The sequence below is a fragment of the Dromaius novaehollandiae genome, chromosome 27 (assembly GCF_036370855.1).
Source record: "Dromaius novaehollandiae isolate bDroNov1 chromosome 27, bDroNov1.hap1, whole genome shotgun sequence".
In the NCBI taxonomy this organism is placed as follows: Eukaryota; Metazoa; Chordata; class Aves; order Casuariiformes; family Dromaiidae; genus Dromaius; species Dromaius novaehollandiae.
In genome coordinates this window covers 5,791,490-6,014,639 of record NC_088124.1, presented here as the reverse complement: position 1 = coordinate 6,014,639, position 223,150 = coordinate 5,791,490, and the positions used below count along the sequence as shown (strand labels likewise).

The 223,150-nt window shown below is 48.1% G+C and overlaps 12 protein-coding genes and 4 long non-coding RNA genes across 52 annotated transcripts; 7 read left to right on the top strand and 9 right to left on the bottom strand.

Moving 5' to 3' along the window:
* Positions 1-3,087: 3,087 nt before the first annotated feature.
* Positions 3,088-12,910, top strand: CD34 (CD34 molecule). Of its 4 annotated transcripts, none has more exons than XM_064498007.1 (8): positions 3,088-3,387; positions 6,203-6,325; positions 6,411-6,688; positions 7,314-7,391; positions 9,284-9,431; positions 9,712-9,752; positions 10,544-10,708; positions 11,098-12,031. In XM_064498007.1, the coding sequence occupies exons 1-8, from the start codon at positions 3,123-3,125 to the stop codon at positions 11,101-11,103; spliced, it is 1,104 nt and encodes a 367-aa protein (XP_064354077.1). In that variant the 5' UTR covers positions 3,088-3,122; the 3' UTR covers positions 11,104-12,031. The 4 variants fall into 4 exon arrangements, with proteins under 4 accessions (XP_064354077.1, XP_064354076.1, XP_064354078.1 ...); XM_064498006.1 differs by having other exon boundaries at positions 3,089-3,387; positions 11,075-12,031; XM_064498008.1 differs by having other exon boundaries at positions 3,089-3,387; positions 11,101-12,030.
* Positions 12,911-15,481: 2,571 nt separating this feature from the next.
* Positions 15,482-22,449, bottom strand: LOC112990176 (uncharacterized). Its single transcript, XR_003261015.2, has 2 exons — positions 22,213-22,449; positions 15,482-16,427 (listed from the first exon to the last, which is right to left on the bottom strand). It is a non-coding gene; the product is annotated as an uncharacterized LOC112990176 (long non-coding RNA).
* Positions 22,450-24,032: 1,583 nt separating this feature from the next.
* On the bottom strand, positions 24,033-67,961 carry LOC112990173 (membrane cofactor protein-like). 23 transcript variants are annotated; one of them, XR_010385213.1, is made up of 20 exons: positions 67,802-67,961; positions 66,732-66,923; positions 65,636-65,738; positions 65,198-65,283; positions 64,614-64,820; positions 63,802-63,984; positions 62,632-62,820; positions 61,839-62,030; positions 61,479-61,505; positions 60,636-60,702; positions 44,454-49,886; positions 44,023-44,137; positions 40,325-40,494; positions 37,172-37,374; positions 36,501-36,640; positions 33,483-33,636; positions 25,643-29,510; positions 25,323-25,420; positions 24,897-25,043; positions 24,033-24,253 (listed from the first exon to the last, which is right to left on the bottom strand). XR_010385213.1 is itself a non-coding variant. In XM_026111731.2 (12 exons), exons 1-11 carry the CDS (start codon positions 67,872-67,874, stop codon positions 58,665-58,667), a joined length of 1,410 nt encoding a protein of 469 aa, XP_025967516.1. In that variant the 5' UTR covers positions 67,875-67,961; the 3' UTR covers positions 54,812-56,697; positions 58,650-58,664. The 23 variants fall into 23 exon arrangements, 2 of the variants coding, with proteins under 2 accessions (XP_025967516.1, XP_025967517.1); XR_010385218.1 differs by having other exon boundaries at positions 24,897-29,510; positions 44,454-44,560; positions 45,577-45,683; positions 46,366-49,886; XR_010385205.1 differs by having other exon boundaries at positions 24,897-25,131; positions 25,323-29,510.
* On the top strand, positions 41,961-50,475 carry LOC112990175 (uncharacterized). Of its 2 annotated transcripts, XR_003261014.2 has the most exons (4): positions 41,961-42,241; positions 43,802-43,907; positions 49,475-49,547; positions 49,713-50,475. It is a non-coding gene; the product is annotated as an uncharacterized LOC112990175 (long non-coding RNA). The 2 variants fall into 2 exon arrangements; XR_010385222.1 differs by having other exon boundaries at positions 49,475-50,475.
* Positions 67,962-68,106: 145 nt separating the features above from the next.
* Positions 68,107-96,392, bottom strand: CR1 (complement C3b/C4b receptor 1 (Knops blood group)). Of its 2 annotated transcripts, XM_064497995.1 has the most exons (46): positions 96,251-96,392; positions 95,542-95,724; positions 94,589-94,771; positions 94,050-94,229; positions 93,628-93,810; positions 92,587-92,769; positions 92,048-92,227; positions 91,626-91,808; positions 91,117-91,341; positions 90,572-90,763; positions 90,228-90,327; positions 89,804-89,892; positions 88,668-88,862; positions 87,358-87,540; positions 86,585-86,776; positions 86,282-86,381; positions 86,033-86,118; positions 85,185-85,379; positions 84,573-84,755; positions 84,044-84,223; positions 83,332-83,514; positions 82,835-83,017; positions 82,296-82,478; positions 81,723-81,914; positions 81,431-81,530; positions 80,567-80,658; positions 80,136-80,330; positions 79,554-79,736; positions 79,250-79,432; positions 78,753-78,935; positions 78,214-78,396; positions 77,764-77,946; positions 77,336-77,527; positions 76,987-77,086; positions 76,344-76,429; positions 75,384-75,563; positions 74,892-74,939; positions 74,553-74,735; positions 74,168-74,344; positions 73,413-73,595; positions 72,918-73,100; positions 71,046-71,225; positions 70,211-70,240; positions 69,970-70,045; positions 69,617-69,701; positions 68,107-68,840 (listed from the first exon to the last, which is right to left on the bottom strand). In XM_064497995.1, the coding sequence occupies exons 1-45, from the start codon at positions 96,390-96,392 to the stop codon at positions 69,620-69,622; spliced, it is 7,080 nt and encodes a 2,359-aa protein (XP_064354065.1). In that variant the 3' UTR covers positions 68,107-68,840; positions 69,617-69,619. The 2 variants fall into 2 exon arrangements, with proteins under 2 accessions (XP_064354065.1, XP_064354066.1); XM_064497996.1 differs by lacking the exons at positions 91,626-91,808; positions 92,048-92,227; positions 92,587-92,769.
* A 218-nt stretch (positions 96,393-96,610) lies between these two features.
* LOC135323715 (uncharacterized) lies at positions 96,611-104,454 on the top strand. The gene is made up of 2 exons (XR_010385221.1): positions 96,611-96,740; positions 98,071-104,454. It is a non-coding gene; the product is annotated as an uncharacterized LOC135323715 (long non-coding RNA).
* LOC112981747 (complement receptor type 1-like) lies at positions 99,854-109,753 on the bottom strand. Its single transcript, XM_064498003.1, has 12 exons — positions 108,919-109,753; positions 108,487-108,672; positions 107,768-107,864; positions 106,618-106,700; positions 106,309-106,500; positions 105,466-105,648; positions 104,148-104,244; positions 102,998-103,080; positions 102,689-102,880; positions 101,706-101,897; positions 100,979-101,002; positions 99,854-100,482 (listed from the first exon to the last, which is right to left on the bottom strand). The coding sequence occupies exons 1-12, from the start codon at positions 108,986-108,988 to the stop codon at positions 100,439-100,441; spliced, it is 1,443 nt and encodes a 480-aa protein (XP_064354073.1). The 5' UTR covers positions 108,989-109,753; the 3' UTR covers positions 99,854-100,438.
* Positions 109,754-110,491: 738 nt separating this feature from the next.
* On the bottom strand, positions 110,492-120,150 carry LOC112990344 (membrane cofactor protein-like). Its single transcript, XM_064498001.1, has 15 exons — positions 119,981-120,150; positions 119,590-119,781; positions 118,060-118,251; positions 117,716-117,812; positions 116,987-117,072; positions 116,351-116,545; positions 115,458-115,544; positions 114,802-114,828; positions 114,083-114,140; positions 113,782-113,892; positions 113,118-113,300; positions 112,549-112,644; positions 112,248-112,364; positions 111,089-111,331; positions 110,492-110,999 (listed from the first exon to the last, which is right to left on the bottom strand). Exons 1-15 carry the CDS (start codon positions 120,051-120,053, stop codon positions 110,987-110,989), a joined length of 1,770 nt encoding a protein of 589 aa, XP_064354071.1. The 5' UTR covers positions 120,054-120,150; the 3' UTR covers positions 110,492-110,986.
* A 3,106-nt stretch (positions 120,151-123,256) lies between these two features.
* LOC112990193 (complement decay-accelerating factor-like) lies at positions 123,257-130,978 on the bottom strand. The gene is made up of 11 exons (XM_064498004.1): positions 130,659-130,978; positions 130,253-130,441; positions 129,548-129,739; positions 128,717-128,816; positions 126,992-127,074; positions 126,265-126,459; positions 125,998-126,057; positions 125,746-125,874; positions 125,438-125,620; positions 125,018-125,114; positions 123,257-124,225 (listed from the first exon to the last, which is right to left on the bottom strand). The coding sequence occupies exons 1-10, from the start codon at positions 130,795-130,797 to the stop codon at positions 125,023-125,025; spliced, it is 1,362 nt and encodes a 453-aa protein (XP_064354074.1). The 5' UTR covers positions 130,798-130,978; the 3' UTR covers positions 123,257-124,225; positions 125,018-125,022.
* A 720-nt stretch (positions 130,979-131,698) lies between these two features.
* LOC112990345 (complement receptor type 2-like) lies at positions 131,699-149,640 on the bottom strand. Its single transcript, XM_026112013.2, has 26 exons — positions 149,441-149,640; positions 149,102-149,187; positions 147,998-148,154; positions 147,297-147,488; positions 146,591-146,690; positions 145,692-145,777; positions 145,045-145,257; positions 144,244-144,426; positions 143,445-143,633; positions 142,417-142,614; positions 141,429-141,611; positions 140,830-141,018; positions 140,328-140,507; positions 140,002-140,168; positions 139,694-139,858; positions 138,088-138,319; positions 137,676-137,876; positions 136,956-137,159; positions 136,655-136,840; positions 136,200-136,376; positions 135,359-135,538; positions 134,665-134,847; positions 134,228-134,416; positions 133,726-133,905; positions 132,948-133,147; positions 131,699-132,697 (listed from the first exon to the last, which is right to left on the bottom strand). Exons 3-26 carry the CDS (start codon positions 148,083-148,085, stop codon positions 132,539-132,541), a joined length of 4,224 nt encoding a protein of 1,407 aa, XP_025967798.2. The 5' UTR covers positions 148,086-148,154; positions 149,102-149,187; positions 149,441-149,640; the 3' UTR covers positions 131,699-132,538.
* Positions 149,641-152,810: 3,170 nt separating this feature from the next.
* On the bottom strand, positions 152,811-173,276 carry PFKFB2 (6-phosphofructo-2-kinase/fructose-2,6-biphosphatase 2). 6 transcript variants are annotated; one of them, XM_064497999.1, is made up of 16 exons: positions 173,079-173,269; positions 171,964-172,089; positions 171,709-171,805; positions 171,023-171,089; positions 170,798-170,872; positions 170,299-170,355; positions 169,368-169,492; positions 168,772-168,979; positions 168,392-168,538; positions 167,319-167,423; positions 166,507-166,636; positions 165,092-165,154; positions 164,440-164,513; positions 162,113-162,292; positions 159,830-159,852; positions 152,811-155,612 (listed from the first exon to the last, which is right to left on the bottom strand). In XM_064497999.1, exons 1-16 carry the CDS (start codon positions 173,152-173,154, stop codon positions 155,597-155,599), a joined length of 1,569 nt encoding a protein of 522 aa, XP_064354069.1. In that variant the 5' UTR covers positions 173,155-173,269; the 3' UTR covers positions 152,811-155,596. The 6 variants fall into 6 exon arrangements, with proteins under 6 accessions (XP_064354069.1, XP_064354070.1, XP_025967550.2 ...); XM_026111761.2 differs by lacking the exon at positions 152,811-155,612 and adding an exon at positions 156,236-158,876 and having other exon boundaries at positions 159,830-159,889; positions 173,079-173,270; XM_026111762.2 differs by lacking the exon at positions 152,811-155,612 and adding an exon at positions 156,236-158,876 and having other exon boundaries at positions 173,079-173,270.
* Positions 173,277-173,347: 71 nt separating this feature from the next.
* Positions 173,348-178,187, top strand: YOD1 (YOD1 deubiquitinase). Its single transcript, XM_026111974.2, has 2 exons — positions 173,348-173,647; positions 173,901-178,187. Exons 1-2 carry the CDS (start codon positions 173,440-173,442, stop codon positions 174,605-174,607), a joined length of 915 nt encoding a protein of 304 aa, XP_025967759.1. The 5' UTR covers positions 173,348-173,439; the 3' UTR covers positions 174,608-178,187.
* Positions 178,188-182,775: 4,588 nt separating this feature from the next.
* C27H1orf116 (chromosome 27 C1orf116 homolog) lies at positions 182,776-191,622 on the top strand. Of its 3 annotated transcripts, none has more exons than XM_026111667.2 (4): positions 182,776-183,047; positions 186,653-186,797; positions 188,255-188,420; positions 188,733-191,622. In XM_026111667.2, exons 2-4 carry the CDS (start codon positions 186,684-186,686, stop codon positions 189,941-189,943), a joined length of 1,491 nt encoding a protein of 496 aa, XP_025967452.2. In that variant the 5' UTR covers positions 182,776-183,047; positions 186,653-186,683; the 3' UTR covers positions 189,944-191,622. The 3 variants fall into 3 exon arrangements, with proteins under 3 accessions (XP_025967452.2, XP_025967450.2, XP_064354034.1); XM_026111665.2 differs by lacking the exon at positions 182,776-183,047 and adding an exon at positions 183,962-184,263; XM_064497964.1 differs by lacking the exons at positions 182,776-183,047; positions 186,653-186,797 and adding an exon at positions 186,825-187,088 and having other exon boundaries at positions 187,127-188,420.
* Positions 191,623-196,144: 4,522 nt separating this feature from the next.
* Positions 196,145-204,997, top strand: LOC112990140 (high affinity immunoglobulin alpha and immunoglobulin mu Fc receptor-like). Of its 2 annotated transcripts, none has more exons than XM_064497965.1 (8): positions 196,145-197,002; positions 199,365-199,471; positions 199,661-200,002; positions 200,786-200,993; positions 202,323-202,435; positions 203,169-203,307; positions 203,707-203,751; positions 204,699-204,997. In XM_064497965.1, exons 2-8 carry the CDS (start codon positions 199,435-199,437, stop codon positions 204,787-204,789), a joined length of 975 nt encoding a protein of 324 aa, XP_064354035.1. In that variant the 5' UTR covers positions 196,145-197,002; positions 199,365-199,434; the 3' UTR covers positions 204,790-204,997. The 2 variants fall into 2 exon arrangements, with proteins under 2 accessions (XP_064354035.1, XP_064354036.1); XM_064497966.1 differs by having other exon boundaries at positions 196,146-197,002; positions 203,707-203,776; positions 204,699-204,791.
* A 1,581-nt stretch (positions 204,998-206,578) lies between these two features.
* PIGR (polymeric immunoglobulin receptor) lies at positions 206,579-221,054 on the top strand. Its single transcript, XM_026112040.2, has 11 exons — positions 206,579-206,696; positions 213,951-214,046; positions 214,265-214,597; positions 215,307-215,636; positions 216,304-216,627; positions 217,061-217,375; positions 218,335-218,476; positions 218,993-219,114; positions 219,631-219,756; positions 220,175-220,233; positions 220,468-221,054. Exons 2-11 carry the CDS (start codon positions 213,965-213,967, stop codon positions 220,597-220,599), a joined length of 1,965 nt encoding a protein of 654 aa, XP_025967825.2. The 5' UTR covers positions 206,579-206,696; positions 213,951-213,964; the 3' UTR covers positions 220,600-221,054.
* Positions 208,742-214,305, bottom strand: LOC112990374 (uncharacterized). Of its 2 annotated transcripts, XR_003261055.2 has the most exons (4): positions 214,242-214,305; positions 211,658-213,260; positions 210,596-210,796; positions 208,742-209,855 (listed from the first exon to the last, which is right to left on the bottom strand). It is a non-coding gene; the product is annotated as an uncharacterized LOC112990374 (long non-coding RNA). The 2 variants fall into 2 exon arrangements; XR_010385235.1 differs by lacking the exon at positions 208,742-209,855 and having other exon boundaries at positions 210,532-210,796.
* Positions 221,055-223,150: the final 2,096 nt, after the last annotated feature.

Sequence of the window (223,150 nt, the reverse complement as noted above, 5' to 3'; positions counted from 1 at the left end):
CCGCGAAGGGGCAGTGCTGCACCGTGCGGCGGCCCGGCACAGGCAGCCTCGCAGCCCCTGCTCTGGTCCAAGGCCCAGCGGAGCCGAGGCTTTTCGAGATGTGCATTTATCAGGTTTCCAGCACTTGCTTATCGTAGGCCGCACAGTGCCTGCAAACTTGGAATAACAAAGGCGAATCATTACAGAGCTATATTTAGGGTATATTTGCAAATATAACAGCTTCAAAAAAAAGGAAAACAGCCAATTGCGTAGTATTTAAGACAAACAATTGCAAATGCCATTTATTGGGAATTAAAGTTACATTAACCATTGCATACATCTCTCGTGATATTTGCTTGGTGCATCAACGAGACCAACTTGATGCAGCGCCAGTGATGGATGTTACGTCTGAGTAATGAATCCTGCTCACAGATTCGTATGACATCCATAAAAGGGAGAAATAAATTGCAATCAGCAGTCTGCAGATCTGGATGGAGAAGCTAATCTTTGTGCTAAATTACGAGACTTCTGCTTTAATGATTTTTATTGGTGTTTTGTTGTGCTGCTGTTTGTTATGGTTAAGTACTTTGGACGGGGCTGCGATGAGAAGCAGTCAATGAAATCAGCGGGTTAATGAGACGCTGGTACCTTCCGAAAGCACCGAGGGATGGTGATGAAGTGTGACCGGTTCATCTCTGTCGACCCCTGATGGTTTTCTGCCCATCCCCTCGCCGTAGCTCCCTGCCAGGTGCTGTATATTTACCTAAATAAAAAAAAAGAAGCAGCTCGGTTTCACTGCTGCTGGGGCTCCCCCCGTGCAGGACGCGCTGCCGCTTCGCTGCTCCGGCCGGGCTCGTCCGCGACACGGGATGCTCCTGCCACCGGTCAGAGCAGAGAGTTACGGAAACGCTTGGAAACCCCCAGGGAAAACGGGTGGGTTTCTTCCATGGGTTGTGTAAGGGGCTCGTCCTCGGCGGCCGCCCACACTCGGGTCTGCGGGGCTGCTGCCCGGGGACGATGCTGGGAATTGTGTTATTTCATCCGTCCGAAATAGCAGCTTTTAAGAGGGGGGAAATGACCACACCAGGACCATTGTGTGCCATCTGCCTGCAACAATACTTGCCGAAAGCAGGTTTCCTGGCCTATAACTTCCCAGCCATATGTCCATTGCATCATCTACAATGAAGTTAAATCACCCTAAAGGCTTGGCCCGGTCCCAGCCCACGTGCACCACCCCAGCACCGCGCCGGCCGAGGGTCTGGACGCTCGGAGGCCTTCATAACTAATTGACTTTCGTTGTTGCCCCTCTTTTGCAGATACATCGGATTGACCCTGTGCACCGTGCTCAGCGGCACTGTCCATGTCCGAGCCCGAGTTTCGGGCAGGGTCTGACGTTCCCACGGCGCCGCAGGGGAAACTTTGGTGCATTAATGAAAACTGGTGGTTGGACGCAGCCGGATCCTGCTGCTGCTGTCTCCAGTCTCGCTCTATTTTTAGGCCAGCGCTCTATTTTTAGGCGGTTTTTTGAAAGGTGCAAGGAAGCTGGCAGCCGGGGCCGGATGGCGCTGCCGGAGGGGCCGGAGAGGCAGGAAGCGGGGTGGGACGGGGGGACCCGCACACGGGGCACAGCAGCCCCTGGGTGACCCTGTGCTCTGATTGCATTTAATTTAATTAATTGCATTTAATTTAATGTAACAAAAACGTTTGCATCTGTTATTAAACAAGACCTTTGTCTTGCTCTGCTTTGCTTATTCCACCTTTTGAATGGATTTTTCTAAAGCGACGTGGTGCAAAGGTGTCTGTCCGGCCGCGGGGGCTTCCCGGGACGCGCGTGTGCGAGCGCGACCGATCGGCGGGTGCTGCCGGGGGGGGGGGGGGGGCTGTGCCCACGTTCAGCTTTTGTACGGTGTCGTAGACCCTATTTCACTAGGATATTTGGGTCTTCAGCAGAGCCGTGCATCCCCGGCACTCGGCAGAAACAAAAGCTAAACCAGCGCTGTAGAAGCCTCGATGCAGGCGCTGCAGCACACTCCCCGCTGCAGATGTTTCCCTCCGAGAGGCACTTTCCTGTCCCAAGCAAAAAACAAAAGCTACTGGACTCCAGTCGTACCAGTGCCTGCACACAATGGCAATGCTATTTGAGGATTTCTTTCTGTGCAAGACCGTCGCGCCTCCTCCTTTTTCCTCCTTCCCTCGGGCCTTTTGCTGACCGCAGCCGTGGGAGCGCTGGGGGTGCAAACGTAGCGGGGTCTCCCACAAAACGCGCTCGGCTCCCCGCTGCCGCCCTCACTGCGACGGCCTGGTACCACGACGTCGCCAGCAAACTGTCACTTATCCGCAGCAGAGGCCCGTGATTTCCCGCTGCACTAGAGCCTGGTCTCTCGGATGATCACACGTTTTTTTAGAAGGCTGCAATGTTTGCAAAGGCATTTCTGTTGTGCTCGGTGTCTCCAGACATTAAAAAACGGGAGTGGAAGCATCAGAGTCTTTCTAATACAAAAATCAATAGTTTTGGACATATGCGTATTTCTCAAAGCCACATTACGCTGCCCGTGCTGGAGAGCCAGCGCCAACTGCCTCCCCTTGGTAAAGCCCAGCCTGACAATAAAGCTGAAGCCGGTGTGTCTGTGCTGTTAGCAGCGTTTCTATAACGTGCTGTTAATGGACGTGAGCTCCAGGGATTTATTTATTGGCCTCAATCCCTCTTCTGCTCCAGGTCCTATGCAGAAGTTCTTGCCTACAAACTTTCCTCTGTGCGAGCGAAGCCGCTGGGGTCGGGTCCTCCGGGCCGGCCAGGCTCTCGCGCGCTGCCTCCCTCGCTTAACTTTCCAAGCTGAGAAAACTTTAACTGAGAAAGTTCCCAATTCCCACATCGGGTTTCGGGGCCACGGCTCTCCCCATGGCTCCAATCGCATTTTATTTGCTTTGAGGGAAGTCTACCAGCATCAGTGACACTAATCACTCCTTTAAGTGCAGCATATTTTTAATCTCTGCCTCCGGTTTAATGCGAAAGGAAGCAGCTCTCACGAAAGAGTTAAGCGCAGCGGAGGCGCTGGGCTCCTCTGCGGGGGGAGATGATAGTTGCGCTTTTGTTTGTTTGGAAGTGCTGGCAGGAAAGCGGGGAGGAGAGAATTACCTAAGTGATGGAGCGATTGCAAGGAGCGGGGCAAAGCTGCGGCGCCGGGGCGGACGCGCTCCACCTCCGCACGCCCCGCGGAGCAGCCCCCCGCCGCGGCACGCAGGGCTGGAGCTGCACCCGCTGCCCGAGCGCGGCGGAGCCCCGGGAGCCGCCTGCGACGCCGAGGCTGCAGCGAGCTGCAACGGGCTGCAACGCGCCTGCCGCGAGCCCGGGGATGATGGGGGGGAGGCGGCTGCTCTGGGTCGCCCTCTGCGCTGTGACCCTGTGCGGTGAGTACTGGCTGCGGAGGACGGTGGCAGCGGTGCAACCGCCGGGAAACAGGGCGGCACGAAAACGGTGCGTGGGGCGACTTTGCAACTTCTGGAGCGTCGAGCTGGGGGGGTGGGGGGGGGGGGGCATGTTAACGCCCGGTCAGTGGAGCCGGGGCAGGTTGCAATTTCGCACAGAGAGCAGCGCTGCCTTAGCCGCCCCGTCCAGCCCGTCCGAAGGGATGCTGTGCAAACAGCAAACACTGGTGAGTCGAAAAGGAGGGTACTCAAGCTGCCAGGGCTTCCTAAAAGGAGACGTTAAAGATGACAAGAGAGGATGCGAGTGCAGCCTGCAGAACTGGCAAGTGCAGCTACAGTCCAAGGCATTTCTCAGCCTGCACTGGGGTAAATCAGCCTTAATTTGTCTTGTGGCAGAAATTAAACATTTTCTGAAAATCAAACGAACCCCCATAAATATTAAAATCTCCTATTCTAGTTCTTTGAATATTCATAACATTAAAAAAATGAATAACAATATAGAGAGTTTCTCAAGATAGTATTTTTGAAAGGGTTATATTTTATGGAAATATTATCATTTCTGGCTGAACCCAACAGCCATGAGGTAATAGAAAGGGGCTGAGAAAGTGAAGCAACGCTGTGCTACACCCTGTGCCGGGCGAAGAGCCAGGAGCCGGCGGCTTTCCAGGCCAGCGGTTTCCCCCACGCGCATGGATGCGAGCGCCCAGCTCTGCCGAGGAGACTCGGTGCGTTTTGTGCTTCTGCTTCACGGTGTTTTCTGCACGGTTCTTTCTGTGCCGGCGCGCGTTGCTCGCCCGAGCCGTCGTGCCATGGCCCAGGACGGGGGCCGCGATGCTGCAAGGCGGCCGGGCGCTTTGCTGGCGGTTTCCCCTCGCGATGCACAGCCAAAAGGAGAACGAGCACCCTCGTCTTTGGAGGCGCCAATAACCTTCACGTCTTTGGGACGTCGCAGTGGTTAAACGGAGGTGCTGGCCGCCCAGCACGGCTCCCTGGCCTCCCGCCACGAGCACCGCCGCTAATCCGCATGGTCTCACGGGGAAAGGCTGCGTGATCCGCGGCCGGGGCAGGTCTGCGCCGGATGACGCCTGGGGATGCTGCTGGGGGAGGATGGACCCCCGGGCACCGGATAAGCGCTAATTTTGGCTCAACTCAGGAGCAAATCCTGGAGCAAGCAGCCCTGCCTAGCTTGGCTTGGGGAGAAATGGGCATGAAATACTCAGTTCTGGGGTTTGCCTGAGCTTTTGGGGACCTGCTGGCGGCAGGACAAGGGGAGGCGCAGGGGTACCGGGGCGGGGGGGGCCGTGACCTGGCACCGCTCTCATGGCCAGTTTCATGTGTCCCAGCATCGTCGTCTGGTCTGGCGAGGTCGTCCACCCTTCCGGCCGTCCTTCCTTCCATGCATCCATCCATCCTTCCCACCATCCCTCCATCCATCCATCTGCCCTTCCCGCTGTCCTTCTGTCTGTCCCTCCATCCATCCGCCCACCCTCACCAGCCCCAACCTTCCATATATGTCCGAAGCATTTGCTGTTTAAGAGCGAAATAAAATCGATCTCGCGAGGCACAGGTTCGGTAAGCAGTGTGGTTACCTTCGCACGCTCGTGTGCGTTTGCTCGTGCTTGTGCAGTTACTACTAAATTAAGGGTTCCCTGTGGGTAATACCTGAATTGGCTTAAACTCCTAAACCCTTAATGCTAATAAATGGACAAGGTTTAACAAAGCTAGCGAGAGTGTGCAGTGCAATAAATAGCCCACGTGGGCTGAGCACCGCACGGGCTGCCCAGCTCCCACCTGCATTGTGATTGACCTCGGGGGGCCGAAGGCTGCACGGAACTTGGCTGTGCTTGGTGCAGCAGTGCCTGCACAGGCTACGCCGAGGGGAAGAAAAGGGGGTATTACACGACGGGCCTTGCTGCAAATTGCACTGAGCAATAACCCAGTCTCCAATTTACTGCGTTCAGTGGTGAACAGACTGCAATTAAAAATACCTCTGTTGTTTTTGCGAGCATCTGGACCAGCTCAAAGGCAGCCGGGCGCGCTGGGAGGTCGGGTTCGAGGCGCTGCGCTGCTCGCGTGGTGCGACGTTTCCTGCCGAGGGCCAGGCGAGCCCAGCACTACGGCAAGGCTGGGCCCGGCGCCGCGCTGTCATGTCACCTGGCTTCGATTTGCTGAAATTCGCTGGAAAAGCGTGGTGATTTAACAGCTTGGAGCGGAGCGCTGTCTTGGAGAGGAGGAACCTTTCCCGTCAAGAGAAGCCGTGCCAGAAGCGAAGCCCCGCTCCAAGCACCTGCGCCCGGCCCTCGGCGCGGCCCCCCCCGAAACGAGCATCGTCCCCGGGGCGATACAAAAAAACAGCCCAGGTTCTTTGGACTCGCTCCAACAAACCGTGAACGTCCCGGTTTAGAAACCCGCCTCGCAGGGCAGCGCTGAGATGCACGGCGAAGCGCAGGCGTCTGCGCCCGGGCGCTGGGCACCGGCCGCTGCTCGGACCCGCGGCGGGGCTGGACCTCGGGGGCTGCTCGGGGGGATGCGACGCCTCTGCTTGGAGCCCGGACCCCGCCGGGAAATACGAATGAAACAATGCAGTTTTTATTGGTTTCTCTTTAGTCTCTGGATAAGAATCTGAAGCAGCGGCAGCCCTGGAGTGGGCACCGAGGCTGCCTGCGAAAAGCAGAGCTAGATCTTAGGAAAATAAGGGATTAAGAGTGGGGAAGGGAAGCATTACACTGAGTCATGGAGGTCACGCTGGAAGGGGAGGCTGGGGGGGGTCGTGGCCTGACGCCCTGCTCTCCCCCAGGCCCAGCCGCCGGCAGCCCCACGGATGAGCCCACCACCGCCCTGACGCCTCGGACGGGGACGAGCGGCAGCAGCGCGGCCACCAGCCCATCGAGCACCGCCGAGCCGGCGCGGGAGACCACCGGTAACCGCGGGCCCTGCTCCCCGCGCTGCTTTTGGGGGGCTGAAGCTTTTCATGGACCTTTTTCACGTGTGTTTTCAACCCCCAGCTGCAGCGGGACCCCCCACGCCGGCCCCCACCTCCACGGCACACAGCACGGGCCAGCCGAGCCCCCGGCCCGGCCAGACCTCCCCCCGGCCCCCCAGCACCCGGCCGGACACGAGCAGCGGGCCCCCCGCGGCGACGCACAGCCCCACGGCGCAGCCCGGCACCACGGCAGCACCCGCGACGTCGGGGTCGGCGCTGCCAAGCTCTCCCACCACGCCGGGGCACACGGCCACCTCCGCTCCCGCGGCGCCCGGCGGCAGAGCTCGCAACGCCTCCAAGGTGAGGGGGGGTCCACGGTACCCGCTGCACTACCCCACTGCGATACCCCGCAGCAATACCCCACTGCGATACCCCGCAGCAATACCCCACTGCGATACCCCGCAGCAGTACCCCACTGCAATACTCCATTGCAATACCCCACTGCAATACCCTGCTGCAATACCCCATGGCAATACCCCACTGCACTACCCCACTGCAATACCCCACTGCAATACCCCACTGCACTACCCCACTGCAATACCCCACTGCAGTACGCTGCTGCACTACCCTGCTGCAATACCCCATTGCAATACCCCTCTGCAATACTCCACTGCACTACCCCACTGCGATACCCCACTTCAATACCCTGCTGCACTACCCCACTGCAACACCCCACTGCAACACCCCACTGCAATACCCTTCGCGTTGCACGATCGCCCCTAAGACCCAGGACCAGGCAGGGCCGAGCCCCCCCCCCCCCGCCCCCGCGCAGTCATCTCTTTCACGGTGCGGTTATAAAACGCAGCCCAGAAAACCGCAGCATGAGCCGAGCCTGGCAGCTGCGGGGGCGGTGGGAGCCGCAGGGGCTGGCCGCGCGGCTCTGCCGAACCCCGGGGTTTAACGCCCGCCGTCGCTTGCCTTGCAGCCCATCACCTGCCACCAGGTCAAGGAAGTGGGCGACGCCGGGGCCATCTGCCTGCACCTCCCGGAGGCCCCCAGCTGCGTGAGTGCCAGCGGCAGCGGCAGCACCGCGGCGGGGAGAAACAAACCTTCTACCGCGGGGTTTAACTCGCAGCGGCGAGAGCCGGCCGGTGTCGGATGCCGCGGGACGGCAGCCTTGGCCATGCCCCGGTGCAAAACGCCGAGCATTGATTTTACCTCTTGTGGTCAGCCAGGTTGAGGCCGCCTAGGACGACTGAGTTCTTGCTTGCCTTCTCCCTGTAAACTGCCTGTTAACCGGCATTTAGACTTGGTTGTGTTTATGGCGGCTGCAGTTTAGCGAGAATTCACGTCCAAACTCCCCCGGGAGTAAGTGAGCCTGATCGCAGGGGCCATCTAGCAGCAGCGGCACCGTCTCCCGGGCGCGGATTTTATACATACGGCATATATTCTGCATCTGTTATATGCACATATACATATATATACAAACAGATGCATATTTATTATCCAGACTTTATTATAGAGCCATATCTGATTGCGCACACTCTTACCCCCCCCCCCCCCCCGTGTGAAATGAGTCAAACTGCAGCACTTTTGCCCTGTTTTCTGGGCGCTCTTATCCCACCGCAGGCCTCGCCTCGTGCCTCCACCTAAACTAATCATCAAGGGGGAAAAAGCGGCTCAGCCGGAGCCGTGATGTTAGTTAGGACCTGGGAAACAGATAAGAGCGTCTGAGCTGGGAGCAGATAGGAGGGTCTGTGCCCTGTCTCTCCTTCCTGCTGCCTTTTCCCAAAGCAAATGAGCAATGAGCTGGCAGCAGCTCTGCTAATTGCAAAGGGAAACTCTGACACGCAAACGAGTTCTTTCCACGGCAGAGAAAGGAAAATACACACTTGGGCCTCTTGTTCCGTCTTGGCTTCCCTAAGCCCAAGCCAAGCTCTGCAGAAACAGCTGAAAATGATTTATTTGTTATTCTCACATGGACGCGTTTCTGCATTTTTGTAAGCTAAGAGTATGTGACGATTCGCGCACGATACCGAGATGATTCCACTCCAGAGCGCGGGGCGGTCTGGAAGGGCCGGGCTCCGCAGGGTGCTGCAGACCGGGCAGGACCTGCTCCCCGCGGCACAGCCCTTCCTTGCCGGAGTTTGCCAGGACCCGGCTTCACCTGGGACCGGCCTCTGCCTGGGGGGAAAAAGAGGTCCCAGGCTGGGGGAAGACTGGGGAAGCTGATAACCCGTTTTAGCCAATTATTTGGCCTCTGTCCCCAAGGCTGCCTGTGCTGGCGGATAGATGCGAGGAGAAGCCTGTCCTGGTTCACACACACACACATTGGCTAGCAGAAGGGAAAGGCTGCGGCTCCTCTTCCTCTTCCACCCAAGAGTCAGTTCAGCTCTAAAATGTGAGAAATCTGTATTTTTTTTCCCCAGCCTTTGATCAGCGACCTAGCGAAAACACTAAAGACATTTCCTAAACAGGAAAGCTAGCTGCTTCTTTGTTATTTCCCTCCTTTCCCAGATGCCTGGGATGCTGGAACAATAGGGACTCTTCAGGCTGCTTTTTCATTCCAAAAATCGGAGGGGCTGGCCCAGGCAATTCAGATGCTAAATTTAGCCTTGTTTAAATGACATTTGCAAGAGTTGCTAATAGTATCGCCATTTCATTTATTTATTCATTTATTTATCGTAGAGTTAAGAAACAAGTGTTAACACCTCAGTTTGCGAGGTGTGGGTACCAGTGCACAAAGCAGTGACGAGCTGGGCTTCGAAGGTCTGACCCCCCCGTCCAGTGCTCGGTTTGCTAGATGTTATTGCTTCTGCACAGCACTGACAAGCCACCAAAACACAACGTGTGTGTGCACAACATTACAAGTAGAAGATGCGTCTTCGGTATAATTGAAATGGAGAATTAGTCTGGTTGGTTGGTTTAACGGCTGCTTGTCTCAAAATCCTGCAGAAACATTTTTTGGAGATGAAGGGCTCTGCCTTATGGAGCGCAATATGTGAAGAGAACGCGCACCGTGTTCCCTCCCCCTGCCAGATCAAGCTCGCTAAATCCGAGGTGGACCGTCACTGCATGCTGCTCATCCTGGTCGGAGAAGGAGGTCAGTTGGATTAATCCCTCTGGCTGTCATGGAGGTGCTGTGGGCAACGGGCACGTAGGGACCGTTTGTGGGGACGGGCTGTAGGACACAAAACCCTCAGTTACATCCTGGAAGAAGACGTCTCTTGGCAACTACTGCTGTTTCTTCTTGGGCCTTGCTAGAGCCGCAGGGTCATCGTCCTGCCCCCGGGGCAGAGAAGGGGCTTCCTTGCATTCAGCCATGGCCAGGTCTGCAGCATCGCCCTCCCTGTAACATCCCTTTCCTGTTTCAAAAATTGCAGATCCTGCTACAGATATGCTCCGGGAATCTCACTGGGAGAAGGTAAGTTCTCTGAGCGCGTTGCTGGGGAGGCTGGGTGGTCTGAATGGCTGGAGAAGGCAGTCCGTCTCGGATGGCTCCCTCTGAACCCGTCTCCCTTGTTGACTGCTGGTGTGTGAGATGGTTCCAGCCCTTCGCGTTGATGGAAGGTGCCACCCCTTCCCTTGTTGCCTTTGAACGCAAGACCTCCCAGATGCTTCTCAGGTTGGACACCCAAAATCCTAATTCATTTCTGCAAAACGTCCAGGACATACTCTCTATTTTAACATTTTGCAAACAGCAGCACTGTAGCACCGCTATTATGAATACTGAAGGCAGCGATGCCCGAAATGGCTGGTGCAAAATTCTGTAGCATTTTCTAAAAAAAGCGCCAGAGCCCCAATGATAACCCTTGGCACGTAATTGGCACGCTGCATCTTCGAAGCACCACGCTGATATTAATTCATCCCCCTCTGAGCACTCCAGTGAGGCTGCTGCCAGCCCGTAACACTGAGCTCCGGGTGCCGGGGTAAGTGGCAGCCCGCAGCGCACGGCAGCGTCTCATCCGCGCAGACGCACGTGCTCCGTCTCCGGACCCAGAGCACCCTTGTCCAAGGAGGAAAATCTCAGTGGGCTGCAGAAGGCGACGAGGAGGCGAGCGGGAGGGTGCCGTCCCGCGGCGGGGGGGGCCACGGGGACCGGGCAGCCCGGCTCTGTTTATAGGCGCGTGAAAAGGAGGTGAAGAGCAGCAGCGTGCGGCAGATGCACAGCTTTCCTGTTTGTGAGACTCTTGGCTCCGGTGTTCTTTTTTCCAGTTCGGAATAAAATCCCTGAGACGGGGCAGCGTGAGGAGCCACCAGGACTTTTCTCGGAAGACGCTGATCGCCTTGGTCACGTCCGGGCTCTTGCTGGCGTTTCTGGGCCTGGCCGGATACTTCCTCGCCAAGCGGCGGAGCTGGAGCCCCGTGGGGGAGAGGCTGGTGAGTGCTCACGCGTGGCAGAGCAGCGCGTAGCCAGCGGCCGGGCAGGAGGGCGGCGGGGGGGCCGGGAGGCACGCGGAGCCGGGCGCCCCGTAACCCCCTCCGGTCCCGCGCGCGTGCGTCGGCATCGCTGGGTGCAACAAGACGGGTCGGCGATGCCGTCCCTGCTCCGAAGGGCATCAGCGATGGCTCCCGGGGGCTCAGAGACTTCGTGCCCACGGCGGGTTTGGGCGGGGAGCCACAGGCACGAGCGGGGCCCCGGGAGCCCAGGGCAGAGCGGGCGGAAGGAAATGTCCCTTCCCGTCTAAAATTAACTTGTTCATTGCTCGCTTGGGAAAACTGCCCCTTTCTCTCTATTCCTTCCAGCTCTAACGCTTATTTCTGCTCAGCAGTAAGAACTCATCCAGCAAGGCCCCTCCAGGGACACCGAAACCCTATGAATTTGTCACTAAAAGTGACATCAACTTTCGTTCACAGCACTTAAGAACGGGTTACGCGTCTGTCTTGTACTGGTGCTGTAATAAAGGTCGTTTCTCCCCTCACTTAACTAATAATGATAATAAAATATATCACGAAAGAAAGAGAAAGAAATTTCACTCTTTCTGTTCTTCCTCCCCTCAGACAGGCTCGCCTCGAGGATGCCGTCTTCCCCCGCGACCCGCGGGGACGCGAGCCCCCCCGAAGGGGAGACGGGCCGTGCGGGTGCCCTTGCCCTGAGCGTGGGGCGGGCACGGCCGCGCTCAGGGACCGTTAGATTTAGTGCCCAAAAAGATGCTGCCAGCACGTTAAATGCCAGCTCGGGTGCCTGGGTAAAGGGCAGGGGCATCGGGGCCGGGCTGCCGAGCGCTGCCTCCTGCAAGGCAAAGCCCAGGAGTGCCCGTGGGGTGAAGCCGTCTGTGTAAACACGGGGCAGCTTTAATCCAGTTTCCAGATGATGCATGCGTCTCCCTGCCACAGCGAGGGTCAGCGAAGGGGCCCCAGTCCCGTGCTCTCCGGAGGCACCTGCTCCTGGCAGCAGCCCTCGTAGCAAGCCGGCGAGCGCGTCGCTGCCTGATGGGTACCAGCACAGCGACCTGCGGATGCCGGAGCCGGAGCGCAGCCCTGCATGGCGGTTAGCGTGCCGCAGGCAATTCCCGTCGCTCCCGTCCGGCAGCGACTCTCGCCCGGCCGAGGTGAAAGCAGAGCTGCTCTGCGACGGGCTTGCAAACCCTGGAGGCAGGGATGGGTCAAGGCCTGGTTGCCTGGAGGGAACAACAACCTCGCGGCTTCTCTTTCCAGGTCAGGGAGAAAAGCCGGGCGCTGCCGGCCGTGCCCATCGCTAACGCTGCCTCTGTTGTCTGCAGGGCGACGACCCGTACTACACGGACAGCGGCAGCCAGGGCAACACGATGACCATGACGGCCTCCCGTGAGCAAGCCGAGCTGCGGGAGAAGCCAAACCTCAACGGAGGGGCTCGGGAGAACGGGACGGGACGGGCAGCCTCCAAGAACGGGCGCTCGGCCAAGCAGCACAGCGATGCCGACACCGCGATGTGACCGGCGCAAAGCCGCGCTTCGCCGGCGAGACCGACCAGGGCAGCGGCGAGGACAGGGACGGCAAGACCTCCCCGGGGGCAGTCAGGGCCTTGCAGACCTTTATTTCTGTGAAGAACTTTCAAAGCAGCCCAAAGCAACGAAACTCAGCGCTACCGAGGACCTGCTCACCCACGAGCTCACCCGCTGACCACGCCGGGAGCTTTTGTGCTGCCCTTCTCTGCTTCTGCTGTTAAAAGAGCGTAACGAGAAACGCAGGTGCCGCTTAGCCACCGAACAGCTTTTAAGCGGAGACAGATTGAAGCTTGACCCAAACAACCAAAAATTTTGGTGGGAATCAGGCTGATTAAAATAGTTAAATGAAGGTTTCAGTGGCAAAACTCTCTCAGGTTTCAGGGAATTTTGGATATAAGAGTTGGTTTTAATCTCGTCTTTACATTTAAGTGCAGAATTTATTTTCTTTCTTAAGAATGTCAAGCATTTAATGCCCCTGCTTGTGCTTTGTGTCTTTTTTAGTATTTCCTGCTCCTGCAGAGCTTCCTGAGCTATGTGTAAAGCTCTCCACATGGAATTGAAGGTTGACATGTGAATAGCTCTTGAACTCATTTTTTTTTAATCCTACCAGTATGCAGGTAGTTGTTTTACAGTAAAATCTTCCCTGGTCTCTTCATCTCAGGGACTCGGGACAGTGTTTGACAAGACAGAGCAGGTAATCAATCACTCAGGTGTGCACGTGAGACAGAGAACATCTGATACCGCTTCAACCGGCTCTGCACGTGCCCCCGCTTGCAGGCCTGTCACCTGCTCCTGCGACACAAGCAGCAACCAGAGCAGTGACCTAGTGTAGGACTTTGGGGATAAAAGATGCCAAAGGACTCCCAACTGAATGAGGAAAAATAGGTATATCCTGCTAAAGAGAGCCCTTAGTTGTGCCATGGATGTTTTTCCCTCTGCATTCAGGGATGGGTACATGAAAACAGTATTTTTCACGCTTGAGCAGCAAAAGGCCGGCACTGCAATCCTCGTAGCAGGAGCAAGTCCCAGTTCTGCACTGATCCTGCTCCGGGGGACACCAGTGCTGCAAACGCAGCCGGCGGTGCTGGGCTCGGGACGTCGGGGGGGTTGCACTGGGGCTGTCGGATGAACCCGCTCCCCGCGGGTGCTGGCGGAGGCTGAGCTCTGCCGGGCGCCAGGCGGGTCCCTCGGACGCGGGTCCTCTGGCACTGACCTCCTCCCCGGAAAGCCCGGGCGGGAATGTGGGAAGGGCAGCGTGCGGCTCAGGGCGATGCTTCCCGCTGTCCCAAGGAAGCGCGGTTTGTTTTCGGGGAGCCAAAGACAGTCCTGCAAGCCCGGCACGGACGGCGTAAGACCGCAGGCCATGACTCACACCATAATCTCTGCCGGAGCCAGTAGCGACCTCCACACGAGAAAAAAGAACAAAAATGAGCCGTGGAGCTGATCTGCCCTCTCACTAGGGAATTTCCGGCAGCCCTTCCTCCGTGCTGGGACACCCTGGTATCCGAGGGGAAGGCTTTTCTTTGGTACACTGCTTAAAGGAGCGACAGCGATGTCCCCTCTGCATCATCTGGGGCTGTTCGCTGGGTGCAGGTGTCATTTAAATGTGGTTTAAAATATTTTAGGTTTTGTTTGTGTGAGTTGCTTCTCCAAATCTAACTGTAAATAATCTCCATTGAAAAAAAACAGCATTAAAAATCAACTTCTCCGCTGTGTTCCTGGAACAACAGCCCGTTTATCCCCCCGGGAGCCGTGACTCCGGCTGCGCCGCACGCCAGCGCGATGAGAGGCCAACGCCTCGCGGAGCCGCTGCTTTTCAGCACAAATACTAGGACTAAAAGCCGTGGCGTGTTCTTTGCGCGTTTTCCCTGTCTTTCAACAAACACACTGGCCGAACAAGTGAAACGCATTTAATTATTAAACCTCGTTTGTTTATTTTATGATCTTTAAGAGGCCCACCTTACTGCTGGGTGAATACGTGGGACTGCAGACCCCAGGCTGGCGTGCGGCTCGGGGGCTGAGCCGGCAGCCGGAGCGTGCCAGCGTCGTGGTGAGGATGCGTCCCGGCCGCACGTGTAACGCTCCCGCCAAGACCCAGGCTCCCCGCTCCGTGCTCCGTGCAACGGCCAGGGACGCCTCCGGCCTCGGAGCATTTGTGTTTTAACTTGACGTACAGCGTAGGAGAGGGAACAGCAGCTCAGAGGTTAGGATGACTTTCTTATCTAACCTCTTTTCTTCTGAGACTTGGACCACACCGCCGAGGCTCTGCGCCCAGCCGCGGCCGCAACCTCTCCCAGCGTCCCAGCTGCCTGCAGGAGCTGCCAGAAAGGGTCCTGCCCCGCGATGCTCCTCGCAGTGAATAACCGGGAAGTTTCTGTCTGAATTACGGGAAGTTCCCGGAGGGGAGGGAGCTGCTCATGGCATGGTTACGCTTGGTCCAGACTTGATCCTCCCTAGCAGAACGTGTGGATTCAATGCGGATCATTTAAATCCCTTCTTCCTGCCGCTCCCATGTCTTTTAACAGTTTTATCTAGGCTGCTTTTCATTGCTGTCCATGAGACGTGCTCAGAAGCGATTGGTACTGGCCTGGGGGCAAACTGCGGCTGTGCTTCCAGCTGTGCCACCGTCCTTCTGGATAACCTTGGCCAGGTCCCCTCGGTCCTGCTCGCCCTGTCGGGAAGCAGAGCTTCATCCAGCTCCTGTTTTTCCAGCGAGGCTGAAGTACACCAAAAATGGGAAGATTGGGGGCCTGAATAGCTTTACTGATCTGGCCTCATTCTCCCTGGGGCTCTGTTCACCCCCCCCAGCCCTTCCTCGTGCTTATCCCCCCGGCTTGGACCAGCTGTCCTGACCACACTCCGGGCTGCCTGGTGCAGTGAGCCCCGCTATTTCTTGGGCTGGTACTGAACGCGGCTGGAAACCACTGCTGCTAGTTTTATTGCAGTCCATGGTAATCTAGCTTCCTGCAGTGAATCCTAAAGACCGGCGCTAAGTGGAATATATGCAGAAAAACTAGTCTTTCTCTCCTGCGAGCTGTGGCTTCCGCAGAATGCCGGGGAAATTCTCTTAAATGCTTTGCTTTCAATAAAATAGTCTGTTTATTTTATTTTTTTCTGGCAACTGTTTATTTAATCAGCGCTACTTGCTGTATGAAAAATGAGAGCTGCAATCGCACGTCAGGTGCACTTTTCGCAGCTCAGGGTATGTCCAACGGCCAAACCGAGACAATGGCGTTACAGTCAATTGCTCCGGCAAAACACGAGCTGCTTCTAACACCTCCCCAGCAGCGGAAACGCTGAGCGTGGTGGTGGCCAGCCGGGGACGGTGCTGGCCGAGGGGGAGCCCCGCCGGAAAGGGCTGCGCTCGCAGCTCCGGGAAGCTTCCCCCCGTGTGTAAACACAGGCAGGCCCAGCTTCGGCCACACCGAAGGGTTGTTTTTCCTTGTCGAGCCGCTTGCGTGCCTTCCCCGCAGAGCTCGCCATCGGCTCTCGCTGCCAGCAGCGCCCGGCACCCTCCTTCCCCAGGAGCATCTCGCCGCCTGCAAGCGCACGGTGCCTTTCGTGCCTCGTGTTTTTCCTTTATTTCTATTCGCGTTCTTTAAATCACTTCCAACTTCTGACCGCAACCGGCTTTGCCGGCGTGGCATGGCTCAAGGCTGACGCAAGGCCTCTCGCCCGGTCCCTGCTCTCAAGCCGTCCTGCTCCCACACGGTGCACGTATAGTTTCTCTAGCTGGTGGGGACCCTCGTACTGGCATGAAATGACCTGGTGACAAAAATAACAGCACAAAAGCACCAACTGTGCCTGAGGCATCTCTGCCTAACGCTCTACGCTGTGCTCTTTGGCTCGTAGGGGTTAGGCGATGGTCGTCTGAGAAACCGAAACCCTGGCAGAGGAGAGGGAATGAGGAGAAAGGGGCGACGCTGAAAGCGGAGCCCGGGCGGAGCTGGGGCCAGTTGTCCTCTTCCCGGGCTGTCGGCAGCTGAGCGAAGCCGGACGAGTCTCTCCAACCACCCGCGCGTGGCACTCGCAGGCACTCGGGCTCTCGTGCATCCCATGGAAGCTGCTCCAGACGAGGCAACGAGCTGAGGAGACGGCGACGCTCGTTTAATTTGGACACCACCCTCGTTCAGCCTGGAAGGCAGCTCTGCTCCTGGAGAGAGGTGTGTAACCTGGGGAGGAGGGGTGGCAAATATAAACACGAGGTGTTAAATATAACTCACTCATTTTACAGCCTAAAGTTGGCCGTGTTTCAATGTCAAATGACGCAATTTATGTGAGCAACATGAACAAAACCTTCGGGAGGGTTTAAAACTGGGTGCAAGGCTTTTAATCCATATATAATAAGTCCATCCTGGTGCTTTGAAGTGATCTGTAAGTATTAAGTCTCACAGAACTTCTGCTAGGTGAAGGCAGATGGTCTTTACAGTCACAAAGCCATCGGGAGACCTGCCCAGGTCCCAGCCTGGAACAGCAGCTCGACGCCCGGTCCTGGCAGCCCTGAGTCCTCCTGCAGACCGAAGCCCGAGGCTTTTCCAGAAATGAAGACTTGCCACAAAATGCTACTGTGAGTTTAAGCCGGGTTGTGCTGTGTATTGCTGAAACCGATCAAATTTATCAGAGCAAACAAGTTTTAATTAAGCCTTATTAACCAGTCCCCTCAGCGGCTCTCCCTTGTCTCGCACGACCCTCCGAGCCGAGCGACGGCAGAGGAAGCTGCTGCCCTTCGATGCTATAAGCCCTTCACAGCACAACAGCAAGTCCCAATTCAGAGAAAAGTACTTCCTTTCTCTGTTTGTTCTTGTTGTTAATTTGTTTTTCATTAATTTAGTGCTGGTGAGACCTGCCCTGATGCCGGAGAGCTCTGTGCCTGGGAAGCCCCTGGAAAAGATCGGCTCTCCAGGTGCCATCCATCCTCCAGCGCTTCTAAGACACCCATGAAGTTTCTATTTCAGGGTTGTGCTAAATGTAAGGGTTAGAGGCCTAGCACGCATCGCTGAATTGTGACAGCTACCAGAAATCAAAGTCAGAGCCTGCTTTCGTGATGAAACCGCTAAACCTGTTGTGAAAAAGTTAATTTTTTTTCCACAAAACTCATTTTGAAATGTTTACCCCCTATGGATATACAGTCCTTTGTTCAATGCAATCTAGTTTAGAGGCTATAGAAATACTATTTCTCTTAATTACAAGAGGTATGTGTCTAAATCTTCAGCACACATCACAGCCCAGCCGACTGGGACTATTACTGCCCGGCATCCCCATCACCCCCGCTGTGCACAGAAATGGGCAGGAATCACGTCCTTAGATTGGAATTCACCAAGGTTTCTGCATGACTCTGAAACCACGGTAGAAATAGTCTGGGATATATATATATATATATATGTATATATATATAAAACAATGCTGCTATCTGCTGGTTGTGCTTTGTTAAAACATTTAATGCTTTGCTCTGGAGTCAAACTTGTATTTAAGTAACGGCTGTGGCTCCCTATCAGAGGCAACACCAAGCAGTATTGCTGCATTGCATATATTGCTACATCCCAGGGTGCAAACAATTTAGCCGAGGTGGTGCCCATAACACAATTTTGAAAGAAGCAATGCAGGCAGTGGGCTTCAAAGCGCATATTCTAGGAACAGCGAACATCTAAAATGAAGTTTTCATCAATCCTCTTTCCATCTGCTTGTTAAATGCCTTAATCTCCAAAATGTGTGTGGGAGTTCTACAATATTTGCTGTACCATCTGCTGTAAGACCATGCGAGCTTTTTAATCCAAGCAAAAATAATGCATAAATGGCAGGGTTTTGATAATGTCTTTCGATAAACTTCAGGTGACTGAGGGGAGAAATATCGACCCAGCAAAGCAGTGAGGCTGCAGCGAGGGGACATCCCCAGCCCAGGGCCCGGGAATTAAACTGGATGTGGCTCTTTTGCCGGTCCAGCTGAATTCGCAGGGGTGGTATACTACAATTTTGAGTCAACCAACAGCTCATTCGTCATCAACTGGACATAAAGATGTCTCCATAGTTGATTAAGGGTAATGTTCAAGCACATTTCCTTTTTTTCTCCTTTTCTTACCAGTGAGAAAGAAACAGGCATAATATTATGTCTGTGTTAATAATCTGCCTGCAATGATTTGATATTTCCGACTTTGCCTTCCCAGTAAAGGGAATAACATTTGCTCAGAGCTTTTCCATCCTCAGAAAAGAAAGTATATTTACAACTATTTCCATCACTGGCACTTCACAGGTGTTTTAATTCTGTCTTTAATCTTAGCCTGCAAATCCATTTAATTTGCTGGTGTTTTCATTTGTAGTAACAGTGGTAAATGAGATCATCTTTCCCTTGAGATAGATAAACTCTCAGACAAACGCTGAAGAACTGGGCTCTGAAAACCTTTTAATATGCTCTTGTTGCAAACCTGGGGATGGGGACGTCTACGAGCGCTCATTAGCGTAAGGCAGGACTCAACGCGCTCAGACGAAACAAGCAGTGTCGAAGGGACCTTTGGGCTGATGAACAGAGCCGGTCTCGTGTTCCTGTGTTCACCTGCTGTTTCCATTCCAGATTTCAAGCTCTCCGGGCAGGGACTATCTGCTCGGTGCTATCACAGCACCTACTCGTGCACGGCTGGGCACCGCCACGGTACCCTTAACGGGGACAGTAAAAGCTGATCCCTTCTGCCCTGCCGCAGGTTCCCTGGAAAGCCAGCTGGACCCGTGCCCTCACCGTGGGGCTGGTGGCACCCGGCTCTTATTAATGCCAGGGTTAAGAGCTGTTAGCGGGAGAGCCGTGTTCCCGAACACACCCCCCGGGTTTCCACCTCTCGCTGCCTGCTGTTTCGCACCCGCCGCGCCGGGAGAGGAGTCCCAGCACGGAACGAGGCAGCGAGGCAGCCGGCGGGGAGCAGCCGACGAAAGCCGGGAGAGCCGAAGTGTTAAATAACGCGCTGAGCGTTACTCATCCGCAGAGCAGGGGTCTGCCTACCCAGAGGAGGGGGACAGCTTCTCAAGAAGCTAGAGAGCAAGGTCATTATTTTGTTTTAGCGTGAAGGAGGGAGCAAAGGCCAAATATGATTAAAAATATAGAGACTATTTCCATAAAAGTTCTGAAAGACTTAGAGCACTCCTAGCTTGAGGAAAACCTCCCGTGCCTGGCACTTTAACAAACCAGAACCTGCTGAGCATCCTGGGGGGTGGGGGGAAGATACCCACTGCTTTCTGTCACCCGTGTATTCTCTGGAAAAGACTATCCAAGTCTGTCGTTTGGGAAAGGTTTTCAGGGCGCTCTCTGCCAGCGGGAATGCCCAGGTCTCACGACTGGTTGGAAAGAGAAGGTCATGTGCAGCACACGAAGAGGCCCTGTCCACGTCAGATGGCAGCTAGCGATTTGCCCCCACGATTTTATCCCCACATTTTATTTATCCCCCCAGCAGACACAGTGCGGGGAGCGGCAGGGTAGACTGGGCTCAGATGAGGGAACGGGTGTTGCCTGGGGTGGTGGAGCCGAGACTTTGATCTTGTCCCAGATCTTTATTCTGACGTTTCCTTGGATTTTCCCTGACGTTCAGAGGCTGTAGATGAAAGTGTTGCCCTAGGATCAGCACAAAGACGCCTGTGAAGCCCCCACTCCTCCTCCCTTCGGCGGGCTTGGTCCCCTGGCACTGCTTGGTGACACGCGCGGTGGCGGTCCGGGGAGAGAGGACGACCCACGCAGGCGAAGGGAAGGCAGCACTCGCCTCCCTAGGGTACAGCAAAAGCGTGCAAATTGCTGCAGGGCTTTGAAGGTTTCTGACAGTTTTTTAAACATTAAAAACAGATGAGGCAAGACTGGGCAAGTCCAGCACGCTGCTTCTTGGGGAGAGGGTTGTTTTTATGGGAGAGAGGTGTGGAATAAGATGGAGAAATCACATGCCTTTAAGATTTTCCTATTGAAAATCCTACACATTTTTCTTCTTGGAAAAAAAAAACAGTCTTCTGTTAGCTTTCTAATAGAAAAATGTATTGTTGGGAAAAAAGGAAACTAGTTCTGGTTTCTCACCCTAACTGCAGAAAAAAAAGGTTTGAAAAGGTTTATAGGATGTTTCTTTTGTCTTGCATAAGATGTATAAGCTGCCCCAAGGGCCTTTACCTAGTAAATTTATCTTTAGGTTATATATATATTTTTAATCCCTGTAAATGACAATACATTAACCTTCCTTATTTATTTGCTATAGCTGGTTCTTTTACTTGTGAATTTTTTTTTTAATCTTCTTGTTCGCATCTTCTTTCTTCTCTTATTTTCTGCTTGCCCCAAAGGCTTGTTGCTGCTTTGGCAACATGCTAATGTGTTGAGGAATGATAAGATGTCTAATTAATAGTTTAATTAGCAGTACAAGTTCTTAATAGCTTATTAAAGGAAAATCATTCAGAAAATTCTTTTCCTTTTTTACACTAGTGTAATTTATGGGCAAATGGTTTTGAACGATATTCAGACTTTCAGTAAGGAAACTGGTGTTGGATTCAGGATTGCATGAGGGACTTTGCACCACTAATACTATTTTTTTGTTTAAAAAACAATTTAAAAGAATAGCAAAAGCAATTCCCAGGGAACAATGCTATCGTGGTGTGGCAGGCAGGAGCCTGAGGATGGTGAAGGAGGAATTAAGCAAAACTTCCAGCCCCACTTTTGCATATAAACACAAGTTGGGTGAAGGTAAACTGGCTCTTTAAGAGGCTCTGGCAGAAATGTCCCATCGCCTGGAACATGCTGCTCGGGAGCAGCGGCCGCTGCCGAGAGCCGATAGTTAAGCAGCTAAGAGATAACGACCTCTGGCCTTTCCTTACAACCTTTCTTGCTAATGTTTGTTAAAACTGGCTGCTTTTATATTAAGGAGTCCATGGGCTATAAGCGCCAGAGGCATGAGCACCGCCTAAAATCCCTGTGGGTCCTTCCTGCCTTTTCCAGGAAGAAACCGAGCATTAAAGCTCGTTTCACAGGCCAAATGCATGAGACACAAATGGCAAAGAGGACTCAAACCGATCTGCGCTGTTCTGTTTCATCTCGGATTCTGCAATCCGTGGTGGCTTTTCTGTGGCCCACACAAAGATTTCTTTCTAAATTTATCACAGCGCTCGTCGGCAGTCCCACTCCGCGCAGATTACGAGGCTGGGCCGACTCCAACGAGGACAGGGCAGCCGGGAAAGCACGCGCGGATGACGCAGACGGCCAGCTCGGGGCGCAGAGCGGGGGGGCAGGTGCCATCTCAGCCCCTTCGCTCGGTGCTGGCTGTTGACCTCCTCCCTCCAGCTCATCCTCTGCAGAAGCTCCGGTGGGGATGCCGAGGCTCGCTCTGGCAGCACCGCTCCGAGACCACAGCGTCCGGACTCCAGGCCGCTTCCAGGAAGCTCCATTCCTCTCTCGAGGCCGGGTGCTGGCTCCTCGGGGGATTTCGCAGAGCCACGCGCTCCCTCCTGGGTACCAGCCGGCGTCCTGCGACGTGCCGGCACTGCGCTCCCTCCAAGGACTGCACATTCCCGGGGCAGCAGCCCTGCCGTTTGGCTCTGTGTTGCTGCAGCCCCTGCCCTAACGGACAGGATAAAGACCAGGGTAATCCGTACTGCCACAGACGTGGGTGCCTGCTAATGCCAGACATAAGCCTTACGGGTAGAGATGAACCTCTACACAGGGAATATGCTCTGTGTTTGGAATCACACAGGGAAATTACGCAGTTACAAGGATGGCATAATTGGGGGAACGCTTCACTAGTGCAATTTTCTTATGTGCCTGTCAGCAAATCACTTAATCTATGCTGCACTTCCCATTTGTTAAATGGGGATGATTATCCCCCTGCTTCCCGAGAGGCAGCAAGAATAATTCCCAGTAACGACGGCGGAGCTGCTGGAAGGCGGCCACGCAGGGCCGCAGCGACACGCGGCAACTACGGAACCGAGAGGAACGAGCGGCATTTCGGAACCGACCTTCAGAAATGAGTTTCTCTTCCTGCGGCTTTTCTGTGAAAGAAGATCCCCGAATAGACCGGCCTCTCCGGGACAAGGCTTTCATAGGTCCCTCTGGAAGTCCCCGGGCGGGACACCCCGGGTCCCCGCACGAAGAGCGGAGGCACCGCGCGGCTGCGGGCGCCGCGGCCGGAGCGGAGCTGCCCCGGGACACGCTGCCTCCTGGGAGCTGTAGTCCGCGCGGAGGAGGGGGGGGGGGGGGGGGACCGCGGCGCGGGGGGGCCCCGGACGCGCAGCTCTGCTCCGCGGGGGCGCAGGGGCCGCCGCTCCGCTCCGCGCCGCCGCCCCCGCCCCGCTCCGCCCGGTGCGGGGGCGGCCGGGCTGCATCCGCCGCAGCCAATGGCAGCGCGGGGGCCGCTGCGGCACTGCCGGGCCGCGCCGGGGATGCTGCGCCGGGGATGCTGCGCTGGGGATGCTGCGCGCCGGGGATGCTGCGCCGGGGATGCTGCGCGCCGGGATGCTGCGCCGGGGATGCTGCGCCGGGGATGCTGCGCGCCGGGGATGCTGCGCCGGGGATGCTGCGCCGGGGATGCTGCGCGCCGGGGATGCTGCGCGCCGGGGATGCTGAGCCGGGGATGCTGCGCGCCGGGATGCTGCGCGCCGGGGATGCTGCGCGCCGGGGATGCTGAGCCGGGGATGCTGCGCGCCGGGATGCTGCGCGCCGGGGATGCTGCGCGCCGGGGATGCTGCGCCGGGGATGCTGTGCGCCGCGCCGGGCGCAGCCGGGCAGGTAACGCCGCGGGGCCGCGGAGCACTGCGCGGTGGCGGGAGGGAGCCGGGCCGCGGGGCCCTGGCCGCACGCACGGGTGCCCCGGGACCCCCTTGCCCCACGCCCGCCCGCGGCCGGGTGTCAGCGCATCCTTCCCGCGGAGAGCGCAGGCTGGATGCAGGCGCATCGCCGCGCACACGCGCCTCTGCCTCGGGGGCTGCCGGCTGCTGCCCCCCGGGAGCCGCCGCCCCGAGCTCCGGGGGTGGGATGAGCGTGCGGCGGCGGGGAGAGGCGAAGGGGCTGCGGCGGCCTCCAGCCTCCCGAGCCGCAGCCGGAGGCCCCGCGGAGCGCGGCTGGGCTGGCGCACATGCTGCGGGCTTTGTGCTGGAGGGTCTCGGTGACAGGCTCCCCCCGGGCTGGCTGCGCCTCCCTGGAGCGAGGGAGGTGATTTAAAATAACAGCGGTAAGAAACGAGCGGAATTCTGTTAGGTTTGGACAAATGGGTCCACATGGAGGAAAACTCCACGTGGTCTCGCTCCTTCCTAGTGGATCCTTAAGGCTAAACGGGAACAATGGGTGGAACTTAAGGGGTGCCTCACTTGTTTCTATTTAAAGACAAGGCCATTGAAGGTTGAAAGCATCTGCTTTACAGCTTTGTGTGTTCTGTGCTCTTATTTTAGGGATAATTGCTCCATAAAGCATCGTAACTTCCATGCAATGGATTCTTATGTTCTTGCTCTTTTTTTTTTCTCTCTCTCAGAATATATGATGTAGTTTCTGTTTGCAGACAGCTTTTATAGCGAGGTGGCTGAGGCAAAGTTTACTCAATAAACTTGCTTTTCCCCTCGGGCAGCTTTAGCCCAGATAAATGGGCTCTAAAGTCCCAGTTCAGCCTGGGACTAGGACTGTTTACCATTGATCATTGTTCGTTAATTGCTATTTGGTTAAATATTTAGTTTGGATTAAGTTCTCCTGTGCTCTTTTCTTAAAAAATAATAAATAAAGGTGTGTCTAGTAACATGGTAAAAGGCTTTCTAGAAGGCTTTTCAGAGATACTCTGCAGCCCAGAAGCTCCATAAAATAATTTCTACATTTTGCATATGCATTTTTCTTACATGTAACTTGCTATGGTATTACTTAACAAAGCTAAAACATTGGTGATATCTGACTCATTCCTGCATACGTTTTCTTCTGAAGGTGTACCATGGTATATTTAATCTCTCACATCATTCCATTATTTTCTGGAGTGACTGCAGAGTTCCTGTTACTTTGTTACCAGTTTCATTCCTCATTCTGAAAAGAAAAAAGTTCAGTTTGCATCATTGTTTAAATCCACAAATCCCAGCTCAGAGCCCGCAGTCCTCACCCTGTTCGCTATCTATTCCCCAGAGAAGGCAGAGAACGCTGCCCAGCCATCCCCTGGGCCTGACACTTAAGGGCTGCTGTTGTCACCACAGAATGGTCCCCAAGCCAGGATGCAACCCCAGCTAGCAGCATCAACCATTACCAGCGAAGTAGCAGCAATCTGCATGACAAGAGAAGGAGGCTCTCCAGAGCAGCTTCACAAGCGCAAGAGGGCTGCACTTCTCAGTGGGGCAAGCAGCAGCCTTACACCCAGATGCCATGGTGTTTGAGAGACTGGGCACCTAGATGGGCTTTGTTCCTTTGAAAATGTTTTCACAATGAAGGATAGTGCAAGGGAAGGACAGTTTTGGGAGAGGGCTTTGGGGATGGACTATATTTATTACACTTAGCGAGGAGGACTAGCGTCAACGTTCTTGCTTTTCCACCCCCATCCACCCCACCGGATGTTTTAATGAGCAGAAAGGATCAGGATCCGAGTTTTAGGGTTAGTTTCCAAAGCAGGCCTTTGTTTTGAGGTGCCAGGAAAGCCTAGACCCCTGTACGTAGAGCAGGTGGAATGACACCCACTAACCGCGAGCACCCTCTGCCGCGCGCGGCCCTTCGTCAGCACCCTCCTGGCAGTGCCCGGCCGGCGTGTGGGATCCGGCTGCCTTGCACGAGGCTCTGCAGTGCAGGTCAGGCTGGTGCAGCAGGTGTGGATATTAACGGGGCGAGAGGCCTGAGAGAAAAATCAATCAGTGAGCAAAAAGTCCAAATGGTCCGAGGTAGCACACTTCAGAGTCTGCTGGTCCAGGAGGTTCAGTGCCCTTTATAAAAGACAAGGTCGGAATTTCGTAGTGCCTTTTTTGGTACAATGCTGCAAACTCCCGTGTTCTGCAGCAATGACCCAATCATTATATAAACGTATTTATTTTTGGAACGCTAATATTTAAGAGGCTTAAGTTTCTTATGCTCAGACTTGTTTCCATACACTGCCCATTTGACAAATGTTTCTTACCTACACTGTCTGTTGCTAGCAAAGTATCCTATAGCTGTGTTCGGGGTCCATTTGAGTGAGGCCTTGTAGTCAAGATAATTCCCTTTCTTTATATTGCTCTGTTAAATGAGAGGAGGGTTTTATAAAACTACATCATCCTTTTAACTCTTTTTAACATGCCTTTGCAAAAGAGAAGACAAGTAACACGAAAAGCCAAGAGCAGCAAAGACTGACATGGATAATAATCTAAAATGATATTACCATTGCAAACCAAGGCTCTCTGGAATATAACCGCAGGGCTCCATCCTAGGATGGCACCTCTACTAGAAGTAACTACATACCACCACCTGCAAGGAGAGGCTGGAGCAATGTTGATCCCCTTTTGCAGTCTTCTGGAGGTAATTTGCTTTCACTTTCTTCTGCGGTCAGCAATCATTCAGCATATATTCAGTTTAGTGATGATAACACAGATACCTCCTTGGAGGGGACAAAAGCTCTACTTGTCACTTGTAGCCAAAGACACAGTTCCTCTTCCGCTGTCCTGCTGTAGGTTTGTTACCAGCACTTCAGCCTTGACTGCTCTATTCTAAAACTAGTAAAGAAGCCACAAGAACAGAAAACAAATTGCATTAAAAGTGCTTTTAAGAAAGAAGTTACCATGGAGATGGAAAGTCAGGGTTTTTTTTTTTTTCCACATGCTATTAGAAGGTAGTAGGTCTTTCCAAACAAACTTGTCTGTTCTTGATGACACAACTTGTGTTTCTGTTCCTCTGCAGTGGTCCAAACTTAAAAGGCATCTCAGTGTTGCAATTTTGGTTATAGCGGTTTCCTTCAATGACATTCTCTCCAGTCACCGAAAGACTACATCTCACTAAAGCTCATGGAGCCACAGACCTCAGGCCACTCCGAGTAGCTCCCTTCAAACTGTCAGTCACCTAAATGTGATGGATTTCCCTGTCTCATGATCCCTTCAAAATGTATCTACAGACTCTGTCAGAAGAAAGCTTTTGTTCCTTGTGCTCTAGGAATTATGTTAGCATTCTGGAAAAGAGAGAACTGTTCTTAAAGCACAACTTAGTGTTTCTCATACACTAAGTGTGTATACTATATAAATATATACACACACACACACACACACACACACACACACACACACACACACACACACATATACTTTCTAATCTGGTTCCATTTTCATGCAGTCACCTTTAGATTGCATACCAGTCAGCAGGCTATTTTCATAAAGCATTGATAGATGTAATAGTGTAGGTTTTGTACCCTTTAAAAATGTTATAATTGTGCAGTTTTCAGGGTTTGCTCTACTGGACTGTGAAATGAATATGAATTGTGGCCTGATACACCACAAAACTTCTCTCTGGTATGTTTATATTGCAACATACGGTTTCACAGTGCTCTGTGAATGTGGACTGTCATTCTGCACACTCAGTAGTGTTTATCACATAAGTGGAATGATGCAAATGTTAGGACCATTAGCAATGCCCTGCTGGGACAGCTCAAATCCAGCATGCCCAATATCCTGTTGTAAGCAGTGCCTGGCAGGGAAAGCCTAGGGAAAGGGTATAGAAGCAGTCAGGTATTTACAGTCCTTCCCACATCCAGCAGTTAGCTGTCTGGGGACCTTCTGTGTTCCAATCCATCTGTCACTTGAAGGTGTACAGTTAAGAGCATTTTTTATTTACATGCATCACTTTGAACATACAAATTCTGAATTTAGTTAGTTTTTTTTTTTGCCCAGGCACTGCATGTCATGGGATCCTTTTTTTTTTTTAAGCTCTTCACAGTCTGTTTTACCATGGAACCTCACTGATTTTGTATCATTTGCAAACGTTGCCAACTCACTATGCACTCGATTTCCAGAGCATTTGTGAACACACTGAACAGCTCAAGAAACTTTCAGCATTCCGGCCTCTGTGCTTATGTACATTTGAGCATCAAGCATTTTAGTTTACACCTGTACTAAAAAAAGTTTGTTACAGGCAGCGCAAACATCCTCCAGAGGCAGTTGTAGGCCATCATCAGTTCTCATTTCTGATAACCTAATCTTAACCTCACTTTTTCATGGCAGTGATGGCATTGTATAACCCAGATTTCAGCCACTGGGTTGGCAGTTTTAGTGTCAAGGCTGCAGAAACAAATGCTCGTTCCCACACGTTAGGGAATAACAAAACAAGGCTGGCTTTTCCCGCAGGGCGCGTGCAGCTCCGTTCACAGGAATGGCCATACCAACGGCGTTCACTAGCTGAAACTGAACTATTGCAAGTGCATATGTGCGTGTATAGCTTTGCTGAAAGATGAGCCATTAAAATACAGTTTTAAATTCAACTTCAGGCATCTGGGACAACTGAGATCACAAGCAAAGCAAACAACTTTTTACCAAATCCATGATGAGTAGGAAACTTTACAGAAATCACTGTGAGTCTTATCAGAAGCATCCCTTATCACTAAGGGTCTAGCCTGGACGAAGCTGGAAGCCATGACTAGCAGCCTTTGGGGCTGTGTGTCCAAGAGCAGGGCTGCGTCTTTAGTTTTTGTAAGAACCTGGACTCCTATTGCAGATGGCGTATACATTTCACCTTACAAGTGCAGTTGAGAGAGGTGAAGAAATACTCTGCAAGTTTCCAGAAAGCAAGCTGAAGATCTCCAGAATAACATTTTAGAAGGTGTTTGTTGCATGTCAGAGACGGAAATGCTAACAAAAGCAACTCTGAGTTTTCCCAGCTGAAAAGCAAGCCATCTGGGATCCTGGAAGTCCCGTGAGGTAGCCCTGATTAAAGACCATGTGTCTCAGAGAAGACCAAGACTGAGGTCTCAGTGATTCTTGGCTCAGTGGTGTGTGCATCTGATGGCCTTATTTTCACCTGTCATATCCAATCTGCTTCCCTCTATCCCCCTTCAGCACCTCCCTCTTCTTGCCCAAGGCCCATCAATGAGTCTAAGTGGGATGTCTTAAATGCCAAGACACTTCCCTGCACAAGCTCCCATTTCAGACTGCTTGACTACTTATTCGGGACCTTCTACACTGCCATAGGTTTACCTCTTTGAAAGCTAACCATCACGTAGATGTCTGTAGTAACACAAGACAGCATTTTCAAAAAGAGAAAAGCTCTATTGCTGATTTATAGTTGGTTGGAGGCCACAGGAAAGCTGATCAAAATGGAGCAGCAAGGTTGAAGCTTATGTTGCTGTGAGAATCACAGCCTCCCCTTCCCTCCCAAGTCATGCAGAATTTCTTTCTGGCTTTGCACTGGGAAGCACAATTACCACCCTGTGCTGACATCTCACTTTTTTGTTTCTCACTCCCAGCACACTGTTTCCCCATGCTTTGCTTTCTTTGGCTGCTAGTCCTTGAAAGTTAATAGCCTATCATTGGGTGCCCACTGCATCTCCTGGGCAACTTTGTTCATGTGTAGATAATTCTTGATAGCTCATTTACACCAGCCTTTACTTTCCTATGCAATTCTTTGCCTCAGAGATGAAACTGGCCCCTTTAGTACTACTGTGCAATACCAAAATGAATGTGGAAACCATGTTTATCTGTTTACAAAAGAATATATGTATGTTTTATGTTTGCTTTCTTGTGTGAGGTGAGGCTCTCAATGTAAAACTAATTGGAACTAAAGTCTGGATGTCTTAGTGCAACAAGGATTATCACAGCTACAGTGTAAGACTGTGTTAGCTCAGAGGTCATTTACTGCTTAGAAACAACATTTCTCCTAATATTACTAAGTTAGAATCTATTCAATAATAATTTTAGAATCCGTATCTTTTTTGGTACTTAAGATACATGCATCTCTTCCTCTTACCTTGTTTTTAAAGACTCTATGAAGACAATCTGTTAGATGTCTCTGATTTTGACTTGGCTTTTTGACTTCTCAGTGCTGATAACTCTGTACAAGTGCAGCAAGCTTGCATGCTTTCTTTTTTTTTTCTCCTCAGTCTCATTAAGCAACACAGTAGTCTTGCAAAGCCTTTCTAATGATTTAAGTTTTATAAAATCTGAAGGCCTTGATCTTTTGAGGAATAGTAACCATTATGATCAACCTGATCCACAGTACCTCCTGAGGAGTGGTAGCAGTGAAATCTGTTAAGGTAGGCCTAATGGGCAAGGCATTTGCAGGCATGGCACCCAGCCATCTTTCCTCTGAAAGTTCCCACGCAGGCAGAGGCTCAGCATAGGTAACTTTCTTTCTGTCAAACAAACACAATTATTATACTAAATGCTGCTGCCTGAAGAACATTTTAAAGAAATGGGCAGCAAAGGAATGAAATGATCCCAGTTTATAATGCACTCATGGGAGGCCGTTTCCAAGTGGGATTTTTTTTAAATTCTTTCTTTTTAACTGCTCCATGGCAAAATTAGGTGAGCCGTATTAACTGTGAGTTTCCTCTCCTCCGTTCTTGAACTGTTGCTGGAGCTGGTGTGTGTGTTTGTGTCCCATCTACTCTGACACACCTTTTGCTGGTTGCCAAGTAACTAATCATATTGCTGAGAGCCAGTATTGTGTATGAACTGCTCTGGCATTCGTACTCTTCCTCTTCCTTCTCCCCACCTCCCACTCTGTCTTAGCTAGATTTATATTAGAAATCATAATCCTGCAAATATGACCTCTCTTTTCTGCAGTTTCAAGCAATGCAGATGTGCATATTAAGAAAGCATGCCCAACGGTGGGGCTGGAGGTACAGTTGTGACAAACAGGGTGTTATTACCATTGGGCTAATGTGCATCTCCGCAAGATAATTCAGGTTACCATGGTTACATATGGAAAATAGGGCTACAGGTTAACTCAGGCCAGTGTCGCATGAAGCACAACATCTCACGTCATTTTGCGCACACCTGAGACAATAAAAACCAGAGTGGCTGCCATCATAAATCCCCGAGTCCCCACCCAGCGCTGAGTTTGTAGGTTAACTTCCTGCAACTTCCGAAATAGAAATCATTGTGTGCAGCAGCCTCACGAATGGAATTGGGGTCAGGATAAATTAACCCACTGTAAGGATCCAACAGAAAGAGTCTGTTTCTGCTTTGTGACTTGTTATTTAATATTTGTGTGCCCAAAATTTTAATGCCTTATGTAAGCTCTGATTTTTCTGAGCTCTCATGCTCTGCATGTTAAGGAGGAAGTCTCAAACTAAATCATGCACCTGAATTTCAGACTCTGGTTCCCTGGTCTTTATATACAATTTGCATAAAAAGGTCTATGCATTAGCACCAAAGTCTAGCTGCTGAGAGCTGATGTCCAAGACTGCTGGAAAAATTCAGAGCTACAGCCTGCAAAACAGATCTGTGTGTTTTGGCTGCTGCCAGAATCAATCTTTTTTCTTCACAGTTATCTTCAGAGAAGCATGTTTGCTATTTCTGTTGGAAAACTGAAAGCTCACCCACTCCTCTAAAAGTCACTGTTGAACTCTGAAGACCACTTAAGCTATTAACCCCTAAGCACCTGCCAGTCCTCAACAATATAGTTCAGGAAGCTTCGATGATTTATGGCAGCAGCAAAGATCCTAATTACCACACAAGTAAAGCTGGGACCTAGGCAGAGTCCAGAAAAGGTCTTCATGGTGCACAAAGACAATACTCTTACTGCTGTGAGCACGGATGCAAGATTGCATCTTGGGGGCAAAGCAGATCACTTTAGCTGGGCTCAGGAGAGCTCACACTGATGCTGTCCTGAAAATAGTCCCCACCTTCCCCAGAGCAGTGGAGCTGATATAACCCCCAGCATCAGATAGACCCTTTGCCATGTTTACTGTATAGCCAAAAAAAAAAAAAAGCTAGAAATGGCCTTTCCACCCCTCCTTCTTTAGGGAGTCCCTTTTTTCCATCTCTCCTGGCTGATGACCTGGCCACAGGACCTGTGTACGTCCCTCTCGGGTTGGATTACTGCAGCTGACCGCATTACGGAGCTGCCCAGAACCGGCATCATCAGCCGGTAACGAATGTGGCCGCCCACTGCCTCCTTGCAGACCAGGCTCCTGTCCCGCTGGTTTTCAGTGACACGATAGCTCTGCTTTAGTGTCTTGATTGTAATTTCTTAATCACTTAATGCATCATGACCACTATTCTGTGAGACAAATTTCAGCCTGCAAGCCACAGCTGTGCTCTGCCGGGCCCTGCAGATCAGAGAGCCGGGGAGCGTGCTGTCCGTGGAGGAAATCCAGCTACGGAACAGCATTTCTGGCAGTTCTGCCTGCACCCAGAACATGATCATCTTTAGGACTTAGTGCAAAACCTTCCTGTTTGAGAAAAAAAAGCTGTCAAACAAAGGGACAAATGAAGCCTGGAGTGAATTAAAGTGGTTTTTTTTTTTAAAAAAAAAAGAATAAATTCCTACCCCAAGCAGAGCTTTTTCTCACAATAGGTTTTGGAAACGCCATTAAATCACTGTGAACTTCTGCTATTTATCTTTCACAGTAACCTGCTCAGGGAATACAGTGGTGGATGGAAGTACAAAGGCCTGAGAGGGATAGTTTCTGCCAGTCTGATCTGTGTGTGTTAAAGTAAACTGATCTGTTACTACTCTCCAAAGACAGAAACTGCACATGCACAGGTGCAAATGAAGAGGAGGTAGAGGACCTGCTGGAAATACGACTTAGCTTTTTGAAGGATTACATCCCTCGCTTTGCTAGTCCAGCTCTAAGGAATACTAAATGTCAGTGTTGGATCAAACTTAAAGAGCAACGGCTTGTGTTCAGTGCAGTCAGTGGACAAATAAATTGTGTTCACTCTCTTAAGTTCTTAACAGAAGAATATATGTGATCTTTGGTGTGCTGTTCAAAATATATGTATTTTAAGAACTCTTAAAAGTTTTTGCCTTCATCATGATATATTCTTCTTGCTTTGTTTTTTTTTTTTTTAGGAATAGTATGAGGAGCTGGTTTAGAGGCAACCCAGTCCTTTCCATTTCTTAGGTGCTGACCTTTCCAGTAGGCTGAGACCTGATCATCAGGTATCCCTTCTCCTTTAAAGGAGTAAGATGATACAGAGGCATGCACGGCTTGAGAAGGAGTTGTTTTGTTTTGTTTAAAAGAAAAATAGTTGGCAGGAACATGAGCAAAGCTGAAAGTATTTTCATCTGTTTTTTTAAATGATGTTTAATGTTTTGTTTTCTACTTTATGAATTAGCCAAGGGAATCATTCAAAACACAGGTTTCCCATTCTGGAAAGGGAAGAAAATATCAACAGTGGACTAATATGACTAATCAACTGCTCAAATAAGAAAACCAAAAATATCTTTCAAAAATGAGTCTGTTTTTTTTTCTAACAAAAAAAAAAAGTATTTCATTAAACTTTGACAGAAGAGTTCTACATCTAATTTAGGTTTGGAAAAAAAAATCCAGGCTAGAAAAAGTAGTTTTTAGATTAATTTTCATTTTGCTAGCTTGGATTTTAGAAATTAATGGTGGTCCTCAAATGAAAGTTGATATGTAAGTGCGAAATATCCTTCCTAACTTTTAGACTGTTGTGCACCCTTGTTTTATGAAAGGCTGGAGATGACAACTGAACAAAAAGTTTAGAAACAGTTAAAAAAAAGTCTTGGTAGTTTGGGGAGAAAACAGCTGGGAAAGGAGTTTCCTCTTGCTCCCTCTTTCGTAGAAGTATTTTAAAAAGATAATAGCTTATAATTATTTATTTTTAGAAGCAGCTAGAAGCCTCAGCTGAGATCCAGAGGCCAGTGTGGCTAAGTACTGTACAAACAAAGACAGTTTATCCCTGGCCAAAATAATACATATCCCTGTTTAAAATATGAGGAAAATAAAAAACTCAGACAGTACTTGCTAGCATCAGTACCAGCATGAACGGCAAGATACGCCATGGCTAGTGACACTGTGGGTTTAGTCAGTTGAGCCGATTAAAATTGTTTTGAACATGATAATTTTCAGTAATAAAAATGAAAAGCATTTCAGGAATGTTTCAATAGGAGGAAATAATTTGTGGTATCAAGTTTTAAATACCATAGTGGTGTCTAAGAGCACACACTTAGCGATGGCCTGCTGGCACGCACGGAGGTAACTGTGTGCGGGTCACGCAGCTCCTGGGGGTTAGCAGCTGCTCTGCAGGGTGCTAAGTGGGGACTGGAGTAATTTATGTGAATCACGGGGTATCTCCCAGCCCTTTGCAGGGCTTATAAATGAAGTCATTCCAGACAGGGGCTGGCATACCTAGATACTCAGTGAGATGAGCCCTCGTACCCATAGGGCAATAGCTGTTTTTAAGTTACCGTCAGGCGTCTCTTCACATTTGCAGCAGCACTATCTATCTTTTTGTGTTAGGCTTTAAGCAGTTGAGGTCAGGGAGTGGACTGTCATGTATAGCCTGTAAAACAGCAGACAAAAAGGAGATCTGATCTCAGAGGAGGCCTCCAGGAGGAAGAGTAATGCAAAAAGAGCTGCTTAGGAATGTATTTAAGCAAAATTTTGCACATTCTCTTGTTTCTCAAAGAATGGAAAATATTGCTGTCATACAAAGTTTGGTGAAATTGTTAATGGGAAATTTTCTTGTGTCCAGGGTGGAACTTCGGAGACTGACAAATCTAGACTTCAGAATAGCCAAAAACTTTGCTACAAAGTCAGCTGGGATGTGGGAGACTGAAAGTTGCAAGACTATCTACTGTGGAAATCAAACCAGGGCTACACAGACACATTTCTTTCATCCCAGGTGAGCATCCATAAGCCCAGAGCATCCGTACTAGCCAAAGTGGGTCTTTCTCATTTAATGAAAAATGTAAAAAGCAAGCCCCAAATCCTGGATTTTTCATTTCAGTGCAGAGGGGAAATGAATCTCAAAAAAAGTAAAATGAAATATTTTCTGATGAGCTGTAAGTAAAATAATAATGAAGTGATAGTCCTAGTCAAAACTACCAAGGTTTTTTTCCAACCAGACATCTTCTTCCTAAGGATCCTTTTCTTAGAAAGCCACTGGGCTTGAGCTAAAGACTCTGATCTTTCCTTAGGGATGAGTCAGCCCCAACTAGCACTGTATCACCTCAAAGAGTCTTAAAAGTTACCACCAAGTCTCTAATACATAGCGCAACCTGCCAGGTTGACAGACCTTGACATGAAGCTGTCAGCGGTTCAGATACTACCCTCTTTGATGTCAGTGTCCTGAAATTTGTCAGGACTTGTTTTATTTTTTCTAAAACATTCAAACAGGCTCAGATGGACACTTTAAACTAAACTTTTAACGTGTCCTCTGTAGTTGCAGAATATTTGTTCCTCAGTTACATAAATCCAAGACAGTGAAGGAGTGTTTGATGAAGTTTTCATTTGGTTTACTGGCCTAAAAGACCTTTCAATTGCTGGCTATTTTTTTATAGCAGCAGTGATGTGTGCATACTGAGATAAGTCTCTAGCAAAGGGGGCCCTAATGCTTATCTATTGATTACTGCTATATAAACAACAAAAGAAAAATAACATTATGTCCTGGTTTCTGATAAAACAACATGAAGCTATTATAGATGAAGCAGTATGTTTTCTGTCTAAATATTCAGACTGACAATTAATATGCATCTTTTACAGTGAGAAAAAAAGTTGTTTTCATTAGTTTCATGGGATTTACTAGAGGAATAAACTACTGTAGTTTGGAAAGCAGAGGCTTAAATATTTATATTTCATATTGAACATTTTATAATTCTGCTTAGGAGACTGTAAGTCTGCACTATACATGAATATTATCCAGGAGGAAATAAAATGAAAAGAAAGTTACGGCAATCCCTTCAGAATCCTGCATTTCAGTGTATTTCAGCATAGGACCTTTCCTGAGGGTTTTCAGTCACTCCATGTAATTCTGTCTATAAGAAAGTTGCTATTTTAAAATATTTAACTAGAAAATCACGTATTATCTGAAACTTTTGTTTTCCAGTGGTTTAGTTTGGTTGTTTCTCCTTGTTTTGTTAAGCGGGGAAAGCCAGCTTTCCGAGGCGGGTCACTGAATCCCGCCTGTGCCCAATCAGCTCAGAGCCGCGGCAGCCCGAAGGCCAGCGAGGCAGAGGACGGGGCTGTCGCTCGCGTTACTTTAGCCAAAGGACTGCATGTTCCTAGAATTACGCAATAGCGCCCAGCGCGCTGAGCCCCCCGCCCCTTCTTCTGCCACAATGGGCACTAATCCCCCCTATCCATTCATAGCCTTTGTCCAGGCATGTGAAACAGGAAACCTTGAAAAAGTAGAAGTGTGGCTGTAATTAGGATTAATCTATTTTTAGCAAGCTGTCTGCTGCCCTGTCCATGCTCCAGCTCAGTTGTTGTTTAAATCTATCTAGCTTGAGTCGTTCTGCAGTTGCACCCAGGAATGATACAAAAATTTTCTTTAAAGCGTAAGCTTGCTAGGAGTTTAATTTTCGGTTGGGTAGGGTTGTTTTTTTTTACAAAATAATTGTCTTTATTTTCCATGTATAATAGGAATCCAGCTGGAAAATCCAGCACTAAAGTAATACAAAGGCTGTCTGCATAAAAAAAGCTGTATACTTTTTACTATCATTATTATTCATTTTCCTGTGTACTTTGGGAGCCTAGTCATGGATTAGGAATGTATTGTACCATGAGCAGCACAAACAGCACAAAAGGGGACTCATCTCTTAAAAGCTATATTGATTAAAAACACATAATGATATCACTGTGATTTTTCCTAAGTAGAACCAGGAAAAGATGTTCACGATTTAAACGAACAGTCAGCTGCGCACCTGGCCATTTACTAATCCTGTGTTTAAATATATACTGGTCATATGCTTAACCTTTTTAACTTATTTCTAATGGAAACTTTAATATTATTAAAGTATGATTAGCCGTTAGTGCAACACAACCGGATTGAGCCCTGAGAAGACCACCTCTTGGTTGCCTTGAGTTGGTCTGTTCTTCATAGATTTCTCCCTGACAACTGCCCCGGGAATGTTTAGCTTTTGCAAATATTCATGAAAGGTGTTAGACCGAGCCCTTGCATGGGGCAGACCCCTGTGGGGGACCCCGGTAGCATATGGCAGGGCTGGCAGTTGGGCTGGACTCGTGTTTTGGGCATCATGCTCTGGTGGGATGTGGAAAGGTCAGTCACCCTGAAGGAGGGAATCTGAGGCTATTTTCTCTTTGTCAGTGTGGAAGAAGCAGGTCCCATCTATTTGCGTTCTCCCTGTAGCAACACTGTGACTGTGGGAGGAAGGCCTGTGCCCCAAGGGCAGGGGAAGGGTGTACCTGCAGCAGGTAGAGCTGAAGACTGCGGTTCCCTTGCGACAGCTGTGCTCTCTGATGGGCAGGGCTGGTGGGTGGGAAAGCGTAAGGATGAACTGCATGTGCTGGAAGTCCAGTTCCTTGGGACCAAGAAGAGGCTCTTCCTGTGGAAAAAAAAAAGGGGCTCCTCAGCATAACGCTTCCCCCCCTGCCCCAAAAAACCCACAGCCCAGGGGTATGTCCTGCCTAACATGTAGGGGCTATTTTCCTCTATCCTCACCCATTCCCCCCCGCCCCCAAAATGCATTTTGGTGACTCATGAAGCTTCACAGTGCTGAGCATAGAGAATGGCTATTTCTGTGCTTCCACCGCAATCCCTGCTACCTCCAACCGTGCTGTCAGTGCACCTCAGCCATGCAGAGCACCCCCGCGGGCTCTATTCTTAGCAGCTAATAGCTGAAATAATTACTTTTGTCTCAGCACTGTTGGCTCCTTAGATTTGGAATGTAGCAAAACCTCCTGCTCGTGGAGTCTGTCTGCTCCCCTTTCGCTCTCCCGTTGAGGGCAGAGCAGCCTGGGGCCCCGGGGAGCCAACAGGCCAACTTCCTGGCAGCATTTCCTATACTGCGCTGGCTAGGAACGCTGCAAGATAGCAAGGAGAATAAACAGAGCCGTCATTTGAGGATGCAAAATACCTTGAACCCAGCTTCAGCCTCGCCTTTGAAGCAGCTTGCATATTAATATGATGTCATCTCTTTGGAAAAGATCTTAGCTCTTCCAGCTGGGAGTTTCTAAGACTTGATATGATAAATTCCAGGACTGCAGCTTTTCAAAGCGATGGCCAGGTTTTCACCTGCAGGCTTCCACTTCAGCGCCTGCTCTATTGCACTGGGCCAACCTGCACAAAGAAGAACAAGAGCATTTTATGTAAATCTGACTAATCCATATGTATCCCTGAGAGCTGCTGGGAATTCACCCACATCTCTAGTTTTGCAGTCTCTTGATCTCAACATCAGCTATTCCATCTACTTTCCATGAACCAGCCACTACAGACAAATATGGGTGGAGGGAGGAAGAAAACCCAACAGCTGAACAATACACACAATAGGGCAAAGCAGAATTATCTGAGTCCACTTCGTAATTAGTCAGTTGTGCACATCCAAGTAGAAACCAAGTTTAATACCGTTTCAGACTTTTTTTTCGTTGTTATTGATGTGCCTGCCTGTTCCTGCTGTTGGCTGGGACCACAGTGAGAAATACAAAATACTGATTGTAACAGCAGCATATGCATGCACTGGGCTAGCAAGGAAGTGATTCTCAATTATGGATTTTGAGCTAATCAAGTCTAGGAATTACTGAAAATGCTACAGAAGCCATTTCTCTGACATTCCTCAATGAAACTTGTTTGGATAAAAATAAACCTCTCAGGAAAAAGTCTGGACCTAAAGATACGTTTTGAGTAGGAACTTTTCTACTTGAGATTAGGTAATTGTCACTGTGCAACAAAATTTGATGCATTACACACCATTTAAAATATTTCTTCATGGACTTTGGTAACTGTGTAAGTAAATATTCTTATTTGGGGGCTGCAAGTTTCTAGTCCCCTGGAAATCTGCATGACTTGGTGATGGTTAGTATAGCACTTTGAGATTATGAAGCATGTGTGTGTATGAATGTACATGTATGTGAAAACAGAAGGAAGATTTCAAAGTTTTACTTCTGCTTTTACTTTATGAAAGAATCTCCCCTAAATAATTTCCTATCAATTTCCTCTAAAAGCCACACTGTTCCGGCAGCTTCTTTCAAATGACAGTTAAATCTCACTAACTGAGTGGGGGCTTTTTGTGCAATAAGGACTATAATTAAGCAAGAGGCACAGCTTGAGTAAAATCTGGGAGCAGGGAACTCCCAAATTTCAATATGAGCTTTAATAGTGATTCCATATGCGATCTGGGGCAGATTATTTAATCTTTAATGCAAAATTGTATTAATACTACTTTAAATAAGCACCCATTAAAAACTTGCCAATTCCCCTAGCTAACAACTAACAGCATTACTTCTTTAGTTGCCATCACGTAGAGAATTGTTTTACTATAGCAAATAATTAAGGAGGATGTTTTTAAAAAGGACAATTGGCTCAGTATTTCAACATTCGGATTAACAGAAAATTTAAAAAATTAATCACTCTCTGATCAGTGAAGGTTACGGGAAACAGTCCTGGCAGACAGGCGATTGTGTCACTGTATATGCTGGCATTTCTTGAATAGAGCTGGTGGGGAATTCTGTGCTGAAATATATTTTTGTTGGAAAATATCAGTGCACTGGGGTTGTGAGCATTTTGTGAGAAAGAAGAAGCTTTGACAAATTTCACATTTTGAAAAACAGATTTTGAAATAGTTAGTATTCCATGTCAGCATTTTGAAAAATACTATTTTGCATTTTAAAACAACTTTCAGGAGTTTTCAGTTGTAAACTGAAGAACATCATAGTGCTAAGCATTATTATTATCATTCCTCTGCCCATCTTTGCCTGATTCTTTGCTTCTTCAGTTTATAACCATCTGCTCCCCAAGGTGATGTGCTGAGATGTCATTTACATGGATATTGAGGTCAAGGGGTTATACAGATTTACAGCTGTACAGACTTGCGAAGTCTTGGGCAGGAATTTGGCACTGTCGAGGCCTTTGGATTATGTGATCTTAGCCTCCTAGTTAAATGGGAAAATGCCCTGATTTTAACAACTGTTGTTTCCTGTAGTCAGAAGGAACGTCTGGCTGATGGCATTTAAACCGGAACCTGAGCCAAAAGCTCCCCAGCCGAAAGGTGTTAGTTCTGTGTAGTGCCACTAGGGTCTCATTCTTCATAAAAGGAACAGACTAAGGATCCTCCTTAGTGGATGGCCAAGGTTATTTTATCACCCACAATGCCAATAACATTTTAGACAACATTCACGAGTGTTAGACGTTCGTAACTTCAGACTTCACCTATCATTACTGTTAAAGTCACTGTGGCATTGAAAGCAGAAAATAATGCGGGAGTTGCCAATGAGACCTAAAGATGCAACTCTATGTACTGTTTGGCATAGAAGCATTGGTGATATTACTATTGCCAACACTTATTATTATATTATTGCAATAAACACCACCTTTCCCCTGAAAGCAACCAAAAATACCTGATGAGAAATCAATCAAAGCTCCATTTTACTTTCTCAGTATATCGCAACACTGATAAAATCACTGTGTGCTAAAAGAACTAGCCAACTGTCCCATTTCTGAAGCTCATCTTTTATCTTGAAACACTACAATACACACTTACATCCAAATCCTTACTGGGTCTTACAGGTCCACTTACCTGGCTTTTGTCTGGACTGCACAGTGCTGGCACATTACTGGTATATTGTAAATGAGTGGCATACTGATGGGAAAAACGGAGAAAGTGGAAAAGCCAATCTGACCCTGAATGTTGATGGAGCTTGTGAGGTAACTCAGGGGTAAGCAAAAGCAATGCAGACTGTGTAATATCACATAAAACACTGGCCTACTTTAGAGAGTATCATCTCTGAGTGACTCATTTTAGTAGCCGTAGCTACTCTTACAATTTTACCTTCATTAATTCAAGTACTTAATGCTTGTGGCTTTCGCCACAAAGCATGTATGTAACGGCTTAATCCCCATGGGTTTGACTGCATAAGAAACCACGTCTTGTGGTATTTAGTTGACCCAGCACTACTACCTTGGGTTGCATGGAGGTTCAATCTCCCCCTGCATCAGAAACAGCAAACCTTCTACATTTCTTGTACTGGTGTCTGCTCAATTTGCAAGGGTCATCCTCTTCACATGAACAGCCTACCTTGCTCTCCCAGATGCATGACTCATGTGTTTTTTTTTTTTTTCCTTTTTTGAAGAATCATATCTGAGGAATTAGGAGCTTGCAATTCTTCTCGTTTGTGTCTGTGTGTAACAGGTGTCATTTTCAGTGTAGTACAGACAAATCCCAAAATAGCTCAGGCTCTTCAGACGCTGTGAAGAGAAAAGATAGTGGTTAATTCAGCTTTGGTTGTAGTGAAAAAACCAAAGCTCGCAGCAAGCGCTGAAGTCCCGAATTAAAATGGCAGATGTATCTGAGTAATGGCGATATCTCTGAATTCTTTATTTTTCAAATGGACTGCTCTCTCCCTTTCTCTTCTCTCGTATATGCAGACTGACGCATGAACTCCCTCATACAGTACTGGCTTTCCATTAGCTTCTCTTTGATTCCCAGATGCTGTATCTACCACTGATCCTCCTCCACGTTTTCCGGTTTTCAGGATACAAGGCTAGAGAGCACTGTTTCGTTTGCCTAGTGCTGAAGTTGACTGTATGTGCTAGAGTTACTGCAACTGATTGTCTTGTAGGGATAGAGGCGAGGAGAAACTGTTCCTCTGCAACATTTTTCTTGCCTGATTATGCCTGCTGTGCTGAAATACGTAGCTGTTTTGTGAACTTTCTTGGACCAAGATTATTGGATTCTGGTGACTCCAGGAATGCAGTTATTAAGTCCTCCTGCCGACACAGAGTATTTTGAATCTGTGTGTGTGATAACACTTATTATGACTGTTCAGATTAGGAAGAGCCTATAGCTTTCTAGTACTTCCTGTACCTTATCTGACACAGTGCATCTGCCCAGTGGCTAGACCACATACTGCTCGCTGTCCCGAGGCCGACATCGCAGGGTCATCTGCATCCAGCAGCAGTTTTGTGCTTACATGTCCAGAAGACCGGAGTTCGTTCATGTGAGCAGTTCCTTTGAAGTTGCATTGTACTTCATGGTAACTGCATGCTGAGTGGCACACAGGCCTAAAATATTTTATTTTCCAAAACCAAACAGTAGTTCCTGTCACTGAAACAGTTAATCAAAAAGTATTAACCCTCCACTGGAGACTCTGTGTGTGTGTGTGCGCATGTGTGTGTGTGTGTGTATGCGTTGTGTGTGCGCACGCGCGTGCGTGTGTGTGTGTGCATGTTTGTTTTTTAGAGCCAAGGAGATTTGCTTTGGTTTTTTTAAAAACAGAAACCACCACAAAGTTGGCTGTGGTTTCAGCTGCGCTTGTTCGAGATTTGTATTGCTGACTACCAATCCTAAAAGAGTTAACCTAGTAGCATGACTCAGAAGCAGAGAAGGAGATGCAACGCTCACAGGCTTGGAAGGAAGCACAGAAACAGAGGTGAGGAACATAATAACGACAAAAAAAAGAAGAAGAAGAAGAAGGTGCAGCGTGCGGGAGCGACTTTTCCCTCGGCGTGCCTGGCCCTGGCACTGCTGGCACGGGCTCCCTGGAAAGCTGCAGTTCCGCCGGTATAACACAGGGAGCAGGCTGGAGAATTTAGAGCTGCGTCACAGAGCTCAGAGAGAGAGCGAGAGAGCAAGCTCCGTCGATAGGTCTACTAGCAACAGCCCTGCTGCAGCAAGAGGGGAGAGAGGCAGCAAGAGAGAGGGCTCAAGGAAGAGAAGTAACGCCAACCCTGGGGACCGGGCTCCTGTCGCCGTCCAGCGTCACTTAAAGATCCTGTCGGGCTCCGTTGACATAGGAAGCTTCGCCCATTGACGATGCTGGAGATACAGCGCGCTTAATCCCGCGGGGAGGGAGAGTGGGCAGACACCGAAAGGGTTAACGGAAGGGAAATTTCTGGAACCTTCTATTCTGCGGCGCTCCGCAGCAAGCGGAAGGCTGAAGACTGCGCAGATGGTGCACGGACAGAGCTCTTCGGTCCAGTTCGTCTCTCCCACGTACGTACCCTTTGATCAGGATGGGGCTCGAACGGCATTTACCTTTTTTTAATTATTTGCAGGGCGTCCCCTTCCCCCATCGTCCCCAAGTTCAGATCCCGAAGTGCCTTGATTATTATTTTGGCTGGGTATGATTGCTCTGTTCTGCGTCAGAGCTGTTTTCTCAATGGAGCGATGGCACAGGTTGTACTAATGTCACTCTTGCCGGCATTGCTGTAATGCAGAGGAGGGTAGTAGTCGTGGGGGAGAGATGACAACTTTGCAAAGACTGCTGTTTTCGTGTTTTGTTTTGGCTTTTTATTCCCTCCTGTCTCTCTGAAGGCTAGCAGGTTGGCAGGGGTTTGGTGGAAGGGTTAACAGACGCTCTGCATTTCAGAGCTTGGAGGTTTGTCACTGCGTAGTTCAGAAAGTGGTAAACGGTGACGCAGTGATCATTGCAGGGCACGTCGGCCCCTTTTTACAAGCACTGGGGACAGGTACGTGGTGCCTTCCAGACGCTTCCAAACCAGCTGAAAGGGGTTAAGGATGAGTCGAGCCGGGAAGCCAGCATTTAGGGATTAAATGTCATCATTTTGGCGTTGGAAAGTTGTTTACCTTGCTCTCTCCGTGTCTCCATGTTGGCAGCCTTCCAGCTCACATGTGATAGTCTTCCCTGTACTGCTGCATCATTAACTAAGTGGCCGAGCCCGCTCCCGATTGGCTGGGGAGGGCTCTCGCCCTCAGCACGCCGCGCGATTGGTGGAGAAGGCGCTGGCAGGTGAAAAGCCCTCCCGGATTGGCCGCGGACCGGGTGTCAAATCCGAGCGTCGATCTGGCTCGCTCCAAAGTGCCGGGACGGCTCCGTGCGCCGCCGGGCTTCTCCCGCTCTCCCGCAGGGCCGGCGGCCGGGAGCGCTGCTCTCGCAGTGCTTCGCTCGGGCACGGCGACAGAATGAGCAAAAAAAGAAAGAGAATGAACTTTTTGCCCGCAGTGCCTACGGTATCGCGCAAATACCCGGCGGCGAAGACGCAGGTCTCCAAGTTTGCGCTGTGTCAGTGATAGGAAGGTTTCGTTTTGCTGCACAGTTGTCGCAATGACGTGTCAGAGCTGCTAACCACGGTGAACGGGAAAGTACTAGGGTTTGGGGCTTTTCTCTTTCTTTCTTCCTTATAAGGGAATTCAATGTTACCTTCAGGCTTTGGTAGCCCAAAGTAAACAGGGCAGCAGCACTGTAAACTGCTTGGGGCAGGGACTGCATCTGCAAATTATGTCTCGGGAATAACTGAAGAAGTGAAAAAGACTCTGGGCTAAACTCTGCTTTCATTTACATAAGCGTGAATTTGCCACAGTCTCAGTAACATCAGGGAGAGCTGAATACAGCCCTGTAGAGGTTTAGAGGAAAATAACAGCATTAGAAAGCAGGAATAAAAAGAGCACTGGGAAAAGACTAGGTAAGGATGAATGGGAGACTGAGGGCAGACAGCATATCCAGAGAGCGCAGGAGGAGATGAAGATGAGGAGGAGAACATTTTACTCTCTTAACCATTTACTATACTATTTTTTCCACCTCTCTTCTTAAAGTGACCAACAATGAAGATGGCAGCTCTGCCTGGAAGTTCTGACGACACAACCAGATCTGAGCTTGGTCCTTCTGGCTGAGGAAGTCATCTGATTATGCAGTGGAGTGGTAACTTTGCTTTCTCATACAGCAGGGAACATTATTCCTTAGCCTTTCATCATATCAAGCTTAAAAAAGTTTAGGGATATGGTAGCGTAAGCGTTTATATTACTCACTCACTGACCTCTGAAGAGTCAGATATGGTTGTTTAGCAGTGACGGCTGGGTTTAGAACCGACTCCAACATACTGCGTTCTCTGTCTTCGTCTCCTAGCAGTAGCCTGTCCTCCGAACGGCAGTCTGAGGGAGAGAGAGGTTGTATTTACAAACATACACCCACCGTGACAGAATTCTGTTTCCGTTCGGTTGTAAAGGCCGTATGCCCTGCAGCTTCATCCCTGACGCCATTTCTTTGCGCAGTAACACAGAGGGGAGGAGACCATTTCCAAAGGCAGTGCTGTGGTAGGAAAAGGGAGGGAAGAACACAAGACAGTAGGTGCCACTGCCCACTTTTTTTTCCTCCTTCCCTTCTGTTTCTTGCCCCCCTCCTTTTCTGCCACACTCCATAGGGAATTTCAGACTCTTACTGCAGTCGTCACAGCCCCTCCTGACTCACTGAGCCTTCGCTGGCTGTAGCTGGCTCCCTTGGAGCATCCTTGTCTCCTGCAGCGCCAGTTCCGCAGAGCAGGGGAACAACAGGAATAGCAGCAACAGTGGTGGTCCCTGCAGCAAGACAGACAGGCGTAAATACACACATGCATGAGAACAGCACATACATGGCAGCACTCGTACACGGCAGCAGCGGAGGTAATTCTGTACAGCCAGGATCTCGACTGATAAATAACGTTCCGTTGCTTGGAAGACTGGTGGGTTAAGTCTATTTTATTGAGCGACGTCTAAATGGACGACCCTTCGCGTTTTTCCCCATCACATGTGGGGCAGCGGGCCCCGTTAACTCGCAATGGTAGCACTTCTTAATGGCATTCCTCCGTCCTTTGGAAGGAGGTGCATCTGGCAGCCCATATACTCACTATGGCGTATTCATCCTTTTCAAGTTCAGCATAAGGATGCATTTCTTTTTATTCCTTTTGCTACTATTTTTTTGCCACAGAGATGGTTTAATTGCAACTAAGTGCAGGGAGGGAAAGGATACTGAGAGATAAAAGAATTATTTCAGTGTTAAACTTCAGCTGTAAATCTCATTACGCATGAATTGGTTACTGTTACCAGATAAATCTGTGGAACTTTGCAAGATTATGTGAAACGAGGCTAAGCGAGGGCCACGGCATATTTCTGTAAGTCAGCAGCGATTTTGGGCATGTGAGTGGTATCGTTACTGTACATTAGTGATACGGGTAGCTGTTCCAAAATGGTTGTCAGAGTATTGCCTCAAAAGGACTTGGAAAAGCTGTGATTTCTTACTCCCTCTGACTCTTGTGTGTGTGACATTGTGCAAGCTGATTCATTTCTCTGTATTTTGGTTTTCTTCCTTTGTAAAGTGGGGTTTATTATACCTCTCAGCCTTAGTGCGGCATTATGACGCAGTATTCGTTAGTGCGTTGGGTCTGCTGGCAAAATACATGCAATTTTCTTGGGAGTTTTACTGTTCAAGGACTGCAGAATTTGATAAAGGAAGTTAAGGATTGCAAATGCTTATGCTATAAATTCGGCAGCATTACCGTATTATTCTTCTGTGATAGCTAAGGAAGGCTCTCTGAATGACGAGACAGCCATGATACCTTACTGTACTTGTTTTGCCGATGGTCGTGTTACATCTGTGACGCAGTCCGATTTTGCTGTTGGTTGTTGCCTCTGCTCTGTGAAGTTGAGCTGATGAAGGCACAAACTAGAAGATGGTTAGAAACATTAATTTAAATGTTGATGATAAAGTTCGCAACCATATCCAAAGTGGCAGGGATATCAGCATCCACCTATTTCACCACCCACAAACAGCGAAGGAATTCAAACGAACACGACAGCACCCCTAGCCATTTTGTTGCTCGCAGAGTAGATTCTGAGCCTGCAGCGCTGCTGCTGCTGCTGCTGTTAATTTCCATGTCATACAAATACAGCATCGGGCTCTGTGTCAGGAGCTTTGCTGATGCTGTGAGCAGCTTATGGTCTACGAGCAAATCTTTTTCTTATTTGGGAAAATCCATTAACATGTCCAAACACCAAGTATTTTACCCTCACTCTTCGTACAGATCACTTCCAGACCTACCCAGAAAATTCACTGCTGCCTTGTATTTTTTCTAAAACTTGTTCACAGTGTTTTCTTACAGTTTAATAGGGGTGTGGCTGGGGCGGGGGAGTTGTTGAGATTTAAGTCGCATTGGTTAAGTATCTGTATTGCTGATGCTAATGGACAGAGACATATGCAAAATATATCCAGGTTGCCCATATCCTCTATATATCTATACATAGATACACATATTCCCAAGCCGTGGTTGCAAATGTGCCCTTGTTATTCTGTTCTCACCCACCCAAAAGTTTTGTTGCAAATAAGGCAGTAGAAATGGCTAACTCACGTTTCAACAGCATTCAGAGATGTCGGTATTATATAACGTTATCCTGGCACGGCTCTGAGAGGTACCCGTAGCTGCCTGCTGCGTTGCCTGCGGCAAGGTCATTCCCCTGACTCACCGTCGGTGACCAGTTGGTTCTGGATCCCCCAATCTACATTTCTTGCAATGGTGACAGTGCTTAAGCACTTTACCTCCAGCGCTGAGCCTGGAGGTAAAACTTGAAAATTAATGCTATTGCAGCAGTGGGCCACTGAGCCCCAAAGCATAGATCCAAAAAATCCTGCATCTCTGAAGTGCTTCAAAATCCAGGTACATTTCTTGAGCTAACTGCAAAAGCAAGCTTAGAACCTTTCCACCAGTTCCCTCACCCCTTTTCCCTCCAAGGCTTCCTCTGGACTGTATTCCTCTGGACATATTTTTAGGAGCAGGCATCAAGTTACTCCGCGTTCCGGCAAAAGAAAAAAAGCACCCCTGCATATATTTGCATTTTTCTTCCTGTAGTCTTTATCAGGTGGACTCCACAGGCTGCTGTGCTTTCACCAGTGTCTGTTAAGCTAGTGCTGTCTCTCACATGCTTTTAATTCCAGGTACCTCTGCTCAATAGCTGTTATGTCTCCTGCCAGATTTCCACATTCTTCTCGGGTGTTTCCACTTGCAAATGTCACTGTTATGTTCACTTGACTCAGGGCAGCATCAACCATGGATATGTTAAGGTTGGCTCTAGTTTTCTCAGCTTCATAGGCACCACTGAGCAGTTAATGCCTCAAGGGTCTCAAACAAAGTAACTTCTTCCGTGCCCACCTTTGCAGTAGCCAAGTTCAATCTGGGGGCATGTTCTCTGGCTCCGTTTAAATGGAGAGGAACTTGGGGTCCAGCAGAGCCAGGACAGGCCAAGCGTGGACCCAAATGGATTCTTCTTGCTTACAGTTTTGTTACCTTGCACCAAGTGTCCTGCGCTGGGCAGCTTCCCGCACTGACCATGCTTAAAGTCAGCCTTGGCCTTCAGTATCATTATTCTCTAGTTTTCAAAGGAAAAGAACCTGGCTGCTAATCTTGAAGCCAGTGACGACTCTTCGCCTACAGGGAGGCATATGTGATAGCTTGTCTGCTAAAAACTGAGCCAACACAGTGTGATTCAGACCTTAAGCTTTCCCAGGAAGAGAGCTATTTCTGAGTTAAGCACATCCCTCAACTCCCCACACAAACACTCTTTACCCAGTGCAAACGGTGCACAGTATCCGTCCATCGGCAGCCACTGGTTTTGTATTTGAATATACAACTAAAATGCTTCTTAAACATTGACAATAGCTTCCAATACACAGTAGAGTTTCAGCAGCAGAAAGGACAATCAGAATCCTGGGATTAGATACTAACCAAACAGCTCAGACACCTGAGTTTCTCAGGGGAGGCAACTAGGGATTTGGTCAATGCTTTCCTCCATCATTTTTGCCAGGTCCTTCTACTGTGAATAATTTTAAGTTACAGAAGGCATGTTTTCAAATGTCCTGTTTTAAAGGCAGGCTACATTTCAGTGAACACCTGGCAGTGTCTGTTTCCTTATACTCTTTATTATCAGAGGATGTTCTATTGTCTTTTTAATGACACAAAGAAAAATGTGACTTTCCTAGACATTACTGAAAGTAGCTGGAACAGTAGTGGTGACGGGGAACACCACGTTCTTGAACTGACTATACAAATCACAACAGTAATAGCTATGTAACTGCTTTCAAGACCTGCAATCAATACTTTATATTGCAAGGTGATGCTTACATATAGAAGTTAGGAACAGAAAACCACTTTTCTGCTTTTCTAGTTTCAGCTGCTTTGAACTGTTTAGTAGAGTTAGTTTATAACGTGCTATTTAAACAAGCTGCATGGGGCTGAACTTGGTGAATTTTCATTGCTGTACCCTCCTACTGTTCTTCCATGACCTAGGTCATGTAAGTGCTAGGCATTTCTTCATTGTGTAAGTTTGCCCAGTTTCACCTCATCATTCTTTGTGTCACCTGAAATCCTCGCTTAATAGTGCCTGCGCCCTCCAAACAGGCTGATTTTGCCTAAGAATTCTCATGAAACTAAAGGTAGGAGAAGATTGTATGACTCTAGACAAGTCAAGGCGATTTCAGATCAGTGCACAAGAAGCATAGGATTAGAAACTGTAGCTCTAATATCTAGCATACCTAGAATGGTCACCATGCTAAAACCACTCCCTTGAGTTCAGAATAGCTTTGGGGCAGGTAATTCGGAAGAGTCGTAGGTGTCATACCTTTACTTAACAGACTGCAATAAAGGGCTGGGATTAAAAACAAAAACAAAACAAAAAACACCACAGGTTTTGGGAGTGAATCCTCATTATTTTAGTGGTGTTGCACTGTCATGAATTATCTCCAAGTTCCTCCAAAAGATCTGTACACTGAAAATTAAATACTTCTTGCACTTCTTTATTACATCCAAGCATCACAGCAAATGCGGGTGGCAGTATGGCAGAACCATAAAATGGGGGCTGGTACGGCCCATCACCTCACCTGATACTTCTCCCTTTGTTAAACGCAAACAAGCAAACAAAAACATTCTACCTATCCCTTTTTTCCCCCTCAACCTCAAACTCTTGCACAATCAGACCATTAAAAAAAAAAAAAACTGGATCAGAAGGATAGGCAGCTTGCTGACAGTTCAATAAATGCAAGCAAATGCTTTAACAGATTACCTTTAATAGGACTTGAATTCAGTGACTCAAATCTTAAGCAGGCCTCACTATCCCATTGGTAAAACAGGCTGAACGGGACAAAAGGTGCTACAAGCTTCTACCCATAGCAAGCCATAATATAGTGTTCCAGCTACCGTTTTTTGTTTTTTTTTTTGGGGGGGGGAGGAATCCAGAGTGCCTGTTTTTTAACCTTACTATTTATATTGTAATTATAAGGCTGCAATAGTAGGACTAAGGGAACAGACTACGTTCACTCAGGACAGTAGTCTGGAGTTTTTGTTCTGGTCTTAATCAAGGGGGAAAAAACCCTCCATTATGCTTTAAATTGAGGAGAAAATGAGGGAAGTGCACATTTTTGCTGCCCATAATTGCAATAGTGTCTCTAGAACCTTCTTCTATTCACAGGCCTCAAATCCACCGAATGAAGCTGCACCTACCCTACCTTTCACGCGGCCTCTGATAGAGAGGGCATTACAAGGTAACGATTGGCTCAGATTGCAAGTTAGGGCACATTTGTCCATACCTGACCCATGCAACACCACACAGTAACAGAACTGCACAACAAACAGTTACCTGCTCCCCCAGGCTGAAGAAGGTTTTTTTTGAAACCTTAGAAGTTCACTCATTTCAATTCCCCTTACAGGTCACCACTTGTTCTGTCACACCCCTCTGTCCTGCACCTGGCCCTGGGTCTGACTCACTCCTTGACTGTGGGGATGATGCATGGAGCCGCCTCTCTGCCTCGCATTTTCTGCGTATCAAATGGGAATAATTCCTCCAGGAGAGACCAGGGCTTGAGGCACCATGAGTTTCGTTCCTGGAGGTGGAAACGGAGGAGAGAATTTATGATGTACACAAGGTCATACAGAGGTCTGTTTTGCTTACTGTGGAAGCCCAAGAAGTGCCTTAATATATAAGGTGCAGGTTGTGAGAAGTAAGAGGCCAACTAGGTCTGTGACGTCTAGGCTTGCCTTGCTCCTGCAGACTACGAAAGAAGTTCCTTTACATGGGGAAGTCAGGGATTTCTTCCCTTTTTGCCTTTATCTTGTGCAGATGTAAAGCAGTATGAAGTTTGCGAAATGATGTGAGATGGTACTCTGAAAGAAGCTAAGTACAGAACAGTACTACTACTAAAATGTGTTTGAAAAGTAGGAAAGAATCAGAATGGAAATTTTGTACCCTCTCTCCTGCTATTTCTTGAAAACTCTGGAACATTTTGATGAAGCCAGCTATAGCCGATAGTATTTGCATATCTCTGCACATACATGTGTGCATCACCCACACAAACATTCAGCACACCTAGCACATGCTGGGGAAAAACACTGTTTTATAGCAAGTTTTAAATTTTTTTTTGCATGCATGTGTGTTAGCAGTTGAGCACTGTTTATTACAGCATCATGAACTGCTCTGCTTCTTTCTTACCCTCTGTTAATCTCCCCTTCTCCTGGCACGCTGCCTGCCCAAGCATGCAACCAGGTTTGGAATGAACACACACACGGTCACGGACGTACCCTTCGTGAAAGGCGTACCTGCCGTCTGCCAGCAAGGGCTGACACCTTCCGGCTGCCTGGAGGGAAGGGGAGCTTGCTAAAGCACAGTACAGTGTTCAGGGAGCCTGGGGAAAGGGCAAGCAGCATCTGGATTATGCTGAAATGAAATCTGGTTTTAACACATGGTAGAGTGGAAGTTCCCAGTGAAGTAATGCAACTGTCAAACTACAAACGAATGAGACACTGGTCTTCAGCTGCTGCACGGCATTTCCAGAACGGTTAGTCTGCTAGGGGAGGGCATGCATCGGTGTTCAGAGCCGGTTTGACAGAGGCACTCAGAGTGCCTCAAAGAACTATGCCAGCAAGACGGACACTGGGGAGGAAACCTGCTTTCCACTCATCTTTCACCCTGTTGCCCCAGTTAATGGATTTAGAAACTACAGTAAATATCTGGACATAGTAATCTAGTACAGTTCCCTCCCCCCTCGTTTTGGAAGGAACTGCTCTTCCTCCAAGTTTCCCTCTGCAATTTAAGGGGGTTTATTAGAAGATGTAGGCACTAAAGCAGATCCTTAAATCTGGTTACAAAACTAATGGGCAGAGCTGCCAAAAGCCCAGGGTATCAATAAGCAGAACTCCAACTCCACTTCTGCCTAGCCTTACTCCATTTCACACTAGCTTCTGCATCAGCACCGATCAAACACAGTGGCCAGGCTTTGACAGTTCCCATATTATGCCTCTGTGCGGTAGGAAGCGCTTCATAGGCCTCAGGATGCCCCATCTATTCCCACTGTACCGAGACGCATATATTGCAGGTTAACTACATGGATATGCTGCACTACGGTACTGCTCAGACCTACGCCATTTCCTATAAACGTTAGCCAGTTATTTTCAGATTCTCCTACAACCTGGACAACCTCTGCTGAACCATTTAGTTTTGCAAATGCTCCCTTTTTAGGTTTCATTTTAGCCCACATCTCAAAAGTAGTTTTCATGTAATTTGTTTTCATTAAAAGCCATTCTGTGCTTAGAGGACATCAAACAATTGTCTCACACAAATCTACGTTTCCTTACTGATTAAAAGCATGTCATTTATAAGCAGTGTGATACAGCTGACAAAGGAAGCTCCATTATTAGTGTCATACTTCCCTTGCCTGTCACAAAAAGCATCTGACTTCTGTTTGTCTACCTGTCCTTTTAGATGACACTCAGATCAGCAAGTGATGGAAATGCAGAAAAGCTAGAACTTTACGCTACACAGAATGAGGACTCTAGACTGGCTGCATCTCCAAGGGCATAGAAGATTCTTACTGTACAAAGCAACCTTATTATTTACATCGGTTGCATAATTTGCCCCACAAAAAAGAACGTTAGACATTTCACTGCTTGCTGGTAAAAGCTTCCATACATGCCACCTGGCTATCAAAGGAAATTACAGCCACTGTCCAAGGGGTGGGTTTCGTCATCACATATCTCATTTTCTCCATCAGCCTAAACTATTCACATGATGCCAAGAAACGTGTGTCACCAAAATAACCACCCCGAAGTTCACTGCCTCACTTTCTAATGAAATTAAATAAATTAATTTTTCTCTAGGTACGGTGGAGAGGAAGGATTTTCTCTCTCAGCCTGCAGCCTTGCACAGGATGTGTCTTCCTCTGGAAGCTGGTTTCACATGGTGGCTTAGATTTTCCCACTTTGTATCTAGCACCATTTGAAATCAGTGTTCTAGGAGCAAGAATTACAGCGTGGGAAGAGATCAAGCAGCTGCTCACTTCACCGATGGCCTCCGCTACTTAAAATAGCACTTTCTCCAACGGCTAATTTTTGGCCAACCATCCGCTTTGTAACATCATCCGATTTCTAGACACTATACAATCACTGTAAGCACCCTCTCAAGCTAGGGCCACAACAGGAAAAGCTTCCTTCAAATGTACTTCTACTTAATAAACAATGGATATTGAGTTAAAGTTGTCCAGAGTAAAGTGAAGTGATCCGAAAGTTGCATGAAAATCAACATAGCCCTTATCGTATCTTGACAGGCAAGATTTACACGGAGTATATTTCCCTTATTCTACAGTCAGTAGGACCCTAACATTTAATTTACTAACTTAATCAAATGTATTTCCACTCTGTGCCTCGGGATCTTACCATCACAGAATTATCATTCCATGGCTTCCACAGACTCGTTTTGCAAACACAGCACTTCTCCGACAATTTGATCTCACCAGGTAACAAACACAAGTACCTTCAGTAAGCATGATGAAGTCACACTGATGCACAGGGAAACCACTATTTTTTAAACGTGTATTGCTGGTAACTTCTAGTAATGTTTCAGTAAACTGCTACCCTTGCATACAAACCACCAAATGAAGTTAAACTAAACTATTTTTGCCTGACTTCACTCTTGTCAAACTTGTTATATACACAGAAAGGATGATCGCTATGTGGATGAAGCATTTGATCAGACCACTGAAAAGGATAGTCTTCTTTAAAGAATGCGTAGCTGTCATCTACAAGAGGATTCTTCTCTGAGCCAGAAAAATGTCTCTTACACAGGCTGACCGATTTCTCTTGGTGTTCAGAGTCTCAGTTTTTGTCTAGCACCATTTGAAATCGGTTATGATGTAGGGGGAAAAGCAACAGTAATGGAAAACTTCATTCCCCCCCACTCCCTAAAGTCCTTATAGATAAACACCACCAAAGTATGCTCTTGCTTCACAAACACGTGTGGTATGCTTTTCTGTTCTCTGACCTGAAGTTACACCTACAGGCCGAACATCCTGCATAAAAGGAGGACAGTCAGCATCAAGTTCAACTAGGATGGATGCTTACAGTGAATCCGAAGCATCTGTTCAAACACGTAACTAAGATTCTTCAACTCAAGCAAGCCAGGGCACATGCGTGAACACAGCCACTTCTCTTTCTGACCAATTATATTCCATGTGCTATTTGTTTGCCTTTAACCTGTTATTTACTCAGATTTTTTTTTTCCTTTAAATAAAATTGTGTGCTACTTGGTATTGGACTCTGTCTCAGGTAGACAGATAACATGTTTCCCTGCTGGACAGTATCTAATTGCTGCAAGTATCTTCATTTCAGTCCCCAGCTCCATTTTCACCCGCCTATACCAACCACGCTCCACAGTGAGCACTACACTGATTTCAGGTGCAACACTGAGAAGCCTACCAAACACTGAAACGTCACATTACTTAATAGATGTTGCATTACTTTTAAATTAAGCAATACAGAAATGAATGCATTTGTTCTACACACTGCTGTTCAAGACTACCCACGGTCCACGACTTCCACTGCGAGAACACAGTTTCGCCGGTAGATGGCAAAACCACAGCATTTTTGTTATATCCAGCCTTTTCATTCGCACAAAGTACGTGCGTTCGTTGTGCAACAGGACTCGGTATCACCGGTTCCAGATTCTAAAATGAAATAATTCATGTGGGACTGAGTTTCAGAAAAATGGTGCAGCATTCATTACAATTAGGACAAATTAATTGTAGTGCCTAAGTCAAACTGCCTAATAGCAGCCTAGCCCTCTATCATATGCTCACTGCAATCCCAAGAGACTTTACAGTTTCTAAAGGTATATAATCTACATACTATCATCATTTGCAATCTATACCTACCAATTTGAGTATCACAACCATAAATTAAAAATGCAGCATACTAAGTTATTTTTCTATTCCATCCTCTAAAAGGCTCCATCCTATTAGGAGAGCTGATGCCACCCATTTCTTTGCAAAGAAACCAAAGTAGATCTTGAACGTGAATTTGGTACAATAAATAAATAAATAAATAGATCATATTCTGTTTACATTTTACTTAAAAACAGAATTATATCTGTCGCACAACAGACAGGTACCAGACATTCTGTGGGCTATGAACTAGAGTTACCATTGCTCTTGGTTTAGTGTTACATCAAAACAGGCACGCTCTTTTCCATTAAGTTTCTATCAAAATTTTCAAGTGTGAACATTGTAAGGTTTTGGAAACTCCAGAAAATCCTCTGCTCTTCCAAAAGAAAACCAAAGACAAGAGACTGCTCAGCATATAGATACACATTCTCTACACTATGCATCCAAGTTTTCATTAAATAGTTTTGTGCACAAAGTTCAAACTTTGATCTCAATGGTTACCATCTAACGCGAGTTGGACGTGTGAGAAGTCAGAAGCGCACGTCTTCCAGAACAATGGAAAACATCTGTTTGCCACAGGATGAATAAAAGACAAACACTTACTGCCAAATATTTTTATTTGCAATATTACAAACCATCGCTAGGCTATACATCAAAAATAGAAAAATAAGCACGACTTTTACAAAGTCTTTTCACTTCGGCATTAAGTGCATTTCAGCATATTTTAAAACATTTGGAAATGCCATACACAATCAAGCTAGCTAATGGCCAACACGGGCAATTCCAATATATTATCACAGTATTTACAAACAACAAATCATTATCAAACTATACATCAGCTACTCAAGAGGCACTGAACAGCAGGTCACTCTGTTTAGCCAAAATCCTTTTTCATACCCAGAGACCATTATGAACTCTAACAATACAACTGCTGGGATTGTCCCAAAGAGCCCTGTAAAACCCCAAATAGCGTTACATTGTTAAAACAATCTGTTCACAACAGCGCGGAGCAAGTGCCAAGCTACCACAGACAAGCAAGAATAGCCTAAATGCTGCCTCAGCCATCTGAAGTGAGGCGATCCGTTTTTTCTGGGAAAAGTGGTTCTTGTAAGTTGCCTGTATGTCACTCTGAGCAAACTCAGAGATTCACCAAGCCAAAAACACTTATAATTATATTAGAAATTACACTTAGGTATTTAAAGTAACAGCTATCAATGCAAGTCCAAGTCTTAATTCACAGTAAGTTCTGTGATGGGAGCTCCTGGAGTCACCATCTGACAAAACCGTCTCACAAAGCAACCAGCCATCTAAAGAGAGACCAGCTCCTCCGGCACTGCCAGCATACCCACTCCTTCACGCTTGCAACTAAGCTGGTCTGGTCTTCCTTCGAGACGAAAAGAGCCAGGAGTCAGACAGGGAAAGGTTCACGTTTCTCAACAGACATCCATGTTACCCTGCACTGCGGATTTACACTTAGCATAGTAGTCTATATGCAGAGATTGGAAATGCTGTGTGTGAATATATGACTTTCAGAAAAAAAGCAAGGAAGCTAGAAACATACAGCAGCCTTTCTATCCTAACAAGCAACATAATTATCTCTGAAACTGCCAGCAATGCTAAACAAGTGTCAAGCATGCATCCCAAGGAACTTGCATTGTGCTCCCAGCAAAAGGCGGGTACCCTGGATTTCTCAGCACTTCTTTCAGTTAAGTACTCTCTATCCATAGGCCACCAAATCTGAAGGCAGGGGACACCCTTGCTATGGAAGCCTTCCATTTGCTATTCCAGCAGCTCCACTGTAGCCCTTCCGGGACCAAACCAAAGAGCCAGGAATATATATGGCTTTCTTCCTTCTTAAAGGCAATGGAAAAAGCTACAGAACTCTGATTCAAAGGCACAGTTTAATTCATTAGATAGAAAGAAGCAAACTTTGGCAGACAAAGAGGTAGTGTATATGAGACCTAAACTGTGAAATTTTAAATAGACATAGCCTTAAAGGGCACCAAACTCTTAAGCAAATCAATAATTAAAATATTACAGAATACAACGCACCATCACTTATACCACCTCAACCACAAAAGCAAACTAGAAGCACGTTAAGATTTTAATGAGCAGAGCTAATACTGGATAGTCTTCTGTAGGGAAAGGGGTAACAGTGAAGGCAGTAAGCAGCAGCAGCTGGTACTATGACAGTGATACTTCTAGTACTCCCGCCAATGCAGACAACCTCCCGCACGCTACAGATAAGTGTCTTTTTAAAGGCAATTTCACACACACAAAAGACAAGAGGCCCACAAAGAAAAGCACAGATACATATTCTGATTTTTTTATCCCATTAACAATCTCCTACTACAGTCAATCACTACTACAGAACAGATGGTAACAATACTCCCATTCAAGTTCAAATTCCCTCCCACCCCCAGAAAAGGTCATTCATGCTTTACAGCTTGTATATTTGGCAGTATGTGGAGTGCTGTCACGTTTCCTACAAACAAAAAAAAAGTCGAATCAGAGATTTTACATGTAAATAATTTTTACATTTATCCGGAAAGCACATCCTTAGCTTTATCATTAAATCAATAGTTAAAGTCATGAAACAACATCATCATTTGTCCTCTTTGTAGTAAGCAACTGCTAGGCTCACGAGACTTGTTTCAGTTTCATCCAAACCGGAGAAGAAAAAAAGGACCCAAGGACTAGAACAGCATTTGATCCAAATGGATGATTTCAAGTGATGAACGAACCGTGGCAGAGTATCACCAGAAACTGAACACAGACAGAACAGGCAGAGGATTCCTAACTAATCTGGACTGTATCATGGTCTGAATACTAGTTTGTGAGACTTTTGATTTTGTAGCCAAATTTGTAGTCCGCTAAGAATATATTTACAATATTTAAACAAATGAGGATCCAAATTTTTAGTTACACCCATGACTACTTATACCATATATTTTCAAATTCCTGAATTACTCAATTACTCCCGAATTATGTAGGGGGGGGAGTGGGGGGGGACATGGACACAACACTTCTGCATTATTACTCAAGGTCCGTAAGGAGTTCTCAGGTACCATAAGACAAATTTCGGGAGTTTGTAGCGTGTACACATACCAACTGTTGGTATGTCACACCAATTTCTCTTATTACCGTCATGTGCAAAAAGGAAGACTGTAAATAGGAATTCTTAATTCCTTTTTTTCCCCCACTCTCCAAAAATAAGATTTGTTTCCTGGGTTAGGTAGCCTTATCTCAATTAGAAAAATCTTACTTCAGACACAAAAACCTGTATTTCTTAGATCATATATTATTTTGGAAGAAACTCGAGGCTGAAGTTTTATATATGCCATCTCAAACACAGCAAAAATACAGAAAGGTCACTTGATCTTGAAATAAAAATCAAGACTATGCATTTAAAGACCTTTGCATTAATTCAGAATAAGAGACCTAACATTTCAATAATTACCTTCTCACAATTTGCGGAATGGAAAAAAGTAACACAAAGATATTAGCTCAGAAAAACAACCATAGTACAAACTCAGACCATTAAGGCAGTAACAACAAAATTCTAACAAAATACAATCAAATTAAGCACATAAATCTGTGCTGCTGTAACAAGGTTTGAAGAGTCAGATTTTTTAAAAAGCTAATTTGGACTCCACAGAAGTACAGGAGCAATCATAACTGCTGTCAAATTCATGTGACTATTGGACTAAGCAGTACTTAAAAATACAGGAGAGGAAGATAATTCCAGACAAGCAACTATATTTTGGGCCTTTTTAGGGCTACAGAATTCCAAATTTGAAAAACAAATCAGCTTTTTACACAAAGGTTTAAGAGATCTCGCTTGCATCTTCATTTATTTTTCTTAGAAAGTTGAAAATGAAAATGAATCAGAAATTCTGAAACACACGTAATCAGGTTTCATCGGAAGGAATGCACGCTACCATGACAATTCTAGTATCTGCATGAGGGGGAAAAGTAGTTTCCAGCTCCAGTAGTCTTCTGATTGCAGAAAATTTTATCATTAGTTAGCAAAAGCAAGAGACTATTGGATTCCATTCCACATTACAGTCTGGCGCTTAAACGTGGAGCATTACTGAAACACATACAACACTCTATTGAGTAAGTACATGGTTTCTACCTTACAATAAAAAGTTACTCGTTCTTTAAAGGCAACTCAAAACTAAGATTTGTGATATGCAGTCACTTGAAGCTATCATTTAGGGAACCAAATGACCATTCTTCGGGTACAGGTAACATACCCTGTTCTCCTAGAATAACTGTACAGGGAAAAACAGGCATACTTACTATAACCTTTTCCATAGGAAACCACTGTTTACAGGTAGTTAGATTCTATACTTCCTCTGAAATTCGGAGTACACCATAAAAAAGACACTTCAGCGTCATTGCAAATGTCCAAATTAAATGGAATGCATATACCTTTTTAAGATTCAATTAATTCATTTGTGCAGAGTCTTCCGTCTCAGATGGTACATTAGTTTTTAAAATACATGTTTCCTTGCAACTTTCATCAACTGCATACGAGCTGAACAGCAGAAGGGGGAAAAAGGTCTAATTGAATATTCTATAAAACTGGTAGATTAAACACAAAAGAAAAGAGAGCGGGCAAAGAAAGATTTTTGCTGTAATGTGAAGACTACAACCCAGCCAATATGAGGCACTGGTAGCACAATGGTTTGTAAAGGCTCAGGTAATTCAGGAATCCAACAACACTGAATGGTGAGATTTAGGCCTTAGTAAAGGGAGATTAAAATATCTTCCTTGCCTGAAAGCCCAATCTAATTTCAGATATTCCTAGCGAGGAAGCTTAAGGAAAGCACTGGGTGCAACAAGACTTTTCATACAGTAAAGTTTTCAGGAGTATGACATTATTTAATTTTTAGTGCTATTGCTTTATACCTCACTTCCTCTCTCCACAGAGAGCTCTCTCCCCAAACGAAGGCAGAAAGTGCTGCCACACTACTATCAACTCCAAAATACTGATACTCAGGCTCTCCAGGTTGCAGATTATCCAAGCCACAGGTGAAAAGCAAATACAGCAGCACAGAGGTATACAGCCACAGACACTCTGCTTACAGGGCCATTTTGACCCTTGAAATGATACTATACTGCCTATATGGAGATTACTAAGACTAAAACCTTAACAGATCTAAGCTAGCTTCAGGATTCTCCCAAGTACTACTGCGTGTACTGCAGTGCAAACGTAACTGTAGTAGTAATTCTGGTTGGCTTTATTGAAAGCATCCCTTCCACTGTCTCACGCACTCCAGATATCCTTTGACAAAATCTGCTGGAATTTAAACCAGTTCTGGCAAGATGCACACCTCTGCACATCATAACATTCTAGATGTACCAGCTATCTTGCTCCATCTTGAGTATTTTGTCTGTTACAAACTATTTCTCCAACAAAATATTTTTTTCCCCAAGAAGTTAAAATAAGACATATCACTGCAAGAAGCGATGCACAAAGAAGAACCATTTAAATCTTCTCCCCCCCCACCCACAAGAAAGCATACGTTATAACCAGCTGTTTTGAAGATAAAGTTTGAAAGGCCCTGTATGTTTCATTAAAAACAAAAGAATATTGCTACTTGTGCAGCTAATATTTTACAGCTGGCTTTACAAGTCTTTAATGTAACATTACCAATCATTGCTGCTGCAGGAGAAAGAAAACTGAAGTGGATCCACAGATTATACATTCTACTAGCAAAGTTGACTACTTGTTTATCTAAACAGTGTAGTAGCACTGCTTTAGGCAAAAATTTCTTTTGTTTTCCTTGTAATTAAGCCCATATGACTTTATGCAAGTTCTTTCTGGTACAAAACGTGAACACACCGGTTCTTCGGTCATCTTCTCCACTGCCAGCGGTGCATCTTCCGTAGGAGAGAGGAGGAGAGGAGAGGAAACTCCTCACTTCGCTCCTAAGGCTTCCAGTTCATTTAAACCACCCTGGCTCTTTAAACCTATGGAGACTTTCCCTAGTGATTCCAGAAACTATTCAGGCAGCAAAATAAAATAGATGAAGCTTATACAAGCCAACACTACACTGCTTTTAAGATGAGAACTGGCACATTTTTGAGCAGACACAGACATTCCTTTCACAGTTAAGCATACCTATGTCAAGTGTAAGCCTAAGGACGTTATTTTCCTTTAAATCAGCGCAAGCATTAATTAGCAGTTTATGTGAACAACGGATACAAAAATAAAGTCAAATATATTGTTAAGCGCTTTAGCTTTCCATCAGCTGCTGTGATAAGCTCACATATAATCACAGAGCATTTTAAAAAGAAAAGGCAGGTAAGGCTCGAGAAACTTACATACTTGTTAGCGCTGCTCTTGCACGGTCACACAGAAATTGGCAAAAAAAGGAAAAAAAAAGAAAAAGAAAAAAGAGGTTTACTCACCCTTTTCGGGAAAAGAATATCTTATACACCCAGAAGGCTGCCAGCAACACCAGAATTGCCACAATCACTTTAGGAAGAATTAAAAAAAGCCTTAGAATGATAAAGATCACCAGTATAGCTCACAAAAAAGAGCCTCAGAAATTAGCAAAATAGCAATGTCTTCACCCTCCTGCCAGTCCTATCCAGCACCCTCCCCCTCCAACACTTAAAATACGCATGGCTTATTTTACAGTTATATCTTTGATGCTTTACCCAAGCCTCTTCAAGATAGTTCAGTTCAAGCACGGTGATCACCAAGATGGCAAAATCCAACCAGCTTAAAAACATTAAAACAGATGTCATAACATCCTAACATTAATTTTTAGAATGTGTTTATAAGGAAGTGGTGGTAGAAGACCACATTCATAAAAGCTGTCTTAAAAAACTAGGTAACAAATGCAAGGAAGATGGAGGAAGCAATTTGTTGACTAAGCCCGGTTATTTATCTATTGAGAATTTCAGTAAACCCAGAGCACCCTCCACGTTTTAGACACAGGAAGTATACTTCCTGCTCTGAAGAGTTTACGAAACGGACAAAGCTGTGGAATACTGCCTTTCAAATCTGATGCATCGCATATGACAAAATACTCATTTTACATAAAATTGATTTATAAACGCTAAGTAATGTTAACTTTTCTTGAACCGTGCAGCTTTAGAAGTAAACAAGCATTTTTAAAAAGAACAAAACTCAAAAAATCATGTTACGTTACTGTAGTCACAGGTGATGACCAAAACCAGAACATCAATTCCACAAAAAAAATATAATCCGCATCGTATCTTGCTCAGGTTTTATAAGATACTTACCACAGATGATGACGATAACATACACACCTAAAAACAGAGTGAATCAGTATCACAAGAGGAACAGGTGCTTCTTATTCAAAGATATTACATAAATATATACTTGAGGTTATTTCAAATAGATCAAGCACTTTTGTCAACACAAGCCTTGTAGCAGGCTAGTTTATATCATAACGTCTGGTATAGCTTACAATATTCCTGTTCTTAAATGGATTTTTACCAAAATCTATTTTTCCTCATGTCAAAATAAAGAGAGAAGCTTGCATTAAATGACTTCTAATACAAAAGCATGTCCCCAAGAAATAAACCTCCTGTTACATGCATTTTTTTATTCTAATGGAAATTCTTGCAGTTCATACTTACTTAACTGGCAAGTTGGTACTTCAGGCATCCATCTGTTTTCTCCAATATACTGAATATTAGCTTCACCATGTAATGTGTAGCCTGCATAACATTCAATTGTAACAGTATCCCCTACAGAATATGAAGATTTTAATCCAGCAATTACTCTACCATGACTAATGTCCAGACTGGAACCAGAAACTGTAGGCCTGCCTGGAAAAAAAGAAGAATAAAGTCCAAATGTAGAGCTGGTATGTGAAGCAGATTCGAGAGGTTATCATCAGAAAAAGCCCCACATTCGTGCAAGTATCAGAAGCTTAGTCAAACTTGAAGACCCTTCATATCAAAAGGTTTCCTACTTCCTAGAGGCTGCAGATACTTCTGTGGATGGACGTTTCACACGTTAACAGAAATATACACGTCAGCTTCATTAGAACAAACGGCTGCAGTAAAGTTAGGATAACCTTTCCGTTCACACCGTAACCAGCGCTCACATGGTGCAGACCGTGGTTAGTACAAGGTCTGGCATTGTCAGAGGAAGAATCTTCGGAACACTCTCAGAACAGCGTTGCACGCTGCCTTTTGAATTTTATCACTTTCTTTAAACAAATCTAAGACTAAAAAAGGACTACAACTATGCCCAAAACTCCTCTCAATTGCTCAGATCCTACCCAAAACCACTCGTAGCCTGTTAGAATCTGATTTTTCCTATCTGGGCGTGCTGACAGGCCTCTGACTTTCAGGCACTGCACATGACTACATCAGACATTCAAAACTCATCACTCTTCCCACGATTTACATGATTTTTACTCACATTTGCAGTTTTGCAACGAACTCCATGTATCACGTCCTTCACATGTTATTGCCATCTCTCCAACACCATCAGGAAAGGTGCAGTGAGTATTGCATTTTACCTGAACAGACTCTCCTTTTCCATATTTAGATTTCAGTGGAATTACTTCTCCATCTGTGATCTTTGGGGCACCACATACATCTTCGACAACTGATAAATATTTTCAAAAGTGAGTACAGGGATAATAAACTTTTAATGTTTTACAACACATTAAGTCACTCAGCCTTTGTATGAGAAAATAGATTAGCTTATCTGAAGTGTTAAAATTCTAGCATATCTATACCACAAATCTAAGTATAAAGGTTCACTTGAGAAGACCACTAAAAGACTCTTCACTGCAGGTGTTCCTTAAGGGAATATGATCATATGATGCAGGAACTAGGAACTCTGTATTACTAATTTTTGTAAGGCACCTGGAAATGATCCTAGAGCTTATCAGACTCATTCATTACAGAACATTCAAACATACTCTTTGCAGGAGTGATCTGCATTATCAGGACCTCATTATTAGAGAACACATGTAAGAAATTCTCCCACTGTTCTCCACAGCAGCACTCCCTCTCCTTCTGGCATAAAGAGGTTACAAAAAGTCTTCTGCAATGCCTCCAGCCCTGCAAATTAGTCCTGACTTAATAGTTTGCCTGGTCAACATCTAACAACATACTGCACACCATACAAGACGCCTGGAAAACCTGGCTGAACACCTGGGTAAGCAAGAATCAATACAGAACTGTAATAATTTAGTTCACTCTGGGAGGATACTATAGATATCCTCATTGTGCATAATCTTAGTCCTTTCTATCAGAATTCAGGAATGCTCATCTTTTCTCTTGTATTTCTGCATGAAGTGATTAAAACGAACAGCACGATACTACTATGATGCAATAGCATCACAGTATGCCCACGACCCAACTTCTATATGCATGCCCGTTCATTCATTCTCACCTGTAAAACTTACTAGTAAGAGTCATCTTAACACCTAAAACAGCTGTCTGTAGGTGAAACTCTGCATCAACCTCCTTAGCTTCAGATTTCAAACTATAGTGAAACAATTTTAAATTTTAACAAGAACAGATTTACAAAATGCTCAACAAACAAAAAGAAAAGTCAGATTCCTATTTAAAGACTTACTTTTTTCACAAGTTGGTTTGGGGGGATGCCAGGTGCTATCTTCTTCACAGGTAACCGTCTCATTTCCAACCATAAAATAGCCTGGATCACACTTAAATGTAATTGAGTCCTTATAGCTATAGGAAGGCCCAAATCCAGCTATTTTTTTTCCATCTTGAACTTTCAGGTTATCACATTTGACCACTGGAATAGGTAAGAGAAAAATATAGCTCTGAAACATTTGTTAACGGTATCATTATATTAGACATCGCATCCTCTTACTCCTTGTAAAAAAGATTTTTTTTTTATTTTTAATCTAATTGCTCAAACAGTTTTGGAGAGGCTTTATAAGAAAGTTAGTTTAACATTTTTCATCTGCAAAGCACAGGCTTTATGCTTCCCAGGCTTTGCACTTATTTCTGCACTCACATAGTAACTTTGCTGAGAAAATTCTTCCCTCTCTTTTTGCTATCTGTAACAGAACTCACACATTCTTGCTCTTTCAGATTTTTCTTCAGTTACTCAGGCTTTACAGTCTCTCAGTTCTTTCACTTTGTTCTTGTCACTTCTATCAACTGTATGCTTGCATTTTTAATTTTAAGTTTTAAGTTTGTCGTCACATTTTGTGAAACAATCAATATCCATAACGCAGTTGATCTGATTACTATTGGAGCTATATCAATTAATAGCAGCAGAGGATCTGTTCCTTCTTTTCTACAGAAAAGTCCATTTCTCACCCACCCACTCACCCCACCTCTGGGAAAAGCACAGATATTCAAGTGTTTGAGTCACATAGGCTACAACAGAGAAAATATATTAAAAAAAGTAACAACCTCTACATTGTGGAGGTGGTCCACTCCAAATTCCATTTTTGTCTGCATCATATGTGCAGAAAATAGAATTCGAGCCAATTAGTGAGAAGCGATCCATGCCTTTCGGTACATCATCACACTCATAGATTACTGCTGTTAGATAAACATAGTTATCTGCTTCACTGTAGTGCCCATTGGCTATCGCTGGAGGTGGTTTACAAGGAATTTCTAGAAATAAATCAAATATATTAGTTGACAGAATTTTACTGTTACTTTACTTATCTCAGAAGGAAAAAAAAGATCCTTGATTTTCAAGTAATATCATTTAAAATCTGGCATAAAGCCATTTCTAAGACAAGCTACAGTTACAACTAAGAGTTAACTGCGGTTGCTTAGAACAGGGAGTCGCAATTTCAAGACTTACCACAATGACTAAAATTTTTCAGTAGTCATTCTTCAGATACACATCTCCAGTGTGTATCTCAGTCCTCTTTCACAACCATTTCTTACACTAGCAAATTCGTTTTACTGCATGGTCTGTACGGCTGTTTTTAATAAGCTACCATCATCTGAATATAAACTTAAACACAGTAGTATTTACTCACGTTCACAGAAAGGAAGATCTTCACTCCAGTCAACAGTTTTCATTTTAATTACACAGGTAATTTCATCAGTTCCACGTAATCTGGACCTAAACAGATGGAAATATTTAAAGAGGTGGAACTTAAGAAATCACTTATTACTCCAACAAGCAGCTAGAAGCTTTGTTTATAAAATTTTCTTCTACCAAAACAAATGAGAAGTCATTAAAAAAAAGGCTAGAGGTCTTGTGGTTTTAAGATGCGTACCCACTAATGCTGATGCCTTAAAGTTACTAATACTAAACAAGTATACTTCTTGTGGTTTAATTTGCTCCAGGTAGAATTCAGGAGACATTTCAAGTCAGAACGGAAATGAAATCTGAGTAAAAAATTTGGGTTTGGTTCAAATCTGGCCTAAACTGAAAAAGAAAGAATAATCATTCACTTCAACAAAATCCTTACCCATTCTTACAAGAAAAAGTAAGTTTTGAACCAAATTTAAGTTCAGGATCTTGCACATGAACAGTACCACCTTCTATGTCTCCTGGATGACGACATCGTCTCTCTGGGGAAAAAACACAAAAAACCTTACGTCTTTTGTAGTTATATACAAAGACTAAGTCTTTGGCATCAACTGCCCTCAAAGTCAGCCTTCAAATCACAAATCTACCACAGGAGTCTTTCTGTTTGGAGGAGCTGTCTGCAAGCATTCAAAAGAACACCCAAAAGATACCTTCATTATTTTGCAGTGATGACTACCTGAAAGATCTGATGACACACTGACAGTCTAGCAGTTATACTTACTGCCTCTTGTACTAACTATGAAGGCTTAATTTTCTACGTAAGTGTCAACTACACCAGTTATGATTTCAAACTATTTAGTCTGTAAGGAGTGAATATCATGCTTAGTGTTCTCTGGGAATTTAACCAGTATTCGTCCCTAAACTAAACCACTTTAGTCAGACATTCTATCCTCTCCCCAGGAGTATGTGTATATGAGGTATCGCCGTAATTAGAGTAGTTTTACTTTTCCAAAGTGTGTAGTTATCGAGTCATCTATTTTTTAATATATATGTACACACACACACCCCCCACACATTCCTTCACAAAGTGCATTTAGCACTCTACCTAGTACTTCAGCCTGCACAGGAAGCAGTTAAAAGAAAAACAGAAAATATCTCCAGCTTTCATTAAGCTACAATTCCTTCTTGGTTTTGGTCATTTAATTACTGAAGATTCATCAGGTACCAATGAAATCTTTTCTATACTAAAGCAATGCAAACTTTTCCACTAGTGTCAAGATCATAAAGTTTCAGCTTTTCAGCTGAAAGCTTTTTCAGCCTTTTTTTTTTTTTTTTTAACTTCTAATTTTTTAGACCTGGACCTGAATATTAGCATATTGAAGAAAACTGTCATGCATTAAAAATATATATATATAAAGTAATAGCATTTCAATTTTTTTCATATAAATTATTAGAAAATACTAATTCTAGCCTGGAAATAACTGAAATTATCAATTAACAAGGGAAAAAAGGAAAAGAGCACATGCATGCACTACCTGTACAGAACTGTTCTGTTGGTGACCACTGCAGGTCTGGACCACAAACAAGAGTTGATGACTTTCCAGGGATTTTCATGTACCCTGGACGGCAGATGTAGGACACACTGGTTCCAACAGGAAAACTATCCATTGTTTTGAACTTGTCCCCGAGCTCTGCATAGTGAAATCTTTCTGGAGGTTCACATGTGTCTATCAGAATAAGAGGAAAGAAAAAACAATATGTAACTCTATCAACAAGAGGAAATACAAGTTGAAGCATAACGGCATGAAAGCTAGTAAGTTTTAAGGATACATCGATATGTCCAAAAAGTGATGTTAATAGCCAAAGCTGTTTCTTTAAATATATATATATAGTTTATCTTTTAATTACATCTAACATCCAACTCCAGCACAAGTTACTTATTCATCTGTTTTCTCAAGTTTCTCCTCAGCATTCTGCCTAGGCAGTGCACTTCCCTTCAGTCCATATTGCCTGCCTTATCCTTGTAGCTAAATAATGACTTAATTCATTGTATAATACCTACTTATAACACTGCGGGGGGGGGGGGGGCGATTTCCCTTCCTAAGACAAAAGGCCAGTCTCACCCTAGCAAGCAAGTGCCAGAAGATGATAAAGCAGAGTTTAAAGCCAGGCCCAGCGGAGACCCACAGGGGCAGGGCAGCTCAGGAATGATTTTACACGCGATTAAAGCCGAGGCTGCGGCACCTCAGCGCATCAGCGCGCCGCCGCCACGGAGGCCTCACGAAACCGCATCTAAGGCGCTGTGATCCCCGGACAGGTCCCTTTTCCACGAGTATTTCCGTTACAACTTGAAGACCTGACACAACAGCAATTCAGAGCTACGTTCGCCTCAGCCTTTGAAAAAACACCCCCCCCCCCAACAACCCAGGGGCGGGAAGGGCCCCCCGGCTTTGCCGCACGGGCTTCCCGCTCCTCCGCCCGCGGCGGCAGCGTCGCGGGAAGCCCGCGGGTGCTTCCACCGCCGCCCACAGCCGCTTCCACCCTGCGGCCCCCGGGGCAGCCGCCGCCCGGCTCGCCGCAGGCCCCAGCGCGCCCCGCTGCTCACCCTCGGCCGCCGCTCGGCCCAGCGACACCAGCAGCAGCGCCAGCTCCAGGCCGCGGCTCCACGGCGGCCCCATGGCGATGGCGGCGGCGGCGGCGGCGCATGCGCCAAGCCGCGGCCGTGTCGCTCAGCGGGCGGCGGCGCCTCCAGAGGGGCGGTCGCGCCTCCGGAAGGGCGGTCGCGCCTCCGGAAGGGCGGGCATGTCCGCCGGGGCCTTTGCTCGCTGCGCCGAACAAAGGGAGGTTGTCGCGCGAGGCGGTACCGGCATAAAACCTAGAAACTTGAGCGACAGAAAGAAGCCGAAGCAATTGCTGTGTTACGTTCCGCTTTTATTAGGATAAACGTCCTTAGAGATAGGCTACAAATGAGTGTTTCTGGGGGAGAATACCGATTAAGGCCTGCTGGTGATAAGCATAAGCTTGCCGTGGTGTTAATGCAGTTAAACAAGAGACAGCTGCCTTTGGAGATAAACTGACGTCCTGAAATAGCGACTCTTCTTCGGAGTGAATTATTCTAGGAGGAAAAAAACCCCATTCTACCGGTCCTTGGGGGTAGCTTGCTTGTAATGACCACTGGTGACAGGAGCTGTCATTTTTATAGCCGTTATTCACTTTCACTTACCAAACATAGAAAACCTTTTGGACTATTTATTTCTATCTATTTCCAGGCAAAATTATGACAATCTTTTGATTGTTTAATGAATTCTAACTTGAATGCAGAGGCGCAGGAATGCTTCTGCGTGTCTTGGTCATCTCAGGAGTTTGCAAATAAAGGAAGCATTCTTCAGGCAGCAGGAATACAAACAAGAGTCTCTCTGAAACAGCATTTGTACTGTGCACAATTCGAACGTGGTTAGCTCCTTACAGCAGTTTGATTAATGGAAGCAGAAGCAGCAATAACTTTAATTCTGTGGCAAAGTGCCCTTTTCACTACAGAATTGCAGTCTCGGAGAAAGTGACCAAAGCTTCCATGTAATCTGCAACCGGTTTCTTCTGCGTGGAGAACGAGTCCTGCCAGGCTGGTGCAACCAAGGGTCTCCTGCCTAGTGAAAAACGAGAAGACACACTGGTGTTACAACTGAATTGGAATCTCTTGGTTTTGCACTAACATCTGGAGATTATATCATAATTTATACTTAGGAGAGAGTACTTTCAGCGGCATAGATTTCCTCAAACCAGTCTTTACAAATAAAAAGAGGCAAAACTAATGTTTACAGATGACATTTTGTAGTCAAAAATGGTTATGTTCAGCGTGCTGATAACAGTGAAGATTAATTGTTATCTGCAATACACATTCAGGGTAGAAAGTAGACTCACTTTTAAATAAAACTGCCATTGCAATAAATGTTACAGCAAGCAGAAAACCAAAAGACCCATTTCAGTGTCCTTGTCATACTACAGTACTGTTAAAGTAGTTGTTTAGAGAGCAAGCTTTCCCATAATCCTTACAAACAAAAGCTGGTGTATGTCAGAAGCAAGGCACAGTTTGAAAGTCTGACCCATGAACGTATGTCTTCAGATTATGGAAAAGGAAATGCACATGCTGAGGGTAGTGTCTGGATTCAGTTATCTAGTTATCTACTCACCTGTTTCAGATGAAGTGTATGGAATTCAAAATAGGTTCTGAAAGGTGTCATGAAGAAAAATAAAGAGTGCTCATGTTTAATACCCGTTCTCTTATTTATACAACAAAACATCTCACCAGAAGACTAGGGCAATAGAGTTTCAGAGAAGAGTTTTCTAGTTGAATGACTGTATTAGAACAATTCAGATATGCAACTATAACTGATGTTTTATGTTGAGGAATATAAATCCATACCTGCTATGGAACACAGAAAGATTTCTGTTCAGTTATATGGTCCACAGGGGTACGGTACCCATAGTTTTCATAAGTATGATAATAGCTAAGTGATAGAGAAGAAAATAAAAGTAGTAAATGATACTAGTTTGTAAAAGATCTACTTCCTTTTAAGAAGAGAGTCTTGGAAGTAAAATGACATAACCACACAATTGATTCCAGGTTGTTGAGCCTTGTACAATTTGCACATTTGAGTTAAAGATGTATAGGATCCAGGCACATTCTGACGAATAATTCATTTAATTGTTTTGCCTGTATAAAACTTGAGACTTGACAGCAAATGAAATGAATGAATGTTCAGAAGGTTGCCTTACCCTTCCTTCTGCTTGGAAATAATTTTCCAGACAATGCCCACACCAACAAGAAGCAGCACTGCTGCAGCTGTAACTCCTGAGAGAGAAGAGGAACACATACTATTACTACTTTTTAAAAAAACTTATCAGCTCAACTGAAATAGCCAGCTCTTCTCTTCTAGTAAGTAGAGGGAACTAGTAGCACTGAGGCCACTGTATAAAGCTAAAGATCTGGCCACAAAAATGTTTCTAAGCTACTTACCTAGGCCTACTGACCTAGACTTCTGTGAAGCTAAAGGGAAGAGAAAAACAAAATCAGCGAACCATTTTAATATAAAATATGGTATTTTTCAACTGTAGTTAACCACTTTATTAATCTTAATCAGCTTTTACTGCCAACGCCTAGAATACAGGATTTCTTAAAAATCTTATCATCATATACTTTCTTCATGCAGAAAGGCATTTGCATGTTTAAAACAGATATCAACAGCAATGAAGTCTAAAACTGTGCTGAACAAGTGAGGAAGACAGTCTTGAAACTGCCCTGGTAAAATCAGCATCTTACTGTTTTCTACTTCCATGGTAAAAATCAGATTTAAACAGACTTAAGAGATCCTGGGAGCAGGCCACACAGTTCACTAAGACAGAAGAACAATACTGTGTTTAGAAACTATCCTTTTAATATTTTGGGGCACCTAAAGTTCATGAAATCTGTTTCTGTTCCCACCTGTAGGATTCATTAACATACTGAAAAGAATTAACTCATTTAAACATAGACCAGGTAATATTCCAGTTTAGCAAAGCAGCTGTAAGCTGATTTATCGTCCTTATTAGCCTAAGCAGGGACTGGTGAGTCTTCTCCAGAAGGAAAATAAATATTTCTGCCTTATAATAATATATATATATTAGTTGAACTGCATCAAATTGTAATAGTCAAGACACATCCATGCTCGATATAAGCAGCAGAAATGTGAATTTGTGCCGCCTTCTGCCTGCCTTCTGTCTAGATAACCATTGCAATCTTTTAAGGAAAGTTCAGAAGCTGAATACATGCACTTGTCTGAACTTTACTTCATTTACATTTACATTTCACTTACCTAGTCTACAGGCTGGTACAGGAGGGTCCCAGCTGAAGTCCTCTTGACACTGAATCTGACTGATACCTTCCAACATGTAACCATCATCACACTCCAGAGTGATGTTAGCCCCCAGTCGATACGTATTTCCCATCATGGTTTTCTTAACACCTAGAACTTCTGGGAATATACATCTGATCTCTGAAATTAAAAACAACAAAAACAGGATGTCTAATGGGAGGGAATACAACATACAAGATGTACAGTTGCAGGTCTTTTAAGGCATTGTTCTTGAGTTGTTTCTGAAAGTAACCAGAAAATAATTCTTATTCCAAAGCGTAGTTTGTTTCTTTGTGGCTGTAGAAGTGGGTATGTAATGATGAACTACTGGCCACTGCAATCTGTGTGCCTTTGTCCTTACAAGAGTAGTTGACCTTAATTTCAACTGTGAGGAGAATTCACCCACTGTTTCATCCAGTGTTTTTGATTCACTACCTTCATTCTCTGTTGAGACCCCGAGTGGTGGTACCTTGGGAGAAGCCTGCTAGAGAGACACATTCTGCTGATACCGTGCTACCAAAACATTTAGAGAAGAATGGTGTAGCAGTGAAGAAGTCTCTGAGCTTTACATCAACTCCCTATAACCCGCTTTAGTTTGTAAAATTCCTTTGCCCTTCAGGTATGTTACTAGACATACTCACTTGCAAAGTTGAGGTCTCCATTAATTAGTCTAGCCATCTAAGTTATTTATCCTGCTGTTTTCTACGAAAATGAACTAGTTATTTCCGTTCAAGTGTCTAATCGCGTTTGATAATCCAAGCCCAAGAATTCTGGAGAATATTCTCAGTGGAAACGAAGGGGTAACATCGGCATGCAATTTTTAAGCTGCTTTGTTTTACACCTTACTTACTTACTTTTTTTTTTTTTTTTTAACCATCACACCTAATAGTTACGGCACTTCACAACTATGAGAATGTGGTGTGATAGGGAGAATTTTTTAAATGAAGCAGTCTCGCAGAAGACTTCATTTACATAAGCATTTCATACGTTATTTCCTCTTATTGTTATCCAAGTGTGTTTCTATTCCTGAGTCACTGGGGTGGGTGCAGCTCTACCAAAGGAAGTGACATATGTTGGCAATGAATTTATTCCAGTGAATGTCCAGTTTCCAGTGCAGGAATAGCCATACAAGGAATCCTGTCACATTCATGAGATTGCCTGTAGTCAAGTTTGCCTAATGACTGACCTTCACGGTCATCTACACGGAAGTGCCAAGTCATAGATATAGGACAAAAGAAGCTTTTCCAATAAGGGAGTAGTCAGGCTCACATGTAATGTACAGATAATCCACTAAAAAAGTTTCTCAGATGTAATCACTGTCTTTGTTTCTTCTGTAAACCCTTGGGGAATGAGAGACACAAAAGGGAAGGGAAGGGAAAAAGTTTCTACTAGTTAAAAAAAAAAGAAGCTCTTAAAAGGTTGACTTACATGGAGGAAACAGTGTACAACTCATTCATAGCAACAACAGCAGAGATGCAAACACATGCAAGAATTAAAACTGTCTTCCAGAAGTGCCTCCCACTGAACTCGTATCCTTCCGACTACTAGCTTGAGATTCCCATCCTCCTTCTTTACAGTATCATACTCTTCACAGGGATATCGGAAAGTGGATAAATTCAGAATTAACAGATTAACATTATCTAGCTATGATATGGAAGTGGTTCTCTAGCAAAATAAGGGGCTGGAATTCAGTGTTAGTAGGTGCAGATGTTTTTAGTACATGGATATTTGCCCAGGTATCTCTTTGGGAATCTCATTTCCTGAAGTAAAATGTATGGCCATGGCTGCCACCACAAGTTCCATGCAGCACAAGCAAACAGAGCACAAACAGACCTTCACACCGAGGAAGAGGCTGGCTCCAAGTTCCAGACACTGTGCAGTTAAGGAAAGCATTCCCAGTGAGTGAATAACCAGGATTGCAGCTGTAGGACACAGATGTTCCATAGGGAAAAGTATCAGAGATGTGGCCTGTGAGCTTCCCATTGGTGATGTTTGGAGGATGGAGGCACTTCACAACTGAAAAGTCGGGGGAGACAAACAAGACAGCATTGAAATTAGGATCCCGATGGATTGCCAGAGAGTAGCAGTGACATTGCATGTTTGCAGCCTTGTTTGCTCCCATTTAATACCTTCATCTAGCCTTAAAAACTGGTCTTGCAACCTTATAACTCCATCAGGTTTTGGAAAAGTGTGTAAATTTGGTCTTGTTCTTAAAACACATTCTGGAGTAAAGGATACAGATTTAGTCTTCACACAAATCTCTCCCTAAGGCAAGTCATATGTTAAGTGTCCTTTCCTCTTGGCTCTCTTCAACAAAAACAAACACACCTTGACAGACCGGAGCGGGATGGCTCCAGGCTCCAGCCTCTGTGCAATACATGGATGTTGTCCCAATGAGAGAGAAGCCAGGCTCACAGCTGTAGCTTACAGATATTCCAGGAGCAAAAACCGCTGTTGCCAGGCCACTGTGCCACCCGTTGGCAATCTCTGGAGGCCTGGAACAACGCAGTGCTGAAGGGAGAGAAATGCTGATTAAAACAGAGCTCATACAGTCAAGAGAGGAAGCTTTCAGCATGCATGCTTGACTCGTGTAAGGTCACTCCCACAGCAATGACACCGAAGTACAGAGCCAGCCCTGCCCAACCTTGTGCACTAATTTCACCCCAAACGGCTGTAAAGCATGTGGCATCAGTCAAATTTCTTCTTACACAATGAAACATTGCCCAGCACCATCTTTCCTGATGTATCGGATAAAAAAGAGTAGATAGTTCATGTTTCTAATATGGATTTCACACTTGTGAGACCATCTTATTACAACATCCATATAAGTTCTTTACAGCTGGTGAAGCTGGCCTAAGCTCATTTTTAAGGAGTTCTTTCTGAGAAACTGAGACAGCAGATACTGCAGAGATAAGGATGGAAAAACTTGGGCTAGGCAGATTACTGCCTTTTTTTTCTCTCTGTCTTTCTCTTCAGATCTAAACACTAGGCTCAGGATCTCTGGTCTCCTTTACATTCTGCCACACGTTACGAAGAGTGGTGAGGTCAAAACGAATAGTCATCTAAGGATAATGCATGCTTACCTGTTTCACAGATGGGGAGTGGTGGATCCCAGATACCTCCAGCCTGGCACTGGGACTCGCGAAGGCCTTTGGGGCCATTGTCACTGTTGCATTCGATCCTAACGATGTCTCCAGGTCTATAGAGAGACTCCAATCCAATTACTTTTCCATTCCCAACTCCTGGGCTCGCACAGCCAACTGGGGACAGTGAGAGTGTAAAGAACCCATTAGATCATGAACCTTGTACAACACAGAGAAGGGTGTTTGGCCACAGCCTTCTCTCTTTCTGCAGTAGTGGAGTCTGTTAAAGCAACAGCTCATCTCAGAAAGTCCTTAGCCAAATATCACTGCATGCTTAACACACTTAGAACGCCAAGAAAAATTAGTGAAAAGAGCGTGAACACACCTTCGCACCGAGGAAGGGGACGGCTCCAGACTCCATGTGTTGTACAACGGATAGACTCATTCCCGATCAGGAAGAAGCCAGGCTTGCAGCTGTAGTGCACAAGTGCTCCTATGTCAAAAGTGTGTGAGGAATGCCTGCTGTGTTCCCCATTAGTAATGCCTGGAGGAGGCAGACACTTTACCACTGAGAAAGGAGAGGAAAAAGATGAGAAGGTGATGCTGACTTCTGAAAAGAGTGATTAAAAAAAGAGTAAAATGGTGCAAGTACCCTTCTTCCCTGCAAAAAGCAGGGTAGGAGGTAGTGTTTGACAAGTTTTGCCTCTTCTTATGATAGACCTACCTGGCTTTGTTGTAGTATCAGTAGGATGATAGTATTCTGGCATTCCACCTAGATATAACATTAAGAGTTTAAAATACACATTTTGTTGAACAATGCAATGTACAGTTTTACCTTCATTTTCTATCATCCTCCCTTTATATTTCAGAATAAATTTCACTCTTCTGTGATCGTTCCTGCCATGAACCTATGAAGTTTCTTACTTTCAGAGAGCGAGGAGAACATGGATTATGGACTGCAACAAACAGGGTGAGCAAAGAGCAAATTGCATTTATACTTACGACATTGCCTTCAACCTGGCTCATCTCCTGTGTGAGAAGAAAGTAATAAATGAAAGGAACAATTTCTTGTTTTTCCTTAAGGCAGTCAGTAAAGTGCCTTGATTTGAGAAGAGGAGCAAGCAGGACAGATACAGCCAAGTTCGGCTTCAGTGAGTTCCTGGGAGCGGTCAGGAAGGAAACAGCAACGTGAACAGGTCAGCAGGCTGACGCTTACCCCATTCACAGACTGGCACAGGTGGGTCCCATGTTCTGTCGGCTCTGCACTGAACTGTATGATGGCCCCGTAGGGTGAAGCCTTCGTGGCACTTAAAGCTAACAGTATCTTCATATGTGTAGCGATTTTTACGAATGGATATTCTCCCATTCTGGATCTTTGGGACTGGGCATACCACCTCTGAAAAAGAAATTCATTATCTCGGAGGGGGAGGCATATGCATACTGAAGATGATGCACATATAAAATCCATCCTGAACCCGCCACTGCTCCCCAGGGAGGTTCTCAGAGGTGTTTTCACTGGTAGTACTCAGAGACACACAGAAGAATAATTTCAAGATTGCAGGGTTTTTTAGTTCTTTGATGTACCCTAGGATTACCACATTATTTACAAACATTGTGCCTGTAAACAGACTACTGCAACTCCATTCCGAATATGTGTTAAATGACATAAGAATCCATGAGGGCTCTTCATCATTCTCATGACACAGTTTTACTATACCAAGCTCCTGCCTTCTAAAGCAATTCCATCTCAGTGAAAGACCACATCCTAATTGCAATGACCTTGGCATTTCTCTTCCTCCCTTCCAACCCTGCAAGACAATCTTGTAGTTTGGAAGATGGTGCAGGACTTGGAAGATCCCAATTCAGTTTCCCTCAGTATCCCAGTCTTACTGTAGGAAAAACAGTTCTTCGTTTATTATTTACATCTGTGAAACAAAAGAGACGAGTCCCTGCTGGGATCTGACAACTCTTCCTACATAACTCTGAAAGGTCAAAAGATCACATCTAGAAAATTTTTAGAAGAAATCAAACAAGCAAGCAAAGCAAAACTATCCTAGAGGAATATTATGCTTAAAAAGCCTTATTCCTCAAGGCTCTATTTTAGGGAAATGCCACTGTTTGATTTTAAGGGCTTCATTTGGCAATTCTGGGCCAAATCTAGACATGAAGTACTTACTCTGGCAAACGGGAGGAGCACCACTCCATGCAACAAGGATTCCAAAAATCTCACATCGCCTCTGAGACTGTCCAACTAGTTCATGCCTGGAAGGGCACAGAGGGAAATGTCAGTTGATACCAAGTCATTTAGTTTGGATTGTGCACTTCCACTATCACAATACCCCCAGAGGTTTCTTTCTGCAGCCTCCTGATTCTGGCTGGTCACCCAGGTGTTTCTGCTGGTTCCGCCCATGGGAATGAAGGACACAGAGTTCCTTCATTCTGGATCCGCGAGGAACAAAAATGATCACAAATTACTCCAGGTTAGACTGGCCAACTGCTAAACCAGGACTCAAACCCGAGGGATTCGAAAACCGCTGAAGCCTCCGCTCTGCAGGCGCTCACTCGGCTCCGGCCGGGTGGCCATCTGAGAAGTCAGACTGAAACTGAAGTTTGCAAAGTAATTTATCAAGCACAGACTGGGAAAAAGAAGAGGTATTTCTCCCTTCCTGAGCAGGCAACTAAGATGTAACTGGAACCAAAACACAATTTCTGTCTTGCTATGGAAAAATGACATGCACAGAGGAGTTGGGACCCTTCACTGTAGGTTGTTTGACACTGAGCTCAGGAAACAGAGTCAGCTAAGGCAGCGTGGGACTCACCCTTCTTCACACGTGTGGTTCACTGCTGACCCAAAGAGAAGATCTGTCAGAATGACAACTCTGCCATTCTTTGGTACTTCTGGATATTTACATTGTTTCCCTGGGAAAGAACAAGGCTAATTTTAAACTCCTCTCGATTTTGTGATGCATTATGAGAAAATATTATCCTAAAGATCTGTCCACATTCTGCTACCAATAAAAAAGGACTTTTAAAAGGTCTGTAATTGCCAAAACTATGTGACTAGTAAAGCCATGTATGAATCATTTTTTAAAGAACTGCTTTAAGAAACCCACGAATGTAATTTAGACAGTTTTCAAAAAACAACACCAAACTGATGGAGCTATTCACTTTTACAAAACTCTAGTGCTTCAGACCACGTTTGATTTTTGAGGCATGTTACTGTTGGGGGTATTCCAGGGTGTCTCATGTATCCAGGCTGGCAGGTGTATTGCACAGTGTCCCCAACAGAAAACTCTCTCTGGTTTTTATATTCCTCGGTTAGCTCAGCAAAGCGTAAGCCTGGAGGGGCAGCACAGCCACCTGTTGGAAAAGAAAATACACAGAGGAAAATTGGGACATATCTATCAACTAAACACGATGGTGTTAAAATGTATATGGAGTACACAGAGCTAAAACTTTAAAGGCTAAAACAGACAAGAAGAGGGAAGGAGTGTAGGATTCAACATTTTGTGAAGAGTGAGGGAGATGGCAAGTCTTAGCAGCTCTCAAAGACAGAAATTCCCAAACTATCCACAACTCTCTGAAAAAAAGCGTACCTTCGCACCGAGGAAGAGGGAGGCTCCAGTTTCCAGAATCTGTACAATAAATTGATGCCTCTCCCATTATGTAGTAGCCAGGGTCACAGCTGTAATTTATGGCCATCCCAGGAGTGAAAACTTTCAAGTCCTGGCTGTTATGCTTTCCTTTGTCAATATTTGGAGGTAAAGGACATTGCAGCGCTAAAGAGAGAGGACATATCCAGTTGAAGGAGAGCATAGACAGGGTAACGTGCAGAGAGGATACTGCACGATGCCACCACTCAGAGCATCCTGTGTGTGCTGGAGGCAAGCTTAGACCCAAGGGTATCACGTGGAGTTGCTGTTACCCCCGCCCCAAATCCTGTGGGTTTCAGAGGTTTTGCCTGCCCCAGTACCAGGCGTGCGTGGGACGGACACCCAGGCAGCCAGGCGTGCACGGGGGAGCGGCGGCAGCACACTGAAACGCACCTGCGCAGCGCGGGTAAGGGAGGCTCCAATTCCCCGACGCCGTGCAGGAAAGCGAAGCGTCGCCGATGAGGGAGAAGCCCGGGTCGCAGCTGTAGGTGATGGACATGCCACTGGTGAAGTTGTCCCCGTGCTCAGCGCTGGACATTGCGTTGGCGATGACCGGAGGTGGAGGACAAGGCATTGCTAAGAGAGGGGAGGAGGAAAGAACATCACTTCAGGGACTGCATCTGACGGAGGAGCGCATGCAACGCAGCCGAACACCGTCGCTTCTCAGACAACGTGAATGAGGCAGAGATGGCTCCCTCAGGGCCCCTCCCACACAAGGACAACCCTCAGTCTCTTCTGTTTCCACCGCCGAGGTGCCCCTCTCTCCCCCGAGGGAATACAGTTGCTGCTATTTGGCTGCTGGGAGAGCTCCCTTCTGCTGGCAGCAGGACGTCCCTGGCGTGGGACGTCCTTCTCTCCATTTCCCAGCTGCTGCCAGAGACTTGCCCGAGCCGCAGTGCGGGGCTGCACAGAAGCCCTCTCCCCCTGCTCACCTGGCACACAGGCGGGCACTGGAGGAGCCCACCGGCCGTCACGCCGGCACTCGGCCTCGCCGCTGCCCCGCAGCATGTAGCCGGGGCGGCACTGGAAGGTCACGGTGTCCCCGGGATTGTATGCGGCTCTGCGCTCACCAGCCACTGCTCCGTTCTGGATTGCTGGGGTTGTGCAGACAACCACTGAAAAGGAAAGGGAGCAAAGCATGGGCTGGGGAAGCGGCTGCCAGGCTTGGGCTTTCCTCCTTGTATTTTCCAGGGTCAAAATTCCCCAGAAATGCAGCAAGGAGAGACCTTTGTTTCTCCCCTACTTTCAGGGAAAGGTGTGCAAGGAGGAGAATGGAGAACAGTGTGCGTGAAGCCTTGAAATCCCCACCCGTGCCTGATCCACGCTGCTGCAGCCCCCGCTGGGGACTTCAGTGCACTGACGGGTTCCTCTTTTGAGATGACCTTCATGGTCTCCCTTTTTACGTTAGGTAACAACGCTGAAAGCACACCTTCGCATCGAGGGTAAGGGATGCTCCAGGTTCCATTCTCTGTGCAATATAGAGTGGCTTTTCCAACAAGAGAATAACCAGGCCCACAGCTGTAATTCACAGACTTTCCAGGGCTGTAGACTTTCCCGTCCTTGCCATCATGCTGACCATTGTCAATAGCCAACGGGGCGGGACACAGGAGCGCTGCAAGGAAGGAAATCTTCTCTGAGAAAGGGGTGGGCATTTGGTATTTCTTTCCTCCATTAACCCCCAGTATCACTGGGGCACCCACAAGTGGAAAAGGAAGAAAGGCAGATAAACGCACCTTCACACTGAGGGCCAGGGGTGCTCCAAGCGCCAGAAGATGTACAGTTAAGCTGCGCTTCTCCAATGAGAGTATAGCCAGGATCACAGCTGTATCTCACAGACATCCCACTGGCAAAAACTGCCATGGCTTGGCCACTGTGCCTTCCATGGGCAATGGCAGGAGGCAGAGAGCACTGCGTTGCTGGAGGAAGAGCGCAAAACCATTCTCACATCAGTAGCGATAAGAAAGAGGATTGCAAAATAAATGGCTTGGTGCAAGGGAACTTTTCAGCGAAGCTGAGAGCCTGTAAGAAATACAGACAGCTTGGATGGGTGTCCCTTGGCCCACTGCTCGTGGCCCCAGGCCACCCAGACTCTGCAGAGCTCTGGGCTTAGGAGCAAGTGGTTATGGGCCCTCCTCTCTGGGCAGTGCCAAAGAGCACCTCCAGCAGCAACGGCACCGGCCCTAACGCCACTGGTCCCCATCACCTGCCTTCCCTCCGCTTTGCTAGCAGCAGCTCCTTGGCAGCACGCTCCTGCCCGCGCACAGCCCAGCCGCGGCCCACAGGCACCAGCGGCCCCGCACTCGGCAGAGTCCTACCTCCGCACCGCGGCGGTGGCCCGCTCCACACGCCGTGTACCCCGTCCTCCGTGGTGCAGAAAATGAAGTCCTCGCCCGTGAGCGGGTAGCCGGGATCGCACGTGTACGTGACCACAGCCGCGTAGGGGAAGTCATCCATCAGACGGCCCGTGTGTCTCCCGTGGGGGATGTCCGGAGGCGGGTCGCACACGATTGCTGTGGAGCGCGTACAGGGCGGCTGTTAAGAGTGAGTGCTAGCAGCAATGGCCCAGGGTCTGCAGGACAAACACGCTTCCCCAAGAGAGGAGCCAGCTGCAGCGGCCCCATCTCAGCTGCAGTGCTCTCTATCTCGCTTGGAAGATGCTTTCCAAGGAAAGCACCGACCTGAATCTCTCTGTGCGGCTCGGTTGCTCCCCAGCAGCCCTGCCACGCTCCTGCTGGGATGTACTTACACTGGCAGACGGGAACGTCACCGCTCCACACAACTCGCTTCCCAGACCCAGAAATCACGCAGCGCCTCTGAGCGTGTCCAGTCAGCCTGTACCTGGAGTTAAGCAAAGTCACTGTTACCGCGCAGGGACTGTCCTTGGAGCGCTCATCTCCCACGCCCTGCAAGTCTCGCCTTCGTTGCCGTCGAATACTGCCATCGTTAAGGCTCTGATCCTTAGCTTATGTGTGTTCCCCCAAAGGTCTCCTTGGTCATCATAGGCAGTAAATCCCAGGAGGCCTAGAGAACTGCCATTGCCTCTCCTCTTCCTTCCGTCTTCTGCAAGAGGCCATCTCACTGACGTCCGTTTTAAGCTCAGTCTTTCAGATTGAACCCCAATTTTTCCATTGTATACTCCAAGATCAGACTCGGAGGGTCATTCGCTCTAATTGGCACTTAAAAACTTAAACCTGAACCCCGTTCTCCACGTTTCTGTTGTCAGTTAGCCTACAAATCAGATTAGAATTCAACCGTTGCAAAGCCCAGAACTGCTGTAAGGGCCAAACTGTCTTAAAATGCCAGAAGGATGCTGAGATTTTCCCTGGACATTTAGACGCTTTCTGTGCTCTCTCAGCAGCTGCAGATGAGAGCTTGGTGGGTCAAACTGCAACGTGATGGGCATGAAACAAGCTACAGAACATATAGCAAACACAAAGGCAGATTGCTCCTCAAGCATCACACTCAGCAGGTGACTTTGATGGACTTTGAGTGTAGGGACACAAGCACTCATTTCTTGTTAAAAACCATGCTGAACCTAAGAGTTAGAGAGAGGACAGAGACATTGCTGCTTGCATCTCGGTAAGCCAAATGAGCTTAGCCTGGGACTCACCCTTCCTCACAAGTGTAATTCACTGTTGACCCAAATAGTAGGTCCGTTGTAACAATAACTCTGCCATTTCTGGGTTCTCCTGGATGCTCACACCTTTTCCCTGGGACAAAACGAGAGCTGGTTGTGAACTTGTTTCAGTCAATGCAGTAGGAAAAGTGGCACTTTAATCCTAGGACTCCTACCCCCCTCCCCCCAGCCAAGAAGGGAACTGAAACAGAGAAAAATCCACCGAGTTACAGGCTTTGGTGGTCACACTGCAACTGAAAAAAATGGAAGCATCTGCAAGACATACGTTTGCAAAACTCCTGAGCATCGGACCACGTTTGATTTTTGAGACACGTAATCATTGGTGGCATTTGTGGATGTCTAGCATATCCTGGCCGGCAAGTGTATTTCACAGTCTTCCCAACAGGAAACTCTGTCTGATTTTTGTGTTCCTTGTTTAGCTCAGCAAACGATAATGTTGTTGGTGTTCCACATCCAGCTACCAAGAAACAAAAGGCACAGGAGAACTGAGTGCTGGCTATGCAGTGCTAATGAAGAGAAGCAAGCGCATTGGTAGGCACTGCTACAAAAGCAGCCCAAAAAAGGACATTTATATCTCTCCTAGACATTCTAACTTTTATATACATACAATAAGACTTCACATGTCAGGACAGTTTACTCCTAAAGCCACTAAAGGGAACAGAGCATCCTGCTTAGCCCTGTGGGTACCACGTGGACTTGCTGTTTCCCTCTCCGCTGCCCACACACAAATCCTGTGGGTTTCAGAGGTTTTGCCTGCCCCAGTACCAGGCGTGCGTGGGACGGACACCCAGGCAGCCAGGCGTGCACGGGGGAGCGGCGGCAGCACACTGAAACGCACCTGCGCAGCGCGGGTAAGGGAGGCTCCAATTCCCCGACGCCGTGCAGGAAAGCGAAGCATCGCCGATGAGGGAGAAGCCCGGGTCGCAGCTGTAGGTGATGGACATGCCACTGGTGAAGTTGTCCCCGTGCTCAGCGCTGGGCGTTGCGTTGGCGATGACCGGGGGTGGAGGACAAGGCGTTGCTAAGAGAGGGGAGGAGGAAAGAACATCACTTCAGGGACTGCATCTGACGGAGGAGCGCATGCAACGCAGCCAAACACTGTTGCTTCTCAGACAACGTGAATGTGGCAGAGATGGCTCCCTCAGGGCCCCTCCCACACAAGGACAACCCTCAGACTCTTCTGTTTTCACCGCCGAGGTGCCCCTCTCTCCCCCGAGGGAATACAGTTGCTGCTATTTGGCTGCTGGGAGAGCTCCCTTCTGCTGGCAGCAGGACGTCCCTGGCGTGGGACGTCCTTCTCTCCATTTCCCAGCTGCTGCCAGAGACTTGCCCGAGCCGCAGTGCGGGGCTGCACAGAAGCCCTCTGCCCCTGCTCACCTGGCACACAGGCGGGCACTGGAGGAGCCCACCGGCCGTCACGCCGGCACTCGGCCTCGCCGCTGCCCCGCAGCATGTAGCCGGGGCGGCACTGGAAGGTCACGGTGTCCCCGGGATTGTACGCGGCTCTGCGCTCACCAGCCACTGCTCCGTTCTGGATTGCTGGGGTTGTGCAGACAACCACTGAAAAGGAAAGGGAGCAAAGCATGGGCTGGGGAAGCGGCTGCCAGGCTTGGGCTTTCCTCCTTGTATTTTCCAGGGTCAAAATTCCCCAGAAATGCAGCAAGGAGAGACCTTTGTTTCTCCCCTACTTTCAGGGAAAGGTGTGCAAGGAGGAGAATGGAGAACAGTGTGCGTGAAGCCTTGAAATCCCCACCCGTGCCTGATCCACGCTGCTGCAGCCCCCGCTGGGGACTTCAGTGCACTGACGGGTTCCTCTTTTGCGGTGACCATCGTGGTCTCCCTTTTTACATTAGGTAACAACGCTGAAAGCACACCTTCGCATCGAGGGTAAGGGATGCTCCAGGTTCCAGATGGCAGACAAGAAACTTGTGTCGTCCCAGTGAGGGCGTAGCCTGGGTCACAGTGGTACTTCACGGACATTCCAGGGATGAAGACTTTCACATTCTTGCCATGGTGCTGGCCATTTTTGATACTTGGTGGGGAAGGACACAGCAGCACTATATGGAAGGGAGAAGTCAAAACTTGTGAAGAAGTAACACAAGCACACAGTGTAGGGAAAAACAGCTTGCTTTCTTTCCCATTAACCTTCCCCAAGTAACTATGAATGCCAATGTTTGAATTATATTTCTGTCCTGCCCACAGCTATCTTTCTGCCATTATTTTTTTCTAGCTTATTAACATCATGAATGAGCATTTCTCACTTAGCATTCGAAATGTAAGTTTTCTTCTATGGTACTACTTAACAGCTTTCTCTGGGTTTCCTATGGTTGTGAACACGATCAGACAACAGCCTGGCTATACCTCTCTTCCCCAGGATTCATTTAGGAGGTGAAAGCCCTACATATAACAGGAATCTGAATGGGGATTATCGAGACGGGGGGACAGACATTTTCATGCTTTTCCTTTCCTTTGGACAGTGGCACTTGGGATCCTTTTACCCCCCAAATGAGGCAGCTGCATCCTGCCAGGTGTACTCACACAGTGGCTTCAGGAGAAACCAGCTGCCACTGCCTCATTTTCACTTACTCTTTTCACAGATGGGGACAGGAGGGTCCCATGTGCCTCCAAACTGGCACCGAGACTCTTGAGAGCCCTTTAAGGCATAGCCAAAATTGCATTCAAAGACAACAGTGTCCATAAGTTTGTACATGGTCTCTAGTCCAGTTATTCTTCCATTCTCGATCTCTGGTCTTTTGCAGCCAGTTGCTGGAAGTGAAGAACATTAAGCACCATTTAGTCCCATGCTGGGTGTGGAGGGGTGCTGACACGAGCCAGCAGCTGTGCCAAGAACCTTACCATCACTCTCGCAGGCATCTCAACATTATTAAGTCTTACTCACACAAAACATTCAGAAATATCAATATCCAGTTGTGCTTGAGAGTCAGTCCTTACTGGGATAAAGACAGGGAAATCCAGAGAGGCCTGTGGAGCTCTCCCTGCCTATGGGATCTTCGGCCTGTGCCTTTCATGGAGATTTGGTCTGCAGTGATTAAACTGAGAGCTAAAAAGGAAGAAAGAGCCCAGGAAAAGATAAAAGAAGCCAACATGAACACACCTTCACATCGGGGTCGGGGCCGGCTCCATGTTCCCAAGGCAGTACAGTTAATGGATGCATTCCCAATGAGGGAATAGCCATTCCTGCAGGTGTACTGAACAGTCATTCCTGGGAGAAACTTGTCTGAGGACTGATGGTTGTGCTTCCCGTTGGCAATGGTTGGAGGAGGAGGACAATTCACCGCTGAGAAGAGGAAGGAAAGACAGATCAAAAATATGGAAAGAGCCAAAAAAAAAAAGAAAAAAGAAAAAAGAAACAATACATAAAATATTCTAACCTTCAAAAACCAAAGGAGGAAGACAAATAATTCCATTAATTCTTTTTAATAGATTTCTGTAAGGGTAGCTGTTTTCCTATCATTGGGTACAGTACCCCACCTGCATGTGGGCCAACCACTTCACTGCTGTAACTATCCTTTCTTCTGCAACTCATAACTAATTATCCGCATTTACAGATGGAACATTTGTGAGGCTGCTATATGAAATTGATACATTTTGTACAGCATTTCCCACATCTGTGGTTTCTCCCTCGCCCTCCACCAGTTTCACTGCACCACTGCCCGGCCTGTGGCCACACGGGCACGGAGCAGCCCCGTGCTCCGCAGAGTCCTACCTCCGCACCGCGGCGGTGGCCCGCTCCACACGCCGCGTACCCCGTCCTCCGTGGTGCAGAAAATGGAGGCCTGTCCCATGAGCGGGTGGCCGGGATCGCACGTGTACGTGACCACAGCCGCGTAGGGGAAGTCATCCATCAGACGGCCCGTGTGTCTCCCGTGGGGGATGTCCGGAGGCGGGTCGCACACGATTGCTGTGGGGCGCGTACAGGGCGGCTGTTAGAGTGAGCGCTAGCAGCAATGGCCCAGGGTCTGCAGGACAAACACGCTTCCCCAAGAGAGGAGCCGGCTGCGGCGGCCCCATCTCGGTGGTAGTGGTCTCTGGATAAGATGACCCAAATTTCCTGGGCGCTAGCGTAACGAGATCTGCGGGGTGAATGTCTGGTGGGAAGGTGCACATCTGGGAAGGAATACCTGTGCCCTTCAGCAAGGCGCTTCTCCTCGTGCCTTGTTGTCCCTCTCTGAAGGAGGTAGGACGGTTCTTACCTCCCTTTTCCATAACCTGTTGTGTCACAGGCAGAGTGGGGAGAGACTGGCCATGCCATTCCTACACACAGTTCTGACTGACCAGTCAGAAGCACTTCTCCAGCCATACAGACTTTAAAATAGCAATGTTTTTCCCAGTTTGGACCAGCATAAATAATAGACCTTTGGGAACATTTCAAAAACATCCAAAATAAAACAAAAACAAAATGAAATGGAAAGAAATCTGGAAAGTTTTACAAATGCACAGACTGCATATGAGAAAAATTTTGCAATAAGATCTTCGGTTTGAATGATTAGCCACTCTCTCTTAAAAACACTGGGGCAAGCAATCCCCAAGAACCTTTTGTTGTGACCTACTTACGCTGGCAAACAGGAACATCTCCACTCCATAAAACATGTGGGCCGGAAACCTCACATCTTCTCTGAGAAGGTCCGATCAACTTGTGCCTGTAGTTACACAGAGGGATTTCTTACTTTATGCACAACCCTTGTAAGTGGCAACCCAGACTTCTCACCTGGGAACTAGGTTCCTTAGTGTAAAGCTGTTTTGCCACTTAAAATCTGCTAAGCTCTCACTTGGCAGCTGAATTTAGCTAATCATAAAACTTACCCTTCCTTACAAGTGTAATTCACTTTTGACCCAAAGAAGAGATCAGTCAGAATTACAACTCTGCCATTCTGTGGTGCCTCTGGGTTAGCACATTGCTTCCCTAGAAGGGAACATCAACTAGCATTAGACCTCTCCTGTTCACTGGCATAGTGCAGTGAAATCTTATCCCAGGAATCCTAACACAGAGATTGGACTACAGAAAGTAAAGAAACCCACAAAGTTAGAGGGATTTACCCTCAAAAAGTGTTAAAAATCTACCCAAGCCCAACAGTCTTTGGACTTTTCAGCATTTGCAGAACATACTTTTACAGAATTCCAGTGCTGCAGACCACGTCCGATTTTGGAGACACATGACAGATGGCCGAATTCCCGGGTGTCTGGCATATCCAGGCCGACACACATATTCTACTGCCTTCCCCACTGCGAAGACAGTCTGATTGCCATACTCCTTCTTTAGCTCAGCAAACACCAGTCTTGTAGGTGCATTACAGCCAGCTGTCAAGAAAGATGAGAGACGTCAGAGCCTCTCTTTTGTGCTGCCTACAAAAGATAGGCAGTGTAAAGTGTAGTTGCAGGTACACAGAAAAACTGTTAAAACAACCTTCCACTTACCTCCTCCACTGTTTCAAGTGCTAACTAGAGTGTTTGTGTGTGCTTGTTTTCCACAAATAATTTCCACCTGCTATATATTTCTAATATCATACAAATGCCATTTTCAATTCTCCACATGCCCAAAGCATCCCTTCTCATCTTAAAGCAAAGGAGTCTATAAACTTACATAGAACTCATGAGATCATGATTACATTTAAGCATAAATTCTTTTTAAACTATTTGTTCTGTCCCTGAGGACTACACCAACATTTATATGGAGGTACAGTGCTGTACTCGAACAAGCAACGTTTCTTTTACATCGGTGGCAATTCACAAATAGACTGATCTCCAAAGAGAAAGTGAGTTGTGCTGCTTTCTTGAAACCAGTGTGCTCTGTCTGTCCTTCCCCATAGGCTCCCCTGTCCCACAGACCTGCCTAGAAGCACAGCAGGGAAAAAGCAGCAGTACAGGAAAGGCATATGGACCTTCACACCGAGGGACAGGAAGACTCCACGCGCCAGAGGCCGTACAGTTAAGCCGTGCTTCTCCAACAAGAGCGTAGCCAGGATCACAGTGGTAATTAACAGATGCTCCAGGGCTGAAAGCCTCCCCAGGCTGGCCACCGTGCTTCCCATTGGCAATGTCTGGAGGAGGTGGGCATGCCAGTGCTGAATAGAGAAGGAAAATCACATCAACACCAGCAGCAGAATGAAGACGAAGTAAAAACAGAACATCCCGTTTGATACAAAGGTTCAAGTGAACCAAACGCAAAGCCTTTAAGTAAGACAGACTTTTGACAAAACCGCCTTCTATAGCTTCTCTTGCTCATGTCCATCATTTTTTCAGTGTCTCCAAACAGGTAATTCTGCACACATATCTCAGGAGGGAGGTGCCGGTAGCATACTCTTACTGAGGGAAACCAGGGTGGTGGCTACCACTGTCACATGGTTGTTAGGTCCTTCATGTAATTTGCAAGCTACATCAGCTATGCTGAGCAGAGGAAAGGGAAAGAGCTCTAGGGAAGACTGATCGCAACCTGCCTCGAGGCCCATCCTGTGTATTTCTTCCCTTGGGACCTCCTCTGAAACCCTTCAAACCTGTAAACCCTCCTGATTTGAAAGAGAACAGATCTGGCCAGTCCACTTCTCAAAGGAGTTGAGAAAAGGTGCAGTAGGGAGAGCATTGGGAAGGTTAATACCCAAAGCGCTGTTTAAACACTTGCCCCATTCACAGACTGGCACGGGTGGCTCCCAGGTGTTATGTGGTTGGCATTGTACCACACTGTGGCCATGCATGACGTAGCCTGGCTCACACTCAAAGGTAACTGTGTCTTTGTGTGTGTCGGCACTCGTAGCAGCAGACACTCTTCACCCATTCTGGAGCTATGGGACAGGACATGTAGCGTCCGGAAAAGAAGTGAAGGACCTCAGAACAGGAATAGCTGTGCAGAGCAATGCAGTTGTGAAGCCTTTTACAGTTGCAATGACTTTTAGACTTAAGTCTGAAAATAATTTTCCTACAGACCATCTACTGCCTGCACCTGATGATGTCAAGCACTGAGGGAGAGATCCAAACTGAAAGATTAGATGGGGCTGCTGGAGACAGTGGGGAAGTGCCAGCAGCCTCCTCCTGGCTGCCTGACCAGAGCTGTAAAAATAGCACATGCAAGTGTTGCTGTGGAGGAACACGCAGGGAAAAAGTGCAGTTTTCTAGGGGCTTCCTTGTCTTTCTGAATATGCAGCAGCAGGGCCAGGGGGATTGTGCTGAGGGTCTGCATGTGCACACCCCACCCTACCTCCGCACTGAGGGGGGGGTCCGCTCCACACGCCGTTTTGCCCGTCCTTGGTGGTGCAGTGAATGGAGGCCTCCCCGCGGGGTGGGTGCCCCGAGTCGCAGCTGTACGTTACAGATGAGCCGAAGTAGAATTCGTCTAACAGCCTGCCTGTGTGCTTCCCGTCGGGAATATTTGGAGGTGGCTCACAAGGAATACCTGGAGAGATGCAGAACAAGTCTTCTAAATTCAACAGTGGCACTGAAGTATCTGCAATCCCCCAGTCTGTGGGACACAAATACTTGTGCTGGAGATGGAAAAACTGTGATGAGCTAACCCTGTAGGCATCTGGATCCCATTTCCCTGACCAGCAATACTATGCTGGTCAGAAAGCAGACACAGTAGGACAAACCTCTATGGAGGAGGTATCTACATACTTTATCTTTTCTACTGTTTAAGAAATAAAAAAGCAAATATTTCTTTTGTGTCAACTGTGTAAAATCTGGATTTTTTCAGTTGCGCAAAGTGCAAAGGCACACACAGTAATTTGTATGTCACCTTTTCGGTTGGTACGCACCAGGAGAATCTGTAAAATGCTATGAAGTACCAAAATGTGCCAGTAAATATCTTGGGTTTTTTTCATATGACGCTCTGTCACCAAATACTACTTCACCAAGCTCTAGCTGCTGAAGTGTGATACAGCAACTCTTTGGGTGTAAATTAGCCATCCATGTTTGCAATAAAAGAGATGGCCCAAAATTTGGGACTTTGGGATTCTATTTATGGCCCTCCCAGAGCACTCTGTGACTCCTTAGACTAAGTGATTTGATCTCTCTGTGTCTAACATTACCACCCACTGAGCTGGGCATAATATTTTCCCTTCCATTTGCATAACGTTTTTGTGATTGTAGTCAGATGAGACATACAAGTACCACTGAAAAAACTCCTGCTGAGATATGGCTTTCTATAATCCATTAAGATTTGAGATCTTGTACCTTTTCCCAGAATATTTTCATATGAAATCAAGACCTTCTGATATTTTTTGTCTCCACAGAGCAGAGCGGTTCCCCATGAAAGCTTTGATTTGAATTATTCAGCAGTCTCTGCTGAAAAATATTTACCAGAGCAACGCAAACCACCTAGAGCTGTAAGCTACTTACGCTGACATATGGGAATGCTGCCACTCCATTCAACGTGTGTTGCGTCAGAAATCTCACATCGTCTGCTAGGCTTCCCAATTAACCTGTGCCTGGTGTTAGAAGGATTTAACATTCATTCCAGGTCATTTCAATTCGAGTTATTAACTCCTTCTCACCACCCCTGACAGTCCAAGCAGCCCTGCTGACATCAAACCTCACGGGAGAATCTCCCTTCTTAGTTTAGCACACCCTTGCCAATTTGACAGTATGTATGCATACAAGACAGAACACCTCATCTGTTCATATACATACAGCACTCTATGCAGGAGCCAAATCCATTTTAGGGGAATGAATGAACAGGAGGGAAAAACAGAGACTTACCAAATGTATCTTTCTTTGCAGTTTTAACTAGCAGCAAAAAATAGGCCTGCAACCTAGGACTTACCCTTCCTCACAGCTGTAGATCACTGTTGACCCAAATAAGAGATCTGTTATGGAACTAATCTTGCCATTCTCAGGTTCACCGGGATGACCACACTGTTTCCCTGTAGGAGAACAAAAGTAATTTTAGGCTTCTACCTATACCATGGCACAACAAATGCAACTGTTACTCCAATAATCTGTCCACATTTCCAATTACCCCCAAAATGGGTTTTGAATACCATAAAGTTACATGGCTTTACTAGTCACATACTGTTTGAACAAAATAATGCTAAGGTTTTTGCAGCATGGACAGACATCACCTATTCCTGCTTGAACAACGGACACCAAATCAATGGAGCTATTCACTTTTACAGAACTCTAGTGCTTCTGACCACACTCCACTGTCAAGGCATGTAATAGTAGGTGACATTCCTGGGTGTTTAGCATATCCTGGTCGGCAAGTGTATGTCACAGTCTTCCCAACAGGAAAGTCAATCTCATTTTTATACTCCTCACTTAGCTCAGCAAAGAGTAACCTTGTAGGAGCACCACAACCACCTATCAAGAAAGGAAACATACAGGAGAATTAGCACTTTTCTAATTGCTTTGGCAGGACAAGCATGCCAGATACAGATGCAGAAAGAAACACTGTTATACAGAAAGGTGTCTGCTCTACCTTGCAAAAGCATTTACTTTGATTAATACAGATGAAACATTAAACAGATTAAACAGATGAAACATCTTTTCCCGCAGGATCTAGTCCTGTTCCTGCTGGCAGCCTGTTCTCAGGATAGACTTGCATCTTCCACTTGCTCAACAGGTAAAAATATCAGATTTAACCAATTTTTTTTTAACAGTCAGGGTAGGGAACATAAAATAGTACAGCACGCACCCCAAGTGTTATGATTTACCTCGAAGTGTATGCCTAGACAGGAGGCTTGGTGAAGGTTTATCCATACTACAGACTGGAACCGGAGGATCCCAGCTGCCATCCTTCTGGCAGTAGATTTTAGCACTGCCTTGCAGGCTGTAACCGTTATGACACTGAAATGTAACTGTTTGTCCAGGTCCATAGATAAGTCCATGACCATCAACTTGCCTTCCATTCTCTATATGTGGATTTACGCAGACAGTCACTGAAAATGAAGATGTGCAGAAGAGATGTGCAAAAGCAGTTAAAAAAAAAAACTACCAGAGGCTGTCATTACTGCAAGCAACAAATTATACATGACATTTCTATCAACTTCCCTAGTCCCCCCTTCACAGTAGAACAGCTTGAAAATAATTTGTACTAAGCCAAACTTTAAATGGGATTAACCAGCTCTGTGGATTCAATTGCAATGGTCAGCTTTTCTCCTACGCTATCTCCTGTGCCAGCAGCTGCTGGCTTCTGGAGCGAGGTCGGAGATCACAGACGCACCTTCACAGCGAGGCATGGGAAGGCTCCAGTTCCCCGAGGCTCTGCAAAGAGCAACTGCGTTTCCAACAAGGTAGTAGCCGGGATCGCAGGTGTACGTCACCGACGTTCCCATGGTAAAAAATGCTGCGCCCCGGCCATCGTGATTTCCGTTGTCGATCCGTGGAGGCATGGGGCATGGTCGGACTGTAAAAGAGAGAGACAGTGTCTCTAATGAAGCAAAATAACCGGAAAGGGGGAATGGGCTCAGCGCATAGGCTGAGGTGGTGGAGCACGGCCAGGAGCACCCGGCCAGGGAGCAGGTCGGGGCAGAGCTACCCAGGAGGGGCCCTGCAATGGCCTGAGGGCTCACGGGGACACCTCGGGTCTGCCCCGCTCCCCAGCCCTGCGCCCCGGGGCACCAGCGAGGAGCCGGCAGCACTCACTCTTTGTGCAGCTGAGCACCGGGGGGTCCCACATGCCCCCCGGTCGGCACTGCGCCTCGTAGGTGTCCTCTGAGGCATAACCGGCTTCACAGTCAAAATGAAGAGTCCCTCCGGCTTTGTAGGTGCTCTGCGAGCCGTGAATTTTCCCGTTCTGAACCTCAGGTCTCTCGCAGCCGATTGCTGGGGGGAACACGGATGGCATCCTTTAAACGCCAGCGCGTGGGTAGGAGAGCAGCACCCTGCCACATCCCTTCTCATCGCTCCCATTTCTGTGCTCTGCCGACACCCAGCTGCAAATCGCTGCCAACGAGCCCAGATACCGTAGCCCCGCTCCGCGCGGCCGAGGCGGAGGGGGCTGGCAGGATGCAGCGCGAGGGAGGGGGACCCGTGGGATGCAAGAGGCTGCCCTTGCCCGAAGGCCCTGGGGCCTCCACAAGCACACGCCGGTGCTGGCAGCGGGAGAGCGGTGCCCCGGCGCAGCACCCCGGGGTCGATCCTCTTTGCAGGCCCTACGCCCGGAAAGGCGAGCATCAACCCACCTTCGCAGCGGGGCCGGGGCCGGCTCCACAGCCCGGCGTCCGTGCAGTTGATGGACATGTTCCCGACCAGCGTGTAGCCATCCCTGCAGCTGTAGTACACGGTCAGTCCCCGGGGAAAAGTGTCCGAGGACTGGCCGCTGTGCTGCCCGTTGGCGATGTTTGGTGGCTGAGGACACTTCACCTCTGGAAAGGGAGAGGAAAGGGTTAGGAGAGCACCTGGAAGAGGTGAGGTCTGAGAGACAGAAACACAACTCAAAGCCACATAAGCAACAAAAACAGCTGGGAAGCTGGAAGGGGGGTGCAGGGACATTTGTATCCAAGGTGCTGCTTGTGTCTATGGCTCGACAGCCAGTCTCATGCTGTCCTGTGATTCCTCTGACTTTTCTGGAGAGAGAATGTTGCATCAATTCATAAAAATCCAGCAGTTGCTGTTCCCAAGGCTGCGTCTTGGAGCACAGCAGTGGCTGCATTACAGCAATGCATCTCCGGCTGGGTTGCTCCGCAGGCACACTACAGCCAAGCTGGTGCTGCAGCACCTTGAGGAGGGAGCTCATTTTGGAGACTCCTTTGCATTTAACCTCAAATCAACCAATGCTCGGGCTTTTGGCACCCACTACCAGGCATTCTCGTTCAGTAATTTGAATTGTTGAACTGCACCACAGCATGGGGCAGCCCGCACGCTGCACTGGCCAGGGGCAGGCAGGGCAGGTGGGAGGGCAGCAAGCGCCCAGGCTGGAGATCTACATGTCACTGAGCTTGGAGACATGAGAATGTAAGCTGCTGGAAGAGCTCTTGGGTCCCTGGCACATGGCTTCTAACACTAAAAGTATTGCACTGATAAACCACGTATATAAAATTACCTAGCTCTGTGTTCACAATTGTAAGCTCATCCTTTTTGTTTTATAAAACTGCATAATTATTTAAATGGGACTTGACTCCCACACCAAAGGACTTAATTGCAATGGTCAGCTTTTCTCCTACGCTATCTCCTGTGCCAGCAGCTGCTGGCTTCTGGAGCGAGGTCGGAGATCACAGACGCACCTTCACAGCGAGGCGTGGGAAGGCTCCAGTTCCCCGAGGCTCTGCAAAGAGCAACTGCGTTTCCAACAAGGTAGTAGCCGGGATCGCAGGTGTACGTCACCGACGTTCCCATGGTAAAAAATGTTGAGCCCTGGCCATCGTGATTTCCGTTGTCGATCCGTGGAGGCATGGGGCATGGTCGGACTGTAAAAGAGAGAGACAGTGTCGCTAACGAAGCAAAATAACCGGAAAGGGGGAATGGGCTCAGCGCATAGGCTGAGGTGGTGGAGCACGGCCAGGAGCACCCGGCCAGGGAGCAGGTCGGGGCAGAGCTACCCAGGAGGGGCCCTGCAATGGCCTGAGGGCTCACGGAGACACCTCGGGTCTGCCCCGCTCCCCAGCCCTGCACCCCGGGGCACCAGCGAGGAGCCGGCAGCACTCACTCTTTGTGCAGCTGAGCACCGGGGGGTCCCACATGCCCCCCGGTCGGCACTGCGCCTCGTAGGTGTCCTCTGAGGCATAACCGGCTTCACAGTCAAAACGAAAAGTCTCTCCAGCTTTGTAGGTGCTCTGCGAGCCGTGAATTTTCCCATTCAGAACCACGGGTCTCTTGCAGCCGATTGCTGGGGGGAACATGGATGGCATCCTTTAAACGCCAGCGCGTGGGTAGGAGAGCAGCACCCTGCCACATCCCTTCTCATCGCTCCCATTTCTGTGCTCTGCCGACACCCAGCTGCAAATCGCTGCCAACGAGCCCAGACACCGTAGCCCCGCTCCGCGCGGCCGAGGCGGAGGGGGCTGGCAGGATGCAGCGCGAGGGAGGGGGACCCGTGGGATGCAAGAGGCTGCCCTTGCCCGAAGGCCCTGGGGCCTCCACAAGCACACGCCGGTGCTGGCGGCGGGAGAGCGGTGCCCCGGCGCAGCACCCCGGGGTCGATCCTCTTTGCAGGCCCTACGCCCGGAAAGGCGAGCATCAACTCACCTTCGCAGCGGGGCCGGGGCCGGCTCCACAGCCCGGCGTCCGTGCAGTTGATGGACATGTTCCCGACCAGCGTGTAGCCATCCCTGCAGCTGTAGTACACGGTCAGTCCCCGGGGAAAAGTGTCCAAGGACTGGCCGCTGTGCTGCCCGTTGGCGATGTTTGGTGGCTGAGGACACTTCACCTCTAGGAAGGCAACACACATTGCTGAGTTAGCTGTTTACCATTTTGCATGTTTTTAGAACTGTTTGCCAGGGTAATAGCCTGAATTCTGCTCAACCTTTGCTCTATGTCCTGGACCAAAGTATTAGTTAACAAAAAAGTTCAGCCGTGCCGAGAGTATTTATCACATTGTAGCTGGAGGGAATTGGTCATAAGGTGAACATTTCCTGATATAAAAGCTTACAGATAAGTCACGGGATTTGGCAGAAGATGCATGTGAACACAGAAAAGCAGCACGAGGAGTGAGAAGTTGCGATTGCTTCCTGTTCCCATTTCAGATCACGGAAACTGCTAGCAGAAAGCACGCAGAGACACAAAAGCGTCCCGCTTTGGGCTGCAAGCAGAATCACTGAAAGCCCCACAGGGAAGCAGATATGGCCGCTTCTCTGTGGCTGGCCTATGGATCATTCTCATGCTTGAGAAATGACAGCCTGCTGCTGCATCGCAGGGAACACAAAGACCGCAGCACACAAGGAGATCAGCCGGAAAGTTAATAGCTTCACATCCCTCTCAAAGCCCAGGACAGAGCAGACTACACTTAGCCTCATTTCCCATCCAAGCAGTAAGCTCCTTTCTTTTGAGCAGATTATGTCTCTCTGGAAGTGCCTTGATTTGAGAAGAGAAGCAAGGACAGATCCATCCAGGCTTTGCTTTCCCACCGAATTTGAGAGGACACAAGAGGGAGCTTTTCCCCCACGCTGGTTACCATTCACACCCCATGCTGGGACACTTGCCCTTTCTGCAAACTGGCAGAGGTGGACTCCACTTGAAATCAGCTCCGCACTTGGCCGTGTGGGAGCCCTGAAGGGCGTAGCCTGCGTTGCACTCAAAGCTTACGGTATCCCCAGTCTTGTAGACGTAGCGAGTAGGGGGTAGTCTCCTCCCATTCTGGATGTGTGGGAATGGGCACCTAGTATCTGGAAAAGGGGGAGAAATAACAGTGTTTAGCTACACAGCTCTCAAGCCTTTTGTACCTGTGATGGTTTCCACGTCAATGGTTTCCACGTCACTGTTGAACTGCGTGAGATTCCTGCGAGCGACGGGGAAGAGTCCCACCGGCCAGAGTCCTACGCTTGTCCCACGCCAGCAGCCTGCACCAGGGTGGCTTTGCCGGGCTGTAGCGTGAGCCCAGCTGGAAGAACGGGGTCACTGGATTTATTATCACCCGATGTCACCAGAAGCCCTTCCAGGCCTTGCTGCATACTCCTAATCTATGGGCTGGGAAGAAGAGTGCTTGAACGCATCAGGTGACACTTGCTGCCAGTGCACCTTGTCCCCCTGCTCTAGCACCACGCGCATGCATCTGCTCCAGGCCAGGGAAACGCTGGCGAGGATTCAGCTGGTGGGAAAAGCTAGCTACGTTCCCGAGGGCTTGGCTGAGGAGGGGCTTGCGTGGGCGGGAAGGAGCGGAGCGGGGGGACGGCGCTGCGGCGAGGTACGCACCGCGTCCGCACTGCGGCGGGGGCCTGCTCCACACGCCGGTCAGCCCGTCCGCCGTCACGCACTGGATGGAGGCCTCGCCAGTGCGGGCGTAACCTCGGTCACACGTGTACGTTACAACCGATCCGTAGGAGAACTTGTCCATGAACCTGCCAGTGTGCCTCCCGTGGGGAATATCTGGAGGCTGTTTGCACTGAATCTCTGCAGAAATAAGGTGGGGGGCAGAGACAGACAGGGCGACTTTCAGAGTCAAAGCTAGCAGAGAAGCGGCTTTGTTTGCTAGGCAAATATTTGCACCAGATAGGAGAATGTGGAAAGAATGCAGAAAGAATGCAGAAAACGCCAAACACACGCCCCATGCTGACAACGGCTGTGGGATCATGGAAGTGACGTCTCGGAGCAATGTGCCAGCTCACGGAGCCAAGAGCCTGCCGAGAAAAGGGCGCAGCTCCTACGCACAGGACGGAGGTGTGTCAGACGAACACGCGTAAAAGTAAGTATTGCAAAAGAAACTACTGCTTAACCTTTTTACAAAGTGTTAGCTTAGGGATAATTCATGTTTTCTCACATAAGCCCCCCTTTCCACCTGCACACGGCCAGTGATCTCGGCGCTCGGCCTGCCGATGAGCCACCTGAGAGGGGCTGGAGGCTCAGCCCCGTCTCTTAATGGTGATACAGGCACAAATCCTCCCCGCCCGGTGCCAAAGCATGTCACAGACCCCGCCTGGGCAGTTCGCAGGCGCCTGCATCTGTCCTCACCCAGGAAGGAGCAGACAAAACCATCCCACGGAGATGGAGGGAGCGTCTTGAAGGTGGCAGGTGTCTGCTCAAAGCCGGGGAGCCCCTGGGGCACCAGCGCGGAGCGGGAACGTGCCGGCCGGCTTGCATGCTTCGTGAATGGCATTAAAGTGCCTTACGGCAGACCCAGCCCCACACGTGCCCCCCAAAGGCATCCCCCCCCCCGTCCCCTTACCTTGCGCGTGGGCCCGGGCGGCCAGGAGCAGAGCGACGGCGCCCAGGAGGCGGCGGGCGCCGGCGAGCGCCATGCGCGGCCCCCGCTCCCCGTCACGGCAACTGCGGCCGCCCCGGGGGCGGCGGGCAGATATGGGCCCCCGGCTTCCCCCCAGCTGCGGAAGGAGCCGCAGCTGCCACCCCACGCGGGGCTTCCCGCCGTGCCGGAGCCCGGCAGCGAGGGGCGAGCCGGGGGGAAGGCGCCGTGAGGCGGGGGGAAGCGGCCATGAGGCGAGGGGAAGCGGCCATGAGGCGAGGGGAAGGAAGGGGCCGTGAGGCGAGGGCGCGCGGCCTCCCCCGAGGGGAAGCGGCCCCGGGGGTCTTCCCCAAACCGCCAGCTGGCGACGGCGGCGCTTCCCGGGAACCGGCCGGGACGGTAGAGGAAGGGCAGAGCGGGGAAGCGGGCAGCGCTTCCCCAAACCGCCCGCGGTGGCAGCCGGGGCCGCGGCCACCACCACCGCGCGGAGCCGAGGGCGAGCGGGAGTCGCGGCCCCCCGAACCCACCGCCGAGGCCCAGGGCTGCCGCCCCCCGATTCTCCCACCCGTTGCTCCTCCAGGCCTCGTCCAGCCCGGTGCCGTCATGCCGCGGCACCGGAGGGGAGAAATCAAATGGGCACCTCGGGCTTTCCGCCGTCCGAGCAGGCGGGGGCCAGGCCCGAAGCCGGAGGTGCGCGGCTTGGGGCTTTCACATCCTCTTCACTGACGGACAACTTCCGAAGCCTTTAAACAAGCGTTTAAACCTCATAATTTAATTTGATTTGTTACATTTGCATTACAAGGTAAAGTTTTGTACAACTCGATTGCATTCACAGGTAACACAGTATATTCGCACTCTTCCAACAGTAAATTCTAGCAGCCGCATCCGTAAACCCCGTCACAGCATTTAGGGCTCCCTCCGTTCGTCGAGGGTGGATCACTTCAAGTTCAACCCTAGTAACAGAAGCTACCTCATCTGGAAAATCACTCTGGATTACGCAGGAAGGACAACAATTGTGCTGGGGTTACGATAACAAAACCGAACGCAGCACTAAGCTACTAGGCTTTAAATTTATGTTTTGTCCATCTAGTTGTTTACCTGGCTTATTAAAAAAACGATTTGCAGATTCTTATTCGGCAAGACTTACTTCCGAAAGCAGTTATTTTGCTGTGCCACAAGGACAGGTCGATCTGAATAACGTCCCAGTTGCAAGGGAGAAGTTTATTTGTAATGTGCTTTTCCCTGTAATTAGATGCATGTTCCTGTTAACGGGAAAGCAGTGGTAGAAATGCAGAAACACAAAGAAGTCGGTGGTACGTGCATTTCGGATACTTCCCTTTCCTGGTTATGCATTATGCAAAGCCAGCAGATTGATAATTTAACCCTCTGATCACTTAAATTGGTTCTGTTAAAATGAGGAAAGACAGCGTCGCTGTAACAAGGACCAACTACCAGACAAACAAATCAAGGAAATTTCTGCCTCCATCTTTGGTTTATACGCAGTGAGTGAGGTCTCATTTTTTGAGCCGTCCCTGTGGTGCTTACAAAGCCTGAATCAAGAAGGAAGGGAGGCGACAGCAGACCTTATTTTAGCAGGCTTTCTCACTCATCTATATCCTACGCCCTTCTCGAACCGTCCTCAACGCAACACACAACTAGGCCAGTTTCGGCAAGACAAAAGCGAAATGCACAGAAGATGCAGGTTTCGTGTCCTGATTACCACAGATGACTACGCTGAAGGTTTGGCTCTCTACGCAGCAGCGCCTACGTTCGCTCAACAAGCTGCACCAAGATCTCCCCACGCGTCACCACTGCCCGCAGCACCGGACCGGGGGACTTCCCTGAGCCACCAGCGTGGCTGGCCACCAAAAGAGCTTCTGCTCCCTCACCTCCACAGCAGCCAAGAGGAGCCTCCGGAGCTGAGCTGGTCCCAGGCCTTCTCCGCACTGGGAGACCACGCTCCTCCTCCATCCATGTGCAGCCCCGCGTGACTGCCGGCCGGCCGGCACGGTTGGGCTGAAGAGCCCCTTGTGCACTCTGTCCGGAACTAGCAAGCACCTTTCAAGTGCAAATTAACAAACTGGTTTCTTACCAGTCAGAAACCATGGCAGCAGAAAGTGAAAACTTCAAATGAAGCAACTTTCTGGTGTTTGGTGGCATCTGCAAAGCCACCTGCGGGCTCTGCATTCGGTTGCCATGATGATTCTGCAGACCGAACACCACCTGCCTGTGGTCAGGCTCCACTGACGCAGTGAAACGCCCGTCCTGTTCAACTTTCCCCCCAGAGCTCTCAGCCAAGCAACGCACTTCAGCACTTCCAAAGAAGCGTTGAGTCACGGGGTGTTTCCGCAAGGCAGGAAGAAAAAAGCTTTGATAAGATAAAGACACTGCCACTGCAGAGACCACAAGACTACTTTTAGTACGTACAGGAAGAGTCAGAATAGTAGTTCTTTGAAGTAAGGCATTTAAATATTTTTCTCCAGTGAAAGTACCAATTTATACGGATTGCTATTTGCACAACAGCTCAGATTTGCCTTGAAGCAAAAACTAGAGCAAACGCTAACGCTTTTATGTGAACATCCTCAGGTCTCTCAGTACCTACAGATAATATGAATAGGTAGCACAAGACATCAATCTTTATTGTCTCACGTGTATATCACTCACAGGAAGACAGTCTGTTAACCCTCTTAGCAGCAACATCACTTTTCACCTCCGGACACATACGACACTTGCAAATCCCAATTAGCATCAGACACAACACTGCCTTAGTGGAGCTGAAAAGCAGAACATGGAGGTACCTGAAGTGCCCTGTTTTCATGAGTCTAAAATATTGCAGGACGAAGGTCTTTGGTATCAGTACAACTTAACAGGGGGATAACTGCACTTGATTTCTGAACGGTAGTTTCACCTGGATGGCCAGGAACCGTCCTGCACAGGCCACACACGCAAGCTGCTGTATGTTCAACACAACATGCAGCTATTCTACCTGCCACGAAAAGCGTAAGCAATTCCCAGGCAGCAGAAGGGAGCATGATAGAGGATCAATGCCATCTTTGTCATCTAAGGTTTGCAGATTACTACTAGTCCAATCTCACAAGAGTGAAATCCAGAACCCTGAGTTCAGTGTGACCAAGTCCAACACGTCTACAGTTCAGTGCTTTCTGAGGGGTCACTCCAGCTCTTCCAGTTGCCTCTTCTTGAACCTAGAAGTGAAAAGCCAGGATTGCCAGGAGGAGGGGCAGGATTCCTACAAGAGACAAATAAGAAACTTCAGCCTTCAATCCAAAAACATTTGCTTACTTCTTGCCTCCCCACTCCCAGACATATGGTATCTTTAGCATTTTTTCCTCTTTTCAAAGGATGATCATAAAGCAATAAAAATATAAATATGACAAGTGTGGAAAGCTCATAAGCCTGTTCCAGGTTTAAGCAGAATGCATACAATTGCTTAAGAGACAATAACTTAAAGACGGGGCAGACAGCGTGGTTGAGAGTGACTTCAGAGAATAACGTGATGCTATTAACATGTTAATGCTCACAGCACAGCAGCCGAAACTTTCTGTTGCTTCGGCTACAGGGACTGTTGCTAGCAAGAGAGGAGCCCAGGCAGCTGGGAGAACAGCCACTCACACTGCTGTGGCCAGCACTTGCAGTCATTAAGATACACACTTAGTACTAGCACTGGACAGCACAAGAGACCAGTGCTTACACATGCGCAAGATTCAGGAATTTTTGTTACTTACCAGCAATGATCTTGTTAGCTGCACCTGGAAAAGAAGGGAGCAAAAATGAGAAACTGAACACCCATTAAGCACAGGAGTTCATCAAACTATGCAACATTCAGTGCCTCAAATCAAAGCCAACGCACGTTAAAGTGACAACTGAAACAACACAGAGAATGGGACCCCTGTGCAACCCAAGGCTCCAGATGTTTAATGGATGAATACATTTCCACTAGCCTGCAAGTCTTTGCAGCAACCTAGTCATGTGCTTTTGGCACCAGATTTCAATGCAAGCTGTTTCACAAAGTTTTGAAGGCTTATTCCTTAACTGAACTACCTGATTTGAGGATTCACAGAGGAAGCAAAAACACAGGTTTTCTAAGAGCGAGGGAGAGAGAGGAGATAGTCAACTTGCATTCAGGTGTAGGCTTGTACGAGGTGTCTTGGTAAGAACGATTTTGTCTTCATTACCAAGAACAGCACAAAGTTTTTGCAGATCTCTGTTATGTAAGAACTGTACTAATGTGATATGTGTTACTCAATACTAGCTAATATTAGTAAATCAGTCGCATTGTGGCAATATTGCATGTCATTGGTTCGATGTTTATCTCTCACAACAGTGATTACCATCTAAGTTCGTTCTATTGCAGCAGAACAAACTTTGCAGCACATCTGCAAAGTACAGTTCCACATGGAGGAGGCAAGAGAAATGAAATCAAAAGAAAACAGAGAGAAGGAAAACATTTACCTTTGCATTCAGGGGCTGTACCACTCCATTTTCCATTCAAGTTATCATCTGATATACAGTGAATTGTGGACTCTCCGATAAGAGAAAAGCCACGGTGACAGCTGTAAGTAACAGTTGAGCCAAGGGTAAAGACTCTGCTCCCAGCACTGAACTCTCCATTTGCGATTGCAGGAGGAGACGTACATCCAATAACTGCAAGGAAAAGCAGCAGAAAAATGTAAAAACATTTCCATCAAATACAGAACCAAAATCTGCCTGCTAAAAAGGAATTAATCAAAGCCAAAGGAAAAACAGGGAATGAGTCCTAAAGCAACCATTTCAAATTAAGAGTCTTGAATGCTCCTTCAAATTCTGAATGTTTTCCGGTTTTTAAAATGAGTAAAAGAACAACAGCAAAGCAGCACCCATTGCCCTAGAGAAGAGGCCTCCTTGACACAATAAACATGCTCTGCCTGAGCAGTCAGGCACCCTCGGCTATCTTTGATGGTGTTTCTTGCCTTTGCTGAGAACAAGGCTAAAATAATTACTACAACACGAGTGATCCAGCCTCCACAGCAGCCCAGCGGCCACAGTGCGCGGAGTCAGGCAGCCTGCCGCAGGGCCGCGCTGGCCGATACCAGCCTCCAGCCTCAGGAATTGCTTTTCTTGTGGATCTGACTGCAGGAGCTGCTGCCAACATCCACAGATTCCCCCTGGCATTTCCATCCCCATTTCCAAAGGGCGTGTTTGGGCGAGAAGTCAGGAGACAGTCTCATCACAGGTTAATGTCATTTGGATCAAGGGCTATCCATGGGCTGAAGATTCTGTTAAACCAAGCCCTGCCTCTGACCACAACTTGGGACATCACTGCAGTAAGCTTTTGGGAATCATTTAAAACTCAAAACAACCTTCTCCTGTTTGTCAACTCATCTGCAAAGTACAGTTCCACATGGAGGAGACAAGAAATGAAATGAAAAGAAAATGGAGAGAAAGAAAACATTTACCTTTGCATTCAGGCGCTGGACCACTCCATTTTCCATTCAAGTTATCATCTGATGTACAGTGAATCGAGGACTCTCCGATGAGAGAAAAGCCAACGTGACAGCTGTAAGTAACAGTTGAGCCAAACGTAAAGTCTCTGCTCTCAGCATTGAGCTCTCCATTTTCAATCCCAGGAGGTGGCATACAGGGAATAACTGCAAGGAAAAGCAGCAGAAAACTGTAGGAACATTTCCATCAAATACGGAACCAAAATCTGCCTGCTAAAAAGCCTCAAGGAAAAGATGTACACAACGCATTTAAGAGCCTCTTACTTTCACAGTACGGAACCTGACTCCAAGTGACGTCGCTGCCTTGAAGTATACATTCTGCAGATGAATCCCCAATGAGTCGGTACCTAAGGAAAGAAAAGGTTGAATCTCTTTGAAAAAGAAAAGAGTGAAAAAACGTGGGAAATTCAAAAAAAATTGTTGTTTCTAATGGCGTTCTCTAGAGGAGCTGAACCTCTGGGGAAAAACAGCCCTCCTGTAAAATACAGTTTGCTCAGGACCCAGAGAAATGCATGACGATGTAGTGACGAGATGCTTAATACTGGTAGTGGGTAGGTACAGGGTCAGAGAAGCTTTAGGAAGACAGCATCCTCACCCTGAGCCTGTACAGCCCTGAGACGGAGCAGCGCTGCTTCTTTAGACGGGGGAACTTAGCTCCCTTCCCTGAAAAAGGCTTGCATTCCTTAAAGGGAGAGATTTTTGCAGAGATTTCAACAAAGGGGTATTTCTAAAACTGTATCCCACTGATGGCATCACACCTGCAAAGGGTTTAAGTCTGCAGCGTGCAAATTTGTATCTTGCTGCACATTTTCTGCAGACAAGACAGCCTACCAACCAGAAGCTGGGCACTCAAGCCCTTCAGGGCTCCTGTGCTGCACAGCGCAGCGATAGACCCACACAGAAGTTCATTTTCTGAACGGAGCTGGCTGTCACTGACTCACCTTCAGCTGCTCTCTTTCCCTCTCCTCCCACATTCCCGGGACACCAAAGCCCCCTTCTCCCAACACCTCTTAGCTAAGGTGCAGGCAGCCAAGTCCATGGCACAACAGCAGACGCACCCGCCGGACACCCGCTGCTTCTCGGGTAGAAAATGCATTCAGCGTCTTGCAGGAGCCAGCTTAAATGCTGAGTTACTCAACAGGACCAACGGGAATAGAGAAAATCTTTGTGAAGGAGCTGACGACGGCTTGCAAAGAACAGGCTCTTGACCTCAGAAGATAACCTGTCCTGGGAGCAGCGACAGGACAGAGCCTCATCTCCGCAGTGCCCCGCTCTGAACACCTTCTCTCATGCTTGTGCTTTCCAAGGAAGCAGCTCCAAGACACTGAAAAGCCTCCGAGTCTCCAGCTCCTGCAGGTGCTGCCTCGCGGCCGGAGCTCTATGGACTAGCCCAGGAACCCAGGCAGACACTTACCCTTCGTTACAGGCGAAGTTTATTACCGCTCCAAATCGGAGATCAGTTACATAATCAAATTTGCCATTTGGTATATCTGGTGGACTGCACAGCTTTCCTGCGAGGACAAATGACCAGCATTAGCTCTATTTCATGCCGTTATGGTGAAGCGCAGGTAACACTGCTGCTGAGTGTTGTTACAGACCAAATCGCCATTTCTCAGGCACCTGCCTTTCCTCGCTAGCAAGTACTGACCCACAATTACACTCAATCGCAGTTGCTTCTCCAGAGATCACTTAGTATGCACACATGAGGGATTCATCTGAATTATGGGGACTTGCAGGCAGAACTAAGCTGTTCTTTAGTTTGTTCAGAAAACAAAAGTACTTGAGCTATACACATGTGATAAATGTGCACTTAAAGGCAAGCAGACCTTGTTCTAAGTTTATCAGAGTAGACCAAAATGCTAGATTTACCTCCATATATTTTAAAGAGTTCAGCAAGAAACTTCCAGGTGTGTCTGCACAGAGATGGGCGTGAACAAAATTTCAGAATAAGTAACTTCTCGAGCGTGTAAACGTCACTAGTATAGTCAGTCAAAACAGGAGAGGAACAGAGATACGTATACAGAACTCGGAGTCTGCAAACCAAGTTGTACTCATCAGACAAGTAACAACAGAAGACTTTCCGCTTGCTGCAGTATAACCTGCTTTACACTTGTAAGTCAGCTCAGTTCCAGCAAGAGACTGGCTGCTCACAGCGCCTGTTAATTCAGCAAAAGCGAAGTTTGGAGGAGGACCACAGTAACCTAGCAATTGGAGACAAAGGCAAAGGTAGCTGCAGAAGAGTGTCCAAAGGGTCTCCAACAACAACAGTAAGCTGACTGTGTAGGAGCACACATCATTTTAACCATTTTGGTTGTCAGTGTCCTGGATCCAGTTTGCATTTAGCCCGTGTAGCAAACAGCAGCACGTATCACAGTTTGCTTAACTGGAGAAAAGATGCAGATTGAGCAGCATCTCTGCTTCTGAGATGCTACTTTGCTTAACACCAGCCCAGTCTGAAGGGCCTGGATTCAGCTGAGCCTAGCATCCCAACCAGGTCTGAAAACTGGTGAAGCAAGAGCATCAGGTATAGCAAGCAGTTTCACCTCTCCTCTCAATACACTTTTGGACCATTTGCAGTTCACAAATAGCTTCAGGTCTAAATATATCAGTGGCCTGGGCTGTGACCACAAGGACTCAACCTAGAATACTCCCCAGGGGCTCCCAGCACATGGCTACAACTGCACGAGGTTTGGAAGCTGATCTACTGAACAAGCTTATATGCTAATACTTACGTGGGTCACAAGTTGGCAGAGGTGGCGTCCACGTACTGTTAGCTTCACAAGTAACGATACTGCTACCGATCAAAGCGTGACCAGCTTTACACTGAAAAGTGACTGTTTCTTTATATGTGTACTCAGTGCCGAAACCAGACACCTTCTCCCCATTTTCCACTTGTGGATTTTGACAGCTGACCACTGCAAGCAAATGTAAACCAGTAAGAGTATTTGTTAGGGGAAGGCAAGGCCCAGCAGTGTCCCCAGAGGCATTATGTGAGAAACAGTCATTATCAGAACTGCCTCTACGAGAGGCAGGTCCTTCATGCAGTGCAGAACCAAGCGCATCACCAAGAAATGGCACAGATCAGAGCTTTGGTCGTAGGAAGCCCAGGGCATAGGCAGGGAGAGAGCTGCTTTTTGAGAGCTTTTGAGAACTGAAACCTCCTGAACAACAAAATCATTTTCATTTACGCTTCCTAGAATACCAAAGGGAAAATAAGTGTGGTTGCTGCTATGGGAAGTGGGCAGCTACAGGTGTAGCCACTCAGCTATTTCGCACCAGCTGTGGTCCCCAGCCAGCCTGTGGTTACCTGCTTGCTCAGCTCTGTTCTGCAATGCAATGCTGTCTATTCTAGATCAATGTAGATTATAGTAGTGGCTATCCATGGGCTGAAGATTCTGTTAAACCAAGCCCTGCCTCTGACCACAACTTGGGACATCACTGCAGTAAGCTTTTGGGAATCATTTAAAACTCAAAACAACCTTCTCCTGTTTGTCAACTCATCTGCAAAGTACAGTTCCACATGGAGGAGACAAGAAATGAAATGAAAAGAAAATGGAGAGAAAGAAAACATTTACCTTTGCATTCAGGCGCTGGACCACTCCATTTTCCATTCAAGTTATCATCTGATGTACAGTGAATCGAGGACTCTCCGATGAGAGAAAAGCCAACGTGACAGCTGTAAGTAACAGTTGAGCCAAACGTAAAGTCTCTGCTCTCAGCATTGAGCTCTCCATTTTCAATCCTAGGAGGTGGCATACAGGGAATAACTGCAAGGAAAAGCAGCAGAAAACTGTAGGAACATTTCCATCAAATACGGAACCAAAATCTGCCTGCTAAAAAGCCTCAAGGAAAAGATGTACACAACGCATTTAAGAGCCTCTTACTTTCACAGTACGGAACCTGACTCCAAGTGACGTCGCTGCCTTGAAGTACACATTCTGCAGATGAATCCCCAATGAGTCGGTACCTAAGGAAAGAAAAGGTTGAATCTCTTTGAAAAAGAAAAGAGTGAAAAAACGTGGGAAATTCAAAAAAAATTGTTGTTTCTAATGGCGTTCTCTAGAGGAGCTGAACCTCTGGGGAAAAACAGCCCTCCTGTAAAATACAGTTTGCTCAGGACCCAGAGAAATGCATGACGATGTAGTGACGAGATGCTTAATACTGGTAGTGGGTAGGTACAGGGTCAGAGAAGCTTTAGGAAGACAGCATCCTCACCCTGAGCCTGTACAGCCCTGAGACGGAGCAGCGCTGCTTCTTTAGACGGGGGAACTTAGCTCCCTTCCCTGAAAAAGGCTTGCATTCCTTAAAGGGAGAGATTTTTGCAGAGATTTCAACAAAGGGGTATTTCTAAAACTGTATCCCACTGATGGCATCACACCTGCAAAGGGTTTAAGTCTGCAGCGTGCAAATTTGTATCTTGCTGCACATTTTCTGCAGACAAGACAGCCTACCAACCAGAAGCTGGGCACTCAAGCCCTTCAGGGCTCCTGTGCTGCACAGCGCAGCGATAGACCCACACAGAAGTTCATTTTCTGAACGGAGCTGGCTGTCACTGACTCACCTTCAGCTGCTCTCTTTCCCTCTCCTCCCACATTCCCGGGACACCAAAGCCCCCTTCTCCCAACACCTCTTAGCTAAGGTGCAGGCAGCCAAGTCCATGGCACAACAGCAGACGCACCCGCCGGACACCCGCTGCTTCTCGGGTAGAAAATGCATTCAGCGTCTTGCAGGAGCCAGCTTAAATGCTGAGTTACTCAACAGGACCAACGGGAATAGAGAAAATCTTTGTGAAGGAGCTGACGACGGCTTGCAAAGAACAGGCTCTTGACCTCAGAAGATAACCTGTCCTGGGAGCAGCGACAGGACAGAGCCTCATCTCCGCAGTGCCCCGCTCTGAACACCTTCTCTCATGCTTGTGCTTTCCAAGGAAGCAGCTCCAAGACACTGAAAAGCCTCCGAGTCTCCAGCTCCTGCAGGTGCTGCCTCGCGGCCGGAGCTCTATGGACTAGCCCAGGAACCCAGGCAGACACTTACCCTTCGTTACAGGCGAAGTTTATTACCGCTCCAAATCGGAGATCAGTTACATAATCAAATTTGCCATTTGGTATATCTGGTGGACTGCACAGCTTTCCTGCGAGGACAAATGACCAGCATTAGCTCTATTTCATGCCGTTATGGTGAAGCGCAGGTAACACTGCTGCTGAGTGTTGTTACAGACCAAATCACCATTTCTCAGGCACCTGCCTTTCCTCGCTAGCAAGTACCAGTGCTTTTGGAAAAGATTAAGATCCACATTAAGTGTGGGGAAACAGAAAGTTAAATACAGCTAAGGACAATACAGAAGCAAAGATTTACAGAGATTTACACGCTTACTGAGACAGGAACTGCAAAGGAGACCCAGAGACCTCGGCCCAGAGGCTCTTGTCTGCCGCAGAAGGAGGGACAGACGCGCACCGACCGCCACGGGGGACCACGGACAGGACGGAGCCCCGCGGCTGTTTCCAACCCTGACCTTGCTTCTCCCCAATTACCCGGCTGTGCTTCCTGCAGCACGGCGCCTACGTGGTGCCGCCGGATGGTAAAGTCCACCGGCAGTTCAAGGGAACAGAGATTGCCTCCCAGGGATAACGCTTTCCCAGCAGGAAACATGGCCATGCACAGACGCGCAGGTAAGTGTTTGCAAAAAGAGCAGCCCGGGGAGCGTTTCCCCACCCCACGCCACGGAGAGCGGCGAGCCCAGCGCGGGAACCCACCGATGCAGAAGTCGCTCTCCGCCGACCAGGTGGAGTTCGGGAGGCAGGTGACGTAGGGGGACTTGCCGCTGGCCACCGTGTACCCCGTGCGACACCTGTACCTCAGCGAGGTCCCGGAGGGGTAGGAGTCGTTCAGAGGCAAGGGGGGCTCCGCGAAGGCGAACCTCGGCGGCGGCCCGCAGTCACCTGGAGACGTTGGGGAGCCAAGAGGGGAGGCTCGTGTCTGCCCTTCCCCACTCAGCCTCGTCCTGCGCCCGAGGGTCGCCTGTCCCAGCCCCAGCTCCGCTCCCCTCCCTCCCCTGGCTCTACCAGCCCCATCGCCTGGCCCCAGGCCCAGCCCCAGCCCCTGCCATTCCCAGCTCCCTCCCCTGCTCCTGGCCCCAGCCCCTCCAGTCCATCCCCATCCCCTTCCCCGGCCTCGGCCCCGCTCACCCCGCGCCCCGGGCAGCTCCAGCAGCAGCAGCAGCGGCAGCAGCGCGGCGCGGAGGCAGCGCGGCCCCATGTCGCCGGCGCGGAGGCTCCGCGGGGCGCAGCAGCAGCAGCAGCAGCAGCAGCAGCAGCAGCAGCGGCGCAGCCCTTTCCAGGCCGTGCGGGGGCCCGGCCCTGCCCTGCCGGTGCCTCGGGCAGGGGAAGCTCCGCGACCCGCAGCGGCTGCCCGAGCGCAGCGCCGGCTCCCCGCGGCCGAGTTCCGGCGAACCTGTTCCCTCCGCCCGCTCCTCCTCCTCCTGCTCCTCCTCCTCCTCGCAACCAAGCACAACAAACAGGCCCTTCACCGCTGTTTTCACCGCGATCTGATCCCTCCCCGGTATGTTGTCAGACAAGGCAAAAAGGGGCTTTCCTACCTCCCCGGTTCGCTGCCCGCAGCGGGAGGTATTCATCCTGTGGCTGTGTCACCCGATACGAACTGCACGCAGCACAGCGGGCCCGAGACGGAGATTCCTCCTCAGCAGTCCTGTGACATGGAAAGGTTTTATCCTCATTTCAGAGAAAATAACCCAACACATAGTGCTTGTGACTCGTCCTGAGCGATACCGCAAGCCTACAGGAATGTCGGCCTCGCAGGGGATGCTCCCCCGCTCATTCGCTCTGCCGTACCATCCTACACTTGCTTCCCAGATCAGCCAGAGGCCCCGGGCTCTCCCCCGGCTCGAAGAGCAACCTCCCTCCGACAGCAGCAGCTTTCCTGCTTCAGGCTCCCAAAACTGGACGCGAAACAGTGTCAGTGCCAATGCTGCATGTTTTCTTTACAAAACTGTGCTAAACACAAACCTTGTCCCCTGACACACATGTTGTGCTCGAATCTACATAACCATCCGCTAAGCACTCCTCTCCTTTTCGCTCCCATACAGAGGTTTCGCAGAAAAAAAAAAAAAGTGTTTTATCTTCAGCAATGGCGAGATAATGTCAGCTGGGGACATCCAGGGCCTGGGGAGCAGCTCCAGCACTTGGGTGGCCTCTGCCTCTCCCAGGGTAACGCGATCGCGTGGGGACTGCGCCCATCAGCACAGCCACACGGAAGTGTCACGGCCCAGCTGCATAAGGAGGTTGTTGCCAGAATCAGGCAACTGCACTCTCACCATGGATCTTGTCTCCAAGCCAAAACAAAACAAAGACTACAACCCGTGAACCCCAAGCAGCAGAGCAGGTAGGTTCAGTCCTCTGCACTCGTCCTCGCTGTATCCACAGCCTGGCTTCTGGAAAGAGCGCAGGACCGGTCCAGGGGTACCCGAGCGGGCTGGGGAAGGTGGGACCTTGGAGGAGGACACGTGTCCCCGATGCCACGCTGCTCCAGCATGGGAGCGGGCTTTTCCCCAGAAAGCTCCCTGCCCCGGCACTGCTGCCCCGTTCCCAGGAAAGGTGACGCACGCTGCCGCAAGGACTTGGCCGAGGAGCAGCAATCACCTCTGAGCAGCTGGTGAGCCAGTCGGGGCAGAGAACAGCACTATAAAATCATTACATGCTGTCTGTAAAAAGGTTTTATTAGTGATTATGGAAAAACAACAACTCAGGATACTAGTATTCTTTATTTAGTATTCCTAGTAATCCCTTTATTTACAAAATAGTTTTACTATAAATACTGTATGTTTGTTCACTCGTACGTGCACACCACTAAATGGACCTCAATAAAAAAGTTTTTAAAATACAAGTAAATCTTGCAAGACTGTGCAAACAGGATGCTTACTATGAAATTATTTTCCTAATAGAGAGAAACATTCACTGAATTTAAAAAGTTCATTTTGAGAACTGCAAAAATAGTTCTTTTTCTTACTAAAGCATGAAACACTTTAGGCACCAAACCAGTGAGGAGCTGAAGTTGAAGCATGCTCGATCCTTCGTATTCTTTGCAAAGAACTTGCTGATTGCAAAGTGGGAAACTTCATTTCACATTGCCTTGAATTTAAAACTCCAGTGAGAAGGTAAGACATTAGTGTGATAACTCTCCGTTCTTTTCAACCGGTTTTGTGACTCTTCGCTCGGAAGCCGGAGCCATCGGGAGCCATCAGGCATTTTCCCTGCAACAGGGAAACAAAGTTAGGAGCAGCTAGGAGCACAGGCTGTTCTCCCTCGTTTGCGGCACCTCGGCCGCACAGCCAAAACCTACCGGGGCTCGGCGTCCGGCGGGGCTGCCGGGGCGTCCGGGCGTCCGTCCGGGCGCTGGCAGAGGTGGGCATGGGTCGGCGCCCGGCAGCGGGGGCAGGCGTGGCAGGCGGGGGCCCCAGCGGGCACCAGGTGGGCGCCCGGCCCGGCCCCGCGCAGCGGGCAGGTGAGGTGGCCCGGCCCGGCCGCATGCACCAGGGAAAGGTGCAGCCGGTCCTCGCAGGCCGGGCACACAGCCCCGTCGGCGCTGCGGAGAGATGCGCGGGGTGAGCGCGGCCGGCTGGTCCCCCCCAGCAGTGCCCAGCAGCAGAGGCTCCGGCTCCAGCAAACGCCAGCTTGCATTAAAGGCTTAAAACACGAGTTTGTAACTCAAACAACAAGAGACTCGTGAGCGCGGAACTGAAAAAGGGCGCTTACAGGGCGAACAGTGAGGGGAGCGCGAAGCTGCTGGAACAGCATGAAATAAATGACATGTAAAAGAAGCACTGACAACAGCTAGGGCCAGCGGAATTACACCTCAAGGCATGTTTAGTTTAATCAAATATCTGTGAATTTGCCTCTATAAACTATAATACTTTTAAACAAGAACTTGCTTTGTGATCCCGAGGAAGCACAGCAGACTTGCCCGAGTGTACCTGTGCCAAAAAACGAACAACCGAGCACGTACTACCCCTTCATTTACCGCATCACTGCTCTGCCACAAACAAATAACTGCTCGTAGCCGCAGAGTGCTTCGTCTGCTACGGGAAAAGCAGGGCCGTGCTGCACGCTCCGTTAAGAGCAGCACTCGCACTCTTTGCTGCTGAATCAAAAACAAACTGTAATGGGCCAAAGAAAACATGCACGACCAATCCGAGCACTATCCGCTGCAGAGCTGGAGAAAAGAAGGCAAGCGATGCAGAGACCCCCGGGGAAGTCATAAACGTTGTCTAGATAAACCTCACTCCATTTTTACACCTCTCCGTTTTCCAGCTGCAGCTCTGAGCAGGCAGCACATTTACTCCAATACAGGGCTACACACGAGTGCAATCGGAACATTGTGCAGCTCAGCCAGATTCTGATTTTAAGTTAAAATACTAACTTTCGGTTTTCAGTACTCTCCCTGCCCGCTGTAGCACTGCGCTGGTGAGAGCAACTAGCTGCGTCGGCAGCGCTGCACTCACCCCGCTTCCTCCCAGCTGGGAGCTCCTGCCGGCACCGCGGCCGTGGTGGGAACGCCTTCGCGCTGGCCGAGGTGAGCCCGCAGCCAGTCCTCGCAGATGGGGCAAACGTGAGCAGGTCTGCGGAGAAGCAGAGTCAAAGACGTGCAACGTAACAGGGTCTTTGCAGTGAGACTCAAAAATCATCTGTGAAGTTCAGCACCTACAACTTCCCCTTGGGTGCAGCTCTGCTCTCCCTGAGATTACTGTTACTCACGGCCACCGTGGCCTCTGCGTATGTTTGAGTGGAAGACAGAGGAGATACCTTTCATGGGTCCCGGGCTGCTCTGCTTCATGCCTCTCCAAAGCTGCTTCTTCTGCAAGATGTGTCCTCAGCACATCTGGAGCTTTGTCGGTAGAACTGAACAGAGAGAGAACTGCCTGAGTGCAACGTGCTGCTAGAATGAACGCTGCCTTAGTGAACCACTCTTCTTCCCAAAGAGTACCTACTCTTGCAAAAACGGGACCGTTAAAGGAACTTGGAGGAAAAAAAAATCCCTAGGGCAGTATATTGCCAGTATTGACCAAAAGTCATCACTGAACAAGTTATTGAAGCTCAATGCTAAGAAATGAGAAGGTCTTTGAGAAGAGAGCGTCCTGCAGAATTACACAGGTATATGGACTGACTGTAATCCTTGCAAGCTCTGCAATTCAAGCTGCAAAGCAACAGCAGCCTTTACCTTCTTTTCCTGCTTTATCAGGGTATACATGCTGCTTCCCCCCCCAAAGTGACCCATTCCTCCACTGTTGTACACGGATCCTTTCTGAATATCCCACTCCGAAGCAACAGCCCGTTTCCGCTGGGGGAAACGGATGCCCCCTCGGCCCACGCACCTTCTCTCCGCCGGGTTTCGGCTCTGGTCGCCGCTGATGCTCAGGGCCGAGTAGGTGACAGCGGGGCCGTGCCGGGCGCGCAGCCAGTCCTCGCAGGTGGCGCAGAGGCGGCCGGCGGGCTGGCCCAGGTGGGCGTGCAGCCGGGCCTCGCAGCTGGGGCACACGTGGCAGCTCGAGAGGTGGCTGCGGACACGAGACAAGGAGACGGCTGGGGAGGATCTCCTCTTGCCGGGGCCTGGCAGCGGCTCGCTCACGTCAGACGCTGCCAGCAAAGTGATTGCCGCCTCATCCGGCCAGCGGCACGTTCACGAGAGAGCAGAGGCGTTAGCACCCGAGACGTGCAAGCTGCACGTGCAGGCGTGGTGAGGTCTGCAGCTAGAAATGATACCTTCCTATTAGAGCAGCAGGTGTACACGAGCTTTTGGGCACCAAAGCACCTTCCTTAGGTCTGCCTTCCCCCCAGCTCCGATTCCTAGATGCCACCTCCAACAAAAGCGCCGGCTGCGCTCCCCAGGCTTAGTGCAATGAAACCCTCGGGAGCAGACGTCCCCGCACACCCCCCGCTTCAGCGCTCCCCTGGCGCTGCCTTCTGCAACACACGTGCAGCAACGAACGTTTTAAGTGACGGCACGGCCTGCCCATCTCTCTGAGCAAGCAAACCTACCAGAAGAAGGCATGCCATGGCACAGGCTTCTCTCCATTATCCGTTACTGTTCGACCCATCTGCAGATCCATTCTCTTAATTTCATGCTTTGGGGAACCTGTATCGTAAGAACTGAAGAGAGAGAAAGGAGAAAATTTAGAGGATAAAACAACATTTAACACAAACCATACAAACACACCTAATATAAATTTCTATCGCTCAAAGCTCAAGAGGAAACACCTCATTTTGTACTTGCAGAGTGACATTAGCAAAAAGGTGAAGATGACTGAAGAATTACAAAGACTAACTTAGGTTCACTTACCATTTTGTCTTTTTTTTCTTCCACCTCATGATGACCCAAACTAGAAGTATACAGACTCCTTGGGAAGCAAACAAGCCAAAAGCAAACAGCAAATTTGGTAAGTAACTGAAGCGAAATACAAGTTTTGATAGAAGACTGGCAGTAAAATTCACTGCTCTGGGACTGACCATCACCACTAAGAGGTCCCTCCCGCCCTGTCAGAATGATGCAAAAGCCCCTCTTGTATCCCTGGACGAAGACCACAGGAAACCACTATTCAAGGGTGTTTTTCACGCTGATGTTGTTAAACACACGATTCTCATTTATTTAGTGCTTTTATAGACAGCCTCCTGTTTGCTTTCTATTTTAGCATACTCCTCCTTTTTAGTATTTGCTCTTTTTTGCGACAAGGACGTCCCAAGCTTCACTAATCTCTCATCTTTCAAAACCTGCCAAGCCCTCTTAAAGGAACTTTCTTAATCAAAGAGCAACAGGATGTACACTATTCGGTGTGGCTTGTTTCATTTCTTCCTCAACTGACATAACATTTTATACTAAGACATCTGCAGTTGCTTGCAATGCTGTTTCATTATCTAACAGAGAAACACAGATCCTAACCAGAGATACAAGTTTAAAACTAGGAGTTTTAGAAAGAAGACGACACAATAGTGACCTCAGATATTAAACTACAATAACAGCTTTGGGTTAGGAAAGTATATGCACAAATTTAAATAACTTACCAATGCAACTGGGGATAAGGATAAACGCTAGAGAAGAAAATGAAGAAACTGAGATTAAAATAATGGAGCCAATTTAGCTCTGATAAGCAATAAAGAATAACCAACAAAGAATCAATAAACCAATGAAGATAACCAATCCAGAATAAAGAACGTTCCTTAAGCTATGCCCATAGAACAAGAGCATTCAAACCCAGAGAACCATAATACTCCTGAGAAGACAAAATATTATTAAACAGTCTGTCACTAATTACTAACATCTCATTATGCTCTTCTTGAGTCCCTCATCCCACCTTTCTCCACCAACAGAGCTGAGGTCAACAGCTCCAAGCTACCTCCGCCCTTGGCAATACCAAATACAGCCAAAATAACATCAGTAGCTTTGGCTGAGATGCTGGGTTGTATGGAGGGAGATTCACGAATCAAGAAGACTATCCTATTCCATGTCAGCTAAGGGAGCAGGGAGAAAAGCCGAATAGGCCAGTAAGTAGGCCTGTAAAAATCCCTTATAAACTGGAAGATGGACCCACCAACAGAAATGAGGAAGGCAAAAAGGAGAGCAAGAAAACCAAGAGCACGTGAAGTCACAGGTGCCCAACTAGGTGAAATTATAACAGCCATAATGACCCTGAGGCAGAAAGCATTTCCTGAGCTCTCACCTAAGACATGGTGATTCTCTGCTCTTTCGTCTTCTAAGAGTTTAGTTGGGTTTGTCACTGCCGTAGTGTCAACTATAGAGAAAAAAGCTAAAAGAAAGAGCAGTTAAAACATATATAATTTGCCATGTATATATAATGTATATAATACTCCACTGAGGAGTAAAGGCAGTGGGCAAGCAGCCTCTGATCTGTCCCAAGATGTGCCTAAGAACATCGTCTCAAAGAACTCATACGTTTTTTCACTTCTCTGCTGACACAGGAAGAGGCCTGCGCTTGCAAAGGAGAAAGCTACAAATTGTCAGCAAGATCACTGCCACGTATCCCAGAGAAACTCATAAGACCCAGGGACCACTCTGACTACTGCATCCTTTACCAAAGATCTCAGACTTTAATTTTTTTCTTTCTAAGGACTCAAGTATTTCTCTGATTTACGTTAGAGCTGTAAAAGATGCAAAAAAGAACCTCTTGGTGGCACTAAAAGTCTTAAGGGTAGGCAGGTGTCTACAGTCCCTTTTGGTTTTACTCCCCAGTTGTTTCTGGGCATTAAATATAAAACCATCCTGAGCCTTAGCCCACCTTCTTTCAGCTAGTGACACATTTCAAACATTCTTTGAAGTAAAATGTTGTCTGTCCCTCTCAAAGGGAAAAATACAAAACTGCACAGTCATACTCAGGTTGTTCTTTGGCAGAACTCGGCATATCACCACCCCTCTAAGTCCAAGACTTTCTAATAAGCTTTCTTGTAAGTAGACATTGCCCTCCTGGAAACAAGGCCCCAGGGAATTCTTGCCCGGAGAGCAAACCTCCCCTTTCCGAGAGGTGCGAATTTGGGCTAACTGCACGGCAAGAAGAACTGCTCCAGAACAAGAGGAAGATTCTCCAGCACCGCTCACCTCTGCATTCGGGAGGAGGCCCGCTCCAGACCCCATAGATCTTGTTCTCAAATGTACAACGAAGAGTTTCGTTTCCAATGAGTTGGAGACCAGGGTCACACGTGTAAGTCACGGCTGAGTTGTACGTGAACTCCTCCACGCTGCTGCCGTTGTGCTGCCCGTTGGGAACAGCTGGAGGCGGAGCACAGGTAATAGCTGAGGGGAAAAAGGATAGAAAAGTGTTCGTTCAACAACACCAAAACCACCTTCCCCACGCCTTGAAAGAGGAAAATGCAGGGGCCATTTCAAGTGTGGGCTCGCGTTGCCTCCGTGTCTCAGAAGCAGCAGGCTGAAACCCGAGCACTGGCCGCGCTCTCTGCACACGGTTATTTTTAGGGGTCTCTCTGCCCACTCTGCTGCAGACACATGGGACAGTGGCAGGGAGACAGCCTGCAGGGACAGCAAGGGTTGCTTATTTATTTCAGTCTTTCCCCTTCAAAAGGCACCAGCAATCCTACTGACTAGTCCCTATTTTCATCACATCAGCTGTCTCCTTTCCATTCTTACTTACCTGACTTAATTTAGTAAAATCAACATAAAATAGAGAATTTCTGAGTAAAATAGTCAGTATTTCCAGGCACAGCCAACCTCACTTACCCCGACAAATTGGGAGTTTACTCCAGGCAACGTCGTTTCCCTTTAGCAAACAGCGGATGTAAGGTGACTGGGCTGCTAGTATGTACCTACAGGTGCAAAAGGCACATCCAAAATCAGGTGGCATGGCCAGGCAAGACGACGATGCCCCAGAGACGTGCTAAGGACTGGTCAGACAGGGTCCCTCGTCCTCTGTCTCTGCACAAGTGATCCTGGCCAGGTGACCTGGGCGCTTGTGAGTGCACGGGTGTGAGTGAAAGAAATCTATGAGACGATGACTCAGAGTGAGCAAAATAGAGCAAATATCACCTTCCTTTTCCATAAGGTCTCGCACTGAGTTTTGTTATGCTAACCTACGCATTAAAATAAAATTTGGCCAGATATTTGCATTAAGCTTGCATTAAGATGCAGCGTTTTCCATTCCTCTGAAGAGCACAAATTGCCTTCGCAACCAACAGAAATTACAAATCATTCACATGCTACTGCAGCGTTTTCTGCTAGAGGACTGATCAAGGCGTAGCAAGTACAACGGTACCAGAGCTTCAACAGGAGAGATCATGATCCTCACTTTTCAGCAGCCCTTCCCTCCCACTGCTCTGGACTTCTGGCAACTGCTCTCAGTAGCATTTTATTCCCCAGTTAGATCTATTTTTCTGTTTTTAAGGTCCCAGCACTGGCTAGCAGTTCCGCACTAAGCTATGAATCAACATGGGCAGTTTGCTTCATACTCACCCATCATCACAAATTACATTTGCTCTTGCACCAAACAGATGATCTGTTCCAGCAACTTTTCCATGTTCCACATTTGCTGGAACACCACAAGATTTCTCTAAAAAAAGTAAGATCAGCCTTAGGACAACATTACAAGGATGGGGAAAAACAACAGAAATACTACACATGAGATTATGGCAATGTGAAATCAGGTATCTGATGACTTCAGACCAGATGATATTTCATGCTAAACATCAGTAGAAAAAGCAATCCTAAAACACAAATCCAATATGGGACCCCGAACACAGTCCTAAGCATTCAGCTGTGGATGGTCATTGGAGAAGAAAAGCGACCTGGACACTCACTTTGACATAGCTCAGGAACTTCTGACCACGTTAAATTTTCAAGACAGGTGCTGGTGAGGAGCTTTTCAGTGGTTTTCTCGTAGCCTGGGCGACAAGTGTAATTCACGGTGCTCCCAACAGCATAAAAATTCTTGGTTTCATCTTCTTCTGATATTTTAGCAAAACTTAGACGTAGTGGGCTAGGACAGCTACCTAGCAACAATAAAGACAATCAAAATGTACAGTTATAAAGCAAAAATAACAGTATTTTGCACTCTGCTATACGTAAATGTACATATATGTGACAGTGCACATCCACACAGCAAAGCAACATGAATAAAGGGTTTCAAATCAAAATACCTGCCCTCCCAGGCTAGTAACCGTTGACAATGTCTGATATTTATACTTTTGTCCCAGCAAAATTAACTGGGGGTTGCAGGACAACTCAAAACACAGTAAACAGCACAAATCAGGTAAAGGAGAAAAAGAAGCAGTAAAGAAACAAGGGAAAGGGCACACAGGATGAGAGAGAGGAGAGCGAACTCCCTCCTCCCCTTCACCTCCAGACGGTCCCATTTCCCTACCGACCTCTCCCGCTTCGTGACACCAGCGTATTGCCCAGCACACCCAGCCCCCTCCCGCCTTCCCACCGCAGCCTCCGAAGAGTCTCTCCACTGCCTTTTCTTTCCCCTGTGTGACCAGCTGGGGTTAGAATTAGGAAAAAAAAAATCACTGTTTTGCATTAGTCAGGCAACATACCAAAACCCCCACAAACCTGTGTATGACAGAGGTCTACTTCTGTATAACAGAAGAATAAATTTTATATATATATATATTTATATATATATATATGCTTATGCTTTAAAAAACTTTGCGTGCTTCCTCACACCACTTGCAGCTTGCTAAAACTCATTACAACTCTATGCAATACATCTAGGGTTTAAATTGCAATTAAATTTTGGCGCATATAACCAAAGACATACTTTTCCTCATCAAACTTCTCTTAGATTACTGATACCACAAATATCTTTTTCTTTAAGAAGCTACTTGATAATCTATATTATTTTAAAACCTTCCTAGACAGCCACTTAACATAAAAACATTTCAAATGCTGACGTTTGCTCCCCAGAAACCGCTTATGAGAGCGGTGTTTCTCCTGCTTGCCCGTTCTGCAGATGAAGCATTTGATCCGGGAACGCGCAGTCAGCTCCCACCACAGAGGTCTGCACGTCTCCAGCCCCAAACTTTCCCACTCACTTAACTCCGAGTCCTTCAAATTCAGCCCTCAACAGTGCACGCTCTTCTCCTCTGCTCTTCTTCCCCTCTGTCCTGCATTCCCCCAAGCTGTTTGTTTATTTTTATTAACATACAGGTGCCTCCACACAGACTCAAGGGGCTAAACGGAATTAGGGAGAAGGGACACTGAAAGAGTTGCTGATAAGCGACCCGATCGCCCACCCTTATGAGGCGAGAAAGCCTTGCGGCAGCCGGTGCCAAAGCAGCAGTACGTCTTCTCGTCTCTACCTGTCTCAGAGAAAGCAAAACACTTACGACCGCAGAATTCGAGGAGGTTGGACCACCGGGACGTCCCGAGGCACTCCACCGTATCCGACATCCTGGGGAGCTTGGCGAAGCCCTGCAGGCACCGGTACGTCACTCTGGAGCCCACCTCGAAGCTCGCTTGGTGCTTGTTTTCCTCTGGGGGCTCGGCGTGCAGTAACTTTGGCAACGGCCCGCAGTCACCTACAGCGAAATAAAAACGGATTCAGCGGATTTCTGCTGCCTTCAGCTACCCGGGTGCAGCACGACCACAGACGCCCCCCGCGCCGCGCACCCCGCAGCCCCCAGCCCGGCCCGGGGCCCCCACGCAGCACCGGAGCCCGAAGCCGCCCGCAGCCCCCCGGGGCCCCCGGAGCCGCAGCCCCCCGGGGCCGGGTCTCACCGCGGGCCGCGGGCAGCAGCAGCAGCAGCGGCAGCAGCAGCGGCAGCAGCGGGCGGCGGCGCCCGGCGCCCATCGCGGCGGAGCAGCACCCGGGACCGGCCGCAGCGCAGCGGCACCGGGAGCCGGGAGCGGGGCCACGCCCGGCCCCCGCCCCAGCTCGGGGGCTGCCCCGGCGCCCCCGGGCTCCTCCCGCCCGGCCCGGCCGCAGCCTCCTCCCGCTGACACGGTTTTTCCAGCGGTTCAGGGGGCAGCGGGGAAGCCGCGGCCAGGCACGGGCAGGGCGTGGGAGCCGCGGCGGCGGAAAGCAGGACCTGGCCGCGGGCTGCCTGCACGGAAAGCCCGGTGGCCTCCCTTGGCCGCCTCCGTTTAGTCTCTGGCTCTGGGGAGTTTTCTCAGGAAACGCTTAGCTGCAGCTGGAGACGGTTTGAGGCACACAGCTGCATTTGTGCACCCTCAAAGAAGCCACTCTTGCCCCCCAGAGAAACGCAGTGGGGCCCTTCGGCCACCCGCTGCCTTGGCTTCGAGTCGTTTCTCTGCCCTTTCCAGTAAAGACACGCCTATTTCCAAAGTTATCAAGTTGCAAACATAAAAAGAAGAAGGGGAAGGAAGGAGAAGAAAAAAAAAAAGAGGACAGTATCTAGGTCTTACCAGCTCTGGCTGTGAAGGGCAGCGGAAGGGGCCGAGGAGCTCCCTGCTCCTCCCTGTCACTCAGGGCACGGGGCGGCTCGGCTCAGCTCGGCTGCGGGGCACCGGCTCCTGGGGGCTTGCAGTGCCCCGGCTCAGCCGGGCTCCTCTTCCCGGCATCGCTTGCCAGTGCCTAGAAAAAAACCTCCTTGGAGAGAGATTTTCCTGCAAGAAGAAAGGAGAGAGGTGCTCTTCTGCCCTGAGCGATGCATGACTAGGTCAGGGCAGAGGTAAGCTGCAAGCGAGGCTCGCTTGGAAGCTGGTAATGGAACTGTTTTTATTAATGCATATGCAAAAAAAAAAAAAAAAAAAAAAAAGCAGTGCGGATGATGGCATTTCCCCTGTACCACTCTCCCAGTGAAACTCCTCTTTTCAGGTAAGACACTGTCAGGCCTACCAACTTGCAGCGAGGTCCTCGGGCCACCCGGCCTTGCGGGGACCTTCCTGCCTCTCTCTGTCTGCCCTTGTTTTTCCAGGAAACAATGATGTTTCCACGGAGAAGCTCATGTAGAAAAGCATTTGCAACGAGGCTCCTAAGGGAGCGGGGAAGTATCCTGCACTACATATTCCTTCCCAATAATCATTTGTGAGCGTGTTGATATAGGGAAATGACCTGACCACGTATTTTTACAGATCACTTGGGAACCGAGATGAGACTTGGCACAGTGGCTCTGGCATGTGAAAGGAAACTGCTAATAGGGGAAAAAAAAAAACCCAAATGCTGAGGAATTTTAATCAGGAGGACAGCGATCCTTGGCATGAGATAATGAAACATTGAGAAGCATTTGGCAAAGAATTCTCACAATATTGTGCCCTTTGCTAACAGTTTCTGTCGGCCCCTGGAACTACCTGGTCCAGCCTCGCTCCTGCAGCCAGAGCCCTGTCTCTGCCTGGAAACGCGGTGCCAGCGCCTCGGGGGACGCCACGACCGCTGCGGGCCCACGCCGCCCGCGTCTCTGCGTTTCAGCCACGCGCATTTTCTGCTGAACTCTGCAGCACCTTCGCTGCTGCCCCAGCAAGGCCAAGCGAGCAGCAAAGCCTCCGTGTGCCAGAAACGGCTCTGGAAACGCACGCAAACGGCAGCAGAGCCCGTTGATAACGGGGCCGGGTCTGCTCCGCTGAAGGTGACTTGTTTTATCTCGCTCCGACATCCCTTCGCTGAAAGGCATCGGGCCGAGCACGCGGCGAAGGCTGGAGTGGAACGGCACGCACGGCCGAGCGTAGCTCTGGCGGCATCGTGCACCTCCACCGCAGCATGCTGGAGCGTGACCAGGCACAAACCACAACGATATTAAGGTGGCAGCAAAACCAGCTTTGGGGTCACTGAATTTGCTATTTGAGGGCCCAAAATCTGCGAGACAGAGCAGTCCGACAGCTCCTTTTAATGCCTCCTACAAGCTACAGCACGAAATCTTGCACTTACCCGCTGCAAGCACCCCTATCAATTCACTTTTGCATTACCAGTGGCTGTGAGATATCCGTGCAGTCTGTCAAAGCTTTTCTCTATCTACAGACAAAAACGCGTGTTGAACTGCCAGCGTGGCTCTTGGTCGTCCACAGAAATAGCTCCATGCGCGGGTTTTTCCCCCAAGCTGAACTTGCATAGGAGGCCACTTCGGAAATAAATAATCAAGGAAGGCTCCAGATAAACAGTGTGAGAGCAGTAAAGCTGCAGCATATACAAAGTGAACAGTTGGCACTTTAAGTCAAGAGCTACCCTTCATATTACAACTACTATTTATTTTTAAATGTAAAGAAAAAACCCCAGAATGCCATCTAAATATAAGGCAATTAGCATGCTGTGTAAAACACAAAGGCAGTAATCGGCCAACAACATAAAATAGACGTTTCCGGTTGGTTTGCTGCAATGTGACAACACTTGAACGATCGCTTACTTAGCAGTTAGTTTTATAGAAGTCTGCACACAATGTGCTTATCACCCACAGCTTTACGAGAATTGGGAGCTTCTGCTATTTGAAAAGCAGAAGTACTTATTTTACATAGAATACTAGATGCACACACCATTCACAGCTGTTATCTTCCATGTAGTCGTAACGGAAATATAAACTGCAAAGAATCAATATTTATGGCAGATACAAGAACCAAACTTTTGCTAAAGAAAGGGCTAAAAGTATCGAAAAGGTACAGATGCTACAACATTCATTTTGACATGTAAAGTACTATGATTTCCTATAAGAAACGAGTATATAACTTAGCAAGATAAGCCAGTCTTCTGATCTCAGCAAAACCATGCTGACATTTAACGTGGATATATCTGCAGTGAGACCCGTATTTTGACAGCGAGGAATTCCTACTATGTCAAGGGAGTGACTCAGCCCAGCAGAGAGCAGGTCCGGGGTTTGATACGTGGGTCTCTCCCACAGCCTATCCCATGTGTCTTCGAGTTTATGCTGATTGCCATGGTAGCAGGTCTGCGTTGCCAGCGAGCGACAGGGGAAACTCCCAGTCGAACTGATCGTGACGTTACCAAAATCCTTCAGAAATTCTCAGGAAGGCCTGAAGGGCTTCTGAGAAATTGCACCTTCCCTCCCCAAGGCTGAAAAAGATCAAGTCAGATCACTAGGGAATTATACCTGAGCCTGCGATGTTAGAGGGAAACTACTGAGAGAGAGAAAATCTCAGGTGGGAGAAGCAGCTATGGGAAACAACTAACTCTTAGGCAAGTAATTTTCAGCCAATTTCTCGGAATTTTAAAACATACTACAATTAAAAACAAATACATGTTATTTGTGTACATGAGACAGATCTGATCTCACTTCTTCTCTGGAAGCAAAGTTTAAGAGTCCTAACAAGCATGACCGTTGCACGGGGCACCTTGCAAACAGAACATGGGGATGGTTTTGTATCGTTTGTGCTCACAGTGCTATCTTTCTTAGAAAGAGAACAATATATTTAGCTAGGACCACACTGAACTGCTTTCTTAGTCATCGTTACATTTACAGTGAGATGGCAGGAAGAGCAGCAGCGTCTTAGAGCACGTGACAGCTGTTTTGCAACCCCGCAAGTCAACCGCAAGTGCCTCCTTTCAGCGTTTCCTCCACTGGCGTCCTTCTGTCGTGGTGTCATCGGAGGAGAGAAGCCACAACACAAATAAACTGCTTCGAAGCTGCAGACAAATCTCTCCGTGTGGTTGCCATCATGTGTCCCAGGGGCCATACGAGCAGTCCAAGGGGAAGAGTATTCCCACCAAGATTAGCCTAGCCATAGTTTCAAGGAGAGTGAAGCTTTTTGCTTGCAGATTCTTGCCAGAATTTCAAAGGAGGAGAAAGCCACCTAGTTTTGGGGGGGTGTTTTAGCACTGGATTTCAGAAATGTCCAAGCCATTTCCTCCCTCAAATACTGGAGGGAGTTTTCAGGCATTGTTCCACTTTTCCCTTTTCACATCACTTGCTCCAGCCTCCTGGCACTGACATGCTGATTTCATAGGGCTCCTGTTTTGGGGGAGTAGAGCTGAGTCCCTGAAGTACAAGGCGAAGTGTCATTTCTCATGGTGCAGCTGGTTTTAGATCATAAACCAAGCTGCTTATTTGACACGGTCTTCTGAAAAAGTGCCAAGAATGAAAAGAAAGTTTTAAAAAAAGAACAAAAACCCACAGCAAAAGTTGTTCTTTTTTTGATTAATGTTCATTCTGGAGCAATATAATAGAGCAAGTAGGAACTTCTAGGCAAAGAATAGAACACAACTTTCCCCACTTTCCTTCCACACTGTATAATCTAGGATGCTTCTAACCTTCGTTTGTTACTACCAAGGGGTCGACATTGCAAAACTTCTTCTTTGAAGCTGTTTTCATATGCTGATAACACTGAAGTTTCTTTCCTACACACGTCTCTCCGACATGAGCACACACATGCAGTTAGTAAAAAGCAGTCCAGTTACCCTGCCTTTAACAGGGTAAATGAGATTCTTTGATTCCTTATTTAATAGTCTAGACAAACGTACCAGGTTTTTGGTCCAACGTAACTGTCAGCCTAGCAATGCTGGCAGATCTGAAGTACTGCGTGAAAGAAACCCCACTTTTGAGAAACGACAGAGCAGCAAGCAAAATGCTGCGTGGCCATGCTGAACCTGGACAGGGGCATTTCGGTACCTGGGCTTAACTAATGCAGCACAGCTGAGAGAACCGGATTTTTTTTTTTCCCCCCTCCCAATGCAAAAGACATGGCTCAAGAATGGTTAAGTTCAGCTTAACCCCCATACGGGAGAAACGCTTTTCATCAAGTCTCCAGTCCTATGGCTAGATCCTCCATGGGTATTTTGCCGTACTTCATTACTTATGATTATATGCTTGCGGTTCCCACCCAGATACCATTTCCAACATGACTGACACTCACCCATTTTACGGGTAAAATATTCCTTTGCAACGAATTGGAAATCTGCTGTAGCAGCACTTCTGCCATGTTCTGGTTCTCCTGGCTGCCCATGATCTTGCTAGCACAGAACAGGGTTAGCATTGGGTTATTATCTCACGTTGCTGTGATAAGGACAGAAAACCCAGCACTCTTAAGGCTATACAGTATAAAATCATCTCTTGCTTTCGAGTATGGTAAGAACTGGGTTAAGCCATGTCCCTAATAACACAAGGGCAAAGAAACAACTGACATGAAAAAACAGTACATTTAAGATTTTTAAGAGAAGGCCAATGCAATCAAACTTGATGTCTGAACCAGATGCCCAACAAGTGGAAAACACAAACTACACAAAGAAAACTTACAGAAGACAGCAATCTCAATCAAGACAAAAGAGTCACTCACTTCCGCAAAGTGCTGGAACTTTTGACCACTTTAGGTTTTCAAAGCAACCAGCCTGGGGTAGAATGCCAGAAATTCCCATGTACTTCGGGGCACATAGAGATCTTTGGCTGCCTCCAGGGTAGTAGTAATTTTGGCTTTTATACAAAGGTACAACAAATCTCAATGCGGAGGTAACACAATTACCTAACATTAAAGAGAAATATGTGAAAAAATGAAAGCTGCAGCTATAGGGATAAGAATAAACATTGAGTTCCATAACGAATTCCCCTGGACTCCAAATGATTTTCAGGAGACATGGTGGGACTGACCTGGTGCCCTGGAGAATGAAGAAGAATGGGAGAAGGAGATGGTATTTTGGAGTGACTTTTTATAGAGGCTGATTTTCATTTCCTTTTTGAAAGCCTTCTTAGATGCTTGGATGCTGTAGCCATAAGAATCTGAAAAGAATGAAAATCATGGCATACAATTCATTGAATGACTTTTTCATAGAGATATGATAAAGCAGCTAATTAAATCTGGAAATGTAGGGCTTAATTCAATGCAGAATCATTTCAACCCACCTTTGAGAGCAGGACTCTTTTGCATTTCTTTTGATCCAAGTTTGACAGATGTTCTTTTCTCTGTGATAAAAAGAATAATAAGAACTGCTAAAAGCACTACATCGTTCTTTTACAGACAGTTCATTCCATACTCCATTTGGTATCAATGCGTTTTTCTTTTTTAAATTGCAATATGACTTACACCTGTATCAGGCAACCACAATATATTTATCTCGTGCATACTAAACACTAAACTTATAATAAACACTAAACTCAAATGATAGCCACCTTTACAATCAGGCGCAGCTCCACTCCAGACTCCGTTTATTTTATCTGTGCTTGTACAATGAATGGAAACGTTTCCACTGAGTTGGAAGCCAGAATCACAGTTGTAAGCCACTGTTGAGTTATAAGCAAATTTTTCTACACCTTCACCATCATGCTTTCCATTGATAATTTGAGGAGGTGGGGAGCAGGTAATTACTGCATGAAAGAAGGCCAACATGAGTATTTCTAAAAGCTTTACTAATAATTAAAATGCAAAATGTTGAAGTGTTAAGAGTGTCCCTAAGATTCTTGAAGAGAATAACCCTTCCGCACAGTTGAAGGTGGGTAGCTAGCCCTGCCTTTTGTTTAGATCATCTTTTACTTCTGAAGTGTTTCTGTTCTCAGTTTTCTCCCTCTTATTCCAGATGTCATAAAAACAAACAGACAGGTTGCCGTGCCCTGGTTCATAATTCCTAGAAATCTCATAACATCACCTTCACTACAAACCTTAAGTCATGAGAAATAAAAATACGTTGATTTTGTGGGAACAAAACTGAGTTGCTGAAACATAGTATCAGTAGCAAAATGTGTATTTCTCTGCTGCAGTGTTTGCAACAAATCTGCCAAATATGCCCATCAGCCATAACATCAAGAAAAACAAACAAACTATGAAGACAGGTTTAGATTAGCCTTTAGCATGCAAGGATCTTTTGGAGTGAAGACAAAAGTGAGGTTGGATTAGGCTTACATTCGCAAGTTGGAAGTTCACTCCATTCAACATCGTCTCCTTTAAGCTGACATTGGATGAAATGCCTCCCACTTAATTTGTACCTAAGTGAAAATACACAAGAAAAGAGCAATTTGTGCAACTGTCCAGAAACTGAGAACAATATTTTCTCCCCTGGTACCAGTACGATCAGTAGCGTAGAAAAGGCAGTTTAAAGCAGGCAGATGTGCAGACAGAAGCTGGCCAACAGGGAGAGAGATCTTTCACCTTGCTCAGGACTAGAATCATTATTAATCTGTTTTTAAGTGCTTCCCTCCTTTGACTCTCACTGCGAGGATGGGAGAAGTCAAAGCGAGCAGCCAGCAAAGAGCGCAATGAACATCAGCATCAGGCAGCGCAGAGGGCAGGGAGCCCAGTGTCCTTCATTGCCTTCTCCTCACCAGGACATTGCCATTAGGTTGTGGCTGTTTTGCTAGAGTTTCGCCAGAGAAGTGAAAGGTAGCAGACTGCCTGCTTAGCTAATTTCTGCAAATACTCAAACACACCCACCGCATACAGCAGGGATGAGTGAGGAGCAATATTACTGTATGTTGTCACTGAAATGGCTACTAGATTTGCTCACTGGAATCCAACACATCTTGTCCTGGCAGCACCGACTCCTCCCCAAACTCTGACTTATATTCTCCTGTTCTAAAAATTCATCATTTGAATGCAATTGCTGAGGTGGATAATATTATCCCTCCACCCTGATATTTATTTTCAAACCACAGAGGGGCTGGACGTGCTGTCATTTCTCTAGAGACCAGCCTGAGCGAGTATCTGGAAAGAAAAGCTGTTATATTTGAAACATCTGCAAAGACAGACAGAACCAGCCAGATGATGCCAGTTAGTTCCTGCTCTGGGAGGGAGGAATACTAATCAGAGATTTAAGAGCATAATTTCTCAAATCACTGTCTTTCACTGCATATGCGACCTGATTGAAAGCAGGCAGAAAGTATGAGTCAGATCAGTGATTGGTGGAAAGTGTGCTTCATGCCTTTTTTTCTAGCCTGAAAACACCCAACAAACATAACCAGTTTATGGTTCAAAGTTTTAGAATTCAAACTTGCACCTTGTTCTAGGCAATATATATCTTGTTCTCTGAATCCCAGGAATGGTTTGGGAACCACAGGTTTCCAGCAGGGTAGAACCATGCTCGCATGGTTGTCTGGACACATACCTCAAGCGACCACGAAGGAAATCGATTCCCTTTCTAATGTGTGTCCAGCTCAATACTGAGATCAGACAAGCAGGCAGTACTGATGCTGCAACAGTTATGACATCACGCAAAAGTATAAAGTAGGATATAAACGTCCCCCTCAAAGGCCAGTTTAATAAAACCCAGTTCTAAGTTCCAGCAATATTTTAGGTATCCAATTTTGAAATCTGTAGTTATAAACTGATGGTACAACAAGCCCTGTTGGGATAGATACTCTAGGGTAGTTAAACTTCCTCTGGATGACACCTGGAAGAAAAGGGTGTCGCAAATTCAGATCCGGGTCCCCTCCCTCCAGCTGTGCCTTAGTCACAAGCTCTTCACTTGGAGCAACATGCTCCATCCAAGGGAGGGTATATTGCAAAACGGCAGCCCAGCCCATAGCGGTCGCCTCGCTGCACTAGTCCTAAGTGCTTCATAAGGTCACGCCAGAGTTTATATCCGAGCACCAGCGTTCGTACACGCGAGTTCAGCGCATTAGCCCGACTCACCCGTCTTCGCAGAACAAGTTCACCCTCGCGCCGAACAGAAAGTCTGTTAGCGGAACCGCTCTGCCCCTGGGCAGTGCTCCCGGGTCGCCGCAGGATTTCTCTGCGAGAGAGCAAGGCCAGCGTTAGCGGTCGCGCCTGCTGCTGCGATGGAAAAACGCAGAGGCTAACGCAGGACACAGATGTACAAGGTTGCGCCCGAAGGTAACGAAGCATTTTTGTTCACACACGTCACAGCAGAGCTAATGAAAGGCAATCGCCAGCATTACAGCTTGGGAGGAGGGTGCAAGTCCCAGCCAGGGCTCGGTGCTCACAGCTGGCAGCAGCAGGTATCTCGCAGGGTTGCAGAGAAAAACATTTACAGAGATATTTTCATCTCAATAATTTGGCAGTTGGTTACCCAATTGTGAAAAATGTGCTGTGGCTGCATCATCAGTCTTACTAACATATAGATTTCACTGAGAAATATATTTTATCTCCATTTTGAAGTTGAATACTAGAAATACTCCCTACAAATTGGCATTTGTACTGTGCATATGCTGCATCCAGATGTGAACATACTCTCTAAAATGGAAATCAAAACAGGTCCATTATGCCAACACAAAAACAATTGACAATCTATTGATACTTCTGCTGTTAAGCCTTAAAATTAGATTGATATTCCTTGATATTAAATACTAATATTAAAAATGCAGCTGTTGGAATGGCAGTAACTGGGTTATATTTCAGTCTAAACCGAAGCATGCGGGTTGGAGCAGCCGTCTCACCTGCGGGCTCCGAATTCGACAGCTGCTCATCGACAAACAGAGCCTGAGCGGGGACAGCGATACTCACTCTTGCATAGCTCGGGAGCTTGTGACCACGTTAAATTTTGAAGGCATGTGCTGGTGGGAGAGCTCTCCGTGATGTTCTCGTAGCCGGGGCGGCAGAAGTAGCTGACGGTGATCCCAACGGGGTAGAAATTCCTCCACCGGTCCTTCTCGGCCAGGGCAGCGAACCGCAGCCTCGTGGGGGTAGCGCAGCTGCCTGGTGGGCACAGAAAGCAGGCCTGGAAGAGCTGGCCATCCCGAGGGACACCAAAGCTCGTGACCGCCGCAGCGCCCTCGCTGTGGTGCTTTTGGAAAGCTCCCGAGCGCGTAGCAGGTTGCCAGGCTGCTGCTCCGCTGAACGGAGCTGTTGCAAAGTGCAGAGCAGGATGCGTTAAGTGCACAGGCAGAAGCCGTCAATAGGAGACCAGAACTGATGTGACACGCCAGAAACGCGGTGCACGCGGCAGCCGTCTCCAAAGCAAGCATCTGCCAGCCAGGGCAGAGGGGATGTGCAAGCACCGCAGGCTCCAGCTTCTGACCTGCCCCACTGATGTCCAGCCCGGATCCAGCACCTACCAGCAGGTCTCATGAACGGCAGCTAAAGGAAGCATTTTTGTACCTTGCCAGGATGGAGAGTGCCATTGCAGGACAGCCACTGCAAAGGGCAGAGACTTTGAGCAAAGCAAGAGCTGGAGGAGGGAACTTTGGTTCAGAGAAAGGAAGTATTTACGGTCGCAGAGCTCGGGCAGCTCCGACCAGCGAGGACCAGGCAGGCACTCCACAGTGTCCGACCTCCCGGGGAGTTTGATGGTGCCCTCGAGGCACGTATATGTCACCTTGGATCCAACAGGGAAGCTGCCGGTGAGGTTGGCGCTGGACGGCTTGGCATGGGTCACGCGGGGTGGAGGCCCACAGTCACCTGCAGTCAGGAGAAAAGCTCTTTGGGTGACGGCACCATTCCCTGCCCTCCCCCAGCTGCCTTCAGTCCCAAAGGAGCATCCACCAGGCAGGGCTGGATCCGTGGGAGTGCCAGGAACAGTGCCCGGAGGCGGCCCCCCCACCCTGCCCAGCTGGGGCCAGGCAGCCGGGGTGAGCAGGGGAGGTCTCGCACATCCGTCCCGCACGTCTGTACTCACCGGCAGCAGCTGGCAGGCCTAAGAGCCCCAGCAACCCCAGGAGCAGCGCAGGGCGGCGAGACCCCGGCATCGCAGCTGTGGATGCCGGGCCGCTTGTACCGACTTGGTGCTTCCCCGGTCCTGGTTCTCGCGGCTTCATTGCAGCAATTTCCTTGCTCCTCTGTCACATGCAGTTAGCTCCGAGAGGGTATTTCAGAGGCTGGGAGGAGATGCAGCATTGCAGGGACTCCGCCAAGCCTCCGGAGCGGTGGAAAGCTTCCCAGAACACACACGGAATTAATGAGCTCCTGCAGGGAAACTGGAGTGCAGCTGGCCAGGGGCGAGGGGGAAGCTGCTGCATCCGCAGACTTGGGGGACGTCTCGGGGTCCTCCTGCCCCACGTGAAGGGGTACAGGTCCTAGGCATTAACTCAACCCTTTTATTGGACCTACGAATGGCAGCGAGTGCTGACTAGCAGAGATTTACTAAAAATGAATGTTACCAGGGCAGAAAAGAACATCCCCCCACCCCACATTGTATCCAAGGTAGCAAAAGGCATGCTCGTCATTTGCTGGCAGGTAATGCAGCCCAGATCTTCAGTAATCCAGGGTGATTTAAATAAAAAATAAGAAGGGGCCACCCTTGTTGTCTGTTTTTCCTAATTGCCTGACTCATTTGTAATTAAGAATGGGTGTGAGTGAATACATCTGCATGCTGACTAACCCGCTGAAATGTCCCATCTGACATCAGCCACAAGCACTCACACACGGTCGCTGCAGAAGCGCAGCAGGATGTAACACCCCATTCTCACCCATGCTTGCAGATTACTCACATTGCACAGGGAGATGAGGCACTTTCTGCCTGTAATCGCAGGTGTGTGCAACACGGAAGAGCGCACAGTGTCTCAGCAGAAGGGAGCACAGCACTGTGCAGGGAGAGCCGCACCAGGAGCTCATTACCTGGGCTGCCCATTCCTTGCTCTTAACCCAAATGACCGTTTGACCACACTGGAAATCTTCCTAGTTTGCAGCCAACCTGACAGAATTATGAGACACTCACACTTGCACCTTGACCTTTATTGTAAACTGGCATGGAATTAACAATTGCTTCATCACAGAGGCGCATGAAGAGATTGTTGTTTATTGGATAGTAAGAAAAATCATAGCTGTCTGGTTCTCTACATTTAAACTTACAACATCTATTCTCAGCATTTGCTTGCAGACATAGGGAAATGGAGGGTGATATCAGCATAGATATCTTCCAAGTACAGTGCTGGGACAGAAACCTGTTGCCTCTTTTATATCTAAGGATAAGAGGATAGGCTTTACAAGTCTTTACAAAAGCAATGCTTCTATTCATTGCTATTTCTGGATAGATAAAATATATCAACGTTATGATAGGCTGAATTCAAGTAGATTATAATGCTTAGAAGTGCAAGATAGGCAGAGGGTGAGGCACATGTATAAACCACCAGACAGAAAGTTATGTCAGAGCCAGAAACCTGTATCAGCTAAAAGTTTGTTTTCATATAGTTCAGTCCAGCTTCTCTTGCCTTGGCACAGTTTATTCAGTGGAACAAAGCAGCTCAATTTAACTTCTTACTGATTCCGAAAACAATGTCAAACAGCAAGTTTAAGCAGGGAATCAAGCTTGCCATATTTGAAGAAAAGAGCAAGAAACTCCCTAAGTTCTAGCTCTACAGCTCTATGCTCTAGCTCTCTAGCATCTAGCATGACAAAAAGTGATCTTGCATACCTTGGTTACTATTTCTCTGGCTACATCCATATAAGTGTGAACTAGAAAGTCACTAAGAACCTTCTTATAGGTAAGTACTGTGACTATACGAACTGTATCCAAAGGAAAAGTGATTTGTTATAGCCTACATTACAGGACTCACTCATTCACTGCAAGTTTTCTAATTCTACCTTTAGTTTCTGAATCTCCAGAAACAGTTTTTGTATTTCCAACAGAGTTTTCAGTTCCGCTATAGGCACACCGCATTCAAAGGCTGTTTTAATATCATCAACCTCTTCACATATAGCAGCAGCATCTTGTTTTTTCTGTTAAAAAGTAAAACAAAGCAAAAAAAAACAGTAAAAAAGGCGTATATAATTGGAGTGGATAGAGATCCACACACTCTTCAGATCCAAGTCTGAACTTTTATACTGTTTGCTATACAGCTGCCTAATGCAGTCTGTGTCCCCCATTGTTGAAATGAAGCAAAAGCTTTTAAGAAGTTCAAGCAGTTCTTCTGCTTGTTAGAAATCAGGCAGCATTCCTGCAGAAACTCAGCCAGACTATGATACTTACACACTTGGGCAGCTGTGTCCAGTTGCCATCAGTTAAGCACGTGACTGTCCAAGAGTCTGCTAAAGCCATGTCTCCATCACCCGAAAAGTGGTACCCAGGAAGGCAATCGAAAGTGAGAGTTGAATTTGTTCCATACCACATTTTACCATCCCAAGTACCGATCAACTTTCCATTTTTCACTTGTGGTTTTGGACACAGAACTGAAAGGAAAACACACAACAGAAGACAATTCAGCAAGAGAACCATGATTACTTAGAAAAAAACATTGTGAAACTTGCGAAGACTGAGTCACAGTGCAGGCAAACAATTCCGTGGACCTGTGAAGCCAAACTTAATATTAAAGCAAAGCAGTTCCAGGAAGGGATGATGAAGGTCAGAATGACACTTAAGAGATATCATACATTTTCCGTTTATTGGCAGTGTTTCAGCCAAGGAATCCATATGCAAGAATTTGCAGATTTGTATTTGTCAGTTAGAAGAAGCCCATTAAAAAAGAGAGTCAACAATGATGGTCTCTTCCTGACCTGTATTAAGGCCTCCTTTACACAGGACTGTTGAGGAAAATTCAGCTATGGTCTGTTTAGCATCAGCTTTTAGAAGCTTCTTTCATTTGCAGAGAGGGAAAGACAGCAAAAGAGCCTGAAGAATAAACAACCTATGCAACGCTACACCCCGATTTCTCTACAAACTCCTCTCCTCTGCCCACAGGGAACAGCCCCTCGGCGTCTGCAGGCACTGCCGCAGCAGGCTGCTGGCCCGGCTCACCGCTGGTACCCACCTGGCCGACAGGTCGGCAGAGGAGGATGCCAGGCACTGTCACCCAGGCACCGACTCTCGTTACTGCCATATAGCACGTAGCCTTTGTCACAAGAGAACTGCACAGCCACCCCGTACGGAAACGTATGCCTTTGTGTCGTCATCCTTCCATTGCTGATCGCTGGCTTTGGACAGCGGACCACTGAGGGAAGAGAACAGAGGCCTTTGTGTTAATTTTGGTTGCCAGCTGTACTCCAGCGACAGTGGTGATTGCAGATGATCCGATTTGGTGGGGCACGGTAACTCTTCCTGACCACTCTCTGACCTTCGAGGTATAAGAACCACAGTCTCCAATTTCCATACGGGTCATCCTCCAGTCTGGAGCTGTCACGCCTGCAAAGCAGACTGCAGGAGACAGCAGGACCTCCAGGTAGCTCTGCTCACTATTAACCCTCTTGTTGTGCTTCGACCTAATATTGCCCATAGGTCCGGACTTGGGACCTCGTACAGGGGAAATGAATCACCTTTGCACTCTGGGGCAGGTCCGCTCCACGTCAGGTTTACCCCATCGTTGGACGTGCAGTAAATGGAGGACTCCCCAACGAGGGACAAACCCTCTGCACATCTGTATGTTACTTCGGATCCATAGGGGAAGTGCTCTGTTTTCAAGCCAGAGTGCTGCCCACTGTTGATTTTTGGAGGTGGGCCACAGACTATAAGTGAAAAGAGAGAAAAATAAATTAAGATCTTCTCATTCAGTTGGGGGCACCGAGAAATCTAGGGAAGCTACAGGAGAAACCAGGTCTTGAAGTTTACACTTCAGTAGGTTCTCTTCAAAGTCTTCTTTGCTGCTTCTTTGGCCCCAACTCTGCAAAGATTACCTGACTTTCTTACTGTTGTTCCTGTGCTCTGCAGAGACACAGTTCTCAGCATCAGCAAAGCTCATCTCATTCATACTTACCCATATCGCAGTATGGTACCGGGGGTCGCCACATCCCATCAGACCAACACTGAATCCTCCGAGTGCCTTTGAGCACATAACCAGGATCACACTGAAATTCCACATGGTCCCCAAAGGTATATTCTGCTTTCCTTATGCCGATCTCTCTCCCATGGTTAATAGCTGGGTTTGGACAGTGAACCTCTGAGAAACACCAGCATAACAAAGAATTTACATGGTTTGTGTCAGGAAATGATAACAACAAACATTCACACTGGAAATGTTTTCCATGGTGGTGACTTGTAAACCAAGAAAAGCTGCCAGGCCACCTATTAACACTGACAGACATCTCTAACCAGACCTGGCATGTTAAGATATCGTAATTACATGATAACAACCATTTATTTCTCTTGGAAGGCAGAATGGTCTGAACCCTGTGATTAGCTAGAGATCGTAGTGAAGGGACTATACATTACTAGATGCATCACTGCATCATTGTTTAAAGAGCTAAATAACTAGTGTGAGTTTCAGATATTTCTTTTCAGTCAAGCTACCCTTTGAACAGCAAAATTATTATTACTGAGAACGCAAACACTGCTAAATAAAGTCCTTAGGACAAAGCAGCTCTGGTGTGTATTTTGGAAACATTGATTGTACTGTTCTACATCATTAAACTAATGCTTTCCTGTCAAAGCAAACAAAATGGAATACTTACTCTGACAAAGCTTTGGGATTTTGGACCATGTGAAATTTTTAAGACAAGTAGTTTTTGGAGATACTTCTGGGAGCAAAGTGTATCCGGATCTGCAGAAGTAGGTTACGGTGGTACCTACTGGAAAGTCCCGCTGAGGGTTTCGGTCTGTGTGATCAACAGCAGGAGGGTAGGGGCAGCGACCTGGGTGCCCAAGCAAAGACACAGAAACACTCAGGCAGTGGTAAGATTGCTACCCACAGACCCACCGGGGATGAAGCTCAAGTTCTGCCTTTGCTGAAACCCAGTCTACCCCTAGCACAGCAACTGCAAGGATAGAAAACCCAGAAGGAAGCAATGGAGAGTAGTGACCCTGAGTGCTGCTGTGGGATATGAGGGAGTGTCCTGAGCCAAACGGAAAAAATAATGATGAAAAATTCACCAGATGATGCAGTGAATCTAATAAAAGTCCTTATTTTATAACACTTCTCCATCACACCAGATGTATCCTCTAGTAATTTTCTCTTCAAAGATTTCCCTTGTCTCACTTGGGTGACTTTTGACTCATAGATACTGAGGGAGGAATTGGAGTAATCCACTGAAGATAGCTCTGCAGTGTTACCCAAAGGTGATGAAGCAGCAAAGGGGAATTCTGTCATCAAACTTTAGATAGTGCAGCGAATAGTAATGCCCAACCAAATCCGCTAATAGCTAGCCTGCAAACACCACACATGCTCCCCCAAACACCTTATGTCACCATATACGATCTAGCATCAAGAGAAAGCATTTGTCACTACTGACAATGTAATAAAAACATGCAATTATACATGGGAAAAAAGTAAGGAGAAAAGAGATTTGTCTGTACCTAGGACACAAGCTGGCTCCCGTGGATGCCATCTGCCATTGTCCTGGCACTGAATGGTGGTCACACCCACGGGGACGTAGCCAGCATCGCATTCGACTGTGACCGTGCTCTGGTAGGTGAAGTTCTGTGCAGACTTCAGTCTTCCGTGTTCGATATCTGGGGCTGGACACTGAACTTCTGTGGATCACCAGACAAACAGGACTTTTCAGGGGCATTCTTACTGAATACAGGCGTGGGGACCAATTGTTACTGCTCCTCTGCCAGATGAGTAAGCGAAGACAAATTTAACAAATGCGGCAACAGAGGCAGAGAGATTGGGGCTCAATAAGCGTACTTGAGAAGCCATCATCTGTAGGACTTCAAAGCTGTAGTGTTTCCATTGCACACAGACAACCAAACACTATCTCTGCCCTTTCCTGCTACTGGTTGCTCTAGTGGGTTGCAGAACTACTCACCTGTACACTCAGGGGTAGGGTGACTCCAGTTTGCAGGTACCCCATCTCCAGTTTTACAATAAATAAGAGGCTCTCCAACAACTCTGTAACCTCTGTCACACACGTACATCACCGATGTCCCAATAAAAAACTTCTTTGTCCAGCTATTGTGTCTCCCATGAGGAATATTCTGGGGCTGCTCACAAACTGTAATAACAGAGAGAAAGCTAAATTAAGGGCAGATATCACTGGGATTTCCTTATGCTTTAGAGTAAGGGCTAGCCAGTCACCAAGCCACAGTGCATCTCTGTTGAAAACATACCTGGTTCACACACTGGAATGGCAACATCCCAGCTCCCATCATACCTGCACCGAGTCAGCGCAGTGCTGTTGACATTGCCTTTGATGCCATACCCAGGATTGCACTCAATGGAAACAGCGTCTCCATACTCGTACGTGCCTTGTCCAGGTCTTGGCTTAGGTATCTGCACTCCATTGGTAATGTTTGGATTGGGACAACGAACTTCTAAGAAACACCGTAATTAAAAAAAAAAGTGTAAAACATAGTGCTAACAGCTGGGGGCAGCAGATTCACTTTACACCAGAGGTGGTGGTGGTGGTGGGGGGATATTTTGCACATGAGAGGGGTTTTTGAAAAGGCCTGTTTTTAAAGAAAGTGACAACTTCCAGGCAGAAGCTGCCATTTATTCCTCTTCCTACAGTCATCAGTGAGCACATCTCTAATTCTGGTAACTGAAGCAAGCCCACAGGATGCATGGCAACTAACTTGCCTGCCACCTTCAAGATTTCTACAGGCTGCCTCAGTGCTTAAGCATCAACCTTCTCCTGATATCACTTAAATTGTTAACTGGGACCCTCTTAATTAAATGATAATAGAAACTATTAACTGTCTGATTAAATGACTCTCTCCATCTTATCACAAGTCTCATCTTGTGCTGCAGACCACAAGGACATCCTCCAACACTGGCAACAAATTCTCAGCTCCAGCAAAGCTAATTAAGTCAGAGGCCAATGCACTTACTCTGGCAGAAGTTCTGAACTTCAGACCACGTGAAGTTCTGCAGGCAAGTGATCTGTCCTGGGGACACTCCTGGGATGAGCTCGTAGCCTCTGAGGCAGCCGTACTTAACAACGGTCCCAGCAGGAATCAATGCCCCCACGTAGGACTTCTGGAAAGCATTGGGAATTTTGGGTGGCTCCTTGCAAGTACCTAGAGATGGAGCTGAGGGAGAGAAAAGCACAAATAGCAGCAGCCACCGAGCTTGGATTGTTTTTACAAGAGCACAACATCAGAAACAAAAAGAGGTCAGCAACAATTTAAGTCAGAGGAAAAGTTGCCCACTAAATTTTACTAATCTGATTATAAAATATTTGAGCAATAAGCAAAGCTGAACCACAGAAGCCAAGAAAAAGGGTAAGGGAGCGACACTCACCAAGACTCCCAGTTGGCTCCAGCACAAGCACCACCGCTCCCAGGAGCTGCCAGGTCCAGTGGGAAAACATCTTCGTGGAGCCGGGAGCGTTCCCGGCCGAAGTGCAGCGGTAGCACCGACTGTGCCGTCTGGGAAGGCAATGGTCTCTCCTCAAAGTGAGCGTGGCAGTGCCGAGAAGCCAACCACAACACGCCGGGGAAAAGGGAAATAGCTGTAAGAAGCTGGGGATGGGCTAGACGAGAAGCACCCGGGAGCCATGCTGTTCCTCCTGCCCCACACCAGATGTGGTGGTGCGGCCATGGCTAGCACAGCGATGGGAAATGCTCTGCCTCTTTCCAGAGGACTGGGCAACTTGTGCTAACTGTAATCCAGCGTTGTTTCCCAGTGGGGGACCTGCAGGCTGCACACACACATGGAAAGCTCCTCCACATCAGGTGCTCCTGGCACTGCCTTTCTGGAGTCTCCTCCAGCAAGGATGTACCGTGGGAAGGGAACACGCTCTGCCTTTTACCCACCATGCAGACAGCGAGGAATACAGCTACCTTATAGCTAGACCTGCTCCACCACACCATCCTTTCCTCGAAGAACACAGAGGGCCACTTACCAGTGCTGCTGATTCACATTACCTTCTCACCCGGGGCCCACAAATGCCACGAGGGGTGGTGAGACAAGCTGCTGCGTGAACACACAGTGCATGGCACGCCCGGGGGGGCTTGCTGCAGCAGTGCTCTGGGCTCAGGAAACAGGAGTTCTCCATGTCTAATCAAGCAGTGATTACTGAAACACCTTTCTTTACTACAAATAGGACAAAATTATTAAAAACAGGACACAGCTCTTACTGAAATTGCATTTTTATTGTAATTGTGCACTGAAGAAATGTGTGTTTGATCACAAGATATAGGTTAACAGAACACTTCCCCTTTACCAGACACCAAACAAATAATTTAGCCTATTCTTTCTTTACAAAAACTGCTCTTGGACCAAGTGGGTACACACAAAAATGCAGGGAGTGCCACTGTCAGGAATCCCAGAGACAGATCTGTCATGCTTGGGAAGAAAACCTGGCATTTTCATTTTGATAAAAAACAAGCTTTGATGATTTCTTCATTTTACTTGCTCTTAAGGTGACAGCTAATAAGGCAATTAAATGTTTGTTCACAACAATGAATGTAACTGTTACACGAACAGAATGCCAACAGGCTATATGGGATTATAGTTAAATATGTACATCACTTGTGGGGTGAGTATGGACTGCTGATTCCTACAGTGTATGTTCCTATCTATAGGGGGACTCAGACAAAAATTTACTTTTGGTCTGGCTCCTTTCTAATTGTGCAGTTCTCAGTAAAATAAACATATCTAAATGTGAATCTTTGAAATGTATATGGTGATGTACAAACCTAACTCAGTGACCTCTAACAGAATGGACCAAAAGAAGTTACTTTCTGACTCCTCATATGACAAATATCCTTGACTGATTGGTTCATTTTTTTTCTGGTTACTTATGTATTAGTATGAATTACAAAGTCACTAAAAATTCTCAGTCACTATGATTATTCAACACGCATCAAAGAAGACTTGCTTGTTATACCATTTGCAACATTCAGCTGTTTACTCTGATGTTTAGCTCCTTTTCAAGTTTCTGGATCTCCAGATACAACTTCCGTACTTCCAGCACTGTCTTCAGTTCTGCCAGAGGAATTCCACACTGCGGAATTTCTCTAGTTTGAACAAGCAACTCCTGACATATATCATGCTGAATGGGCAGCTTCTAAAAAAAAAAAAAAAAAAAAAAGACCTATGTATTGAGCATCCACTTCCTGCTGTAACAATTTAATCATGCCAGACCGGTACTATTCCAGGCTGCAAATGGGGCAAGATACAGACAAAGCCTAGGCAGATGATGGTACTTACACATTTGGGTGATGGCATCCATTTGCCATCAGCTGAGCAGGTAGTTGTTGAACTTATTTTTCGATAGGTGTCACTTCTGCAGGAGAAGGCTAGAGTTTCATTCACTTCATAAGATGACTTGTACATGTAAAGCACTAGGTCATCTCCCACTGGTGGAAGACACTGAACTGAGAGAAAAATGCATACCAGAAAATAATAAAATTGGAGGAGGAAGAGGAGGAGAAAATACTGTGCATTCCACTATTAGTAATGCAAAAAAGCAACCCCCCCCCCCCCCGGCCTGGTTCTAGCCAGTCGTGGGCCATCAGCCCCAGGTTTGGACCCACCTGGCCAACAGGTCGGCAGAGGAGGATGCCAGGCACTGTCACCCAGGCACCGACTCTCGTTACTGCCATATAGCACGTAGCCTTTGTCACAAGAGAACTGCACAGCCACCCCGTACGGAAACGTATGCCTTTGTGTCGTCATCCTTCCATTGCTGATCGCTGGCTTTGGACAGCGGACCACTGAGGGAAGAGAACAGAGGCCTTTGTGTTAATTTTGGTTGCCAGCTGTACTCCAGCGACAGTGGTGATTGCAGATGATCCGATTTGGTGGGGCACGGTAACTCTTCCTGACCACTCTCTGACCTTCGAGGTATAAGAACCACAGTCTCCAATTTCCATACGGGTCATCCTCCAGTCTGGAGCTGTCACGCCTGCAAAGCAGACTGCAGGAGACAGCAGGACCTCCAGGTAGCTCTGCTCACTATTAACCCTCTTGTTGTGCTTCGACCTAATATTGCCCATAGGTCCGGACTTGGGACCTCGTACAGGGGAAATGAATCACCTTTGCACTCTGGGGCAGGTCCGCTCCACGTCAGGTTTACCCCATCGTTGGACGTGCAGTAAATGGAGGACTCCCCAACGAGGGACAAACCCTCTGCACATCTGTATGTTACTTCGGATCCATAGGGGAAGTGCTCTGTTTTCAAGCCAGAGTGCTGCCCACGGATGATTTCTGGAGGTGGGCCACAGACTACAAGGTGGCGGGGGGGGGGGGGGGAGGAAAAGAGGGGGAAAAGGAAAAACAATGATTATAATATTCAGGTAAGAATCAGAACTGGTTCTTGAATATCAGTGAAGTACAAGAATTAACTTCATATTTGAACTTATGCAAATTCACATTAAGTTGCTGCCCAGCTACTTGCCGGATCAGGCCCCAAGGTAGCCTCTTACATCAGCTTAATACTTTCACCTCTTGCACAGCTCTGACCTGGATTACAACTCCAGGAGAAGATACATAAATAAGAGGTTTAAGTCCATAAGCCGGCGACCTTCTTCTCATTTCCCAGAAGTAGATGCTAAAGGTAGACTGCCTACTCACCACTGCTTCTAAATAATTATGTACTATACTTCTTCTCAGCAATGATGTTGTGTTACACATACCTTCATCGCAAAATGGTAGTTGAGGAGCCCAGGTCTTATCAGCCTGACACTCAATGGAGGCCTGGCCTCTGAGGATATAGCCAGAATCACATGTTATCCTCACTTGGGTCCCACGGGTGTAGTCATCTCTACTCTTATAAACCTCTCTTCCATGATCAATGACTGGTTCTGGGCAACGAGGTTCTACAAACACCAGAAGATAAAGGATTTCATGTGTTTTGAAAGAATTCCAGTGGATTTACTTCCCATGTAGAAGATAAGATTATCAAAAACATCTGAACCCTGACAAAAAAGCTGAATATCATCTAAATGCAAATGACAGGTCTCAACATTTCCTTTGTAACTTTAAAGGACTTTCTGCTCCTACAGTAAAGTCCTTCCTAAGGCTGTTGTTGAATGTGCATGCTATAGGGAACACTCTTTATGGGCAGCACATCTCACCCTACTCAGGCTGCATGTCTCCCCTTAGGGCACTCGGCGCCACTCACTATTATTTTCCCAGATGACCGCAGCCAATGGTTTCTCACTAAACTGGATTCATGAGATTACCGAGAACCTGACAGGCAACACTAGGGCCAGGACAAGGAAGTATCCAAGGTAAGTAAAGCTCTCTGAGTCTTCTTAGCCATCTTCTACGCCCCTGAAAGCTACCAAAACTCTTCTTGGCTTCCTAAACACTGAATCAGCCCACTGCCAAAAGCCCTTACTTTTTCCACAGCAATCCCCAAGCAGTATAATGATCCATCTGTACCTTTTGCTGCCTATTACTTCCCAACTAACCCAGGAAGACGACTAGGTTTGGGGGATACATGAAAGTGTAACAAAACCCTGCTTGGCTACTATTATCATCGTTTAAGGTCATATATATATTTTTGCATGCATTTTTCTGCTAAGAGGAGCAGGCAATTACACTGTACAGAGTGACCCAAGCCTTTGCAGTCAAAAATAAGCAGTCACCAAGTCAATATGCTTCACCAGCTCTACCCACCTAGAATGCACTCAGGTATCTCAGGATCCCATGCACCATTCGCTGTGCACCGAAGCACAACTTCATTGTCATGACCTTTGAAAGTATAGCCATCATTACATGTAATTTGAACGCTGTCTCCATACTCATAATTTTCTTTATATTCCCATGCATGTACGAACTTTCCATTTTCGACATCTGGATTTGGACAATGAACTCCTGAGAAATACCAAACATTAGCAACAGTATGAAATCACATGAAAGATACCTGGATGACAGCAGATTCATTTGACGTGAAAGAATGAACATTTTGTACGACAGAGGCCATTTCTGGACATTCTAAAATTTACTGGTGTGGAGACGCAGGGATCCAGGTAAACCATAAGTCATTTTCTGTCCTTAGTGTCCCATCTAAGCTGCCTTGTTATTGCTGACATCAGCAAGGGGCCCTGTGCCCACTTTTCCCCCGACAGCAGGATTGCTCAGAAACTCTGCAGAGCCATATGCTGAAACCTGTCAAAGCAGACAAAATCCACTCCGTCATCGTCCCTGACACGCTCCTGCGCGTTGGGGTGTTTGCAAGGGCCTCTGCAATTGCAATCTTTCCTCAGATGGAGCAAAGGGCCCTTGACATGGCAATGACTGTTTTTCCACAGATTAAAGGGACTAGAAAGCATAGCTGGTAAGTAAAGCAGAGAAAACACTGAGGCCAGCGAACAAACTGAAGTGGAGTTCAAGAGTCACAGTAATGACCAGAAACATGTTAACTTGGGTACTAGAAGCAGCCTAGGTGCAACTGCTTGGACTTAAACATGGTCTGCCACGCCTGCTGGGCTGTTTAGCCTGCAACTAACTACAGCACTGAAGTCCCTTAGTTAAACAGGTTAATCATACAATTAACTGGGTAATCACAGTATTCCTCACGTTCATCCTTGCCTCTTTCCCCCAAACCTGTGATATGCGTAACAGCAGACTACGTAAAGTTTCTTTACTTGGTAATAATTTTGCCAAACTGCAAGGATAATTAAGCCAAAGGATTATAAACTTACTTTCACAAGAATGTGAAACTTCAGTCCATGTAAAATCCGGCAGACATTCAATATGCCACATGTTTTCTCCACGGTTGAACTCATGGCCCACCTTACACTCGTATGTAATTAAAGTCTTAACAGGAAATAAATTGCCAGCAATGTTTTTTTTAACAGCATTATGCACATCAGGAGGGTCATCACAGCTGCCTAGGAATAAAATAGAAAAATTAAGGACATTTCCAGTGGTAAATCAGTAAGGTTCATAATAGAATGTATCATAAGAGAGAATTTTGAAAATATCACAGGCTCATTGTTCTTTCTCTGAGATCCACATAAGGAAATTACCTGAATTCAGTAATGCTGAAGAGTGAATTCAATGGAAACAAATGAATGTGTAAAAATAATTTCAGACTGTAAGGAATTTATACTATTATGTCATAATGAGATATAATTTATAATACATACTATTTGAGGCTCTGTCCTCATGGGTCAATGGACTTTAAAAATATTAAATATAGAAAGATTAATTTGGTCTCTTTGAATTCCACTGAGAAACCCTCACCAGCTTGACTGGGCAAGGCTTTAGTCTGTATGGCCTGAAGTTATAAATCCCGAAAATTATTTTTCCTCCAGAGTGCTGCCAGAAAACATGAAATGGAAAGTCACTTTTGTGCAACAGAGAGATTGTTCAAAAATTCCAGTAAATTAGATTTGGAGCCATTACTTTCATAAACTAACACTTTCTTAAATCAGCAGGAATTTCACTGAAGCAAAGTTTCTGGAGAAGTTAGAGTAGAGTTCATTCTATGGCACTTACTTCGTTGACAAATGGGCACTGGAGGGTCCCAAAGACTATTTTCTGTGCATGTAGATATATCACTGCCATTCATGGTATAGCGGAGGTTACAGTCAAACATGACGGTGTCTCTGTAAGTGTACTCAGCTCTATATCTGCTCAACACCCTTCCGTTGTCAATATTTGGATGTTTACAGCGAACCACTATACCAGGGAAACACCATCAATTAGAAAATCAGCTATACTTAAGAGAGGAGATTAAAATAAAGATATTCCTGTAGCATAAAATATGTTCACCAAAAAGGTGGAAAATGTACAGCACAAGGTACCAAACCAAAATGATATTTTTGAACTGCTCCTCACTCTATATTGCAGCGTTTTTTATTCCGTGCATTTTATTAAGGCAAAGCATAAAAACAACAAAGCAAAGGTAGCAGGTATTACACCAGTTTTCTGAATTTTTTGCAGGCATATTTTACACAGACTGGCAGGCCAGATTCATTGTCTGATCTTCTGTGAATCTGAATAAAGTATCACTCAAGTTTCCCTTGCTGACTTAGTGACCATGAGCAATTCACTGCCTCAGCAACAGGAGCTCCCCCATGAGAGAATGTAGTTCTTATTATCACTACTAAACTCACAGGGTCTCTTCTCTAAGAGGCGATTGCAGTAACATAATGGAGAGATACAGCTCCAAAGAAGAACAGAGCTTTAGGAGACTGGTCACTAGACAACCAGCTAAACTGCTAAGGCTTGTGTTGCTACCCCGTGCCAGTGAGTTTACAAGTGTGCACTGTCATCCCAAGCACAGGAAGAGCTCACCTTTGCACTCAGGGGCAGGCTTGCTCCAGACACCATTTAGGTTATCTACGGTCGTGCAGTGAATAGAGGCGTCTCCAATCAGCGAGAAAGGCATCTCTCCTCTTCTGACAGTGTTACACTGATAAGTGACAGATGCTCCGTAACTGAAATCACCTCCGACAGCTCCACTATGCACTCCATTAGCTATATCTGGAGGGGGTAAGCATGGTATTGCTAAAGAAAAGAGGGTGGTAGAGGGAAGGGAAGAACAAGGTAGAAAGAGAGAGAAAGAATTAAATCACTTCGAATCAAAGATCTGCTAAGAGAAAGAAGTTGAAACATAAGGTGCCAGAAACATTGGCCATGTGAAATTAAAAGTAGTTCCTGTGGAGTTCGGGAGAGTTGCACACCACTGGTCACACACAACAGAGATCTGACCCTGCAGTGGTGCACTTTGGGGATATCTCCATCTTACATGCAGCTGTCCTACTCCCAGAGAGTAAGTAAGTAAACCTTTCTACAGGATGACGCAGAAAAATATATATATATATATATATGCAAATGAACACGCAGTGAACTACTGAAATTGTCAACAGGATAACGTGGTTATTTCTTTATCCAGCCTCAGTAACATTTGCACAGTAATTCAATTAAGGAACTTTACTTACGTTCACAGACTGGAATCTCTCTGTCCCATGTAACAACCCCATCTTTAATCACACACTGAATTTGGGAATCTCCAATCAATCTGTGCCTATGTGAAATAGGAGGGGAAAAACTACATGTCAAACTCAGTTCTGATATATTGTCTATACCATCGCCATCAGCATGGCTTTAGCTTCTTTATATTAGCATAATTAGAGCTTTAATTATTGGTGCTTTTTCAATAATACACTGAATTTTTGACAAAACTATATTTTTTAATGAATAAGTATTTGGTTTCTAAGGAAAAATGTCTATTTTATCTAAAATTTTAATCTGTGAGAAATGCAGTATTTTGATTCTGAAATATAGCTACAGTGACACATAACATTTATGCTGGGACATCTGATGCTTTAATCTTGCATACTTCTTGTAAAAAGAGGTAGGATTACAGGTGTCCCTGTCTCACTGGACATCACATCCAAGCAAAACAGCAGAATGGTTATAGGTGATGCAATAAGTTAAACTATAAAGGTGTGACAGTGTTCAGAAAAATGTTTTCTCAAATAAAAGTGATCTTTTTATGGAGGGCTTTTTTTTTTTTTTTTTTTTTTTTGTATGGCTCTTTAATGTAGAGGGAGAAAACTTAAGAAAATCCACCAGGGAAGATATATTCTGTTTCTGGCTTGCAATTACTAGTGAGCACAAAGATCCATAACTGGCCTGCGCAGTGTGGCAAACTCTCTGTCCTTTTAAGTCTTTGAATACAAATTGGAAGAGTTCCTAGACAATATGCTCTAAGTCAATCACGACATATGGGCTTGGGAGCAGAGTCAGTGCTTTAGCCTCTGGTTTTACAGAAAATTAAGACTAGAAAGTTTCTTAAGGTCCTAAAGATCTGTGCTTCTGAGTGCTCATTGCTTACCCAGGCTCACAGGTGAAGTTTGCTGTTGAACCAAAACTGAACCGTTCTCCTAGAAGAAGTCGGCCGTTGGCTGGCTCTCCAGGATAGCTGCATAACTTTGCTGGAGGACAACAGGACTGGGATTAGTTCTTATTTTATTTTAGTGAAGAACCAGTAAAATAAAACGCAGAATGAAAACAGAATATTCCTTCTCCATTGAGCAAGGGGGTGGACCAGAAACCTCCAGTTTTCCCTTCCCTAAATTGTTCCATGATTCAAAGATTCTGTTAAGACTATAGGTATCAGAAATCTGCCAGGTCATGATGCAGAGTTAGCCTCTGCTTGGCATTTTTGTATGTGCCGGTCTAACAGGAGTTTTGCAGTAAATCTGCCAAGTCCAACAGTGTTTCTTCACAACTAGAGGATTCTGTTATTGAAAGTTCGAAATGCATTTTTTGAACCAAGAGTTATGAAGTGTCAGAGCAGAAGGAAACACTTTTCAATATAGTCAAAGTCGACAAATCAAAGGCAACCAGCATAAAAGCAGGTTTCAGCTGTTGCCATCATTTCGGGTACTTAGTGGAGTATAACCAGTGTTTCATGTCACATCACTGATCTTCCACCATCCCATATAATCACTTTTACACTGCTTAAACAAATGAGCTGACGGAATCAGTGAATTAAAAAAAATAAAAATAAATAAAAAGTAAACCCAAAACATACTCACGTATACAAATTTTGTCTGATCCTTTCCACTTATCATCCTTTCCACAAATCAAAACACTTCTGGCACGGACATTTTTCATGTAACCTGGACGACAGACGTATTCCACCGCTGAACCAGCAGTAAATTTGTCAGTGCCATGATACTCAGGTTTCAGTTCTGCAAATGAGAAACGTGGTGGAGGCTCACAGGCACCTAGGAACAGAAAAGATCCATCAGAAATACATTCTGAGGAAAAGCATTTACAGTTTAGGCCTGATTTACTGTGAAGGTCCAGGAGGACCTTCAGTGGCCATAACTCCTCAGCTGCTGAACACAAGGAGGAGAAGGCTGATCAGTGCCTCGGGCATCTGTGAGCCACAGGTGAAAGAGCCAGAGCACAGAGGAGAAGCATCACCATGAGCTTTTCTGTTCACTCTTCAGATTCCATCTAATTGTTTCAAAAGCTAGTGAAAAGCCCAGATTAATTTTTTCCTATCCCCATTAAGTATAAATCATTGCATCTTTTTATTCTGGAATCATAGCTATAAAGGCTGCAGAGCAAGGGAAAAAAGAGATTCTGATCACAGAAATTTACACTGTTCTAGAAATGCAAAGGCAATGAGAAAACCAATGATCAGAGTTACATGAACCTCAGGAGAAAGTTTCCCTTCAAAGAATCTTAGTTTATCCTCGTGGATTGCTCCATTTTCATGTTCACTTACTCTGAACAGCAACAACAAGACCAGCAGCAAGTAATAGTCTAAAGATGGTGGCATGATACTTCTGCTTCCCAGGCTGAAAAGCTGACATCTTTGTTCCAGTTTCCCTGCCTGAAGACCTCACAGAAGTTATCACATTTTTTTTCCCCAGGCAAAGTATCTGTAAAAATAGCAGGGGACAGAGCATTAAATTTATATTTAGGATAAACACAGCTCATACAAACGGGTCTCATTTCTGTCTCTTTCCTCTAGTGATGGTTTGGGTAGATGTTGTAGATGCTATTGCAGCACAAACTGTCATAGAGCCTCCACTGGGGCAGACAGCACCAATATACATTACAGAGGATCTGATTTGCTGAGGTAAGACTGAATTTGGGTAAGGAAGATTGGTTCAAACACCTCACACAAAGAGAAATGAAAATACAGCATAAGCAGGACTGTACATTTTAAGGAACTTCCATGAGCTTTACTCAACTAGTCTCATTTCTTTGCATTTTTGAGAATGTAGCTTTTAATTAAAATTTAAAAATAAGATACAAAAAAGAATAAAGAATAAAAGCTCCATTCAAACCATAAGATAAGTACTTTGCAGTTTGCCAGGTTCTACTTCAAATCATTATATAGCATGCCCACATATAGTTCTTCCCAGGTGACCAGTCAAAGCAATACCTACAGGGTCATGAATTTCTCTATGCCTTCTGGGAAAACATCCCCTGAAATTTAACTCATGGATAAAACATTTTGTTTTAGTAACAAATATCTTGGAGGCAAATTCATAGTCAGGTGAAATCCAGCTGGAGTCAATACAATCCCTCAGCAATGTATTACATACGGGGTGTGTGTGTGTCCGTGTGCGTGTGTGTGAAAAATACCTAACTAGAAAGATACAACTATATAACATCTATACAGTAGCTCTGTGCAAATAATACCAATTGGAGTAAAGCTATAAAGCATAGAAGTCACTTAGGAGACTAAACTCCATTTCAGGAAGTAATACAAGTACAGTTTGGACTAACCTGGCTCCCCTCGAGATCAACACAAAACTGGCCTTCAGTTACCCAGGATGATAATTTATGAACCTAAACCCTCTTAATGTTATGTACCTACCTTGCTTCTGGAAATGAGAGTCTTTTTTGAAGCTTTCTACATTGTACAGGCTTTGCCCAAAGGTGACTGTAATGAGAAATTAGTAACTAAAAGAAGAAAGAAAGAAGAGTTAAGCACATCTTCCTACAAAAGTATTCCCCTCTGTTTCCCCACCTGCCCTAAACCTAGCTCTTCTTGCTGCTATTTCATTTTTCCGGCTTTCCCTTAGTTCTTGTTACAGCTCTTGGTTTAATCTGATTTAGCTTTACTAATATGCATGCCTGCTAGCATTGCAAGAATGCTCCAATCCAGTTCCTAAGAGCAACGTTGCCTGAAGTTGTACAGCTCTAGTTATCTTACCTGAAGGTCTGTCAGCAGGAGATAGACAGAGATCAGGTATGTTTGGTTCCTGCAAGACACAGTGATGACTTTCCTCGTCTCAGCACCCCTAAAACCAGGCACCACAGTGCTAAAGGAGGAGTTACGATATGCCTACACCCTCAGAAATGCTCAGAAAAGGCTAAAAACCGACAAGTCCGAGTTCTGCAGAGACCAGAATTGTGCCAGTTTGCCTATAAATTATTAACTCCTCCTCTGAACAAGGAAGTAGTTTATTTGACCTACAAAATGAAACATTAAGAGAACTGAATTCAATCCAAGATGTTGAAATTGTTTATTTTCTGAGTTGCCAATTCTTTCCTGAAATGATATGCATGCAAAGTAATCTGGAGCTTGGCTGAACGGGTCGTTGCCTGTTCCAACACCAAGCAACGGTAAGGCAGACAGTGTCGTTCTGACATAAGATACACACTGAACTGGGGTGCACTACTTGGACCTGCTTGAGATGATTGCTTCACCCTGGGGCACATCTGTCACGAGCCCACCTTCTGACTTTGAAAGCCTTATGATGAGTGTTTGAAATAGCATCTACAACATCTACCCAAACAACTCTCTCTAATCCCATTAAAATAACACCAGCTGGAAGAGCCAGAGGAGAGCTCAGTGGAGCACGAGGTCTTGGGGAATGTCACTGGCGGCTGAACGCCTAAGGCCTTGAAGGGAAACCCAGCTACGCTTTCTCCCTGTTGAGCTGTACCTGAACCTAGTTGCCCCTGCTAGTTTGTCTTCCAGCAATGAGGGTTTTGGCAGCGGTCATAGCCATTTACCCTTATGCACCTTGGCTGCATGGTTTCATTTAGAGCAGGCTCGAATTACCATCAAAAATTTGACAATAGCCTTTTTACCCCTAGATCTTGTTTTTCATAGGTATTGCTTTATTCTGCCAAATCTGAGGGGTCCTTGCCAAAAAAATTTACTGCATCCCTGTGTTTGGTGAGTTCTAAAGTTCAGCTGAGTCCAAGCCAAAAAGTAATGAGATAGATTTGGTTCTCACTTTGCAAAACACCATGCAACATGCTGCCTTATTTCGCACCATGAGTTTGGGCTCGCTCACAACAGGCCCCTGGTTACTTCAGAGGAGGCAGTGACCTCCATCAAATATTTACAAGAATCCAGCTAATCTCAAACACTAACACAGGCCTTCTGATTTATTTTCTCCAGATGACTCACAATGATCTGTCTGATGTTTTTTGCTTTGTGCTAAAAGAAAAAAAACAACTTCCCTATGGGCACCTTGCCTCCCAGGAGATTATTTGGTAACCGCGTAGTTGCTGTACTTTCTGCTGGGAGTATCAGCCTGGAACAAATCAGGTTCAGGAAACAGCTATACAAAAAAAACATCTCCCACTTTGACAGCTACAAAACACCCATAGGCCTTCCTAAACCCATAGTTTGCAATTGGGTAAACAAGATAAAGGGGTTTTCATTGACCACATCCACAAAGTTTCTGCAACTTCTCTTCAGGCTGTGGCTGGTGAGTCCCTTCTTGTCTAGCAAAGAAAAGCAGTGAAGTATTCATAAGATCTGCAAAACTGCCGCTTTCTCACAGTTAGTCCCCTCAGCAATCTCCTTGAGTTTGCATAACTCCTTCCAGTCAAACACATGGGTACACACAGATCTTCCTACCCTAACCTGATAGGAACAACGCAGTTCAGAGACAACTGTAAAAGCTGGTTTCCAGCTGCATATGCTGGAAATCACAGCTAGAGATTCGTAAGACTGGTTGCTTTTCTTGAAATGCATTCTAGGAAAAGTGTTTTTTTTTTTTTTTTTTTTTTTTGTTAAAAAAAGGTGGTCCTAACAGCTCCAAAGGAAACTCAAATTTGATTTTCAATAGCTCCAACTGTAACACCCTTAAAATGGATTATTTAGGGAAGCAGAATGGCAGCAGTAGCTCTGGGGTATAGCACTGGTCATTTCCAAACCACCTCTGTAACTCCTGAAAGTCAGGCAAGTCTGTTCTCCCCTACTGACCCTCTTCCTCTAAATAATTTTCATAGACCCTAGAGATTCAAAAACAATTATCTTACAAGGCCAGTAGACCACATGGATAGTTATAGCAAACACTGATGGAAGACAACAGGGGAAACAAGATTTTTTTAAAAGCTTTTTATTGCAAATAAAAGCTCATGTGATATTTGTGCATAAGTGCCAAGAGTACACAACATACAGCAAGACAAGTCTGCATATACTGTATTATTTAACCTAAAAAAACCAAAACAAAACAAACAGCAGTAGACCATAAGGTAGCAAAACTCCAAGCAGACACAGAACATCCAGCTCACCAAATATTACATACAGAGACGCAGTTTATAAACAGTGTTTACTACCTGACAGAGACAAAAGAACAGCTGGACAGAAACAGCAGAGGTGGCATCTGTAGCCTTCTTCCAAAGCAATTTAGGCAAGCACATCACAATCATCTGGGACAGGAACCTCTCAGCCCCCTCCATACACAGGCATCTGCTGCAAGTACTGAAGGCAATACCTCTCTCAAGGCTGTCCCTACGGTGCTCAGCCCTGTGGCCTGGGAACGGCTGTGCTGAGGTCTTAACACCATTAACCATCACAAAACAGGAGAGAGGACGCGAGGACAAACCGAGAACTGCCAGGGATGACTGGAAGGGGAAGAGTTACAGAGAAATAGAAGCTGTAATGTCACAGCAAGAATAATCAACTTCAAGCTAGTCAGACTCATTTTATTTTAAGTCTTTTTCCTCACATCTCAATTCTCCCCATCCTCGACAGCAGAGATTGAAAGGATTTCACTGGAGTGACTGCAAACATATTTTTTGTTAAAACAGGATCTAAAGATGACATGCCAACAAGCCCCTGAACTGCAACTCCATGATTGCAAAGTTAGCAGTGCACATCTCAACGGACGGGCCTGCCAGACGGACAGTATTTACTAAATGGGACAGCATGCACTGCCATGTCTGGTACTAAAAGAGGATGGAGATCAGTCAGGGGAAACCTCCTCTTGGTGCAATGCTAACAAAGTAGACAAGTCCACTTATCACACAGCTAAACACAATTCTTCATAAACTATTAGAGTGTTTTGAACACAACCTGTGTCTGCTTAGCATAGGAAGACAACTCTGGCATAACTGAAAGCACAAGCCTCTTTTCTAATCTTTAAATTCAGGTAAGTTGCGCAATCTTTATTTATTCTTTTTGCATGAATAATGGCCATGAAAGTCAGCTGATTTCAAGGAAATACCTGGCACAAAACACTCGCTAGCAGGTTTCAGGCTGGGGAGATCTGTGCACTCTCTGGCATGACACACTTTTACACATTTTGAAAGGTAAAATAAAGGAGAACAGACCTGTATTTAGGCTTTAACTAAAGCAGAGGCATGTATTCTGACTTCTGTAGATGCGGCCAACAGGCTCCATCCCACAACCCAGGAGACTATTGCCAATAACGCTACTGCCCAAGCAAGTAGCTACTGGATAAGAATATGGGACCCGAAGTCAACGATCCAAAATTTCTGTCACGGAATGGATTTTTAGCAGTGATTAAAGAGTTAGGACTGCCAATATATGAGCAGCTACATTCATGAATTCTGGCATGTAAAAATATATATTTGTTTTGTTACAGCCGTAACTACTCAATGACACAAATATAATTAACTTCTTAGCGCTGTGTAAATTTATTACAGCATATTGTGCATAAATATCTTACAGTACATTTCTATTCATCTTTCCTGTACAGCAGAAGGATTTATTGCTAAAAGCAGCCTGTCTGTTCAGGTGCGAGTTCATGCATTTAGAGGATTACTCTGGAAAGTGACAGTGAATATTACTATGCAGTAGACTACAAATCTCTTCCTTCACAATATTTTCTCTCTCCCTTTTTCCTAGCTTATTTCTAAGCACTATAAAATTTAAAAACAAAGAATTGATTATGCTACCCTTACAAAATGCAGCAACAAACCTGCATTTCAGTGGGAAGATCCTGCAGAACAAAACTAAAAAAAAAAAAAACCCTAAAAAAAAAATCAAACTTTCTCACCCACTGTGAGTTTCACCTCTCTACAGAGTAATTGCCCAAGACCAACATACCATTTAAGTGCCTCATAGATCCTAAGATGTTGGGATAAGTGCCTGGGCTATTGATGTGGCCCCTCTCTATCACAGCATTACCGAGTTAAAATACTGAGAGTGATTAAAACAATTGGGTTTGAGCTCTCAAAATTCCACAGTAAACCTCAGGCTTCCGGACTGACGAGCTCCTTGGCAGTAAAGGCAAAAAAGAGGCTCTTCTTTAAATAAACTTCCTGGTCTACATTTTTCAAGCATACACACCTCCTTTAGATATGCCCAAAATTTATCTACACATTTAAAATAAGCAATTTTAATCCCAGAAATTCTGGGGCTCCTATAAATCCTGCTGCAGGCACTGGAAACAACAGGCATAACAGCTAATAAAAACTGGTTTCCTATTCAGGTACCTAAATGCTCATTTCTTTACTTAATTTTAGGATTCCAAGTCTGACAATTTTGCCTTTATTACAAGGAAAATAGTAGGAGTAAGAAAAAAAAATGGAGGTTTACCTAAACACAAGTTAAGGTTCACATGAGAAAGCTATAAAAGCTGGGGTGTTGTTTAACCCACACCTGTGCATGGGGATTTAAGTAATAGCTATCACACTAGCTTTGTTGCAGATAAGTTTCACTATGTGCTATCTACTAGAACAGCTTAAACTATATGAAAGGCAGCATTATAAGTCACTAACTTTCACAGCTCATTTGTATCCAAGTTAAAAAAAACCCTAAAATCTGGTACATTAAGAAGTGCCATAAAAATCATTTGCTTCTTACAAATCCTAAATGCATGGCCCTACTGCTCCTAGACACTGAACAGAAAACTATATTCTGATTTTCCAGCATGTTGTTTCATTGTATTGCAAAGAAATTGACTCAACTCATTCACATACCACATTCCTCAATAACTTCTGAAACCAAAAATAACTTGAAAAATAGAAAACACTTTTCATAATGAATGTTACTCAACTTTTCTCTACAACCCAAGTTAAGCCCTATGGATGCAGTTATTCACAAAGGAGCATGCAGGCACATACATCCCACTTCTTCTCAGAGGTATTGGCTAAGGTAGGTAGAATAGGACAACAAATACAGAATCTAGGAACTCCTATGACACAGTAAGGAACAAAATGAGGCAAGTTTCTGTTGTAAGAGAGAAGCTTCCGCAAAACTTAGGAAAACAAGCAACAGGGTGAGGCTTAGAACAGGGTGCAAAGCTAAAGCACGATTTGAACAGCACTGGTAACTAAGCTATTTCTACAGGATAACATACACTTTTTCCCTTTTGCTCCTCAGTGTGATAAGTTTCACAAGATTACCTGATCTTACAAGTGCCTTTTGTTATGCTAGATTCAAAACCCTTCCCAAAATATAAGAACATGTTCAGATCTGGAGATTCAAATCAAAAAAGTCAAAGAAAAACCAAATGACATCTGGAACTCTTTCAATAGTTAAATTAACACTGAGTAACTGTGCTTGAACTTGAAAGACAGTAAGAATTAAATAAAAACTTGGACATTAGGTCTGATGAGAACAAATCTTCCAAACAGAAGCTACTTCAAGTGTGAATTTGACCATTTTGTCCTAATATACTGCAATTACTTCTTCCAGCTAAGCAGGAAGAGAGACATCAGAAATTATTTTAAAACGCCAGAATAAGTTTGCAGGACCAAGCAGCATATGCTTTCCTCGAGAAAGCACAGGAATACATTAGGCCACACGCTGGCCTGCAAGCCAACACGTGTACATGCACACACACGCACGTTAAAAGCAACTTGAAAATCTTCATAATAATTTTTCTTCAATCCCATTGATAGACATTTCAGCATTCAAAAAGGAAGAGGAAAAAAAAATCACAGATAAGCTTTAAAATATATTTCAAACAACATTACTGGCCGAAGTGCCGAATGGCTCACTGTGCTTCCAGATGTCTAGGGACGGCGGCTCCAGGCAACACGCTGGTTCCAGTAGTCACAAGGCACAAGAGTCCCAGGAGCAGATTTTTTGCCCATGAGGATATCTGTGGAAATCTCAGCCATGTTCGAGATGAAACCAGAAACCTCTACACCGTTAAACCAGCCATCCGCTACAAATAAAAATAAATTATACAAATTATAACAAGGCAAAAAAAAAAAATCATGAAATGATAAACCACTGAAATCAACACTGACAGCATAGCTCAGTTTAGTACCAGCTAAAGACGGACAGAAAAACAGTCACTTCCTAGCAGTCGGCTGGAGGAGAGCCCAGACAATTTCATGTAATTGTTCTACTAACAATTTGCCTACGATAACCTGAGAAATGATTTATTTACTTCTGTCTGAACAAACAATTTCTTGCTGAAATCTTGCATTCTTATTTGCAGGCTGTCCCACAAAGCTTTCCTTTGCCCCCTCTTGTCGGATACTGGTATCTCTGAGCAGTCCCCTCACGCCTGTCACCCTTCAAGGTTTTACACACCATTTCTTCCCAGGGTGAGGCAGAAGAACCACAAGGTGTTATTTCAACTCAGCAGTTTTGCCTGGGAGATGGACTTGAGCTTCATACCTTCAGACTAAGAAGTCTGAATTGTTTCACACCTTGCATCATTCTTTGACCTCTTACAAAACTCAAAAAGGTATGGTTTTTACTATAGTCTTACACCTGAGACCAAGTATATTAAGATTTATTGGAGTCTCTCATAAAAAGGCAGGCAATAATGAAGCAGAGTTGTTACTCAAGGTTACTTAGTTTTATTTATCTTCTCCACAGGAAAATACATTTCTAGGACATATGTAGGAAACATTACAGTAATCATTTTGCATATTAAGCACACAAAATACTCTCAATTTTGTGATTAAACTCCCTCCATTGCCTCATTGATGCTCAGAAAAAAAAAAACGAGGAACACACTCACATCAGTAGAAGTGAATCACACATTTACAGATGCACAATCTTACAAGTTAAAATCTGACAGTCAGGATTTTCTAAAGCAGCTGTAGTTCATTCAATGTCTTATAGCCCAAGCAGAGAAAACATTGTGAAGGGATCTGAACTGCACATGTTAAGCACCACTCTGCTCTGCTGCAGCATTTTTGGAGACCACAAACTGGTATGTAAATCAGTATGTGCAAGTTGCCTTGTTACATAACCATCACTGTTTTGCAATGAAGAAATAAAACTCGCACACCAGTTTGCTGACATTTAACAGTAGGCATCGAGACTTAAAATCCAACATTCAGGAAATTCGGAGACCAAAGGTACTTTCCAGCTGTGATTTAAAAAACTAAACAGCTTTCCCAACAATTCACTTGACACTTAAAGGGGGGAAAAAAAAAAAAGAAACTGCCATCAGATATAGAATTGATCTGTAATAGCTGCTCATATGGTATTTTCTCAAGCAAAACATCACTAAGAAAGGAGGGAGTCTGTACTGGAATCAAGGAAGTTGAACCAAGTTCCCTTCGCTTATCTGCAAACCCTCCTAGGAAATTTTTTTAAACATAGAAGAAAAACAAACACTTGAGTGCAGCCTTAGAAAAGGAAGTTTGCAAAGCTGGCATATACATCCATTTCTAAACATAAAGCTTCTCTTGGTTCAGAGTACAAAGGCAAAGCTGAAGGGGTAAGTAGGGCTTTGCTATTCAGCCTGGGGATAACTTTTCTGTGACTTCACTTTAAATTAACGTTAGTCAATACAGGAACAACTATACATCAGCAATGACACAGGCTCCCCCATCCCACGTTCTTCCTCCTTTTCCCCTCATCTTCAGCATTAAAGACTCCGAACCCTATGGAGGTAAGCAACACAGGAGAAACGTGCCATTTTCGCAGAATAGCATTTCCACCAATACCCAAAGCAGCCATCCTAATGGATGAGATGCACTAGAGCAATATGCAAGCTTGACATTTTGTGCGCTACTGCAGCTTTGGCAGAACAGTCACACTGCTCTGTCATTTTAATAAAACTTCTCTGTAACATTATTAAAAATATCATCACAAACTCGAGAAAATAGGAGATCAAAAGACACATGAATTTAGGACCAATCACATAGTTTATCTTAAGAAATGTGTACAAATGCTATGTAGAAAAAGACAGCGGAGTTGTATTGAAAAAACATTGGAGGAGCTTTACTTCAAGAACAAAGTGTAATGAAATTCAAATTTTGAAGTTCCAAATTGCCAAATACATTCAAGTGAAAGCTTCTCAGACCTGGGGAGAGAAATTTTACTTCCACCATTTCTATATGAAGTTGCACCCTTCCTTGCTTGAAAAGAGATGCTGGTCATATCCTAAAGCTGTAAGACCTGCATCTTAGCATTCCAAGTTTTTTGCATCTTGCATCTGAGTGAAGTAAAAGGAAACTCCCTAATGAAACCCTAATCTTCCGAAATTGAACGAGCTACTGTTTTAACTTTTTTACATTAAATCCAGTTCTACCTCTGAATTTGAAACCAAAGCATCAGAAGGTTAGATGATTTGCCCAAAGCCACAGGTCAGAGGTGAGCATGGGAGCAGAGCTTAACATTTTGCCAGCAAGAACTCAATTGAGGATTCATCTCCGGCAGCCCATACAGAGAACGGTCTGAAGGCCTTTCTCCGCTACCTGTGCCCTTACCAGGTGAATGGTTTGTCTCATCTCAGAATATACCCTTAGGCAACGCCATCCCTTTAGTGCAGCAGTCAACACAGCGTTGCATGTCAGAAGCACTTTCCAGGCATAGAGTCAACCATTCCCGAGTGCAGGGAGACTTCACTCCATAACAGCTGGACAGGCACAGGACACCTTCCACTCACACCCCAAAGTCATCAAAAGACTAACATTTATAGCAGAATAGATAAAGTGCACAAAGCCTTCCAGGACAAAAAGGCTTCAGAGAATGGTAAAAAGCAATCTATGGTTTCCTAGATACATTATCACCAAAGCATGTGGAGCAAGCACACTACCGCTCAGATGAGGAAGCAAATATATTGCAGGAACCATATATCAGTCACATGTCTGCTAAGAGCCATCCCATAGCTCAGTACGGTGAAATTCTGCGTAGTATAGTCAGCCCCACAAATAAAATACCTGAAGTTGCAACATCACACTTTTACAAGACAAGAGCTTCAACACTGATGCACTGTACGACTTGAAACACATGGTAAATTTAGCAAGGGACATTTGCAACAGCCATTGCCCCAGGCATCAGAGCAGGAACAGGCCTCGAGGCCAGCAGGGTAGCTTGAGAGCAACGCAGGCGCAACGCGAAGCAAGGGAAATTTCCTGGCCGCTCTGTACAGGGCGCCAAAGGCCTCTCTCTCATTTGACTGCCTCACTCAGAGGCCGACATAGAAACCAAGGTTTCACAGGTGATGCTTGATGGCTCCCTGGAGAGAAGGGGTAACAGAATTAAACATTCTCTTTGCAGGGTGTGAGAAAGAGGCACAGTCCCGTACTCTTCACCCCCATTTAAATACCCCTCCAATGGGATGCGACAGTGAGGAGTCATGATGACACTTGCCACTAACACAACCAATTTCATTCACAAAATGGCTTTCCAAACACGCTCCCCACACAGAGAGGTTCTGAGAACCTCCTTCCACGGTGCTAATGTCCATTAACTCTCTTCAAGTCACTGGAAACTGAGCGGAAACAGCAGCACTCCCATACAGCCTATGAATGAATGATCCTTGCAAAATCCCTGTGACAGATATCATCATATCCCTGTTACGGGCAGAGAAGAGCCAAGCAGCTAGGAGACTTACCCAGGACTCAGAGCTAGTCAGTACATGAGCTAAGTTACTCAGTACAGCAGTGCTAATGCAGAGTACTCTGAAGTCCTGTGGAAGGCTGTATTCTTCCATCAACCTCTCTGCAGACCTCTTTTATTCACCACAGTTAGGGACTAGGCATAAGATCAAATAAATTACAACTGTCAGCCCCTTCGCTACACATAAATGTAACATCCTGTGGCATAACTCTGAAGCTGTTGAGTATTAAGTAAGTCTGAGAGTTAATTCCAAGAGAGAATTTAAGGCTTCGGATGTTAGTCTCTTGGTCCAGGGACTGTGCAAGTTTGGGGTGAAATGCACTCTTTCGCAGACAGCCGACACTATGCACCAGTAAGTCCAAGAATGGGTCTTGGTCCTCATAAAAGATTCCTCACCCATTGAGAGCCCTCTTAATGACAGGATTACTATATAGCAAAAGACTGTCTTCTGCTCCATGCATTAATCTGTCTTCCCCCAAAGGGGTTTCCATGCAACTTTAATCAAGAGAATTCCTACTTGGTAAAACAAAACAGAGAAAGTACATACAAGCTGTTTTCAGTGGTACTCACAGGCAAGCATTTCCCACTTGAGGCTGCAAAGGAAAAAGAAACAGCACAAGATAGCTCATACTGCATTTGAATGAAGATTTAAAAATAATAGTAAAAATACTGAAGCAAATGACAAAAGAAGTGAAACAACCCCAAGGATTTCACGCCAGGGAGCGATCGCTGCAGGCTTGTATCAGAACAGCAGCTGATACAAGTCATGGAAATTTCACACTAAGACACCAGTGACTTTCAGTCACACGGCCAACTTCTGCGCTGCACACTCATCTAAACGGCTCCATTCAGGTGAGAGTTTTCAAAACTGCACACTTCACTACTGTCCACACTGACTTGAGAAGAGATGATTTTTAAATGCTCTTAAATTTCAATGTTTTAAATGCTAAAACATCACTATTACAAACATTATAATTACAAACAGTGAGCAGTTTGGGTAGGAGCAGGGGATCTCCGTTTTGGGGTTGTGCAACTTCAGAAACTGTCAAAGGACCTGATTTTTTTTTTTAATGAAAGTTTAAGAAGTTGAAAGTGTAAATGCTGAGCATGCACATAGAGCCAGCACACAGACTTCCACTCTGCACTTACTGGCCTTACACTGTGGACCAATCCCTTTTTGCAGTTCTTGGGTTGAAAATAGGCCTAGTGAATGCTCATGAACAAACAAACCTCTAAATGGAAAAAATTATTTCTAATCCCTGCTCCCCCAATATAGTAACATTAAGTTTTGTGAATTTATTTTGTTTAAATAAAGGCTAAACTCTAGGCTTAGCTTCCTAGCAGGTGGCGTACAAATACATAGTCCTGATTATAGGTTGGGTTAATGACCTCCTGAGAGCTCACTGCCATGCAAATTAAGAGTATTCAGGATTCCCAAGGTTAGGTTCCTCTCTACCTTGCTAAATAACAGTTATAGGCCAAATTCACACCTAATGCAAAGGTCAGAAGCCCTGGGATTTTGAAGATGTCTAGGCTTCATGCTTATCTTCACCAAATATGAATACAGCAGCAACATTCACCTCTGCTGCATGGTCCCTTCTTTTATTGTCTGACCACTTAACCTGCTCACAGGAAGAAAGAGAACAGGAGAAGCAGGGCTTATTAAATAGCCTGAAAATATTAAGCTGTAAAATGTCCAAAATTAAAACTATAATTTTCAACAGTGATTTAAAAATAAAACAAAACCCCTTCCAAAAGAGCCATACTAGGCTGCTCTACTAGAGGGGGGATTTTCACTGCACTGAGTTGTCCTGATGCTACAGACAAGGAACACAACCTGAAAGTCCAGAATGAGGTTTCCTGTCTTGCTACAGGGGCATCAAGCCCAGGGCATACTGATTTCAAACCCTGAGCAGCAGAAAGAATTGCTTTAATAATGACAGTTGAATCTAAAGAGAGGAACAAAATGCATGAGGAACCCAGCCAGACCACCTCTAATTCCCTTGCATGACTCTTATCTGTCTCGTGTGACGGAAAGCAATGCACAGCCAGCTCTGTCTGTGGTCTCTCCTTTGCAACAGTCAGCAGGCAAAAGCAGCAGCATCTCTGTGAACTCTGGGAAACAGAGCCAACAGTCAGCAGCTTGCTCTGCTAGAACTGATAGGCTCCTCAGCACAACCCTTGGCAGAAGTGGTTGAGAGGAGAAACCAGGCACAGAAAGGCTTCTAATTTAGCAAAAAAGAGAAACAATTTCATACAAGCAAGTGGGTCTTCACAGACAGAACTGATGAGGATCTATGTGCATTTAAGCCAAAAGAAACATCAAGTGTCAAAAACAAAGCAGCTTTAATTTTTAGTTTTAACCCAAACACCGGGAGCCCAAATTACTTTTGTTCAACAGGCTACTGACATCAGGATCTGTGGAAAAAGGGGCACCAACAAAATTATGAACACAAAGATTTCCTAACCAGTTACATTAGGGCTAGAGGAACTCTTGGCTGCATTGATTTTATGGAATTTGGACAAGCAGGATATCTACAACTGTTTCCAACTAAGCTCTGGCTGGAAAGCAGTATATTAGTTAGAATTAACCAGCCTCCCAGGAAACCCTATTATCCTGAGGGAGACTCACCTGCATGGAGCCTGATTTCTTAAGCCTCTGGTACCACCATGGAGTCTGTAATCTGGAATGATTTTCCAGTGGGAACAGGGATAACGTACAAGACACTAAGGGGGGGATCTGCTTGTATTTCAAACAGGACCACTGGTAACTGTGGGTGAGTGACGTTAAGGGTTAGTGGGGAGTGGCCGTAGGAAGGGAGAGCATAGGCAAGTTACCACTCAGACACTGACTTGCAGCCGTGGCTGATCTGCCCCATCTTGAGCTTCCGGGAATAGGAAAGACCCCAGCAGATTGAGAGGCTTGCTCCCAACACTGTAATTTCTTGGGCGCTTTATTGTGTCCGCACTGGCCAGCGGTGTAAAGCTGTTTCTTCTCATCCTTACAGGGGTTTGGCTCTTTGGAAGGTTGTTCTGATTGAAAATGGAGGATATCACAAGGAATGAAAAGTGGAATCACAATTTTAAATCATATCGCATACCAGCATATTTCTGATATCTTCCACCTGCCATAACTCGCAGAGCTGAGGCCTGTCATTGAATCCAGACCAACAGGCATCAAACCAAAGCTCACAAAAGTCTAGAGACTGAATCCTCTATGCACAGGACCAGAAGAGGCTTTGGGTCAGCAAAATCCCTCATAAGCTTTGTTCCAAGAGTCCAATTTTACGCTAACCTTCAAGGTGGTGGCAGTACTGTGCCATCAACAGCAGAACTAAACCACCGCCTCCTCAAAGCTGCCCAGAGTGGTATGCCGGGCAGAATACATAGCAAGCAATGCGAAACGACCTACTTTATTGGTTAATCTAGCTTAGAGAGTGCACTGAGAAGAGTGCATTTCTAGCAGTTTTACTTCCCTTTGTGATTTTTTGCTTACTTATTTTTACAAGAAATTTGGAAAAAAAAATCAAATAGTAAACTTTCCCATCTTTGTATTTATTTTCAAAGCAGCCGTGTGTTGCCCAAGTAAGCAAAGAATAACAGAAACTGCTAACTTCTCCAAGCAAGCATCAATGATTTCAACACAGGAATCATATAGAAGTAGCAAAGCAATAAATGCCTTAAACTAGAAACCACCAAAATGGTACTAGTCACAAGAATATTGCTGAATATCTTCATTCAACATTTTGTAGCCAGCCAGTTTTTAGCTTTGTAAGACCATCACCCCATGTGCAGATTTTTCCATGTCCTGTTTATGATTCTGTTGGCATAAGGGGCTATTAGTGCTATCTCCCTCAAGCTAGGAAGCAAAAGTAACTATCAGAAGCAATAAGCAAAGAATTCTTTTCACCTTTGGAGCTCTTTATAAAACTCCCTACAAAGATGAAAGGCAGCTAAAAGCTAAAATGTACTAAAAAAACTTAAAATATGACGCATTTGCATCGGATTTACTGTGAGCTAACATAATCTAAGTTTGGTTCATGGCCTTTAATTGGGGAGCCTAATTGCAGGCAATTGCTAAATAGTATCCCCTGATGCCTGCAGTTGCTATGAGAGATTTGTCCCTGCAAAACAAAACAAAACTATGTTTGTAAGAGTGAGCACCTAAAATAGTAGCAACTTCTACAGATTTAGTACATATTTATGTGCTTTACTGAACAAGGTAGAGGGTTGAATGTTTATCTAAGTAATCAAGGAGACAGGACATTATAAATAAAACTAGCATAATGCCGCTAGTCACCAAAGTCAATAACATATCCACTACTATTATAAGACTATTCATAGTGTAAGGGAGATAAATTTGACTCAAAACTACTTCGGTTCCCTACATTTTGATAGGCAGTTCAGTTTCACCCAGGTCTTTGTTTGCACAGAATACTTTTTTTTTTTTTTTTAAATAAAAAACTAGGAAATCTGAAGAGACAAGGGTAAAGGAAAAAGATCTCTAGTCTCTTGGGTAACTACAAACAACAAGCAATTGCGTCCTTCTGTTGAATTAACTAACAAATGAGTCTTGTACTTTTAACTTTCTATATAAAACACAGACACAGCAATAGCCTTGTCCTGATGACTACAAATACTGATAAAAGCCACCGAGAAAAAAAAAAAAAAAAACATACCTGAAGGATTTGAATGGCCTCAAAGCCCTGCCTAATGCTACTTATGACTTCATAAACAAGAGAAAGCTCACTAAGATAACGAGAAAAAATTCACTTCTAATATTTTGACGTGTCTTTTTGAAATTATCACATTTCTAATACAAATAATAAGCATCAGCAACAAATACTTCATTAAAAAATGAGAACAAGACCCTGAATTTAAAATGTGTGTCCTAATGAAAATGGCTTCACTTTGACAACTCTGCTTTTTAAACGTGTCTCCTGCTGTTTTTGGAAGCAAATTAAGTACCTGATAAATTCAATACATAATTAGCTCTAGACTATATTTCTAAAGCATATCTTTCTGGTCACTTGAAAGAAGTCAACATTTCTAACAAGGCTAACATTTCTAAGGTGTTTAACAATCCACAGTGATTGTTTTAGTGTTTTACTTATTTTTAAAGAAGGCAAAGATTTTGAAATAGTCTGAACTGAAAGCCAGAATTTGGTAGAAGGACTTACTGAATTCAAAGAAGGTTTGTCACGGTGGGTGTTCACTGCTTCAACATTCAGGGTTATTGTTTCCACTTTACAACCTTTACCAAAAAGAAAGATAAAGTTATGGGAGGAATTTTTTTTATTTTATAATCATTTAAAAAAAACTGTCAAAAACAGCTCATGAAGTCAGCAGAAATAAATCCGTTGTTTATTTATGAGTTTAGTTTTTAAAAAACTAACAGTTCAGCCTGTATTAATAGAGGATTTTACACTTAAATTACTCTCCATTTTTGACTTTCACCATGAAAGTACAGCTACAACTTACAGACAGCCACGTTATCTGAATTGCATGTACAGACAAAAAACATTTTTATTTCACTGCGCAGACAAATCCAAGCTTGGAGGAACAAGCAGGCATCTACGTCAACAAACAAAACCCACAGAGAAGTGTCATTTATTTAAAAGAGAAGCCACAGGAGAACACTCACGTACACACAAATCAGAAGTCATGTTTACCTCTCCCTTGTCCCCTCAAAAAACTCCCACTAGTCAGTATTTTGTTAATGTTAAAAATATTACTCAAATTATTTACAGCAATTCCTTTTGCTTCTGCACATAGAAACAAACTTGCTTGTCAGATTCATACACACTCACATAAGAAAAAGAAAATATTTACCATATGCAACTGGAGTGAGTTTGAAAATGGTATGAAGGGGGCACCTCAGATATGGTAATTCATCTAGGACAAAACCAGGAGGAGTTAAACATTGCATGCAACCAGGAGAGCACAGACATCTACCAGAAAGGCGTGCGACTAAACTTCAACTAGACTCTGCTATGGCCTAAGCTACAGATCGAACTCTTAGCCCTTGAGTAGTTTCATTAATTACAAACAGATGCATCACATGCTTAAAGTGTGGCAAGTGGGTTAATTCCTGGCACAACTGGGATCATCGTATTTCAAATAACAAATATTTAATTTCAAATATACAAGCTCATTGCCCAGTGCCCTGTTTGCATCCTCTCAGTGACCACAGATGTCTGCTGCAGATGCTACAGGCTCCCAGGGACCACTGTCTACATCCACTCCTCAGCCACAAGCTGTAGCTAACCCTTCCCGACTTCAGCAGGACATGGATCTTCATCCCTTAGGGCCAGCACCCATCCCAGGGCAAGCAGCTGTCTGAACAAGTGTATACTTTATTTTTATTGTATAGTGCCATCCAGAGGAAATAGCTCTAATAGCACACCTATGAAAAAAATATATATTGCAGCAAAGTGCTACAAGAACCCAAGCACTTGAAATTATTTAGCTATCTGCTTTGCAGATCAAAGATCATAGGGCAAATTTCTTATATTTAGCTGGTTTTCAATATCCCCAAACAACATTTTGATTTTGCCACAGATTCTGACATTTAGACTGGCTGATCATTTTCTTTCTCTGAATAACCTTAAACAGTACTGTTTCCGCAATATATCTGCCTATGAACAGATAAAACTCCATACCAATCAGCAAATACTGCTATTTGCAAATTAAGGATGAATTGAACCAAAAAGTAATTATGAGACACACTGAAAATTAATAAAGGAAATTGTAGCAGATGAGAGAACTAATTTCCAGTATAGTATACTATCCAACAGATGCATTTCTCAAATGTGTAGGCCTATTGCCAACCCTCACAATCTTCACAGACTACCAGCATATCAGAAAATGTTTTCCTTTAAATAAAAGAGGAGGAAAGAGTCCTATAAAGATTATGTAAATGCTACTAGTTGAAACAGTTCCAGAAACAATGGTCATGTGGAAAATCAGCAGGCTATGTTTGGAAAGGACTTGAACTGTCTTTTTTCCACTGCATTTCAGTGACCTTGGAAAGACAGCTTCTTGCAAAGCACCATGTACTGCTGAAATGCAATGGTTCAAGTACAGTTTTTGGGGTGGAAGTTTTGCTTTATTTGTTTTGTTGTTTTTTTTAAAAGCAGATTCTCCTTCATAAAAATCAAAACAGTAATTACAAGACACCCTTCCAGAAGTTCTATATAGGAAGCAAAAATAAACCAGCCCCTAACGTCATGGGTTTATTTTCGTACCTGCACTCTTGTCAAGAAAATAAGCCAACAGGCACCTCATAACTGCCTGGTGGGAGATAACGAGGACATTGCCCTGACGTTCTAGCTCCATAATTACTGGCTCCAGGCGCTGTACCAAGTCCTGGTAGGACTGAAAAACAAAACACAGGAATTTTTCAAGGGTTTATAAACATAGAGTCTCAAAACAGAAGCAGTACTTAACACAACATCACATTCAGGAAAACGTCAGTTACAATATTAAAATGCAGAAGTCATGGATGATTCAGTAAATACAGGAAAAGCAAAACAAATAGCACTAGGTAAAATTTCACGTTGGCAACCCTCAGATTACAGGAAGATTCAGACTACTCAACTTTTAATGAATGCAACGAGACAAACAAATAAAATACTAAATTATACATTTAAAAGGGTTTGTGAAGTAAAACCAGAAATGACTCCACTCCCCACCCACAATCGTTTTCTTCCGAAGACTGTTTGAAAAACAGTGACAAGTCCAGCCTCAGCCAAGTGATGAGATCCATGCAGAAAACCCTCTGTATCAGACAAAAAGTTTCAAGGGAGTCATAAGGTGGCCCTAGTATCATGACTGAGCGGTATCATTTACACAGGACTATAAAGGAAATCAATACACCTTTCATCTAAAACTGAACTGGGGATCCTAGTATTTCCAACAATTTCTCAAATAACTCAAATTCTCAAATTCCTCAAATTGGGAGGAATTAAGTTAAAATCAATTAAAAACCTTTGATTCTACACATCCCGTATTTGTTCTACATATATTGTAGTTTATTAATATTTCTAAGCATCTTCACCTCTCCTCCAGGATAGCGATAAAGATATTTCTCTTGATCCCTCAAGGCAAACTCATCTGGATACTTGGCTTCAATTTCTGCATAGGTCATTTCTTCACATACCCCCTGAAGGAAGTGGAGCTTGTTACAACAAAGTTCATTGCAACAGATGCAAGACAATGCAACAGAAAAGAAATGCAAGTAGATAAAGAGATTACTCGTCTTAACCATGTGACAAAAGTGTCATAACGGACATAGCCATACAGAATTTGAACACCAGCACTTGTGTGTCACCTTACATCCAGGCTGGTTTGAAAAGGATGAACTACCTGCACTTTTTAACATATCTGCAGTGTAAGCAAATACTGACATCTTAAGATGCACCCAAACCCCACAGCCAAAAGAGCAAGAGATCCTGTATCTAAACCACCTACCTGAGCCTTGCAAACATGAGGGATTGTTCAGTGAGGTTTTTTGGAAGTCAAACGAAACCTGTTCCCCCAACCCCAAAACGAGGTGCCAAAAGGTAAAGCAATCAGTTTGAGATCACAGCGTGAATCACTTGAGCAAGCTGGAAATGCTAAAGAAATCACCCAGAAAAGCTAACAGATATTTTCCTATAAATTATTACTGCTGTTTTCTTGTTTGGTCTTTGTTTTTATTTCAAAATGTTTGCAAGGGATCAAAACAAGTGATCATTTCCACAGCAACAATCTTCCAATTTCTTCTGCCTGAAAGAATTACCGTGGCAGTATTAACCTTTGTCCATCTACAAGGACTGCACTACAGTCAGGTGTTGCAAGTGCCTGGGATCCCGAGTGTTGATTTTCCATTTTAATAACAGCTGGACATGTCTACAGCAAGGTCTAACAGTTACAGATATTTTCAGCTCGGTACCAAGTTATTCTATATCTCGCAATAATGACGACTGGAGTGCATTATATGCAGATATGGTTATAAAGCCTGACTGATGATCAGGAAATAATTAGGTTTATTATGGTAAATTTGTTTTAAAATTATATTTTAATCTAGAAAACTCAAAGACTTCAATCACTATTTCTAAGCCATTCTCCCCCTCCAGCCTCCTTACTCACAGCATCAATCTCATTCAGGATCTTCCATTGCTCATAAGTGACCCCTAAAGACTCAGCTGTCTGAATTGTCCTTTTCAGCTGGCTTGTCCAAACCTTCAGGTCAACAATTTCCTGCTCTTCAATGAACTTCTTCAGAGCCTGAGCAAACTAGAAAAAGTTAGAGGAGGTTAGGAGATAGCAGGAGTAACTGCTGTGATTAAAAAGCATTATTTTAGAGGTTCTGGTTGAAAGGCTGGCCGATCTCTTTGCTGGTGTGACCAGAACAAACGCCGCAGGACCGTACCTACACACTCTCACAAAGAATCAGCTGCAAAGCCAGGTTCTGATTGTGTTCACACAGCACTAAAAATACAGCAATCTGGCTCTTGCCAAAAACATACCTGCTTCCCATGTGGTGACAGACCAGAATCCCCACCAATCTTGCCAACAAGATTATATTCACTCTCACCATGTCGGCAAAGGTAGATGGTACGTGGCTGGACATGAATGTTCATTAGGTAATAGACGATTTTACTCTGGATGTAATCTTGAACTCTGTTTACTAGGAACCGCTGTCCCACATTGATCACTTTAATGAAGGAAAGATCTCTGGAGTCAACATAAAATAAGAACACCCACACGACTGGTTTTAAAAATGAAACATGTGCATATGCGGGTGTAATCTAGCTATTTATCCTGTAATAAAGGCATCAGCACTACCGCTTGGTAACTTCAGCAGACAGAGGAGACACTGAACTGCTGTGTTTAAGCAAGGAGCTGTATTACACTGCAATACACTAGAGAAAAATCCTTTCAAATCACTTGGCATCTGAGGGTATCATCTTCCCCTGAGCAATCTCACTTTGGGAAAGCAGAGGCTTCAGCACAAGCATTACAGCATGGTGGGCCAGAGAACAAAAGTAACAAAGCAAAGCAGCACTCCCACGCACAAATGCATGAGCAAGGACAAAATACGCTGTAGGACGTTGCTTCTTACCTGTCATACTCATCAGGATCAAGAGGCTGGTAAGTAACTTTGTAGCACTCTATCCTCTTCAGGAAATCGTCCATCACGTTTTCTCTGTTCCTCTCTGGGTAGTCGGGGCTGGAGACTTTCACTTCCTGAGCAACAGACAGTGACACTTTGTAAAAGTTAAGCAAACTTTACATGAGCAAAAGCAATGCTGAATAACACTATTCTTCTATTTTGAAACAATAAAAACATTGTTTAATGCTGCCCTGTGGAAAACCTGCTCCTGGCAAGGAAACAAAAGGCAATTCTACAGGGCACGCTGTGGCACTTGGCCCCCCGGTACAAACACAGCTGACTTGCCTTTTATTTCACCCCTGCAAGCCACTTACTGCATATCTTCCCATGACAATAGAATCATGCTTCAAGGTCAAACATTTCATGGCTTCATTTCATTTCCAAGCTCTTATGTAAATAACTGCACCTTTGGTTTTTGTAAATCTATAAATGTTAACTGCTTATATTCTAGGTGAAACGTAAGAACAAGGCTCTCACGCATACCAGACCGCACACATTGTTAGAAATGGATACTCCTTTCCCTGTGCTTCACGCAGGACTAGAATAGCAAGGTGACAACCACAGAGCTTTGGCCTACGGTTTCCCTTCACGGTAGGGCCACCAAGCTGACAAGCTGGGACACTACAACCGTGCCCGGTCATAACCAAAAGTGGGAAGGAAATTTCTAACGAGAACGAGAGAACAGCCCAACGTAAACATAACAGACATACGCAGTAAAGCTCAGACTGGGATTCAAACCTCCCTGGAATTAGGCATCTCTCTACTACCAACGCTCTGCAGACGTTCCTGTAAGCTATAGCAGCTGGTGAACTTCCACAAACAACATCAAAACTCCTACAGTAGGATACTGTTAGCTGATCCTGGAAAATGCACCACCTACCAGGATATTGGCAGCAATGACTTCTGGATCATCACAAACAGACTCCACAAAAAACACCTACAGAGAAGGCAATTAAACATATTTCAGAGAATCAAGACCTCTATCTCAAATCAAAAATCAAGAGTTATTACTCAAGAGCAGTAATGTTAACACAGCTCTCAAGTAAAACAAAACAACAACCTGAATTACCCTGGGGATGAATTTAGTTCACTCTGCTTTGCCCCAAAACCAAGTTTTCCCCCTTCTTTCAGTGCAGCTCATGACTGTTACCAGTCTCCTTAGAAAAACATCCCATGTCCCTCAGGACCCTTGCCCCTCAGGACCCTTGCGAATTAAGTGCTCTTGGCTGAAATCAAAGGCAATTTCCAAAGCACAGGAACTAAGTTTTACAGGGATAACAGCCCAAATCTGTTACCACCAAACCAAAGTGCACAGGGAAAATACTCCAGAGGAACTCAGTGCACCAATTCTGATTACAAATTAAATACAGGACCATTACCTTAAAAGCATTTTCTTTAGCAAAATTTAAGATCAGATCCCGCCTTTCTCGAGTTGTGTTGGTTGCATCAAACACCTACCAGAAAATAAAAAAGTAGCAATGAACAATTTTATCTAGGGCTTTTAAATCAGCCCCAAATATTACAGTCAGGGTACCAAACCCCCTGGACAGCTTTGAGGAAATCAGATGTGAAACCACCGTAGTTTTAATCCAGAAATGTCTTACAGCTATTTGCCCACATTCCTCCATGAGATAAGCTTTCACATCTTCTAGAGCCACTAAGGCACACCGTCTGCAGGAGAGAAACAGGTATTGTTACTGCTGATGTAAAGTATTCGGATTCCAAGTCTTGTGAATCACTGCTCTAGTACCTATATGGGGAAAGATTTAAGTATCTTCTCTCTCTCTCTGTCCCTATGGGGCACCCCCACATTTTTCCATCAGCCTTGGAGGCTCTGCAGGGCTGAGTCCTGTTCAAATTCCCATTTTGCATGTCCTTGCTGCTGTTCTAAGAGCACTTTATCATTGCTGTAGTCAGAGACTCTTTGCAGAGTCCTAGCTTTGGGTGCCCTCATGCTAACGCAGGAAGATTTTGAGAGCAAAAATCGACCCTAGGCCTCCTACCTGATCAGTTAATACAATCATAAGCAAACTGTATCTAACCTACTTTACATTTGATTCATCTTTGGGCATTCACAGTCTATGCTCTTTGTGCCATTCAGTTTCCCCTGAATTTAAGGCATCCCCACACACAGACCATTCAGCAGGGTTACTGAATGGGCTGCAGTATCTATTCCCATGGCTGTCTGTGGACACTAAATGTCAGTTGTGCTGCTCAGATACATATGCTGCAAAAACCTTAGGATAACCAGACTGTTGATGACTGGTCAGGCCCTCTGATGCACACTTACTTCCGGATTTCCATGGCTTCTTTGTTATCATGCCTGAAGAAATCATAGGACTTGTAAGACTTCACTGCCTCACGGCGATATACTCCTAAATTAAATACTTCACACACACAAAAAAAGAAACAAATGAGATTGACGGTATTTCATAGGCAAATCTCGCTTCATTCTAGGCAAAGAGCAGGATCAGATCCCTGCCTCACCGCCCGCCCCCGAGCCGGGCGCTGATGCTCGGTGGCTAGCGCAGGACCTCGCACGCACCTTTGGTGGGCACTCCGATCCAGTTGAGGTAGCGTGTCAGCTTCTTGGACACGTATGTCTTGCCCCGCGCGGGCAGGCCAATCATCACAATCAGAGTAGGAGAATTGGTCATATAGGAAGCCCATGCTGCGGAGAGAAGGGTCTGTCAGAGAGCAAAGAGCGAGCCTGAAACCAAACTCAGCCACAACGCGGCTCCGCCAGCTCTCCCCATCCACCAGACACAAACGGCCACTGTGTGCAGCGGACAACGGGCTCAGTGTCATGTCGCTGCGGCTAATTAGGCACTGACAGCAACCGCCGGACCACTCCGCGGTCTCCCAGGTGCTAGCTAACGAAGCAGCCCAGCAACCAGGCACCTCTGTGATTAATACACGTCTTCTAGCATTGACAATGTATACAGATTAGGCAGGAGCTGTCAAGGGCATAAGAAAAATGTTGTTAATAACGTGGTCACATTCGCGGTGAAAATGGAAAGCAAATTCACAGATCCGGACCTGAGAGAGGCAGGTCCCGGGGGGCAGAAAAACAAACAGTGAAGATGCGTGATTAACGAAGGCAGGTGCAGCAGCAAGAAAAAAAATAAAACGGGAGGGTTTAAGCAATACAAGAATACCGACTGGATTGGAAGGGGGGGAGAAAAAAGGCACTTTTACACAAAAAACGCAGAGCAGCGTAAAGATAAGGATCGCCGTGCAGCCGGCACCACCTCAGCATCCCCGCGCGCCTGGGCGGCGATGCCAGCACCGTCCTCTCCGGGGGCGAGCGCGGGGGCGGCCGCGACCCCAACCCAGCGGGAAGGAGCGGAGAGGAGCAACGGTTTTTCTTTTTTTCTTTTTATTCTGTTTCTTTTTTTTTTTTTCCTTGAGGAAAATCAGGCTTTTTTAAGTAGCAGGTGCACAAGCAGCATTATCCCGGTTAAAAAATATATAAGTATATATATATAAAATTAAAATACAGGTATAATATAAAAATATACATATACATTTTTTAAAATATAGATATTAAATGTAATTTTATAGGTATATGTTATTCCTCCTCCCCCACCCCTTTCTCCTGAGGAAGCCGAGAGCGGGGAGGGCCGCGGAGGGCTGCCGGGCCCGGCGGCGGGTACTCACAGCACTTCTTCTCGGCGCCGCGGAGGGGCCCGGCCCGGCCCCGCGGCGGGACGCCGTGCCGGGGCGCCGCCGACATGGCTGCGGGGCCGCGCGCGCCCGCCGTGCCCGCGCCATGCAAATCGCATGCAAATCGCCGCCCTCCCGGCGGGCGACGCCGCGGCCGACGTCACCAGCGAGGGGCAAAGGAGCGGCAACGACGCCGCGGCGCGCGCCCCCGCTTCGCCGCCCTGATTGGCCGCGGCGCGCGGCAGGGCGCAGCCAATGGCGGGGCGCGGCGTAGGGGGGTGGCTCTCGCGAGAGCGCGCGGCGGCGGCGGGAGGCGGAAGCGGGGCCCGGTCGGTGCGGCGCGGCGCCGCCGAGGATGCTGCGGCTGCGCTGCAAGGCCCGGAGCGGCACCCACCCGCTGGGCGGCTTCACGGCGCACTCCCGCCTCCGCGACATGCAGGCCGCCCTGGCCGCCCTCACCGGCGTGCCCGCCGCCGCCCAGCGCCTCCTCCTCGGCTTCCCGCCGCGCAGCCTCGACCTCAGCGACGGCGAGCGGCGCCTCGGCGACCTGGGCATCCACTCGGGTGAGGGCCGCGGAGACCCCCGGGGGGGCTGGGGGCCCCGGCGGGCGGTTCAGGGCCTGGGAGCAGCCGCCTCGCTCTACCTTAAATCAACCACGCTCTGTCAGTGCGCCCGGTGACATTTCCCACCCAAATAACGCGCTTTTGGGGAAAAAACAGGCATGATCCCTCCCGCTAACGAACCCTTTGCCTTAGCAGCGTAGCCACGTTCCTGTCTCCTCATTTCTTTCCCTTCCTCCGCCTTTATTTCCGGCAGGCGACACCCTCATCGTGGAAGAGGATACCTCCAAACCCAAGACCGACTCACCCGTGTTCGCGAAGAGAACCATGTCCAGCTCGGCGAGGGAAGCGGTGCCCGTGCTTGCGAGGCGGGTCGTGCCCGCGGATAACTCCTGTCTCTTCACCAGCGTCTACTACGTGGTGGAGGGAGGCGTTTATGATCCGGGTTGCGCTCCAGAGATGCGCAGCCTTATAGCCCAGATTGTAGCAAGCGATCCCGAGTCCTACTGTGAGGCAGTGCTAGGAAAGACCAACAAAGAGTATTGTGAATGGATCAGAAGAGAAGAAACTTGGGGAGGAGCCATTGAAGTATCCATTTTATCCAAATTTTATCAGTGTGAAATCTGTGTGGTGGACACACAGACGGTCAGAATCGACCGTTTTGGGGAAGACGCTGGTTACACTAAGCGGGTCCTTTTGATTTACGATGGGATTCATTATGATCCACTTGAGCGTAAAATCCCCGACTCGGACATTCCTCCCCAGACCATTTTCTCTACAACGGATGATATTGTTCTTGCACAAGCATTGGAGCTAGCAGACGAAGCCAGACGGAAGAGGCAGTTTACCGACGTGAATCGCTTTACACTGAGGTGCATGGTGTGCCAGAAGGGACTAACCGGACAAGTGGAAGCCAGAGAACATGCCAAGGAGACTGGACACACCAACTTCGGAGAAGTGTGACACCTACATGAGGATGGTTACATCTACTACCTCACTGGTCCAGAATAAAATTCTGGATTTTCGCATAAGCTGTATGTAATCATAAAATTCCGTTCACAAAGCTTGAAAAGCATATTAACTTAATGATGGCCAAGACACGCGGGTTTGTTATGGTTAGTGTGCGGGTTTACAGATATGTATGCGGTAGTGACTTTTCTAGCTGATTTGAAATAGGCCTCTTCTCACATGCTGGTTTATAGTAATTTGGCAGGTGGTATACACTGGCAGCTAAAGCCTGACTTCTGAGTTAATCTCTGTGTACGTGATCTGAGTGGACATACAAACAGGCTTGTTCAACACTAAAGTAAAATCTAGCCTCTAAATGACTGAATTAGTCTCTCAGTATTATATTTTCAGGGCAGTTAAACTGGTCTAAAGGCTTGGGAAACATACATATCAGCATTACTTATACTAAGAATTGGACTCTGCACATACAAGCAGTTGTTACAAGGCAGACTGCTCACTTGGTGCACAGTTTTTAAAGTAAAGAGTACATCCAAAGCTGCCCTATACTGTGTTACCATCAAAAGTAGAATGTATTGTTTGTGTGAAGTCATGGCTTTAGAGAAAAAACTGGCCTCTAAGCTTTAAGATAGCCTTTTTAAAATTAATGAGTAGATCGTTAAGTAATGAATAAACCTATTAATGCTCCATAGGTAGTTTTTAGTTGCTTGAAAAATAACTATCAACCCCTTGGTGTTTACACTGCATCAAAATGTAGGCATGTTTCTTGAAATACTTGGATTCTTGTTCCTAGTATTATTATCTCAGATTCTGGCAAGAGGGAATATGGTAATTAGGAAAATAATTTGCATCTGTTCAACACATTTAAATAGACTTTACTTGGGTATAGCTGATCTCATGGCCACAGTGTTAATAAGCTGTACCAGATTCCAAATACTGTAAATTAGCACTTTAAGGTATAGTTCTCATTCTTTACAGGTAAGAAGTTTTGTCCTTTTTAGAAGGGTGGAGTGCTCTGCCAAAAGGGAGGCTTGAAGTTTCCTAGCCTGCATTCTGCCTTAATGAGTTTGATTTGTCACCCATGACTCTTAAGTAGCAAGACTTTAATTCTGATAATGAAGGGAGCAGTTTAATTTCATAATAAATTAAGCTAGGTAAACTGCCCTGCTTTTCATATTACTCAGAATCAGGGATGTTGAAATTGGTTTAACAAATCTTACCTCACAGTAGGGATGTGAGGCTGAGTAAGTGCATGGAGATCTTTTAAAAGGTGCTGTAGAGGTGCATATTGCTGAGTGGGATTTTCTTTTTCTTTGCAATGCCTGCAACACATACTTGCATTAATGGATTTTAAAATATTCTTAACCTGCTCTTCTGTTACCGAGTTACCTTCTTTGCACTTTTACAAATGGGGAGCAAGAATGTGCATCCTCAAACAAAAATAAGCCCACTTTCTAAATGGAATCTGAGATTTAGTTTTAAAGGCCTCTGTTTATTAAGGCAGGTATCTAAACTCCTGGTATAGCAAAAGCTTCCTTTCTATAAAGGAGATTTCACTGAAGTTCTCAGTTAACTCCCAGGTGGACCTTGAAATACTGAGGGAGTATTATTGAATTTGGAATGTAGTTACATGTAAGTGCTTTGCTAAATTGAGGCATGAATAATTAAGTACAAAGAGTAGAATCACCAAAAGCAGTACAGACCCAGATTCTTTTTAATTCAGTATTAAAGTAAATATTAGCATTGTTGGAAGTTTCATATAGAAAGCCACTTAGCTTCCAGTGTTGAACCTCACTTTGCTTTTAGCCTATCATTAGAATAAATTATTAAAAACAACCCTTGAGAAGCTGATGCTTATAGTTTAAGGAAATACCTGACATTTCAAAGGAACTTGAAGATTACTCTGTTCTAACTACTTGAGATGAAATACTGTCTAGGAATGAGACCAAGAGACTATCAATCCTAAATTGTATTCTCAGCTTTCGCACTGAATAGGTGAGATGTCTTGGACAAGGAGCTACTCCTCACCATTTACCATCTATAAAATGGACATAGTATCTACCTCAGAGATGTGTACAAGGTGACTGTCTTTGGGTGTCCTTGAAAGACAAGTGCTGTAGAAGTGAAAGATATGTATTTATTGTCTGCCATGTTTGTAAATGTATTGACTTTTGGGAGCAACTCTTACAGTTTCTGTTGTCTGGCCTCAATTTGTCAAAAGACTTGACAAACTTCTTCACAGGCTTGCTGAGTTAAGTTTTTAGCTTTGTATCCTGAGTGGATTTTTAAAAGTGTGTAAAAATGTTTTTATTTCTCAGTTGCAGTATTTTTGAAGTTACCTTTATTTAATCCAAATTATTTAGCTTTGCTATATCACATTTGCATAGCCATTCCACTAAAAGTTTCCCTCAAATTGAACTGATACATGTCAACATCACTGCCTGGATGTTTAGTTGCATAAAATAAAATCTGTTCTGTTAAAAAATAGAAACTGAACTGCTGTAATTCATCTTTGTAAGAGTTCATAATGTTGGTCTGACAAAGTCTTTCAAAGAATAAGTAACCTGTGGTATTGATGAGTTGAAAAACATTATGCAGTTCTCCTAAGCTCTCCCAAGCAGAAAATGTCTACATTATTTAAAATGTAAGCTATGGAATACATTCAAAGTACAATTTCCTTTAAGTGTTGTAAGTGTTAGGGTTTTTTCTAATATCCATTACCAGCATTCACCTGCCCTTATGCTACAGTTATGGAACTACCACAAAAATGGCATCCTGATGTTAGTAGGATGAATTTCTGAATATCACTAATTACTTGCACTGAATGTTATTAATTGTACAGGAAGATGTTAGCTACAGATATTTTAGAATGGATCTACTGTGGGACTTAGGCTCAAGTGCTGGCAGGGAGTAGTGTCACCTGTCCATACCAATCCAAAAAGCCTGCAAGATGTAGGCTTATGTCCTTACCATATAGCTTTTCCCCACACAAATTTAAAGTAATCACTGGTTTTCCTTGCTGAATACTTCAGCACAGAGGCCAGTGATCAAACAGGCCCTGGCAACTGAAGTTTTTAACCTCATAGGTGGGCCTATTAGAAGTTGGGTTGTATTAGTACTGCTTTAGAGGTCTGTTCAGTTCTGGATCTTTGATTAAAGAGAATTTCAGTTTCCTGGTGCCAGTCTGGCTCTTTCACCAGCGCTAAATTCCTTCTGTAATTAAAGAAGAGCCTAACATACTGTAATCATGTGGCCTTTCACAAACATTTTATATTATGTGAAGAGATACACATCTCGTGGTTTTAACAGCACTTTAAAAGCTTGTCCAAGTTTACATGTTTAACAGAAGTTGAGCAAGGACTTTCACTGATGTAGGTAGAGCGTGTTCCTGTTGCAGTAAAACCAGTGGCTTTAACAAACAGTTTCTAAAATCTTAGCTACCAGTGTATTCCAGTGGTGTAACATTCTGTTGTTATGTATCATCACAGTACACCTGGTTTGGATGAGTCTTTTTCCTTAAACACATGCCCCAAGTTGCAGAAGTTGTTGATGCACCAATAAACATGACTGATGCATGCATAGTTGTTTGGTGTAGTCTGTGCCTTGGTTCTTGAATTTCAGTTTTGCATATATTCACTGTTATAGTCACATATATTCATTATATTCACTGTTGCTCACCAGTGCATTTAGGTCTTTACATCCCTATATAACATGCTCTTAGAGAAGCGTACATCAGCTTTCTCCTCTGTCTCATTGCTCCCCCCTACCTTTGACTCAGTCCTAGTAAGAGAGGGACTCTGCCTCCCAGTCTCTTCAGAGTGAAGCTTCTTCACTAATGCACACATTTGTTGCTTTCTTAACAGTAGAATACTTTGTATTTGACCTTCAGAGATCACCTAGTCCAAACCCCCTGCTCAAGCAAGGTCACCTGGGACCCAGTCCAGACAGTTTTCAAATATCTCCAAGGATGGAGACTCCACAACCTCTGGGCAACCTGTTCCAGTGCTTAGTCACCCTCACAGTAAAGAGGTTCATGTTCAGACAGAACTTCCCATGTTTCTGTTTGTGCCCATTGCCTCTCATCCTATCACTGAGCACCACTGAAGAGTGTCTGGCCCCATCCTCTTTACACCTCCCTTCAGATATTTATATGCAGAAGATTCCTCTCTCCCCGCCAGTCTCCTCTGTTCCAGGATAAAGAGTCCTGACTCACTCAGCCTTTCCCCATGTAAGCGACTAGTGCCTTAATCACCTTAGCAGCCCTTTACTGGGCTCCCTCCAGTAGCTCCATCTCTCTTACACTGGGGAGCCCAGACCTGGGCACAGTACTCCAGGTGTGGCCTCGCCAGGGCTCAGTACAGGGGGAGGACCGCCTCCCCTGGCAATGCTCTTCCTAATGGAGCCCAAAATACCATTGGCCTTGGCTGCAAGGGCACACTGCTGGCTCAGAGTCAACTTGCTGTCCCCCAGGACTCCCAGGTCCTGCTCCAGAGCTGCTGTCCAGCAGGTCAGCCCCCAGCCTGTCCTGGTGCATGGGGTTATTCCTCCCTAGGTGCAGGACTATGCACTTCCCTTTATTGAACTTAAGTTCCTCTCTGCCCATCTCTCCAGCCTGTCAAGGTCCCTCTGAATGGCAGCACAGCTCTCTGATGTATCAGCAGCCAACTTGCTGAGGATGCACTCTGTCTCTTCACCCAGGTCAGTGATGACTAAGTTGAACAGGATTGGACCTAGGACTGACCCCTGGGGTAACCACTAGTTACTGGCCTCCAGCTAGACTTTGCACCACTGATTGCAATCCTCTGAGCTCTGCAGTTCAGCCAGTTTTCAGTCCACCTCACTGTCTGCTTATCTAGCCCATACTTCATTGACCTGCCCATGTTCATCTGCCCCTTAATCCTTGTCTGTAACTCTCAGGCAGCCCATCATCCACCCTTCGGCAGAGCTCTGTGCATTCCCACAGGAAGGGCGGCTTCCCCTCCTCACCTTCCTGGCCTGTCCTTCCTAAAGGGCCTGTGTCCATCATCACAGCATTCCAGCCATGCAAGCTCTCCTACCACAGCTCCATAATCACAGTGAGATCATAGCCCTGCAACTGCAAACAGGTCTCTAACTCCTGTTTATCCCCCACACTGCATGCATTTGCACACAGGCACTTCAGAGAGGCATCCAAGCATGCAGCTTTCCCAGAAGGGAGGCAACAGGTTCCCCAGGGTCTTGTAGGCACTTCCTTGCCTGCATGACAAGGCTTGAGGTACCCCCACTCTTTGCCAGTTATGCCTTGGCAGTCTCTCCACAACATCCCAGATCCGAGTCCCCAGCAAGCAGCAAACCTCTCTAGGCAGCAGATGGGTGTCCCACCCCTGCAGCAGGGAGTCACCCGCTACAACCACTCACCGCTTGCTCTGGGTGCTCCTGCACAGCTCAGGGTCCATCAGCCCCACTCCTCCTCAGCTTGGAGAGCAGGCAGCCTGTTGAGGAGCTGCAAGCCTTCAGGAGGAGCAGGAGCCTTCCTCCTGGTACGAGAGGTCTCCAGCTTGCAGCCTTCACCTTCCTCAGAGCTACCACGCGCTGTCCTGCAAGGCAGCACATCTCCTGCAGGAAAGCTGCCTGCCAGCCCCAGCACAGGCTGTGTGCTCCATGGGAAGCTCTGCCTGGGTCAAAGCCACCTCCTACAAAACCTGCTGCACCTGCTAGGGGCTTCTGGCTCTTATATAGGTGCTTCCTAGCACTGGCTAAAGGAGGGCTTGACCCTCCCTAACGGGGCTCAGCTGGAACAGCTCCAACGGAGCAACCCCCAGAGCTCAGCAGCAGCAGCAGCTGGACCTCGTTAGAGCTTCCCAGGAGCAGTGGAGGCTCCTGACCTACCTCTCCTTGTCTGGTCCCTCAGGGGGTCCCCAGAAATCCCCCACAAGCTCCAAGAACCCCAGAAGGTCAAGGCAGAGACCAGAAAGCGCTGCACAAACTGCTGTGTCCATCGGCTGCCGCTGCTGGCTGCACTCTGCGAGCCGGAGGACATCCCAGGGCCTTCCCCAGCTGCAGTGTGCAGCTTGCTCAGGCAGCTGTGTGCTCCTTCGCCTCTTTAAAGCTAAAAGCAGTGACTTTCCCACACCTTTAATAATTGCTTAATTCTTTATATTGCTTTCAGAAAAAAGAAAAAAAAACCCTCTGGTTGATAAAGCAAAAAAGTCCCTTGCAAAACAGACTTGGAAAATGGAATTTTGCCATGGACTTCAGGGGATATGGGATCTAACAGCACCGCCATCAAGAGACAGAAAACTGTTAGCACAAGCCGGTCCCACCAAAGCGCACGAAGGGTCCCACATGGTTAGAGCTGAGGGTGAATTTGTCTTTCCTATTTCCTGCATTTTTATTTGTAAGGGAAAGGTACACCTAGTTTGTGATAATGAACTTTGTAGGTTTTTCTTACCAACCTGACAAGCGTGTGTAACACTTAGGACAGGAAAGGGAAACTTAATTTCTGAGTTCCAGATGCCCCTGGGTGAAAAGCAGGGAGAGCACAGAGACAAGGAGCATCCCACTACACGACGCAGTGCCCTGAACCTGTGTCTTTGTGCACGTTCAGGGCAGCGTCAGGGCACTTTAGGAACACAGTGTCCCTTGTTTACCCATCCCAATTTTTCTGGAGACCTATTTGGGGGTGTAGCAGTGCCACCACCACGAGCTGACATGAGCCCACAGAGTCATTACGAAACGCCCTTTGCAACACAGGAGCACAGCGCTGACTGTTATAAACACGCTTGCCCAAGCGGAGCCGTCGGCCGAACTCTCCCTCGGGACCGAGGAAGCGGGAGCGCGGGCACAGGCGCGGGGGAAGAAAACATCTGAGCGTTTGCAGAATGTCCCCACTAACTGCCTTATGTACACGTAAAAATGCGTTGTTCTGAGTCAGGCTTCCGCCCATCTTTGACGAACGCGCCTGGGCTTGGCGAACCCCTCTCGTTTTGTCGACGCCGGAGGGCGGCTGCGGGTGCCGCGGGGGGGGACGGCGAACCCCCGCACCGGGCAGCCCCTCACGAGGGCAGCAAAAAGGTCCTGCCGGTCTATTCGTTTGACCCCTTGATTATCAGGATGAGAAACGACCGCGTGTTTCTAGCCTGACCCTTTTGCATCAGAGAAATGTGCGAAGTTGGATCATTATATTAGTTGCAGAACAAGACCTTTTTCTTCCCGAATTTCATGCTGATGAACTTCTCTTTGACTGTGTCTTCATCAGTGGAAAGAGGGATTTTTTCTGTAACCTGTACTATAACCCAGTGAAAATAAGGCAAACTTTTTTTAACCTAAAATAGCTGTGCCGACCTTAAAAGAGCCCAACTTGCTTTTCTGAAAATTACAACTCTTTACATACAAATTAAGTGCCGGCCTGCATTTTAAATGGAGCTGCGCCTCCAGTCTTGAAACCATCATTAGGTTTTGCTCTGCTGTGGCCTGAGCAGAATAAAATTACTCCAAATTTGCTGAAGTTAATACCGCTTTTGTACTCCTCCGAATCTGAGCACCGAGACGTTTTCTGTAACGAAGGGATGCTACAGATGAATTAGTAATATTGTGCTGTGCAGGACTGCAATGCCCTCGACTACTATTTTTCATTAAAGCCGGGAGGAAAATGCCAGGGACCTGGTTTATACTTTAGGAGTTTGCTCCTTGTTTCTGCTGTGTAACTAATACTGACCAAGCTACGGAAACGGACCGCTCATTTCTCTACCTCTTTTCTGTACAACGGGGTAAGAAAGAGAGCTATTCGCCTAGATCACAGCCATATTAAGATTTAATTATTTCTATAAACCACTGTGTAATACTAGGTATTGATTATCTAGTTTTTTTCATAAGTAGTCAGCACAGATATGGGGCTGTGTATGCAGTCTGGCCTGAAGAAAGTGTCCCGCAGTTCTACACAGCCGAACAGGGAGAGAACAGCCCCGGTGCTCGGAGGTGCCGCGGCCGTGCCGACGCTGCTCCCGCTGCTCCGGGGCTGAATCACTCCAGCGCTTCTGTTTACGCACAGGGTGAGGCACGGCGCGGCCGCTCGCCTGCCAAAGTCCTTGCATGGTATCGCGGAGAGCTGTCTGCATCATCGGACTGCTTCGGCGTACTTCATACCGCATACGTGAAATCACGCATTGTTTTAGGTTGTAGCTATTTTTGTTACCTGGAGGAAAGAGACCGTGGTTAAAAAAAAAAACAGGTTTCTTCTGGGCATCTAATCCCCCAAAACTGGTTTTCTCAGCAGCTCAAGGCTTATCTTTATAGACTATGACATTTTCCTGATCACATTTCTCGATTCGGACGCTTCCAGGCCGCAAGCTCCAGGCACCTCACTGTGCGGGCTAAAGCCCTTGCGCTCTCAGCGCTGTGACTTACACGGGACACGTGGCACGGAGCGGCTGTGCGTGCACGCTGTGTTTGCACTCACGTAAGTAAATACATCTCTTTTTTGATTCCCTCCCTCCTCCAAGCAGGCTCAGAACCAAGGGCGACGGGGCAAAGCCTGGCAAAGCCCCCACGACCTGGGGTCGCGACCACCCCCAGCAGCAGCGATGCATCTTTTTGCTATTCACCGGACGAGCAAGACACAGGCTGGGGGGGCTGTGCTGCGCTCTCGTTTTTTTAATCAGCTGATAGAAACGTGTGTTTTTAAACGGCGAATGCTCTCAGATTATCCGGGCGAACAGTGATCCCTTCGCCCGGGAAGCACCGTCCCGTCGCGCCTCTGCTCCCGGACGCCGCGTCCCTGCCGCCAGCGCGGTGCTCCCCAGCCCGGCCGCCGTTCGCCCCGCCGCCGTGGTGCAGCAGGGCACCCACGTCGCAGCGCAGCTGTTTTTTAAAAAAATCACTGAAAATTGAAAACCTGAGCGGATCGGGCGGCCGCACCGCGAGCGGTGCTTGGATGCTCCCGGCTCTCCGAGGCACGCGGGTGCCGGGGTGGGGAGCGACGGCCAGCGAGGCTGCGAGCAGACCGGGCTGGCCGGACCCTTTCCCATCCCGGAGACGGGATGCGGCGGTGGGATGCGCAGCCCCGCAGGGACGGGTGCTGCACGGGCGGCGTCGCACGTGTCGCCTCGGGGAGAAAGACCCTTTGCAGGGTCCGGCCGCGGCAAGCAGGCCCACGTCCCCCCCGGGGAAAACTTGGGAAGCAACCGGCTCCCACGCGGGGCTGAAGGGCCCAATGCACCGAACCGCGCGGGAGAGCCACGCGCCCAGCGGCGCGGCCGGCCAAGGGCTCCCGGCTCCCGCGTGCCGCGTTCGGGCCGGGGCGGCGAGCCGGGCCGCTCCGGCGTCAGCGCCCAGCAATGCAGCCGAGCAGGCTGCCGGGCGAGGGAGGCTCGGCGAAACGGGCGGCGGAGCCAGGAAGTGAGCGCGATGGGTGGTGCCGCCGCCGGCCGCGGCGTCTGGGCGCGTTGGGCTCTGCCCGTCCCGGTGCGCCCCGGCGTCCCGACACCCGCGTCCCGGCTCGGCGGCGGCCGGGGGCATGGAGCGGCCCCGGGGCGCGGGAGGCCAGGCTGCGCGGACGCGGCGCTTATCAATCGCCCGCGGAGTTAATGTGTAACCGGGCGCTGCGGGAGCGGGAGGCGCCGCGGGAGGCACCGCCGGGACCGGGAATCGGCCACCGCGGGACGACGGACGGCTTGGTAAAAAACATATATATATCTCTTGCTATATCTCTATATTCTTTCTTGTCTTTTGCTCCCGTCCGCGTCCTGCGCAGCCTCTCCGGAGGGTTTTGCCCCGGGACGAGACGGTGCCCTGGATCGTCGCTCCCAGGCGACCGGCGGAGGGAGGAACGGGTTTTGGGCGGAAACGCGGATTTCTACAGCAAATTTAGCGTAGGGAACTTACCGCAGAATCGATTTGTGCATTGAAATGGGAGGAACCGTTTCTCTGCCGTCCCGGTCGTCCCCTCGCCCCGGCGCTGGGCTCCGCGGGGCCGGCAGCCGCAGGGCGGACGCATGTGCCTCCACCCGCCCGCGCGCCGTGTTTTTCTCCGGAGCCGTTTTCTCCGCAGAGCCGGGCAGGACCGAGCCCCCCGCACACACCTGCGGGAAGGGGGGTCGTGACTGCATCGCCGCAGGCAAAAAAGCACCAAATTCCTTCAACGGGGCTGGAACAGCTCTGGAAAAACACTTGTGTTATTAGTAGGGTTAGTAAGAGTGTCCTCTTGCTACGGAGCAATTAACATTAATTTAGTGGGGGGGAAATACGTGCCGTTGAAACACAGCTTTTCAAGAGTTATGTCTTTCAATTAAAATGCTTAGTCACGCTTTTAGTTTGCGGCTTAACTGTTGTGTTATTTCGCAAACGAAAGGAAGGAATCGTAAAACCCCTCTGAACCCTCAAAACTGGGATTTTTCAGCACTGATTTCCCCTTTCCCTCCCTTGAGCGGGACGAACGTGTTGGAGGCACAGTCTCGTCAAGGAGCAGGAAACCGGTGCAGGGCAGGAGAGGTTTTTGTTTCTGCATATCCCCTCTCCTTTTTTTGACTGGTTTTGTAAGGAACGTTCCCCGCGCGTCAGGCCGGGTGCGCAGGATCTCGCTCCCTGGCGGCTTGCTCAGGCAGGCCGGGAGCGGAGGACGGCTTTGTATCACCGCACACTTGGCAGCTGCTTTGCGCCTCGGCAAACCGCGCTGCACGGAGCAGCCGGGGCTGCCGGCGGGCGAGCGTGCGCGGGGCGGCTGTCGGGACCGAAGGGCCGAGCCTTGCGTCCCGGCAGGACTTTCGCTTCCCTGCGGCTGCTCCGCTCTCCGCCCGGGCGGAAGGGAGGGGACGGCGAGCAAAGTTGCAGCAACCTCGCGGGGCTCCGTCGAGCAGCTGCACGGAGCAGCTCCCAGTTTGCACGGGGACGTTGGGAGCACAGCGATGCCTCCAGCTTGCAGAAGCCCCCCAGCCTCAGGTTTCACCCCCCCCCCCCCGACACGCAAAAGCTCTGTCCATAAAGTTACCTGCGTTCAAAGAGCCAAGGGCAGTGCTGTTTTAGAAATGCTGCGTGCTCAGATGTAATTTAAGTAGAAAATAACGCAAAACTGAGACTGGAATATTAAACCCCTTACGAGGGGAGGGCCTGGCTCCCTCAAGGAGCGGGCGCTGAAATCTGACTTTCGTGGCCTGTCCGGTTACAAAGAGCCCTTTCAGGGGCTGCCTCCCTCCGCAAGCCACCGGCTTTGTTCCCTTATCGCTAGATCTAATTCCCTGATCCTGCTACCAAAAAAGAAAAAAAAGAAAAAGCAGCACTGCTGTGTTACCGGACTCTTCCGTCCTCGGCCCCCAGCGCCCCGGCCCCGTTTTCCCTGCTCTCCGGTGCCCCGGCCGTCTCTCCCGAAGGATGAGCCGCATGCACAGGGAGCACACGTGGCTGGCGGTGCCGGTGAATTTGGGGAGGTCAATATTTTATATCTACAGGTATTTACGCCTTCCATGGGCCGCCAGACCTTCCCCCACAGTGGCGTGAGCTGGCCTGCGAGCGTTTTCCCAATGCTCAAATGCTCCGAGGTTTCCACGGCTCTGTCTCTAGGAAATTCCCACCGTTGGGAATCCTGATGCCAGGCTGCTTAAAAGCTAACGAGCAGCTCGTGTTCGGCAGCTTTAGGGCGCTTAAGCCACGTAATCGGCAGCAGCGGCTGCGGTCGAGCCAAGGGCTCCCGCGAGCCGGTGCCGGGAGCATGCGGGACCTCCCCGAGCTGGGCAGGCCGGAGGCTGCGGACGGTGTCGAGGCAGCTGCCTGTCTCCTGGGGGCTTGCACCCCCTTCCCCAGCTCGGTAACCACCCTACCCGCACCTCAGAGGCCATCAGAAAACCACCCCACGCAATGTCTGCAGATAGATGGTCTAGAGCACACATTTCTAATTCTTTGGGGAAAAACTTCAGTCCGAAGGATGAAAAAACCCCAGCTGACCCCTTCTCCTCCAAAAGGGCAGCCAAGGCACAGGCACGTCTGAACCTCGGAGCTTTGCAGCCCTCCCGAGCGCTTGCCTGGCCTCCGGGGTGGCTCTCGGCTTAACGCCTCTCCTTTCTTCTGCTTCAGCTGGGATCTTCCACCCCGGGCGCTGGAAGCTATGGCCACAGCCGCCGGCGATATGCCTAAAAAGGGACTGTGGCTGGGCATGGCTAGCTGCAACTCTGGCAGCTGTGACAGCGTGGCCAGCACCACCTCGAATCGCTCCGAGCGCGTAAGTAACCCCCGCTTGCGCCCGGCCCCGCGGGGAGCGCAGAGGCAGGGCCGGAGCTCTGGAGGAGGGACGCTGGGCAGCGGCTCCCTCCCACCCAAAAACGCTCTCCGCAGGCGCCGGGGCAGCACCCCGGAGACCCCGCGTGAGGCTGCACCGTGCCAAACGCCGGGCAACCCCTGCCCCGGGGCGCTGGCGGTCCTGCGGCTCTGCCCCACGCTCGTCAGCGAGGCAGCAGCCCTAGAGCCGCTGCAAGGTCTCCCTGGGGAGCCCGGCCGCCCCAGCTGCTGCAAGGTCTCCCTGGGGAGCCTGGCCGCCCCAGCTGCTGCAAGGTCTCCCTGGGGAGCCCGGCCGCCCCGAGGTGTCTTCAGATGCAGAAGCAGATAGTCCGGGCATGGGGCAGGAGCAGCCCGCGGTTCCCTGCGAGGCATCAGACTCGCCGGATAACTGGGTCAGACTGGCTCCAGCCAGGGTGACTTCACCTGGAAGAGACACTGAGCCCTGCTCCTCCCCGGCTGATGAGAGATTAATTTAGTTGCTAAGGCAGAGATGAATTCAGGCCATGGGTGTAGGTGCGTAATTTTTCACTATCTGGCCATTAAAACTTGTTTGTCTCCAAACACTGATTCCAAGATTGATGGACTAATTATATCCTGTCCGACTTGGAGCGTAATTGGTATCTGCTAGTGCAATTCTCAGTCCTGAACAGGTTTTCCATTTGATATATTGCAAACTAGAAACAACCCCCTACAAAAATTATTAGGGATGGACAAACTGGTTGCGATACTGCACAGTGCAAGATCCAGATAGACGTCTCTCTGCAAAACAACCCCACCTGCGACAATTTCTTCCCCATGCTTGTTGATCTGATGCAACTCCATCCTTTCCAGGACTCCAGTTTTTCCATGCTATATTGTACGTACTGCCCTGTGACTTGGCCCTTCTACACCAGTCACATCTCATCATACTTGAAATACAACAAAAATTAAACAGAGTCTTGCTGCGCTCCTTTAAAACCTGGGGTATCTCAAAGCACCAGGAGAGGGACCAGCACCCGCAGAAGAAGCTTCGGTGTTTGGGATGTTTAGAGAAGCTTCTGTAATTCAGCGTAGCTGCTCAGTACGGATGACAATACCCGTAGACCATCGACGTTACTAGTCTGCTCATATTTCAAAGTAAAGAACTAAAAAGTGAAGGCCGAGCTTTCAAGTTAAGAACAACCTGTTGTCTGATGCTCACAGTAGGGTAATATAAAAATGTCTCTAAGTGTGATTTTTTTAGAGGAAGCTGTCTATAGCTACAGGCTGCAGCTATGGCTGCAAGTACCAGGTTTTGAACAGTCAGTGGCTACGTCCTGGGGTGAGGAGCTGTGTCACAGGTCTCCCCTTAATTGCCAGGGCTGCGAATAGCAAGACACCTGCACGTCTCCTCTCTGCACTGCTCCTTTCCCTCTTTTTCAGAGCGATAACAGTTATGACTACTTATCTGTGGAAGAGAAAGAGTGTCTGATGTTCTTAGAAGAAACTATTGGCTCCCTGGACGCAGAAGCGGACAGCGGGGTCTCCACGGACGAGACCGACTCCGCGGAGCCTGGGACACGGCCCAGGAGAGACTCCGCTCCCCGGGGTAAGCCGGGCCCGGGCTCCGGCCCCTGGCTGCCGAGGGACCCTCCCACCCGGGTGCCTTCCTTGGCGGGCAGGGAAGGGTCGTTGCCCCTGATTTCTTCACGCGCTCGGCTAAAGCCCCTTTATTCTCCTCCCTCCCCGAGTGAGCAGTGGCTGCAGGCAATGAGTGCACAGGGCACAAGAGCCATTTTCCGGTCCTTTTGCCGTAGCAGCACTGACTTACCAAGCACGACAGGGCTGCTCGGTCAGCAGCAAGACACCCCGTGTCCGTATGCGGAAGGGCAGATGATCGAACGTCTTTCCCTTTGCCTAGGTTTGGAAAACGGGGCTCCCGCGCAGGGCGTAGGGCAGCGGCGTGCAGCCGAGCAGAAGGGCCAGCAGACAGCGAGCGCCTTCTCCAGCCCCGCTCCGGCCGCGGGTTCGAGCCCGGGCTACTACAGCCTTCCGAGGAACATCGCTGCAGCGAGGGCCAGCAACGCTTCCGACGGCAAAGCGACCGCCCGCCCCACGGGGGACCCGGCACCGGCACACGGACCCCCGCGGGAGATGGCCGAGGAGGAGAGGATGGATCGAGCCGGCACAAGCGCTCCGGCCAAGCCGCCGGGCTTGACGTCCATCCCACCGCCCGAGGCTTTCCAGGACGTCCCGGCGGTGCGCGGGGGGCTGATGCCCAGCGAGGGCTCGGGTGCCGGCGGGGAGCCGGCACAGCCCCAGACCGCAGTGCCGGACCCCGGCACGGGGAGGGAGAGCGCGGCTGCCGCTCGGGGCCAGCCGGAGAAACCGGCATCCGAAGAGGACTCGGAGGCCAAGCGCGGGCCCCCGACTGCCCCCAAGCCGAGGAAGCTGCCGCCGAATATCATCCTGAGAACCAGCAGGAACAGCCCGGTGCCGCTCGCCCCGGAGCCCGGCCACAGGGCAAAGTCGCCGTCCCCGGCACCCGCCGGCTGTGCCACCGCGGAGCGGGCGAGCCCGGGACGCCTGGACCCCCAGGAGAGGGAGAAGGCCCGGCGGGAGGCACTGGAGAAGCTGGGGCTCCCGCGGGACGAGAGGGAGCCCGGCACCCCCCCGAAAGCTGCTCCTGCACCCAAACCCAAAGAGGCGCCGGGGGCCGCCGGGGACCCCCACGAGGCGCTCGCCGGCTCGCTGCCGCGGGTCGCTCCGGGCGCCCGGCACGTCGCCTTCAAGTCCAACACGCTGGAGCGCTCCGGCGTGGGGCTCAGCAGCTACATCTCCGGCAAGGAGCAGAGCGCCAAGAGCAGCAGCTCCCTCGGCAAGATGTCCTTCATCGAGAGGATCGCGCCGAGCTTCCTCCGGAGCAGCCGCCCTCGCCCGGGGTCCCTGGGGACGGGGAGGGACTTCGCCGGCCTCGCGGAGCACCGCGAGCCGGAGAAGGGCGGCAAGCGGCGGTCCCAGGCGCTGCCCGGCTCCTCCAAGGCGGCCGTCAGCGTGAAGATCTCCCCGCGGGGCACCGCCGCGGAGCACCGCCGCGAGGCCCTCAGGAAGCTGGGCCTGCTGAAGGACTAGCGCTCCCGCCCGGCACCCCCGCGCCCATCCCGCGGGACCGCCCCGGCCGACGGGGTCCCCTGCACCAGCGTCCCGGCGGGGGACGGACCGGGGCTCAGGGCGCTGCCAGAGGCATCCGGAGCCTCGTGCCAAATAAAGCCGCGTCCCCTGCGCATCACGCCTCGTACGCAGCACGTGCACACGAGTTACGTGCAGCAGCAGGACGCACCTTCTCCTATACGGTCTCCAGGGCATCCGGGGGTTGCCGCGGTGGGGATGCAACGAACTCTGGGTCTGGGCTTACCTTAACGGTCACCTGTGGACAGAGCATCTGCAAAGAGCCATGGGACGCTCCCGCGCGCGCCGCGATGCTGCGGCGGGTTTCCCTGCTCACCTGCCCCCAAATCCCGGGGGCTGACCTGCACCCCGAAAGCCCAGCAGCACCGTGGGAGCCGGCGGGGGCTCGCGGCGACGCTGCCCCCGGCCTCCTGCCGCCCCACAGCCCCGCTGTCCTCCTCGGAGACGGGAGACGCAGGGACTTTGGTGCAGCGAAGAAGCGGCAGATCGTGTTACGCAGCAGAACCCGAACTGCTGCCCAAAGCGGGGGAGAGATGAAAACTTGAGGCAACGCTAACTATTTTGTTCCCTTTCAAACTCTCCTCCTATCTATTTTTTAATACCCGGCTGATGCTGTCGGATTTTACGCTGTGCACCTTTTGCAACGAAGGTGGGGTTTATTCCTGTAATAAACTCTTAGGTGATCAGAAAGCGACTGTCGGGTACAGACCTACCTTGCGCTGCAGCCAGCGGTCCGGCCAGGTCGAGCCAAGGAGCTTCAACCCGAAACGCGCTTTGCGGCGGGCGGGCGGGCGGGCGAGGACCGCCGGCGGGGCGGGAGCTGCCGGTGCCGGTCCGGGCGCGTCGGGCTGGCCGAAACCTGCCGGCTGGGGAGGCAGCTCGCACGCGAAGCCATGCGCGGGAGCGGGCAGTAAAGCTTCGGTCACGACATGCATGCACCCGTGAGCGAACTGCCCCGGAGCCAGGCAGGCTGCACCGCACCGGCGGCTGCCGGGAGCCACGGCTGCCCCGCAACAAGCATCAGCACAGACACAGAGGAAACACCCGGCTTGGTGTTTTGCACGGACTATGTATCTGCTGCGCTGGCTCAGCCGTGCCGCTTCCACGTCTGCACGAGTTTGTCAAGACCTGCTCACCCAAGGAGCAGCACTGGTGCACCCGCCTTTCAGGAGCAAGCGCCGAGGCAGAGGTGAAGCGAAGCTGCAGCCCGCGGGTCCTTCCACCCTGGGCAAGAGCTGCATCCTCACCGGACGGAGAGCCCCAGGCACCCAGCACGCTGAGAAACCACCAAAGCGGCTGATGCGGTTTCCTAAGAGACATCGCCTGTGTTGGGCCGCGCTCTGCAGGAGAGGCTGCTCGTCTCAGTCGCGGAGGTGTGCTGTCGCATGCGGCCGAGCTCCCGGGCTTTCTCATGCCGTCTGCACCGGCGGGAAGCAGGGCTCAATCACCCCTGGTTCAAGGACTATTAGGACACGTCAGTGAAGCCCCAAAGCGCTTTTGGAGTGCTTTAAAGCAGACACAGGGCAACTGGAGATTGCTGACATTGCTGTTAAACTGACAGGTTTGGGACCAGGTCATGTGTTATCAGATTTAAATAAAGCATTTGGCTGTATCGGAGCAAAGAGCTTAAACCCCTTGGAACACTGGCATGGGTGCCCGTGTTGCACTTGCAAAATGCCCAAAACGGGATGTTCCCCATGGAGCACGAGCTCCCCATCCCAAACCCCATGGGCGATGCTGGCACTTCTCCCGTGCATTGCACCACAACTCGCGTAGCCCCGTGCGCTGCCTGCTCCCCCGGGCCCCTTGCTCCGCCGTCCCGCGCTGGCGGCACAGCGGTGATTCGGCCCAGGTCACCCCGAGCCCGTGCGCCCCTCCTGCAGCCCCGATGCCCACAGGGGCTTCGCTCCGATCAGACCTAAGCAGGAAAACCCAGTCATTAAAGACAAACCCCCCCAAAAGTGCAGTGGCCTGAAGGGTGGGAGCAGCGTTCCCGTGAAACCAGCACCCCCCCAGCCCCTGCCGCCAGGCCCAGCCCGGCCCGCGCCGCGCAGGCGCTGCAGATCTGACGCCCTGCAAGAAGCGGCACCACGGAGCAGGCGCTTTCGGGCACGGCTTCTGCTAAGACCGACGTCAGCAGCGCCCCGGGCCTCGCTGCACGCCCTGCCCACGCGCGGGGCCGTCCGGGGCAGGATTCGACAAAAACACTTGAGGCTCAGTACCGGAGCTCTAGCAACCTGCACGCAGCCACACAGCAACAACAGGCTCCACTGGCTGCGGTCAGTGTTTTACTGCAAACTCCTGCTGCGTCCAAATGTCCATTTTTTCCTCTGGTTTTGGCTTGCCTTGTTTTACCACCTGGTGATGCAAATCTGCTGGATCTCTTAAAACCAGCTTGGCCCTGTGCACCTCGCTCCTGCCCCAGAGCCCCCGGGGGGGCCGTGCAGCAGCAGCCGCGGTTCAGCTCCCTCGGCAGGACAAAGCATCCAAACGTGCCTTTACCCCGGCGGTATTTCAGCCGCGCTGTGTTTTCCAGCGCCCTTTACCTTTCAGGCTCAGTGCAAGGCAGAACACCTCGCTGTTGTCCTTTGCGCAGGAGTTTTATGCAAAGCGATAACCTACCTGCCTTGTTTCCCGGGAACGCTGCCCTGGCTGGGATTTAATCATTAACTCTCACGGGCTCTGCAGAACCGGCACAGGCTGCTGGGATTTATTAGCAGCAGCTAAGACTGGAGAGGAGATGTGTCGAGATGCTGACAGCAGCCCTGGCGACAGCACATCGGGCTTGGGGACCCAGTGCAACGTGCGGCCAGGCTGCGGGGACTGCTGCGCTGGCTTTTTATGCTCATCACAGGGAAAATGCACTTGTCAGCATGTGCGCGCTACAGGAAGGAAGGCAGTTTCCTCAACCAGGGTAGCTCAGAAGAGCAAGTTCTGTTACTCGCCTGAAAGTTACGCTTCTTTAGCGAAAGGAGAAGCTGTGAGGCTGTGGCGAGCGTCACCCCCAGCCCGCTGCTCGCACGCGCTGCAGCCCTGCCTTGGCTGTCCTCGCTGCCAGCTGCCTCGGCCGCGATGCAAGCCATGAGCACGGCCCTTGCCGCTTCAGCGCTGCTGCTCCCGCTCAATTTGTCCACGTTTTTATTTAAGGGGGGGGGGGAACCACCCAAACTGCTGCTCCGGGAGCTGAGCTCGGCTCGGGGCACCGGGCAGGGACCATCCCCAAGGAGCAGCGCGGGCACCGCTGCAGCAGCTCCGGCCACTGCCCCCGCCCGATTTGCCAGGCGGGTATGGACCGAGGGCACCTCCAGCAACGCCGCTGCCTCCCACAGAAGGGCAATTTTATCATTTGCGGAACATGAAATCCAGCATCCGCTTCCTCTTAAAATAGACGGCTGTGACCAGCTGGGAAGTGCCTGCCAGGCCGGGGGGACCCGTCACTGCCCACTTCCCCCGGGACAGAGCGTCGAGGTTTAAAGGCCTCCGCAGCTGCCGCGGCCCCGGGCTGGTGCCGAGCTGGAGCATCACGGGCTCCGAGCGCCGCCATCCCGCACCGAAGCCAGGGAGCGGAGGTGATGCTCCTCGGCGCGGCCACTTATGTACCTGCCACTCGGCATCAGCCCGTGCTGCCCTGCCCTGGGCAAACACAACCCGCTCCTTTGAGTGGCGCAAAGCAAACACAGGCCAGAGCCTCGTCCCACCCCGAAACCGAGCGGGGTGAGCGCCGGGGGCTGCAGCGGCTGGCCCGGGCATTGCATGCCACGTGGCCCCGGGCGAATCCCCAGGCCAGAGGCCCGGACGTGGCTCTGCCCATGCGGGAGCCGGGCCAGGCGGCACCTCCCTGCCGCTCGCCCGGGGTGTGCCACCCTCTGCAGTCCGCAGCAGCGCATGGCACCCGCTGCAGGGAGCTGCTCTGCTGCGAGCGGCCCCGGGGCGTCGGGGGCTGGCTGCATCGCTCAAGTCGCTACCGAATCGCTGCTCCTGCCCTTGGCAGAGCGGGCAGGAGCTGCCGGCAAAAGCCCCGAGGGGTTGGGATGGTGCATCGCTGCGGGGTAGCGTTGCACGGTGAGTTGTACGTGCTGCTGCCCCAGGCGTCCCCTTCCCCGCGGGCTCCTCCCGTCCCAGCCAGAGGCAGCACCGCCGACCCCGGCGTCGGCAGCCCCCAGCTCCGCGACCGGGGTGAAACCCTGCTGGCGACATCAGCAGTGATGCGATGTCAAGTCCCCCCATCCCTCGCCCCGCAAACCTGCGGGGAGCCCTGGCTGGCTTGCACACGCCGAGGCGCCTGGCTCGCGGAGGCGGATGGACAGACGGACAGGCTGAGCCGGACGCCCGGGAGCCCGGAGCAAGCCCGGGAGCAAGCATGAGCCTGGGAAAGCAGTGCAACACGAGCACCGACTGCAAACCTCTCCGAAGGGGGGAGTCGTCGCCTTTCCCAGCGGAAAGCTCCTATCAGTAATTTAGGAAGAGAGAGAAGATAAAGCAAGGATACACAGCAATTAACCCACTGCCACAGTTAAAATGAATGATTAACACTACCATGGAAATAGCCGAGTGCTGCCTTATCAGAGGCAATAAAACACTCATACCAGCAACCTTTGAGCATCCAAAACACTTCCGAAAGCTGCAGCGTGAGTTTGCCCCAGATTCACCACTGCAGCCCCAGAGCTCCTTCCCAACATTAAGGCGATCCCATTGCTTTCTTGCCAGTGAAGTAATAAATGGCTTCAGACAGATTAATTCCTCTGCAGCCTAATCAATATCGAGAGCTGGTTGTTGCATGGGTTCAGTACAAAGGAACACAAAATACTGCAATATAACCAATCATATCATGATAAAGAAAGAAAACCTGTTTAATAGAGATATGCCTTCATCCAGCAAGACTCCAAAGTGCTTCACAGATTGACTCACAGAAAATATGATCTTGGTCTTCAAAGTGTCCCTGGGCACAGGACGAGGACCTTTGGACCCCACCAGCACCAAACCGGGCCGGAACAAAGCCGCCCCATCCATCGGCTCTGCCGCGAATGCTCTGCACCACAGACCCCGTCCCACCTCCTTCGGGACATCCCGCAAACCCGGGGGATGCTGAGGGTCGGGACCAGCCCGGGACAGTCTCACAGGTCCTGCTGGTGGGCTTCTCCAAGCCACGTTTTTACCTGAAGGGAAAAGCGGACCAAAACAGGCCTCGCAGGAACACAGCTGTTACTAGGCACACTTAGGTTTGAAATAGTTAGCACTATGTCTACACTTCCCAATTAAGGTAATTTGGTTAGTGAGAAGGAGAATGAGTGAGTGTTGTCCTTAGTTACAGCTTCAGTTCCTGCAAGGAAATGGACATGACCATTATCCCAGAACAATAAATACAATTATTCCCGACGAGCCTAGCCTTGCGTAGGCTGTGGCAACTCAACCCTTCAACCGACAAGTTTTAACTGTGCAGCAGTAAAATGCACCGAGATTTAATTGAGAGAGAAATTAATCACCCCATAAATGACAAGTGACCTTGAGGATATTCTCAAGTAGAGTCCATGCATCTCAGCGATACGCTGCTTTGATTTCTCAACTTTGATCCGTTTAGCTGACTGGCAATTGGCTTCAATTGGGCTATGTTGCAACGATCTGATATAATTTTCTCCCATTTGCATGATTGTAACTGAACCTGCCTAGCTTGGGTTTGCAGCAGAAATACATGCGCCGATCTAAACACGCTGATCTTCCCGGGACCAGTTTGTCCGTTTCCAAACCTCTCGCGGGCTTGGCCGGCCGACGCGCTGGCTGCTCTCCCGCGAGCATGAGTGTCTGAGCCCTGCGGACTTCACTGCGCTGTTTGATATCTCAGATTATTCTAAGTGACTCAGATTTGGAGATGTCTCTCCAGGCGCCACTGCCCAGCAGACCAGGGCTTCCTGCAAGGGACTGTTGCTGGCATATCAATTGCTTTGTATTTTATGGGAATAAAATACATTCTTAGGGCTTTGTCCCACATTTCCACCTCATGGATTGCTCTCTGCAGTTTCCTGCTCCAGTGCTGAGCAGAGATTTTGCGCAGTCTGCGAGCAAATGAAAGCTACGAGCTGGGGTTAGCAGTGCAAGAAAAACGCTTCAAGCTACAGTCTAAACATTCATTTTATAGACTTATAAATGCTTCAAAAAAAAAAAAAAAAAAAAAGGCAAAGCTCTATTTTAAGATGATGTTGCTGTGGAAGAGGAGCCAGATTACATTCTGCAATACAAGAGAGTTAATGAAGGAGAAAGACCTCAGACCAAACTCTAAGGAGAAACATGTGTTTGCCAGTTAAGCAGTGCCTGCATCAGTACGGCAGTGTTTCTTGCTGTGTTCTCAGTGCAGAAATTGCTTTATAACAAACTTCAGAGCAGAAACCATCCTTTTATCCTGTGTTCGTAAAGGAGATAGCACCAGAGGAGAGCTGTGAGCTAGTTAAAGCGTTCAGATTCATTCAAACTGCAGAAGTACTGCGGATAAGAAAGGAAAGCTGCACAAAGTTCCCATTTTGTGTTAACTTCTCACTGGAAGCAGCTTACAGCAAATAGCATTTTACTTCCATCGATCAGAAAAAAGTTGCTTTGTGTTAAGACTTGACAAGTGTCTGAAGAGCAGGGGAATTCCTCTCAAACTCTAGCAATTTCTGACACTAGCCTCTTCACTTTTTTGTTCTTGAGGTCATCCCCACCATCGGGGGCTAAAAGTGAGCGTCTTGGGTTCCATGTTCAATAGGTTGGTGGCATTTCTATCATTTCTGCAAGTATTTTGAGCACCTCCGATTTGCTTAATGGTGCACATCTGCACTTAAAGGTTTTAGTGCATCCGTTTTAAAATTTTGGACATAAATATATACAAAAAAATAAGCATCAAGAGCTGAGCAAAGACTGATTGAGCTGCCAGGTGCAAACTGCTTCATTAGAATAAATCGAAACGGGAGTGCAGTGCAGTGCAGTGCAGGAGGGAGTTTCCAGTAAGAGCAGCTTCATCATAACCCTAAGGTAGGTAATTCTCAATTTGCCCTTGAAATACTAAAATACTATTGTATGAACCATAGAGCTAACCTAACAGTAAGTGGACATTGCCTCAGGTAGCTGTCATGGATTGTGTCCTGCTACGTTCTGAACTCGGCATTGTACAAGCTACATTATTTGAGGAATTTTCATGTCTCACTGGCAATACATAAGAGATTTGAAATTTAAAGTTTTGATGCTATTGTACTAAGTGTAGTATAACTCATCTGTGGAAAAAAAAAAGAAATGCATCTTTTTCAAAAAGCTAGCATGATTTTCAAAAGCTATAAATCCAATTGCTGCCTTTTTTTGCAAAGAACACACACAGAACAGTCCAAACAAGGCAAGTTCTTGGGCAAACCCCCCGCAGAGGCTCTTTGCTCCCTGTTACTCTGTAATAGCAGCCAGCTCACTTTGCATGGTGGAATGATAAGAGTTTAATCAGGTGCGGAAAGTTGTGTATAAAATTTTTCACAATACAAAACTGAAACGAAAACACAAAAAATATACATGCAATAATTCTTAACTTTTTAGAACTGCATTTCTGGGATTAAAAGCTCCAGCTCTTTCCTTTCACTTTCTGATCTTTTCTTTCAGGCTTCTACTTGCCTTTTTAAACATCCAAACAAAACCCCTCCTGCCCAGAGCCCGAGCTTAACACGTAGCTGGCAGCTCTCTGCTGTAGATGTGGAAAGGGTTTGCTCTCCTACTTCTACGCTCATTCCGTATGGCAATTGTCACCTGGGTGCCACGGAGAGCTCAGAAAGCAGCTCAATAACCCCAAAATGCTGCAAGAGCAGAGAGAGGGGTAAGAAAGCTCTAACCAAGCATACTTTATTTTAGCTTCCATCTAATCCATAAAAGTGATTTGCAATGTGGGTCAACTACATGCTCACAGAGCTTTCTGCACACAGGACAGCTGCCACGTACCTGTAAATTGCTTGTAGTTCAGCTCCAGGAGATCCTGCAAACAGCCCCAGGAAACAGCTATAACGCAGCTGAAGCCACCCAGGCTCGCTGCACCGGCCACTCTCCTAGAAAAAAAAGAGATTGTTGTTATTAAGATTTTGAAAGGACCTCGCGGTGGTCCTGAAGCACCTTGCTCATGTCCTCCAAGGCCCTTTGCTAACCCCCTGCCCGTTGCTGCACTAGAGAGAAGGAGGGGGTGAAGAAGTGGACTTATAGAGTGATGGCAAACGGTCTCGACGGGCTGCAGCTGCGTGGCCGCGCGAGCACAGCAGCCGCCGGCGGACGAGGCCGGGGCAAGGCAAGCTGCCGATGCTTCGCGCCTGCTGTCGAGGGGCTGATGCCTGCAGGAATTGAGCACGTTAATGTCAGTGCAGAACGTGTCTGCTTAGGGAAAAGCCTCGTGGCCGTGCTCAGCTGCACGTGGGGGTAGCGGCAGCCGGGCCAGCAAGCGGGGACCCCGGGGCCTCCGCTCCAGTGGCTTCACTGGTTTGAGGGTGCCGGGACGCAGCCCACGTCCTGCCCCAAAATGAGGAAAAGAGCGGGACTGTGTTGAAGGCGGCGTGTTGAAGTTGCACGGGGCTGGGAGGAGCCCAGCACCTTCCCGGCGCTGCGGCGGGGACGGCGAGAGCAGCCGGCCGCGGGACGGTGCACGGGGCTCGCCGGGGTCCGGCCGCGCTTCCACGTCCCTGCTCATGCGTCCAGAGTGCTTGGAAGTGATTTCCCTGCACGGACGAGAAGGAACTAAATCACCCGGTTGGCGCCTGCCGAGGATTTACCCTCCACGGCGGTGAAGCGAATCGTGGACGGGGAATTTCAGCGGAGATTGTTTAGGAATGAAACACCGAAATAATGAAAAGTGAATTTTTAACTTGAACAAGGAAGTAATTCCTGCGCTAAGCAGAGGCATCTAAAGAGCTTTTCCATTCAAATCTGTAAATGGGCAAAAAAGAAAAGAAAATGCCGTCCAAATATTTTCTGCAGGAAGTTAAATAGCAGGGACGAAAAATAGAGAAGGAAGGAAGGTAACTGCTGCTCAGGCGGAGCTGCCTGGGCAGCACCATGGGCCCTCCTGAGCCCTGCAGCGTTCGCTGTCGAAAAAAGGAAAATTAATCCCTTCCTGCCTGCAGCTCAGTCTGCTCAGGGCTGGCCTGGGTCCGTGTTTTGGGAATCCCACGCTCTTCTGCGGCAACAGGGGATTGAACGCAGGCGCTGGAAGTGGCAAAGCACTACTAACACTTCTTGGGTTTTTTGGAGCGGGCGATGTCCCGGGGTGGGAGCCCGGGGGACGAGTGCTCTTCCCACACGAGTCTCCAGCACGAGCAGCTCGGGTGGTTTCCCCGGCGCGTCCCACCCACAACCCTTCTCTTCTGCTCGGTGACAGAGACCCCGGGCGCTCCGGTGTCCAAAGCGAGATTTCGACGTCTGCCAAGCGCACGTTGGCACCAGGCGACATGGCGGTTTTCTTTCTCTTAGCAGCTCTGCTGCCAGGTGAGTCGCCCAGGGAGCAGCTCTGCAGTCCCATGTGCTAGCAACCTTGGGCGGAGAGCGTGGCACCCGGGTGACGTGTCCTGTGCCTCTCCCGGCCCGTGGGAGCCATGTTCTGCCAGGCCAGGAGAGGAGCTGGTGCTTTTTTGCCTAACGAGCTACTTCTGCTTCTTTCTTTCTTTCCCCACGAAGGTCCCGTTTCAAGCGTCTTACACGGATCCAGGTTTTTGACCGGTGAGGTTGGAGGATCGGTCACCAGCCAGTGCTTCTACTCCATCACACCGGCCAACAGACACGACAGAAAGTACTGGTGTAAAATAGCGGGGAGCGGCGTTTGCCTCACCGTCGTCTCCACCAGCGGCTACGTCTCGAGAGGCTTCGAGGGGCGGGTGTCCCTGCGGGACGCCCCGCGGAACGGCACCTTCACGGTGCGGCTGACGCGGCTGCAGAGGAGCGACGCGGGCGCCTACCGCTGCGGCATCGGCCCCAGCAACGCCGGCCTCTTCGTGCGCCAGCGCCTGGCGGTTTCGGAAGGTAGGATGGGCGCGGGGAGGGTCTGCAGTGCGGTGCGGTGCCGGCTCCTGGTGCAAGCTGGGCAGAGGCGGCTGCGCGCTCGTGGCCGACAGCGACGGCTACGGGGGGAAGAGCTACGAGGGACGCGTCGTCGTTAGCCCCCCGGAGAGCTCCCACTTCATAGGCATGGGGTGAATCAACTCCACTTTGCACTATGCATGAACGCAACAACGCTATGGGAAGCACCCGCTGCCTTATGAACACCCATCGCCAAGTGACGGAGGGGATGGCAAAGGTTTTCAAAGCAAGGATGTAAGCTGGACTTTCAGCAGAAATCCAGTTTGTTGGAATGGTACCACTGATTACTCATGGTGCGAAGCCCCAGCGAATCGCATCCTGGTCCTAAGCGCGGTGCGGAGACACGTGCCTTGCTCTAAAGACCAGCTGAAAACCGTCCCGCAGCTTTGCACGGGTGCATTTCTGTGCAGCAGTGTCTGTGTAACCGACCCGTGACGGACCTGACCAGTCTCCAAGGACAGAAATAGAGATGTTAAAGTATGGATGTTTTTCAAGTATTAATGGGTTTCATTAATACTCCCAGACTGCTTTCTAAAAAACTCAGAAAAAAATAGAAATGTTTGAATTTGGTCACATCATGCTGCATATTTTTTTATCAAGAGACGCAAGGCGAAATGCAAAAGGCTGGCAAATGTTATCACGAAGACTATGGTTTGTTGGTAAATCTAATGTGTTTTCTCTGCAAAAATATGGATGTTCAAGCTTTGAAAAAATTTTCTTTATCAGAAACCTGGTCTTCACGAGGCCCAGGGACATCAACTCTTGCGGACCCCACTCCATCCTCAGCGCCGGCCGCGTCCAGCACCTCCACGCAGAGGAGCGTCACCGGCCAGACGTACACCCGGGGTGGAGCCGGCGCCAGCACAAGCGCCCTGGCGTCCCTGCGCCGCTCCGCCACCTTCGAGACCTCCAGAAAGGAAATCTATCGTGGGAGGCAAGTTCACCGCCGGGTTTCTATTAGCGGCTCTGCCTAACGAGGTGGTTGGCAGCAAGTCTGCCCAGTTTCCCTGGGCTCTGCATTGCTGCGCGCAGGCTGCAAACTGAGAACACTAACAGGAGCTGTTTGTACTTAGAAACGCAGAAGGCAAGGTCATCTCATGTCCACCTGTGGCGTGGATCTTTGAACCCTAGCTAAGTCTTCTGGTGTTGCTGCTGTAGATCAGATGCCAGAGTCAATAGATGTGATTGTGTCTGTTTTCCTTTGGTTAGGATGGAGTTGGGCCATCAGGAAGCTTTCGGCATGAGCAATAACCCTGGTGAATCAGTAGCTGCCGCATCCTTTGCTGCACACGTTTTCCAAGCCATTATGTGCCGCCAGCAGCCAGGGTAGCGTCTGGGTGCTCTGTGATACATCAGGAACTGTCCTTGGAAAAGGTTAATCAAAAGGCTCTGAGCTATTTTGGCCAATGATTGTTCCACGGCACTGCTCTACAAAAAGACGTGCCACTAACCCCAGCACAAGTTTTTTTTCCGCTGGCGATTTTAACGTCTGTGCTTCCTGTTGCACAGGGTGGCTGCGAGCAGCTTTGCACCTTTCACCCCAGCCACGGCCACCTCCAGCCCAGGCGCGGCCATGTGCGTAGCCGTGCAGACCCGTCAGGTACCGCGGTATCAGCCATACCCGAATGCGCTGAAACCACCACGTTCGCAAACCCGCGGAGGTCGTGGGTGCCCCTCTGCGCCCTGCTGAGCTCACCCCCGCCCCCGGCAGCCCGGGGAAGCGCAGCGTTTCCATCCCCCTCCGTCCCACCTAGGTGCCCCCCATCCGGCCAAAAAGAGGAGGGGGGAGCGTGTCACCCAGTGGCAATCAGGCTCTTCCGCTACGGATTTCCTGCAGCTCCTGGCAAAGCTCGGGCTGTGCGTGGAGCTTCTGCCGGCTCTGCAAGGAGACGGCGCGTAGGCACCCTCCAACACCGTGGTAGTCTACAACAACTCGCAAAGAAAGCATCTGAACCCGGTGTGTGGACTCGCATGGCGAAAACAGCTTGTTTTCATTTCGGAGGGGAAAATTCAGCTGACAGCATAAACCCCACAAAGTGGAGCAGAGTCATAAGTAGCTATAGAAATTACTTCCTCATAAGCCAAACTCCAGATCAAGCGATTGCATCTCTACTTGACTTTGTTGACTGTTCTCCTTTGATTTGGTCAGGGTTTATAACTCTTTGATACTCTTTGATGTAAAAAACACAGCCTGTATTAAGGTATTTCAGGTGCCAATACACGAATCAAAATCCAATTTAATTCTGACGGTTCATCCTTCCAGCGCATCAAGTGAATCGCATCTGTTCTCCGTCGTGCCGCCAGCTCTCGTTGGGCTGCTGCTCATCACTGCCGCTGTTCTTGTCCTCACCAAAATAAAGCTTCGTAAGAAGGCAGGTAAGCTGGCCAGACAACACGTATGGGGCTGTGGCTCTTTCTGTTTTGCGACTCCCTTGCTTGCCTTCTCCATGAGCAAGAGCCTGGCTCATGAAAAGCTGGTCTCGAGAAGCAGGCATCATTTTGTGGTCAGTCCCGCGCAGCCCGCAAGCGCCAACACGAAGGCAGCGAGCGACGTCCCCCAGACTTTCTTTTGACACACTTGAGCCAAAAGCAAATGAAATAAACTGAAATTTTGGAGTCTTACTGAAAGCAAAGCCAAGTTTTTCTCTGCAGAACAAACAGTTTTATTGCCCCGTGAATGCTCGGAAACCAAGCAGTGTAAAGGGCGCGGAGCTGTGCCGAGCGGCAGGCGCCAAGGCCAACCCGGCCACCGCCAACTCACCGCCGCCGCCGTTCATCCCAACCCGGCAAGGACCTGCCCAAATAATTCTTGCCGAATAACCGATTTTCAATAACCCCATGTATAAATCTCATTCCAAAACATAGTGTGTCACTAGAGGTAAATTTGGGTTAAATTCACCTAAACTAAGCTTATTAACCTTAAACCTAAGTTAACCTTAAATAAAAAGGTTCGGTGAAGACAACGGCGAGTGAAAACGTCTTGTTTATTCACAGAATCAAACCTGGAAGCAGCAGGCCTAGCCTGATGCCCGTTGCGGGGTGCGTGGGGGCCCGACCGGGTGTTTGAGGAGGTTTTCCTTCCATTGCATACACACTTTTTGTTTTTAAGGAAGAGAAATAAGTGCTCCGGGCAGCGTGGAAGCAGCACCATTTCAGGCTGATTTAGACCCTGTAAAAGAGCAAACGATGGAGAAAACCATGAGTCCAGAAAAGCTCAAGAAAAGCAAGACAGACGCTGGCGAAAGCAGGTAGGTGCATGCAGGAACTGGTGCTGCAAACACCAACCGCCCTTGGCAGAAGGGAGTGAAAACAACATTTTAAGCAGGGGGTTTGTGGCTTACTGTGTAAAATATCTCCACAGGATAGAAACTAGGTTTGCAGTCCAGAAATGTGATTGTCTTATTCCCTACCATGGGATATTGGGCCATAAGTTTCAGAAGACTTTGATTAAGTCCTATGCAAGGTTTATAAATTTATTATAGGGTTGATTATAAGTTTTGCTTACGCATAGTAAACATGTTATCTCTCTTCCTGCTTGCTTGTTTCAGTAATATTTGCTTGCTTATGACCTCCTGCAGGATTACATAGAAGCGATTCTTGTTCACTGTGTTGCAATCATAACTTTCTTTTTTGTCCTGCATGTACAGGATAACCTATGCTATCCTTGGAGATTCAGGCAGACCGACTTGTCTGTAAGTGTCTGTGTCTTCCAACAAGGTAAAAAAAGCAAAGGGCATGCCTTGGACTACTAATACTCTTCAGAAAGAAGCTCTTGTAGAAAATATTGGAGTAAATATTTTTAAATCTGTCCAATTTGTGGAATTTCACATCAGTGAAAAGTACTCTCTTCCACCCAGAAAAAAAAAAGGATAAAATAAATGGAACAGTAATTTGAAAAGAATCTGATGATGGCATTTCATGGTCTCATTGCAATGCACTTAGATCTGAATAGCAGAGGTATAAGTAGGTGATAATATTTTAAGGTCAGATAGATACAGGTAGATAAGTGACTGTGACAATTTGCACCCTCTGGAACAAACTACAGTCTCCATATACACCAACAAGCGTATGCTTATGTTTTCCATGTCTGAAACATCCACTGGCTTGAGCAGAAGCAGAAAGCAGATTTTTTTCAAAGAGATTTAGAGAACAGTATGTAGACATCAAATACTCCGATGCTTTCAAAAGTGGCTTTAAAGCTGAGGTCATAACGACTGAGATCTAGAATATATTGTGCAGAGTGATATAGCTTAATTAAACTCCTCTTGTTTTACTGCTGTTTGACACTCTACATTACAAAAAGAATTCTCTATGAAGGATTCTCGAGGTCCTAAATACAAAGAATGGAAAGTAAAAAAGTACAGCCCACCTAAAATCTCCAAAATAAGTAATCAATACTTAGTGAGAAACTTCTAAAAACAAGAGTGCAAACCGAGAGCTGTCAGTGGTTCGACCCAGCGGTCCCCTCCAATCTAAGTGTCTCTAGATTTCCATCCTCAGCACCTGCTGAAATATCAGACCCATTTAAAACACCACGTTGGGCATAGAAACAACACCCTTCTACCAGTTCAACAAGTCACTTCTAAAAATGTTCTAGAGCGGCAATACCAGATAAAAGCTTTTCTTCTGTTTTTTGCAGGGACCCCATGGGGGAAAAAACGCTTTTCAGCAAGACCGATGAAGAGGGACCGAGGCAGAGCTCCTCTCCTCCCCGGCCACCGCATGCATAAGCTCAGCGGCTCCTTTTAGCAAGCGGAGACACGGCCGGGAACCGCAAAGCGCCCGGCGCCACGTTTGCTTGCTGCCCTGCTCGGAAGCCAAGAGCCCGGCGCGACGGGCTGATAGCCAGCCCTTCCCGACGCTGAATCACCGCAGGCTGCCCAAATGGCCCTTTCTAAATCGTTTGCAAACGAGAAAATAAAATAACCCATCTGTAAAGACGCTGTTTCCTTATGCCACCCTGGCTGTCTCGTCCAGAGGTGGAGCATCCGAGCTGGAGCGTTACAGCGGGGAAGGGGCAGGGGCAGAGGGCAGCACCCCTGCGGCAGCTCTGCGCGGCGTGCGGGTTTGCTCGGTGCTAGGCAGAAAAACCTGAGGATTTTCCAGGTTTGGAAATCCTCATCCGCTGGGTTTTGTTTTGCAACGTGCAAACCACCTCTGACTTCGGTAGGTCAGAAGATGCTCGAGTTCCCAAGGGCTGGTTTTCGGCCCCTCTTCTGCAGAACTAACCCGACCTCCAAACTCAGAGCATTTCGGCCCAGCGGCAGCGCAGACCCGAACGGCAGCTTCGGCTCGCACGCTCAGATCGCATGCCATGCTGTACACTGTGCCTTGGCCCGAAAAAACAGCAAGCTCAGGGTTGTTTGTGCTCCAGAGATGCCAAAGTGCTTTGGAAGCGGGGACTTGGCAGGAGGGCACTTCCTTGTCTGTTAAAGCAAGTAAATATATTTGCGTAATTCCACCTTGTTTAGAGACAATGGATCACTTTTACCAGGAACTTCACAGGCGAAGATGATGGCTTACCTAGGGAGACTATTAATCCTCCTGGACCGACCTTCCACCACCTTCCACCCCCGAGGTGCAGAAGCGGCTGTCGGCGCTGGAGGGGCGATTTTCTGCCAGGACGTCCCCCCCCCGCCACCACGTCACATCCCCCCCGCCCCGAGCACCCCCAGAAACCCGTGCTTTTAAAAACACACCTTGCAATGCAAACGGCAAAAGCAGGACAGGCAGAGGGGAGAAGGGAGTGCGCTGAAATCGCATAAAAGCAAGGTCTGGGGGAAAACGGTGGGTATGAGAGAGGCAGCGGCACCGGTGTTTGCTGTGACCCCCTTCCCCGTCGCGAGCGGCTCGACACCCTCGGCACCGGGACCGGGTGCTCCCCGACCTGGCAGAGCCGCAGAAACCTCCGCCGCAGCTCCGGGCCCGCTCGGCAGCCGGGGCGCCGGCACCGGGACCCTCCGCGCACCCACCCATTTTCACTGCAAACGGAGGAAAAAAGCTCGCGCAGCCCCTCAGTTAAGCCAAATCACCGCTTTGGCATCATTAGCGCGAGGCCAAGTGAGTTAATGATTCATCCCACGCAGCACAAATACTTTTGTCTTCACTAATGTCGCCCTGCCGCCCAGCTCCGATACCCCCGCGTTTTCCAGGGAATCGGTTACGGCGCTGCCCGGCGCCTGCCGACGGCGGGGCTGGAGACGGCAGCAAAGCTCCTATTTGCGATTTTGGCATTTCATAAAGCTTGCGAGCTCGGGCCGCGCAGGGGACGGGCAGCCCTCGCCCCCCGGGCTCCCGCGGACCTGAACCGACTGTTGCACGTCGGGGTGTGAGCAACACCCGCAGGGCCGCCAACAGGCCGCGGCGGGTGTGCCGGGCCGCCTGCGCTCAGGTGGCGTGGTGCCCGCACCTGCCCGCCCGCTCGGATGCTATTCCTTTAAGGCACAACAGGTGGAAACGCAGGGCCGAGCAAAGCGGAGTATTTAAAACGTGCAGCGCGGGGCGAGCAGCCGGCCAGGGAGGCAGGACGGAGCGGAGCAGAGCGGAGCGGCCGCCGGGTCCAGCGCGTCTCCACGGGGTCGGTCTGGAAGAGAAGCAGGGACAACGTGCGAAGCGGTCTGCGGACCCAGCCTGGCGCGTGAGTAGCGCTTCCCCCTCGCCGCCCGAGACGGGAAACCGCGGCAGGTTTGCAACGGAGAAGGGGAAGCGCGCGAGGCAGGAGATGCTTTTCGGAGCTCTTCCTCATGTCTGCGCATAGAGAAGTCGCAGCCTGGGAACGGCAATAAGTGCACTTCAATGTATTTTAAAAGAAGGTCAGGCACATAGCATCGGGCTTGTGGGGTTTATGCTCTCTTCTCTGCCGTGACTTTTTAAGCATTTCCTTTCTGCAAAAAGATTAATTATCATCACAATATTTGCATTCAGTCTTAAACAGCAAATAAACAACAGATTTTTAGTAAATATTACCACAGTAAGATATAGATAGCCTTTAGGATCACAACACTGAGAGATAATCCCGAGGAAACAGATTTGGAGATTTCAGAAGCTGGTACCTGGGGTCGTAGGGCTAAATCCTCAGGGAGCTCTGAAAAGCGACACCAAATTTGGGCAGTCACAGGGTGGGCGCACAGATGCAGAAGTGAGCAGGATGCACACAGGATCCTCAGGCGGGTCAGAGCGGGCAGATTCCTTTCAGAGTTATACGACAGCAACCAAGGGGCAGATTTTTGCACACCAGATTCTCACTCTGCAAAGCAAATATTCTTACAGGATTATTCATACATTTCATCTGAAGTACAGAGGAAAAAACGCCACCTAATAGCAATTGTGCTGTTGTTGAACTATGTGCACTGGTGCCATACTGCCGTCCACCGAACTTTTACTCTGCAGTCGGGGCAGTACAGTAAGTGCTTTTGGGTATAACTCCTAAGAATACAAACAGCATTAAGCTAGAATAATAGTTTAATAGCACTGGAATTGCTGGAAGCACTGGAATTCCAGCCCAAGAGACAAGAAACAAAGCTGGATGCAAATGAACTCTAAGACCCTGTGTGGAAGGGGGCAAGTCAGTGTATGATGGCATCTGAGAGCTTAGAAGAACACCAGGCTAGGTCATCAGGGCAATCTCAGTGGGAATTTCGGCCATTGCCGTGGGACTTGCCTTTTTCACATGTTTTCCAGAATATATTGCTCCTAGAGGACAGTGACTGACCGGGACATACAAAAATTCTTCTCTAGGGAGGTCACAGGTACTGCAGGAATTCTTAAAATCTATTGATTTTGAAAGAAGTCCTGATATTATTCAATAAAATCTGCCTAGCTGTTTCAGTGTATCACAAAATCAGCACCTGCTATTTATTTATTCCTTCCATCTTATAATGGAGGCATTGATTTGGAACATGAAATATTTATTTTTTGTATGTGTTCAGGTCAGCTTGAACTTGTATCTTTAAAAAATCAACTGCTCGTTTGTAACTCCAAGAAGGGCAGTGAAAATGCTGCATCCAAGTGGATCGGTGGCTTTTCCCCATCCCACTACAAGCACCTAAAACTCACAGAGCAGCTGTGCAGTGATGGTGATGGATAGTATAAAAATGTAGATAGTGCCAGCACCTCCACATAGCAGAAGTCTGTTTCTACGCCCCTCTTGCCGGCCCCCAGGCCGCCGGCACCTCGGTGAGCCCTCCCCGGCGTGTGCGCGAAGGTTCCTCCTCATCCTCTAACTTCTGACACGACCGCCCATGGCAGCAGCAGTACCGCACAGGTCTGCAGCAGTACGCACCAGCGCATCTCACCCGTGGTGTCAGGGAACACCCCTTCAAAAGGCTTCTGAGGGGGGGAAAAAAAAGCTATTACTCCTTTCTGTATGTCATAATTTCTTAAATATTTGAATAATGGTAAACATGCTACAATATAGGAGGATTGCTAGAACAGAATTACAAGTCTGGCGACCAATTCCTCATGTTTCGTTAGTCCCGCAGCACGTCCTTGACACTGGTCATTGTTAAGAGCAGTAGTTAATAGTTAATGGGTTAGACCGAGCTGCTCCCTGGCTAGCCGCGTTATGAGCTCCGTCTCTCGGAGCCCAGCCGCGGAGCTGAGTCAGCAGAATTTGGGGACGGAGCTCCCCCGTTTCATACCCAAAGTCACGGCTCGGCGTGACTCTGAACGCTTTCACGCCGTTGTAAGGCTGGAGCCATCCCTCCCCGGGAGCGGTAGAGCCACGAACGCCCGGTGGGAACCTCCAGCCTGGCACGCGGACAGGAGCACCAACGCTCCCGCTGCCAAGGCGCTCGCCGCGGGCTGGGGTCTGTCCTCCCCGGAGCTCTACAAACCCCGCTGCAGCTTTGCTCTGCTCTGCTCTGCCGCTCTGCCTTCACAGCACGTGGCGAGGTGTAAGAGCACGGCAGCGTCCCACAAAAAACAGTGTCGGTTACTCATTGTCAACGTGATACTAACAAGACAAAGTTATTTAGCTATTATAAGTTGGAAAACAGGAAAAAAGAGGTCATTAGGTTGCAAAGGACCTTGTAATTGCTCCATTTGCAGTGCTTCCCGCACTGAGCCCGGCTTGCAGCGCGTCCTGCGCTCTGAGCTCGGAGCTGGCCAGTGCGGGGATGCGCCGCGCTCTGCAACGTGCCCGAAAAACCAACAAAAACCCAAATATGGAAAGGCGCTGCAAGCTGTAACAAGTTTCCCTAGGTGTACGTCTGGGCTTTCACCAGCACTTGAACGCTTTGCCGCGCTCCCGTGCCTGCACGTGCCCGAGCGCGGGGACTGCACAGGCTGTCCCCAGGTGCGCGGACACAAATATGTGGCAGCTCAGGCTGAGCACGAAAACGGGCAAGTGGGGGAAAGTCCCAGCTCCTTCACTGAGCAATGGCTGAATCTTGTGTTTTCTAGCATATAACAGCTAAATATCCTTGATTCGTTAGTATTATTTTGTTAACGATTAGCCTACACTGTTGGTGCTTTGTACAATATGATTCTTTCAAACCCCCGCTGCATTACACACACAAGCACGCACAAGGTTGCTGCAAACAACGGGAGAGCAGAGATCCACCGCGGCGAGACAGCCCCGTCGCCTTGTCCTCGCGAGCGGGGCTGGGCGAGGCTGCAGCGCCCGGGCACTCACGTGCCAGCAGGTCCCGTGCGGCGAGGCCGGCTGTAGCGCTGGCTTTGCGCTGCCGGCCTTCGCAGCACCTTCTCTGCGCACAGGGAAGAGGAATGAGCTGGCAATTCTGATGTTGCAAAATGAAAGCAAATTCCACTTCTCAGGACAAGATTGGAGTGGTATCTAGAAAACAAAGAAAGAGAAAGGACTTCAGTCCCAATCCACAGCTGGTAGAGATCCAAACGGGCCCTCTGTTGCAATAGACGGTTACAGGTCCGCGCCGGGAGGGACCGTGGCCTCTTGGCTGCGGCAGGGACTTCCCAGGCCCCAGAGCCGCACGTGTATTCATGCCACCTGCAAGCTTTCCCCACGAGTGCTTCTCTGCTAGCTCTGGGCTGCAAGTGGGACAACTAGTACAAGCTTATTTTACCCTCATATTTTTCCCCCTTTACCTATTAAGCGTATTTAAAACTTAAATTTATAACCACGAGAGGCACTGCAGCAGTCGGCGGAGGTGGACCTGGCAGCGCCGGCCAGCTGAAGCCAGCAAACTCCAAAGGCGGGGGCTCCCGCAGGGCATTCCCAACCTGGCGGTTCCCACCCCACGGCTTCTCCGCCTTGCACTGCAGAGGTGCTCCTCAGAGACACTGTCCCAGTGGGAATGGCTGGATTCCCCTGTTCTTCCTCGCTTTTTTAACGCATCAGGTTGTTGAGACAGCACATGGCTTAAAATGCTGGTGCAAAGCGTGGGGCTCAGCAGCCCAGGGAGCGAGCCCTCAGCCTGCACGGACAAACGCGGCACAGATCAGACTTCCCAGGTGTCCGGGTCTCCCTCAACCATCCGGCCTCCACAAGCCTGGCAGCCCTCACCCACCGCGGTCCGCGCAAGGGGTCCGATGGCCGGCGCGGTGGGCTGTGGGCACCTCTGCTCCAGCGCGTGCAGCTCCGTGCGCGCAGCCTGTGCAGCCGGGTCCCGGTGGTCTCAGAGCAGCCCCGGCTGACGTTCGCTAGCACTGGGCTTTCTGGTAGGGGAGTTTCCAGGTCTGTCAGTCACTGGGGACACCGTGGTCTCAGGCTCTCGGTCCTTCCTGCTCCGAGGCAGACCAGAAATTCAGCGCAGGAGCCTGCGGATGCAGATTAGCCTCTGTAAGAGGAGAAAGCGGGAGGGACACGGACACAAACGGAGGGGAATCCATGCAATTGCACGGCAGCACCAGTAAACCAACGTGACTCAACTCCGAGTCTAAACTAGACATGTCGTGCAGCCCCTGGCAGACGCGGAGCAGGACAGCCGGTCGTCTGTGAAGTCTCTGCAAGTGTTCCTATATGGAGTGCCCAAATTCAGCTTCTCTTGGAAGATTTTGGGAGGACTATAAGGAAGCCTCGTGCTTCCCGCCAAACACCAGCCTCCGGTGGGGACTTAGGGAAACCCCTCCGGAGCAGTGATCCCATCACTGCCTGCTGCCCGTTCTCGCCCCTTTCCCTGGAGCAGTGGTGCTGGCGCGTGCAGAGGGCAGATGCAGTTCTGTGTCTGCGTATGAAGCCCAGAATGAAACCTTGCCTCCACTGCCGGCTGCAGGAGAGATTTCACCAGTACATGACAAAAAGCTATTTTTCTTCCTTTACTCCTAAAAAGCTAGGAGAAAACTGTAAGAGGTTCCAGCCAGGGGCCGGGAGGGAAGAGCACACCCTTCCCGGCACCTCTCCAGCTCGGCACAGCGGTGTTTCGGCCGGCACCGTCCTTGGCACACAGCAGTATATGAGCCCGTCGGGTCCACCAGCATTCCCCTTCCGTGTCATAACCCTGCTTCCCAACCGCTCCGGCGATAGCACGGCTAGAGACCGGCACTTCCCTCTGCTCCCGAGCCTCCAGACTCTCTTACAGCCCTGGCGAACGTTCGCTGTCCCATCCGCCCTCCGCCTCTCCTTCCAGCTCCCCTCCGCCTGCAGAAGCATCACCACGAATGAACTGCGCTGCCACTTACTTGCAGTCCCTGTCACACGGGCACGACCATCATTTTCCTTCTCGGGCGCTCTGAGGTTGAAGTCTTGTGCTCTGACTACGCACAGCAAATCCAGCAGAAAACGCTCTTTAACACCACAAAAGAAACAAGAGCTCTTTTAACGACTTGATAGGTTGATCTCTTCCAGCATCCCGAACGGTGCCAGCTTACTGCAGCCTGGGCAGCAAGGCTGGTGTGCGCCGTTCGCCTGGGCTGGGAAGCGTCGCTCCGGCAGAGCGCAATCCGCAGCAGACGGGGTTTTCCAGCGCCATAAGTGAATGAAACAGCATGGAAGTGGCTGGCAGAGGTTTTTACGCAAGGGGCGGCTGTGCTTGCTTGGGCTTGCTACACGCAGGAGGTTTTGCTCCGCTCATGCAGCGAGCGGGGGAAGGATTTTACTGGGTCTGAGAGAAGAGGGCTGCGGGCAGCGCGGAGGTGGCGTCAGAAGTCACAGAGGTTTGTCCCACACACACGCACGAGCTGTTACGCTTGTGTAGCCACAAATGCACACAAGTGTACTCAAAAACGAAGATGCAAAAGCCCTTTCATGCTCTTATGCATGCATGTGCAGACCTCAGTACCCTGCTCTTGCACACACCTTTCTGGACACAGCTATATCTTTATTTCTTAAAAGAAACATCCTTTACCACTTCACAGAAAGGTGCTATCAGGAACCCAGCAGTGGTCAGCTGCTGATTGCTTGGCGAAGGAATTGGACTAACAGATTATTCAGATCTTGCTAGGAAAGGGAAAGCTGCACCGGGATCCTGTCCTTTCCCCACTTCTTTGTCATCCGCACGGCAGAGAAGCGAGCGCGAGGGCAGGCAGCAAGGCTACCATTAGCCATAAGGAGCTGTTGCTAGCAAGGGTCAAACAGCAAGGCCCTTTTTGTGCTGTATTGTTTGCTTTCGGCAAAGTGGGTTATGTTTGTCTTGCTGGCTTCTTCTGGGATATGTATGAAAGAGCATTTTTCATGCTCGGTGAGTTAATCATTAGCCATAGACAGGTAGCCACTGAGCAATTAAAGATCACAACACAAGGAAGAAAGCACAACAGAACACCTTTCATCTTAACAAGGAAATGAAAGCCTTTTTCTTTTGCCGGGAATTACCCCTAATAAAATAAATCCTGTCACTTGATACCCAGAAATCAAATTCTTGCGGATGTTTGTAAAGACATTCTTGGCATCCATCCTCTTCTCTAGAACTTGGAATAACCAGGTTGGTCAACAACCGTGCTCAGGAGATGCACGTCCTCACCGCTGCACCATGCAACGTCCTACATTGCACTTACTTCAGGGCAGAGAAAAAGGTCTCAGGGAATTAAGAGCCTTGGCTTTCTCTGGACCACCACTCAATTCAAAACAAGGGAAGGCCAGGAACATTCAACCTGAAGAATACAGACTCATTTTGAGAAACACGCAGTTTGATCTGGCGTTCTTAATGCCATGACATACATTGGGTTGAGCCCTGGCGAAGGGGTGGGTTTGGTGCAGTAGCCTTGGTCTGTACTTCAGTACTTCATCTGGTTTAAGCTTGACTCTCTGGGGCGCTAATTCCCTTCATCCTACTAGCTTTATCAGCAGCTGAGGAAAGAAAGAAAAAAATAGAGGAAAGAATATTAGCCTTTCTTTCAATTGCCAAGAGTCCTTGAAGAGAACAGGGAAGCAAAGATCAGAACCTAAATGCAGCGTCAGACAGGAACGCCGGCCCATGGGAGCAGGTTTTCCTAAGGAGCGGTTTTGGCACCCCGGCTGACAGGTGAACAAGCCTTCCTTTCACGGCATGAGAAATACTGAAACAAAATATGACCCCGATATACCAAACTATTAGAAATAGTGTTATCTTCTGACAAGGGTGTAGGTGGTAGTTTTGATCCAGGTCCCAACCTGACTTTCATGCCCTCAGCTGTTTTGGACCATGTTTGGACTTTAACCTTCTGAAGGTCTGTACTGATCTACAAACGTGCAACCAGATTTAACGCTGGATTTTGAAGAGGATCTCTTCTGTTTTGGTTAAAATACATTTTTTTTGTTGTTTTTCTGGCTGTGCACAAGTCTTTGTATAAAAGACGTAGGCAAAGACAAGCAAGCTGTCACTTCCCAGACCCCGAACGCTTTCTGGGGACGGTGGGACAGGGAAAGCAGAGGGGCCACGGTGTTTCCCTCTAGCTCAGGCAGCTACAACACTCCACATCTCCAGGCTTACGGAGTATTAGATGCCCCGGTCAGGTAACCTAACCGCTTTGCATTCGCCGCCTTCTGTGCCTCTTCCAGGGAGCGGAAGCAAAATGACTTTCCTCGCGCTCATCTTCCTGCTCTCCCTCCTGCACGCTGCAGCTGCGAGAAGCAAATACCCGCCCAAAGGAGCAGGTGAGTGAAACGCGCCCGTGGCACAGGCAGGTGCTCGCAGGCAGCGTAAGAGCGGATGAGGAATGCGCGGGGGAGCAGGGCTCGGGGGGTCCCTCCATCCCGGCAGCGCCCATCGCCGCAGTGGGACCTGCGTCTGCCCAGCGCATCCGACCTGCTCCGCAGTCCCCCCAGGCTTGTAGCACACCAGCCACTTACCGCGACACGTTCTCTTCTTGCAGTTTTGAGCCCTGTATTTGGACCGAGGGAGGTGAACGGTTTGCTGAACGGATCGGTCATTGTGAAATGCTTCTACCCCCAAACCAAGGTGAACAAGCACGACAGAAAGTACTGGTGCAGGGAGTCGACGAGGAGCTGCCAGACCATCGTCTCTTCCAACGGCTACAGGGCTGCAGGCTACAAGGACAGAGCATCCATCATCGACTACGCAGAGCAGGGCATATTCCTAATCAACATTTCGCAGCTAGCGTTGGCGGACAGAGGCACTTATCGATGTGGCCTTGGCCTCAACGGCAGAACACTCTCCTTCCAAGTCCAGGTGGATGTTTCTGAAGGTAACAGCCTTAGACTATTGCTTCTCTTTTTCTTTTTCCCTTTTTACTGAGGCTCTATGGGAGATCTGTCTAGGCACAGTGTCCAGATGTCCCACGCTTTTGGGTAGCAGCAGTTTTCAATTTGTTGTCCCTGCTGTTCTTACGGAGTAAAATTGTGTTTGACCACTAATCCAGCATAAAAATCAGATGAAATGAACCTCATCTAAGGTCACAAACCTCGTTTAGAAACCACTGACCTTTCTATTCAGGTTTTATCACCCGTTCACTGAAATTTAGGGAGATTCAGACAGAGGGCAGGATTACCGACCACGCAGATGTGCCCCTCTGCTCAGAGGTAGGTTTCAGCCCCAGGACAAGGACGTTTTAGCTGCGTTAGTGCACTAGGTACAGGGCCAGCACAGCGCGGTGCGCGGGACCGGCCGGGCAAAGGCAGGCTTGCAGAGCACAGTGCAAACTCATGACCTGCGGCAATAAGGCTCTGGGAGAAACCCGGCTGCAGAGCAGGGATACGGCAGAGACACCGCTCCTGAGACGCGTGACAGACACATGACACAGTAGGACAATTTCGTGCTCTAACCAGGAGTGGCACATAACATGGCACGGTGTAGAAAGACGCTACAGTACCTGAGCGCACACTGCGGTAGGGCGGACTGCGCACGGGCCACCGGCAGCGTGGGCGCTGGACACTGACCGCTGCACCTTCACACAGGTCCCAACATCCCCGAGGAAGCCGAACTCTTCTACGTGGAGCTGGGAGGCTCTGTGACCATGTCCTGCAGCTTTGGTGAAGAGTATGGGAGTGAAAGGAAATACTTATGCAAGATGGAGAAATCTGGCTGCCGAAACATCATCGATACCTACGGGAAGGTGGACGAAGAATACGCAGGGCGCATTTTGCTGAGCAATCAGGACTCTCTAGGGTCATACAGCATCATGATGACTCAGCTGGGCTGGGAAGACTCGGGGCTCTACTTGTGTGGTGTTGGGGTCTACGGAGAGACTGGAGAAACTAAGGAACTGGATTTGCATGTCTATGAAGGTCAGTGAGCTACTCCCAAGAGGTCTGTATGGTTTCCCTTCATCTCTGCTTCTCTTTAAGAGTGGCACTAATGGTCTCATTTTACTTAACAAGAATTTTAATTTCTTTTTCTAGAGTGCTGTTATTCTATCCTCTCCTATAGATCCTTCTTTCTATTCATGTATCTATCAGTAGTGTACTAAATCATCACTAATAAAGCCCAGACTTGCACCTTGAGAGTTAATTTTCCCGGCAGTGGTTAGCTGTCTTCCTGGTGAATTGCTCTTGCTAGCCCAAAGCTCAAGAAGGCAAATTCTACCTACAAGTTTGAGACATGAAGACTGTCTCTTCAAGTCTTTTAATTCCTTAAATTTCAAAATGATATATATACGAAAGAAAAGACTTGCCCTTCCCCTTGCAAAGGAAGTGATCCTTAGAAATGTTGCTACACAAAGACAACAATAACCTTCCTGAATTTGGAAAAAGGAAAGACCTGACAGATCCTTTATGGTCAATTCCTAACAACCCTAGGATGGTCTCCTACCATCGGTAGCTCAGAGCTTGACCCAGTCTTGTTTCAGCAGGCGAGTACAGCTTTTATCAACCTGATAATATTTATTCTTTTGGGAAATTGCCACGTGGTCAAAGTTAGGTATACGTAACTGCCCATTTCATTTTGTATCTCCAGGGACAGATGTTCCTCAAGGAAAACACACAATATTTGGAATGAAAGGAGGTTCGGTGGCTGTTGAATGCCACTACAACTCTAGAGAAAGAAGCTCAGTGAAGTACTGGTGCAAGTGGAGGAAAAATGGGTGTGCTCGGATAATAGACAGCTCTGGGTTTGTGTCCGACGCGTACGAAGGAAGAGTAGCCATGTACGATGACCCAGAGAACAACACGGTTACCATCATCCTCAACCAGCTGGTGGATGGCGACAAAGGCTATTACTGGTGCATGACAGATGAAAACAGGGAAAGGAAATCATCAAAGGAGTTGAAGATCATCGATGGTATGAACACACACATTAGTGGTTCTCTCTGCCTGCACAGTGGGTATGAAATAACCTCCTAAGCACCACAAACGAGCAGATGTTGTGTTTTGTGAAGAGACACGAGTTCTGATTCTGAACTTCTGTCTCACAAGGCAAAATTTTGCAAGGATTTTCCCCCTGGTAATTTTAAAATGGAAGTGCAAAGTTTCAGCTTTGTGGGGAAGTGTTTGCAGACAGTATCTCATCACAACTCTCTCTTAAGCCTCGCAAAACACAGCATTCATCCAGAAACGTGTATACAGCACCTTAGCATTTTTTTTTAGCAGTGTAAGGAGCACTTTCCCTCAAAGATGTGTCTCGTGGTCCACCATTGCAGTACTGCTGCCCATTTGCTACCGCGACTACTACCAAAACTGCTAACCTCAGTCTCGCTATTCTGTTTCCCTCACAGGGGAACCTAGTTTAACAGGAGAGAAGGAAGTGGAAGCGAACGTGGGTTCACAGGTGCTTCTAGCTTGCTCTTACCCGTGCAAGTACTACTCCTACGAGAAGTATTGGTGCAAGTGGACCAGCACCAGCTGCACCCCTGCGACGGCTTCCAACCAAAGCTCCCTGGGGCTGAACGTTGGCTGTGAGAAGGCCAACAAGACACTCTTCCTAAATTTTGACCCTGTGGCACTGACGGACCAAGGCTGGTACTGGTGTGGAGTGAAGCGCAACGGCGTCTATGGGGAAACCATGGCAGTGCACCTACGAGTAGGTGGAGGTGAGCTCCAAGGCGAAAGCAGGCAGGGGCTTTCTGCCTGCAAATCCTTCTACCAAGAACAAAATGCTTTCCGCATCCACTAGGTTGCAGCACCTCGAAACAGAAATGCTCTCGCCCAGCCAACCAAGACCACTTTGATTTCGTGCGACTTTTTGTAGATGCTCTCATCCACTCTCTGGCGCCTGCCGCCTCCTCATTCCCAGTCATTAAGAAAAACAAGTCTGTAAAAATCACTTCCCTCCACCCCATTTTCTCCTTGTTGACTCTGTTCCTAGTAATTGTTGCTATAACAATTTGTAGCATCATTTCGATCATGCAGCATCTGACATCTACCACGTAAAAGGCTGCATGTAGTTAGGAGCTGCATCTTACCCCAGGGAGCTTATGATCTTAATAGACAGGAAAAGTGGAGGGAGCAGGAAAGGAAGGGCAGCCACCGAATCCCCCCTTCACAGGCAAGGGGCTTGGTCTCCGCTTTCCTGCAGAATTTTTTGGAAGGGATGTTGCTGGAAGCAGAGCAGAGAAGTAGCACAGCATCCCTTTAGAAATCCTGCACGCAGCTTAACCTGCCTGAACGCGTGATAATCAGAAAGTGAAACCGGTTAGAGAGGAGCAGTCTCATTTCACTGCCCTTGGTGGGTGAAGAGCAAGAACTAAAAGCAAACTGAGTATTCAAGTTTTGTTCTTGCAATATTGCAAAAACAGGACTTAAAAATGCAAGAAGTTTCAAAAGTGTACATGTGAAGACAGAGGGAGCCTACCTGAGATTTTTGCATGAAATTATTTTGAGCTAAATTGTTTCAGGCATCTAAACCACGATTTAGAGAGTCACACATATATATATATATAGCCAATACCCACTACAGGGCCATATGCACAAAATACGGTTCACGCGTTTTCCCCCGCTCCCTGCGTCCGGGCGCTGCGGCTCAGCGTGACTTACCTCCCTTCTCCTGCAGCAACGGTAGCTGCGGAAAGCGTCGCCAATCCCAGCCCAGAGCTCCTGGACGTCGACGCTGCCAGCGAGGTCCAGGGCGGTGCTAGTCCCCAAGGCAGAGCCAGCAGCAGCGCCGGAGAGGAAAGGGCAGCCAGCGTGGAGAGGTTAGTCCTTTCCAAGCCTTTGCCGTTTGCTATTCCTGAGAAGTTTATCTTAACTCGCTGTTAATGCTGCGTTTGCAAACTGCACAAGCAGCGTAGCGACAAAGCGATATTGTCCTCAAAGAACTTCCGTTAAAACATCAGAGGGAAAATAAGAAAAAAAGTTACAGCAGAGGTTGTTTTTACTTCTTTTTAAAGAAGGCAAGAAGATGTGAAATTATTCTCTAGCCCAGGTAAGAAAATATAAGAATAGAATGATTAGAAATTTCAGATACAGAAAAACTGTATTTAAAATAACACTTCTGTCAAAATTAGAGAGTTTCCCTTTACCCATCTATAATTAAGCTGCTGATCTAGCTGTTACGGCACTACCTCCATCCTACATTTTTCATTAGTTGAACTGCATCCTGCTTGCTCAGATCTGCCATTCTGCCGTGCGTGTTTTAGACAGCTGAGAATTCATCTCGCATAATTCAAAAAAGTCCTTGCGTAGCTGAACGTTGCATCTCCCCGTTCCAGCTCTGGAGAAGGCGATGGCTCAAACAACACCCTCGCTGTTGTCCTGGCCGTTCTCGGTGCAGTGCTCCTGATCCCCGCTACAGTTTTTGCTATTTACAAATACCGGCAGATAAAGCGATCTGGTGAGTCCCTGCCTTTCGCGCTCTCCCAAGAGAAGTCGGTGATGCTGAGCTAAAGGAGCGGCCGGCGCGTGCAGCCCGAGCTGCTCCCCGGTGCTGCCCATCCCACGGGCAGGTCGGGAACCAGCCTCTCCCGCGAGCCCTGCGCCATCGCCGCTGGCGAGACCCGGCACAGCTCCGGCCGGCCCCCGGCTGCCCTTCCGCGCCGGCTCACGCGGGGAGACACAGAGCCCGGTGCCCTTACGCTGAAGCATAGGGAGCTGGGGAGAAGGGGCTGGGGCTGGGGAGAAGGGGCTGGGGAGAAGGGGCTGGGGAGAAGGGGCTGGGGAGAAGGGGCTGGGGCTGGGGAGAAGGGGCTGGGGAGAAGGGGCTGGGGAGAAGGGGCTGGGGCTGGGGAGAAGGGGCTGGGGAGAAGGGGCTGGGGAGAAGGGGCTGGGGAGAAGGGGCTGGGGCTGGGGAGAAGGGGCTGGGGAGAAGGGGCTCACCAGCACCGCGTATTTATCGCCTCCCTTCTCGCAGACCTGGTTTCAGTCGGGAGCTACAGGACGAACATCAGCATGTCGGACTTCGAGACCGCCAAGGAGTACGGAGCAAACGATAACGCCTGCATGACAGAGACCCAGGAGACGCAGACCGGGGGGGACGGTAAGGCCCCGGCTGCAGCGGGACCTGGCGAGCCCCGGCGCGTCTCGCCTGCCTTGGTGCCACGGGTGAAGGGAAAGGCAGGCCCGGGGGAGAGGCTCCACCGGGAGAGGTGCAGGACAGAGAGGTCCAGGCTCGGCAGGGCGATGGGCTGCACGTCCAGCCGCAGCCAGGGGCTTCACCCGCGCGCCCGGTCCCTGACGGCAGACAGCTCCTGCCCCGGGAAATGCAGGGGGGTCGCTCAGCCCTGGTGCTTCAGAGGCCCTGGAGGTAGAGGAGATGCTGAGAAAACGAGGCACGGCAGAGTCCACCTGGCCAAAGCCAGAAGGAAAGATCAGCTGCAGAGGAGAAACCCCCGGACGCTCTCCGCAGCCCGGCCCGTGGCGGCCGCCGGCGCCCTGACTTCTCCCTTTCGTTTCAGAATTCGTGACCACCACGAACAACGCTGAAAGCACTGCCGAGGCCAAGAAGGCGAAAAGGGTAAGAGGAGCCGGGGAGAGCTGGCAGACCCCAGGGGCAGCAGCCCGGCACTTGCAGCCCAGCACTTCTTTTAGAAAGCCCACGACCAAGGGCTGTGCCTAGGCGCTGTGAGCACCAGGAGCTGAGCCAGAGCAATAGCAGCCCCGTTTCAGAGCCGGGAAGGCCATATGTTAGTTTTGCAGCCGGGAAAGCTCGGGCTGCCGCCCCGTAACGCTGCCCTTCCCGTCCCCGCAGAGCTCCAAGGAGGACTCGGACGTCGCCTACTCCGCTTTCCTGCTGCAGGCGAGCGCCGTGGCCCTGGGGCACCGCGCCGAGGGCAGCACCGCCTCGGCCGCCCCGCCGGCGCCCCGGGACGGCCAGCTGTGACCGCGGGAGCCCGCGCTGCGCCCTTCGTCGCCGTCGCTGCTTGCTTCATCTTCGTCTTCTCTCATTAAAATTCCGCTTGGAGGGGTGATTTGGTAAGGAGCTGGGATCCCGCAGCGCGCTGGTCCCGGGAAACGGGCTCCCGGGTGCAAGGGGCTCCTCGGAGCAGCTCGGACCACGAGGGAGCGACGGCTCGAGCGGCTTCGCCTCCCTGGGGCCTGCGTCTGACCAGCGCCACGTGCAACGTGGAGGGCTCTCAAGGATCAGGAAACGCACTTAATAATCTCATTTTTTTTTAAAGGCAGCTAGAAAATACTTCTGAATGTATTTCTGAATACTTCTGACTCATTCTTTTGATTCTTCTAAGCTTTCAAACTCGGACGGCAGTGCCCGAGGTGGCCTGACGTGTTTTTACTCGCGATATTCACCAATAAAGAATACACTTGCCTTTTAGCAGACCCGGCGGACGCGCAGTCTGTGGCGGGCGGTGGGAGGGCACCTCCGAAGGGCGGCGGTGGACGGGCACCGGGCCGGGCTCCCTCCTCGTCCCCAGCTGTACCGCAGCAGAGGTGCGGGGCTCCAAACCTCTCCTGCAACCGGAGCCGCAGAGGCGATCAGGAGGGATGTAAGGATGATCCAAGATCCACACCGTGCCTAAGCAGAGCTTAGCCTAAGCTGGGGCTGCTTTGGGGGATGAGCGTCTCCAGGAGCAAGCCTGTGTCCACGCCTCCCGGAGCACGCGTTGCTGCCGCTGATGGATTTGGTCTCTGAGGCACCACCAGCACAGTCTGGGCACGTCTTGAAAATGCAATAATAAAAAAAATTAAAAAAAAAACAACCTTGAAGATAGGACACGCGAGTAGGAGCTCCCGGGTGGGTCTAGTGCCAGCACCGCCACAGCCTCCCGCTGCTCCTGCCTTCCCCAAGGGGAGATGCTGGCGTTGGAGGGAGCTCGTCCCACCGCGGGCAGGGAGACGCCGCACAGGGAGAGCGCGGGGCCGGCCCTCGCCTCCAAGGAGCTCTGTCCGCGGGAGACCCCCCGCAGGCTGGAGGAGCTCGGGGGGCTGAGCAACGCGGGGTGCAGCAAAGGGGGAGCAGGGCTGCAGCTTCGGGGCTCGAGGAAGGGTGCGGAGCCCGGCGAGGTCCCACGAGCGCTCCGGGCCCCGGGAATTTAAAAATAGCTGCGTGGACACTGGTATCTGTCAATAAGATCCCGATACGGAAACCCAAAACCCTGCAGACAAAGCCAGCTAGGAAACCGCAATGCTGAAGCAGCTTTGCCAAAGGAGAGAAGCAATTTTCCCTGAAAACAGGTTTTTCTGCCTGTCATCGACAGGGAGACGCTGCGGTGCCTGTTGGGCTAATGAAAGGGGCTTTGGGGATGTCGGGCAAGGGACAGAGGTGTGCAGAAGTGGAAGAACAGAAATAGCACAGACAGATGCAAGTTCCCCGAGCCTGCTCACTGCGGCCGTGCCGGTTACACGTACCCGCGACAGCAAGCCACAAAACATAAAGAATCAGGAGCGTGAGGAACCCTGCCTTTGCTTCAGGGCTGCTCTCAAATCACCATTGCCGTCGCTATCCCCTTAGCGCCGATCTTAAGCCCAGGATCTCAAATATCCTGCTATATCTCATCTCCCTCACGTCACAGGCTGGGTCCCCTCTGCAGCGTATCAAAGTGCCTTGAGGGCAGCACGAGGCGCTCGCGGGCCGGGGCAGGCCTGAGCCCGCCCGGGGTTGCTGGAAGTGGATGAATTGCTCTGGTGCAATAAGAGAAGGTGTGCACTTGGACAGGGTCCCCAGGGAGCGAGGACTAATAAAGCTGAGGGAAACGCTAACGTTTAGAATTTTCCAAGGTGAAAAAACCCCTTTCTCTCTTCCTTCTCAGACCAGCTTCCTCTTTAACCTGCCCGGAGGCATCCTTTTCTCTCCTTGCCTCCTCCCTGAGCCGCGCCAGGGCGTCGCTCCGTAGAAGAAATGCGAGCGGGCGAAACTCCCCACGGGAGATGCTCGGGATGAGCAAGGAGCGTGGCTGAGCATCCTCCCGGGCGGTGCCTTGTGCAGCCCTGCAGCCCACGCAGCTGCCGCTCCGGTGCCGGGTCCTGCCGCATGGCGCAGGGACGCACAATCCCCCTTCGGTCACTGGCCGTTCGAGCAGATCGTCAGAACTACGCATTACGTGCAACGAACACCGCGTCCCGGACAGGCTGGCGCGATTGAGCGTCACCCAGCTCTCAGCTCCGGTCCCTCTGGAGCCGGAGGGGACGCACCGCCTCTGCGCTGCTCCCGCGCTCCGGGGTGGATTCCAGCCGCCGCGGCTGGGTTGCCCAATTCCCGCAGAGCGGAGCCGCTCGCTGCGCACGGACCCGGCCGCGAGCTCGGCAGCAAACCGGTCTGATTTACAGCGAGTCTCGGCTAACCTGGCTCCTGAGGTCACGGAAACATGCAAACCTGTCAGCTTGCTTTTAAAAACAGAAAACCAAAAATACCCACAGGAAACAAACAAAACAAAAACCAGAGAGCTCCTAGCCCTCCAGATTGCTGGCAACCATTA

Bases quoted from the DNA above. Each gene is read 5' to 3' on its own strand.
- CD34 (XM_064498005.1), top strand. From the start codon at position 3,123: ATGGAGCGATTGCAAGGAGCGGGGCAAAGCTGCGGCGCCGGGGCGGAC. The intron at 6,326-6,410 runs GTAACCGCGGGC...TTCAACCCCCAG, and splicing joins GCCGGCGCGGGAGACCACCG to CTGCAGCGGGACCCCCCACG. The intron at 6,689-7,313 runs GTGAGGGGGGGT...CTTGCCTTGCAG, and splicing joins GAGCTCGCAACGCCTCCAAG to CCCATCACCTGCCACCAGGT.
- C27H1orf116 (XM_026111667.2), top strand. From the start codon at position 186,684: ATGGCCACAGCCGCCGGCGATATGCCTAAAAAGGGACTGTGGCTGGGC. The intron at 186,798-188,254 runs GTAAGTAACCCC...CCTCTTTTTCAG, and splicing joins CCTCGAATCGCTCCGAGCGC to AGCGATAACAGTTATGACTA. The intron at 188,421-188,732 runs GTAAGCCGGGCC...CCCTTTGCCTAG, and splicing joins GAGAGACTCCGCTCCCCGGG to GTTTGGAAAACGGGGCTCCC.
- PIGR (XM_026112040.2), top strand. From the start codon at position 213,965: ATGACTTTCCTCGCGCTCATCTTCCTGCTCTCCCTCCTGCACGCTGCA. The intron at 214,047-214,264 runs GTGAGTGAAACG...CTCTTCTTGCAG, and splicing joins ATACCCGCCCAAAGGAGCAG to TTTTGAGCCCTGTATTTGGA. The intron at 218,477-218,992 runs GTTAGTCCTTTC...TCCCCGTTCCAG, and splicing joins AGGGCAGCCAGCGTGGAGAG to CTCTGGAGAAGGCGATGGCT.
- YOD1 (XM_026111974.2), top strand. From the start codon at position 173,440: ATGCTGCGGCTGCGCTGCAAGGCCCGGAGCGGCACCCACCCGCTGGGC. The intron at 173,648-173,900 runs GTGAGGGCCGCG...TATTTCCGGCAG, and splicing joins CGACCTGGGCATCCACTCGG to GCGACACCCTCATCGTGGAA.
- LOC112990344 (XM_064498001.1), bottom strand. From the start codon at position 120,053: ATGGGCGCCGGGCGCCGCCGCCCGCTGCTGCCGCTGCTGCTGCCGCTG. The intron at 114,829-115,457 runs GTGAGAGCTCAG...TTTCTTCTCTAG, and splicing joins AGAGAATCACCATGTCTTAG to CGTTTATCCTTATCCCCAGT. The intron at 113,301-113,781 runs GTAGGTTTGCTT...TCGTGTCCGCAG, and splicing joins CCATGGCATGCCTTCTTCTG to CCACCTCTCGAGCTGCCACG.
- LOC112990140 (XM_064497965.1), top strand. From the start codon at position 199,435: ATGGCGGTTTTCTTTCTCTTAGCAGCTCTGCTGCCAG. The intron at 200,003-200,785 runs GTAGGATGGGCG...TTTCTTTATCAG, and splicing joins GCGCCTGGCGGTTTCGGAAG to AAACCTGGTCTTCACGAGGC. The intron at 200,994-202,322 runs GCAAGTTCACCG...TCATCCTTCCAG, and splicing joins AAGGAAATCTATCGTGGGAG to CGCATCAAGTGAATCGCATC.
- LOC112990173 (XM_026111731.2), bottom strand. From the start codon at position 67,874: ATGGGGCCGCCGTGGAGCCGCGGCCTGGAGCTGGCGCTGCTGCTGGTG. The intron at 65,739-66,731 runs GTAGTGCATGCA...TTTTTTCCCCAG, and splicing joins AACAGAACAGTTCTGTACAG to AGAGACGATGTCGTCATCCA. The intron at 62,821-63,801 runs GTAAGTCTTTAA...AATATTTATCAG, and splicing joins CAAACCAACTTGTGAAAAAA to TTGTCGAAGATGTATGTGGT.
- LOC112990193 (XM_064498004.1), bottom strand. From the start codon at position 130,797: ATGAAGCCGCGAGAACCAGGACCGGGGAAGCACCAAGTCGGTACAAGC. The intron at 127,075-128,716 runs GTGAGTCGGGCT...ATTTTCACTTAG, and splicing joins AACTTGTTCTGCGAAGACGG to GTACAAATTAAGTGGGAGGC. The intron at 125,621-125,745 runs GTCAGTCCCACC...CTTTAATGTTAG, and splicing joins TTCATTCTCCAGGGCACCAG to GTAATTGTGTTACCTCCGCA.
- LOC112990345 (XM_026112013.2), bottom strand. From the start codon at position 148,085: ATGTCAGCTTTTCAGCCTGGGAAGCAGAAGTATCATGCCACCATCTTT. The intron at 139,859-140,001 runs GTAAGTACCATC...TTTTTTTTTTAG, and splicing joins GGATGCCATCACCCAAATGT to AAGCTGCCCATTCAGCATGA. The intron at 138,320-139,693 runs TGAATGTTGCAA...CTTCTCGTCTAG, and splicing joins TAAACATCAGAGTAAACAGC to CCCATCCCCAGCTTCTTACA.
- PFKFB2 (XM_064497997.1), bottom strand. From the start codon at position 173,154: ATGTCGGCGGCGCCCCGGCACGGCGTCCCGCCGCGGGGCCGGGCCGGG. The intron at 168,539-168,771 runs GTATGTTTTTGG...AACTTTTTCTAG, and splicing joins TGTCACCACATGGGAAGCAG to TTTGCTCAGGCTCTGAAGAA. The intron at 165,155-166,506 runs GTACGAAAATAA...GTTTTGTCCTAG, and splicing joins TTTTCTTGACAAGAGTGCAG to ATGAATTACCATATCTGAGG.
- LOC112981747 (XM_064498003.1), bottom strand. From the start codon at position 108,988: ATGGGGCCGCGCTGCCTCCGCGCCGCGCTGCTGCCGCTGCTGCTGCTG. The intron at 106,501-106,617 runs GTAAGAGGCTCT...TTTTCCTTGCAG, and splicing joins TCAGGTTCCGTACTGTGAAA to TTATTCCCTGTATGCCACCT. The intron at 105,649-106,308 runs GTAAATGTTTTC...ATTTGCTTGCAG, and splicing joins TCCAGCGCCTGAATGCAAAG to TGGTCAGCTGTCAAAATCCA.
- CR1 (XM_064497995.1), bottom strand. From the start codon at position 96,392: ATGGACAAGTTCTCCTACGGATCGGTTGTAACGTACACGTGTGACCGA. The intron at 92,770-93,627 runs GTGCGTCTGTGA...CTCCCTTTCCAG, and splicing joins TCCCACGCCTCGCTGTGAAG to AGGTGAAGTGTCCTCAGCCA. The intron at 91,809-92,047 runs GTGAGTGCTGCC...TCTCTTTTACAG, and splicing joins GGTGCTCAGCTGCACAAAGA to TCCGACCATGCCCCATGCCT.